Source organism: Haemaphysalis longicornis, unplaced genomic scaffold, assembly GCF_048455015.1.
Source record: "Haemaphysalis longicornis isolate Haplotype H1 unplaced genomic scaffold, Haemaphysalis longicornis Haplotype H1 scaffold_1, whole genome shotgun sequence".
In the NCBI taxonomy this organism is placed as follows: domain Eukaryota; kingdom Metazoa; phylum Arthropoda; class Arachnida; order Ixodida; family Ixodidae; genus Haemaphysalis; species Haemaphysalis longicornis.
In genome coordinates, this window is record NW_027526203.1 from 332,417,266 (window position 1) to 332,705,623 (window position 288,358).

At 48.4% G+C, this 288,358-nt stretch overlaps 4 protein-coding genes across 7 annotated transcripts; 1 reads left to right on the forward strand and 3 right to left on the reverse strand.

Moving 5' to 3' along the window:
• Positions 1 to 7,891: 7,891 nt before the first annotated feature.
• Positions 7,892 to 158,088, reverse strand: Twin (CCR4-NOT transcription complex subunit 6-like twin). Of its 3 annotated transcripts, none has more exons than XM_077683784.1 (11): positions 157,942 to 158,088; positions 151,443 to 151,589; positions 146,915 to 147,178; positions 139,019 to 139,117; positions 22,584 to 22,649; positions 21,828 to 21,985; positions 21,250 to 21,404; positions 18,167 to 18,318; positions 14,739 to 14,987; positions 12,008 to 12,194; positions 7,892 to 10,709 (listed from the first exon to the last, which is right to left on the reverse strand). In XM_077683784.1, exons 2-11 carry the CDS (start codon positions 151,576 to 151,578, stop codon positions 10,502 to 10,504), a joined length of 1,674 nt encoding a protein of 557 aa, XP_077539910.1. In that variant the 5' UTR covers positions 151,579 to 151,589; positions 157,942 to 158,088; the 3' UTR covers positions 7,892 to 10,501. The 3 variants fall into 3 exon arrangements, with proteins under 3 accessions (XP_077539910.1, XP_077539902.1, XP_077539917.1); XM_077683776.1 differs by lacking the exon at positions 157,942 to 158,088 and adding an exon at positions 157,622 to 157,679; XM_077683791.1 differs by lacking the exons at positions 139,019 to 139,117; positions 146,915 to 147,178; positions 151,443 to 151,589; positions 157,942 to 158,088 and adding an exon at positions 105,219 to 105,699.
• Positions 158,089 to 158,220: 132 nt separating this feature from the next.
• Positions 158,221 to 175,931, forward strand: Mrpl1 (mitochondrial ribosomal protein L1). The gene is made up of 10 exons (XM_077683814.1): positions 158,221 to 158,304; positions 158,364 to 158,434; positions 158,502 to 158,623; positions 158,701 to 158,917; positions 162,563 to 162,655; positions 162,719 to 162,790; positions 165,809 to 165,929; positions 166,542 to 166,660; positions 172,449 to 172,536; positions 175,704 to 175,931. Exons 1-10 carry the CDS (start codon positions 158,265 to 158,267, stop codon positions 175,835 to 175,837), a joined length of 1,077 nt encoding a protein of 358 aa, XP_077539940.1. The 5' UTR covers positions 158,221 to 158,264; the 3' UTR covers positions 175,838 to 175,931.
• An 8,005-nt stretch (positions 175,932 to 183,936) lies between these two features.
• Positions 183,937 to 199,744, reverse strand: Gdh (glutamate dehydrogenase, mitochondrial). Its single transcript, XM_077683803.1, has 11 exons — positions 199,147 to 199,744; positions 197,479 to 197,679; positions 196,942 to 197,028; positions 195,485 to 195,573; positions 194,964 to 195,062; positions 194,701 to 194,838; positions 191,578 to 191,718; positions 190,076 to 190,280; positions 185,436 to 185,527; positions 184,480 to 184,542; positions 183,937 to 184,352 (listed from the first exon to the last, which is right to left on the reverse strand). Exons 1-11 carry the CDS (start codon positions 199,577 to 199,579, stop codon positions 184,233 to 184,235), a joined length of 1,668 nt encoding a protein of 555 aa, XP_077539929.1. The 5' UTR covers positions 199,580 to 199,744; the 3' UTR covers positions 183,937 to 184,232.
• A 4,567-nt stretch (positions 199,745 to 204,311) lies between these two features.
• Positions 204,312 to 268,762, reverse strand: Papss (3'-phosphoadenosine 5'-phosphosulfate synthase). Of its 2 annotated transcripts, none has more exons than XM_077683767.1 (12): positions 268,547 to 268,762; positions 225,932 to 226,043; positions 221,459 to 221,694; positions 219,609 to 219,747; positions 216,198 to 216,316; positions 214,181 to 214,406; positions 211,930 to 212,135; positions 209,895 to 210,026; positions 207,949 to 208,078; positions 207,345 to 207,487; positions 206,963 to 207,088; positions 204,312 to 205,585 (listed from the first exon to the last, which is right to left on the reverse strand). In XM_077683767.1, exons 1-12 carry the CDS (start codon positions 268,574 to 268,576, stop codon positions 205,346 to 205,348), a joined length of 1,839 nt encoding a protein of 612 aa, XP_077539893.1. In that variant the 5' UTR covers positions 268,577 to 268,762; the 3' UTR covers positions 204,312 to 205,345. The 2 variants fall into 2 exon arrangements, with proteins under 2 accessions (XP_077539893.1, XP_077539886.1); XM_077683760.1 differs by lacking the exon at positions 268,547 to 268,762 and adding an exon at positions 229,358 to 229,578.
• Between the last annotated feature and the right edge of the window lie 19,596 nt (positions 268,763 to 288,358).

The window sequence follows — 288,358 nt, forward strand, 5'->3', positions numbered from 1 at the left end:
GGTTTGGATTGGATTAAAGTGGATTGTGTTGGATTGTGTTGCGTCATAGCCGCGCCACGTTGCGTCATAGCCGCTCCACGTTGCGTCATAGCCACGGCAGGGGGTTCACGGCACGTTTCACGTTTCACCATCGACTTCATCGACAATGTATACGCTGGAAGATAACAATTACAACAACAACAACCAATACGTAATTCATACGACTTGCAGGCGCGCCCCCCGCGGAAATGCTCTGCATTTGTTGTTGTTGTTGTTGTTGTTCCTGGCGATAATTGTGCCCCTCGTGAGGGGGATGTTTACTTTGCATTCTCTTCATCCCGAGAGGTGCTTAAAGGTTTTTGTACTGTTTCATTTGAAAAATGTTAGGTGGCACTGCAATAGAGGAGGCTCGTTGTGCTGATCTTTTTCCAGTAGCAACATGCACCAACAAGCCCGCATTAGTTCCCTTCTTCAGTTCATAAGGCGATGCCCCAGCAGATGGCGTGCCAGCAGAAGGTTTTGACCAGTTTTGACCGCTTGCGGGCCGCTAGGGGGTACGATGACGTCAGCGCTAGGGTGTAATGCGCCGCAGCGTGCACTGATCTTGATATACGTGATGGAGGCGCTGCCGTTTATCTGTGCCGGGCGAGTCTTCCTCATCGCCGAGTGTGACAACGCTATAACGATCTAGGCCAAAGGTGAAGCCAGCTAGCACCCTTAAACTTTTCGTTGCATTTCTTGGTACGTTTTCATCGGTACTTTCGTAAGGAGCTATTGGTGTTTTTTTTCGACAACGGACCTCCACCCACCAGCAGTGTACTTTTATAAGGAGTTTTGTGTGTACGATAATTTTCTGTCCGCTTAGAAAGCCACATGTGGCAGCTATTCTTCCACCGTCCGAGCAAGATGAGAGCGTATTTCCCAACCTTCGTGTAGTCATTCAGACAATGCTAAATTCAGCAGTTTCGATCTAAGGCTGCGAGATATTTTTCACATTGCGGCAATTATGTGGAGCCTTATGATGTGCCAAACAATGTCAAATTCATTGTACGTCAAAGAGAGAGAGAAGAAACTTTATTTAAGAGTCGTTCGTTGCGAACTCCACACTGGACGGAGGTGGTTCCCTCTTCACGGGAATCCATATGCTGCTCTCGCCGCCTGGCCCCTGGTGACCAGTAGTAGCTGATCCTCCAGGGCGGGGCTGGTCAGCAAGATCCTCCATCTCTCGTTAAAGGGTAGAGTGGGGTTGGTGGGGCGAGACTCGGGTAAGGGGGGCGGGTGCTTCGGGCTAAACCTACACTCTCCTATCATGTGCTGGAGAGTGCCTAGTTTTTTACAGATTGGGCAAGCTTCTTCGAATTGGTTTGGGAACATGCGGTTGAGTAGACGGGGGTGTGGAAAGGACTCTGTCTGGATTTGCCGGTATATAGTTTGCTGTTCCTTCGTGAGTGCTGCGTGTGGTGCTGGTAGCGTCTTCCTTTCGTGCCTGTAATAAGTGGTTATTTCCCTGTAGGTAAGCAATGGTTGGTTTTTTGCCTCTACTGCGGACATGGCCCGGTAAGTCAGTGCTCGGGCCTGCTGGTGGGCAAACTCGTTCACCGCAGAATGGGCCGGTACCCACACTAATTCTACGGTTTCCTTCGGCGGTTTTTTTCTTCTTGAGCACTCGGAGGGCCAACGGGGACACCCAGCCGCACTGGAAGCTTCTGTAGGCTTGCTGGGAATCCGTGACCACCTTGGTCTTGTCCGGTAGAGTAAGGGCCAGAGCAATCGCCAGCTCTTCTGCCTCTTCAATGCTCTGAACTACAGCGGATGCACACGTCAGCAGCTCTTTCGTGGTTGTCGCCGTTGCTGTTGACCGGTTCGTACCGTCATTCATGGAGGCGTCCGTGAAGATAGCCCCTTCTTTTGCCAGAAGCCTGTTTAGAGCACGAGCTCTTGCCTCCCGCCTGCCGCCATGGTACGCTGGGTTCATGTTCTTGGGGATTGGCTTGGATTTTATGGCTTCCAGCCATTCATCTGGCAGCTGCTCTCTGTCCTCAGATAGCGTCGCCTTCCAGCCGATTTTCTGCAAGATGCGTCTGCCCGCTTTTGTTTGGCTCAGCCTTTGTTTCTGATTGGCGAGATGGGCCTCAGTGAGCTCGTCGACCGAGTTATGCAAGCCCATTCCCAAGAGTTTGCATGTAGACGCTCTCATAGGAACTCCAATAGCTTGCTTGACGGCTTTGCGGATGATGACGTCCAGCACCTGTGTCCGCTTTGTTCAGGAGGAGGTAAGGTGCTACATATGTTATTCTGGTTACCATAAAGGCTTGGACGAGCCTAAGTGTGTCCCTCTCCTTGAGGCCTCGGGTTCTTGACGCCACCCGTCGGAGCATACGTCAAGTTGTGGACACTTAGCGTCACGTCTAGGACTAACATCAGGCCAGACATACTTACCACAACATCGCAGGTTTCGGTAGGTGCCGCATGATGGCGCTACCGTTAGAGCGCACTAGATAATGCTAGTTCACTCTACTCCCGTTGCACAGTAGGGTGCCTCGATGCACGCGCGTCTCCGCCGTGCGGCGGCACTGGCATTGAGACACTCTATTGTCACGTGGATATTTGTCAAGCCGCGATCCCCCGCTTGCGGTGTGTGCGATCGCCCCTGCTTACGGTGTGTGTGGTCGCTGTGCAGAGTTCAATCCCCGGCGAGTGCTACGTTCCATGCTTCTTGGCCAGCCAGGTGTTCGAAGACGACGACGTAAATGTGTGGGTCCACCGCTCGCAGGCCAGACTGATTCAGCCATCTTCGTTGAGACTCGCCGTGCTGCCTGTACTCTTCGGTGTAGCGCTACGCCTATAAATAGGTACATCGCCATCCTGCTGTCTACACCTCCGTCTACTAAGACGCAACACTATTGCACGTCCAATTAATGAGGACATCTAGCATAAACGTGCTTGTGTCTCACATGACTGAGGCATTCCTGCAGTATTCAGTTCCCATCCTGTTTTCAACTCAATTACATTACTTTGTTCACGGGAGTTCCTCCGATAAAGTTGGCATCAATTCAGGCATTCTGTCACGTGTTCGTAGTCCTTTACATGGTTAGCTATTATGTGTCATCCGTCGGTCATTGTACGTTATCCGATAGCCATTTTGTGGGCCACATCTTGGTCACGAGGATGCAGAATTTCCAGCCTACCAGATCGGCTAACGCTTTCATATTCATCAAGTAATTGGACACTATTCGCAACTCTTCAGTGGCCCTTTGATAAAAAAGCAGGGTGACCACTATGAGGGAGCAGAAAAAGGGAAGCAGGTGTGCACAAGAAGGTTTAAAAGGGAGCAAGCACCCCATGGTGAAGGGTGAAGTATTCATTTAGCCTGCTTCAATCAGCGTGCACATAGAGTGCATAGACACGGCCTTGTTGGGTGGAGCGCTAGGTGTACCCCACCTTGTAATATCGCACCCATCATTCTATTGTGTGAAGCCTGCCTGTGAAACCTGTGCACATGCTCTGAAAGATGGTGCGTACCCATCGGGGATTGGCCAGGTTGCCTGATCTGATCAATGCATACCTCCTCAGGGGGTTGGCCAAGACAGGATATTAGTGCGAAAAGGTGCCTTACCTTGCAAAATCATGTTTTTGTAGTGCAGAGCTTGCCAACCAAGGTAAACAAGCTAAAGAGTAAGGAAAAGCATTTCTAGGCAATGTGTTGCACATGCACAGGTACTGTGCACAGTACGCACAGAGTAGGACTGCATGGAGAGGGGGTTAGTGCATATATATCAGGGTTCTGCCTTGCATAGCCTTGCCTCGTGTTGGCGCCGCGTACCGGCTCTGTCGCCTTTATTCTCTTGCAATAATTTCGCAAAAGACGGGTAAGTACGTTCACTTATATTGATGTACCTTGATGAGCATTGCACCTGTCGACCTGAACAGCGTAAACGATGCCAAAATGGCAGTCTCCAGCTTGAGGGTTACCCCTTCTTTCTGCCCGCATCAGACAAACAGCCACACTGTCTGCGGTGTTGCACCGACCAAGCCTGGCAGTGAATATTAACTGTAAGTGAACGAATGATCCTGCTGCACCGAGTCATTGGTTGCAGCTGAACCCGGCATTCAGACAAGGCGTAAGCAGAGTGGACTGGGGGAAACCCCCCCATAACAATTGTCAAACAGCTGATCAAGCTGAGCAGGCTGCATAACAGAGACCCTTAGTTGCTCGTCTGAAGTGAAGAAAAATACTAGTGTTACAGACACAGGGTGCACTTAGATGCAAGCATTGCAGATAATAAGCAGGCAACTAGGCTTCTTTGATGCCTCCCCAATGTGCTTTCCATGCTGAACTTGGGTGACATGCTGTCACGTTAGGCCACCTTGGTGTGAATAACATTCTTGCTAGCTGTTTCAGGCATGTTACCACCAGCACATTTGGACAGGCGGTATGAGCTATTTCACATGTCACGTACGCTTGGCCACAGATAGGGCGGCGCACTCGCATGGTTGCCTGCATGCATTCCACGCCATTGAATACCGGCTATACTGGAGCGACCGCGCCCACCCTTCGCTGCTGGGGGCTTGGTTGCTCCATGCACTGTACTCTGTCGGGATGAGTGACCGTGCGGAACGCGTACGATTACGCTGGGACTGTTCGCGCCATCTGTCGAATCTTTCTTTTAGCCGTATTTTCACTCGCTATCTCTTTTAAAGGTATAGGCGCCATGCAGTGAACAGATGGCGACACTGAGCCGCGACGCCCAGCGCCGCCATCGGGAAATAGGAAAAATACTGGGTCGACCACCGCTCGCCAGCGTGCTCGGGTTTCGGTTGGGCACCTGCTTGGCGGCACCGGATTAAATGTAGTATACGCGATTTTAGCTTAATTAGAACATACTGCAGTAATTCTACAGCACCTGGCTAGGAATAGACTGAAGGATTGAACTGTTGAGTATACGCGTACGCAGGAGGGGGGCAAGCGATATTGACTTCCCAGTGCCACGCATAGCCAGAACGCAGGTGGAGCCTTTCGTGCGCACGTTTTCACGTTTCCACATAATTTTTTCAGCGAATTTGTGTTTCTGCTAGAAAGCACAAATTCATTAGCTGTTCACAGCATTGGAAAGAATCCGTTTTGTTCGCATACTTGAAATCGCGGACCGCCGTGGTTTCGTGAGTGCGGTGCTCCGTCTCACTGGATCGATTGTTTGGGTGTAGTGCGGTCTGTATACGCTGCATTACGGGCTAGTAGCATTGACTTCAAAGCAAGTATAACTATATACGCGGGCTCAAATGTAGATCAGGCGAGTGGGAAGCATCGAGAACTGCGCACCAACTGGCGGCGATTTTCGATTGATTGATTGTGCGGTTCAACGCGCCGACACCAGACAGGCGATGAGGCGCGGCATAGTGGGGGGATCGGGATTAATTTTGACCACCTGGGGATCTTTAACGTGCGCCGAAATCTCGAACACGCGGGAGTTTTCGCTTTTCGCCTCTGTCGGAAAAGCGGCCGCTGGCCGGGAAACGAACCTGACACCTGACGACGATTTTCAATTTCACGGCTTGAATTATCGCCAAACATTCCCAGAATATGTCCTGCTACTCGCCCCTGACAGTTCGTTTCCGCTGGTGCCAGTTCGTCCCACTCCGAGATCACGGAGCGAGCACGTTTTCTTGCTCCGTGCACGAGGTCAAGCAGTATCGCCTCAGGAGCGAAAGGGGCGAGGGAAGACTGCAACCTCTGTGCCTTCCGTCTCATGTTCCGTGAATACATTCACAGCGTGCACGGGTTTCGCTGCAAGCCCGCCAGGAAATTCCCGTGAACAATTTAAGACTATCCCTTTTTTTGGGGGGTAAGCAAGGCCTCCAAATATTAGAATCATCATAAACTCCGTTTATTCTTTTTTTTGTTCTCTGAATTTGCTGTAGCTGTTCTGAGCTCCGTTAAAACGACTTTGTTTTATTGAGCAGCATTTATTTGCAGCGCAAAAATCCCACATTCGTTTTTTACACCTTGTACTGACGTAGGTATTTCGACTTTTTGACAGGCTTTTTGTCATACAAATGACCCATCATATTTTTCCATAAAAGGGGGTGGGATGTTGCAGCCATCAATAAGTTCTCTTACAATTAAAATACGGCTGAGTGTTACGTGCCGCGTGAATTTTCATTATAGACGCCGCGGAAGACGCCTGCATGATGCAGACAAACCAACCTTCGTGCAAATACTGCCAATGAGCGCGGTATTCGCTAAGAGGGGAAATTTATTGTAAGCTCACGGGTATTAACGGCTGGAAAGCCGATATACTTTACTTTGACAGCAGCATTTAATCTGCTTGGTAGTCATGGCTGTTGTATTTTCTAAAAATTTCACGGAAACATGTGCCGCCGGTGAGGCTGTGACCAGCCTTCCCAACTCAGACGATTCAGGGCAGCGAGGGCGGTAGGTTTCCTTCTGCGCTTTGTTTCTTTTAAAACCTCTCGGTCGATAACACTCCATCCTGCCGCCGTTGCAGCGTATTCCGCAAACTTAAGCCGCTTAAACGCACCTAACCACTTCTAGACGCCTTTGCAAGGGCGCGTGCACAGTGGCTAAAGCAGGCCGCCGGCCAGGACGGTGCGGCTCGGCCTACCCAGTGTTGCGTGCAGGCGCGGTAGATGGCGCTGCGCTCGCTCGGCAAACTTGACTGGAGCATGTGGCGACCGCGTCCATTTTTCGTTGCTGGGGGCTTGGTTGCTCCACGCAATGTAGATCTGTCGGGATGAGTGACCATGCGGCACGCGTACGATTATGCCTGGACTGTTCGCGCCACCTGTCGAATCTTTCTTTTAGCTCGTATTTCCACTCGCTCTCTGTTAACGGTATATTGAAGAGTACGTAGCGACCGCGTCCATGTTTCGTTGGTGGGGGGCTTGGTTGTCCACGCACTGTACTCTGACGGGATGAGTGACCGTGCGGCACGCGTGCGATTATGCCTGGACTTGTAGCGACCGCGTCCATGTTTCGTTGGTGGGGCGCTTGGTTGCTCCACGCACTGGACTCTGTCGGGATGAGTGACTGAGCAGCATGCATGCGATAATGCCTGGACTGTTCGCGCCGTCTTTCTATTAGCTCGTATTTTCACTTGCTATCTCTTTCAACGGTACATTGAAGAGCACGTAGTGACCGCGTCCATTTTTCGTTGCTGGGGGGCTTGGTTGCTCCGAGTGCTGGACTCTGTCGGGATGAGTGCCCATTCCGCACGCGTTTGATTACAGGTGCAAGTGTTGTTGTGCCATCCACAACGGGTTTCTATGTTTTTTTCTGTTTCCGCATCTGCTACAGCGTGCCAGGTTAGCCCAGTGCGCCGTTGCCTCTCCAATAGGCCGAAATGTGACTCAATCGCAGCTTTCGCTCGCTCATTTCTGTGTCGTGTAAGCTGCTGAATGCGCTTCCTCATGCGCGGTTGCTTTCGGATGGCTGATCACGTGGGGCCTTTGACTGCGGTCAGGAGAGATGGTTCTTTGATTCCGATCTGAATACAAGTTGAGCTCGGATTCGCATTCAGAGTTTCTCATCCGAGGAAGGAGTGAGAGTTCCACAGCATCAGATTCTGGTGTTGAAACGGTGGGGTCGCTGTCCCAGAAGTGTGCATGGCTAACTCAAAATATCTGTAAGAAAGGCGATTTCTCACCCACGCCCTTTCCTATCGACGCGTTACGTTCCAGGCTCTATCATAGTCAAATAAATCACTATGTTCCTTCCCTGATATTTCGGAAACCAAGCCGACACTGGGGGTGCGTCATGGCCAGAAACACCCGACATTGAAAGGGTTAAGTGCACTTACGGTACAGGGAAAAAGCAAAGGACACGTCGTGAAGTCAGCAGTGCAGTCATCTAGTCCCTTGAGGCATTCCCACATGAAATTCCCAAGGACCACAATTTGAAATAATGAAGTGCGAGCACTTCAACCATGTTTTATTACAATTTGAAGAAATTTTCTACAACACTCATAACAAAGAGACTTTACACATCCATAAAAAAAGGGTTAGAAAAAGTGAAATTCAGAACCCTTGTTGTATGGTACTAATTGCATTCATGAAAAATGAAACACCCGCATGACATTGCAATCACAGCTAAACAACACCCTCAGACATGCACTCAGCATCCGGTCAACACAACCTGCAATACTGGGTGCGGTGGCAGCAAAAAATAAAAGACTTAGTCATGTGTGATGAAAAAAGCCAGCTCTTCATGACATGTCCCTTTTTAGTTTCTATATACACACACACAAGTTGTACACAACACGCTCACTCTGGACTATACAGAACAGAGGAAACCATTCATAGCACAGCAGGAAAATGCTGAATCAAAGAGAAATAACTTTTGTTGACCTCAAATGGAAAGAGAAAAACTAAGTCGGAATCAAATGCATCGTAAAGCAATGGAAATCTAAGAGCTTCAAATGGGGGCAAAGTGTAACTGGCAATGTTGACAATTTGTCTGATGCATAAATAAAAAATATTCAGCAGACACATTACCAACAACTTTTATTATAACAAAAAGGAAAAAAATGGAATAGCAAGTAGGTAAGAGAAAAACAGCTGTTTCGTATGCAGTATGATTCTACTTAATGTGGCAAAGCTAGTTGAGGCCTTTCTCAAACTCGCTTTTGGTCATTCAGCTTTGGTGATGCTCAGACAAGAACAAATAAAACTGTACGTTTAAACCGAACACTTGACTCAGGAGGAGAAGCACTTCCGGTTCCAATGCAGCTTTGCAACCGCACTGTACGTGTGCCTTACTTTCCTTTCAAGAAGTACACACTGAAGATGCACACCCCAGGCCCACAACCTCGACCCCTGCCGGCCATTCTCACAGCAATGCGCATGGCATCCCTTATGCCCACAGCCCCAAAGAGGGAATGAACTGTTGTCAGCGGAGCTGCCCTACTAGTTGCAGAACAAGCCCCGGTTGCAACCCAAATCGCATCAATTCCGGCTCCAAGATAGATACGACCAACAAATTCCGCAACAACTAGGGGAGCATTGCGGGAACAGTCAGTCCTTCCCTCTGCAGCATTTGTCCAGCTGAAGTAGCCCTGTACACCAGCAAGTGGTTGCATTAGGTATGTTGGCCGACACTGCTGCACACAGCAGATGCTTCCAGAGCAGTACCACAGCAGCCCTTGTCCGGACTCCCCTGGCCCATCAGTATGTTCCATGCAAGTACCAGAACATTCCCCAACTCATTCCTGATTTGCGCTCTAAGAGCTAGCGTCAGCTTATTGATGAGTTCATTCACGCCTTGTGCGTCGAGATATAGCAGTTAGTCCACTGCAAGAACAGCCCGCCCTTTGCGCAGTGCGAACCCCAAAATAAATTTCCCACACACCCACACATTTTTGAGGAACTGTCAAGGGCAGGCCTGCAAGTGCGTCACAAAAGACGCCCATTCCTTGAGGTGTTTGTTACACATGGCGACACATGCTTAACTGCCCGTGTGTGCTTTTTACAAATTTTACAAAAGAAGTCAGCAGGCAGTGATTGATGTATGATGAGAGCTATTTCACATTTTCTGTCATGCCGAACAGTTTGTGTTCACAACCCCGTGTGGTCCCAAACAAAGTCCCAAGTGTAGCAGGTACATGTTATCCGTTTCTCAACCTGTGCAACTGGAAGGTGCCATTATTACAACAAAGGTCCGAACAGCTCGTCTCACTCTATGCACACCACTGGAGCTGCCACATTTAAGACAGCATAGGTTACAAAGAAGCAGAACTTGAGATCTGTATGCTTCTTTGGCTTCACTGGCATTTATTGTGACAGGGCATTGCATCGGCGTGGCTTGACAGAAATTTCAGGAAACCTTGCGTTCACAGTCCACGAATATTGGCCTAATTTCTTGCTTTTATTGGGAGTGGTTCTGGCTTCGGCCTTAGCATGACCCATGCTGTGTAAGAAAGATTCTGAAGTACCAGTCCTGTGGTTTTTTTTCTTTTTTGTGCGGTTTTTCTCCCTCCCAGTGTCCCGTGCGAGTGAATGAAGGAATGGTAACCTCTTTAAGTAGTCACCCTGCAAACCTACCTGCAAAACTGACCTTAATCTGGGAATGCGTTTTCCACACGGAAGAACACCGACACTTGTGATGACCGGCTAGAAAAGCTGGTGGCTGGGGTGCCTTCCCCCAAAAATAACAGTATAAAAAAGACCTCTGAAGTTTGGACAGCAAAGAGCACCCCAGAAGTCCATGGAATGAGGCTAGCGTTCAAAATTGCAGATTTTTCCAATGAAACTGGGTGAGCCTTGATGCGGGCATTTTGAGAGGGTCTCTGCAGGCGGGTGCAGCGGACAGCAAAAGACGCTGAAGAGAGCCGCTCGGGTCCTCGATCCAGGCCACCGACCCGGTATCCGCGCATGGGAGAGCAGAGTGGCCAGTCGTAATCACAGCAACGGAGGGGGAGGGTCACGTGAGCCGGCTGAGGGGGACACGAGCCAGTCCAGATGAGTGCGCAATGAAGCCCCGACACGGGGAGAGGGGACGCAGCGGCAGCTACCTGCGCTGGAGCAGGCCATTGGTCGTGAGCGGCATCTCGAACTGCGCTAGCAGCGGCAGGTGGTCCGAGGGCACGTGCGGGTGCGGGCAGCCCACCACCTTGTTCTCTTGCATCCACTGAGGGTCCAGGGGACCCAGCACACCCAGCACAGACAGGTGGCTCCGCGAGAAGAAGATGTAGTCTATGACACCCTTGAAGTCGCACCTGCACAACATGGGATTTGGGGGGGGGGTTCAAGGGCTGACGCCTCTTGTGCCAGAATTGCTCAGAGCAATACACGTCCCTTGTCCTTGGGGTGCGTTTTGCAAGGTTTTCTCTGAAGAACACTGCACGAGCGTGCAAAAAAAGCTAGTGTTTTGGCACCCGAACCCTACAAGGTCCATGCCGGTTAAGTCGACAAGAAATCAAGGGTTTTGTGGTACACTCAAGGATCCCCAAGTGGATTTTCAAGGACCACATTGTTACAAATCCAAATAAGACTGATCAGGAGAAGATGGAGTGAATAACTAATAATAATGCCTTTATTTTCCATCCAAAATGACGTAAGAGGAGAGGAGAAGAAGGTGATGAGAAATCATTGAAGAAAGGGAGCATGGCCAAAGCCAATGTTTTGACAAGGGGATTTTGCCTCCATGCAAGTTCCTTGTCGAAACCATGGCTCCAGTGGCATTTCCTTCTTCGATGGTTTCTCTTCAATGTTTGTTAGAGTCAGATCAGCATTGTTTAGAGTGTTACAAAATGCAAACTTTTATTTGCTAAAGAACAACCAAGCAACGAACACTTACTCAGTCCTTACATAGCCTCATGTTGCCTTAATGTTTAATAAAATAAGAAATACAAGGATCTTCAAATTTCTGAAAAATTCTAAAACTTAAAAACAAGCTTTTTAAATTTAAGGGTTTCAAAGACTTGCATAAATTTTGCCAATGTACCAGGTCTCCACGCACAGCACAAAAAAAGGGGCATCCCAGTACTTTGGCTTCTTCGACTCCAAGCTTTGCCTCTTCATTGCCAATAACAGGCTGTGGCTTTTGTGGCATACAGGGTGAACCTCCTAATGCGTTATTTGGCACAGATGCGCCGTGCATGCCAATTTCAGCTCACCAAATGCTGTTGGTCATTGACCATGGCCCTCCTCTAGGAAAGCGTGATTGTGAGCCCAAATGAAGTTCGAATGAACATGATTTTTCGTTCCAGATGTTTAGACATAGTAGCACAGTCACCAAAGTGAAACAGGGGTACTAGCGCAACATGGAAGGCCATGTTTTCAGCTGCCATCTGATGGTCGCGTGCATCACGTACAACCAACTAGAGCTTGCATCTTACTCTTCAAGAGGAAAAGCCTTGAACCATGACTACACTGAGAGCACACACTGCCTGCCAGAAAAACGTCGCCCAGAAAATCTTAAAGCGAGCCTGTCCTCAAGACTGGTGGCGTAACAAAAGAGTTCAGCCGTTGAAGTCAATGGTTATCATGGGGAAAACCAAAAGCAGTTTCTCACGTATAGTTGGTGTAGGGCATGGTTCCATCCGGATAAGCCTCCTGGATCTTGAAAGGATGAGTGTAGGAGTTGCCGATCAGTGAATCAGTCTCTTGGCACATCTTGCGCAAGCAAGACTTGTAGCCAAGCGATTTGAAGTCCTTGTGGTCTGCTGAGACCCGGCCCTTTTTCAGGTACTCAATCACACCTGAAACAAAAAGTGCCTAGTAAATTCACAAAATTGGGTTCCGTGAATTCTAGGTTAAGCTGCATTTCAACTTAGTTTATTGGCATAGCTGTTAACGGGAGAGTTTCCCCAAAGTTCCACATTACTTGGAATAGGCACATGCTTTTGCAAAGTATTATAATTTTGTTGTACTAAATTGTCATTAATCGAGGATATGGTATATATTTGCGACCACTAAACTTTTCGAATTCTCGAGGTTGAAGTTTGGGGCTTGAAAAGGAATCAGCAGCCATGGAAGCAAGCCTTGATGCCTTTGATACCTTGACTAAATGGCCCGCTCGGCCACTCTCTCTTAGCCACTTATCCACCTAGGTTCTATTATCCACCAATTTGCCAATTTTCTACGAAAAGAGAAAGTGGTTTCTGATATCTCCTTTATACATGGTGCTTTTATTTTGCCTAGTGATGAAAAGTTAAAAGTGGAAGAAAAAAAGAAATGAGAAGATCTAGCTGACTTGAAAGCAAGCAGTTTCTGGAACAACGGGAGCACACCAAGACCTGGAAGGGGGTTGCCCCCTTTGGATCATCTTTAGGAGACACCAAGATCACGGTGCCCACTTGGCTGTATACGAACACAGCTAGGGGTGGCCATTACAGTGACCCAATCTGGGCCGCATCACAGAAACAGCAGGATTCTCTAGGGAGGCACAGTGAAGCCACTGCACCAGCAGATCGAGGTGCAGTTGGGCTTTCACAAAAGGCATTGCACGAAGGAAGGAAAACGAGGCGTCTGGTCCCCTCAAGGATTTCATTTGGATTACTAAAAGCAGATGAAAGCTCCATGAGTACTTATCTGTTGGGCACATGGGACATGGCTCTTAAATTTATTTCTTTTAATTTTTAAGTAAACTGTGAAACTTGTCAGTCTTGCTGCTTTTTTTCCACTGATTTCAAATATGGCATTATTTTTTAGTCCGTCAGTTAGTTCCTGAGATAATTAGAGGTAATTAACAATTTTTGGAGCAACAATAGACAAAACAGTGTTGGTCATAAAACTGTAATCTTTACATTTTCCAACACTATGAACCCTGGTGAGTGCAATAAGAGAATCAGTTTTTTTTATGCATCGCTTGGAACTAATTTTACAGCTCATTAAACCTCAGTATTTGAAATGGGCACTCAAAATGGTTCCTTGCCACTGGTGCCACCAAGGTTTAATGAGCTGTAAAATTATTTCCAAGTTGCATAAAAAAACTGATTCTCTTATTGCACTCACCAGGGTTCATAGTGCTGGAAAATGTAAAGATTACAGTTTTATGACCAACACTGTTTTGTACATTGTTCCTCCAAAAATTGTTAATTACCTCTAATTATCTTGGGAACAAATTGATGAACTACAAAAATGTCATACTTGAAATCGGAAGCAGCAAGTCTGACAAGTTTCACGAAGTTGCTTGAAAATTGAAAAAGTTTTTTAAAGAGCAGTGTTCCCCCTTAATGAGCATACTAATGCTGCGTCGACTACTACTACTACTACTATGTATATTTTATTGGCGCAAGGGCGTCTGAGGCCAAAGAGCGCCAAGAAAATGTTTGTTTTGTCACATTTATTAAAATGCCATGGCGATGATTGTGATGTACTTGATAAAAATAGTGTATATATGGGTGTAAAGGGCCCTTACTCTAAGAAGCGAAGATGAATAAGATGAGGGGTAACAGTGACGATGTTTATGTGTGTGCTGGGAGCGCCATAACATAGCAGGGATGGCGGTGACGTCCCTGGCACGTTATGAAAACGCTCTAATGCTGCGTCGACCGCATACAACCAAATCAGCTTCATTCGGTCATGTCTGCCTTCAAGAACCAATGTGAGGTGATCTGTTTTAACCAATGCACTCAACCATAGAAATATTGACTGGAACGAGATTTTAATACAGAAATTTTACAATTTTCCTATGCCCCTAAAGTTAGCAGATTTTTCAAATGGCAAAATTCATGAAAATTAAGGGTGCATGAAAATAAGGGGTTTTGCAGCAACTTCTGATCACGCGATGTCCTACTACTATTGCCCTCGCCATTAGGGAAAGGAGGCATGCGGGGGCAAATGAGGAGGCCCCAAACCATGTGACATGCAGATCGCACTCCGCAAGCCAACAGGAAGCCTCGGCAATGACTTAGGAGAATGGTACAATAAGGTGTGCAAGTGGAGTGACTACGACTACAATTACGTAGTCCTGCAGGACAGTCTTGGTACGTTCCACAGTGTGCAACAAGGCTCGGCCAGGAAGCTATGCTGCTGAAAGAAGCACCGTGGCTTCTTAGTGACAACCGCTTTGGCACCACTTTTCAAACTGGAGACTTTTCACCACGAAGTACATGTTGGTACATGAGTGCACGTTAATAAAAATGTACATGCGACTAACAATGTTTGCTCACGTGTAAGTAACCACCACACACAACAGAAGTGGTTGACCAGCACTCTTTTCCCCTCGCAAGACAAAAGAGAACCCAACTGTAGACACACGAGCGTGCACAAAACGGAGTCCCGAATACGGTGCCTCTTACCAGAATCTGGCAGGGAGTTGAGGTCGCCACAGAGCAACAGAGGCACGGTGGGCGTCTCCTGGCCAGACTTCCGGTGAGCCCCAGCCTGGGGGCAATGCATCACATCGTCCACCATGGCATGCAGCTCCCGCATCAGCATCATGGTCTGGATCAGCTTCACGTCGCAGAACTCCGGATCCCAGTGGATGTGAGCCGTGCAAACCAGCAGGGGTGGCAGCTGCTGAATCAGGCTCCTGCTTTCAGCGGTAGCTGCATTGTAACAGGGACGTTGGCAGATGCCCGCCGCAGAGGCAATTAACAGCAAGGAACCTTTCCAAACAATTCGCACGGGAATTTTCAGTAGCCTGGGTGCAAGAGCATTTCCACAGCCCAACAACAAAGCACAAAGTAAGGCTTCCCCAATGGTCAGAAAAGGGTTGCTTTTGCTGGCTGACTTCACATTTTGCCGCCACTACAGCACGTTCCAAAAGAGCCGGAGTACAAAGGAATAGGAGAGCAGAATTCCATGATCTTGCACTAGATCTTTGTGGGATGCCTCTGTTCATAACCACCCAGCACTATGCAGCTGTGCTCCCAGTGAATGAATCTTCCTGCACTGCCTGCTTGTAAGCAAAGCCAGCAAAACTGTACGCATTTGCTAGAAGAAAGCCTACAGTTTAATGCCACTGCTGTTTCGACAGCAGCTGCTGCAAATGAGAGACCTGTAGTAAAAAGTGCGGCATCATGAACTCGGTCGATGGCACAGATGATGACTGCACTTAAATGCCACTACGATGATCATTTATACTACAGAATAACCAATACAACAAAACGTGCAAAATGGCCTGGCCGGTTCCTACCTCTCCTGTGTATCATGAACGCCACTATGACGGAGACTACCTTACTACAGATGAATTTGCCTGTTTAATGAAGCAAATCATGCTATCTTAATCTCTGAATTGTTCTGCGACGAATACGCAAAGCTGCACACACGCTAACGCACCACAGCGAACCAAAACAAAGCAACTATCAGCTCCAGGGTGCATGCTATGGCCCATTGCTGTAGCCGATGGCACTCACTAAAGAAGTGAGGTCACCCCATGCTAACACTTGCAGAACTACAAAACTGAAAAGGGGTGATATTATTTGGGCTAAATGCACCCGCTCGCCTTCTGCTCTCCTCCGCAGGCCATGCCTAGCTAGTTTGCCCACGCCCCAATAACGGGGCTCAAACGATTGTGAAGAAGGGAGAAAGGGCAATACAAGACGGAGCCTCAGAAAGGTGGCAAAAAAACCCCCCCAAAGCTAGCAGGTGCGCACGCACCCGCTGCCTGATCGAGGGAAAAACGAGTTTTTGTTCCATTTCCTAAGAGCGACATTGCAGTGGTTGCAGTGTGATGGTTGTACAGTTCCGCCATGTTAGTTTGTGTTGCAATGCATTTAACTCGTGACGAGTGAGACTGTTTAAAAACTTCTACGTGACGACCAGTAAGAAGATAAAGTTACTAGTGCTGTGCAGGGCAACCGGGAGGGGGAAAAAAGGAGAGAGAGAGAGAGACTCAGCAGAGGAGTATGGAACCAGTGCATCGATATTGAGGTTCCTTAAATAAGGGGGGGCTAAAAGAAAAGAAAAAGATGCAGGGGAAAGCAGTGCAAGATGAAACTATCTAGGAAGTGGCTTTGCACAGCCGCTGTCCAAGGTGTTCCCGCTGCTGCCTACACGTGGCTTGTAGGTGCCAGGCAGACTGCTGTCGGCAGGCCGTTGTCTAGCAAGACAGGTAAACAGTTTGCCTTTGCACTCAGCATTGATGAAGCGCCATCCAAAGCAACAAGAGGATGGGTTAGAAGCTTTAACAAGGCCATGGCACTGGTTTCAATTCTGCAACTGGCCAAGAGGCTGACAGACCACCCGATCTCGCCAACAAGTGGTGCAATTCCCGACTGCCGAGGATGTGCTGCAGGAGTACAGGCCTGAGCCTACAATTAAAGGGGCCATGAAGAGAGAACATAACCTAGTTTGAATTTGAAAAGAAACTCACTATACTTCCTCAGCTACACGATGTCAGCAGTGATGTAATAGTGGGAACAGTGAAAACAGTTATCAGTGCACTAACGGCACGTCAAAGGAAACCATAAGCCGCACCACCATTGCACAGTCGCTTTTCTTGGTAGCAGCTCTGGTCAGTGGACAGCGAGAAGGTTGACTGGCAAGTCGCCATCCCTTCATCTGCTTTCCTTAATGTGTAGACTTGTTTGAAGCCTGTACCAAAATTGGCATTTTTGTTACTGGGACAAAGCAGTCCTTTTGAATGAACCAAGCTCGTGTTTTGTCTTTATAGCCCGTTTACGCAGACCAAACTGCTTTTTTTTATTTTTATATGCTGTTGCTTCAGAAAACCTCGTGCGATGGCTGAAAAGGTGGCAAAAAGTCCAAGCAATGGCTGACAGTGCTTCTCTGCTGCAATGCAACAGGGCCTGGAACGCTGAAGCCACTTTGAATCAAAGGGTGCTATGCTTTAAGAGTGTACGAAGCCTCCCAGCAGATTATGTTGAGGACAAGAAAGCCTCGATGACTGCGGAACTTTTTTAAAGATGGTTTTTGTTGCTGGAGACGACCACACGGCCTCAAAATCACATGATTGCTCTTCTGATTGACAACTGTGCCACACACAACACGATTTCAGTGCTGAGCCACACAATTTTCCCACAGGCGAATGGCACGTTGGTGCTGCAAACTGTTGAACCAAGAAATCGCACAGTCCATCAAAGCCCGCTTCCGCATAAGGATGCTGCAGCAAATCATGCTGAACCACAACAATGAAGGGCCAGCCAGGATCAACATTTTTTGGGCTATTGAGATGGTTATTGACACACAAAGAAACGTGCCCATGGGTCACCCAATCCTGCCATAGCTGCAGGAATTGCTAAACATGTATGGTGTGTGATGCAGTACCAGCTGTAACAGCCCACAATTACACCTTGGTGGGCAACAAAGTTCCAGCAGGCTCTGACCGTACAATTGACCCCCATTGTGGAGGCCATCAACAGAAAATGGGATGCCGAGCCAGGATTTACCAAAAGCTCGTAACATTCAGCATTTTATAATATCTCTCAGGGTAAGAAGCAGGAGCCATCTGCATTTTTCAGCATTACAATGAACACACATAACGCCCCCATTCTCCAAAACATTTGTGCAGTTTTCATACAAGAGTTTCCTTAAAAGCAATTAAGATTTCTTATTCATGCTGTTTAAGCATGAAGTGCTTACAGAGTGCTTACAGACTGCCCCAAAAAACCCAGCTTGTGACGAAATTCATTTTCAGTTAGCAAAGCATAGTTGTGAGAACATCTTAAAAAAATGGGTCAACATGCTCTTTGAAGGAATTCTGGTCACAACTCACATCGGCCCTGGATAAAAGTTTAGACACAGACTGTGATTCAGTTCGTACCATAGTCCAGAGCACCCTCTTGGAACTGCAACAGGGCTGCAAGTCCGATGTTGTCCCTGGTCATGACTCGGTTGAGCATGTCTTCCGAGCCATCAGCATTGGCCATGGCCAGTTGGTTGAACTCCACAAGACGCTCCCTCAAGAGCGCAAACCTGCAGTCACCAATGAGGCAGGCTCATTTGGCAGCAGTCACGTAGCCAGGGTTAACAAGTTACCCTCAAATACGTGACCATTGCGCTTTTGAAAAGCCTGTTGTGTGCACCAAAGATGTGAAGAAGACGACTCGGAACAAAACCGATAGTCCATGTTAGCAGTTCCCTACGAGCAGACTCCTATCTGAGGTACCTGCCTCATCCTGGCTGCATCTCAAGAGGGTGAAAAAGAAGCAAGTCCTACGTACACTCGTACAATTCGGTGGCACTCAGCAAGGGTTTTTCAATGTCCATGCACTTAAAAATGCCCTGGTGACTCCAACAGAGTTACCCCAGGGTCTCCATTAGAGTGCCTCTCACAGCTCACACATTGCGCACTGGCAGCAGAGTGCTAAAGGGCACTTAGATAGACCCCATACTACTCCCGCCACAGCATTTTCGTTTCATCCAAACTCTTAGCTCAACATGCAGCAGATCCGTTCCATGTGCAGCAGCTCCTCTGTGGTCACAATACTCTATGCCTGCTGCAACCAGTCAAGTTTTGACTGACTGGCCCACGCATCCTATCAGGTTTCTGACAATCCTGTCAGGTTTCTGACATACAATCTTTTTGACACACAAGCCCAGGAGATGCTTTAGGATGCCAGACATCCCATAAAATTATTGACCCCTTTTCCCTCTGTTGCTCCTCCGTGACAGGAGGCAGCAACCTGGTAAGTTGAACTGCTTCCACCTCCTGCCCCTTGAATGAAAAATCCTGGCCATGGCAGTGCTACCACCACAGCAGATTTTGTGAGAGCCCGTGGTTACACTACTTGTCAATTGTTCCCAGCAAAGCGAAGCCTACGATACAAATTCAAATACATTAAGGAAGGCAAAACTGAGTAAAAATTGGATTTCTTTATTATAGTGCCAAAAAATAACACTATTCGAGAATGTCCCCACACAGTGAAGACCTGCCAACATAGAAAGAAGAAAATTCGGGAGACCGGGGGGGAGGGGGGGGTTAGTTAAGCATTTCAGAAATTTTTGAGACTGGAGACTGACATCAGAAATGGGTAAGGGTGTCCATTTTGAGCTGCTTTGTTATTGCATCATGAGAAACTGTACTCCTGGTTCTTGTAGTGGAGAGCGCCAAACTGCTTTACTTGTGAAGGGACCTTTACCCTCGCCTTCTTTCGGTACAGTGGAGAGTGCGTTTCGTGACTGGCTTTTGTAAGCTACGACAAGGGCAACCACATGCAACGATGAAGACGAGCAACATGAAGAATGTAAATCATCAGGTACAGCAAACAGGGAATGGTGGCAACGACAATGACAGAAAAATTTTACGCAGGCCGCTGGGGGCGACATCAGCGCAAACGACGGGGCGTCGCCGTTGCTCGCTTTTGGCCGGCCACAAGCAGCCCACAGGCGAGCAACAGTGATGAGCAACAGGGGCAGAGGGTATAAATATTTTTCGCTTGCCATTGCTGCCCACGCTACCTGTTTGCTCAATCCAATGAGTTACGTTTCTCGCGTCGCTTTTTGCCATTGCTGCATGTGGTTACCCTTTAAACAACATTCCAGTAGCACCCAGACGCGCTGTGCACACAATACTACAGTGCCTAGAATATACTCAGCAGTACTCGATGGTATGGTTACACGGAACTACAAGTACGGTGGCAAGTGGTCTTCCGCAGCACTGCAACTTTGGCAGCAGGAAAGACTGACGTACTCGCATGATTAAAAGAAACCGACCTCTCTACCGTGGCGGCCACTTTCTGGGAGATTCGAGATGGCGTTCGTACAATCGGGAGATGTGGTCAAAATTCGGGAGTCTCCCGATCAATTTCGGAGAGTTGGCCGGTATGGAAGTGGCATCCTCAGATGCGCATCAGGAGCAATTTAAAAATGGTGCCAAACACGCCCCCATGTGGCCCCGCCTAGTCACTGCAAGTTTCATGTGACGCACAGTAGCATTTACATTGCTACTTTTTCTTCAAAAACACGTGGTAACATTTATTTTTATAATTACTTACAAATATAGCACACAGTTACTTAAATTTGTCTGCAGTTCACTGTATGCCGCAATGGCTCCGCTTTAGTTGAAATATCATTGTGCATGCATTGCAAAACGTTTGTTTACGTCGGTTCGGTCGCCTATCATTCTGTTTGTGCGTATGTAATTGGCTTCTTTTTCGAGCTATTAGAGCAATCTTTTAAGCCTAAGTCCACTGAGCTAGTAGCATTGCCTCCATATTCTTAGAATCCGTGCAAGAAGCAACAATTTTAAAAAATGAAACGAAAACTTTGAAGTGTGATTTCTCAAAATACCATTTCTACTGAGAAAAGGAACATTTCCTCTTCAACTATTTGAGTTTTTGAAACCATTTTGTAAGTTCTTTATCAATGCTATATACACAATCTGAACCAGAATAAGCATGTTATCACAATTTTTTTTAATTCACACTTTTTCTCCCAAAAATGAATAAAATTTGTTTGTGTTACGTATATATTTAAAAAAAAAAATCATGGGGTTATGGCCGCCATTATTATTCAGGTTCAGAAGAAAGCCTGAGGCATTCAACACATAGAAAATGTTTCAGCCCTGTGCCTGTAAAAACATTTCTGAAAATGTTCCTTGCGCCCAGAAAAAAAGACAAAACTTTGGATTTGTATTTTAAGAACTATTAAATAGTTCTCTATCAAACTTTGCACATAGTTTGTAAACGTTTATCATACATACCCTCCAAAATTTCAAGTCGACTGCTCAAAAAGCAGCAAAGTTCGCCGAAGATGTAGTTGGACACCTATGCCCACAATCGAACCTCCCTTAATTCAGAGTGTGGCATAAGCAACCGGTGAGACAGCACTACCCATAATGCTTCTGCATGGGGCAGAGACGGAGCTTTCCATTTGTCGGGCCTAAAAAATGAAAAGAAGACTCACTTGCTCGTCCGGAAGAAGATGGCACAGCCATCGACATGCCTTCGTTCACTCTCAGCCATAGTCCTGGCTCGTGACTTGGGGGCAAAGATGCCATCGTAGCCGTCCTTTTTCAGCTCAGGCAGAAAGAAGCCATGGTACTGTTCCATCTCCACTTCCTAGAATGATTGAAAAGGGAAAAACGGTCAAGTGTCTCACCAAAAGTGAAGCGATTGGTGGATTGTATGAACGCATGACTAATGTTTATCCCACATGCCCCATGCTTTGTTCCTTAATTTTACAACCAATAAGATCTCAAAATCTTTCACATACGGCTATTTTACAATGCATGCATTCCCATTTTCAAGATGGTCCATTTTATAATGGAAAGAACTATTCTTCCTGAACAAAAAATCTAATTTCTTCATTAACAAAAACAAAATTTGCCCATTTCATTGGCAAATTCTAGTCTCATTTGCATTGCCATCAGGCACCCAATTATCCAACCAACTTCTGCAGCCTTCCCCTTTTAACTTTAGGTTCCAGGAACAAACAGGGCACAGCGTTTTGAAGCGGTTGCATAACAGGTCTTTCAAAATTACCTGCAAAGAGATGATGTCGGCCGAGTAGTGCCGAATTTCGTCCATGATGCCCTTGCGGCGGTACTCCCAATTCAGAGCCCAAGTGGGGCAGTACCCATACACTTGCCTGGTGGCATACTTGTCGCACAACACGTTGTAGCACATCACAGTGAACACAGCTGGGAAAGAGAAAAAGGACAACATATTCTGCCACTTCAGCCACTCGAGAGAATTCACTACTCTATCTGCAAAATGCACGGAAGCAGGTGTTTTGTAATGTTTACTCAAAGCAATTGGCCTACTTCATACACATGTGCAATAGAAAAGCTCGATTTACAGGCTTTATTTACAGGTCCGATTCAGTTTCCTCATTGAACCGAGGAGTCCAGAGCAAGAAACAGGTGTGGGGTACAAATGACAGTCGGTAGCGTGAAAACCATACTACGCTGTCCAGCCTCAATTTTTCAGCATCAAAACACAGTGAACAAATGTAGCGCAGCAGAAACACAAGGGACGGAAAGAATACACACGGACGAGCGCTCGTTCGTCTGTATTTGTTCCGTCCCTTGTGTTTCTGCTGCGCTACATTTGTTCACTATGAATTACCAACTAGCCCAGTCTACAGCTTTACTTGATCAAAACACAGCTGGAAAATGTGGTCTTCAGGGAAGAATTGGCCAAGCTCTGTTGGCAGGCACCCACAGAGCCCGATCAAGTGCATGCAACCTCCTGGAGGGCCTCTAAGAAGGATTGGGAGGTAAGGAACAGAAGACTTACCGGACGGTGATCGCGGCATGTGGGCCACCTGCAACCAGGGCCTCTGCGGCGGCTGCACAGCGCTAACTGTAAAGACAAGAAGGTACGGTTGCTTAGGTTGCTTGTTAAAGAGGCTGGTCCACCTATGTTGTCAACCACAGGAAGAATCGAAAAACCACCGGGAAGCCGCTATTGTATTGCACTCACTAAAATTACAATCACATCTAAGGGCTCTGAAAAAATAAGATCAGTGATGCACTGCATATGAATCAGCATTAACTCTGTGCGAGACAGACGTGGGACTGATGTAAGGAGTGACCATCGCCCATCAGTTTACTGGCGGTGAATAAAAGTGGAAGCAATAACGCAGCAGCAGAAGAAGGGAGAGGGTATTGCAAAAGACCAGTTTTGTAAAAAAAAACATTCCAGACAAAAAAAAAAGCCAAATGGTAAGAAAAAAAATGCAATTCACACATCTGGTACAGTTTTTTTAAAATGAGAAAAAGAAAAAAAAAACACCACCAAAACAGCACAGAGCTTTTCTTTTTTTGTTTTCATTGACCACATACGCTATGCTGGCCTGTATTAAATAACAGGAACACAAAGGTAGATTTTCAGTTGTTAGCCCAAGGCTTGGTGCTCGGGGCTTGGGAAACAACTAGTGCCTCTTCCCCACACCTCGTATCCCTGCCAACACATCGGCTTTGAGTGTGTGTTACTCATTTTTGGTACCTTTCACACACCTGGCCTTGCAGTTTATTAATTTTTCTTCTATGACTGGAACTACATAAAAATGGCAGAATGTACCTCAACAAGTCCAGCCAATTCAAGAATTCGAGATTATTAAAAAACAAAGAAGCGGGGTTTTATAACTGGGCCGACATGGGCAAGAAGCCATGTTCAAAGTATTCAGAAGCAGTTCTAAGGAAAACACTGCCCTCCTTGTCTAGAAAAGTGAACATACTCACAGCAACTTGTAAGCACAACTGAACATCACAAAAAAGGCTCTGCAACTAAAAATTTTGCAGCAAAGACCGTTTTTGTGCTGCATACACACACTACACCGTTGAACCTCCCGTTTAAGTGCAGGGTTGCCTCACTGTTATTTTCAGCACTGAGCACATCGGCCATGCTTGGTAGGGTGTGGGGTGTCTTGTTACGACAGCACTATGACACACTGCACTCAACATGCCCTGTGTAAACGAAATAGGTGCAGAGCTCATCTAATGGGGGAAGATTAGCTACACAAATGCAATTAGCACGGCATTGCACTGGTTTATTTAAGCGTGCTTCTGTGACATTTATACTATCAACAAAAACGATGTCCACCATTCCCAGCCCGAAATAAAAATGCTACGCAAACCAAGAAAAACTGCGACCGGGGGAACAGAGAAAAAGAAGTGCCTGAGCACACAACGCAAAGAGTAACCATCCTAACTGCCTAGGTCACGATGCTGGCAGCACATGCTCCCGCCGCTCCCGGAAATGATGCATGCACGGACAGGCACCGTAACTATTGAACGCCTCCCCCCTCCCCCATCCGATAGGGATTAACAATGAAAAAGCGCTGGCCGGAGATAAGCCAGAGATAAGACATCTAGGGAAGGTACCGAGCCTCTTCGGGCGTCTAACTTGCAACGAGTCAAGAGGCGCCCCACCGTTCCGAAGCACACAGACCATGCCGTGATACGTCGCGAGTCGCCAGGCTGCCATTCACGGACGCGGAGGAGCATGCTGCACGTTCGCGTTCAAAGGCCACGAACCGCGCTCGCCGCGACCCGTAGCAATCATGGCCGACCGGCCCGGCGCGATCTCGACGCAACGGCTCGAAGGGGGGTGGGCGTCGTAATGGTGATGGAGCGGCAACCTTGGCCTTCAAATGCGACGCCCAAGGCCGCGAAACCCTTCCGCGGGAGCCCCGCCGCGCCGGTGGAACAACCGTTTAATTCATGCTAATTGGTCTTCCCCGAAGACTGGGCCAGTGCCGGCACCGAAGGGCCGCCAGCGTCGCTTCCCTTGCCGGGCATGGAAAGGAGCCTCGGCGCCGTGCCCAGCGTGGCCCCCAGCGCGAAGTTCGAAATGAATTCGAAACCCGGACTCAAATGCGCTGGATCCAAAAGACCTCGCTGCGACTCGAGCATCGTTCGCGGAAAAACACGTGGCACGTGGTTATAGTTACCGGGAACAACGTCGCCGCCATGCTGGGGGAAACGATACCGCCGTGGGTCGAGATTGCAGTAGGAAACAGAATACACGGGCACCAGGATCCACATATTGCAAGACACGGGACTGCACACGTTTGCTAGCTGCGCAGGACGCCTTCCGGTGGAGGCCACGATGGAGCTGTATGCAGCGATGATATGGCGCACGAGTGGGCCACAGAGATAGGGGTCGCCCTTGTGGGGCACGACCTAGGGTTCGCTGATGCCCGGCGGCGCTGGCATCGAGGAACCCTGGCCCGACCTCACTGGTCGGTCCTCTCCAAACCTGCTACGAGGGGACTCACTACACGGGCAGGCCCCCTCCCCCACCCCCTGGCGAAATATATAGCAGACAGTTCGAAGAGATGGCAGATTACGGAGATTACAACACTAACTTCGCATCCAGCCCCTCCCGAAGATAGTCAACAAGAGTGTCTGCTGCCCTTTCTTTTCTGCACGCATTGCCTGAGGACTCAACCTGATGTTGAACACTCTTAAAGGCACTGAACACTCCAGACGAATACTCGAGTCACGAAATTCGTCACAAATGCCGGTAAGAACCTAGGCGGTGCCGTGATCGGGCTGTTGTCCCTGTGCACCTAAATCAAAACGGCACGCCACTACCAATTTGGTGTCTACGTCACCACCGCCTTAATCGACTCGTGCCGCGTACGACACGTCACTCAAGAGATCTTCCGTTGGTTTGGCGCCTCAAACTCTTAAAACCAGCTACGTTCGAGAGACGGGGAGGGAGACCTGTGTTCAAAGGATTGCTGGGCTTCTTAGTAAGGGGTACAGAGACTTATCTAGTTCCGTTGTGTTTCTGATGTGGGTCAGTAAAGTGGTCTTAATAAAGCTCAACAAGCTCCTTAGAGGGTGCGAACCATGCCTCCCAGCTGGAAGGGCGCTCTGAGGCAGGAACTGGTTAGAGGCAAGATCTCAGGGTGGCTTGTGTGTTTGAGCATGTCCAGGGGCATGCTCATTGTTGGGGTTTTAGCCGCAGTGTGAAAACTTTAGAAGCCGGTCTACGTAGTGTTGAATGTGTGGTGTTGGTAGCGCGCCGGTTTGTGCTCGTAGAATGAATGTACAGCTTCAGGGGGGCGAATTTTATAGGGTAGGCGAGGGTGGTTCTACGATTTACGACGCCTCGTGAATACTGTTTGCGAGTCTGATGCAATTCTTGTGGGTGCTCTTTTGGGTCATAAAAGCGATGTCAAGGTTTTGGAGTGCCCAGATCATGAAGAGCAGCTTGAGCTAAGGCAGCTAAGGCGTGGGCCTTCTCATTCCTCCAACACCTGCGTGTCCAGGGACCCAAATCACTAGTATCGAAGATTGGGATGGCGGCATGTGATATTGGCGCGTGTGTGGCGCATCTGTGGATATATGTGGTTCTCTCCGCGATTGCGAATCGCAAGTTTGCTCTCAGTCATTACAACTATTTCACTTTATGTTGGTGTGCTTCTATGGCGTTGACAATAGCCTGAAACTCCAGAGGTGTCGACCACGGTACCGGAGCGTGCGTGGCCGCTGCGGAGACGTCGCTGTGAAAAGCTGTCGTGCTGATTTTCCGTGTCTATGTTATATATGTAGAGTACGCGTAAATGACCGTTGTCCCTTGGAGGATTGTCTTCCGGTTGTATAGCGGCTTGCCCTGTCAGAGCGGCGACCTGCCTGGACCCATACTTTTCGGTACAGGCTTCAAGTTTCAGAACCATGGTGAGGGCTCTGGTGGAATGCATATGCTGGAGGTGTGCGGCGTTACAGCCTAGATGTGAGAGGATGAGACGACCTTGCGGTGATGTTTGTAGCCTGTGTTTGTGCGAGGTGGCGTGCGTCAATGTCGTATAAGAGGTAATTTCGTGTGAATCTTGCGGTGCCTGTTATGATACGAATGGCTTTGCAGAAAAGTGCTTCCAGTTTCTCAAGCTGACTTTCTGCCAGATGGTAAAATAAGGAAGGCTGTACATGAACCGTGAAACATTGGATGGCCTCGACCACCTCGCGCCCCATTAATCTGGCATGTGGAGGATCTGGTTCGCTTGTGTAGTAATGATTCTCGGCGAAGTTGTACCTGTGCCATCCTGATCCATGTGAAAGCCGAGGATCCGTATGGAGTGTTTTCGGGGAATACGTTTGCTGTTTAGGCATAGCCATTGATGAGTTCTTGGGTATCGTTTACATGAGCCTTGCGGGAGTCGATGACCACCATGGACTCCGTCTTCTCAGGTGAGCGCGTCAGCCCAACAGCTTTCGTGTATTGGGCGACAGCATTTATGGCCCGTTGAAGATCTCTTGATGCCAGGAGAGGCCGACTCAGCAGCGACCTTGTGGTCACGTGGGCGAACATCCGGGACGTCTGCGAGTGTGGGCGGTGCCAAGAAGCTTCGAGCTGCCGTAGAAGAAGTCTGGGTACTTGGCTATGAACGTAAAGGCAATGCTGTGCGGTGCTGCCGGAGAGATTCGATATTCGATTCGATTCGATGAAAATGGAGACCCGCCTCCACAACAGCTGTCAAAACTGGGGGCCCGCTGGCTTGTCACGTGGAAGTTCTTTCGCGCCCCCTCACAGTGAGTGGGTGCTAAAAAGGGGGAGGCAGATGAGGAGAGGGTAATTTAAACTGTTTGTTTGCTTCTAATTTCCTGGGGGTTACTTAGTTTAGTACGACTCAAATCTGTGCGAAGGGATTACCGCACGGAGACGCCAGAAGAAGTCCAGCGAGAAATCGCACTTTTATTTGCCTCATTATTCGCAAATGACCGCCTTAAACCAGCTTTACTACTGTACGTCGGCAAACGTCCCCACACTCTCGCATTGCGACCACGTTGCGTATCCAGGCCGTTGCTGCTGTATGCAGTTCCACTCGCCTCCCGCCAACGTTGGGAACTGTTTTGGCACGACGGACGCACTTGAACACTAATTTTGTGCTAACTGGTTGTTCTCCGTAGGAGTGTATCTGGTGCATGTTAAGAGCTGACCTCCTCCGCTGTGCCAACAGCTCACCCGCGAGTCGACTCATGTAAAGTTACATAGTGCTCGCTATGTTAATTTACAGAGTAATATGTTTGTTGTATTAGACTTGTGTAGTCATGAGACTTTTGAATCAGACTTTTGTAAGAACGATAGAAAAGAACAAAGTGCCTTTCCGTCGTCCACGTCGTACGCTGCGCTTGAAGACGTTGAAAAGGGATTACCAAACTCAAACATTTGGGGGTTTTACGTGCCAAAGCTACACCTCAGCTACGAGGGGCGCCGTAGTGGAGGGCTCAAGATTAATTTCGACCGCATGGAGACCCTTAACGAGCGCGAAATGCCGACACGACGGGCGCGTCTGGTTTTCACTCAAACTAAAAGGCCGCGCAGCCGGGATCGAACTAGTGCCCTCGGGCTCAGCACAACGCCTTAACAGCTGGACCATCAAAGCGGCCCAAATGGAACGTGCCCCACGCTGTTGAATTTTACGTTTCCCTGTGTGGCTAACTGCAACAGCATCCATCCGCTTACCCCGCCATTTTACGACGTTTCCCCGAAGGTGAAACAATAAAAGCGCTTTTGGCTCCTGCTTGCCACGGCCACTCAAGGTGCCGCTATTTTAAAAATCAGTTACCTCCCGTTTGGCGGCTAAAAACAATATATAACTTACAGCATTTTATTAAACGAGGGATGTCTAATTAACCAACAAACCTGCCATGGGACACTGACGGTAGGGACAGCGGGACAGCAAACTCGCCCGTCGTTCCGTCTTTCGCTACTCCGCTTCTCGCGTCGGGGGGAGGGGGGGCAATGAGGACGACGGCTTGTGACGTACGCACAGGTAAACAAACCAAAAAGGCTAAAATGACGACAATACATACCCGTCTATCGAGCCCTTACGGCAGCTGCAAACAGCAGCATGCATTAGCCGTTTGTGTGTGCCGCTGAAGTACGAGCCCGCTGATGGCGATTGCGCGAAATCAGGTCAGTCCCCAGCGTGGCCCGCTTCTGTTATCGCAGCCGGGACGAGGCGGAAGCGGCGCGAGATGTGGCAGCAGCCGTGAAGCACGCGCTGGAAACTTGACACGGATCGCGTATGCAAATGAGGTCGCCGCGCGGAAGGCCGGCCCAGCCGTCACGATTGCGGAGCAATGTCACGGTCGCAGCTGGCCGCAGCACGCACCGGCCGACCGGGAGGGCTGCAGAGGGGGAGGGAGCCACTCGCTCCGCCGCACACTTGTTTGTGGCGGTGGCTCTCAGGGGAGTCCACTCTTTCGCCGGCATTTAGCTCGCGCAACTTACTACTGGATACGGAAGACTTGCTTGGGGAGAAGACGGAATTGGTGGGCTCGTCAGTCGAAATTTAGCAGAAGCGAGGGTGGCGAAGAAAGCGTAAATGGGAAGGAGGAAGTTTGGGGGCAACATCAACCAAAAGAAGCTTACTACTGCCACTGCTACCACTACAGCTTACTGCCCAGAGACGAAAAACAGAACACGGATGGGATACTGAAGGTAGTGGAACAGCCTCGTGCGGACTTGGCCGCCAGCATCGTTATGCCAGGGTGCAGCGCTGACCAGTCTACGATGGAGAGATGAAAAGAGTGGGAAGACCGCGGGAGATGACGGAATAATTCTGAATTCCTATAAAACATATCGATATTGTACTCAGAAAAACTAGCCCGTAAGACTCATCAGAGTGCAATCGTGTTATACACAAGCTGCTTACCAAGGTGAAGCGCGTAAGTGGCACCCTAGATGTACATCGACCGAGGGAACAGGCCGGATTTGGGAAAAGTTACTCCCGATGGACCAAGTTCATGCCACCAACCACGCTAATCGAGAAGCTGCCTGTGAGCAGCTTTTTTCTCGCCGCCCTCCCATCTACTATGTATGATAGCAAAATAAATGATTTGATTTGATTTGATTTCAAACGTCCGAACACGGTCTTTGTACGTACTACCAAGACCGTGTTTCCACTGAATCAGTCGCAGCAATGGAAGAGTTGATGGACCTGCAGGGAATACAGGAGGCATACACAGGGCTCTCGGAGGACACGCACACACAAATGATGTGCGGGTCCGATCATCCTCCGGAAGAAAAGTGAGAGGTTCTCCATTAGTCAGTGCGAGATACAAGGAGGTACCACTCTCCAACATTTTTTACAGGCTGTCAGAGGGGACACAAAACAGCGCTACCGACTAGACGATAAAGGAGCAAACACAGGCGTTCCTTTCTCGTCTTTGTCCGTATAGCGCTGTTGTAGGTCGCCACGAATAACCAAGTTGCCCAGACTGCCCTCGTAGACTGTCAGAAGGGGGTTTGCTAGGAAGAAGACTGGAATACGAGTAGAGTAAAAAAAGGGAACATTTAAGCCACCTGAGGATTTGGGGACGACACCGTCTTGGTCAATAAGTGCCAAGACCCCCCTTCCCCCCTCCCCACCAATAAAGTTCAGTAACTGTGGAGCCTGGCGGTAAGGTTAGAGATAAACAGAGAGAAAAAGAAAAGTTACAACAGCGTAGCAATGAGCCTGCTCTTCGATCAGCCCAGCTAAAAGAGATACAAGTTGTCAGTGTGGATTTTAACCACGAGATAAAAGTGCCCCGAAATGGTATGGGCTGGGCTGCATTAGGGGAGCCCTCCCAAGTAATAAACGGTAGGCTACCCTGTCACAACCCTTTTTCAGTTTGGTCGTTGCTGTACTGCTCCCTGTACCCACTGGCCTCTGTTAAGCCCCGAGGATAACATAAATAGAAGGGTGCACAAACAATGCGTGCTTCCGGTGGTAACATGCGCAGCAGAAAAACTGAGGCCAGCTGAACGGCCCACGGCAGTGCTGGGCCGGCCATGTGATGTGGCAGGCGTGGACGACCCGAGTAACGTAACTCGAGCGCTACCGAGGAGCGGGAAGCACCGGAAGACCGAAAACAACTCGACGTAGGGACGAGGTGAGAAAATTTGGGAGATCCATCTCTCCGGAGAGACCTTCGCCCTGCTGCGGCTCACTCTTCACAAAAAGGGTAGTGAAAAAGTAGTGACGGTTGTACTAACTCTACGTACTTTACTACCCTGCAGAACGGTACGTAGGTCCTGCTACTAAGTGTGGACCCTAAATGCTATCGTCACTAGTCTAGACCGCGCACTACTAACTGCTGCTTGTTTGATACTAGCATTCACTCATAGCAACAAAATTCCATGAATTATTGAACATACAACTACAGCTCTTTTCCCACTCCACTTCACGATTAAAAAGTTTTGGAAAATCCACATGTTGACTTGTACACGCTGACATTAAAATGCGTAATTCCAAAATTATCGCTCAAATATTTGATTTTGTGCGACAAGCGCCCTCTAACTATCAGAGGACTTTCCGCTGCTGGTTATAAAAGCAAGAAGAGCAGGTGTACTTCTAAGGTAACTAAGCTATACTCGTTCTCCCCGTGCATCCCGTTGGTTTTATTGCAAAGTGTGGTATGTGCGTGTTGAGTGTCTGTATGTCGCGCTGCGCGCTCCGCCGATACACATTGTCACGCGTAACTGCGCTGCCCACACCCTTACTTTAGGGTGCTCACAAGCACACCCTTTTAGTTAAATCACCTTTGAAAGGTGTGTGCCGTGGGACGAGATTTTTACACCTTTTCAGCCAAAAAGTGTCTAAAAAAAGTTTAGTGTGTACACACTAAATGCATGGCCAGTTAGTAAAAGCAAGTAGCTAAAGGAAGTGTTACTAGGACATTCCCGCTGAAGGTAGTGGTGAGCACTACCTGCTTCAGTTAGCAAACTTACTAGTGCTACATTTACTATCATCAGTTACTAAGTATCGAGAAGGTTGCTGCGACAAGTAACTGGTTAGTGTTCTGTTAGAAAATGCAACCACCTTTTTAACACGAAAGTGTTATTTCGGGATACACCAAGATTCCACTAACTTCATTTCCATCACGGACATGACGCCAGTACAACGAAGCGAGCGGCCTGTAAAGGGTGCACCCCTGCACACAGGGTCTTCTTGCGGGGAAGCAACCTTTAGTACTAAAGAGTAGGTTATACTTGGGGTTGTTCATTTTCGGGTTTTTTATTTTAACACGAAAGTGTTTTATGCCCGGATACACCAAGATTTCACTGACGTCATATCCATCACAGAAATGACGCCAGCACACTTTTGCAGAAGCGACCCGCCAACAGGACATCGCTCTCCAAGCACACCCACAAGACAGCATCATCATCACAGCCCATCTACGCGCACTGCAGGGCAAAGGCCTCTCCCATTAATCTCTCCCACAAGACAGCCGCCGACCCGCAAATCATGCTCAGTTGCCGATTTCGCTGCACATTTCACTTTCGTGTTTTACCGATTCCTATGGCAGAGGAATCAACCACAGTTTTGTTTTAAAGAGTGCTGATTACTGCGGTTACTACTGCCTCCCAAGGTCCGGTCATGTTTCCACGCCTGCGGTGGTTTTCACGAAAGCACATGCGCTTTCGCAATCTAGAAAAAGTAACGCGCAGAAGTTTGCTACATTTCGTGCATTTCGCAATGACCTGCATGGTTAACGGCCCGTATGTAACCCTCTGTTGGTGGTTTACCAAAGCCAGCCAGTCATCTGGGCCACGAAGATCTTCTAGAGTCATTCATGCAGTTAACTATTACTTGAATAGTCCGATTGTTAGGCTCTTTTTGTTACCAGAATTACGTCGACATTTCTCCAGGCTACTGGTAGAGCAGTGACGGCCATAACTAAGCGTAATTTCGAATTAAATATCTTCTCCTTTCCGAGCTCCACAGTCGTCTCTGCGGATTTCCCGACCTTCATCTACGTCAGAAGCTTTTTCACGTAGTCTTTAGTTACTGCCTGTCAAGTTAGCCCTGCCAGCACTGTTCTCTCGACTACCGTGGCTAGCATACAACCGCGCACAGAATTTCTCCATTACATACACTATCTGACAATAGCAAGCTTCACCGTCGTTCTAAAACTTAATCACCCTCTAATGTTCCCTTAATCCCTTCCACATTGTACGCTCCACGCGTCTACAACGTGGCCCATTTTCTGGTACCGCATCCATGGGCACGGGGTACCCACACGATGTGCTGGTGAGGAAACCAACAGGGGCTTTTAGCAAGCATTTACGATGAGTGCACGGGCATTATAATGGTTCCTTGTTATTGGAGGAAGGGCAACAGACAAGAAGACTACGATATTGAAATTCCACCTGTTTCGAGGTCGCAGTTAAGACGCTCAACTGGGAGAGATTACGGATACGAGTGAACAGGGAACATTTTAGCCGCTTGTGGCCCACGCGGTGGCCATCAAGACACCGCAAGCATGTTTTGTTTGAGAGAGGGTTCAAGAGAGGAACTAAGGTCAAAATAGCTCGCAATAATAATTAAAAAAAAAAAAACAACGCGAGACGTAGCAAGAGACGAGGCGCTGAACGCGAGCCCAGAGAATGTGACGCCGTGAATGGCGATCACGAATGTGATGCGTGATCTGTACCCGGTTCCCCTTGTAAGCAATGAAAAATTACTAGCAGAATAAAATGCGCTTATCTTGCGTACACTTGTTGCATATTCATTAAGTTGGGCTCTTGACTCCTTTGACAAGAGGGTTACGCACACTTAGAATGCGGGAAAAATTTCCGCCTCATCTTACAAAAAAAAAAAAAAAAAAGTTGGGAAGCACTTTCGTGCCAAGCAAGAATTAGGTGACAAACTGGCACGAAGCACTAGCACGAGCGAGGCGCTTGTCGGACCGCGAAATTTAGCGCCTCTTCGGACGAGGGTATACGGAAGCGGCGTTCCAGCAAGGGCTGTTGCCTCAGGAAGTTCACAGCCGGGTAGAAAGAGAACTGCCCCGACTAGCGTGCCAACACTAAGAAATGCCCGTAGGCCGGCTTCGCTGCAAAGAACCTCAAGGACCAATCCATGCGGCCATTGCGAAGGGGCATGGCGACATGCAAGCCCTGCGTGATGTGTCCGCGCAGACGGCACTGGTGAGCCCACTTAACACCGGGACTCTTCTGCCACACTGATTGGCCCCTGCGGTGCACTGCGACGAAGCCAAGCTGCGCCATTGCTTGAGCTCGCTCCTCCAACTGTCGCGAGGGGCGCTCGCTTGCCGAAACTGCTGGGGGACGTGCTCCGTCGCACACCGCGGAGTCGACCTCGACCGCCGGAGAAATGGTGACAAGTATGTATGCGTTTCCTGACGCGGCCTCAACCCACTTCCGGACACCGGGACACGCCCCCTTCGAGCGCAAACGAGAGCAGGTAGGGTGCGCACGCACTGATATGCTCAGTGCTTCCGGCACGAGGCACCCCGCCGAGGCCACGGCTCGCAGCATCACGAATGCAAGGGACGTAAAATTGCGCCTTTCCAGTGGACAGAGACCGGAGTCGCAGGCCGGCGCGGAATAAGTGAAATGGCTGAGAAGGAACTGCGCAGAACGGGCTAAGGGGGGTTCAGGAGAGCCACATCCTCGCAGACGCCTGGGGGCCAACCAAACCCGTAACTTGCGATTAGCGGACTTCGGATGCGCACTTCGCCATTCGCCCCTCTCTAACGGCAAAACACCGAACAGAGGACAGCATAACCCAGCAAGCTTTGGGAACGACGCGCCTGTTAAGTCTGCGTGTACGATCAAGGGACTTCATTACTACCACGCGCCGGTGCTCCGATCAAGCTTGGACGAGCCAGCCATCCTGCGGCTTTCAGAGCGGTGCTCGCCGGTGGGGCGCTACAGCTGAGCCGCGGTCAAGCGCGAAGGAGGCGGACGGACGGGCAGCCAGCGCGGTATACACACGACCGGGGTTAGTGGGTCACGCGGCAACTATACGAGCGAGCCGTTTTCCGCACGCTCGCATGCCCGTGTTCCCAGCGCCCGCGGGGGCATCCGGAACAACCCGTCCTCGCCTGCCTCCGGCCAGCCTCGGCTCACTCGGCCGCCCGCTGGCCGGCCACGCGAAAGCCCACTCGGGCGCGCCCAGGCAGGTGGCAGTCAAGCGGACGTCCTCCCGAGTCGGCGTCACGACACCATTTAGTGGTCTATTCGAATGGGAACGGGAGCAACACCGATGCCGTGTCTCCACAGGCCGTCCTAGGCGGGCGATATTTGAGGGACAGTACGCAACATGATAATTACCTAAAATTAATAAACGCTTTAATTGCATAGGCTTTCTTTATGTTCCTACATGCACTGGCGTCCTAGCGCACATTACGCCCTTGGTCCCCAAGCGTTTCATATGACCAAGAATAGCAATTTATTTAAGGGCGAATTTCGATTTTGGACGCAGAGATTTACAATCAGGATTACATGTTAAGGGATTACTTTTACCCTCAATTTTTGTAACATAGAGCGTCTATCCCGGCTGAACTATTGCAAAAAAAAAAAAAAAAAAAAAACAGCCGCCAAGACGATGCAGTAGAGACGGTGCCCAAACTTGAGACGTTATTTCTGGCTGCTATTAAATGGCGATGGGTTACACTTTTATCATGTGGACAAACTATACTGATTTGTGGGTTTGCTTGTTTGCACATTTGTGGGAAATTCTTGATCAAAAAGCGATGGCGGGTCGTTTATTTTGAGGCGCCTTTTCACGCTGTGTCGCCACTGAGCAGGATGATCGCTGAAGAGCATCATGCTAGCTGCAATCAGCCTGCTGCGCTTGACTTCCGAATGTAGTAGATAACAGGATGCTCAGTGGCGACAGAGCATAAAAAGACGCCTCGAAATAGATGGCCGGCGTCGCTTCTTTGTTAAGCATTTCCCCTAACAGTAGGCCACACACTCAAATGCACTGAAAGAACTACGCATGCGCGCAGTTTACTGACTGTGCAGCCAGACGGTGCGGCATGCGTAAGAGGCAGTGTGCTCCGTTGTTCGTATTTAATACCCCCTGTACGTGCGTCAGAGCGTGAGTTACAGCCGACTTCCAGAACTCCCGTGGAAGGTCATGTATTGAAAAGAAAGGAGCGATCGAGCACTCACCCTCGTTTACACAACGTCACCTTAAAGTGACTACTGGTTAGAAAGACGTGAACTTCATTTAGGCTATACGGCCCCCCGTAGCGGAGAAACGTGGTATAACTGGCTGTAATATACGGACACGAGGACGCAATACGAACATTGTTGAGCTCTACGGAACTCCCATGCCTCGACAACATCTCTAATCAATTTGCTATTTTGTGATTTCGTTCGAATCTCGAGTTTCGCCGCAAGTGGAGCGGGTTGACATGGTGGTTGAGACCTATCGCTAAAATCGAAGCCTGAAGCGTCCGCCGCACAAACTGCTCACACGGCGCAGGTCTGAACTGGCCGGCCGCTTCATCAGCTGTGTGCTTCCTGAGATGCAGTGACGCCGACATCCATACTGAACACGCAGCTGTTTTTGCGCTTGAAATTTCTGAATTTTATCAGTGAACGACGGCCGCCTGGATGCTGTTTACTCGAAATGACTTCCAATTAACTGATATTAGCTTCGAATTGTCGAGCAATTTCTTCCACTGGATTGCATGTACAATTGCCGGGACCAGCACATCACTTCCAATTATCCGAAAATTCCAATTAAGCGACTTCGAAGTATTGAGAATCGACGTACATTACGCTACATCATACGCATTGCGTTACTTCATGCTGCAAGCGCAACGGAATGGCGTTGGGTTTCCCGCTTTGAAGCTCACACTAAACTTTTTTTGGCCAAAAAGGGTTTGTTATAAGTGGAGAAAGGGTGTTGGGAGGCCATTGCACCCTCCTTTTTTCTTGAATCTCAACACCATTTTCGTAGCTCTACAGCCTTTTTGTGTGGAAAAAATGGTGTTGATCAACTTCAACGCCCTTTATATTTTTTAGGGTGTTGAAAGGGTGTGGAAAAGGTGTTCAGCTGTTGATTTATTAAGGTCACGCATGCATGTATAATTGCGCCGTAAAGAACAAGACATCCCCTCATATCCTCCTCCTCTACTGGTAAAAAATTTTCAAAAGCAAAAAAAAAAATTAGTTTGCAATTAACGCTAGTTTCCATATACGGGGCACCTTATGGCCAAAGTTTAGCTTTGGCACGTGAAACGTCAATTTGAACTTTTAAAATTAAAAAGAAAATAATATAATTGTGTGGCGAAAAGGGCGTTGACCAACTGCAAACACGCTTGGCTTTCTGTATGGTGTTGAAACGGTGTAAAATAGGTGTTCAGTTGAAAAAAAAAAAAAAAGCAGCGGAGTGGGGGTCGACCTAGTTTATTCCGATGTTGCGAAGTTTTGCTACGTTTGCTAGGCTTTGCAATGTTCTTGCTAAGCTAGGATAAGCGCCCAGGGGTAAGGACAAGTTTAGCCGGATTTTACAAGGCTGTTCTAGTGTGACCCCCACATTGACAGCGGATCCAAGGGGGAAACAAGCTAGGTCGACCACCTGGCTATGCTGTTTCTCCAGCCTTGCACCACCATTGCAAGCTGCGCCAATTTTTTTGCGTTTTAGAATTTTAGAAAGACTAGTACCTTTGAAAGGGTATAGTAAGAGGCGCACACACGCTTGCGCCTTCTGTGATCACACTCGAAGAGGCTCCAAAGCCGGCTTCACTGTTATAATACCTTATCTGCGGTGGTGCACCCTTTACAGGTGCCGCAGTACTCTCTTTTTCTAACACCACCGAACCTAGTTCAAGCTTAAACAGCTTCACTTGTAATAAATTATGCCAATTTATATTGTGTGAAACATGAAACATCGTGAGGTACAAAACATACTCGGCTTGTAGAAAATGTCCTGTCCACCCGCGTGAAGGGGTATCCGGTTAAACTTGGCCTCACCCCTCAGCGCTTATTCTAGCTTAGCAAGAACATCGCAAAGCCTAGCAAACGTCGAGGCTCATACAAACAAACACATACCCACACCCAACCCGCCTGCACCTAATCCACCCAACACAAGTCCCATTCCCGAACTGCACCTTCCACACAGCCCCAGCCACCCTACCCTACATTCTGTGGGCCTGCCCCCAAAACCCCTATCCCCGAATCACCACAGCTGAGCAGTGGAGAGAAGGACTGGCATCCCACGACAGGGAGGTACAGACCTCCCTGATCGCAAGGGCCGCCTCCGTCGTCGTTGGGCTGATAACAACGACCACCAACATCTCACGCTAAAGACAAGCTCAGTTTAATAAAGTTTTGTCTCTCTCTTTCTCGCAAAACTTCGCAACACCGGAAGAAACTAGGTCGACCCCCAGCTCCGCTGCTCTTTTTTTGCAACTGAACCCCTATTTCACACCGTTTCAACACCTTACAGCCTACAGAAAGCCAGGCGTGTTCGCAGTCGGTCAACACCCTTTTCGCCACACAATTATATTCTTTTTTTATTTTAAAGGTTCAAATTGATATTTCCCGTGACAGAGCGAAGTTGGGGAGCACCGTATATGGTAACGAGCGATCGTTGCAAACGAACATTTTTTTTTTTGCTTTTGAAGATTTCTTACGAGTAGACTAGGGTATGAGGGGATGTCTTTACAGCGAAATTATACATGCATGCATGGCCTTATTCAATGAACAGCCGACAACCTCTTCTACACCCTTTAAACGCCCTAAAAAAACCAAGGGTGTTGAAGTTGATCAACACCATTTTTTTTTCACAAAAAAAGGGGTGTAGAGCTAGGAAAAGGGTGTTGAGATTCAAGAAAAGGGTGTAATGATCTCCCAACACCATTATTCCACTTATGCTACACCTTTTCTGGTCAAGAAGGGTGTAAAAAACTGTGGTTGATTCCTCTGTCATACAATCGGTAAAACGCAAAAGTGAAATGAGCAGCGAAATCTGCAGCTGAGCATGATTTGCGGGTCGGCGGCTGTCTTGTGGGTGTGCTTGGAGAGCGACTTCCCGTTGCCAGGTCGCTTCGGCAAAGGTGTACTGGCGTCACTTCCGCGACGGATATGATGTCACGGTGTATCCCGTATCCCTTGTATCCGTGTATACCTTGGTGTATCCTGGCATAAAACACTTTCGTGTTAAAATATAAAACCCAAAAACGAACAACCCCAAGTATAACGTACTGATGATGATGACTGATGATTGCTATTGGTTTCCCCTTTGTAGTGGGGTGATGACATGTCATCTTACCAAAAAGGACTGATATACCTATGTTTTATACGCCTCGAGATTCGCGATCGCTGCGCCGCCTGCCGCCGCTTCTACGCGGCGTTTGCGGGATTAGCGCTGCGTAACTGATAGGTGGTCATGCAGTGTTTTGGTTCTCTTTCGCTTCTCTTTGCCTTTCCGCGCACTAAACAACTTGTTATGGTGACGTCTGTAAGCAAACTGCACGTTTAGGGCACTTAAAAAAAAACAGCTGCGTCTTGGTAGAGCGCTCGAACGCTAACGAGAGCTACCCGGGGAGGCGGTTCTGCGCGCTTCTTGGCCGCTCTTGCGGACGTCGGCGACGGCAGCAGCATATCACCACTGTCACCTTCGAACACGTCAGCACAAGCGAATTCTATTTATTGTCGCCTCGTTTAGACCTGATATTGCCACTGTAAGAGGTTGGTGCGCTTTGCAGAGCAGACAACAAATGCGGCTTTGCTTCGAATATGTACGTCGTAGAAAAATATGTTTCGGGGATATGATAACCCAATAGCTGACAATAACTTGTGCCTTTTATGGGAATATAAGCCACGCGAAAATGTTAAGTACACTCAAAGGCTGTGCGTTGTCAAATATGTGCCCAATCAAGCTTTATAGCAAGCACCAAGATATAAGTTAATGAAACCACGGGAAAATGAATCGTCTGCAAGTCAGGAATAAATAGAATAGTCGTACGGGAATGAAAAAAAAACAAAGTGCAGCTTCTGAAATGCTAAAGACGTTCGTTTAAGCAAGGTATACTATTCAGACCAACAAAATGCGAAATGCACTGATATTTCGCAAGACATTTAGGGGGGGGGGGGGGGGGGCTAGGGAGGAGGGGGCCGCTCAACTATAGTTGTTTACAAATGCGGAGCGAAATCAAGGAACAAACGTTTTAGTAATCACACACACACACAAGCTGCGTGTTCACTTTTTGTTTGTTTTTCGCCTTCAACGAACGGCTGATCACTCTGCGGACGCATTTTTTGAATACAGGGTAGGCAGTTCACAAGCTATACGAGGTGTCGTTGGAAGAGTTGATTGATTGATTGTAGATTTTAACGCGCCGACGCAACGGAGGCGATGAGGCGCGCCGTAGTGCAGGGCTCCGGATTAATTTGGCCACCTGGAGATCCTTAACGAGCGCTGAAATCTTGTACACACGGGCTCGTTGAAGAGTGTGGTATCCGATAAGGCTATCTGATTTCGGTTTATGCTAGATTCTGCAGTCTCCCCGTGTCATATAACGATGTTTCGAAGAAGAGTTTAGTCGTGGAAGCGGATTACTCTATAAGCCCGTCTCCCCGCTTCTCGTGGAGGATAAGTGTTATCTTTGCGAGCGCTCACCTCGGGACAAGAGGACCCAGCATTAAAATTTGTCGTCGTGTGCTGACTCCCGAGTATAATTTTGCATTATCCATCGTACTTCTTTCGTAAAATGTTTGTGAAATTCATGCCGCATTGGCTTGTTCAGGGTAGTGATCAATATAAGCGTAACTTGCGTGCTGTCAGGTATAAGTGCTCCGCTATAGATTATACAAGCGCACAAAGTCGATTTACATCACAGTGTGTATGGCCGCAACATGGCCATCGGAGGAAACACGGCTTACGGAGACACTGCCACTAAATTTCAGGGCAGCGGAATCGCAATCAGCTGCATGCATATGCCGGCTTCGGGACGCCGGCCTGTGACACATAACTGGCGCTCATACCGATCGAATTTACCACACTAAGATCGCGTCATAAACGTTTTTACTCTCGTAAACACACCACGCTTGCAAACAGAGTGCCTGCTCCACATTATTCCGCATTTCGAACGCGTAAAAACGGTAAATCGCAGTCTTTAACGACCCGCAAAAGCAACGGCGACAGGGGGGAGCGGGCCGGAGACTCCCGCGGCTGCTTTCGAAACGGGCCGGTAGGGGGACTTCAGTGGCGCCCCTACAGGCCGCGCTCGAGGCGTATACTCTTGGTTTAATACTAGCGCTGCTTAGGGCCGACACAAAAAGCTCATTAGGCATAAAATACCTTTTTTTTCTGTTACAGGTGGTAACTGTCCTAGGCAATATTCCCCTCTCTGCTTTTCGTCCCGTCGACACCCTTGAAGTTAACTGCCTCTGTGGTACCCTTAAATCCTAGGGCTTCTGGAAGCCGCATATTTCCCTCATGTAGATTTGGATGGATACCCTCACATTCTAACACAATGTGCCGAATAGTTTTTTTTTCTTCCGCAAACCACACATACCCCATTATTTTGTGAATACTTACCCACAAAGCTCTTAGTTCGCAAGCAACCTCCTCTAGCCTCAAAAAGCAAAGCACTGCCCATGGAATTATCGTAGAAATTTTCCTTTCTGATGTTCAATTTCTCAGCCCTGCACATCTCTAACGACGTGCTAGCTTCCATTTTTTCTCTGCATTTATTCGTTTCAATCTGCCTTGCCTCTTTTTTGGTTATCTTGGCTGTTTTGAATTCTCCACTGTTCTTTCCGTATTTCATCGTTAGCCTTCTAGTCTTCCTTAACCACTGCGTGTCCACGCTTTTCGGGTATAGGTACCTAAAAACCTTAGCTGTCCACCGTCGTTGATCCATTGCTCTCAACCTGATCTCAAAACATATTTTACTCTGTGCTTCTCTAACTTCAAACGACGCCCAGCCCATATCTCCCTGTACTGCGTCGTTAGTTGTTTTTCCATGCGCGCCTAAGGCCAAACGTCCTACCGTTCTCTGGTACACTTCAAGGCCTGATAGAACGTCTGATTTTAAGCAGAGTACAGCATTCGCGAATGTGAGACCCGGAACCATTACTCCTTTCCACATTCCTCTTACTACTTCATATTTGTTATACCCCCACAGAGCTCTATGCTTCATTGTAGCTGCGTTTCGCTTTCTCTTAACCTTAAAGGAGCCATGAAGAGAAAACACAAGTTTGGTTCATTCAAAAGATTGCCTCGTTAGAATCATACTGACACCACTTTTAACGTAAACTTCGCTCAAATAAGCTACATAATTAGGAAAAACGGGAATGGTCATGCGACCCACCAGCTCATTTCCCGCAACGGAACCTATGTCGTCACATGAGCTAAGCTCTGCGATTGGCGGAGGCTGGCAGAAGCAGACGCAAATTAGGTAGAACTTACAAACGAGACGAACGAGCGATTTGCGCTTAAATTTAGGGCACATTCTTTACAAAGCAATAAGAATGATGGGACAAACAGTGGAAGTTACGAAAGCACATGTAAACATAGAAGTACTGATGCGTTCTGCTGTTCGTACTGCGCACAGCATGCTTGGTGTTTTGCTGCACAGCACTACGGGGCTTGGGGTTGTCTCAGACGACACTGGACGATTGACGCAAGCAACGGTGTCTTACGTGACCCCATTTGTTGAGCGAGCACTGTTTCAGGGAACGAATATTTTCTCCCAGAACAAAAACAAGCCAGGTTTAAATGCGGGCAAAAACAAACCAAACGCTTGCCACGGTATGGTGGCGCCATCTAGGTTACGGAACGTAAAGAAACGCGGGAACAAACCAACACCGATGTACAGGGTGGAGACAACCTTTGAACGGTCCCGTGCCGCCGCGATTGGGCCAACGGGCTCAACGCGTTATTCTTTTCGTTTCCCACGAGACCTAGCAACGCGAAACAGACAATATGATTCAAACTTCTTCAGTAAACCGCGTTGCGGCGATAATTTTAGCACGGTTTTGACACAATGACTTGCTTCGGCGCGAGCGAGCAACCGAAAATGGCGGCGCCAGCGTATACGTGTCTCTACCCTGTACGGCGGATGCGTGAATGAAGGTACTCTAGGCTGCAGAGCGGTCGGTTCCAGTGATGTCACTTGGGACCACGAAAACGCCCGATTGAGCGGGAAAATCAAAATTTTAACCTAAATTGTTTAATTTCTCAGTGAATAAAGCACCGTTTGTATCCGGACAAGCGCTGGGGGCACTATAAAACACGAAATTTTCGAATAAAACCAACTTGCATTTTCTCTTCATGGCTCCTTTAAGTTGCTCCTCGTGAGTTCCTAAGTAGTTATCCCCTTCGTTTATCCGCACTCCCAAATATTTATATTCCTTCCCTTTAGGTAATTCGCCTTGCTGGATAGACACTGCGTCAGTGGTAGCGTCATTGAAAATCATTATTCCTGATTTTTCTGCACTAAAATTTAACCCGAGGCCGGTGGCTTCCTGGCCGCTAATATTTATTAGCCGTTGCATATAGGTCTGGTTATCAACTAAAAGAACAATGTCATCTGCGTATAACATTCCCGGAATACGCTGTTGTACCACTTCGCCTTGCAGCATATGGGTTAGGCTAAACCCTACTTGACTTTCTTCCAGTTTCTTTTCTAACCCTGCCATGTAAAGCATGAACAGTATCGGGCTCAAAGAGCATCCCTGTTTCAGTCCCCGATGAATGTTGACCTGCTGGGCGCATTTCTATCCTTCCCATGTAAGGTGCACTCTATTGTCCTTATACATTGCTATAAGGAACTGCATTAACTCGTCATCTAATCCCTGGAATTTCAGCATTCTCCACAGCCGTTCTCTGTTTAGGTTGTCATATGCCCCTTTAATGTCCAAGAACGTAATCCATAATGGTCTATTCTCTGCTTTCGCAATTTCAATGCATTGCGCTATCACGAACAAATTGTCATCCAATCGCCTGTCTTGTCTAAATCCATTCTGCAGCTCCCCAAGTATTTCATTTTCTTCCATCCATGATTGAATTTCTTATTTTATCGCCTGCATTACGAGTCTATACACCAATGACGTCACTGTAAATGGTCTGTATGAATCAATACTGACTGTCTACTCTTTAGTACTGAAGGTTGCTTCCCCGCAAGGAGAACCTGTGTGCAGGGGTGCACCCTTTACAGGCCGCTTGCTTCGTTGTGCTGGCGTCATGTCCGTGACGGATATGACGTCAGTGAAATCTTGGTGTACCTCGGAATAAAACACTTTCGAGTTAAGAAGTTTTGTGTGTAGTTACACCGCCTTCTTGCAGATGTAGGTAGGAGCGCCAGTCCGCACGCACAAGCTAAGAAAAACGAGGACTCCTCGTCCCATAATTCGACTTTCTTACGCGCAATACCTGACGAACATTTCGATCAATAATTTAACCCGCAATGCCCAGGCACCCACCACACTGATACGGCGCGGCGGACCCACGGCGCGCTTGTCGCTCCACGACGACGATGACAAAGGCGGAGGCACCTCATGTGGCGTAAGCCCAGGCGCAAGCCTGGACGACGCCGGGCGGTCGCTGTGAGGCACGCGCTCACGTTCGCTCGGGGCTTTCCGTCTACGCCGGACGAATGTGTCGGCCTAAACAGCTCTGCTGTTAAAATGCCTTGATTCCGCGGAAACAGCGATCGATGCGCAGAAGCCACCAGACCAGCTGTACAAAGGGTCCAGGAACATACTTGGAGCAACAGGCAGGCGAAGCGAGAGGGGGATCCCCAACCCAAGCCGCGCATGTTCCCGCCCTAGAGTTGGGCAAGCGTGGCTTCAACGTCTTCTCGTGCACGGCCAGGCCAGGCGGTGCCGCTCGAAGGCAGGCCGCGGAACTGTCACTTTCGGCGGCGCGTCACCTCTGGCAGCGGGGCCCCACCACGCTGTGTGCAGAAGGCGCGGGCTGGGATGTTGCACAAAGGGGGACGAACGACCCAGATGTAGGCACATGCGCGGGTAGCCACGGGTCGTTGACAGAGCGGCCCCGTTTGGGACTGCACGGGGCAGCGCCGACCACGGGGGCCGAAGCACAGGGGCAGAGCGAGTCTCTTCCCGCGTCAACACCTGCTGCTCGGAAAGGGAGGAATGCGCGACCGCTCTGCTCTCACGAGCCACCACCCACTACGGTTCACACCTACGGAACTGAATGCGCCACCCCACCGACTGTAACTTTTACTTCCACAAGCACACGCCTCCTATCTCAGAGAATACACCGACTAATCCGCGCTGAAGGAATCATCCCAACCAATAACGGTAATACAGCCAGCGAAGGAGAAGAAGTTGACAGAAATACATATTTTGCAGTAAAACATACGGTGAACTGCCGAAGACGGTTAGGAAAATAATTATTGCAAAAAAAAATTAAGCGCCAATAACTTTAGACTACAAATGTAGGTTATGTACGTCGGAGGGCTCTCGTCAGAGTAAAAACGCATCCAGCGTCATTGTGTAAACACGTCAAAAAAGCAGCAGCTGGGAGGGACCGCCGGCGAGACAAAGTCTCTGGAAGCGGCTCTCGTCGGCCGAGACGTGGGCTGCTTTGTTTCGCGAGCCTCTCGGAGCGGACAAAGGCGAGGATGTCGTGACGGCGGCGCCAAGCTTGTACGCGCGGGGTAACGGTAGAGCAAGCAGAGCCTTGTCCCCCTTCGCTTTTTTCCTCGTATTCGGCGCTCATCGCGCTCCTCCCGTCGCGTCACAGGAGCGGCGGCTACCGTGCGCGGGTCAAGGCGCCGCACGCTCGGAGTGCTGCCGCAACGCGACACCGGCCTGCCGCAGTCAAATGAGCCGACAGACGGCCAAGCTGAGCGGGCTTGTCTCGTCCACGGCTGCTCCTTGTGATCACGATGCTAATAATTATTAACATTACGCTGTCATTCGCAAGAGTTATCCAGGTTACGAGTACTCAGAAGTGAAGCAGCCAGGTAAACCGGTCCACGACTACTGCCCACAATGAGAGGAGCCAGGCGAATAGACGCACGCAAAACTACTGGGGTATCATCGCCTGGCAGTCCCCGCAGTTGAAAAGAAAAAACAGAAGCCGCGCACACAAGAGTACTGCTGGGAGCACCCATCGCAGAGCGCGCAACTCTGTCCCGCCCTGCAGCGCGACGGCTAAACTAGATCTCGGATCCGTCCGCGTCAGCCAAGCCGCAAGGAGATTGCTACGGTGGACCTGCGTATACGGTAGTGAGGCGCCTCGGGACGTTTCATGGCACGTTTGAATATCGAGAAGGACGCAGGAATGCCACATCGCCGGACGTGAGTGCGGTCCAGGACAGGAAATTAATAGGCCCGTGTACAGCCTCCAGCGAGGGCCGACGCCATACTTCATGGCAAGCAGCGGAGGTGGCTGCCGACCGGTACAAACGGCACGCTGCCTCCTGCCACTCATTCGGGAGGCACGCACACACCAGAGACACTTCAACAACATATAGCGGCGCTCCCAGCCTTAAAACACCCCATGTTTCCTCCAAAATACTGCACAAGAAAGCCAGGCACATGCACGAAAGACGTGCAAGGAATCATTGTAGTACCACGCAAATTATACCAAATAAACCTAGGGCATAAGTTATCTGGTAAACAGCTTGCGCACGATACAGTGGGCTGATGTGTGTCTGCCATTTAGCTCTTCGACAGCATCCCTGTTGAAGATTATACGGAACTGCGTTATTCTGTCGAGGCCAGTGGCACACGCGATGTCCCGAGGCATACTGAGAACAATTTCACTAGCTGTTCCGCTACACGACCGCTGCTCGTACGCGCGTGTACACACAACCACAAACACGAATATGCTCTCCTACTGAGACGAACACGCTAGCGCGTCTATTCGGATTCCCCGTGAGTTTATTCGATTGTTAGCTCCCTAATAGCAGACCGAGTCCCACACATCGTCATGTCGTGCAATTAGGCGACCTGCATTTCCACAAATTCAACCAGCGGTGCACATCAACTTTGGGCATAGGAGATATAGTAGAATCGGCACCCTATACCTACGCGCCGTCTTGCATATTTTTCAAAGCCTCGTAACAGATTTGAAGAAACATGGACTCGCGCTACCAAGAATAATATTCCTCTTAAATAACACGCAGGAAGTACCGTCTGCTGTGACCAAATCCACACAACCAACGCAACGTATTCAACTTCATCAGAGAAGGAAAACTGAACACGTTACGCGGAAGTAAACGGTTTATCAGGCAGCTGACAAATCCGGCGTGCCACGACAACGAGCGGAAAAAACAAGGGCCAATGCGGCGACGTCAACATGCTCCGGTCGATCGACAGCGGCACGCGTTCTGCCGTCGACTGAACACACCTCCGCCCGGGCCCTTGCGGTCGCGGCAAGTCGACCCCCCCCCCCCCCCCCTTCTCTCCACGTCACCTGATCCCTGAGCATGAATACACTTCTCTCTCTCTCTCTCTCTCTCTCTCTCTCTCTCTCTCTCTCTCTCTCTCTCTCTCTCTCTCTCTCTCTCTCTCTCTCCATGGAATGGGCGTCAAGTGACACGCGCGCACAGGAGGAAACGTGGAAATCAAGCGGAACGCGGGGTAACGCGCCAGCCTGCTTCCGAGGTTCTCCACTGCACATACATCCCAGTCTCAATCACGTGACGTCGGGCATGCCCCGCGCCGTCAACACAACACCGCCTCCTCACGGGAAGGAGGTGACCATTCGCGGCCTCCAATTGTCCCAAAGGCCCGTTGTTCTACAGGTGCTGTTTGTCAAGCGCGGCGCACGAGACCTCGAGCCTACGGGATGTTTCATTTTGCCGTCAGACACTGCTGTTTTCGACTATTCCGAGGTTTCACTTTGCACAAAAACAACTCCCCTCACTATTGAAAAGGCAACTGTCGGGGAAGCGGCTATTAATGAGCCTTACTGCACACGGAAATGGAGCGCCGTTTACACGAAGCGCAATTCGCGAAAACATGGAATAACAAAACTGATTGCGATATAATGCCCCCATATTCCCCCCTAGAGGTATGGAAACTCGGATAGTACGGGAAAATAGAATGTGTAAAAACAGACACGTTAAAACAACTACTTAGGCATCTGCCAATGACTGGACGCATACGTCCCTGGCCGATGCGCTAGTAGTACAGACCTTGTTTTTACATGTGCGCGACTTAATTATTACACAATCCACATGCACACGTCCATTTTAGATGCAGCCATAGCGCTATAAAGAGAAAGCATCGGGCCGAAGAACAATCCGCCCTGGGGCGGTATTCTCGTAACTGTCCCTTTTGAAAACGTCCCTTTTGAGTCCCTTTCATCGTGACGTACTTCCGGTTAGGCAGTAAAGCCCGTTCTACATGGAGCGAATTTCGCCTGCGAATCCGCTGGAACGAACATTCGCACTTGCGAAGTTCGCAATGCCGGGAATTATCGTCTACATGGGGCCTGCGAACGCCGCGATTTCGCATTTCAGATGCGCCTTGTTTGCAGACTGATTTAAGCTTGCCACCAGCAAAGGTGGTTGTGATTTTAACAAGGGTGGTTTTATTTTACTTTCTTGGCAAGTTGTTTTTGACTGGTTTGCGGTAAATATAAGTTTATTTGGGGTTTTATATAAGAATCGCCAATTCTTTATCAATATACGCACACACAGCAGCGAAGGTAAACGTTTTGGTGTGCCCGCGCTTTGTTCGCGCTCATACAAGCAACGCCATCTGGTTTCTAAGCGTGCAAGTGGTGCCGAGCTGTGCTCCTATTGGCCGCAGGTCCGGCCCCTCTTTGCCGCACACGCCGCACGAGCGGCGTTTGCTCGACCGCTTCAAATGTTTGGCACTTTGTCGCAGCAACGAAAAAAGGTGGTTTTGCCGCACGAGCGGCGCCGCATCCGCGAATTCGCAGGCGAAATCGCTCCATGTAGTACGGGCTTAAGCGTTGGTAGTAGGCTTGTTGCGCTTGCGTTACGTCACTTCCGGTTGTTTGCTTTTAGCCAATCAGGACTTGCCAAAAGGGACACTTTTGAAAGGGACAGAAAAGGGACAAAACTCCGAGAATACAGCCCCTGGTCTGGTGTTCAAACTAGGGACCAGCGTCAGTCGATGGCTGCATTCCATGCGGATGTTAACTTTTCCTTTCCCCGAAGCTGGCGAACAATACGAAAGTGATCCGGGGACATGTGAGCAAAATATTCCTACTTACACCAACCTGCGTTCAGTAATACGATACAGACGTGGACGCTCTCAAAGATTACACGAGTCCAAAAGCATAAAAACACGTGCGACGTTGCGGACTAATTTTCTACACCTCGAAAGCGGCTGCGGAGGAGTATGGGAGGATGAAGTGAACAGCGTTTGGGGCACCGTAAAGCGCGCGATCGTGCCGGAAGACAGGCAGATGGACGTGCCAGGTAGGACCGGAGGACACACACACACACACCTGCGAGGTGGCAGTAGCGCATGACCCGCAGAGTGGCCGGAGGGCCGAGGCCGTGCAAGGACAGCGCGGGGGCCCCGGTGCTGCCGTCGCTGTTCCTCTGGACGCTGCGCTTGAGCACGGGGCAGACGAACGCCATGAGTGGCTGCCGCAGCAACAGCCGCGCGTCGGTCCGTGCAGCGGAGCTGATCTGTGCCGCCGATCGACGCAGCACCGCCTAGCGCTTTGTGTTCGGACCTCGGCAGAGACGACACGGCCGCCGTGTCATTGAATCCGCGGCGGCAACGACCCTGCAGCAGCCGTGGATGCCGCCGCTTCCCTCGCGCGGCCCGAAACCTCCGGCCGAGGCGCTGGCCGGGAGCCAGCACCGCGCGCGGCCTCCGCGCGAACGCCGGAGCTACGCGTGCGGTGCGGGTGCCGTTCGTTATTTTTCCGGAAATGACGAGCTCAGTACACGAAGGGTTGAAACTTCGTATATGAAACTTTATTATGCCTTCTTGTGGAGCTCAGTGCGCATTCTCCCCTCGGCTTGGGAGGCTTGCAATTGCGCGTGCAACGGAATAAGGTTGGGACGAGCGACCCCCATGTGATCCGTGGCAGCTTGTGAAACATTCGCACTTCAAGAAGCACCTTTGCAGTAGTAGTTGTGAAGTAGCATTAGCATGGCTTGCGCTTTCTTTCCAGAGGAGAAAAAAAAAAGCGGCCATGAAAACTGAAACAACGCCACTCGCTGCAAACCACGCGGGCTCGGAAGGGGGCAATTACTGCACAAGCGTTAATCAAGAAGCGAACAGTTTAGGTAATAGAAATACCGAAACCGAGTCAGTATTTGGGTCATGGCTGGGTGCCGGTGTCCTATAAAACAACATAACGGGGCAGAAAGTGCCGCCTTCCGGCAGTACACCCCGCTACGATGGGTTCGAACATAACAGGCGGACGATTTTTTTTTTTTTTTTTGCGTAGTACGTGACTTGTTTTTCTTGCTGTAGCGATTTTAAAGCACAGTTTTAGTGATACGCGATGTTAGCATTTAAAATTAGTTTGGGAATTTTGGAAGTCGGACGGCCTTCAAACAATGCCGGGTGTTGAAAAAGCGAGGTGGACGATGAGTAAAAACACCCCCGAGAAGAAGTACAGCTGGAGGCAGGCCCGTTCTGCCAACGAAGCCGAAGAATTTGAAGACGAGCCAGCGAATGCGACCTTGACCCGGGCGTTAATTTTAGGGACGCCTGCCCGAAGGGGCCAGTCAGTGGCTGCGTACGAAGGGGGCAGCGACCAGCGAGTAGGGCGGGCGTCACTAACCCCCGCTGTTTACAAACAGTGCCCGCCGGAGAACGGAGCTTGACGCACGTTCAACAACCTTTCGCGACGATCCCCCGCAGACGCCCAGCGGATCCCGCACGGTCACAACGTCACGCACAGCGGGGAAGCTAGGCGCTCCACGAAGATCAACGTTCGGTGCTCCCTGGGCGATTCACTGTTGGTTCGCCCATTTGAGGCTTGCAGAGCGCAGAGCGGTGACAGAAAGCGCACCCGCGTATTGTCACATCGCAGCGATCCCGCCACGCTTTTCGAGCTAAATGCAGAAGGATCGAGTTCATTGCAGCTACAATTCAGACAAAAAAAAAAAAAAAAAGAAATGTCCAGGAAGCTAGACACCCCACTTAACTCCCGAATGCGGCACCTTACAATCTGCCAGATGTGCCTACGTTGATTCCTAGTTTCCCTCCATTCACTGCCCAGGCTTTGCCTGCTACTCGTGGCTACCTTGGGCGTGTGCTGCCCCGTCACGCGACGGCCTACTAATGGTTACCTTCACTATTCTGAACAGTTCACCCATGCGACCCACCCCGAGGGCCGCATGCGCCGCAATTATTCCTATGCGCGAGGAGATCGCATCAGCCGGGAACTGTAGTTTGACCTACATGAGTAACAACGCCCGTGCGTGTATTTCGACGCACATCTGTAAGCCCACCACTACGGTGCTCCCCGTGGTACTAATGTAGCTCCGGCGCCTCACACGCAAGCTGCATCGTTCTGTATTACTCCCGTCAGAAGCGCTTGACACTACACTGCAACACGCTCAGACTGGACAGTGCGAAGAGTATACCTGCGGTAGGATGTTGGAAAATAAAACGTTTGGGCTCCTTCAATTTCTCCAAGGTCTAATATACTTGTTCGACCTTTTTTATGGGTGCGAGCACTCCCGCCTTTTCTGAACTTCACCAGAAAAGTTATTTCTGGGACGGTTATTTGCTTGTTCGCTCGACCGCATCTGGCCACCCTGGCTGGTAGCGTGTAACGTCAGCGTACGCGAAGCGCAGAAAAAGAAACCGCAAGGCGGCTCGGCGGCGCTATTCCGCGCCCTTCGCTAGCCAATCGCGGCGTCATTTGTATCTCGATGCAAAGACCCCCGCGCGTCGTCAGAGATGAAAAGGGAAAGACGGGTCATCGTGGCGTCGTCACTCATCGCACCGACGATGTGTTCATCCTTGACACAAATAGTGCTGCCGCTGACGGGCCGAAAAACGCCGGAGGGGGAGAAAAGACAGGCACAGGCGAATGCGGGCGCTGCACCCTGCGGGAGGCCGCAGTGCACACGACTGCACCCATGAGGGGAAGCGATTCGCCAACGCTTCAGCCTCCAGCGGCGACAACACCCCCAAGGAGGAAACGCCGACGCGCGTTCGCCCTCGCTGGACAGCAGGCCGACGCTTGCCTGACTCCAGGAAGAGCCCGCTGGTCGAAACGGCAACGGATGCGTCGGGAGACGAAGCTTATACAATGGGCGGCGTACCCTGCGTCGTCTCCACCTCAAAACCCCTGTCAATTCCAATGCCCAATGGGAACAGTGTGCACCAGCCGCTGTTCGTGGTCACTTAGGGGTCACTGAAGCGTGACAAGTCCGCTTTTGCTCAAATACATGCTGGCTCACCAGGCGTAATTGAGACGTTAAAGCGCGATCGAAAGCACGTGTTGACGTTCTCCCCGTCACTCACTCTTTGAAAAGCCCGAACTAGAAGTCGTAAATGGTACCGCGTAATATGCTTAACACGCGTGACAAAAACGAAGCCCTCTTTTCGGGCGCTTCTTTATCGGAAGTTTTACTAGGAAACATAGGCGTTCTAAAGCGCATTTTTTTTTTTTCGGTACTATAAAGACACCCTTGGTGCATAACTGCGTTCGATCTACAAACCATACTTCGGTGTCTCGGGTACAATTGAAGCCACCCGGAACGTTAGAGGGAAACTTGACGAGCTACAAAGTGGACATTGTCGCAGCAGCGACCGTCAAGCACTCTTGAAAATTGAATAAACACTGTTTCATACCTGCCAGGTTCGCCGTGACAGGGGAAGGGGGGGGGGGGGGGGGGATTAGAAGTAACAATGAAACATTTTACATGCAATTTTAACTTAGTTACAACAGAGCAGGTACCGAACTGTGTCGTCCAAGCTACTAACAACCTACACCACTGGTCACTTGCTAAATCTTCAACATGGCTGATGCGGCTCTTTTTGGGAAGTCCTATGAATTACTGTCGAGGCTACCAATGTCCGCCTCTGCGACACTTTGCCAAAGGAACGTGACCGAGGCGTTATACTTAGACATGGATGGTCGGAATAGGGCGAGTCTTTTTTCTGCTCAGCTGAACTGCCTCTCGCATTCAGCGCTGCTGCGGTACTGACCGGTTCAACTTCTGCGCACGGGCGACTACGGTGTTCAAATTCTTCGCTGATAACGATGTCAGGTCGTGTAGGATTGCATTTCATTGTCAGGTAGCTCCGGCGCAATGAGGCCATACTTGGAGAAAGATTTTGCAAAACACGGGTAGTTTTCGGAAGGTTTTTGTTTTGCTCGTATAATCGTACAAACCCATCAAAATTCGGGAGACTCCCGGATAATTCGGGAAACCTGGCAGGTATGCTGCTTCCAGTGGGCATTGAGAGGGAGAGAATAAACTTTATTGGGGCATCAGTTGGACTAACGACCAGCGCTTGGAGGGCATCTGGCGCTAAGGTGTTATACACGCCCATGTAGCCTGATCTGGCCAACAGGATCTGGCCAGACAGTCGAGGCATTTTCTTTGGAGAAAATTGCGTTTCTTAATAAACAGCAACGCAAACAAAAAAAAAAGCGTGGCGAGGGGCTAGCAGTGCCCCATCGCTCCATTTGTGTTGTCCGGGTCGCTTACCGCCTCGCCCACGTTCAATTTCTCCAAGTTTACGATCGTGTCGCCTAATAAATCAAAGTAATAGGATGGGAGGCGGATACCAAGCCCCGCGGGAGCCCCGAGAGCTGTAAGCGCAGGCAAACCGAGGTGGCAGCCCGCCTCTACAGTCGCAAAAAAAACAGCCGAGGGACGAGGGCGCGGTTGCGGTTGCGCAGCACAGCCGGCACGCGACGACGACAGGGCCGAGCACTCCATCGTCACGGGAGCCTTGACGAGGAGGCATTTCGGCGCCGTCCCCGAGCCCCGGCGATTGTCACGCTTTCCGGTACAGCGTCAGAGCGTACGGAAAGAAGTACGCCGCTGGGCGTGTGCCTGGCAGCCGAGCACCGGTTTACAGCGTTGCGAGATGCACATAATTTAGACACCTCTATACGGCTGTGCGGAACTCCTTGCGGCGTATACACGTGTCACCGGCTCCCGTGCGCGGCCTCAAAACGGCCCGTGAACGGTGCGTGGTTGTGGCGGCTGACATAGGAAGGCGGCGGCGCTTTGTCGCCTTGCGCGGTAATTTTATTTCTCTCAAATCAACCGCGGAACGAGGGGCACAAGATGAAAAGGAAACTAGCCGGGGCGTCGGCCACCTGCTAACGCCTGCCAGGAGGCAAGAAGTGGCACTCTGTAATGCCGTTTTTCCCGCCAGCGCAGAGAACTTCACTGCCGCGTGTCAGACGTCACGGGAACGCAACTAGGTCGCGGTGCTGTCAGAAAACGAAGAGGCGCAGCTATTACTCGTGTAACGGGGTTGGCTGCAGGCTCTCGCATGCAGCGCTGCGTTCGCCATCATCACACGTCTCCTCGGCCGAAGGGACGCACCCACACAGTAGAAAAAGACCAAGGGGGACTGGGAGATTAGTTGGAGAGACGTATAATACTCGTCGAAATAAAGGCGGACCCGCAAGATACTACTGCAGGCACTGGCCCTCAATGAAGACGCCGCCACCCGGAAGTTTGGGCCTACAACTTATAGGAACAAGGCTTTCAGTTTGTAGTTCAGCCTTGTGCATATATATTGTTCGTCCGGTGTTAAGCCTAATCTGACGCCTCACTCATTCCAAGACAACTATCACTCCCAACAAAAGCAAACCCCTGAAGTTCTTCGCTGCCGATCACTACTCCGTCGTCGGCCGATGACCCATCATCAGCAACAAGTGAGAACGACTGCGGCGTATACCCGAGGTTGGAGTCGAAGCACGGCACCGTCGGGGGCCAGCCCTTCGCTAAGCCACAGACCGCCCGATCACGCCGTTGAACAGAACGACACCGGAGGGGGTGGAAAGGGGGGGGGGGGGGGGGATTAGGACGTCCAGAGATAAAACCGGGTCCGGGCAATTATTTTCGGGCACACAGTTCGGGCGACCACGGCGAGATAAAAGGCATCTCCGCCAACGAAATTCGCCAAAGCACGGAAGAGCGGTCGCCGAATTTCGCCGCAGCTTCGGATACCCGCACTGTTTCCGGCTCTCGTTTCGTGACGACTGCCTTCGTGGAGTCGATCAGATAGGCTTCCCCCAGTTTCTAGGTTAGAGGTATTTTTCGTCCCGCAGCGGAGCGCGGCCGAGACACGACCACTGATTGATAAAATCACGGAAGCCGATTATGACGCGGGGCTGCGCATCCCGGAGAACACACGCGGTTCACAAGAGACGCCGCTGACCTCGGTGCAGCGAAAACAGCGTGGCGTTCGAATGCCGATGATCGCATTTCCGCGCCTCCGTGCCCGCTCACGCAGAAGCAGGGCCATTGTTGCCACCGGAAGGGCCAGCGGGCGGAGAAGCGCGGGCCAAGTGCACAGACGAACACGGGGCCCGCCGGGTGATGCGTCGCTCGTGCAGGTGCTCCATAATGCAAGGCGCATCATAGCGCGGAGGAGTGTGAAGGACGCGGAATCGTGGACAAATGAAATGCAAACACGAAAATATGAACCAGGCACGTAAAAGTGAAACAATATACCGTTCACTGAGGCGCAATGATGGCGCGCAATTGGTATTATTTGGAAAACCACATTTCCCAACTCTTTCTCTAACTAAGCCACGCGTCATTTTGACTTGCATGGAAAAAAATCGCGTGTTTTGGTTCATATTTTCGTGTTCGCGTTTCATTTGCCCGTGCCAAGCCAACCGCTGGCCGCTGATGCACTGCACGCGACTGGCAGGTTCCTTTCGCGGCAAGTCGCCGAAAGATGATCCGGCAGCAAAAATACCACAATAGCGCATTTTATTATGGGTAGCCCACGCCGGAAATTAAAAAAAAAAACAGAAAGAAATAAAAGTTTTTCAGAGACGCGTGTCAAGCGCGTTTTCTTTCTTCCTTTCTTTTTAACCCGGCTATAGGGTGTTTCCGACATTTTTTTAAATGTAAACCTTTCATGGGGTCTACCTACACCCGTCGGCCTTTAGAGTTGGAAGGTTAATTACCTGCATGCCCCAAAATTAAAGGGACTCGGCAACACTTCCGATTGATTGATTGTAGAGTTTAACGCGTCGACGCAACGCAGGTGATGAGGCGCGCCGAGGGCTCCGGATTAATTTTGACCTGCAGGGAATATCTTTAGTGTGCGCCGAAATCTCGTACACACGGGCGTTCTTGCTTTTCGCCTAGATCAGAAAAGCGGCCGCCGCGGCCGGGAATCGAACCCGCATCTTCGTGCTCAGCAGCCCAACGCCTTAGCCACTGAGCCACCGCGGCGGGTGGCAACACTTCCGACGAACGCTTTCACTCTTTCTTCGCGCCTGGAATCACAGCGAAAGCAGCTATAGTTATCGCCAGCACGGAGCGGCACTGCGTGATTTGCTCGTCGCAAAAGATCCACCTTCCGTTTCTGTTTTGCTTTTCTGGCGATTCGCGCGTGCGCGCGCGCGCGCGCGCGCGTGAGTGCGTGAGTGCGTGAGTGCGTGAGTGCGTGCGTGCGTGCGTGAGTGAGTGAGTGAGTGAGTGAGTGAGTGAGTGAGTGAGTGAGTGAGTGAGTGAGTGAGTGAGTGAGTGAGTGAGTGAGGTGGCTACCGAATGCGTTTATTGCTACACCTAAAAGGCAGCAGGCCAATAGACGCTACACCGCTCTAACGACGTCATTTGAACGCTTGAAGAACGCCAGGACAGGAAAAAAAAAAAAAAGAAGAATCTTTTGAACAAGTTTGTAAGTTATGCGATGGGCACAGAGCCGCAACTTTTGTCTCAGTTGCTTTGCGACCCCCTTAGCTAAGTAATGGGTGTGTTGGTTGACTACGCTCTGCAAGCATTTAAGATTTCAAAAAAAAAAAAAGTTGAAAAAAGTGTTGCAGGGTCCCTTTAATAGGCGGCCGCGTGTTGCTACGGCGACGTCTGCCCTCCTTCGTCATCTATCGAACAGCTTCTTCGCTACATAGCCAGCTGTGGGCCCCCACACATGTTTATTCATACGTGCCCAGGACAAGGGAACGCGGATCGTATTGCCCCCCCAATCCGGTAAAACGAGTACTCGCACGTGGGTGACCGTTAATAGGTCCCGTTACAAATTGAGCCTACACGGTAGAACAGGCAGATGCAGTTCACTCCCGCCCCGTCGGAGGAAAACATCAGCGTTCGCTCCCGCGCAAGCGCCCGTTCCGCATTTGTAACACACTGCAGCCTAACAAAACTTTGCGTCGTTGTAGATCATTTCGAACGGCCAGACACGGCATAATCCGTTAACGTAGCTGAACTAGGACGCGAGTTGGGCCTACCTTCCGCAACGCTATGAGGACAGCTTCCAGTGAGCGCGGTGAGAAACGAGCGTCGTTTTCCAACTGCGATTAAGGGCGCTCCTGTAACGTAACGCGCATAGGGAAATTTGGCACGGCCGTACATTTGTCACAGCGGTCCCGGGGCGCTTATTTCTGTTTTTTGCTTTTTTTACAGCGTGATGCGCCCGTTGAAACTCACGAGCAGAGCTCAGCTTGGAACGGGGAAAAAATAACAAACAAATCTTCGTGGCCAAACAAAAGTTCGGGAGCTCGGCTGGCCGGGTATACGCTGATTTACTTTGTTTCCACTCCTTCCCCCTCAGCGCTCTTTTCAGAGAATTGTGTGCCTTCTTCGCGTGCCATCGTTTCGCATGCCCGTCCATTCCTTGCACAGCTACTCAGCTCGCCAGGCCACACGGGCCAAGAGCCGACGCGGTCCTTGCCGCCTTCATCAGCAGTGCCCTGGAATGGGAAGGCGGCTAAGAGTCTGGCGGGAGATATTTATATCGGCAAACCGCATAATGCACGGCAACGATGGCCTCTCCCGTGCCGGCTGCAAGAAAGACGACCGAGCGCACAGGGGGTCTCTCCAGGATGCGAATACCCTCAAGTAACCGCCCAAAACGTCCTGTATACAGCGAACGGGAGAACATTACCTGTATACGCTTGCGATTTCAGCAAGCAACATAGCGGCCTTGTATTGCTTTTCTTGTATTGCGGCCTTGTATTGCTTCCCCCCCCCCCCTTCCCCCCATGGAAAAAAAAAAAAATCTGACGGCGATCGGCGTTAACGTTTCATCGATCGCCCCCGCGCCGCCTCTCTTGCGGTGAAACCGTAAAGTGAGGCCGTAATCAGCGGTACCTCGTTAAGGGGGATTATCCCTTCCTGTGAATTACATGCAGCTGAAACTGCCTTCGAATACAGCCATTTCCTTACCGAGAAGCAGCAAATGGCCTTCGTCTTCCATTTGCCTACACTGCGGATGGGCACGGTCAGCTGCGAACAATGCGAAGTGATTAAAAGACACGGCTTACTCGGCAAATAACTGCATCTGTTTCGCCTGCGTCCAGTGCTGAGGCTGCCCAGCTACGCACACAAGCCTGTGGGCTTATGCGAGCTGGATATTTTGCTGTACTTGTACCTAGACAATAAAACATTATTATTATTAACTGACGCCGCTGAGGTAGCAGGGCAGGCCGAGGAATGCGCTCGCACTTAAAACGAAGTTTTCTTGGTCTCACTGATAGCGGTGTCGTAACCAAAACGCACTGCAGGAAAGCCAACTTTACACAAGTGGAGTGCTCAAGATGATAATGAAAAAAAAAAAAAAAAAAAAAAACGCTTCCCGTGGTTGGAATCGAACCTGGGTCGCTCGCGTTATGAAGTCGAAGTCTATCCGACTGCGCCATTCCGACACGGTCGACAATGAGGGGGATGGGGGGGGGGGGGAGGAGGAGGCTCAGCTTTCTATTCGTTTGTTGTCATCTGAGTTTGGACTCCGACTCGCAGGCAGTTTGAATTTTGATCGCTGACGCTCTGACTAATTGCAGCGGCTTTGGCACTATCCCCTTTGATTTTTCGCATGCAAGAAAGCTTCACGTTTCAACTATTGTGGTCGTTAGACGGAGGGAAGGGTATTTATGTTTAACCGAACAGATAAATTTCTCAGCTTTTTTTTCGTACGTTGGGGTTTTACACGATGAATCCACACGTGGGCAGGCTACGAGGCAGGCCATGTAAGAGGCACGGCCACTCGACCTCCCCCGAAAGAGGTGAGGGTTCGAGTGGCCATGTAACAGGGCTACGAATTAGTCTAGACCAACCACCTCGGCGACCTTTGACGTGCGCCGAAATGTTTATAGGCGGGCTGGGCGGGCGTTCTCGTTTCTCGCCTCCAGCGAACCCCCGTTCTGGATGCTCGGCAGCAGGGCGCCTCAGCCACTGGCGGATTCAAGGAGAGAAAAACCTTGGGCAGCGCTGCCGTTTGCCACCCCATTTTGTCTCGTCTTTGCGCCGTTATCGTAACAAAGTTTGCTACGTTAGGCCCCCCACATTACGCCAGGGGGCAGCAATTTCGATTTTCGACGCACTTCTCTGCATACTGCGCCGACACGTGCTTCGAGCGCAGCTGCAGCAGCCACAGCGGAACGATGCGACCCAGGAAGAAGAAAGAGGAGGTGCTCGTCGCCCCCCATTCGGCACACCGGCAGGCCACGCGCCGCGTCAACGCAGCCGGCCGGAAGACGCGTGGATTAGCGCGCGCTCCCCTCCCCCCACCCAAAGCCGCCACTGACCCGGAGAAGACGAGTGCGCAACGCCCGAAAGCTGACAGCCGATCAGGCCGAGAACCACAGCACTGACGAGAAAGCGTCGAATGGCTGCCGCGGAAAACACGAACGGGGTCAGGCACCACGCAGCCACAGGCTGGAGGGGGGGGGGGTCGACGACGACTCCGGAGAGCCGCGCTTCCGGCAAGAGCGGCGCATCAGCGCTGACATGATTCATGCCCGCCGACGCCGCACAGCGGGCGCCGGCGACGACCAGGCCCGGTCCGAGAAATTGGCCCCAGGCATCCAGCCCGAAGAGCCGCGAACCGCCGCCGGGAACAACAACAAATCAACCGTCCATTTAACTGGGTCTGGCCGGCATTCACTTTCTGCAATGTGACAGCCGTGCGAAACAAGGTCACTAGTCGACAGCAGCGCCTTCTGCTATTCTCGAGCCGACACTCCGGGGCGCCGCGATTCCGTGCACACCGGTCGGGCCCTTCTGGACGCATTTGAACGCAAAAGCGCCGCGAAAGGCTCGCGAAAAACTCGACCTCAGGTACCGCTGGAGGGAAGCGCGCGGTAATCGGTTGCCTTCAGACAGTTGGCTCAATCTATAAGCTGTACCTGTTCGAAAGTTGTTACTTAAGACAACCGCCGTTCCAGTGGCGGGGACTCCATGGATAGCACCTGGGCAGCGAGACGCTTGTTCCCATCAGTTTCCACCAAAAGGGGCACACTGGTCGCAGTATAGATGCCAGACGGGCTCGTGGGAAAGATCAAAGAAAACGCCAGAATTCCCCCAAACAATGATAAAAATCGGCACACCCGATATTATTTCTTGCTCACCGATTGGTATGCTGCATTGCTTACAGCAATGCCATTCGCCGAGTTAGCTGGTTCTTTATTGGTGCTCGCTTAAAAGATCCGGGGGTCAAGTTCGAGCCTCCCCACGGGCATTTTTTTCTTGGGATGTCAGATCACTATTTTTTTATTTTCAACAGAAAGTGAGCTAGCACTCTTCTTACCTTTCTTTCAGCCGACAAATGACGCTCGAGTGTAGCTTATCAGGAAGCAATGCTGTCTTGAGCTTAGCTCGCACACTTAACCGGTAGATAAATTACTTGAGGCAGCTCCCGTCCATCATGCTGTCTGATTTTGTTCAGCTTTCACCGCTGACACTTGCAACACTTCGCATTACTTCGAGATTCACCCGCAAACATCCTTAGAACGGAATGTGTAAAGCCAAACATGGATTTTGAACGGCTAAGTTCGGTGTGATTCTATCCCCTACATTTAGTCAGTCCTAGTCCGAATGCCGCCACCAGACAATCCTGAGTGGAGGCTATGACAACACAGGGGTACGCGGTAGAAAAAGCGAAGCGTAGGTTTCGGGGCACGGTAGCACGGAAAGATAGAGCGCATGCGTAGCAGGGTCGCCGAACATTCGCAACACAGAACTGTCGCTACATAATCGGTGCTCAGAATGTTCGAAACAAAAAAATTCTTACGACTTTCGCTTGGTAGCGGTGATGAAGTGGCAGCGAGTGGTCACACAAGTGGTCGGAAATCAAGCCGCAGTGTCCGCATCGCGTTTCAGAAGTGGCGAGCCCTGTTCGGAGTTCGTCGAGGGCCGCAGCTAAGACGTGTACAAGAGCCGTTTGGATGCACGCGCGGTAACGGCAGGGAAACTGCCACTTAGCGAGACGCACATTTGGACGAGACATTCATGGCTGGCTTTCAATGCCAGCTTCCAAGGCACGCAACGCACGTCACAAGCCAGCAGCGATGCTATACAATGCACAAGAAATGCACCAGGCGGCGCTTGCCCTTCAGATGATCTCGACGGGGACGTTATAAAAAAAAAGGTCACACGAAGCAGACGGACCTGTCCGGTCTTTACGGGGGTCGCCTTATGAAAATCAGCGACGGAGGACAGACGCCGACGAGACGGGCGGACTTTGGGCGCTAACAAGGCGGCGAAGGGGCCGCGAGCCGAATACGATGACGGCCCAGAGAGCCACCGACAAAACGAGGCCGGCCAGGCAAATGGGCCGCTGGTCTCAAAACAATGCGCAGTGTAACTCGCGCGCAGGCGATGCTCCACATGCGAAGGAAGGGGACGCCGACCCGCGCGGGTCAACGAATGAGAGGTGTGCTGGCCACAACGCGTCCCACATTAGCCCGCCGGCAAACGAGCGCGCGTTTTCTACGCACGCGAAGTCGGGAAAAGCGATCTCTCCCACGCGCCGCCGTGTTCCAACCAAACGGGACAAAACTATGAACGAATGATGTCGCGTCTTATCCACTCAGGAGTTCGAGGGGGGCGCCGCAAATCGGTTGCAGGTTGGAAGCGGCTGCAAAAAATGTGTTAAATCTGCGCTGCGGAATGACGCAGTGCAAGCAAGCCGTTTCACATTGCGGGGCGTTACGGCGCAAATCCAAGCCCGGCCACGCTATTGGCTGAATACGCCTCCTTGGGCACAGCGATAGGCCGTCCAAGTTCACAGTGCCAAAGCAAGTCCAGTGGAACGGGACTCCAGGGCTTTTGCAGCGGAGCTTTTTGTGCACTATTTCGTAAGAGTAATGTAAAATTTCATTTCGCAAAGCTCCCTTTCCCACCCGCACTTCATTTCGGAGCAGATCATGCCCACGAACAGCGCCTACCAGATGGACCAAGCGACGACGTGCGAGACAACGCGGGGAGGGGGGACACGTGCGAAAAGGCCGGCAGCGGAGGGCAGCCATCTCGTATTCCCGCGGCACTGGGCCTCACAAGTGACGGAAGCGTTCTCCAGCGGCGAGCAACGTGCCAGGCACGCGTAAATAAAGGCGGAAGGGTCGCGCCCCTCGCAGCTGACGGACGGCGGAAAGGGGTGAACTCACCGACACGAGCGCTCGCATAAATGAGTCGCCCAAAGCTCATCAGGTGCAAGTAGGACGAACGCGATAAACTTAGCAGCCCGTAATCGCTCATGCCGGAGTCCGCTGCCCGATTTCTGCACCTGGCGTCCGGAAATAGCGCCACTATCCAAACAGGCCGCCAATTTCACGAACAGAAGGTGCTTCCTTGTAACGGCCCCATGCCTCCGCGTAACCAGCCCCACCATTCGGCCAACACGTGGCAGCCCCGACGGCCTGTCGCAGGCGATTCTTTAGCAGGCTTCCGGAACACAGGCAGACCCAGCTTCCGGCAAGAAACCGCTTCAATGACGCGCGCGCGCACAGTTCAGTTGCGCCAGTCTCGTTGGCCATGCTGACGGGGTCGCCTGCCAACACTGGACCCACGGCGGACTCCCGCCTTCTCCGGCATCCCTAATTACAGCAGTAAGTCTTCCCCCTATCGCCCAAAGGAAAGGAATAACTGCACTGTCCCCAACTTTCCCTCCGGGCCCACACCTATCTCGTCCCTCGGCCGCCTTCCACGCCGTGCTCCCACTCACACGGATTCACGAGGTCTTCTGGCGCCACAGCGCCGCACTCTCGCGGCGATGCAAAGAGAGGTGTGCTTAAACCAACGGCCTGCCGACATCACACGCCGCTTACCGTTCTCAGATGGGGGGAGGGGCACATGAGTGCCGCGCCCCACGCGCACAGCGTTCCATATCCCCAGTGCACTTTTAAAGACGATAGTCTTTCTTGGGCTACTTAAACCCAGAAATTTTGGTCTGTCTGTATGTCTGTCCGTCTGTCTGTCTGTGACTCGATTCAGCCACCCGGCCAAAGCAAAAAAATGCCTGCGCAATAGTCTTATATAGTCACAGCTAAATCTACCCGTCCATGTCCGGTGTAAGGTTCATACTTGTCAACATTGTTGAAGAACAAGACATTACGCAAATATGAGAACAAATCAATACAGAAGTGATATTTGCAGTGTTCCTTTATAAAAAAATCAAACATGCTTGACTTTTCGGAAATTAAATACTTCATCAACTGCAGAAAAAGAATTCACTCCGCCGTCGCCTGCTGTCGCCTGCTGTCGCCCGCGCCACTATAGCTTCTGGCGCCATTTTAAGAAATCAACCGGCAACAGATACGCAAGGTTCCACTAGATAGGTTCCACGTTCTGCTTGCAACGCACGTGGAGTAGGGAAACGCGGTTCTATAAACGTTGAAGTGGGGCGCCTCGATTAACGCGCGTCTTCGCCGTACGGCAGCGTTCGCATCGAGACACCCGGTTTGGTGTAGCGGAACGCGGGAAATTTAAAATGATTTAGGCAAACCTTCGGCGTCTTTACCTTGGGAGGAGCGCGACGCAAGAGGAACAACATGAGAGGTGAGCGGGAAAGCGAAGGGAGGCATTTACTTCGCAAAAGCCGATAAAGACTATCGTCTTTTGGCGGAATTTGCAACGAAAGGAGCAGATACGCGGCCAATTTTCTTTTCCTCTTTTCCACCGAGCCACTTAGTAGTAGCATTACTAGTAGCAGCGTTCCTTGGTGAGCCCATGCGAGCGGCGCTTTGACACTACCAATCCGGGGAAGCTTGGTTTCTGGCCGTCGTCAACGTTCATAGTATCTATAAACGTTGGCCGTCGTGGGGTGCGGACGTGTTTTGCGTTCGCTCCTGCACGGCCGGGGCGGTTCGCGATCTTTGCCGGCCACCATGGGTGTTTGTTTTCGGGCGGCGGGCGCTCTGCTGCGTCAGGCCGTCGAGCGCAAGCTCCCGTTCGCCAGTACCCGCTCGTCCACTTGAACTTTCATCCAGCAAGCTCTCCAGACTTTGGACCGCCGTGGACAGCTCTTCGCAGCACAGCCTCGCCTCTACGCTCCACCGTTCGCCTCCCCCTCCCGGACGCAGCATGACGCCAGGATACTGTGTGTTGTGGTCCGTGCGCAGTGGTCCCAGTCGCAGTGGCAACTCTTCTTTCGCGGTTGCGGAACTTCTCTATCCTCTCTTTACCTCGCTATACTTTTCTCTACCCTATCCTATTCTCCTCTTCTACTCCCTCCCCCCCCCCCCCCCCCCCCCTCGGACTGGGTTGAATGCAGGTGAGCCCCCATATGGGCTCAATAATATCCCCAGTCCACTTTTCATTTTTTTCACACCAAATCACCTACCGCCCCCTCCCAATCCGCTGTCGTCCTTTTTCGTCCCTCGATGCTCCCCTTGCCCTTTTCAAATACATGCCCCCTCTGCTGGCGGCATCTCGGTTTCGGCGCTGGTTGTCTGCTACCCGTGTGGTGCGCAGGCCTAGGGAAGGCGTACCGACGGGTGCCGCTGGTTCCTCAAATTGCACCCATTCTTTGCTGACCGATTTACCATGCGTACTCCATTGCTTCAGGTTAAAAGGTCGCACATTTTATATATCATGCGGAAACACTCAGGTACTTCAGAAGTCTACGTTCCCTGGCGTCGGATGGTAACATTGTGCGAAGCAAGGCGACGTAAGTTTCTCTTCTAGCCGTGCTGAAATTTCTTCGTGGCAGCGTCGAAATGCGGTGTTTCAATTGCGGCACAGCATTGCACCTAGTCGTGCGAAATCAATCAAGATACAATGTGAAAGGCAGAAATTTGCGTGCTTGAAGCGGCCACGTCAATTATGCCCACATCTCGCTGCGTAGAACGCGTAAAATTCGTTTTCCCGTGTACCGAAGCGCCTGCAAAGTGTGTTCCGTTCTGTGTTTCGCCATTTTACGAATCTAGTTAACACTTGCCGCATTAATAATACGAAAGCATTAGGTGGCTTAATGATCGAAAAAGCCACCGTGACTAACACGGCTCGAAAATTCCGGCTCTTAAACTACAGCAGTCTGCGGCGACGAGTTCCATAGCGCACGCACAAAGAAAAGGAAACGCCTGGGCATTCGCAGAGCGACGTGAAAAGCGGAGAGCGCGGGCGGCAGCCCCGCCCCTTTGGGCACTCCGGCCGCTTCTGCTGCTCACGCCCAGCGGCGCAGCAGTGACCAGAGCAGAGCCAGGGCTCTCTGCGGGGCGCAGAACGCCGAGGCGTTCAATGGGCATTCAACTTTACAGGAAGGATGTTCACTGGCAATGCCACAGTTTGAGTAAAGGCACGAGAAAGACCAGAAAGCGCAGCCTCACGCGTACAAAGCAGTTTCTTTTGTGTCTCAATGCTTCGGTAATAGGTGGCAAGAAATGCACCATGAAAACCGTCCCCGAACTTGACTGCGCTAAACTATTAAAAACACAAGGCGTAAAAAAGCATTGTCGACAAAAAACATTTTGCGGGACCTAAAAGCGCAACACAACTGCACAGTACTGCAGAGGCCCAAAGCAAAACTACCACTGGCGAAGTCTAATGCCATTCAATGGGTGAGATTAAAGTGCGCTCGAATGGTTGATGTAAAATAAGAGGACCAAGGGCCGCGACGTCCCAGTGATGCAGTGGTGGTTCTATTTACAAAGACGGCGGTGAGACGAAGACGAAGCAGCTCGAGCGCCAGCTGCTCACACGATGACTGGCACCGATAAGATCATCATCATCTCGAGGACTATCCATAAAGCTTCTACATCTTCCCCGACTGCAAAGAAGAGGTGGTCAGTCCTCGTCTAGCCGGTACACAAGTTCATTCCAGTCGATCCCGTGAGGCAGTCAGACGAGGAAACTGCCGCAGGTGCCGTCTTTGAAGCCCACGCCGAGAATGTCGGCACAGTCGACGCGCAGCCAGGCCGAAATTCGTAGGCCATCTTCGCCGCTTTGGATGTTAGTTCTTCAGATGTAGATGCCGTGTCCAAAACAGTTTCTGTGAGGCTTCCGCTTCTTTCTCAAGCTCTGTACGCTAGTAATTCGACATTCCTTGTGAAATGTGTTGTGATTCCTCGAACAATCCCTCCAGAGTACCGTTTTCGTTCGAGTGGGTTGTCGGGTACGTGCCGCCGCAGCCTTCCTTGCATGTCTTTCAGAAACGTCAGGATACCGCTCTTCAGTTTCTGGCATCGCTCGATTGCTAGTTACGAACACGTGTGTGTCGTTTTTCCGTTTCGATTTCTCAGCAGAAGAATCCGTGACTTCGTGCTCCAGATGTGCGGTATACACGTCTTCTGCCAGAGTTACAGAATCCGACGAGCAGCATCCCTCTCTTTCATCCGGGGAAACTCTTGCAACGAACACGAAAATAAGGAATCTGCAGATTGGAGGTCACGTGTCGCCAATAAGGAGGTCTTCTTTCCACATTCGGCTTGGTATAAGAAGTCCGATGGGGGCGAAATTTCCGGCAAAAAGGCTTCTTCTTCCGAAGTTTTCAAATCACGTAAATTGTAGCATTGTTCTGTCAGTGTCAAAAACTCTCCGAAATTTGCAAATGAATTCAATGTCCACTTAAACCTTCAGCTTGAACAAAAAAACACACGACGTAAAAAAAAAAAAAAAAAAAAAAAAAAACCGCGGACACAATGCTGTGTCCGTGTCGTCTTTCAGCGTCCCGCGTTTTTTTCGTTCAAGCTGAAGTTTCAAGTCGATATGAACCAACTCGCCCAAACCCAAGCAATTCTACGAATTCAATGTGTGGAAGATTTGGCACCGCTCTAGGGAGTCATTTTTTACCTTTCACTTGATAGTACATTCGGCACATAACATGAACAATTTCGTTTTCATATTCGATGTGGTCTAAATGTTCTAAATGGTCTAAACGATGTGGCAAATTCGTGGTCTAAATGCTCAATGTCGGTAAGCAGTTCCATCAATTCAACTTCGGTTTTTCGTAGCTCGCGCAGACGACGCTTCAACACGTAGCCAAAGTCGGTAGTCATTACAGAAAGGCTGCTTTGCGTCTCTGCATATAGTCTCCGAGCGATTAATCGCGCCTTTTCTCTTTTCGTCTCCAGTTCATGCAGACGCATCGTAACACTCTGTTCGTGCATCAAAGGTACTGCATCTTCCATTGCGCGATGAGATGCGGCGTTATGCTCGCCGTTTAGAAAATCGCTGCCTGGGCCCATGCGGGAAAACCGGCGCAGGTGAGGAGTCATCGTCATCCCGTCCGCCCATCGCATCGATCGGGTTTGGGTACCCCCACCGGTTCTGCCCATCCCAGCGGCCCGTCGTCGGCACCGAAGGCTCTTCCTTGCCGGGGTCCGGAAGCCTCCGAATCACAGGAAGGCCTTCATGGCGGGTTGCAAAATAAGAGGACCAAGGGCCGCGACGTCCCTTGCGATGCGGTGGCGGTTCTATTCACACAGATGGCGATGAGAGGAAAACGAAGCAGCACGAGCGAGAGCTGCTCACGTGGCGACGGGAACCGATGGTGATGATCTCATTGGTGCCCTGACGATGACTATGAAGTTTCTACACACGGTTGAGCCAGGACCATTCATTGAACGAAAGGAGGCTGCCCCGATGTGTGATGAAACCGCACTGCCACGCGCTTTACAGGTGCGCATCCAGACGTCGCTTGAATCTGTGAAAGCACGGCTCACGAGGCGGCCCAGGTGAACGCGACGCTGACAGCGATAGACTTGCCCCGTGGACGATTTATGCCCCGCTGACCCAACGAGTACAGATATCGCTACTGAAACTCGGTGGCAGCGAATAGATCAAGGCCAAACGAACAGGCCTTTTTTTGTATTGTTTTTTGTTTTCTCCAGTCTGAGGAAAAGGCGGACCCAGGAGCGAGAAGGCCCAAGGGATCCGTTGTCCGTGGCTCGAATCCGGCGCCGCGTCCGCAGCGGGACAGGAGCCGCTTCGATTTCAGCGGCCGTTTCGCCGACCTGATCCAGTTTCACGGGGCCTCTCGTTGGGCGCGACCGGGCCGCTCGGTCGGGTCACACGGCCGTGCTGGCTTCGGCCCCCGTGGCCGCAGCCCGGGGCGATAAGCTAGCGGGCCACCGGGAGGAAGCCTTTGTGCCTGCGCGCACTCGCTCCCCCGGGGTGCATAACATTCACCAGCGGTGCCCAGGCGTCCGGTAAGCGGACAGCGTCTATCGTTCAGGCACTAACCAAATGTGAAAGAGGATCACACCAAATAGGCACATTTCAAGGGTGTTACGAACGAAAGCAGCTACCCTGCAAATGGCTCGATCGTTCACGACGTGCCTAAAGAAAGGCGTACGAGGGCGCTTCGACAAGTACGAACCACGGACGGCTTCCGCAAAGGCCAAACGGAACAGCTGGCCGAAAGAGAGCGACGTACACGGCCACGTTGCGCCCATCCCGGCGATTGAGGTCGGCCGCACTTCCGCAGCGGGCCACACCTGGGCTACACGGCATCAATTACGTGGGCCGGCGCCGCCACACATGCGCGTGCCACAACAACGAGCACGGGGAAAAGGCGGCGGCGCACCGCCCGTACACGTGCAATAACAGGCACTTACTGTTCGCATTTCCGCCTATCCGCTTCGAGCGAGGCAATATCTGCCAATGGCGTATCACAAACACTGGAAGTCACAATGGCACCGCCGGGGACCATAAAGCGTCCCTTTGTTTCCCGCACAAAGGGAGGGAGAGAGCGGCCGACGAAAGGCGCTCTGCAGATGCGCCGACCGACAGGCTATTGCTCTCGCACCGACGCAAGTGTGCCAACGAGATAGACCGCGGGGATAGAAACGCTGCGGTGCGAAGAATCTGCACGCATTTGCATAGCGGCGCACACCGCTCACGCAGTTCGTTGCCGCCAGAGCGCCTTCTCAGAACACGCGAGCATGAACCGGCCGCGTTCCCAAGCCTCGGAGTTTGCTCTCTACCTCACTTTTTCCCAGTTAACAAACTGGTCGGCCAGCGAATAAACAGCGGGCGAGATGAGAGGGCACAACTTATGCATCAGGGACGCCTCGATTTTTTGTTCCCCTGGTGACTCGGTTTTGATAATTACCCAAACTCTACCGACGTTTCGCCTCTAAAGCGGATTTGGAGGCCCCGATTTCTGTTTTTTTTTTTAAGTGCACTTTCACTGCCACATCCTATCAGTGGCTAGTGCGAGGGAAATGATTATGGTATTAGAGGGCGGGAGGAAATAAAGGGGCAGCTGGCCTTGATTGTGTATGTTACTGAGTCTGTTTGCAAGGCTAATGGGTTCCTCCTCCACGAGCTGAAAAGTAAAACGTCGTCACTTTATCCATGTTATGAATGCGTACTGGTATCGTGGACTATACTGAGTCAGCACTAACATTTGCTCAGACTCTAACACCTACTTGATTTCTTCTAGCAGTTAGTGTACGGTACCACGACATGCAGGGTGCGGCCGTTCGTCATGTAGCGCTTCGTCCCACGGGCAGGTTGTTAGCCTGCCTGTTCTTAGACGAGCAGAGTACTAACACCGAATTTGCGTTTTTAGGCCTTTTAGCACTTGTCAGTCCCTGCTAGTCCATAAACTATAATGCACGAATTCAAACTGACCAATCTGCTGCCGACGATGAATTACTGCGCTATACATGTCCTCAGTCTCTATTTCGGCTGCGGAGAGCCCGGCAGCAGGTGCGGGGTGACTACTGCCCATTGTGTGCCACTTGTGTTCTCTCCAAGCAAGGTGCCAGCCTAGCACTTAGCTTCGGAAGCACCCAAGGCCTCCCTTCACGACCACCCGCACTCCTCTTCACCGCCGCATTCAGCTGAACAGAAAGTGCCCAGAGGTGGTCGCGGGTGGGGACAGAAAACCGGCCCCACTGTTCTTTCACGTGAGGTCAGTGAAAGACAAGAGAGGAAGTCCCGCTGGGAGCGGAAAAGCAAGGAAGGAGACAAAGTGGCAGTGCTCACTCACATCGCAAAGAAAACAGACGTCAAGGTTAAGCCTTATCGGGAATCAATTTTGACCCTTTGGGAACCTCAGACGCGAGCCGAAACCTCGACAAGCGGCAGCACGACGCCTCAGCAACAATCAGCCGCCGTGGCGGGTAGGTCAGCGCTAGAACCGCCCCTGGACAGACACAGCACGTACAAGCTGTTCGAAATTGCAAAACGGCACTAAGCGTAAACGGAACACGAAACGATTGGGAGCGATCGTGCCACTTCGGTGCTGCTAAAAATGCCACGCCTAACAATACACAAACTCGAATCACGCATGGCAGACACTCCCAAGGAGCGCCGGCTTGAACCTCGCCCAACATAAACGTAACCTACGCGCACACAGGCCCGACCCCAGTCCTCGTTGCCAAGCGCAAACGCACGTCGTCCAAAGGGAAGCAACGCACGATTTGTTCGCTGGCAAACAGTTGCTTCACTCGGTATAATTGCGCGCGCGCATGCACTACAAGTGAAACGAAGTATAATAACTGGGCGGGTTGGTTCCACACGTACTACAGTCGCACCCAGTATGCCCAACGTTCACTAGACTGCACAGCTTTACGCAACCTTCTTACGGTACCAGAGCTCAAAACCAAGCACACACTGGAGCATAACGCCCTAATGGATGAAGCCTTATACTAATCTTGTGCCACGAGTCGGACTGCACACCTGCCCGAAGAGTAACGAACGTTGCGGGTCATACTGAGCCCAACCTGCATACTGTAGGAAAGCCCCGCACAAGAAGGGGCGAAAAGTTACACGGGCAACCGGCTGTCCTCGCCTCCGCAGTCTTAATCTGGCTGCTTGGATAAAGAACAACAACGGGCGCAAAAAGCGCTTCTCATTGGTAATGACGAACCAAAGAAGAAAAGCAGACGTCGGATAAATTTGAGCCCGTGAGACAAGACACTGGCGGCCACGCAGCCAGCAGTCTTCCACTGAGCGAACAGGCGCGCAACGAACGCAAATCGGCGCGGCAAAGCACTCGCCGCGCGGAGAGAGGGAGGAGAGGAGCCGGCCGCTTGAGGAAACCAGAGCAAAGCGTCGGAACACTGGCGGGGGTAGCGGGAGAGGCCGGAGGGGGGCAGCAGCGATTGAGACAAACGAGACCGGGTCACAGCGCCCTTATCTGCAGGCCTGGGGCGAAACACTCGGTTAGCCAAACCGGTCATTCAGCGTCCGCCGGCGTCAAAAGGCGCCACGGAAAGACGGGCGAGGGGAACACTCGTGACACGAGCTCCGACACACACAGCGGCGGCCGGTTCCGCGATTACGCGTCCGCGTCGCTCGAGCCGGAAGCAAAACGCCGCCCCACATTGGGACAGCAGTCCCGCATTCAATCGCGCACACGGGGGGCTCCAACAGCGGCAGGAGTGAAAACACCGCCAGCTAACTCAATGCGACTCGACACTACTTCTGTTGACCACGATCGCTAAACAGCAGACGTGTCATGAGCACCGCACACAATAACTGCAGTGAAGACCAACTCCAAGGGACCATAAAATTGCCCGTAAGCACTTCCGGAGCTGAACGAAATCGCCTCAGAAATATACGAGGACGCGGGTTCGATTTCAGCCGCGGCGGCGGTTTTTCTGGTAGAGGAGGAAAACGCCCCAGCGCCGAGATTTAGGCGTGCGTCAATTATCCCCATGTGGTCTGGGGGAATCCGCTACAGCGCGCCTCATAGCCCAGGGGCAGCTTCGGCGCGCAAAACCGAAGGACTCCACCTGGGAAAAGGACGCGGCACCACGAAGAGAAAAAAAACAGCGTCGTTTGTTACGACCACAGAGGGGAAACTTCACTACGTGACCACTGCTGCGGTTAACTTCTGGGGACTTTTCGCGTACGAAGAAGCATTCGCTAACCAGATTCCCTCGCATTTTGCTGCTTACATTCGACGACTTCGGCAGGAAGAGCGCTTCCGGAAACGCCACAAATACGTTCAGTTAACCTAAACGTGCCAGCCAACCAGTTTGTATTAAGCAAGTTTGTTTTCGCGAGGGAAAGCAACAACAGGGCTCCAAACGTTGTGAGCGATACCCGAGTGGTCCGTTTATGCGAGTACGGCTTAAAGCCATCACCATAGACAATGGGGGCTGTTGTGCGCGGCTGCGGGCAGTGAACTGCGTCGCACGTTCCCCGGGCCCGACAATCAGTTGGCGTACACTTACACGTGCGAAGCGCGCTGCCCATTTTCTTCCGATTTCGGCGAATAGCGCATCCACAGACGGGCCACTGCAGTTGCGAGGGGCAGCGGTGGTAGTCCGCTATTGCGACGCCTGCTAAAGGTGACCGCACGCTTATCAGGAGGCACGCCGGGTAATCTCGCCGCTCGACAACAGCCTGGGTTCCCGCAGAGAGCGGGCTATTGTGACAGGTGCAGCTTTTGGGGCACGAGATTGGCTTCGCAGAGGCAGTGTTGCCACGTCTCTTCCCAATGTCCGAACTGAGCTACCGCAAATTCAACCGAAGAACGGCGCGATAGGCTGAGGGACTACCCTCGACTTCCCCCAGTGCGCCTTCCTAGAGAGCTCGACGAAAATGCGCCCACTGCAGTTGGCGGCAAAACAAGTCGGCCGAGGGAAACGTGCGCTACGTGCGGCAGGCTCGACACATGCACGCTGCCGTGGCCTGGTACGCACCAGCACTGAACGCCGCCAGATACGAGCGCGGGGAACAGGAAACATCAGCGGCGCCTAAAATAGCGGCGCGGCCGGTGAGGCGAAATTGAACTGGTTAGGATGCAGGACTGTGCTCGTACAGTGACACTGCTCGGGGCGCGGCGAGCGTCGCCCCCATTCCGTGCACGTGCGTTCGCCTCGGAATCCAGTTTTGTAACGGTCGCAAATTTCGGCCGTCCGCGCGCGGACAGCCGCAGACGTGCTGCCGACAGCCGGGTCAAGAGGTTCGGGCGCGGCGCTCTGACGCGCGGGCACCTCGAGGCCACAGCCACGCAGCTCTGCCACTCGCCAGCAACGACGCCACGCAGGGGAACTGATAGATTCGTGGTTAGGCAACTAAGATAAGGTGTGAAACACCCATTAGGCTTGGAGTTGCCCTGAAGCCGAAGGGCCCTTGCCGCCCTGCAGGGACATTCAAGGAAATGTCCCGATCCCACCTATTCACACCCATTTTAACAGCGGAGCTGTTGAAGCTTGAACTTAGTCCGGCAAAGCCAGGAATTAAAAAAAAAAAAAAAAAAAAAAAAAAACCTGCGGCGCTTGTGAAGGGTGCACCACCGCACACAGGGTATTATAGCAGTGAAGCCGGCTTTCGCGCCTGCTCGAGTGTGAGCACAAGGGGCATTAGTGTATGCGCACCCCTTGCTATACCATTTTAAAGGCGATAGTATTCCTTGGGCTACTAAAAGGCAAAAAAAAAAAAAAAATGGCGCAGCGTGCACTAGTGCTGCAAGGCTGGAGTGCTGCAAGCATAGGAGCTGGGGTCGACCTAGCTTCCCCCCCGGATCCACTGACAGTGTGGGAACTGACCGGAACGGCCTGGTAAAATGCGGCTAACCTTGGTCTCACCCCTCAACACTTAGCCTACCCTAGCAAGAACATCCAAAAACCTAACAAAGCTTAGCAAAATCGAAAGAAGCTAAGCTAGGTCGACCTCCAGAACCTTGCACTACTAGTGCAAGGTGCCATTTTTTTTTTCATGGAACCCTGGCAAGTATGCAGGGAGACAGTCAGCAGATAGCAGGTACGTCCAACCTGTACAAGCCACATTTGAAGCACGAGGCAAAGTACACTGCGAAACAGTGTGACGTCACTAACAGTTCGTGGGGCGCATGGCGTTTTCTCCTCTTCCGAATACATGCACAGAACCACACACTGTAGCAAAAAATAAAAAAAAATAAAAAAAAATAAAATAAAAGAAGCTGGACAATTCACCAGAGCTTTACTTCAAGCCGAATTGAATCTGCAACACACTATGCCGCTTGGCTGGCCGCGCGTACGCAAATGAGGTCACACCAATGCACTGTCGCAATTTTGCCAACTGCGGAATATCCAAGCCCCTAACTCCCAGCATCGCCCGTTGACGGTTCCGCAAAGCACACCAGCGCCTTGACTCGTGTAGCGCCATTCAGGCAGCATTTTTGAAAGCCGCCGGGAGCTGCGAATTAAAAAAAATCTACCCGCACCTCCTTGCTACTCCGATTTACATCAAAACTCGGCGTATGAGAGGTGCCTGAAACACCGCAAGGTGAATGGTACCGAATGGGTACATTGCACATCTGGCAACATGCGTGAAAAGGCCTACGGGGCACGAGGCGGAGCTTCGTCGCCTCTCACTGCCGGTCAGTTTTTTTAGAGAGCTCATTTAGATGAGTTTTCTTAGGGATCCTTCTCGGCGGCCAAGGGGCGGACTCTGCGCAGGGCGTAATGCGACAAAAAGCACGCATACGCGGGTCAGTAAGGACACGCTGCGTGCCCGAGAGAGAGTCGGCGATGAACTTGAAACGCAGCAGCGCCTACGTGGGCCACTGTGAATGAAGAAAAGACTCGCCACACAAATCAGCCGCCAAGACTTGAAACGAGGACCGCCCTTCTCGCACGCCGGCTTACGAGGAAACGGCAGATAATAGCCACGCACACCATGGCACAGCAGAGGGGGGTGCGCTCGCGGCGGCCACCATTAGCAAAGCGCACAAGGGCGGAAGGGAAAAAAAATGCAAACCAGAGGCCAGAGAGAATAATCGGAGGAAGAAGGCTGGCCATGATTCCCCCGCGGGTCGCGGAGGCGGCAGCGCCGTCACCGGCGTGGAGATGACAAAGGGCCGGCAGTGGGGAACGTCGCGCCCGCGACGCCAAGAGGAGGTGCCGGACGCGGCCTTACGTCAAGGACGAAGCGCACGCTGCTTGCTCACGGGGCCTTCCGGACGACCGCGTCCCGCTGGGCGGCGCGGCCGTCATAGGCGTCACCAGGAACGGCTGCTTAGGGCGCTACTTCCGCCTCGCTCGCGACTACGAAGCGCTAGAGGCGAACATTTCCGGCACATATTCGAATTATTTCCGACCCCCGGATGAAATCGATCCATTGCACGCTATTTCACGGTTAAACGTGGCCGTGACCAGGCGTAATAAAATGTAAGGCGCGGGCGCCACCTACCCGGTGATGCTTGCGCCACAAACAAGAGTTTCAACCGCAGAACAGAAGCCGTAGCCAATGATCCGTGCGAACCTTGGCCAGCGTTTGGGATCAGGCCAGGAGACGCGACGGCGATGCAGAACATGAGGGAAATCTATGCGAAATCAGCAGCGTTCTGCCGAGGCGCGAGTAAATTACTATGCACAATACGAAAAGTGCCCCGGAAGCGGTGAAAAATCGCGCATCAAATTTAAATAGAAGTGCTTTAGAGTCAACAACCGAAAGAGATGGAGAAAGACGACCTTGCGGGTCGAGCCGACAGGTATGCCGTGACACCGAAAGTCAAAACGGCCGTTTCAGCGCACGCCTCATTTCGCGACTATATCTTCGCATCGCTCCTGTATGCATCAACGCTGGTATTACGGCCCCGCTACGTGCCTTTGCTGCGATAGGAACGCCTCGCTTGTGTTCGTTTAGGTTACTAAACTCATTTCTAATTGACCCCTGCAATAAAGAGCGGAAACGGGCAGATCAGCGCCAGTCGTCGTTTGGCTGGGTCGGTCGCCCGCAGCACGATTCCGAGTCAAGAGGTCCAACGAGTCGGAAGATCCAACGAGTCGGAAGATCCAACGCGTCAAAAGCCCCAATATTGGATCTCTTGCCTCATGGTACCTCTTGACGAGGTAAGGCGAGTCAAAAGGTCCAATGAGCCGAGATGTCCAAGCTGCAACAAATTACCGCAAGCCCACGGGTAAAGTAAAAGAACCAAGAACCGACAACCAAACTTTCCAAGAAATCCGAAACCCAAGACGCATCGCGGAGCGCCTGCGGGGTCGGCCTATACGGGAGAGAGTTTCGCCCTCACCCGGGAACTTTGTGTGGGACACACTGCCTTGTGACCTCGACGAAGAATACGTGCTGCGTCTGTACGTGTGAACATAGTTTTTTTTTTTTCGTTATATTTATCCCCCTATACTCCCGTGCTGACATCGTTGTTAAATGTAATTCAGTCAAAGGAAGCGATAACACAAGCTTTGAAAGCGCACCCAATGGACTGGCAGCGCTACAGTTACAGTGGGAGCAATTTTCATGTCACTTCGGTACTCTTTGCGGCAGCTGAAGTCAACCCCACCGTCGCTTTTCGTGCGGTAAGACTGGCGCTCGAGGGGAGGTGGAAGCTAGTCCAATCAGTATACCCATCACAAGCAGCCATTGATCGCAATGTGGACCCGCATAACAAAAAATGACCAAATATTTATTACTGGGACATTTTATTCGATCCAGCCATTTTATAAAATAAGCTGAAAGGGTTGATGTATCAAGAACGGGTGCACGGTAAATTACAAATGGAGAGGACAAAAAAAGCAAGGCTCGTTGGACCGTTTGACCTATTATGACCTAAATTGGACCTTTGACTCGTACCTCTTGACTCGTTGGACCTCTTTCTTGACTCATTCGACCTCTTCACCAGAAGCGCGCAGCACCGGTGGAGGGAATAACCGGATTAAGGCGAGACGCTGAAGTGAACCAGAGGATCGCCGCGGGTACACCTCGTATCCGACTCCCAAAGGATGTAGGCGTGAATTTGCGACGAGCGAATGCGATCGTGCCAAGTACGTTGCGAGTCGGGCGACTCAATGGTGCATTAAAAAAAAAAAAAAGAAGAAGAAAAAAAGCCGTTCATTAAGCGTCAGTACTAACTGTCTCATTTATCCCACGAATGCTTCTCTGTTTCAAGTTTCAACACAGTGCATGTAGATGCGCGCCGAGCGCGAGAGGTCGGCTTGACATGCGCGGCAGCCAACTGGCATGCTATTTAAAAATAATTAGACTTCAACAAAGCAACAGAGCCAATCGAGAAAGAAGAGAGTCAGTTGTTTGCGTAATCGAATCGCCGCGAGGGAAACGACCAAGCATGGGCGTCGGCAGGATTTTGTCTTGAAGGGGGAAAACCCACTGTATTGAGGGGAAGAGGGAGAGGGCGAAGGGGCGGGGCAATGGGTGGGCTGTCTTGGGGGGGGGGGGGGGAAGCGCTCCTTTTAACCCCCATGCTGACGCCCATGCGACCGAGTGAAGCGCTTCTGGCCAAGAGATCCAATAGCCCCTTGACAGCAGAGTCAAAAGGTCCAAATGGGGTCAAAAGGTCCAACGAGCCTTGCTTTTTTTGTCCTCTCCATTTGTAATTTACCGTGCACCCGTTCTTGATACATCAACCCTTTCAGCTTATTTTATAAAATGGCTGGATCCAATAAAATGTCCCAGTAATAAATATTTGGTCATTTTTTGTTATGCGGGTCCACATTGCGATCAATGGCTGCTTGTGATGGGTATACTGATTGGACTAGCTTCCGCCTCCCCTCGAGCGCCAGTCTTACCGCACGAAAAGCGACGGAGGGGTTGACTTCAGCTGCCGCAAAGAGTAACGAAGTGACATGAAAATTGCTCCCACTGTAACTGTAGCGCTGCCAGTCCATTGGGTGCGCTTTCAAAGCTTGTGTTATCGCTTCCTTTGACTGAATTACATTTAACAACGATGTCAGCACGGGAGTAGGGGGATAAATATAATGAAAAAGAAAAAAGAAAAACTATTTTAACACGTACAGACGCAGCACGTCTTCTTCGCCGAGGTCACAAGGCAGAGTGTCCCACACAAAGTTCCCGGGTGAGGGCGAAACTCTCTCCCGTATGGGCCGACCCCGCAGGCGCTCCGCGATGCGTCTTGGGTTTCGGATTTCTTGGAAAGTTTGGTTGTCGGTTCTTGGTTCTTTTACTTTACCCGTGGGCTTGCGGTGATCTGTTGCAGCTTGGACATCTCGACTCGTTGGACCTTTTGACTCGCCTTACCTCGTCAAGAGGTACAACGAGTCAAGAGATCCAGCGAGTCAAAAGGTCCACGGTGAGTCAAGAGGTCCAACGAGACAAGAGATCCAGAGACAAGAGATCTAATATTGGACCTTTTGACGCGTTGGACCTCTTGACTCGGAATCCGAGTGAAGTGCATTGTTGGCCTTTGATTTTAGAGAAACTTGCTTCTTTAGGGTGGAGTGTCAACGAAGCAGAGAAGAAACAAAACCCCTGCACCTCACGCAGTGGTACTCACGTTGCAGTGCAGGGCCACGTGAACCCCACCAAAACCTCTCCCAGCGACGAAATGACGCAACGCACGATACATTTGGAAAAGGAGCGCTGTAGTGGTACTTACCTGCAAAAGAGAGAGAGAACAGCGTCACGTGAGACGAAAGCAGAAGCACGTAGCGATCAAAACACGGGCGACGAACAAAGGGGGATATCGTCTTTCCTACAAGATTCGAATCACAGCAAAGGGACTGGACCAGAGACTCGGGCGTCGCATAGCACTAAGGACATCTGCCTTGTGAGGGAAACTGCGGGGCCTACGCAAGGGACCACACGCTAAAGGTAGCAGGGAAGCAAAGCAGGAGCAACGGTTACGCCACGAGTGTACTCTGTTTTGTCGAAACTAAAGCACCTCCCTCCCCTGTACCGTCAACCTTTTAACCACCGTCGACGGCCCATGCTCGTCACGCAGTTGAGCGCGAAGAACGCCCATGGCAACTGCAGTACTCGCGGCCCCACGAATTTGGAGACGAACACGCATTAACAGCCCAAATCCTGGGTACGAAACACACCGTAAGAGTGTAGTATTGTTACCCCCCCCCCCCCCCCCCATCCCCCTCATTTCGTAAACGCGATGTGAGAAAACATGTTAAAAAAATCAACACTACACTACTTACGTTCGGCAATTCTGAGGAATTTCCGAACGTGTACTCGTTATCAGCAGCAGCAGCAACTTGGATTCGCGCGTCTTCTTATTCCACCTGCGCCAGTATGCAGGGTACGGGCAGGCAGATTTCTTATGAAGCGCTGTCCGATACACACCGTTACGTGTATGTGCTAGTCTGTGGGTATGTAACAAGGCTACAACAGCAGAAACTGTCGGCTATGCGCCGGAGCTAAGGACTATCGCCCCGCTTTGAGGTCTTGCGATGTCAACCGGCACTACCATAGCTTGGTACAATGAGTACTCATCCCCGTACTAGTTGAAGACGCTAGAACTCAAATTGAGACGGTAGGCCTAACGTCCAATACTTTCGCTCAACATTGGTGACCTGAACATTGCGCATACGACATGCCAAGGAACGCCATACGCATTGTATATCGAGCTGCTTGCACCGGTTGACGACGTTAACGTCAGGCCTCAGTTCGGACTGCCGCACAGCCGCGCCGTCTCCTCCCTCAGCGACGCAACAACCTGTTTTTTAATTCCCACTGGCCGCATTCACAGCCACTATATACAGGGTGTCCCAGATATCATGCATTCTTCAACATAAAAAGATTCCCCTGGCGTTACAAGAAAAAACCCTAGTGCATAATGTTTCTTTCTACTACAGTGGAGCAGCGGGACGTAATTTTTTTCGTCAATGATATTTAATTAATTAATTGTAATTTAATGAGCTAACTCGAGAGGTATTGTCCAAACCATTGAAGTGTCAATGAGGCACTTGTAGGTACCCGCGAGAGGCATCTAACTGCGGTTATTTTCAGCGACGAACTAATTGTGCACTCACTTATTCTGACTGATAAAGAAACCCCGCGTTAAAGAAACCCTTCGATGGCTTGCTCCGAGAATGAAGTTTTCATTTGTCACGAGTTGATTTTGTGGGGAGCGCTTCTACGACCCTGCGCTACTGCCGACCGCCCGCGGCCGCAAGACGGCAACGATTCCCCGTAAGACGGCGCCAAAAGTGCGAGGGCGTGCGGGAAAGGAGTGAAAGGAGTTCCGTTCGGAACTGCAGCGCGCCGCAGCCTTTGGGACGCCGCAGATAGCAGCAAGTCCACAATTTTGTAATACCTAATAACCGAATCATTCAACCTTCCCACTGCAGCGAGTCCATTGCTTCCCTTGCTTTCCATGTATTGCGAATATGACGCTAATGACGACATCGCCAATCGTATCTCAGCTCTCCATTTATCGAAAGGGGATTAGCACATGAATAATGGTATCGCCGAGGATACCTCGGCTTCATGCCATGAAGGGCCGTGAATATAAAGCAACTGATTACGTCGCCAACCGTATATCGGCTCCTTATACGTAGGCTTCGAATATAGACCCACTGATGATACCGCCAACCATATACTCCACACTCAGATACGACAATTTTGAATACGGGGCAATCAACTGGCGGTTTCGCCAACGACATCACGGGGGTTTTGAGTATTGAGCAATCAATGATATCGCCAACTATCTCCGCTGCAGACTTGTAGGGAGGCGCCTCGAATATAAATTAATGGACGATGATATTACCGGTGTCCGAGCTCCATACACTGCAACGACTTCGACCAACAAGTTACCATATCTCGGAGTTTGCTCTCATCGCAATACTTTTACCCCTTTAGTTTGCAGTGTTATGGCTCATGTTGCCCGCTTCCGAAGTACGATATTTCGGAGCTGTATTAAGACCGCAATTTCAGATTAAAACAAACAAAAAGAATTCAATATCCGCTGAATTACCTCGATATTCTGAATCTATATCGCCGTGTCCCTTTAGTGAGCACCTTGAAAAGCTAAAGCAATCCTGACAGAAAGCACTGTTCAATCGATACTTGCTGAACACGGAACAAAAGAGTTCGGAATTTATTTTTGCGCGTGCACATTCTGCCCTAGTTTTCACCACCAGCACACCCCCGACCAGCACACCCCGATTACACGAATGCTAGCATCGCCTGTACACTAAGTCTCGTACAGTCGAAAGCTTTATGACGGGAGCGCGTGCCGCCCAGTACATGCAGAGCTAGCGATGAGATGACGAACTTCCGAAGTTCGTACATTCGGCGGATCCACTCCCCGAAAGCGGTTGATTGCGCTGTTGTCTGCTGCGGTAGCTACGTTAGAGACCTGGGAACGATTCCAGAGAATACTTGTGCCGATGAGGGGCTTTTTATCAAGCGCGAAACCCAGCAAACGCATTAAAGCGTCGGCTTTTCGCTGCCTATTGGGTGATAAAAAATGCGTTTTCTTCCGTGACGCAACTAATGCAGCAGGCAGCCGCGCGATAAAGCGTTTTCAGGGAGTGCGGCCGCTAAACGCACAAACTGCGAGAGCGCGCCAGCCTCTCACAGAGCGCTCTGCATGTATTCAGCGGCACGCACTCCCGTGTTTACTGTCATAAAGCTTTCGACTGTACAATAAAATCAACGTTCACGGCGACCACGCCCACCGCCTGCATGCTAAAAGGTTCCCGCCGGCTTGTTTCGCCACAGCAGACCTGTATGACCAGCCCCCGCGAAGCCGCTCTAAAAACGTTCTGTGGGTCGCCCTGGCCGCAATGCCAATGGTTGCGCCCGAGAGGGGCAATTTCGAAGAATAACGAAGCCCAACATACAATCCGACTTAAAACGGTATCCATTCTGTGACATAACACAATGCGAAATGTCATGCCTGCATGTCGAGATTCTATGCACAGACCACATCATCGCCTCGGCTCGTGTGCGCGACCTCGTGATTGGCCGACCGTGGCCTCCGCGATCGGCTACCGGCGGCGCGGCGCGCCGCCGGCAGCAAATCGCGGAGGCCACGGGCCGACTTTGCCCTTTTGACTGCGGCTACTGGTCACTGTGGCGAAAGCAACGAGCGAGTATCTAATGGGGTGTTTTGGGGCAAATTCGGAGAATGACAGGGCCGTGTTTCGGCAAAATGTGACCAGCGCTGTGGCATTGCGCACTTCGTCTTAAACTATGCAGATCAGAGCCCAGATTACCACGACTGTTATAACAGCGGTTCACGATTACTAGACGGCGCGTTAGATATTCTCGCCTTTCGAGGGGACCAACCGACCACGGGCACCGGCCAATCCCAAAGCTGCTCTCACAACATCTCGCATGCGAACAGCTTCGTCCGGGCCCCACTATTTAGCCAAATAGTAAGCTATAGCCATTTACCGAACTTCCCTTTGCTGGCGCGTCAACCCAAGATGCCGCACCAACTACCGCAACGCACTGCCTCGCTGATAACCCTTCTTGGTCAATGGAGGCCATTGCGGTGAAGCAGATCGGCCGGAGTAATGCATTTGCCGCATTTGGTGTAACGTCTACGAGATTAACGCTTGTCATTTGCTCAGGGCTCACCCTCTTCCAATGTTGATTGCTCATCTAAGGAATCTTACTATAGATATTACAGTCGAAAGCTTTATGACAGTGAGCACGGGAGCGCGTGCCGCTCACTACATGCAGCGCGCTCTAGCGACGGGCTGGCGCCCCCCTTAATTTGTTCGTTTAGCGCTTGATCGCACGGTTGTCTGCTGCGGTAGTTACGTATACCTGGAAGCGATTGCAGGAAAGGCCCTTGTAGATTAGAGCTTTCTATCATCAAGCAAAAAAAAAAAAAAAAAACAAAAAAAAAACAGGTATTTTGAAACGTTTGTTTTTCGCTCCCCGATCGGGTGAAAAAGTGCTCTACCTTCACGCGATCATGCCGTGATGGAAGTTTGCTTTTTCAGGGAGTCCACTAAATGTACAAACTGTGAGAGTGCGCAGCCTTTCACCAGAGCGCTCTGCACGTACGGAGCCGCACGCGCTCCCGTGTTTACTGTCATAAAGCTTTTGACTGTACCTTTATACATCTAAGTGATCTTCTTTAGATACAACGTGTCACGCTCTATAAACATATCGATTAGGTCGCGGCGAAAGAGGTTGGGTTACTTACAGTATGCGTTATTACCAGCTTTTAAAATTTACGCACCAAAATTGGGTAAAATACAGACAGGCATCGCAAAATTCATGAAAGTGAATCAGTTCAACTATGAAGTAATTCTATTCATCAGCAAAGTGCTGCGACTGATTTTTCCTTTTCCGCTTCAGAATATTTATGGTATTATCTTTTTCAGCACGTAACTACCACACCTTTACAAGACATCGTCCACTAGAAGACGTAATAATGTTTAGATCCAGCCCACTGAAGGTTAGTCGCCGCTTACAAAAGCTATTTTTCACAGCTAAATCGGACTCTGCGCATCATTACAGCTTTTTCGTAGCAAGTGGCGCGATGTAGTGGAGTGCTCCGGATTAATTTTGGCCACCTGTGGATCTTTAACGTGCGCCGAAATCTCGTACACACGGGCGTTTTTGCTTTTCGCCTCCATCAGAAAAACGGCCGCCGCGGCCCGGAATCAAACCCGCGACCTCGTGCTAAGCAGCGCAACGCCTTAGCCACTGAGCCACCGCGGCTCTTATTTTGCGCTTCGATAAGATAACGTCGCGTGTGTGCTCGCACCTGCACGTGGTGATTACCTTACAAGCATTGCTTTTGTGTCCTTTTCTTGTTTCACAACGCCCACAAAAGGTCGAGCAAAAACTACTGGAAGCGCGCAAACCTGCCATAACGAGAATTTTCTGTCCCTGGCTCCCGGTATCGTTAACTGCGAAACAAGAACACCCGAAATAACTTGCCGAAGGCTAGGGCACCGATCCCTGAAACTTCCCCATTCACAGTTCTTTTCCCTTGTTGCCACGGGCGCTTTCCAGAGCGGCAAGAATGGTTTCGGGGGAGGGGGAGACGAAAGGTAAATAACAAGGTCGCACGGCCTCTCTCTTTAAATGAAAAGAGCGTACAATGAACTATCACTAACTAGCACAACGTCATGCAGCCCGAGCTCCGCGGAGAAGGGCTCGTCGGCTTGCGCGAGCCTCGCGGGCAGGTATGATGAACCGGCGGCGGAGCGGCGCGCACCCAGTGCCAGCCATCGGCGTCGCGGGCGAAGGAGGCAGTGCAGTACCCGGCACCGCGGCGGCGGCAGCAGCCGCGAGAACCGGTAAAGAAACGGGCCCGTTCGATCAGATTGGGCCCTGCCCTTGGTTAGGGGAGCCCCCTCTCCGTGTCGTTAACCTTGCGCTTCTCGGACGCCGCGGGCACGCTCGCCCCAGATCCGAGAGGCTCGGCCAGCGCTATAAAAAGCCGGTCAGATAGCGGCCAAAAAGAGGGCCAGATGGCACAAGAGACAATGGGGCGCCAAAACGAGGACACCACTCCAGGTGGTGGCTGCGAGCGGAAGTCCGCCTTGCAGGCGAGGAACGCCGTCTCGAGCGCAGCCAAACGTCCCCGTCGGACACGCGGCCGGACGGAGTGTCAAATAGCGGCAGCTTGTCAAAGCGTGAGCACTGCCCGAGAGCCAGCACCGGCAACTGCTCGCCGTCGCACGCGGCGAAAGCCAGGGGCACGAGTGCAACGGCGCTTTCGTGAGAACGCCAGCGATGCGCTTTGCCGGGCGCGGAGGATTAGCGTCGGAGGAAGATTTCCCGCGGGATAGGCGCTTTCTTCTCGTGGAAACGCGGCCCCAGGGCGACCGCCCAAGCCTGGAGGCAACCTTCCACGCCAAGGGGCCGCTTCCAGTGGCGCGCTTATGCAAATGCGCGCGCTATAGCGGGGATCCGCTGCGCACGACGCATTCAGAGCGTGACAGCAGCGCCGGACCGCTTTCCTTTCGGCCAGGCTCACGCAAGTTTCACTTTTTCTTTCCTCGTGGAGAAGCACAAAATGCGCGCCCACCGCTTCGACGCTCTTGCGTAAACAATACTTTGCCCACGGGAATCAGACCGCGAACACTCGCGGCGGCCGACACGGTCGTTCACCCTCCGCCCTTTTTTTCTTTTCGCTTCCCCTGGAATACTCGCTCGCCGTCAATGGCTCCGTGATAAATGGTCCGGCTGACCTAGAGAGCAACGCGCGATCAACGGAAAGGAAAGCGCTTCCGACCGCAGGACACGACTAGACTAAATCTCGCTGCGAAGGTGAGGAGAGCCTTCCCAGTGCCAAGGGCACCGGTTTTGAGAAAAGGCCAGCCGCGGGAACAAACCGATTACACGTTGGCCGTTTCCAGTGGGGCTGATCGATAGTTAGGCGAGCGACGGCCTCCTCTTCTTTCCCTCCGAGCCACTTTTGTCGGGTCATATTTATGCCGGCACTCGGTGCACCAGGTTGTCGGGACAACAGCGAATCACGGACCAGCCAGAGGTCGAATATTGTTCGCGCTTGAACGTACGCACGATTTTAACAATGAACACGCCAGAAAACTTATTCCGTCTGCAGCCCGTAAATATCGGCCGTGGTCAGATATCACCGCAGTAAACACCCCTTGGGACCCCGTATTTTCGCCTGACGACACTTCTTCCGCCACCTCCGGTGACAATTTGTGAAGAACGTTGTCCAACTTGGCGCATCCTCGCGACAGAGTTGACGTCCACGCCTCAGTCTCGAGCAGAGGTCGGCTACCTTCTGACATGGCCGGCCGAGTCAGAGCGAAGCTGGCAGGGAGCGGGCCGGTAATGCGGTCTAAGTATATTTTATTAAGGACATTAATAAAACCTGTTTAACAAAATACGCAAGTTCTGAAAAATAGATGGCAGGATACTATCGAGATATGGTAAAGAAGAAGTGCAGGCTCCCAATGCGCGAGTTTTATTACTTGCCCGGTACTGCAAGCAAGCCCTCATAAAAATTTTTACCAACATTGAGTTCAATGTTTGTTGACAAAAGTCGACAAAAGCTACCAACATTGAGTAGACTGTCTACTTACTGTCTATAGACTTCCTAGCAACAGCCTACCAACTTTTTGTCAACCATTGGCCACCGTGTTTGAACTGAAACGTTTCTGTAGACTTTCTACAGAAAGTTTTTTGTAGACTTTATACTCAATCGCTGTTGCTAACCGAAGCGTTTCTGACAGGATATTCGAAACGTGATGCAGTGAGAAAAGCCGGCCATTCCTAGACCGTGGTGTCAATACAGCTTAATAGAACGTCGTCATTATTGCCCTTTAAAAGATCGTTTAGTGGGAGCAAAAATGAAAAAAAAAAAAGAAAGCAGAAACAGATTAGGCCTCGGGAACCTCGTCTGCGAGGGTTCACATTTTGCGGAGCCACACATCCACACGCGCACTTTCTGAAACACAACACAACAATCAACACAACCCCAGCTCACAAACGTACTACATCCGAAAAACCACAAGCGCTTGCAAGCAGGACACCGACACCGCACAAATGCTAACAGTGCACTTCATGTATATATACCCGCCAGCCGCGGGATGCCGATGCCGCGGTGAGGCGCGCCTCTCATTGCATGTTTACAAAACTACGCGTTATTATTTCCAAAATATAATACCGCGAAACACTGGAACGTAAGCAATTGCACATATCTTCATGTTTACTTTATTGTTGCAAGCTGTAACTAAACAAAACGAAAATCTGGAATGGGTTGCGCGCCGTGTTTCGGCTGCCTCCGGTGATTGACGCGTTTCTCCCGGAGGTACGCAAAGAGGGAGGGGCGCCGCTGGCGGTTGGCCGAGAGCGACCATAACATCTGCGCCGGCCGTATTAGGTGGGCATAGCAGGCGATTTTAGATTATCGCCGTTGTTGGAGACACGTCCAGTAGTCTGTCGCGAAATATTTACTGGCATAATTCGTTCCTTTCAACCATGCATGGCACTTAGCTTGCGCAAATCAAAACACAGTGACGAGCGGTTGCGCGTGGTTGATGCCGCTGGCTGGCGCTTGTTCGGAACCGCTGAATAGTCATGTTGATCACCGTGAAGAGTGAAAGCGAGCGGGTCGTGAAGTACCAACCCGTGCGGCTGAGGGACGAACTGGTTGTTCCGAGGGAGAAACTGCGCGGCTCGAGGTACGAACAGTGAAAGTTGCTCCCTTTTGCTACTTTTTTTTTCTCGGGCTGCACAAGTGTGAAGATACATGCAGAGAGAGAGGGAGAGAGAAAGATACGTGTGTGTGTGTGTGTGTGTGTGTGTGTGTGTGTGTGAGAGAGAGAGAGTATGTGTGTCTGTGTGCGTACGTGCGTGCGTGCGTGCGTGCAGGCGCTCGGGCGCGCGTGTGTTTGTGTGTGTGTGTGTGTGTGTGTGTGTGTGTGTGTGTGTGTGTGTGTGTGTGTGTGTGTGTGTGTGTGTGTGTGTGTGTGTGTGTTTAAAACCTGATTCAAACAAAGTAACGTAATTTGGTTAAAGTCAAGTAAATAGTTTGTCCCCAAATATTGTGACCCTGTCCTGGTATTTAGCAAAAAACAATATGAATTAATTGAAATCGGACTCCAGGACGACGGAAAAAGATGTTTGCGTTAAATTCAACTTGAGACAAAGCGTGTCAAAACACTTTTAGTGGTCATCCTACAGAAGCTCGTCAACAGACAAATGTCAACAAAAATGAGGTAGACTTTCTATATACAACCGTCAACAGACAAATGTCAACGTGAATTAAGTAGACTTTCTACATACAACAGTCAACAGACGGGTGTCAACATACATTCAGTAGACTTTTTACAGACGACTGTCAATAGAATGTAAGAGTATGTAGGATAGCAATAAAGTTGGTAGGATGTCAACAGAACGTCTACAGAATGTAAAAAAGCATTTTTGTAAGGGAGTATCCAGGTCCCCGAAATACAAGGCTAGCCTTGCCGCTGTGCCTGTCGCAATGCAGGTTGCGGACAGACAACGCTACATCCCGCACCAGGACACATTGGCAAGACAGCACATTCCTCGCCAACATGGTTTCACGTCACCGCCAAGAGCACGGAGCCCTTCGTGGGAAAATTACGCACCAACACCAGATCGCAAACCGGATGCATCTTTCCAGCGCATCCAAACATTTTTTTTAAAAACCGAAAATACACTAGTGTTAACGGTTACCACTGATCAGTGCAAGATACTGCTCCGGGAAATTTAAAGGAAACGCCTGAAGTCAAAGCGAAGGCAATACCACACTACTCCAACAAATTCATCTTTGACCCAAGTCCCTAGGCAGAAAGCAGGAAACGAAATGGTATACGCCATGCCACGCGCGGGCGCAGCCTCACAATATCAGTGCTTACTGGGTGCATGGCTAGTGTTACACACGGTGTCGAAAACAATAAGGCCAGTGCCGGATCTGCTCCTTTCGTTGCAAATGTCGACGGAAGACGATAGTCGACTGGCGCCCCTGCCAAGTAAATTCACCTCTTCTCTTTCCCGTTCACCTCTCATGGCGTTCCTCTTTCGTCTCGTTCCTCCCAAGATAACACGCTAGAGGTCTGTTCAAGTCAATATAAATTAACCGCGTTCCACTGCTCCAAGTCGGGTGCCTCGATGCCAGCGCTGCCGTACGGCGGAGACGCGCGTAAATTAAGGCACCCCACTACAACGTTTATAGAACCACGTTGCCCTACTTCACGAGCGTTCCAAGCGGAACGCGGAACCTATCGAGTGGAACATTTAATTGCTGTTGCCATTTGATTTCTTAAATGTCGCCAGGAGATATAGTAGCGCGGGTAACAGCATGCGACGGCTTTCTACAGTTGATGTAGTATTTCATTTGCTATCGCAAAAACCAAGCATCCGTGAATTTTTTAATAAAGGAACACTGCAAATATCACTCATGTATTGATTTTCTGCCTTACGTAATGTCTTGTTCTTCTTCAACAACGTTGAAAAGTATGAACATGAACACCGGAATTAGACGCTTCGATTTGGCTGTGGGTATTATAAGACTGTTGCGCAATTTGTTTCACTTTGGCTGGGTGGCTGAATCGAGTCACATTCACACAGACAGACCAAAAATTCGGTGTTTAAGTAGCCCAAGGAAGACTATCGTCTTTAAAAGTCAGAGCCCTTCCACCCTGTTAAGACGGAAGTCCAGCGAAGGTGGCACTGTGCTGGGTTTTGCTATGTTGGCGTCTAGCTGTACGGATGGTTTGCTACGATGAATTTAAGGACAGTGGTGTAACTTCTACTTCACAGACTAAGGACACACACGATTGGTGGGTACAGACAATGACGTCGCTAGTGACCGCCGAAGAGCACGCGGCATTGCGCAATGTCAGAGAGAGAGAGAGAGAGAGAGAGAGAGAGAGAGAGAGAGAGAGAGAGAGAGAGAGAGAGAGAGAGAGAGAGACGCGGCGCGTGGCGAGGAGTATACACAACTCGGGAAAAAGGCGGAGGCGGTGTAACCATACTCCCTGCGCAGATAGCCACGCTTCATTGTGCAACACACAATGTGGAAAAACCAGCTTACGAAGGTCAAGCTTCGACCGGGTATTCTAAAGGCGGCTTCGCCTCTACGCACCAATGCATTGCTGGGAAGACATATTTCAGGGGCATTATAAGCCGTCTTATATCAGAGTATGGAGGCCCTAGACCTCACTTTTTATGCATCTACGCTCGGTCTGTCGCCAGAGACGATATACTGGATCTAAGCCACAGACAGCTTCACCGTAAAATTTCGGCGGATACTCCGAACTTTTCAAGAATGTGAAGGCGAAACCCTGGTTGGGCCTTCTGGTGATCTACTGTTGCACATTTTGTTGAACTTTGCAGCCGCACCCGTCACCGCTTGATCCGCACCATGAGTAGCACGCTTTGAAGCTCTTTCTGCTCGCTAGCCATCGCCATTTCCAGCGCGCTGCTCCAACCCTCCTCTCGCACCGCTTCTTCCCTTTCTTGCAGGAGCGCGAACCCCGGCTTCCGATTTTTTTGTTTTTTTGTTTTGTTTTTTGGACCACCTATTTTCTGCACGTCGCAATGCGCGTGTTTTAAATAAGGTATGCATACACTATCTTTTTGGTCTAACATTTTGGGCAGACCGCCACACTTCTGTCTCGGAAATTGCAACTAAAAACAAAAATTGAACCATATCAGTGGGAAAGTCAAGCCACGATTGCCCTTGTGTGCTCCTGCTTAGCTTGATTGACCAGGTGCCATCCTTTCTTTCCTGAGAGGCGCTATACGCCGAAGTGCCTGGAAGAGGATAATGTACGCAGATTTCGGAGCCCGTAAGGCTGGCTGTACTTGAGTTGTCAATAATTACATTGAACGGCTTTTGGCTTTCAACCATTCAAAATGTTCGTCAGAAATTCGTCAATAATTCGCATGCCTCGATCGCACTTCGCGCCGGAACGTCCATCCACCGGAACATCCGCGCACCGAACGGTTCGTGTAACGAAAAAGACCGGAGCCGAGCTTATGCAAATTCGCCCAAAAGAACGCGAAGGCTGAAATGAACCCCGCTCGACATGAAAGGTCGCAATCACAATTCCATTTGTTTACTAGCGAAGCTGAATAATCGCACGCACGTGTGAGAACTTTTGAACAGAAAACGAATTCGCCTTCTGTTAGGAAATTACAGCCGCTTAAAATCATCTCCAGGAAAGCGACGGCCTGGTGCTTCATTTTGAGCCCAAGGCAGGCCACTGAGTTGGATCTTAGGCGGACAACTTCTGAACTATCTGTAGGGGGTCAAACACTGAAGCATTGGGCCCATATTTACAGTGCAGTTCTCTTGCAACAAACACGCCGAAGCAGACACGTGTCTACACTAAAGGCACAATTCAACGAACACGACGCGAAACATATTTTAGGTCCCCTTGTCATAGCCCCCCCCCCTTCTCTCTCTCTCTCTCTCTCTCTCTCTCTCTCTCTCTCTCTCTCTCTCTCTCTCTCTCTCTCTCTCTCTGCACGCGCGCGCGCGAGAGAGAGAGAGGTAATTTTTTTTGTGCGCCCCCGCGCACAAAAGAAAAGCTTCCTCTTGTAACCCTTCTATTTTTCCCTTTCGTAAAAAACCCCGTGATTTCGGAGTGTTAAAGCAGCATCACAAAGTCGATAACCATGTCCTCAATTAAGGGTAAACGCGTAACAACTACAACCAAAAGTAAAAAAAAAATACAACATGGGGCCCTTCAGTGCTCGCAACGCAGACAAATTTTACAGGCAGGAGGGACGGTAAAGGTCACATTTGAGGGAAAAGGTTTCGCCATATCGCCACTGGTCCCGCAGCAGCCGGAGTTGAAGCAACGCCCCTGGGTTTCGGAAAGCCCCCAACTCGCATTCGCCGTGCGCAACCCGCGCGTCCTCGTCCCATGAGCGACGTTCGGTCATTTCGAAAGGCCGCCTCACACGTCGGTGGCGGCTGCACTGTCGCGCCGCCGTTTCTCCTGACGGAAGGGGGTCAATCGGCTTCTTCTCGGAGCTTCCGTTTGCCGACCCGCTCCTGCGGGCCTTTCGACATTCGGCAGCAGCCCGCGATAGGCGACCAAGAAGAGCGTCTCCCAATCTGGGTCAGCTGGCGACCGGAACAACACGCGGCCCCCGTCGGGACGTGCACCCGCTCGGCGCGCCTTTTGACGCTCAACAACTTCTGAGGGCGTGTCGCCACGAGCACGCAGCGACGAAGGCGCGCGCGCCCAGAGTCGACAGCATGGTGCGCGCGCGCAAATGACCGTACAACAAAAAATCAAAACGTTCGTCTCATCCTCCGCCCACATTTCCACATTGAAGAAATCATGGAAGTGCCCTTTAAGCAACTATTTTAGAGGAGGCTCAGACTGACTGTCACTTTTATCGGAACCTGTGTGATGAACTGAGGGGCACAAAAAATGCAGAATGGGAGACCGAGCGGTACTAGGTGTGGTGCCACTGATGATGCCTAAAGACTTCAAACAGGCTTGAAACAGGGTGACGGCTGGCCCGTGCGCGCCAACACTTGTTGATCCTTTTTAAACAGACGTGTGGTTGCGATGTGCATGTCGCCGTATGTTCCCTGCTGTTTCCCCTACAGGACACTAATCACATTTTGCTACCACATCTCCGCTGCAGGCCAGCTAACGCTACCACCCACCATGTTCCCTGCATTTCAGGCTGAATGGGTATTTTGGCATTCCATTACGATGTTCCATTGTGCCGGGACATTTGCAACAGCGCAGAACACAAGTGCCAACCAGTTGCGACAGTTTATTTGCTAATGTAAGCCCCTCGATCTCAGGCAGTCAACTCCGACCTCAAATAAGCAACGCGCTCCCTGTTGTACTACAGTGAAAAGCTTCTTTCCCCGTTCCTAACAAACTTCCATTGACACCCTGGCTTTCACTGTTTCTGCCCACCTTGTAGTACCTGCTCCTCACTTCCAATTGGTTGACCCAGATGGTCCAATTTTCCCTCCTGTTTTGTAGCTTGTCGTCAGTCTTACAGTCCCCTTCATTCGCCACTTAGCGTCCATGGTTTTCAAGGTGCCCGTGTACTCTCTCCCTATTCGGGCCGATAAACATTTCTTTTCACAATATATGGGTCCTTGTAGGTTCTGCCTGCTGCTGCCACAATGCGTGCGTATAACGTCGGGCTACTCATCTTCTGCACAGCCACAACGATTCTAGGCGCGACGTTTTCAAGTGCAAAATCGCCTCGTCGGCGACCGGAAAGAAGCGTTTTTCAGATGTGCTGTGTCTTGTCTCTGTGTCAAATCTCGGCAACGCACGAGCAGTTATCACAGCCCACGACCAAAAAGTGCTCGGCCCTCGCGCTTTCCCCAAGTATGCAGGGCGACTTCGTTCGTGTACTGCGAGCTCCTGTTACGGAGCGCGAGCGGACGTGTCTCATCAAACGCGAAGTGACCGTGGTCGTCAACGCGAGTAGTACCGAAATTGTCACCGCTGTACGGTACGTGTGGGACTTGAACCCGAGTCGCCAGCGCAGCGGTCAAATGCTTCAACCACAGCGCTATCGTGCGTGCGCCGTGACAGGCGTGCGTAGAACGGGTAGAACATGCGTGCGCCGTGACAGGGGCACGTGGCGGCACGTGCGTAAAACGGGTGCACGCGGAGGAGAGCTCTGACTGGGGGAAGCTGCAGCATTGAAGTGCGGTGATCAGCCTTCCTGTCGGAGCCATTCGCGTCAAAAGACGGAGAAAAAGAAGAGTCGCAAACACGATGCAGCAGTAAAGAAGTGTCTCATTGTGGCGAAGGCTTTCGCCTCCAAACCACAGAGAGACTTCATAAGCGCCCGGGCTATTTTTCAAAACAGTTCGAGGACTTTCTTCGAGCGGGAAAGACTTACTCGAAAGTATGTCATGCAAAAAAAAAAAAAAAAAAAAAAAAAAACTCAAACTGTCCGTGATTAAGACACTTTAAACATCTTTCTAATTGACACAAAAGAAAAAGCTTAATCAGGCGGTGAACAAGAAGTAGCCTGACTTGGTCCACACCATTTCCGACGACACCGACTTTACTTAAGCATGCCTAAAGTAAAGTGCGCGGTTACAATTTGAAATCTTAGGGGGTACACCCTGCGTGCGCGCATGCGTGCGTACGTCTGTTACTGAAACCTAGCAACGTAATTACCTCGGCCTGTCGAGCGCGGGTAGGCCTTGCCGAGCAACTAGAGGAGATCTAAGACAACATATACATCATAAAGCGAGGTTCCACGAACAGGCGAGAGCTCTCACATTTTGTATTGCGGGAATATTCTGCGCAACCGAGGACATGAAGCAAGGAAGCAATTACACCTCCGCTATGCGTGCCTATTTACGTTCACTTCCAAGGAGCGCACTCGGCTAATATGTCATTCGGGAGGAGCTAAACGGCAAGCGCGAATGACACTTCCCACGGAACGCACTTTAAGCTAGGCGTATTCCCGAAACACACTTTACGCGGGCCGGCTCGCCGAGTGAGTTGTATCGTCGCCAGAGGTCTGAAAATCGGGAGAATCATCATGACACAACGAGCGTTTAGATGATAATAAGTAATATTAAAAGTTAATTGCGGATACACTGTTGATTTATTTTTACAAAAAGAGAAGCTGCGACGAGATTTAAAAAAAAAAAAAAATCTCTCGCCCAACAGCTCGCCAGCGCCGCCTGGTGGGGTGTTTCTCCATGCATGGCGGCCGTTCGGGTTTTTCACTTTGTCACGTGATAAAGAGGGGGAATTTCAAGTAATCTTGCGGAATATTTTCCCCAGCTACTGTCACAGAACAGTTCTCCAGAACTGCCGATATGGTAAGCGGCTGTTGTGATCAAGCTAAATAAGAGGTACAAAATAAACTTAGTGCATGCCTATGCGCCCAGATGAGGCTGCTGTCAGTTTTTACGAGGATGCCGAATCGGCGATGAATAAGGTAAGCACTCACGAGAATATTATGATAGGATATTTTCACTCAAAGGTAGGAGGTTGAACGCGAAGTGGGACACTTCGGAAGAGGCTGCAGGCGGGATAGCGGAGGTGATGTACTCGTTGGATTTGTGGAGAGAAATGACCTATTATTCTATAGGAAAACAAAACGAAAAACGTTCGCCGTAATCATGGCAACACGAGCGCGAAACAGCGGACCCCAAGCCGAAGTGCTGGGAGAAAAGGCACAGAGCTTCGACATGGCGCTCATCTCTGCAACCACGTGGTGGACGGCGCATCCCCAGAGGGGGCGGAAGAGCCCGAGCTTCTGCAACGCCACCGAGAGAAGGGCCGCGCTTAAGCGGACGGACGTGACACGGCCGGCTGTCCTCCGGAGCGGCCTCCTTGTGGGATCCTCCCTTACGTCACCCGCTTCCGTGTGCGCGCGCCTGCCGCTTCGTGCGCCGGAAATGTCAACACGGGGCAGAAGCGCCAAAAGCAAGGGGTCGCCGCCGCCGCGCGGGGAAGGGGCCGAGACGCAAGGGTCAGCCGACAGCGTGAGTCACGACCACGGCGCCCCAGCGACACCCCCCTTCGCAACAATTAGGAGCCACAAGTGCGCAATGAGCTGCACGCAAAGATTGTGAGAACGATGCCGGAACAACACTCCGCGCCTGGGCAAGGACACGACCAGCGGTAGGCTCGCGTCACACCCGGATCCGGAGGCGGCGATTAGCGAGGGTACACCGCCGAAGAGCAAAGCTGAGCAGCCTCAACGCACAATCGAGGACAGAGTACGAAACACAACAACGCAGGAGACGTACGAAGACGCTGATGCACGTTAAATAAGCCCGAACTCAGGGCATAGCCAAGGTTTAGCTTCCCCACGAACTGGAGCCCGAAGGTTGCCACTGTGCAGCGCTCAGAATCCGAGAACAGATATACACAAAATATTTGGCCACATCCTGAGAAATGCCCCCGCATAGCATAAGGTCCAGGGCAGCAAGTAAAGACGTCCGCATTGCAAACTTAAACGGCGTCGGTCGTGTGTTTGCGGGATGAGCAGCCACTCTCTCCACCGTGTTCCAGATTACGCCGTAGCCACAAGTGCGCGTGGAAATTGGGTTCTTGGGCTCACTCACTGTTACGCTTTCGGGCCATTCAGGGTGCGTGCACATCGCCCAAACGCGAGGCTACTGCATGCATCAGACTGAGGGCAATGCCGGCGGTGACAACGTATGGCTGCATCGTTAGCTCAAACGGAAGAGCAGAAAACGCGTACAGAAGTGCCCCCCACACTGCAGCCTCGGCGGGCAGGCCGAAATACTTCATTCGCATACAAGCTTCTCATCGACACCGGTCCAGTGCCACCACAGCAGCTGAAACAACGCTCTCGGACCGACCCATCTGGCCAGAAGGGATAAAGGACGCCGGTACGATTCGAAACCTGGCTGTCGTCCAACACCAGTGGTGCAGGTGGCGCTTCACATTTTACTGCAGGTCTCGGATCAGTTGCCAAAACTAGATAACACACGCCATACAGTGGTACAAACATTTCTGACGCCATTTAAGGAGGCAATTGCCACTAGGGAGTTAGAGATTTTTCTTCTTGGACTTTTCTCAAGTCGCGCAACACGCATGCAGTGGCGCAATTTTCCCCTGGAAGGGCCATTTGGCGCGCCATTTCTGCCTCGGCGCAGCACTTGCGCGAGCCCTTGAGCATTGCTTACAGCTCTTCTCCGCTCGAACTATGTTTCATTTCACTGTCCACGAGGCGCCTACCTAAAAAGCTGATCTCTATAGAACGCGCCAGTGCACTCTCCAAAGCACAGAAGCGGACGGGCGAAAACGTTTGTCCGGACGGAAGCCAAACGGAGTGGTCAGCGCAAACAAATCGGCGCGCCGGACCGGTAGCTGCCGGAAGCGTCAGCGCAGCCGGGCGATGACGGGCGTCGCCCACAGCGAAGGCGCCCGCCGTTGACATTGGGGAGCCAGTGGCGGCGCAGTCATGACCGCAAATGAGCGCTGCCCAGAGAGAGACGCGTGACGGCCGCGGACAGCTCTGACCCGCGCCGGCTTTTCCTCGAGCCGAACAGGCGGCCGGCCAGCCGAGTCGTGCACAGGCCGCTACCGTCAATGGCCGTGACAGCCCGCCGCCGGGCTTGACCACGCTATGCTTGGCCGAACGGCTGCAGGGCCCCGCTGCTCTCGAGCTCAACGCTGACCGTGCGGGCCGCGCATTTCCCCCCGTGGCTCACGGCCCTCGCACCGACTGTGGGGGCACGGAGGACCTTAAGTGAACACAACACGACCGACTGGAACACGCGTCCCTTCTGCATGCATACCAGCCAATGGCCGAGCCGGTACTGGTCACCGCACAGAACAACCGGCACAGCAACCGAGTAAATCTAAAATGCAGCTCCCCGAGGTTCACACGTGCGGGGAGCACGACGGAGCCGGAGCGCCGTAGGCGACAAGGATGACGTCCACGCGTTGCAGTCGCCAAGCGGTCGCAACTAGAGCAGGCTGCTGCTGCTGCACTTGTTGCGCTACACGCCTCATATATCGGCGGCGGCCATTGTCTCGCGAAGAACGCGCGGCCGAACGTAAACAGACCATCACCGAGGTCGGCCCTCCGAAGCGGCTCCCGAGATCTGGTTCAATGCTGGGCCCGCGCGTGGCCCCGTTCCGATAGGCAGCCCTATAATCCGCTTGTCCGAGCGAAACGTTCGCGCCTGGCCCACATCGCGGCGGCCGAACATGCAAAATTGGCGCGTGCCTCGCGGCCACGAACGACATTCCGCGGCCCGCCCGATGATTGACGTCGGAATTCGACACCGCGCTCGCTCGGCGGCTCCCGGCCTGTACACAAGCGGCGTCAATCCTGCTTGTATGCCTGCACTACTCCGGTGAAGTAATCGGTGAAGGCCCCGACCCTTTCATGGAGCAGCTCACGCTGTAGGTCTTCACAACAGTTCACCTATTTCGCGACAAATACGTACTTTGATTGTTCACACACACATATGCACGTTGCACATGCTTGATAAGGTTTTTTTTTCCTGCTACTTCCGTGTGTGTAGTCACAGCCGACGTCAGTAAACTGGCGAGGAGGGTGGTGCGAAGAAAACGGCACTTTCGAACGCACTTCTCCGCCAGCTCGCACCAGCCAACCCACTGAGGCGGAAAAGGCAGCCTGAGCACTTGCACACAGGCCCACGCCCTCCCTCCCAGATTCGAAATTACGCCAGTGGCATGATCTCGCCCTTTGCACTCTTACACCGTCCCCATCCGGCTGATCTGGCGTGGGGAAAATGAGGAAGCACATCGGGGCCTGCATGATGCGCGAGAGCTCATGCAGGCCCCGACCCTTTCATGGAGCAGCTCGAGACAGCCCATGACATTACGGCACATTACCGCCTCTCACGCCGCCGGTTCCCTCCTGCACACCCGAATTTATCCGACACCGAAGAACGGCTATGGCGACTGGCGCAAGCCCGCACCTTCCCTTGTGGCTGCCATCTGCACCCTATTTATCATCCCACCAACCCCTCTCCCAGATGCCCTGCATGTGGAGCAGTCGAAACGCTCGAACATCTTTGGTACCGTACCAGACTGTGGGCACTGGACAGCTCCGACCTTACTATCCAGCGGGTAGTCACGGCCATGGCTGCAGCAGTCACCCCGACCCCCTTAAGGGGCCTTAAAGGTTCAATAATCTCTCTCTCTCTCTCTCTTAGACACGCGTGCAATAGGCCGGAAAAATTACGCACCATTCTAGCCTCGAAGCTATTAAGGCAATCCACTAGTGACTTGATCATGTATTTACCCCCATAAAATGCTCAGACGGATACGTCGCGCGGTATTGGGAAGCGAAGACAGAAAAGTGATGTAGGCACGGAGAAAAGTGACTGTGACAAAGCAGCAGCGTCGTCTCCAAAAAAAAAAAAAAAAAAAAAAAAAGCGACTTCCGGGCAAACCGAAACAGAAAGCGGACATTTTTGTAGCCTCACGAAAGGCAGCATTTTAAATTGCGACGACAGAGCCAATCACTCTTGAGAGCAAGCATTCGCTGATCTGCTACGTGCACATTGGCGAAAGCCTTAGGCAATCTTGCTACCAGAGGCAGTAGGGAATGGTACTGATCACGCCCGCAGGCTAAAAAGACGGTCCCCTTCACCCGCGTTCAGGAAAGCAGCACTGAGCGCAGGTTGTAACTGCATGCACACAACTATAAGGTAATCACAGCCGTTCCTGATGATTTACGTAGTTACTTAAATCAGTGTCGCGGAGCAAAGCCTACAACATGTCAAATTTCGAATTTAAAATCCCCTCTTCGTTCAAACTGCTTGGCATAGGTGAGGTCACGTCGCAATAGACTGAATGTCATTAACTCTCACACTGCTCAAAGCCCTGACAAGGCCAAGGCAGTCACGAAAACGAAAATCCAAATCGTCGGATTAAACGTCGGTGAGAAGCACAGTCCGGTTCACTTGACACGGGTTCTCGCATTCCGCTCGACCAAGGGCCAACTGCAGAGCTGCCGCTGGCTAAGGTTTGTGAAATGCCTGCCCTGTGGACGCACGGTTTCGCAAAACAGACCTTCCCCTAAGTGGCCCGCCACAGCACAGCAATTGCAAATCCACTCTTTCATGCCCGCCGTAAGGCCTCAACAGCTGACTGAGTATCGAAAGACAGCGGCCGCGCGAGCTTTCGCAAAAAAACGCACAAGTCCTAATTGAGCGTCTGGCACCATGCAACCCCGAAAATTCGGGAAGTCAACAACAACAACGACGACAACAAACGAGGGAATTAACACCACGAGCGAACAACATTCGACCCAACGCCCAACTGGTCAGGCAGCCAAAGCGTCAAGCAATGCCTACAAAACGTACGTGCAGGGTAAAGGGACGCACAAACCAAATGCCGATGCATGAAGCTGTTTTGAGAATGCATCACGGGACTACAGGACGTCTTCATTCTGCTGCGTTCTTAATTGGCACGTTAGCGAATGCCATCGATGCACTTGCTAACAAGCAAAAGCGACGATAGCCTGTAAGGCCCACTGACCGAGTCTGGCCAAGGCTATGCCGAAGGTGAACACTCATTAAGACCATCAAACCAAACGGGAACACTTTGGACACCCGATCACCCAAGAGAAATGCGTCGCTTTGGCCAGTTCTAAGCCACCGTTGCCAAGCGCCAGCACCAGGGGATTCGCTCATGCCTCTACGCTATCCAGATTGGCAAAAAAACACCCCGCACGTTCAAGCCCAAGGTGCACGGCCCGGAGATGTCGAAGGACGAACAAAAGGGGGATCCTGCGCGCATGCTGACACGCCAACCCCGACAAGGCCGGTGTGCCCGCAGTGGGCTCTTCCGGGCCGTCCAGCCGGCCACTGAGTCACCAGGGGACGGGAGAAAACAAAAGCTGGTGACCCTAATGGAGGAGGACAGAGCTGGGGCAGCGGCGGCGCGCTAACGCGTCGCAATCAGCGGGCCTGCAGCGGAAGGGGACGACCGGCGGCCGTGACGCCGACAACCCCCATTAGGACACCGACATCGCCCTTGTGGTGATGAGGTCGCCACCACGCGCCCGCTAAACGCTGATGACTGCCAGCGGGAACGAAGCGATTTACGGGGGTAAGAAGAAAGAAAGAAGTCCGGTGGCGACAGTTTGCACGGAACGTACCCAATGCGTGACCCGCAAAAATGCCCTTCCATTCGTTTTGCGCACCATCAGCCAAATAGGTTTCGTTCACTAGAGATTACAAATGGCGCCCGTGAAAAAGGCGGAAGTGTCGATTAGCGAGTTCCAACGCAATTGCACACGGAAAGGCGTATTTGGTTGGAGTTTACAGCATCAATGCGCAGTGAGAACGGTCGCGAAAGAAGATTCTGCAGAGCGACTTGCTCAAGCTTTCTCGAAGCAGCCGCTCACTATGCAGCTACAAGTATTGAGCATTTTATTTTGATGCCGATCTGTCCGAAACATGGCACATATTAGCCTGCGGGCGGAGATAATACACCTCTGGGGGTACCAAGCGGTGCGCTCCCAGAAATTAAGATGCCACTTTTATGCGGAATGCAATAACAGCTCCCTCGAGAGGCTCCCCCGTTAACGGAACGCAGGGACATCGCGCAGAATGTCTCAGAGTACCCCAGAGATACTGAAAATGACTGGCAAAAGTTAACGCGGAAAATTTTCCCGGACATGCAAACATATTTCAAAGCCAAACGCTATCCGCGAACAAACCGCCAAGTGATGCATAAAACTGGCTGTTGATTTGGTCGTCACGAAACTGACGAGGCAGCTACGTCAAAACTCTCTCCCTCCGCGGCAGGCAACAGGCCTTCTGTGCAGAGCAGCCGTCCGACCTACACGCGAGCTAATTGGTAGAGAAACCATGGTCGCATTCATCGCCACTTCGTGAGGTGGCAAGCCTTCTTCGGGAGGTATGAACATTCGAGAAGCCGTTACTTCTAGAGAGACGCGACCCCCTTTGCCCTGCCGCGACCAGCAGAAGGAAGGAAATAAATAACGTGTCCCCCCGAAAATCGGTCAGCGCCTTTAGCGTCACTGGCAAGCCACGATCCCACACGGAACACGGCGTTCCGAACGCGTTGTCCGGGGCCTGTTTTGAAGAGACTACGGGCCGCCGCATGAGGCTCCCCGATCTGCCTGGGCTGCAGCCAGTAAGTTTGCAAAGGCTCGCACGGCTTGCCACAGAGAGCCTTTTTTCCCTTTCTCTGTCCGGAGCCATGACGCTGACGACCGAGGCGTTCCCACCGTGCTCGAAACAGGACGCGTCAGCACGCCGCCATAAGGATTGGCGAGCAGTATAAGGAGAATAAAGCTAGCGTACAAAACTTGGGGATGATGCAGCGGTCGGAATAGCTAGTGCCAGTAAAGCGAAATGCTCTGTTCAGCGAAACGCACACGCACACGGGACAGAAATAAGTGGCAGGGAAAACAACGGCCAAATAACCCTTTTAAAGGCAATTAAGGTCACGAAACAACATCGACCAACTTGCCAGACCATCGCGACCGGATTAGAAATGCGCCCCGCTAGGCGAACAAAACCCTCTGAAAGAGCACAAAATGACGAAAAAACGTTAGGACAGGCAGGCCACCACGGCAGTTACCGCTCGACGGTAGACGACGCCACAATTCAAAGGTGGAGCTATTGGCGCGGAGATGTTTGAGTGGCGCCCCCTGGCTCCGACGTCAGCTTAGGGACTCACGCCGCTGTCGTCTGCTACACTCGCGCCGGCGTTAAACTCGCGGCGCTGTCGTTCGCTTGTGAGGGACAGCAGTGCATTCGCTAGTAGAAATCACCCGCTTTGATGCTCTGGTGCATTAGAAAGCGTATTTCAAGTATTCAGTTATTTTCTCTAGCTTCTGACACCTCTGAATAATTTCAAACTGTATCCCGCACAAGTTTGCAACACACAGGGAGACAGAGAACCACTTTCTTGGAGCATCGCTCAGAAGATCGTGTTTAACTCGTCCTTTGTAGCTTACTTGCGAGGTTCAGTGCTCAGAGCTCTTCGATAAGTATTCAACTGTGGAGGCTTCCCTATAGTATTTTTGAGATGCTCTAATGAAGACTCAACAGTATAATGCTACGCACCAAGCAGCGGGTCACATAGCAGGAAACGCATCGCATTGCAGGAAACACGCACATCGCATAGCAGGAACAAAACGGCTGTCTATTATTTATTTCGTTGTTGCTCCTTGTATCAGATGAATGTCTTTTTGTTGTTGTTTTTTTTTTCCTGGGGCCCAACGCATTGTTTTTCTGCACCGTCACAAACGTCTCATTTGGGTGTCTGGAGATGTTTGGGAGGCTCACAAAGTTGGTGTGGATATTTTCTTCGGGCTGTAAGGCATAAAGTACCTTCTTCAGAAATTGGCTTTCGCTATGGCTGCGTAGATGAAGGTGCCCATCCGCAGGGTGCGTTGTTTATTCACATGCAAATGCAATGAAAAGGTTTGTACTATGCGCCACCGCGAAACCGCGCAATGTTTTCGAGAGTACTCGAAGGCGGGGCTTTTGTGCCCCGAATTTCTATCGTAACCATCGTTATCGTAACGAACTGAACCTCAACCCAAACCGTTATGGCATGATTAGGTGTTGAAGGCTTGTTTTATTCGCTATAGCGAACGCAATAAATAGTATACGTGGCGGTTTTCAGTATAACAAGGATCGAAACCTATGAAAATGTCCACGCAGTTCTTTATTGTTTTCCAACCCGTTCAGGCGTAAAGAAGAAATCCTGGCCTACTCGGGATAACATTTGATGAATTGAAGAAATTTACTCTCTTGTCTTGTACTAAGGAGCCCGCACACTAACCAGCTCAATTTTACTGCTAAATAAATTTTCTCCCTCTCCTCCTACTCCTCCTCTTGGGTGCAGTTTTACTGTAACGCATACCTGAATATTGGGAACATATGGCTGTGGGAAATGTACCGAAATATCCCTCCAGGCCTGAACACAAGGTTACTGTATTTTTACCATACACTGACTTGTTTTGCTCAATAAGCCTCCATGCTGGTTCGAAGCCTAGTATAAAACCAGTACGCGCCTATGCACACTGTAGTTTATTTGGAACTCAACCTACATTTTTTGCGCCCCATAGTGCACGTCGGCATACTTTCATGCCATGACAACGTAAAGTGATGTTATACAATACTTTCGAGTGCTCGGCAAGGTTGCAAAAACTGTTTCACCTTACATACTATTACCGGAATCGTAATGCCTTCTGCCAAAGCCGACAGCTCCGTAGGCCTGGAATTTGTTTTGCTCTTGCATTTTCGCTGCTGTTGGTTATTAGACTTTGGCTGTTCCCTTTGTTCGAAAGATTGCTGAATACAGAAGCTGACGCCTAGCTCCGACTCTGCGCGCTCCGCACAGGTCCGGCTTCGCAGGATTGGGGCGACACCGGCAATGTTTCTTCCGGAGCGGTATCAAAAACTATACTTTAAGTCATGCCTTGAGCTAGTGTATGCGACTTTAAGTCGTTTATTATGAAAATATTGCGCATACGCAAAATCTGGTGCGGACAAGCACCAAAAGTCAACCGCGCGCAAAGAAACAGAAGGGAGAGCGCGCCCGTGTGAAGCAGATGACAAATGCGAGGATCCCTAAGCCGACGTCACGGAGACGCGCTTCGCAGCGCCGCCCGTGGTCGCACTCACCGCCAATAGTGCTTGTCTCGGAGCGGTTTTGCGAAGGTACAAAACATGAACGTGTTTGCAGTTAAGAAGGGGGCGCTGCCATTGTTGCTATAGGTGGGGACATAACCTAGGACCGAAAGAAAGGGGCGGAGTGGAAGGGGGGGGGGGGGAGGGGGGGCGAGACAGACGACTGGTGCATTTGGTAATTTCCCAATGAAAGCAACTTTCAAGCCAAACAAATGCCGCGGAATGCGAGAAAAGACCGACTTTTTCGCGTTATACAGTTTACTGTTCCCAAGTGCGTCCCTTCGCAATAACCGCTCCCCACAATCACGGCAAGGTTGGAAACAGGCTTACACGCTATCTTTTAGACGGGTATTTTCCCAGTACGGTTAGTTGACGCATAGCTGACATTTAAGCTTACACAGGCTGGCAAGTAGTGATTTGGATTTACACCGCACAGTTCGTAGCCAGCAAAGTGGAGCCCTTTTGCTCATCAAGCGACTTTGTCACGCCTGAATAGAGCTTATCACGATTTTTATTTATACACGTTCCCCTGCAGCCAGACAGACAATTCTATTCGTCTATGCCCTAACCCACTCATAAAAATCAGAGGCGAAGCCAGACTGCCTCCACGGCGGAAAGCGGGTATACGTTGACAGGTGGCCGAGCGCATAGCAATGCGCGCACACGCAGAGTCGCATACACGTTGATAAACAGAGCGCTGTGTTCACCTCACGATCAGAATGCCACTCAGGAGTTCTCGTCTTCCGTGTCGCTGCCGCCGTCAGTCCCACCCCCAGCAAAACAGGGACGCGATAGTGACGCACCTAGCATGCGAAGAAGCGGCCACAAGGTCACTGCCAAGCAGACAGGGCGGCCAAATGCGGTAACAGAACAGGGTCATCCACCCTTGACGGCGCGGAAGAACCAACCTTGAGACAGCGATTAAGGCTCCCGGGTACAAGAATATTGATAGCGCTGCCAGCTTCTCGACTGCTAGGCCGCCAATGACCCCCAAGCGCGCACTCAGCCGCTGATAACGCCACACCGCGGTAGGTGTATAATACGCGCCCCCGAGACGTATACGTAAACGCGAATAAAGATCGCCGAATGAAATATACAGCACAGTTCAGTTGCCGTTGCGCGGAGAGCCCAATAAGTATCGCACACATACACTGTTCTGCCTGCGGGAGAGCCTTGCTTCGGTCACCAGATTGCGTGGCGCGCGCGGTGGGAGGTGAAAGATACTGCAGAAATCTGGACAACACGGCTCGGCTCCACTTCTGACTCGCCCGTGGCACTAGCCAGATGGAACGCGGAGCTGGCCATACTCGCTCTCTCCGGTTAGTATCGATAATGGTGCCCCTTCAACTAGAAATGACTGCGCACGGAAGGCGCTCGGAGGCCGAAATCAGAGCTAGAAGGTGGCACGTGCCGCGCGCTGATCAGCCCATGACCATCGGCTTTCGGAAGCCAACGAGTCCCCGCTGAAGCCCATGTCGCGTACAAGCAACGCTCGCTCCAATAGCTGATCGGAAACGCGCAGTTAGCGGAGTTGACGGAACGTCGATATCGTTCGCAGCCGAAAGAAACAAAAAAATACAAATTAAACGGGGCCGTTCGGAGCATTGACTTTCTCGGGGGAACAGACGCCGACGACTGCGTGCGTATTCATCACTGATAGCAAAGAGGACATTTTTATAGAGGCACGGTACAGTAAACTGCTGAAATGGCTGGTAATTTCTTATCCAGCACAGCAGCAACCCCCCCAAGCACTTTGCGTGCTTTTCGCATTGTTGGAAGCTAAACCCCCACTTACACGCATGCAGCAGCTTCTCGGCTCGGAGGGGTAAACATTTGGAGAAATCCGGCAGTCGGTAAACTTTGACTACGCGCAATGAGCGTGTGGGCAAGTTGACAAAGCAGGATCGGTTCAGTGCCAGGGTTCGCGCCTTGCGGAGCTCTCGAGAGCAAGTCAACATGAATGGCAACGTGCGACAATTCAGCAATAACATTCCCAAAGTGGGCACGAACCTTCGGAACGGTCGGGCACCACGAAGCTGGGCGGGGAAGCGCATGCAAGCATTGCCCCCGGACATGTGGGGCGCTCCAAGTGCCCGCACCGCTCGGGGGGGAGCGTGCGGGCACTTGGAGCGGAGGTGTGGAAGCAGCACTCACATCGGAAGTCGTCGCGCAGCGGAGACACCGGCGGCGTCGGGTACGCGGAGCGGCACAGGGCACAGGCACACAGCGCCGACGGGGCGCTCGGGAGGACCGGCCCAGCGGGCGCCGAGGCTGCGCGCTCACGCTTGCGCCGCTTGCGGGGCTTGAGCACTCGCGGCAGCGGAGCTTGGGCCTCGTCGGCGGCCAGCGCGGAGTCCGGCGTCGAGGGCGGCGTGGGCTCGTCGGCCGGCGGCGGCTTGCGGCCCCCGCGCGGCGCTAGCACGAGCGGCGAGCCCTGGGCGTGCAGCGCCAGCTGCGACAACGAGACGATCTGCTCGTCGAGCGGCGGCGACGGCGGCAGAGCGATGAGCGGCACGCCGGTCCACGCCGGCCGCGGCTTGGCGATCAGGCAGGCGCCCAGCAAACGCTCGGGCCCCACCGAGACGCGCATGCCGAGCACGACGACGGCGGCGGCCCACTGGCGGCGGCACTCGAGCACGCCGGCCGGCGGCGCGGCGAGGGGGCGAGGGACGGGCCCCCGTCCATTGGACCGGCTCTGGGTCACTGGGGGAGGAGGGCCTCCTAACGGGACGGCCGCTTTCGCCGCCGCCTAATAACGGTCATCCGCGCGGGACGCTGGCGTGAAAGTGGGGCCCCCCGCCGAAGACCGCTCCGCGCGAATCTTCCAACTGGACAAACGTGGCCGCCAAAAGTGTCCACTTCATGGGCCAGAACTACGTTCCTCAAGTCAGACTCCACTGCCACATTTTCGTTTATGCGTGGCTTTAAACGTGCAACGCTCGAAGCCACCCCGTGCCGCACTCTCCATTACAACGAGTCAGCCCTACATGACCCTTTTTATTGGAGAGCGGGGGAAAACACGGCCAAACAAATAGAAGAGTCCAAGCATTTCAAATAGGACGGATGCGCCGTGAGCTTAAGCAAGGAAAGCGCTACGGAAGCCTAATTACAGCAAAGGTGCGCCAGAGCGTAACACATCTCGGGACAGTTTTTCCAACCAACGTAGCGACCACACGAATTCAAATTCGCCATAACAAATGCCCATCAGAGCGCCAGTGTCCCGAGTGAAAGGATGAAAGTAAACCCGCCAGCTCCCTTACACGCTCGACAGACGCGAGATGGTGCTCCGAAGGGCCAGCTCTCGAATTCGGCCAGGAAAACGCCAGCACATCGCTATTTATAGCGGAGCAGCCAAACACAGGACGGTGCACACGCCGCGGCAGGACACGCCAGAGGCAGCGAGGTGTCTTATCTGATGGCAGGGCTCACCGAAAAGGTTTCGCAGAGGGCGCCCATGTTAATTGCTCATACAAAGGCACTCGCTGGGCACGGGTTCGGAAGCACGCGAACCACTCGCTGGACGTGGCGCTTTCGGTGCCAGGCCGCATCCCACACCAAGATAGCAGCAGTTCAGACGGAGCCCACTGAGCGCCTCACTCAGGCTAAGGTAATACGTGTGCGGCATTCAGCAAAGCCACTCGTGTGCGTACGAGCTCTGCCGAGAAGGCCGATTAGCTTCCGCTTAGACGAGTATCCGCAGTTACGACTTCGCATATCGATTGCACCGGGCCATTCGACCTATCAGCCGGCCCCGCGAGTGTCCCAAAGGCAGCGAGCGATACGTGCACAAGCCACAGCGAACCGTGCTTGCAGACGAATGGGATCAGCGTTCGGCTGCCCAGTTCAGCTGACGGCAAGTGCAAGCGGGCTCTTGCGAAGCAACGTCCTAACCTAGAGTGATATTGAAGTTGCTCGCATGCAGCAGCCACGCCACACGATCGACTGTGGTCAGCTGCAGGTCGGCGTGGTTCCCCCGGTGCACGACCCACTGGCCCGCACGGCGACATCTAATATTCGCTCCTGTCGGGCCCAATATACTCCGACGATATATTTCCCAAACTCCTCCGACTTCTCCCAGGACGTAATCACAAGGCGCATGTTTGGACGACACTGCAAGCCGTATAGAAATAAATGTCACACGTGCAACCGGCAGCGACAGAGCATCTGTAACGAGCCCGTATAGTTTATTAGGCTTCAATTTCACGTTTGCAAGTGGGTTTCGTCCAAAGTCGGTCAAGGACAATCGCATTCTGAACCCTTCTGAGACAACGTCAAATGATCCTCGGAAATTTTTCGATGCCACCTTACTGCAGCCTAGCCACGTGCGGTGTGCTAAACCTCGCGTCCACCTGCGGAAGCTTTCGAAGATGCAACGCTGCTCATTTGCACGTCGCTTCAAAGCGCGTTGGGCTTGTTGCGAAAGCCGCACAGAGCAACACGAGTAATTTGGATACGAGGACAAGCTTCCGGCGCGTCAGCCATTTAGGTCTTCGCGTGAACACGCTGCAACACCGTCACCATCACATGCTTTGCCTAAAGCACATCGTGTTACTCGGTTGGTTAGGAGCTTTAACGCACCGACGCTACACAGGCGATGAGGTGCGCCGTAGTGGAAGGCTCCGGATTAATTTTGACCACCTGGGGATCTTCAACGTGCGTTGAAACCTCGGACACAAGGGCATTTTCGCTGTTCGCCTCCATCAGAAAAGCGGCCGCCGCGGCCCGGAATCGAACCCCCGTCCCCCGTCTCGGGCTCAGCTGCACAAGCCGCTGAGGCACTGCGGCGGGTATTCTTGTTACTCAAGCAACATCTAAAAGAGTCGCACTATGGATATCACAGCTATCTTCATTCTTTTGCGTCTATCTGCGCATGACATGAACAGATGCAGTACCTGAAAGACCGTTGCGGGCGTCCTTGAAGGAAACTACGAGAGTGAGACAATGTCATCTCAGCAGGTAACCAGGTTGAATACCGCTAGAAAAACAATACAGAGTTATAGCACAGCGGAGAACTGGCCCCCGTATACGGTAAAGGGCGACTGCGCGCGCGCATGTGCAGATGCACCCACCGTGTACTTGGCGCCGTACCGGTGCCGGTCCTCCACTCTGCAGCTTCCTGTTATACGCAACTACAACTAAAACGAAGTTTTACACGCACGCACACATCCCGTTACTGGTTTCAGAGCTCATTCCCGGTTGATAAACTGGGGGCGAGCAGTAAACGAAGCTGGTTCACCTTCCAAAAGACCTAACCTGGTTACAGGATAGATACTCTAATCCTGGGGGCCAGCACCAGATGTGTTATGCGAGTGAGAACGCACCGACAGGTAACAGGCTCTCAAGGTGTCCGAAGAATGACGCCTCAAATAGCACCCCCCCCCCCCCCCCTTCCCCAAACATGGCATAACGTATGTCGCGCGGGAGCTACTGGACACCGCAGATGGAGCAGTCAGGCGCCTCGCACAAGTCGGCATCGACGAAGCTTCTTTTTGTCTCTGCAGCGTTAAACCTGGCCCTGATAAAAAAGGCACGGGGCGGCCAAAAGAAGAAGTCCAAAAGAGGGGCTCCAGCCAGCGTGACCAGCGCCCCGGGGGAGTCAAGCGGAATGACCAAACGGATCAAGGAAGCCCCCCCGGCGGGGTGAAGATTCAACGGCCCACGGGAGTTCTGGGCCAAGGGCGGGAGGACTGCGGGGCCCATTGTTTCGCCACCGCCATTGTCTCCTCCGTCCGCCGCCAGTCGGCGTCGCGTGCCGACCGCCGCACAGGGCTAACAGCTTCCCCTCGGAGGCACACCGACGAACAGGCGACAACCGTGCCCAGCTTCCGTATAGAAACACGGCCTCGGCGCTGCTACACATGCGGTACGAGACGAGAGCAAGAGCGTAGCACGCGCTCGGGTGTTATCTCGTCATGCACACGAGTCTCTCAAACGGCTTCGAAAAAATTTGCCATCCCTCCATAAAGAAAGTTGAGAGAAGCGCGAAAGCTTTATAACATCAAAACTACGTCAAAACCTTCGCTACAAGTGCGTTCAATCGATCATCAAACCTTCAAAGACCCCGATCGCAAACGAAGAGCGAACCCGTGAGACGATTTTTCGCGCACTAAGTAAACGCATCTACCAAAGGTATACCGCCACGTGGGTTATAAGATAAATGCCACGATCGATGCCCGTTCCTTTTTCGCGATTTTCAAGTAACCGTTTTGACACAACGGAAGCCCGGTTCCACGCACGTGCCGTGTGTCCAGAGATCTCACCAGAGCTCCTCGGTCGACCAACCGGTGGAAATCATTTCCGCCAGTTTTCTGACAGAACGCCATCGGTCCCACTGAGATTCGCTTTGAAATAGCCAGCCGCATTTGCACTGCACGAGTCGGGAGGAGGCAGTAAGGCGGCCCTCTATGACTGGTGCAGGGCTAAATTCCCTATAAGTACCAAACATCCGAAGGGGGACCGGTCAGGGCAAACAGGAGCAACTGGATGACCTGCCATCTGTCGACGGGTAGAATCAGCTGTTTGCGGCTGCTCCCTCTAGCATTTCTCTACTCTGGCTCCTCGTCGTCAGAACGGAGGCAACTCTTCACGCCGCTCCCCGGTCTGGGGCCGTACTCGTACGCCTCCTCCTGTACAGTGCACACGGATCCGGATCCCGAAGCGGAGTTTCGCAACTGGCGCTATTCAAAGACTCACAGCACCCGCCGTACGCCTCGCACTAGACCGTCAAGCGAACCAACTACATCACGGAAGACCACCTGGACACGCAACCAGTGAAAGCGTTCGCCAAACACCCTTACCAGCTCACAGTTTTAAACGCGTTCCCCTTCCGGCATGCCTTGCACGATACCCCCTATGTGTTACGGAAAAGACGATCGACCATACATCTTTTGACTTGCCCCAGTGAAGTGGAGCACTGACTGCGCGTCTCATTTTCTCCCCTGCTTGCTACAACTGACTAGGATGCGATAAACGGGTAGGGGCACAACGGATCATTTTAGGGGGAAATAATTCTAAACACCGAAATGGCCGCCGTAGCACACCTAACACATTCGAAAATGTCCAGAAGGATACAGTGCACATGGATGGTTTCGTACATGAATCCTGCGCCACAGTTCCATAACCAGCCAGAGCCAACACACTGATCTGTATCCCCCCCTATTACGTCACCGCTGACGTAGTGTAGCGCAAATCTGGAAATTTTGCAAATACATGTTTCCTTTTTTTTTCTTTGTGCATAAAAACACGTCCTTCGGGTATGGAGTCGAGTGAGTTACCAAAGGCTAGTTCATTCAAATTAAAGTTGCGTTGCCTTCACTGTTCAATTTACGACGTCAACAACACACACTGTTACGGTATTAAATTACGCACCGCTGCAGTGAGTCCGGAAAAAATGGGACAATGGTTCGTGCGTCATGAATAGAAAAGGCAGGCGCCGAAGAGGGCTTAAACACCACAGGGCCATCGACGTGGCGAAGCAACCTGGCTGCAGCACGCCCGCAGCAGTGGCGTAGCCGGGGGGAGGGGGCAACAAGGAGTGGTCCGCACTAACTGGCAGCGGAAAAAAAAAAAAAAAAGAGGGACTCACGGCCATCGATGGGTGAAGACGGGTGCGATGAAGGCCCGAAAGGTAAAAGAAGATATTTGTATGTGTAAGCGGAACAACGCGCAAGCGGCGGTGGCAGACATGCAAGACTCCGACACGGTATAACTGAAGAAAGCGATGCATCGGGCGAAACTGTGATTTAGATGATTGAATGTCATGCGTGGGGAGGGCCTTTGTGAGTGAGGCGCACAGGAAAGTATGCCCCTCTTCCGCGCGTCACCCCTTCATTCTTCCGTTTTCACATCTCTGTCAAGCCCGAGAGGGTGTTACTGGTGTGGGATTATCGTATGGTCTCAGCTTGCTCGCACTGCGTGTCCCCTTCTGAAAGCGGCGTTGCCGAGTTATTTTCGACCCCGCAATTAGGCAGATTTGTTCGGTAGAATTTTTTTCTAACCTAGGAAACTGGGGAACAGCGGGTCGAAAAAAAGGCACGCTGCGGCTCGCCGAGCCAGTTCCAGTCTTTATCCTAAACGTGAAGGCACGACGGTCACCAGCTCTGCCCCAGGCAGACGGCGGGAGCGACAGTAACCCGATGGCCATCTTCGATCTCGGTCACAACTAAAGCCCTTCCATCGCGTCCACGGCCGCTTTTTACCTGGGCGGCGGCTGCCCAGAGCAGTGTATATTGAGGGGCTCGAGTCACAACAACGGCAATATGCCGCAAGGACAGAAGTGCCCCTGGCTTTGAGAAGCTCACGCTCGAAGTTCCAAAGAGGCCTCAAACTGTAATTTCCTTTCATTGATTTATCCTTGCATGATCACTAATGTGTTTTGACGATGGAGGTTGCGCTGTGCCTTAAAGGAGTACTGACACGAAATTTCAAAGCTGAGATAACTATGTAAAACGCTTCCTTTTTATCAGGAGATATCTCCCAGCAAGTTTCAACAGCAACCGTTTAGCGAAACATATTTAAAATCCATTTTAATCTTCGCCCGCATGAGAAAGCCCAGAGCGGGCCGACGTGACATCATCTGCTACGTGCCGCAAACTGCCGACGTCGGGGCTCCCGTGACGAAGCCGACGCGCTGGCTGTGATTGGCGCGCGCTGCTCGGGCGTGTGTATACGTGATGGTTTTGGGACTGACGTCATGCTGCCCGGGTCTGTGGGGACGGCGAAGACCTCGGCCGGTCTGGGCGCGCGCGTGCGCTCGCTCGCGCGCGCTTCAAGAGAGGCAGCGATACGGCAAGAATGGTGACGCCATGTGATACAGGCTGTCATGGCGGCTGCTCGGCGTTTTTTTGTCGAAACCGAAACTGGCACGAATAAACGACGCCGTAAATGAATGTTTACGCTGCGCTCGACCGTCTAATCTGTCATTCTATGATTAGTGGGCTGGTAGGCGCGCATAGCAGCGAAAAAACCGTAACATAAAAATTTCGTGTCAGTACTCCTTTAAAGGGGCACTGACACAAAATTTTGAAGGCGAGATAACTTCGGAGATAGATTGGTGGGAACACATATACATCATCTGCAAAATATCAGCGGCGAATACAGCCTAGAACATATTTAAAATCAATTTTAAAGTGTGCGAAACGCAACCGAGCAGCCAGCAGAGGACCACGCGCAATCGACATCCCGAGGATATTGTGTAAATAAACAACGTCCAAACACGTCACGAGTTTGTGTTTGCCGCTTCCGCACTGCCGGCGTTTTCCGCCGGCTCGCCCGGCTCGCCGCTCCAATCGGAGGGCCGGAGGGCGGAGCTTCTGCTCTCGAAAACGAACGACCCGATCGTTGGCGGCGGAGGCGCCGTGATTTCGTCAGCTCATCGAGCAGCTGACCGCGACCGAAGTTCTACATCGATTCCAGGCACTCTGTTTCTGTTACTGTTTATTACCATTGGATGCGAAAACGCGGCGGAGGCACGAAAAGCCCACTGAGCTAGCCGCACGGTCGCTGTGCAGGCGGCGGTCACGGCCGCGAAGTGGCCCAGGCCGGCGCAGGTAGCTCGAGTATAGCTTGTTACCGCTGCACGAAATTGTCCCCAAGTCCCGACCATGGTGGCTTACATGAGAAAGGAGTTAATGATGCGATGGCGGGTTGCATTAAAAATTGTCATCTGCACCGCTTACGAGAGCGGCACTCGCATATCCGCCGCAGTGCTAAGCCGAACACATCTGTAGGCGGACCTGTAGGCAGACCGGCCGGCTGCTCCCAGCGCGCGTCTTGCCACCCACCGTCTCGAGCGTCGCGCGTCGTTCTTTAGCCGCGGTAGCATTTGCACTCGCAGCGCCTGCGTCACATCCACGGTCGCTTTTTAATTAAGCGCCTCACGAGATCAGTACGTGGGGGCATTCGCAGAAACTGCCGTCGATGCGGATTCGACAGTGCTACGGTGGCTCTGCTCTGTGATATCCCTCCGACGGTCACGTGGTCAGCTTTGTTCACACAAAATCCACAAAATCCATCGGTTCGCGGCACTCGCTGAAACCGAAACTACGACTGGCCGCATTGAAAATGCCTCTAATTAAACAACCGTCGCACGCTGAAGCAAATGAGGTTTCTACAGGTTATAAGTAGGTCACTAGCTACTTATCGCAACAAAAAAAACAAGATGCAAAATTTTTGTGTCAGTGCCCCTTAAGCTGTGCGCGCTGTAGATAAATTAATAACTTACTAATATTTACATGATGTCACAGTACCCTTGCGTCTGCGAAACAAAAATTTTGTATCTCGTTTTATTTCGAATGCAATATTTGCGTTTGGATTGGTTGTTGAAAGAAGCGCCCACGATGAAGCGGATAGGTAACTTTGAATGAGGCAAGACGTAATTTGGACTCGTATAACCGCCTAAATATTTTATGATGCACGAAGTTGGGGAGGGTTACTCAGAGTGTATCGGGACAGCGCCGCGTATCACTACAGGAAGAGTAAAAAATATATTTATACCCGCTGAAGTTATAGTAGTTTGCACTTACAGGTACGCTACTCCATTTGAGGTCTACCGCTGTCGCGTGGTGCGCCCGTTATCGGGACTTTTGTTACCGCGTTTCATACCGACGCGTGCATCCACTGCTACACCCAACGTTGAAATCATCATAGCAGCGTGCGAAAGTGAAGGACCTTCGTACTGGTCGCGAAGAAACGAACGAGCCTTTCTGGTAGAATTTTCCTTTAACTCTTCCGGGCCTTAGAAGTTTTGTGGGCGCAATTCTTTCAATGCTCAGTCGGTATGGCATGACAAATGAATGTCACTATTAAATAAACAGGCTGCAGACCACCGGCCCTCTCAAGAGCACCAGCACACCTCCGCCCTCCTCCTATCACCCCCCCCCCCCCCCCCGCGCGCGCTGATGTGTGCTGGATCCACAACTGTTACGTATACATTCTAAAATGTCGCATGAAGTAAATTTGAGCAATCGTCAGCATTACTTAAGTAACCAAGATGAGCGAGGAATTATCACTGTGAACAACTTTGCAATTTTTAGCAATCTATCGTGTCGTAGCCTGAAACCATGCTTCAGTTTGAACATCACGGTCGCTGCTAACCAAGGGAATACTTTAACTGTGTCATTACTGTCCGTTTCATGCTGAAGCATGGTGATCTGTAGCATTTATATATGCGGGGCCATCACATTACGCATGTTTTCTTGGTGTACTCCGGGAAACAAAATGCTGCCTTGTTTCAAGCGTTGCACCATGCCCGAAGGTCATGCTGGCTGTGTACAACTGCCCAATGCTGCGTTTTCTGGTGGACCAAGGAGCTTCCCAACTTAATTTCCATTTCCCGCGTCACTAACGAAAACTACAAAATTCACATGCGCCCTATACATTCCAGAGCCGCCCATGCTCTTACACTGCAGACTAAACCGACAGTGTGCACTCAGCTGAACAGTGGCAGCGCACGCGTCCGCTAAAGAGTATCCCCTTTCATCGATGTTTGAAACCAAACTGGTAGGACCTCATTATGGTTCCTTCCTCTCATCTTACGACAGAATTCCAAACGCAGCAAGATGTTGCTCAACCTGCACAGAACATGCCTAACCGCAAGAGTGTGATCAGACGCCGCCATCTTTGGGTTATTTTTTATCGCGAAATTTAAAGTTCGATATGGCATTGAATAATGAACTTTGCACTGACTTGCTCTACCTTATCCAGGACTGGTACTTACACCTAAAGGGGGGGGGGCACCAGAAAAGTTACTGGATAGTACACGCCTTCAGGCCGACTATAGGGCATTTATGCACGAAGTATTGAATACTTGACAGAGAATAATGCAACTATTTCAGAACACCAAGAGGAAGCTTAGTACAGCAGACTCGACATTTGGGCTGCAGCGAAATGTCAACCAGACTGGCGATAAGCTTCTCATGTCCGCCCGGAGTCCTGACAGAAGCTACGAGGTGGACTGCGTTAGAGCCTCAAAACAGAAGCGGAAATTTCAACTGGCATGGCTTGACAAATACCGATGGCTAAATTATTCCGCTTTGCGTGAGGGCTAATCCTGCCATGTTCGTGTAATTTTCCCCGTTAACAGCGTTGTTCTTGTGCTGATGTCTGTGTGTTTAGGGTCGGTATTTGCTGATATTATTGATAGTGATATAACGCTTCTTGTAAGCACAATTCATAGCCTGCCGTTTTTTTTTTAACATAAGACCCGCGTAACACATATATGTGTAGCGCAGGTCTTATCTTAAAAATTACGAGAGGCTAACCTAACGTTATAACGTAAGTGCATAGATTCGATGCAGACTGCACAGAATGAGCTTTATTGGCCTTACACTGGAAGCTGCTGCACGGGCGCAGAATGCTTATATGCCGAAAATTTTCTGCTGCACTTTGGACAAGAACAATTAAATCTCACTCCTGATGGCTACGTCATTTTATTACGGATGTCACACTCATAATACTCCACACGTTGAAACAAAGCAAGTAACCACATGAAACTATGACCAGTTAAGCAATGCCTGCACAGGGTGCCCTTGCGTGCATATACGTCCCGTATCACATCACAGGCGCAGATTTGCACCACGCGATCTGCGGATTTCTTCCCAGTTTACAACTTCACCCTTTACTAAGTACCGTTTAAGGGTGCTTGAAAACTACCACGCTTTTTTTTCTTCCGGGAAGGGGGGGTGCCTGAGAACAACCTTAGCCCCCCCCCCCCCCCCCCCCTCGAAAAAATCCTGGCTACGCGCCTGGCCCGCAGAGAAGGCGACCACTACTTAGCGACTCATTATGCACGGCGTCTGGAGCGACCTTTTCGTCACATGTAAAAACGGCATACTAATTTGTTAGCTGGGCTGTCACAGACATGAACGGCAGCGGCTTAATTTCTTAGCCTGGATTCAAGCACGGGTTGACATTGGGCGCTGAGAGACAATCGGGTTGTCACTGAGCGCAAGCGTAGCGAGCGGAAATACATGGACGCCATTGTTTAAAGATAACCAGTTCAGCCCGCGATCGCCAGAAGATGCCGATCACACCTTTCTCCCCCTTTCTTCCTTTTTATGGTAAAACAATCGGGGTGGTTTTGCGCGCCGCAGCCACCACACCTGAGCTACGAAGCGTGCTGTAATGATCTCTAAGGAGTACTGACACGAAATGTAAAAGCTGGGATAGCGACGTTAAAAACCTCCGTTGTATATGGAGATATCTCCCAGGAAGTTTCAACCGTGACCATATACACTGGAACCCCATTCATACGTTTTCCACCGGACCACGAAAACAAAACGTAACCAGGAAAACGCAGCAGGGAGGAAACCTTCGAAAATGAACAAAAACAGTGTAGCTTTGACTGGCAACCATGTATTTGTGCAACTTTGGCTTTCGAAGCTTAAAAAACTCGAGAATGTAGGATTGCCGGTTTTTTCGATTGCTGGAAAACACCACGCGTGGCAATGCAAGTTCCCTAGCGAGCGATGTCGACTCTCTTCCGCGCTTGCTGCTTGTCTACTGCGTTTAGTGCGTCAAGCTTTTCCTGAAGGGAAACCGCCTCCCGTTTTCGCGAAGCCATCAAGACACGACAAAGTTCGCGGTTGCAAGTTCAATGGTGTTCTCAAAGCTTGAAGCGCACGATGACGACGAGAGCACGAGAGCGCGTGCTATTCTTGCGGTGGTGCTTTTATCGCTTTTATGGCAAACACGCACTTCCGGCATTCCGAAGTGAAACTTCCGTTGTAAGCGCAGCGTTGATGGTGATAGCATAGGGCCATCTATTGGTGACGAATCGCACCGCGTGCGGCTTCATGCAGTCAGTTCCGTAGCCAAGCCTGGCCAAGGCTCATCAAACGTCAAAATGGCGGTCCGCGCATGTTATATTGTTGCCTGGGCGGGTATGGGAGTGCCAGATTGCGACGAATGATCCGGGAACGTACTGAGCCACGAAGTGACAGTGAGGATTTTAATACATGGGACTCTATGTGAGCTGCGCCGGGACTAGACAAAAACAACGTAGTAGCCGGGAAAACGCAGGACTGAGGAACGTAAGAGCGGGGTTCTACTGTAGTATAACATATTTTAAATCCATTTTACTCTCTGCGCGCACCAGAAAGCCCAGAACGTATACCCTTTCGCAATCGGCATCAGCATGACGTTGCCTGCTCCTCATGGCCCCGAACTGCTGACGTCAGGACTCCCGTGACGTAGCCAAAGCGGGCGCTGCTCCGCATTGTGTACCCCATCACAGTTTTGGGACTAACGTCATGCTGCACGGGCGCGTGCGAACACACTGGCCGTGGTGCGACAATAACGATGATGTCATGAGCGCCCTCCTGTCATGGCAGCCGTCTCGGCGTTCGTTTCGTCGAAACCGAAACTGACATGAATGAACGATGCTGTAAAGAAATATTAACGCTGTGATCGACCATCTCAACTCTTTCGCTACCGCGCCTATCAAAATCGATCAATTTGATCGATACTTGTGGGAGCGCATTTTCATAGCATTCCAGGCGTTGCTCGAACAAGTAAAGCTGTTTGGAGTTAGATCAGAAAATGGCCTTTCAAAATCAGTTTTGTTTTCATTTTTGCAACGAAAACGTGATTTTTGACACGCGTTTGAATCACCTGGGTGTGGAAAAGGGGCGTGGTCATCGCGCGTCACAGCTACCAGCGAAGAATGCGTGCCGCTCGTAATTACTCTGCACCAGCGTTTGTTTTTTGCTATCAGGGCATGAATGGTGAACCAGCAAACGATTTTCAATCGTCAGGTTCGCACTCTGACAGTAATAATCCCAGAAATCGGCTGAAAATGTCAAGCAGTGCCTGGTTGCTACTTTATGATTTTAGGCAGTTTTATTGTCTTTGCGCACGTTGTTCTAAGTTCTGTGGTAGTTCTACTTACCCCAGGACCATTCGCGAACAGTTTACAACAGTTTCGGTTTCGTTTCTGCATCGCGAAATTCATATTTAGCGCTACTACGCAGTTACCCAACTTCAAGGCTACCTGCCATGGCGCCTGGAGCGTCCGCGATTGATCCTCGAACAAAGCACGCCGCTCCTAATTTCCCCCCACCCTAACCCGATTTCTGTGATAAGAACTTCAGATGCAAGTCAAAAGATCACACCCAGTCGCCAGATATCTGTTCCGCCGAGGACAGCGCTTCAAACCGGCCTTACACTGCCAGCTGTTCGCCTTCCAGTTTCGTTTCCATGCGAGGGTATCTCTGGGGGTCTAGTGTTGCTGCTTAGTTGAACTGTCTATTCGGACGGAGTCTCCGATAAGTTTTTGTACTGTTTCATTTGAAAACTGTTAAGTGGCGCTGCAATAGAGAAGGCTCGTTGTGCTTATCTTTTTCATCGCGCAACTGCTACTCGGCCAAAGATCGCAGGGCACGATTCTAGCTCATCGTACCTCATTTTTGCGAGCAAGGCTACAATTGCGAGTAAGAAGATGATAATAAAGCTCAGCTTTATGTTTTGAGAGATAACTGACCGTGAACGACAACAAGCATCAGCCACGGCGTTCCGTTTCCAACTTCATGTACGTTTTTTTCCGCATCGCGTGCTTGTCCCAAATATTGTGCTCGCTGTAAATGCAAAGTCAGCTATTGACAAGATGTTCCTACGTTATGTGGGGGCAAATTGGTGCCTCTGATAATGACAAACCGCCAGATTTATTCCAGGAAACCACCCGAAATTTCACATTTTGAATTGGAGGTTGGGCTTCACCGCATGACACGAGCACCGTGCATGCTAACATTTTTTTTTTTATATCTGACAAACTGTTCCGCGCAAGTCGACATTTTTTCTAGGGCGTGTTTTTGAAATGTTTTCCTACAAAATGTATATTCTAATTTTTTTCTACTACCGGTGGTTTGATATACACAACTCCTTTTTTATCATTTTTTTCGACAACTTGACAAAGATTTCCATTTTGATATTTTTTTTTACAACTATGATATATAAAAACCTTCAAAAACTGGTGTTATTGGAAAGGCCGTTAAACAATCTGCATTTTGTGTTCCTGCAATTAGTGCCTAACCAATTTTTCGCAGGAAAAAAATATGCTTTCTTGGACCCCTAAAATTAGTGAATTTTCCGGAGGTAGAGAAAGAGTTAATACGCCATTCTATGATTACTGGGCTGGTAGGCACCCGTAGCGGCGAAAAAAAAAAAACGTTACAGGAAATTTCGTGTCAGTATTCTCCTTTAACGTGCGCCGAAATCTGTGATGGCCTGAATACAGTGACAAAATTTGTCGGGAACACCTCGTGACCACAGGCTGATGCGGTAGCCACAGGTGTCGACCAGGGGGGAGCTGAACGTTACATCGGAAAGCCCAATATCGTTGAAGGCTGGCGACACGCTCAGTTTCAGTTGCAGGGCGCGAGGGTTCCATCCGTACACCCGTGGCTAAGAGACGCGAGCGTTCGATGTCAATACCTGGGGCATTGCCTCGTGGAGAACGTGTCGACTGGAGAGCGTGCCGCTGAAGAAAATTAACACGCCACTTGCATGAGCGCCAGAACGTCCCTTGCATGCAGCGCGGCCCGGTGGTGAAAACCAGCAGCACAGACGCGTGCCGTCGATACGCGAGAACGGTTCCAGTGGTGGAATGCTGGCCGGCGTACGAGTGGCGTCAAAAAAGGCGCCGGAACGGGTTGCGCTGCCTCGTTCCGGGAAACGGCCCCCGCACGGTGACGGTAGGGCGCACACACGCGCTGCTTCCAGTGTTTCCAGTGGCCGGTTCGAAAAGGCGGGCTGAAAGCGGCCCCGGCAGGAAGAGAGCGGCCTGCCGAAAACGAGGCGTGCCACGGTCCGAACCGGGTCAAACGGAGACAAAAGCGCCGACCCGGTCACGAACGCCAAACAACGTCGCGGCACCACACGGCGCTATTTGCACACACGTCCGGCCGACAAAGCCTTTTTGCCGTGCGCTCGACCAAGGCGCAGCAGGGGAATAAAACGTTACCAGTCGAATTGAGACACTACGAGGAACAGGAAGAGATCGACACGGCGCCACCAGAAAAAGAAAATGTGCTTCCTTTCAGACGGCACAAACGCCAGCCTCGCACAACAGCGAGTTCCTCATCCAATTATGAAACCGAAGGGCACGCTCGCGTACTTGTCCTGCTTGAGACGAAAAAGCCAATCAACATCCCCGCCTCCATTCGGAAGGCTGGCTTTTCCAGAAACCACCAGCGGGGGCAGCGAATTCGCCTCTTTTACCGTTCGGCACATGAACAGCGCCGCAACACAGGCAAGGACTGCGAGCACAAGCGACAGAAGCAGTTCGTCCCAGTTCGAGATAGAAGGTAGCGCTGGCAGGCAGGCCTCCCACAGCTGACAGCGCAGGGCACTGACCTCAGCACCAGCTCCCAGAGTATTTCCTCTTGGCCACTGTCGCCCGACAGCTCTCACAGTTGGCACGGGTCCGTGTACCCTAGTATGCCCATATGATTTTACCATTTTCTGCTATTACGTGGCCACGAGAAAACACGCGCCCAGCGACAACAAAGAAGAAATCCCGGGCCATCCCCAACCCGGGCCCGGGCCACCAACGGGAAACCTGAGGAGGAGCGAAACATGCAGTATGTAAGTGCATTCTTGGGGCTTTGGCGTTTTTAAAAAGCCCACGGAGATTAAACCGTTGGGGGTAGAGGGATACAGTTTTGTTTGAAGCACGAAGCGTTCCAGCGCGAGGCGTAAACGGTTGTCCCGGTGGTTCAGTACCGTGAATACATCGACAATGACATGAGACGCCGACAGCCCCAGCCCGAAAGGGGCGTCGTTAAAGGATAAGCACGCATCGGGTGACCATGCGCGCGAGTCCTTCCTTGATGCGCGCTTCTACGTACAATTTATTTTACTGTCACCCTTCGGCTCAAGGCGACCGTGTTGTGGCGCAGAGAGTACAGCGACCGCGGTGCCTACAAACGAAGAGGGTATCACGAGCATCCCGATTCCCTACTAGCATTAGTGGGGTAGCCCATTCGTGGCCATTTGAGTCGATGCAGGAGCGCTATACACGTCGGCAAATGGATGGCCCTTACAAATACGCCGTCGCATCGGTCCTTACAACGAGAAAATAATAAAAAAAAAACGCCGCGTCCAGGTTGGAACCCTTTACAGACGTACTGCAGCGCGAGGTCACAGAAACGCGTGCCGATAGTGTCGACGGCGATTCCGGTTTTACAAAAATGACAAGAACGTACAAAAAAAAACCAACGGCAGCGTCGCGAAAAAATAAGCGAGAAAAGCAAAGGCAGCGGAGCAACAAAAACGACGCTGCCGGCCACGGCGGCGGATTCTCGGTCTCACGCCGCTTGTTGACAAACACGCAGCGCAGCGCAGCCTGCTCGGGAATGGTACTGCAATCGGCGTGCAGGCCAGAAGAATTAGTCCGGAAATATGCTATTACGGCCAAAAACATTACAACAGCATTCAATATCCCAGCACGGTTACCAGGCAAGAAATTCCTTAGTTTATCCCACTTATTACAAATTGAAGTGCCACAAAAAAGTCACTCTTCTAACCAGTGATTGTTATAACCGGGTAGGGCAGAAAAAAGTTACTCGTGTAAGCATTTGGTGGTTTTCCCCCCAACATTTAAAAACAGGAATATAACTGAGCACGGCCCCTAGGACAGACTAACATCGTTCACACAAGAAAGAAGTCTCGGCTTCAATTACTTTGAAGTACTTTGTTTCTTGCTTTTATAACAATTGGCAGGTTGCATATTACAAGTACTCAACAGTAGCGTAGAGGTTCCCCTTTAACGCGGTGTAGGTTTATTTCAACATCAACAGGGTTGAAGAGGTGCCCCCCGCCTCTTTGAAAATCTGCTGGGCCAGATGCCAGCAGGAGATAAGAGGGGCAGTCTTGCTTCAGGGATGGCGCGGCTGCATACGAGACACCGACTTTTTCGGAGTGTTGGAAAAAAATGTTAGAAAGAAGTGCTGGAAGTCAGGCCGGCTCACACACAATGCACCCATGATCTCTCACAGACCTCGAAATACTACATTTTACGCAGGCTCATACAGGGGCGTCGGAACAGGGGGTGCAGGGTGAGCGATGGCTCTACCAAAAAGCCTGCACTCAACGAAGCACAAGGGCAGGCGAGAAGCACGCGCCAAAGCACTCAGCAAGATGCTTCAGTACATAGCCCCTCACAGAGTAGCCTACAAAGACGCAGCCCTGGTCTGTGCGTGTACTGGGGACGACAACCCGAAAGTAGCTTCTCTTCGCACCCCTGTAAGTGAAGAAATTCCAATCGGTGAGCAGGCGGCCATCGCTCTATAGCCATCATACAGCATCCTCGCTACATCTACACCGACTCCCAAGACGCCTGCCGTGCCTACCTACGTGGTCGTATTTGCCCTAATGCCCATCACACCCTCGACACCCACCAACCCCACCTTAAGGGAAGCGGACCATCAGCATCATCTGAACTCCGTCCCATACTGAGACCGAAGTGAGGGGCAATGTCTGAGCCCATCACTTGGCACGCGAAGAAGCTAGCGCCCGTGCCATGGTTTCGGGGGACGAAGATCCGGAAGAGCGGCTGGACCCACCTACCCCACTCACCACCTTTAGGAGCATCACAAAACACTATCGGGAGCAGCGGCGCACTCTACCACCACCACATCATTTGCTTGGCAAGGGGGAGCAAGTCAAGCGGCGTCTGCTCCAGAGCAACACCTACCCGACACCATTCAGAATGAACCTGCTCTACCCCCAGCTCTACCCCTCACCCGCATGTCCCAACTGCCAACAGGCCCGCGGCACCATCTACCACATGGTCCTTGCCTGCCCCATAGAGTTTCATACTAAATACACTAGAGGGAAATGTGGCGCCACCGTCTAGGGGAGCCGCGCTTCGGCGAGCGTGCCGTCATGTACCGGGCAGGCACGTTCCACTTGTCCTTGGCATGGCTCACGAACAGGCTAAAAAGTTGGCTTTGACTGCGAAAATGCAACAATATTACTACAGAAAATTATTCGAATTTGTTCTGTTATCAAAAAATAAAAGCTCCATAAAGATTGATTTGCCAGGGATTATTTAGAAGCTTCGTGAAAGATGAACAGAAAAACAATGTTACCCCTTTTGGCTTCAAGACGAAAAAGAAGCCATGTGGCTAACCAAGCCAAGGAGGCGAGGAACGTCGCTAGCTGCAATGGCGCCACCCACGGCGGCACGCGAATGCAGCGCCAGATTTCCCTCTAGTATATATTAGTATGAAACTCTATGGCCTGCCCCAACTATCCGGCACCACAAGACGCTGCACGACTGCGAGACCACCCCCTGGGAGACGGCCATCTGGGCCTCGGACGCGGAGGGTCAGCGCCAGCTGATATCCTTAGCGGACGAGGCATGCATGACCAATGGGACCCTGGGCGTAGGGACCAGCCCAGGTTGATCACCCGAAGTCCTTTATGGCTTCAATAAAGTCAACTCCTCCTCCTCCCCCTCTTTTAAAGATGGGGTAGCACGGCTCAAACAGTGAAGGCGCACCTGAAGACTTCTGCTGAGCCCAAGGACGGCTACGGGAAAGTTAGATTTATATGCAGCAGGCAAAATGCCTAAGGATTAGACGATATTCATTCCAAATCCCGGTGGCTCTGCTCACTAGTTAAATATTTTTCGTCCTTATGAATGTCCCCAATTATAAAAAAAAAATAGCGATTTTGACGTTCCTCGTCTTCAGCAGATATGTAGTTAAATGGTCTTCGTATGAAGACTGTGACAAGCTAATCTTAATTCCGTCTCGAATATTCGATGCCTGCGGTGTCAAAAGGATGGATGGTATATTGGCTTTGCCCTTTGTATCGGGCTCATACTATCATGATACTAGCCAGTGGCGTAGCCAGAAATATTTTTCGGCGGGTACCTGTTTTGTACCACCGGTAAAAACAAGGAAGAAAGCCTGCGCCCAAGCAATACCTCGGGAGGTGTTCTGGCCCCCACCCCCCCTCGCTACGCCTATGTACAGCCTCCCAAATTTTTAATAATATAGCGGGAGCGACGACCGATCGGCATGTCAGCGCCTAATCACGGTGCTCACCGGCGAAATGGCGAGGGTACGCGCACGCGCACAGAACTATCTGTTGTTCCGTGCGTCGTCTGCTCCGCTGTTCTTCTCAGGGCAACACACCCCCTGTTTTTCTTACCTTGCCAGGCCGTTTCTCTACCGCCAAAGGTAGCTAAGCAGCGTCGGGAACAAAGTCATTCAGATGCAGTGGCAGGGGGTGTACCACTCTCAAGGAAACAGCGTAGCAGACGACACTCGCACAGCATATAGCCCTATGCGAGTGCGCGTAATCTCGCTTATTTCGCTGCTGAACACCGTGATAAGGCGCTGACATGCCGGTCGGTCGTCGCTCCCGCTATATTAATAAAAAATTGGGAGGCTGTAATAGTCAGCTTCACTGGACACTGTGACCAATATTTCTTTACGCTAACCAGTTAGATTCCTTAGGGAACCCCGTTTCCCTGAGGGGATTGCACCAATCGCATTACTCACGCTCTAACAAGTTGTCACCGGAGATATTAGCAGTGCGGCTATGTATGTATTACGAAATATGAATGCGTCCGTATCATACCCCTGGAATTGTCATCATATACTGCCACATCAGACAATCAGATAACACGTACTCTAATAATATAAACACGCATGGTTCAATTTCGAATTCCCCAAATATTAATCCGGAACATTACAAATTCATTACACTGACCCAAGAGGTCCTCCACAACCGCAAACTCCAGGTCCTCCCCTCCGCAAGTTAGTCGGTCGCCGGACATCGACAGAGGGCAGCGACGCCCCAAGAGAGCTGCGTTCGCTACTCTGCGACGGGAGCTGCCTCTACCACGACTGTGCTTCTGGGACGTGAGTCTGGGACGTGAGGTAAGTCAACCCGTTCCAGCAGCAAACACGCACTGTGCACTTTTCGTTGCCCGACTTTGACTCTTCACCGTTTGTTCTGCCGCATTTCTGTAGTTCATTTCACATTGTTACTTCATTGCCTGTGTGTTTCATGTGATGCTGTGGTTTTCGGGGAATACAAATGTGCAATCTCGTGTATCGAGTTTCATCCATTTATTATTGTCCCCGAACCTGACATCAAGCGCCTAAAAAAAAAAAAAAAAAAAAAAAAAAACACGCGTCCGGTGTTTGGAATCGAACCTGGGTCCCTGACGTTATGAAGCCGACGTCTGTACGATTTTTTTTTTATTATTTTTTTTTGCGCCACTCCAACATGGGCGAAACAGTCGGGAAATTGGGCTTTCAGTTTCACACCGGTAGCAGAGAAAGCTTCGCGTTTTAAAAGGGCTTTTTGATTTCTTTGTTTTAACTCCGCTCCGTATCATCTCTCATGTTGAATGAATATTCGATTGGGTTTGATTTTGTTTCATGTTGATGGGTTGATCGCGAGTCATTGTTCCGCCACTGTACAGCCCCTCTGGGAGTACTCAAAAAATAAATGACATTTAAATAACAACAATAGTAATGATGATGATTATTATGATTATGCCAGAGTCCTTCCATGCTTTAGACTGATTATGCGCATGGCAGCATACTTTTGGCTCCCCCAGGGGAACAGATTTCCGGCGCCACTGGGCTCATATCGTAATAAGGAAAATGACTAGTGTAATAAGGGGCTTATTTTACCCTACATGTATCGAAAAGTTGATGGTGCTGTGATTGTTCGTTGTTATATCCAACATATTGTTATAACCGCTATTGTTATAAGCGGGTTGGACTTCATAAATAAATTCTCCAATTTGAAAGGAGACAAATTTCCCAGGGCAAGTACGATGAGCAAACATGCGCTTCGCACGCCGTAAGTAATAAGTCCTTTGGTGCATACAGTTCGCACACGAAGCACACCCGTACAGAGAATGCGTCCTCCCCATCCTTTCGGGTGTGCTCTACGGTACAGACTCGCGAAGTCTTCAGTTGGCAGTCAGCGCTTCTCAGCGTCCTTTCCGTGTATGTTTCGTGAAGGTTCAGAAAAAGACAGGGCATTTACGCCGGTGTGGCTTACGATGGAAGCACGAGATCGTGCGGCTGCGGGATGTTGCTAAGCGTGAGCGAGAATACCACAGTTCGTGTTTCGAAGTGCATATTCTGTCAGCGTCATGGCGGGACCGGCGTCGGGCCGCGTGGCGTCATCCATCGTTGGGCGGACGAAACTTGTGGCGGTTGCTTGCCCGCGGGAGATTGGAAAAATAGTTTGCAAATCGTGCAATTATGCACTATTCGCCCGCTATAATTTCAAGAGATCACACATTTAGTTCGTTTGTCTATAATTTAGGTCTCGCTCCTACGCCTAGCCCACATCTTGGCTATTCTTTGTAGACATGTGACGCAATGTTGGCGCCGGCATCAGTTCCAGCGGGAGAGGCGCTTGGATGTGACGGTGTCAGTTGCCGGCACGGGGAGAACAAACCTCACTTCTGCGTCCGCTGAGCTCCTGTCACAGCCACGTAAAAGCGGCCACGGTTGCAGGTTGCACTTGGCATTTTCTGTTTCATACAGTTTCAATACGTTGCGCAGTGCCGGAGATTTGCCGCGCGATGATAGAGCGCTTTGGCAGCGGCCACCAGCGCTTTGACAGAGCCCCCCCTTCCTCGCACGACTCCTCTCCCTACCGGCGGATCCCTGGAGAGAGTTAGCCGGACCCAGGCAGTGCAAAACCATTTTGGACATAACTGTAAAGCAAAGACCATTAAAGTACATACAGTGTTTTATACAGCAGCAATCGTCGTCATCCCTGTCGTCGTGATCTGACGGCACAGCCATGTAGGGCAAATCCTCTTGTAGCACGCCCTCGCCTCTGTAGACCTCCACGTCTTCGTCAGCTGGTCCGGTGGCCGTCTCCACGCGTGGACTGTGAAGGGATGGCTTGACAGATTCGTCGTCATCGTCTTCGGCGCGACGACGACGAAGGCGGGAGCTCCTCATGTGGCGTAAGCCCCGCGCAAGCCTGGACGACGCCGGGCGGTCCCCGCGTGGCACGCGCTCACGTGCGCTCGGGGTTTTCTGACTTCGCCGAAATCATTTTTGTCAGCCTAAACAGCTATGCTGCTGAAAACGTATTTCGTGCTGGAATGGAGCTGGGTGGGTAACCAAAGGCTAGCTCTTTCAAAGTGAACAAATTTATATTGTGTAGTATATGACCCATTTTTAATTAAATTTTTCGTGGTTACCGAATATTTTCATCGGCCGAACGCGACGAACTAACCCGAGACTCGCTTTTTTCAACTATATGCGTACATACAGTGGTGCAAGCTGGATTGAATTTCGGGGGACGGGGATAACACGAAAGAGAAAAAAAAAAAGCAGATGTCTACACAATTAATTGACTTGAAATATAGCTTCTAGATGTGGCGAGTTGAGTATATCCGTCGGAGCGGATATATTTTGCATGAATTTTTAACGTAGCACTTCTTCGCAAGTTATACGGAACTCAGTTCCGCAGTCAAGGTGGGCAAAGACGCTAAATTCCGCGAAGTGAAAATTTAAAAACACCGCGAGAAGTTCCAACAGCAGCTTGCATTTTTTCCACCCGTAAAAAAAAAAGGGGGGGGGGGGGGGGGCGTTGGAATAAACATACGAAGCTAGAATACGTATGGTCACTGAGGGCCGCACAGGTGAACCAGTTGCATCTCAGTACTGTGCAGAGCAGCGGCGGGAGTGAGCAGACATCCTGCATATTTCAAGCACGGCAGCAGGCGAGAAAAGGGCCAACGAACCGGTCCAGATGACGCGTGCCTCGTCGGCCAGGGCGCTTCGTAACAGCGCGCTGCTCACCCGATGCACGCGGTGACATCAGCCGCCACGAGCGGCGGGGGTCGGCAACTGGGGAGCCACCTGACGTCATCCGGCCCAAAACCGAAAATAAAGGCGCGCGGGGGCCTCTCAGGGCCGCGGCTGCGCGCACGCCGGCCCAACTGGGTCGGAGCGCGCATCGCCCAGAACGGCCGCGCGCGTCCACGCCGCGGCGCACCCTGCGATTACGTCCACGGCCGGCCGCCCTGCAGACGACGTGCACTCCCGCGCCTGTACATGGCCCATGGCGAAGGGGGGTGCAAACGGAAGGCGCATCTCCCACCTTTCAGCATTTCTTCAGATGGGACCTGTCTTCAGCGGAAATCTGACGCGGGCGCATGTAACTCGACGTCCAAGCGCAATGTGGCTACATCTCTGCCCAGCTGTGCTCATTTGTGCACCTCTGCGGCGCCATTATTTAAAAAAAAAAAAAAATTTAAAAACAAGACTGGCCAATGTTGATCCCTCACTGACGTTCACTGCCAAGTGATTGCCACCGTGTTGGTATTGGCTAGGGCTCGAGACTCGCGTCTCAGAAACGAGACAGAAGCTTGAGGCCAGCAGAGTAAACCAAGGCTAGCATTTATCTGGGCGAGACAATTAACGAGATGGACGTTACAATTACAAACAAACCGCGACACTGAAGTGAATCCTAACGACGCAAAGTTGAGCTAGGGCGGAAAAACTAGCACGTCTAAGTTCAGTTCAAAAAGAAACCGGTAATTGAAGAAACGTCTCACGTGCGGTGGTGCACTTGATGCGCAGCCAAATGTCCTCGATGCAGCGGCTGTTGCTAGCTCGTCACGGCAACACCACGTCGCACCGTCAATGCCGGCGATTCCAATGCACGGCAGTCGAGGAGCTAGTAGACTTGCTGGCTCTGCAGTCCGGCACGGGAACACCACGTCGCCCAGTTGATGCCGGCGATTCAATGCGCGGCTGCAGAACAGCAGATAGACGTGGCTGCCGCTGTAAGCTGGCTGGGTCTCCGGGCATCCTCCACGACGGCCTCGGCAGACCACGGCTACCACGTCTTGTGGGTAGCCCTCACAACCGTGTTCCTCCGAATACCCCGCTGTCACCAGCCATGATCTCCTCTCTTCCTCTTCCTTTCCTGACTTCACATTATTGCCTCGGCTATTTTGCTGCTTCCCTTTAGGGCGACACTTAGACTGCACATACCTGCAGAGGGCGATTGTCCCCGTCGTGCTAGATGATCTTCTCAAACTTTCTTGTCGTTGACGCCTTCTGACGCACTCACCGTTCTGTCCTCTACCTCATCACACCACCAAATGCTGGCACGCTTCATCATGAATTCTTAACCCTCCCAGAGCTATTTTCAGACAACAGTGGGCTCCCAAATTTGTTCACCGACATTCGGCACAAAGCTCCCAACATAGACTGGCAGGCTCAAGATCGCAAAAATAGAGCGTGACTTAGACAATAATACAAAAAAGAACGACGGGACAAGCCCTTGTCCCGTCGTTCTTCCTGGTGTCGTTGTCTAGGGCCGTATTCTGAGTCCCTCCTCCCCTCCATTTGCTCCCTTCACTCGGCTGAAGGGAAGGATTCCCCATTGCTTATGTATGGGGAAATCGATTTCAAGGACCGCCTCTACTGGAGGCTCGAGTGGAGGAAGGATTCAGAATGCCAGGGTAAGTCGCGCTGTACTTTTTCGATCATAATGCACCAACTTGCTCAACAGCTTTGTTTAATGGCAGGCTCATGTTTGCATTCAATCACATTCACTGCAGGCTGGCAAGCAAGTGGGCCATCGTTTTTGCAGGCTAGTTCAAGTGGCGCATGCCACTTGAACACACACAAGTGAGTGGCCCTTACCCCAAGCAGTGCGACTCAGTGAGCGAAGTATCACTCGCCATCCGCGGTGGACGCGATAGTGGCTGCCACTCGCCCTACTGTCACGCATGCACAAGCACTCGTTCACTGCATAGCTGCATGTAGATGATGGACAAGGCATTGTGGAAGTTTTATAGAGCAGCGTGGAAGTTGCTCTTCGACAGTGTGTCGATTTCTTTGGAATGCGATTTGGATAGGCTGCTGACGCCGCATGCACGACTAGTCTTAGGCGTTACGAAGGGATTGGGGGACTTCGTGTAAAAGTTGGTTTTGGCAACGTTGTCAGGGCAAAGCAAATACACGTTGCTACCACTGCAAGTTCAGAAGGACGACTTTGGAAGCAGTAGGAATCCCTTTGGTCCCACCACGGTACGTTGCTGTAGTTTCTGATGTGCTCTGGTTGCCTGCTTTCTTATGGCACTCACAGTATATATAAGCTGTCTCTGAGGCCCAATTTATAAGCACTCTTGCGTGTTAAAAAAGCCGTCAAAGATTTTCCCACATCAGAATGGTAAATCGGTTTGCATAGGTGAATGACGTGAATGAAGGTGAATGAAAGCAGATGCCTGCTCTCAAGAAGCCCTGGTATTGCAGGTTGAACAGGGTACATGGGTTTGGGAGCAGTCCTGGGAACAGGCAAAATTGCCTTTTGTAGCACACTTGGAGCCACCAGAAAGGCCGTACGGCAGGCGGCTGGCACAGGCTGCTGTGCCAGCCCCCTGCCAATTAAGTTCAATCTATCTACTCTATCAGGCGTTCTGCCGCACACTAGAACCTACACCGCAGTTCCTGTACTATATTTGGAAATTTACAATATGCGGAGTTACGTATCTACTTCCAGCCCCAGCGAGTGCCCGCATCATCACCGTTCAAAGGGTAAATTTCATGCACAGAGTCAAAAAGGATCAATAACATGCCTCGCTCCGATACACGTCCGATACACGGCAGTGTTAAGCGAACTCATGGTGGCATTCCGTAAAACAAGGCGTTTGCTTGCATTTTTTCTATCAAACTATTGTTTCAGTGCTTGTGAAGAACATAGCTTTGTCTTCGCCTGCCGCAGGGTTGCAAGGGTCAATGTATTATTGGCGGCAAATGAAACGCGAACACGAAAATATGAACCAGAACGTGCAAAATTGAAAAATACTGTTCATAGAGTTCATATAATGGCTTGCTATTGGTATGTTTGGAAGTCCACTTTTCCCAACTTTGTTTTTGTAACTAAACTACGCGTCATTTTGGCTTGCATGGAAAGAAATCGCGCTATTTGTGTGTTCAGGTTTATATTTTCGTGTTCGCGTTTCATTTGACGCCTACAGTACATACGCCGTAGACTACATAAGGAGAGCGTGTTACAAGGCATAATTAATGCTGCATCATTCTTCACGTAAGCAAAGTTAACCCCAAATTTCACAGACCCGCCGTGGTGGCTCAGTGACTAGGGCTTTGTGCTGCTGAGCACGAGGACGCGCGTTCAATTCCCAGCCGCGGCGGCCGCTTTTCTGATGGAGGCGAAAAGCAAAAACGTTCGTGTGTACAAGATTTCGGCGCACATTAAAGATCCCCAGGTGGTCAAAATTCACATTAAACCCTACAATCAATCAATCAATCAATCACCAAGTTTCACAGGCGAAAATGAATAATCACCTAACAACGAAGGCAAACGAAATTAACAAGCAAGGGAAAAGCGTCGAAGATCCTGCTTGGTCAATAGATGCAGCCACACTTGTCAAAAATGTTCGAAAAAATTGAAGTTAAGCTCCAATAAACTACAACCTTTCATGCGAATATTATTCTGTTTCCTACCTGTTTTTGATGTGGAACAAAAACATTTCACTCACTTTTTGTCATTTTTCATTGATTGAGGCGCAGCGGCTCGTAGCGCCAAACAAAACTGTGCAAATGCGACACAAATAAATCCAAAGTGGATGTGGAGAACGCACGTAGTGCCTGCAGCCTCACACCTAAGCAAAAGCCAACTTCCATAGCCGCTCACAGCCTTGATGAAACCGAAACCATAACCTTATTGAAACCGAAAACACAAGCTTTCGGGCACGGGACATCATGGTGGTCGTATGTCGCAGGTAAAAATCGCCAAAAATAGGCGACTAAATTGATGTTCACTTCCAATAAACTACGACTTTTCATGCAGATATTATGCTATCTATTTGCAATGAGACACAAAAACATTCAACTTTTGGTCATTTTCCATTGATTGTGGTGCAGCGGCCGACACTGGCAAACAACTGTGAAAATGCAACACACAAATTCAAATTCAAACAGATGGCGCGTAGTGCCTATGGCCTCACCGCTAAGCGAAAGTTAAGTTCCTAGCAGCTCATAGCCTTGACGAAACCAAAACCATAAACGCCTTGATGAAACCGAAAACACAATGTTTCAGCCAAGTTTTCAGGTGCTGGGCATCATGGCAGTCGTATCTCTCAGCTCAATTATGGCGCTGCAGTGTAGGATGGCGCTGATAAATGAGTTTGGTGCAATAGGGGCTGTCTGGTGCAGGAAAACAAGTTTGGCACTCAGTGGCACAAAGGGCGCAGCTGTTCCCCCCCTGCGTCAAAAACGCTTCAGTATCTATCTGTATCTGTCATCGGTATCTGTCATGACTCATAACGGCAGCACGTGTTTGCTGACAGCAGAGGTAGGTAAATTAGTAACACCCAGTGCAACTCAACATGAAGTCCCATTCGTTGTCTTTTTGAAGTTAAGTAGAGCTTGTCTCCCACTGCAAATAACGAAAGAAGTGGACGCGCCACCCTAACCCTGAAAAACTGGATGTCCAGCAAAGCTGTTGCAAAACCGCCACACCTGCTGATGGGGATATGCAGTGCTTCACTGCTTTTGAGTAATGACAGTGCCAACTGCTTTGCTACTAAAACCAAATCAGGGTGTCTAGCAAATTGCCCAATTCAATTTCCCTGACTTTTCCAGGTTTTCCATGACCATTTTAGTTGAAATTCCCTGACCAATACAACACGCGCCATTTTGTGGAAACGGTCCGTGAAGCATATAAAAAGCGTAGAGAAAACACATTCTATCATACGGAAAAACACATTTGTTGCAAGTGCCCTAATTCTCAAAATCCACTTTGATTAATTTCAGTTTGTTGTTTGAGGTTTGCTTGCCTTCAGTTACGGCTTCAGATAGTTTATTTCATCTTGCGGGATAGAAGCTTCAAGTTGCGCTTCAGCAAGCACCTTTTGCTTTTTTTCTTGATTGTCCTGGCTTGACATGCAACGTGAACCGCGTGGTGCGTTGCGCGCGCGATTTTTTGACGCCCGCGTCGACGATTCGCGCGCGCGGCAGCTTCTGCCTCGCTCAGAAAATGACGCGCGTCGCGCGCGGCAGTGGGAGGAGCCTGACGACTTGCGCCAATGGGGAGCCGCGCGCCTCATGGCGGCAGTTTCGAAGCTCTCGAGGCAGCCGGCTGGCTCCGCCAGAGATGTTAAGGCTTACCACGCCGGCAGGTATTGCATGGGCCCTTTCAGTAGCGGCGCGGATGATGTTTTATTGTACCGTTTTCTCCCACATTATAAGCTCTTTTACCTCACAAGCAACTTCGTGCGTGCCTTGTGCGGCATTAAAGAGAGTGCTTAGAAGCGGTCGCTCGAACTCCCGTCACCACTTCGCGATCGAAGCCGCCGCCATGTTGCCGCCGCCGGCAGCACCCCGCGCAGCGTGCGGGCACCCCGCGCAGCGTGCGGGCAGTTCCGCGCAGAGTTCCTCTATATAGCTATATATATAAGCTATATACATATCTATATATAAAGGAACTCTAGTTCCGCGGCAGCGTCAGCGCGCCTGTGACGTGCGCGGCGCGTTTACGTGAGCAGAAAACACCCCATGCGGTTCACTGGGTTCGCGCTAATCCATGTTCCTTTTTGATTATGTAATTCTGGCTCCTGATGTCATAAGGAAGTTCTTTCAAGATTAGCTCCCAAAAAGCACTGCCTTTTAAAATTCGCTAAAAAAAAGCCCGTTTTGCGTGCGATTTGGGCACCACCTAGACGTCCTTCTGCCGCAAATGCACCCAGCAACCTAAGCCAGCTGCGTGAACCGCACGGCGAGTTTCTGCACGCGATTCGTGCGCGGTATTTTCGTGCCTGCGGTGGCTCCTTTCCTGCACAAGCAAGTGCGTTTGTGCCTTGAGTAGCATTTTAAAGAGCGGTTAGAAGCGGCCGTTGGAGCTACCGCATGACTCCGCGGCCGGTGCTGCCGCCATGTTGCCAACGCCTACCGCTCGGCACGCACCGTGCGGGTGGTTTGCGCGGCGGCATCAGCGTGCCTCGGGCGTACGCGCCGCGTTTTCCCTTGCAGAAAAACCAAAAAGCGTTTCATGCGGTTCACGCTTTCGTCGCGCGCGAACGTGTTGTGTTCGGTAACTTCTTGGGGGGCTCCAACACTGGTTTCCCCTATTCTAAAACTGTGTGGGCTGGCCCCAAAGTGGTTTTCCCTGACTGGTACTACTTGATTGAAAAATTCCCTGACAATTTCCTGACTTTTCCCGGTGGCTCAAAATTCCCTGACTTTTCCCGGTTTTCCCGGTCGCTAGACACCCTGTGAGAAGCCCAATCTGTATTGTGTGGTCTATTGATTCGGGCCGTTACATCTTGTGCAGTCACACTTGGTTACCTTTGTCACTACGATCTAATCGTCAGGAACCACTCAGTGACCAGCACTGACTCACTTCACTAAGCCGGGTCCAGTGTAGCAGGGAAGCTCCCCACATGTTGGTTTAGGCAGAGAAAGCAGGCCGTCTTCCGTAAGAGTGAATGCCACCAGGAGACCAGCAAAAGTGACGCGGCCAACTAGACAGGCGAGCAGAGCGTGGACAAACATAGCAGGCAGACCCTGCCAGCTATGGCGCCAGCCAGCTATACGCCTTTGGGGAGAGAAGGGTCTCTCAGGGAGGAGGAGGGTGCTCATGGGCTAAAGGGGCAGGCTGGCGCGCCGGCTGGCGGAGGAGGAGGAGGACGTGTCACGTCTCGCACGAAAGCCCGCGAGACCCGGCATGCCCTTGCCGTGGAGGGCGGCAGCCCCACCGGCGTACTAGCTCTAAGCAAGACATGGAGACAGACGTGGTCCCCACAACTCAACCCACATTGCTTGGTTATTCCGCGTACTTATACAAAAGCTTTTCTTTTTTAACATCTACTGCACGCACCACGAGCGTACAGCTCTTGTGGGAGCATCGATCATTGATGGAAGAGCTGCCATAGGGGGGGGGGGGGTATTGGTAGTTGACGGAAGAGCTTTTCTAGGCGGCCACGTTGCCATGTGCCTGTGTAAATTTGTGATGTGCTGAATCGTCCAGTCTGTCCCGAGTGCCCTGTGCCCGAAGAACTCTCTCGGCGCTCGTTCACAGCAGCGTCCAAATGGGCTGCTTTCTGCACTCACACTTTTCTTCTTTTTTTGATAGATGCAATTTTTTGGGATGGAAGGGGGGGGGTCGACCTACATTCGAGTCGACTAACAATTGTGTAAATAAGGGTAAAATACTGTATTTTTATTTAAAGTGATATTAATTTCTCGACCAGTCTCTATTAACGACAGCTTCGTTCTTGTTGGTACTCAGTAGACTGTTTCAGAAGGACAGAGCTCCATAGTTTTGCAGCTCACTTCTTCAAGGGGCCATGCAGACAAAATACAAGATTATTTCACCCGAAGAATTTGGTGTTTTATAGTGCCCCCAGCACTTTCCCAGCAGCAAGTGGTGCTATACACTCAAATCTTGTTATAACGTAACGGGATATAACGAAGTACCGTAATTACCCGATTCTAACGCGCCCCCGATTCTAACGCGCACCCGATTTTCCAGGCAAAAAACCTAAAAACTTCCACCGCCGTTTGTAACGCGCTAGGGACTTTGTGAGCAAGAAAAACGAATGCGAGAGAAACGGGCGATTTATTCCCCGAAGTAATCTCACTCATCTCACTCCTCGTCGCTCTCCCAGAGCTCCTTGTCGCCTTCCGCTGACCGCAACATCTCGTCATTGGTGCCGTCAAGCGCGTTCGCGACGCCACACTTCTGAATGAACGTTCAACCATGGTCGATGGGATCGTGGCCCACGCCTTGCATGCCCATCCCGCGAGCTTCTCGAGACATACGCTTCCGCCAACTGCTCGTTGTGAACGTGTGGGTGCCGCTCGTAAGCCGCGGAAGCGGCGCATTTTCGTTGCCGCAGCTGCCATTGCTGTTATCAAGCACGCAAGTGGAATAATTTGACGATTTGTGTGAACGCCGAAAGAAAAGCCTAGGCGCCTAAATCCGAAAAATTGTTGCTAAAAGCTTTGACGCCATCTTGAGATGGTGATAGTGATGGGTGGAACAAAATTTCAGCTGTTTCGGCAGTTTCGGTTTCGTATCCGATTCTAACGCGCATGCGATTTTTCGGCCTATTTTTGCGGGGAAAAGGTGCGCGTTAGAATCGGGTAAGTACGGTAAATAAAATTCCCCTTAAAATCTTCATAGAGAACCATGCATTTGAAACCGCGTTGTAACGAAGTAAAATTGACCTGTCAATGAATATAACGAACTATATTAGTCTCCCCTCCCAATGAAAACCACAGCGGTGTGTGCAGCGTTCCACGGAGTTCCACACTCGTTCAGCGCCGCTGTTTTAAAACTGCCGCGTCGACATGCGCGATCGAGCAAGCTATCCTCTTTGCTCAGTCAGTGGGGCGGAGCAAGAGGCATGGCTCGCTCAATGCCGATGCCGACATGCTATTGTCGCAGATGTCACCGGACAAACTGACGCAAGCGACGACGAAGACGCTGTGGTCTACCATGCCCACGTGTTCAACGTGCCAACGTCGTCGCACGCAATTGATGCGGTTGACCTTCTACGTTGTTTCCTCGGTGCCCATGGTGATGGCGAAAATGGCATCAACGCGGTGGCCCATGCACTGGAAAGGAAGTCTTCAGCTTGCGATGTCCGAAACAAAGGAGCATCACAGACTTTTTTCCAGCTATGTCTAAGATATTTGTCTTCTATTCAATTTCCTTCGCAAGCGTACTCGCGTAGCGGTACAGTGGGCCGCGAGGCGATTTTCTTCTTTGCATGCTTATAGGTGTGCATCCAACTGAGCATACATTGCCGTAAACTGTTATAATTGATATAACGAAATAATGGGTGTAACGAAATATTTATGGCTCCCCTTCAACTTCGTTATAACGAGGTTTCAGAGTATTCACTGAGAAATTAATAAATTTAAGTTAAAATTTTGATTCCCCCGCCAAATTGTGTGTTTCATGACGTTTGGCATGACGTCACACGTACGGGCCTTCAAGCGAATTTCTAGTGCGGGGTTCAGCCTGCAGTGGGCTGCGGGGCCTTGTTTACTCTCATTCCTCCTAGATGGTGCCACCATACTGCTCTGCACCACTATTCACTTTTGCTTTGTTTTTGACCATATTTGCACCTGGCTTGTTTTTGTTAAAATAGGTAGTACATAATTGTTTTGTGAAGCATGGGGTATGCTCGACAAACAGGGTCACGTAAGACAATGTCGCTTACGCCAATCGGCCAGTGCCACCTGAGACAAACCCCGAGGTGCCGCACTGCTGTGTAGCTATAACACGCATAGTGTGCGCAGTACCAACAGCAGTAAGCACTGGTACTATTATGAGCAATATGAAAGGGAACACAGGAACGCGTGGCAAACAGCCTCGAAACAGACTCGGAGCGATACACGGATGGCACTGTGAAAAACAAAGGGGGAAAGGAGGGCGCTCTTCCACTAACTGTTGGCACTCCCACCGCGCTGGTATTTCTATACAAAGCAGCAGCCTGCGTCATTTCGCTGATAATATGGCATCGTCGGACAGCCGAGAAGACGCACGGCGGGAATGGGGACAGTTGTTAGAACAGCGTCCCCCTTTCCACTTTGTTTCCGACGGTGGCCGCTGCGTATCACTCATAGCTGGGTCTGAGGGTGATTTCTACGCGTTTCCTGTGTTCCCTTTCATATTGCTCATAATAGTACTTCTATGTTTACGCGTACTTTTGCAACTTCCATTGTTTTAGCCCACCATTCTTACTGCTATAAAATTAATATGCATTACACTTAAGAGAAAATAGCTCGTTCTGCAAGCTTATAAGCCTTGCCTAACTTAAGTTTGCTTTTGCAGGCCTCAGCCAATCGCACAGCTGGGAATATGTCATCATAGGTTCTGTTGCAGGAAATGAGCTAGTGGGTCACATGGCCATTCCCTTTTTTACTAATTATGTAGCTAATCTGAGCGAAGTTAAAAGCAGTGTCAGTATGATTCTGACGAGGCAATCTTTGAACGAACCAAACTTGTTTTGTCTGCATGGCCCATGTAAAGGCCAACTGCGCTCGAGTTTCCCCTTGAATAAATTGTGGGTCACATGGCCATTCCCTTTTTTACTAATTATGTAGCTAATCTGAGCGAAGTTAAAAGCAGTGTCAGTATGATTCTGACGAGGCAATCTTTGAACGAACCAAACTTGTTTTGTCTGCATGGCCCATTTAAAGGCCAACTGCACTCGAGTTTCCCCTTGACTAAATTTATTTTGAATGCGCAGTACGTACCACCAAATCAGCTGGGACACAAGTGGTAGCCCCGTGAAATGCCTCGTTAATCAGTCAGAAGCGTTTCACAGATGGGGCTGCACCTGCCGGCGGATCGCGTAAACAGCCATGACGCGCCTGTGGCACTCAGGCCGGCCGGGGCTTTGTCCTCTGGCCAGCCATGCAGCTGGAGAACTGGTCAAGCTCAGCTGTAATCGCTTCACCCATGTGCTGCCCCATGCGCGCGTAGAGCTGGCACGCAGGCTTGCTCCCAAGCTGCTGACCCCATACGGCCGCTCGCTGGCCGGCTGCAATGTCACTTGAATGGCCGCACTTTCCTCAATTTCGGTTTCAAAATTGCCGATTTCAGCATCCTGGAAATGTGCCGGGATTCGACCAACGCCTGGAGCCAATACCACACTTGCAACCTTTCCAACAGCAGCAGAAGGTGTGACATACTATAGCACCTTTTCAGGCCTCCTCTCGGATGATTGCTTCAAGTTTAGAGGAGAAAGCAACCAAGGTGTGCAGGAGCTCAATACAACCAGTTACAGTCACTGTTCTGCCGCTGTTTCAGAAACAGGTTCCCCCATTGTCATCTGCAGACAGACTTCAATCTCCCAGAAGAAGATACCAAGTTTGGCTCCACAGGGGTGCACCAAGGGGGAGAAAGGAGGTGGGGGGGGGGGGGGGGGGGAAGAATCGCCACGTGGAAAGAGAAGTACTCACACACAAGGTTGTCCAGCAGGTATGTCAAAAGCTTTGTTACTCCGTTGGGTTCCGTGTACAAATTCAGGATTTCTGGTGGCAGGGGGTTGCCAAGGAGTCCTAGAAAATCAAATAAGATGCACGTATTAAACCCCACAAAAAAGAAGGAACCACTGATCCCTGTGCACAAAGCATAAATTTGGAAAAGAAAAAAAAAAAGATAACATATCTATGGTACCTTTTCTTTTGTGACGTAGAACACTAAGAACTGCCGCCGGTGGCACTTCACCAATGACTATGCGCCATTGCCAATGCTTTGCAATTCCACGAGAGCAAGGGAAACTCCCGTTTTGTCTTGCAGCTGCGTATCATGGCCACAGGCAGTGGTTTCTAAAAAGGTGACAAGTTTTTTTGTTTGGCATCTTATCTTGAAGTGCGCCCCCCTCACTATATAAGCTGCATGGCAGGCTTTTAAACATCCATAAAACAGGTCGCAGTGCCGAGAACCAAAATAAACTCCTCGTGGCCACAGAAGTTGTTTAATAAAAATGTTACACAAAGAAAACAGGTACCCCCCCCCCCCCCCCCCCCCCCCCCCCAAAAAAAAAAAAAACTTTTTTTCCAAAAGGTGCAGCTAGATGAGAATGTGTAAATGTAAAACACTTTGCATACAAGACACTTTTGTCTCTTATACCTTTCAAAAAAGGCACGAACTGTAGTTTTTTGCCAAATGGGCTGGCTTGCTGCCAGGGCTGGTGAGTGTGTTTGTTTCAATAAAACATTTTGCCTTGGTGCAGAAATGCAACAGAACGTTTTATGCAGGTGAATGTGAATGCTATCGTCCACTTTCAAAGTCAGCAAACACACATACAACGGCCAGTGGCAAAAGTTACAAGATTGCTTGGGCAATCGACCATGTGTCGAGGCCTTCCATCAGCTTTTCTGGCCAACACTATCTCCTAGGTGGCAGCAGCTTTCAAGGCACGCATGTTTTTTGTTTGTTCAAGCCAGTCGGCACACCTTACAACGTGCCGTTTTATGGCACGAAAAAAAAAAAGAAAAAAAAAAAGGTGCACAGGTGCCAGCTGTGTTTATTCTTATTTAAACAAACAAAACATTCTTTGTGATTACACAAAATGCAGAAATAGATATGCAAGTTGTGATCTTTCAGTTAAACTAAAAAGATTTCAGCCTTCAGTGTCCCTATTATGGTGCCATTATAAAAAATAATACCCTATTGCCCTAGCCCTTACTCAAACCTCTTATTGAATAACCTTAACTAACTAAACTCAAACTTAAATAAAGTCCAGCCAATATTCGCACGTACGAACTTATTTTTCTTCTCATTGATAGTATGTTATCGATGAATACCAATTCAAGTTCTGCCGCTCTCCAAGCGCTTCTGAACAGCTAACGCCATCCAAAGGGTAAAAGAGGAAGTATTTCATCAGTTTCGCTTGTGAGTTTTTCTCTGCAGCGAGGGGGGGGGGGGTATTTCTTTAAAGCTCGTTCGCTGTCAGGCACACGTGGTTTCTGTTGTGGCGTTGACGCCGCTTGCCGAAGCTCCACGGAAACGGCGAATTTTAATGGATTCCGAAGAATCTGAGCTGTAACCTCTGGATGATGGCAGCAGCAAAGACACGCAAGATGACTTCAATTCGTCAGACTTCAGCACAGATGGTGAAAGGGCATCAAACCACCCCGGAATGTCAGCAGGTATCCATTGGTAAGTTTCGCTTTCTCCTCGAGCCATTCTATTGCTGCCGGGCCTTAAAGTAAAGTAAACATATCCAGCCTGTTCTAAAAAAGGACACAGTTCTTATCTGCGGGGCGTCGACTTCGTTCGGCTGGACCACTTGGTGCCAGCCGCACAGTGGAGCCAACCTTTGTTTTACCGCATTGAGAAACTGCTTCGTGCGGTGGCATGATAGGCACCAGAGCTTATATTTTTGAATGTATGTAGACAACTTTTGTACTTACAGAACTCATATTTGCAGTACTATTCTAAAAGGGCCTTGTATTCAAAGTGCGTATTTCAATTTTTTTTTACCCTGTGCAAAAAAGCATTGATGTTTTCATCATTTTTTGTTTTTTTACTTTTTTCTGCTTTGATAATTTTTTGATAATACATATTCATAATAAATCTGTTTGAAATTAATACTGTTGGAAAGCCCTATCCTTGCTCTATCACTTCAAACATTACACTTTAGCATCAATCATTTTCTGTGGCAGCAAAAAATATTTCTTGGACTACCCAAAAACAACAGATTTTTCCAGAGTCACAAAAGTGTTAAGACTGCTTTACTGCTTACACAGGCGCACATTTATTCTGTGGCTCCCTTGCCCCGCATGCACTTTCACGCAAGCTGAAAATACGCAATGCATGCCGCCTGTTTGACGCTAAGACACAGCCTCTGCGATCGGCTGCCGGCAGCGCACTCGTCCAGCTGGCGGAAGATGCCGCTAGGGCCCACGGGCTCATGGCCGCCATCTAACGGGGAAGGCTAGGTGACTTCCTCCCTGTCACCCCCTTCCTTCTACCAGTTTGGGCTCAAATAAAGTTCCTTCTCTCTCTCTCTCTCTCCAGCCGTCCCAATCGCCCAGAGGGAGCATAATTCCAAAGAGGCCGCTTCGTTTTTTTTCGCCGCACCGCAGCACGCAGGGCCGATGGTTGAAACGAAAGCCGTGTATGCTGCAACGCTCCTCGAAATGGCGTTTCGTCAACTTTCGTGCTTCGTATCACAATAAAAAGAAAGCATAGCTAATGTTGATTGTAGTGTTTAACGCGCCGATGCAACGCAGGCAATGAGGCACGCCGTAGTGGAGGGCTTTGGGTTAATTTTGACCACCTGGGGATCATTAATGTGTGCCGAAATCTCGCACACACGGGCGTTTTCGCTTTTTGCCTCTATCAGAAAAGCGGCCGCCGCGGCCGGGAATAGAACCCGCGACCTCGTGCTCAGCAGCGAAACGCCTTAGCCACTGAGCATAGCTGATGTTATGGATGCAAAGTGACTCATAGAACCTGATAATGCATTTATTTTAGCCACGATTGCAGCTATGCGACTTCTTTAACATATGCTGTATGACACCCTCGACACACGGACAATATTTGCTACCACCAATGAAAAATTTCTGGCGCTTAATTAAATAACGTTCAGTTCACTAAAAGGTCATTATTTTTCAGGTCTTTCTTATCCCGGCTTACGTACTTTATACCATCTGCATGTTCAAAACAGTTCAGTAGAGCACAGGGTGCGATCGCATCATACCCCCGACGGATGGCTGTGCAAACGGCTGCTTGATGAAAAAGAGGTTGCTGTGCCCTTACCTAGTCTTCGAATTAATGCCTGTTTGGTAGAAGCATCCGTTCTATATTTAGGATTAACACGTCTAAGGAGTATTACGTTGAGCGATAGCAAGGATGCGGCAATCTGTTCTACACATGCGCGTTTAAGCAAGTTACGGTTTCAATATTGGTCGCAAGAAATAAAAAAAACTTGAAGTCAGATGCACCCCGATTTCATTGTATTCTTAATTCTTAAACATATTTTGTGGCCACAGGCAAGCCCAATTTTGCCTATTTTGGTATGAATACCCAAGAGATTTAAATTTTCAATTACTGATTTTCAATTAATGAACTCGCCCAAGAGCTGCATGGTTCATTGAACATCTACAGGGGTGGAACAGGGTACATGGGTTTGGGAGCAGTCCTGGGAGCAGGCAAAAGTGCCTTTTGTAGCACCCTTGGAGCAGCCAGAAATGCCTATTGGAGCATGTTTGGAGCAGCAAGAAATGCCATTTGGAGTAGTATGGGACACCGTTTCACAGCATTATGGTGCATTCATAATGATTAACCAGTGCAAACTAAACGGGACGAGAGAGGAGTACGCAACACGAGCGCTACTAACAATTGAAGTTTTATTGAAAAGAAGGAAAACATATAAAGAGTTGAGCCTGCGCGCTAACCACAGCCGTGACGTAGACCACTCAGCAGCAAACACACTATCCGCAACACAGAAAACTGAAGCTCAAGCACTGTTTAGATAAGCAACTCCAATATCCAGCAGTGACACCGAGGGCGAGCTAATGCACGCGTGAGAATAGACCCGTGAAATCTTTGTCTATCATGTTAGAAGGCATGATTAATGTTGGACCATCCCCCACTAAACAAAGCTAACCCAAAGCTCACAAGCAAAATTGGTAATTAGTACCTCAAAGCAAAAGTGAACCGAATTAACAAGCAAGAGCGAAGTGTCCAAAAACCTGTTTGTTCATACATGCTGCTACGAAAAGTTGCAGGCAGCTAAGCCAGCGTCGTCAAATATGGGCGACTAAATTTACCTCTAATAAACAACAACTTTTCATGTGAATATTATTCTGCTTGTGGTAAGCCACAAAAATATTGTAACGAGATGAAGAGAAAGTGGACAGTGCACTGCAGCGTCATGGTCATCCTATGATGACCATGGTGAAGATGATACCTTCTTGATTATAATTCCTGCATAGCAAAGCACATTTTGGGCATGATGCGATTACGGGGGTTAATGTGGTCCCATCATCCCCACAACATGTAGCTACCTATTTGCCGGGAATTTAATTAACGCCCCGTAACAACGTTTTACTTTTGGTCATTTTTCATTGATTGTGGCGCAGCGGCCGAATCACTAAACGAAAGTTTGCAAATGCGAAACAAAGAAATGCGAAGAGAAGGCAGAGAAGGTGGGAGAAGGAGCTTCAAACCTGCTGCCTTGTGGCTAAGCCATAGCCAACTTTTATAGTCACTCATAACCCTGACGAAATCGAAACCATAACTGCCCTGAAGAGAACGAAAACACGATGTTCTAGCCAAATTTTCGGGCACAGGGCATAATGGCGGTCGTATCTAGCGGCTCAATTCAGGTGCTGCGGTACAGGATGGCACTGATAAACATGTTTGGCACAACAGGAGCGGTTCGGCGCACAATGGCGCAGGTAAACTCGTTTGGCGCTTAATGGCGCAAGTGGCGCAGCTGTTCCACCCCTGCATCTAGTATTTACAAACTACACTGCACTTATATACACAAATGTAAGCTTTCAAGGCATCTTCATGTCTTGACAAACAGAACAGTTCGTACACGAAGCACTTTGCGATGCAGGGGCTTGGACACCAGTTTTTGGCGGTGTACAGCCTTGTCCGTGACAGTTGCACCAACACTGGCACGCAGTGGCCTCACTAACTTGGCCATCACTATGGACAGAGTGGTTGCAGCACGTTCATCCCTTGCTGGGCAAGTGAACAGAGGACAACGTTCTAGATGAGGCAAAATCAGTGCTCTGTATGCACAAGCAGTACGCGCTTTATCAGCATGCTGCAGCTATTTTCAAATAGGTCCGTTTTTCCTTCATGACAATAACCTAAACTTGTCCGCATTAAAAAAAAAAAAAAAAAGCTGGCGACAACTATGTTTGAATTTTACTGTGACAGCACAACCTACAATAAACTCCTCATAAGATTTTCTACGTTTTGGGGGGCCAACCAAATGCTTATAAAGCTGCTTCTTTGAATAGTGAGTGTGCCTTTTATTTAGAGAAAACTGCATAAAAAATTAATTATACCATCGTAAACGATGGCTAATTGAGTTGCATGCCGCAAAAAATGAACATAAACTAAAATCTTGTCGTAAATTTTAAAAAGCAGGTGCAAAAAAAATATACATAACAGGTGTTCCCTGAACGAGGTATCAAACAAAAATATGCAAATGTTCAATTTCTAAAAATAACTGGCAAAGATCAAACACGGCACCAATATAAAAATGCGATCACTGCGCTCGATTGTTGTCCATAACCACCCTATGCGGAAATTGATTGATTGTAGGGTTTAACATGCCGACGCAACGCAGGTAATGAGGCACGCCGTAGTGGAGGGCTCCGAATTAACTTTGACCACCCTGGTGATCTTTAACATGCGCCGAAATCTCGTACACACGGGCGTTTTTGCTTTTCGCCTCCATCAGAAAAGCGGCCGCCGCGGCCGGGAAGCCAACCCGCGACCTCGGGCTCAGCAGCGCAACGCCTTAGCCACTGAGACACCCAGCGGGTCCTATGCGGAGATAAAAATATAACGGCTGTTCCAACAAGGAAACACCCGATAACTCTGTCGCTGAAAAGTCTTCGCACCCAAATGTCCGTGCACCTGAATTTCCGCACCAAAATGTCCTGCACTGATCACAGCGCAATAATCACAGGGCGATTAACTTTTCGCCATAACTTGGTTTCAGTGCTGTTCCTCGAAGCTTCTGAGACAAGCGGACTTTATGACCTGGTCGATCGGTTGGTCAGCTCGACAAAGATAAAACTGCAACACGGTTATGCGAATTCCGGCAGCGAGGACCCACAGGCCCCGCAAAGCCGTCCAAGGGAGTCTGTGCAATCCACCGAACCATTGGCTAACACCACCACCCCGCGGCGCATTGCGGAGTTAACCAAATTACATGTTTTTGCTAGTGGGAGCGCCGAATGGGACAGCCGAAGCAACGGCGCGCCGGCAGCCGATCGTGGAGGCCATGGCTAAGCATGTCTGACTACCACACAGAGTCTATTCACCCCGTTCTTGAGCCTGTTTAAAATGCAATGAATGCAAGAAATAGCTTCGACCTTAAATTTTGGATTGACTAGCTCTGCCCTTGAGTCACTTAATAAGCCTCCTTCAAGCCCTTGCAATTACGTGTTTCAGATTACCAGCAGTTGCTAGTCTTGCTCCCTTGGCCTTCTAATTATTACATGCTCGGCATACGTGTGAAAGACACTTCGGCTAGTTTATTGTTACTAGGGGGAGGTGATTGATTGATTAACCTTCTGATCAATCGATTAATGCTTTAGTTGTGATTAATTTTTTTAACCGGTTAATTGGGTGAGGTCATGTGACCAACATGAACCAAGAGTGCCATGTTGAAGTTCTCCACAAGCATGCCGAGGATCATGCTCGTGGTTACATAACCGGCCTTACGTCACAACAGGAAACAGTGCAAGTATGATCCGAGATTACAGTTGTGAAAACCGTAAGGTGATAGCCGAAACACAGAAAGTAAAATGACTATTCGTAATACAAATATACACGGCACAAAAAACTGCAAGCGGGCACTCACACCGCTTTAGCGTTGCACACCCTAACTGTGGCATAAGTAAACCACGATTAATTAATATCCCCCACAATTATGGCAAGTGCAATGATGCTGGGCCAGAATTCTCAGTTTTGTCCATTTCATGTCCACTTCAAAGTGCCTTAGAACAGTGGTTTGGGCTAGTTTTAATTCAAAGTGCCCATTTCGAGCGAGCCCTGATTGGCCGAAAGTAGATGACCAAATGTGACTCAGCACTTCCATTGGTCAAGGGGCTCGCAAGTGCAACCATGTCACGACTGCAATGGACTTGAAACGGACATTTTCGAAATGGACACATCTCAGAATACCGCCCCCGATTCAATAAACAGTGTGAATGATGACCGCGGATATAAGCGTTCCGGACGCATCAGATTTGATTGATTGTAGGGTGTAACGCGCCGACGCAACGCAGGCGATGAGCCGCGCTGTACTGGAGGGCTACGGATTAATTTTGACCACCTGGGGATCTTTAAAGTGCGCCGAAATCTCATACACGGGCGTTTTTGGTTTTCGCCACCATCAGAAAAGCGGCCGCCGCAGCTGGGAATCGAACCCGCGACCTCGTGCTCAGCGGCGCAACGCCTTAGCCACTGAGCCACTATTACTACGGTATTCCATTTTCCTTCCGAAACCAATGCAACCGATTAAAGCCTGCTGATTATTTAATCGATGCCCAGCCCGAATTATTACCATTCACTGGACTACCTGCTCCCAGTGCTAACACGACATGTCATGTACCTCACCCCCCGCAGAACGTCCACCACGGTCTCCTCACCCAGCTCGGTGAGGCGGAAGAGCTTCCCCAGCTCATAGGGCAGCCTCTTGAGGAGGTTGAAGTTCAAGTAGAGCTCGCGCAGCAGCACCAGTTCCCCGACCTCGGCCGGCAGTGAGCACAGCTTGTTGGAGCTCAGGTCCAGGATGGTGAGGCACTCGAGTTGGCGAATGCCCGGGGGAAGCCGCTCCAGGCAGTTGTCATTCAGGTACAGGCCGCGCAGGTGCGACAGGGTCCACAGGGCGGGGCTCAGGTTGCGAATGACGCCTGCAGCCAGGGCCCAACAACACAGCCCACGCTGTCACAGCCATTTTGCAGGCCCACTTAAGGGGGAAGGGGTCTTCAATGAAACGCCCTACTGCAGCCACTACCACGAAAATTGAGGAACACATGTAGTTTCTCATTCCGATGGTAGACAGACGTTTTTAAATTTATTCGGACCTTTAGATTAAAAATACTGCTGGAGAGATGCAGCTGAACACGGCACCGCAAACTGTGCACAAGTCAAAGAATGCAATAAGAAGGAAAGGCAGTGCTGATTTCAAGCTTACACCTAAACCAGTGATAACTTAAAACGGTCACAGCACACTGTGCATCTCTCCCTGTTGTGCCCCTTGTTTTTCCGTAGCACTTTGAATCCCCTTCAATGCATGCACCAACTCGCCCAAACGACAACTTTATTGCTTGAGCCACTCACTCAGCCAGCTCCGGCATCCATTCCACCTGGCTGTAACAACCGCCCTTTACTCAATTTCAGTTTCAAAATCACCGACTTTGACTGACCCCTTGCTGCACACTCATGCCTATTTGAGGCACCATATTTCATGGCGTCCAGTATTTGTAGTCACACTACATGAAAATGGCATTTTCAAGAGGTCGAAATGCCACAGTTGGACTTTGAAGGGAGCATGAAGACAAATTACATCGCTCCAATCGAAAGATGTCTCGTCAGAATGACATTCATGCCAGTGTTACACAGGCTTCACTGAAATAACTTATACGTTGAATAAAACAGAAGAAAGGGTGACGACGCATCACTATTTTACCACACTTGCGACATGATACATCTACTTTGCATGATTAGCTGTTGCCAACCAAATCAACCAATTATTGGAATAGCTTTACGAAACTGCAGCTAGAGTTCATAGTGTTTAAAATAGGAAATAATGTTATTATGAGGCAATGACGCATTAAAAAAATGGATACAGAGAAATAACACAACAAAATCAACATGAATCGGAGAGGAATGATTTGAGTGGCTTTATGAGCTGCAGTTACATTGCCCAGCCTCTTAAGTGGCCCTTGCATTGTGTTTTTAAGTCGAAAGAAGTACAAACAAATCATGCCCACTGTTTTCACACGGGGCATTGCGGGTTGCGGTGAGATCAAGCCGTTTAATTCTAGTCACTTTCATAGCTAGAAGCAAGAACAAAGCCCATGGCTACGGCGCTATGTTGCATATGGTTATGACACGCTGGAAAGTCCTATATTCTACTAGGCTTAATAAGAGGTTCCAAACTTTCAGTTCATTCACGACGGCGCCACTTTCCTAAGTACGTCCCAAAGCTTTTGCCATGTCATGTAATGATCGTGTGTGCCCTCCTCACTTCATCTTATACCCCTGCTACACAGGCATTTCAAAGGCCCTTGAACCAAATGTTATTTGACTGAAGTTCCAACTTTGAGCTGCTACCCAAGAGAAAATAATAGCTGGTCCAAGCTGGTTTATAATTAAATTCCCAGTTGAAACTAGCTGATTCCAGCTGGGCCCTGCTGGGAATTTAACCATAAACCAGCTGGGACCAGCTATGTTTTCTCTTGGGTACACAACATTCTCCAAACACATTTGGTTGACATGCCGTTTGAGTCAAAGGAGCACTGCCACCTATCTTTGAGGTTCTCAAAGACCTTCGAAACACAAATGTTCATACTCTCGGGCGCAGTTTCTGCACACTGCATTTACCAAAATATTTATTTACACCTAAAATCCGTTTTCGAAGAGCATTCTCTCAATAATTTTTCATTTTCTATCGCTCAATTTACGATTACAAGGTAACTTTGTACTCTCAATGCCTTTGAAAGCCACACTGCCCATTCTATTTTGTGCATGCTTTGCGTGCCTACCGTATTTTCACGCGAATAACCCGCACCAAAAATGCAAAAATTTCAGAGGGCAAAGTAAGGGTGCAGATAATATACGGCGTTTTTCCTTCAATGCAGCTTCACGGCAATGCACGTCGTGCCATGAAGCTCCTACACAGTAACACTGACTCAGCCTTCCATGGCAGCGATTGCGCAAAACATACAAGGACAAGGAAGAAAAAACAACATGGATGGAACCGGAGATGACCTTGTGAACAGTGAGGACTGCGGCTCAAGTGATAAATCTCGCAAGAGCAGTGACACCGACTGAATTGTGACTTTTGCCTTGCAGTCAGTGTATCCTACTTGCTAAATATACTTTTTCTTTCTACATAGTATGTGATGTGTTGCTTGAGCAATAGCTTTGGTGCAGCCTTTCCTGTATCAAATGTGCGGGCAATACACGAGTATTTTTTTTTCTTATCCGGCGGGCTAAAAGTGGGGGGTGCGGATTACATGCAGGGGTGGATTATCTGCGCGAAAATACGGTATGTAGGTTATAATCAATTTTAACACTCACGAATGTGTTTTTTAGTCCAGTAGAACAAACTGGGCAGCAGTGGCGACACCAAAACATGGTGGGTGAACATGGAAACTTTCAACTGCCTTTGAGAATTGTCGTGTTCACCGGCGAAACACCTTCCAGTTTGAAGGGCATTTGAAACATCGAAGGCAATTTGACTCAAATGTCCTTTAAAACGCCCGTGTAGCATGGGTATTATACCCCGCGACACTAGCGTCCAAACGTCATTTCAACCACATGCCATTTGACTCAAATGCGAAGTTGTGCAGCTCCATTGGGTTTTGAAATGCCATTAGGCTCAAATGACACTTAGTCTGCCCGATTAAACTGTGTAAAAAGTGACCCGATTTAATTGTGTAAAAAGTGAAGAAATAAGTGAACTACTGTGAACCCAATATGAACAGTGAGCTTTTGCATGAGCAGAGAGCTTAGTGTGAACAGTGAACATCTGCTGAACCGCGTTTTCCCCTACCTTTCTACCCCCTACCTTTTTACCTCTCTCCCACCAGGGCATTTGGCCTCCTTACCTCAATAAAGTGATTCTCTCTCTTTCAAAAGGGGCAGTAACAACAGTGCCAGTCAGGGTGTTCCACTCTTTAATAGTTTTTAGAAAAAATGACGCTTGGAATGCAGACATGCGGCATGAATATTCACAAATTTTCTTGCTTTTATCTCTTTGTCTGGATACAAACGTGAAGGGAGCTTAAAGTACTGATGTCAATCCCCTGCTACCTCCTTACATAAAATCTGTTTCAAGAGTAAACACCTAGAAAGGTATACCACTAGTTTTAGAGTTTTCTGTGAGACGGAGCATTTTATGCTTGTAACACAAATGTCGTAACTTGTATGACTTAGAAACAAAGTGCACAGCCCGATTTTGAATTGCCTCTAATTTATTCATAATAATTTTACTGTTCAGATCCCAGACCAAGGCAGCATACTCAAGAATTAAGCGTACGTGCGCAACACACTGGTTTCTTGTAGGCTTGGCGTGGTCATACCTAACAACTGTACGCCTCCTCCCAATGGGGCGCCCCTGACAAGTCATACTCAAAATATTTTTCATCTACGACAGCGCATCCAACAAACCTACGTGCCACATTGAGGTCTGCTGGCATGTAGTTTCTGGGGACCAGGGTGGAAACTTAAGAGCGTCATTTGCAGCTGCACCCTGACAAGGTCTATGACAAGAAGTGCTTAGGTGTCTTCAGATGTTTTTGTGTTCAGTTGAGATATTTAACGGCCTGCATTTTTTTAAATTAGTGACCATCACCACGTTTAACACAATTTCATAATTCTCGTTTTTTCTTGCGCAAACATGAACCATTACAAACCATTATTTTTTTCTTTCTGGAACAGAACCGGAATGGAACTTTTATTTTTGGAATAAAGCGGAAACCACAACGAAAAACACTTTAGTTCCAACATCCTGAATGGGGCCATGAAGATAACACACAGTTTCACTTCATTTGAAAGACTGCGATGTCAACAGAACAAACATGCCAACATTAACGCAAGAATTTATTTAGCTAAGCTAGATGCGAGGCATGAGTGGGAAACAAAGAATAAATCCAATGCCAGCCACTATCTCTCAACACTAGCCGGGCCGTGGCAGCACTGTTATAAACTCTGGACCTCCAAAAATGAACTATTTCAGTTGAAATCCAGAACAGGACTGACTACCTTCTAGCGTAGGGCAATTAAAATCGCCACAATATCAAAATTTATGCCACAAACAATTCGAAGGAAGCTCAAGGAGATGAGGGGTCATCTGTGAATTGGCCTTCGAAGAATGCAGCAAATTCTGGCAAGAACGCGACGACCATATGACCTTTCTGATCAAGCCCAAAGAATCGACCCCCTAACCTGTTATCTCGAGCTCTGGCCAGTGAGATTTCTTGCCGGCAGCCACATCCTCAGGGGACATAAAGGTGTGGAATCGGCGGCCAGGGTAGACTTTGTACTTGTCACAGTCGATGTCCTTAAGGTCTTTCTCAGACATGGGCGGACCTCCTAGAAACACATAGGGTATCCAGTGTCAACAGGAACAGTGCATGACCAAAAAGGAAGAAAGGCTGCTTAAAATTAAGCTCATAGATATACCAATCTCACGCTGCAAAGACTCAATAGAAGAACCTCCAGCCAGATTTACTGCATACATAGCAATACAACTGCAACAAACGAATCTGACCTGTATAAGTCAAATGGGAAAAACAGACGTGAAACCTAACTATAAAAATATTGCATCAGGACTAATTTGTGTCATATGTGGCTTCACAAGAGAACTGTGCGGTAATGCTCACAGTACACCAAAGGAAATTACGATTAAAAGTAAAGCTTACTCAGCAAGGCTGTAATGGGAGCTCTGCAATCCTTCACACTACCTCAAGTTTAATAACCCTGTCACACGGGCACTTTCAATCCGGATTGAAGCGAAGCGCGATTGACTTTTCGAGCACGCTCAATGCACCACCGCTGCTACACGGCACGTTTCAATCCCGATCGAGAAGTTGCACCGCTCGCACTCCCGTACACCAGATGGCACTAAAAATGTACTTCGCGGCCGGCGTTTGGTAACTTTGTGTGGTTTTAGTTATACGGAACTATATACATGTTACTGCATGCTTATTTGGGTCAAGTTATTTGACACAATTTGTGGCGTTAGTTGAAGTTGCCAACTACTGTGGCATTACCCAGCGGGGACGAAAGTATCACCGCTTTCATTCGATCGCGCTTCGAAACCTCAATCGCGTTTGAGAAACCAGGATTGAGTTCGAGCGGGAGCGGGCTCAAATGCAATTGAAACTGCTGTGTAGCAGCAGCTCAATCCAGATCAACTCAATTGCACTTGAAAGTGCCCGTGTGACATGGGTATTAAACTTACTCTTAACAGCCACAATAGCTTTGTAATCCTTCCCACTCTAAGCTTAAAGGGGCCATGCAGACAAAATACAAGTTTGCTTTATTCAAAAAAACTTCACGTGTTTTATAGTGCCCCCATCAGCGCTTGTCCGGAAGCCAACGATGCTTTATTCCCTCAAAAATTAATTAATTTAAATTAAAATTTTGATTCTCCTGCCAAATCATGTGTTTTCGTGACGTCTGCAACGATATCACAAGAACAGGCCTTCAAGCTGCTGCGGAGCCTTGTTTACCATTAATCAACCTAAATGGCGCAACGATACTGCAGCAGCCCATTTTCTGCCTTCACTTTGTTTTTGACCATATTTGTACTTGGCTTGTTTTTGTTAAGGTAGAAAATAATCATTTCCTGAAACATGGTGTTTCCTCGACAAATCTGGTCATGTAAGACACCGTAATAGGCCAGTGTCGTCTGAGACAACCGCAAAGCGCCACAGTGCTGTGCAGCTAAAACAAGCATAGTGCACGCAGTACCAACAGCAGTATGCATTGGTACTTCTATGTAACTTCCACTGTTTATCCCCCCATTCTTACTGCTATAAAAAAAACGCCCTAAATTTTAACGCAAATAGCTCGTTTGGCAAGCTTGTAAGCTCTGCGTAATTTGCATTTGCTAGCCTCAACCAATCGCGGAGCTGGCACATACGACACCATAGGTTCTCTGTTGCGGGACATGAGCTATTGGGTCGCATGGCCATTCCCTTTTTTCCCAATTATATAGCTTATTTGAGTGGAGTTTACATTAAAAGTGGTGTCAGCATGATTCTAATGAAGCAATCTTTCAAATGAACACAACTTGTGTATTGTCTGCATGGCCCCTTCAAGCTGCACAATATATCAGAGCATCTAGACATTGGTGATACGTGCTCGTTATTCAAAGTGAGCTAAAAAATTTTAATTTTTTCCTTAATTCTTCCCATGACTTATAACCAATATGCAGCAGCATTTTGCATTGTGATTCCAAGAATTTGTGCTCAAGGTGTCAAAAATGCCTTGGTGGGCAAGCGCAATGTGCCCGCTACAAATGCAAGCGGCTCGTTGACACTACACCCTGGAGTTCAGCTGGGGGTGCCCATTTGATGGCACAGCCACAGCAGACATTTCCACTGCTTCGGCAGCACTGGCTGAAGCTGAGCCCCATACTGTGCTGGTAGGTTTCCCTTCAAACAAAAATGAAATGAATGAAATGAGGAATAGTGATGACATGTGCTCGGTAGCAAGGACCACATGCAATGACATGTGCATGGTAGCAAAACCACATGCACTGACATGTGCACGGTAGCAAGGACCATGACATGTGCATGATAGCAAAACCACATGCACTGACATGTGCATGGTAGCAAGGACCACGTGCACTGACATGTGCATGGTAGCAAGGACCACATGCACTGACATGTGCATGGTAGCAAGGACCACATGCCCTGACATGTGCATGGTAGCAAGGACAACGTGCTCTGACATGTGCACGGTAGCAAGGACCACATGTACCGACATGTACACGGTAGCAAGGAACACATGCAAAGCAAAAGGAAAAGAAACATAGGAAGCAAAAAACTGCATGCACAAAGTGGCACAGCAGGCACAGGGTGGCGCGGAATACATTGCAAGCAGAGGGAGAGGTGCACGCACGACACAAAAAATGAAAATGGGGGCAGAAAAAAAAGGTTTACTGAAGTCACTGCATGGTTACACATACTGCAGAACAGGAACTCGTTCAGAAATGCCAGTTCCTTAACTGACAGCTGAGTGTGTTTCTTTCAACGACGACACCATAGCATAACCAAGATAGAGAGCAAATTAAGCCCCGAGTAGCATCCAAAAATTTTATTCTCAAGCGCCGTGTCTACGCAGCACTGAGCGATAATTTAAAAAGGTGAAGCAAAACTGTCAACACGTGGAAGGTACTACTCATCACTATGTAGTTGCAACACTTACCACTTAGCTTTCGCACTGATTGAAGTGACCGGTTCATAAATATGAAAATGCACAGCCAAGCTACTATTAACATACCACATCAGGGAGTACATTTACACATTCACGCCTACTGCTGTCAAGAACACGCAAACTGCCAGTCACCTACGTCACAGCTCTTTTATGCAATGCGTTATTGTTACCCGCTGGTGGTGCCCAGCAATGATGACAAGAAGCAACTACTTCAAGATATAATGTTTTCCCCTTTTCTTTGCATCGTATCAATATGCATTTTTGATTGATTATGCGGTTTAAGGCGCCAAAACTACACAGGTTGTGAGGCGTGCCGCAGTGGAGGGCTCCGGATTAATTTTGACCACCTGGGGATCTTTAACGTGCGCCGAAACCTCAAACAGGCGTTTTTGCTTTTCGCCTCCATCAGAAAAGCAGCTGCCGGAGCCAGAAATTTAACCCGCGCCCTTGGGCTCAGCAACACAATGCCTTAGCCACTGAGCCACCGCTGCGGGTATCGTACCAATATGCAAATGATGCGAATGCACTTCATGAAAACCCTAGATGGCGTAGTTTGAAGCAAGCAAAACCAACTTGTCTTTTTCATTATAAGTGAATGTATAACCTGGTTTGTTACCTGTACAGTAGTCAATGTTTTGAACCTCGTCTTTTGTTTTTCCTACCAACATAAGCCCACTTCAGCAATCCCCAACGGTAACAGCAACGTTCTCCTGACAAGCAGGTCTCACTGTAAATAAAACTTCACATAACTTAAAACCACATCCCAGATGCTAATGTGGTATCGTTTACATTTGCTTACAAATTGAGAGTTCGCCAGTAGGACTATATTAAACAGTGTACAAATGTAAAAAAAGAAAACACTTTTCATCACACCCTGCAAAACATAAGGTCCTCAGTCTGTTCAACACGAGCCAATCAGCGAAAAATTAACTACTTTACAGAGCTGGCCCATACCCTCTCTCTAGCATACAGCCTAGATGGTACAGCACTTGAATATATCAAGGAATTGCAGTGCATTTGAATACAGCCCTTGAATCAAATAGGAATTCGAGAATCACGCAAATGCCTCTGTTCTCTCCCCCGCCCACCTGTCCAGCTCTTCCCTCCCCATCTCGTTCCTCCCACGATAAATGCAGTGGAGGTTTACTGCAGTCAATTCAACTTAAGCAGATTCCACTGCTCACGCACCACCAACTGGAACCTTTCGTTACTGTTGGCCTGCTCAGAATGACACCAGAACGGCTAGTGTTATGCTCAAGTGTTTTTGGTATTTTGGGGTCAAAGCATCTTTTCGAAGCGTATTTGTTTAGTTGCAATCAGAAAAATCAAGCAGGTGTGTATTTTTTAATTCAAAGCAAACTGCAAATATCCCTGATGTAGCGATGTCTCGCCTCAAATATACCGAATGTTTTCATTTTGCTCAACAATGTTGGCAATCATGAGCACTGTCACCACATTTTGCAGTCTGGAAATGTTTTGTCTATGGAATTCTTTTCACTTTTGGCTGGGTGGCTGAACCGAGGGACAGACAGACACACCAAAATTTTCATGTTTGAGGATCACAAGAAAGGATCATATTGTCTTTAAAAACAACCATCATATTCATATTCGAAATGTCAAACCTTTGCCCATACCTAGCTTTAAGCATGATAGATTTGTTTGCGCACATTTTGTTTCCTACAAACTAGCCGTGCATGTAAGCTTCTTTGAAGGAATAAGAATTTTGGTTGCTACTCAGGGTTTAACTACAGCTCCTACATGCCAATGATACAAACATAATTGTGGCTAGGTTTAGAAACGAGCAACAAGAAACTGCTATCACTATCAAAGTTAGCTTATTCTTAAGATCTGGCCCTATAAGAATATATGTTGGAGTTCTATGGCACAACACCAACTAGAGCAAAAAGTGTTATGTTCAGCGATAAATTTAACTTGATAAAAAATTTTGGTGGCTTCAACCTTAATTATTGCAGTTGGCAAACACACTTCAGTCTCCTGTAGAAAATTGAGACAAGTTTGCAGGAGTAAGTATTTTTTTTTAACTAAAGGTTATTTGCAATGATTAAGGCCACCAACCCTCACATTCTCCCCCGAAATAAAATCCTTGGCCAAATCAAGGGATGCTCGGCAGAAAGTAAAGGACACAAAAACAGTGTCGAAAGGTGCTTTCTTTGACTCGACCTTCACAAAGCCTCTACTGACAAAGCAAGCTAAAAAAATTCTCAAATCTGGTACTCAACTATGCGGCCACGCATAAACCTACGAAAGTTTTCGCGCGACCATTTCTAGCTACGCTAAAACTGCCACAATAAAAATACTTTTGGTCTAATGTTTTGACTGGTAGTACCTCACACTGATGGATTCCTCTGAAGCAGAGCGGTGCAGGAACACACAAAAAAGCGTTAAAGCACAAGTAAAGCTAATGAAAAAGAGCTCCAAATTCGCACCGGAGAAAAAAATGAGAAAAACGAACTCTTTTGCTCGCGCAGAAGTCAGACGCAGAAATGGCGCGAAAGCCCCAAGTAGACTGACTGGCAGCAGACGATACCGAGACACGCTAGAAACGGTGCCAGGAGCGCGAATATGACAGATTGGCAGCAGATGATCTCACAAGTAGTGCACATACACACAACTAATTTTACCCGATACACGTGTGCCTATGCATACCAAAATAGTTCACTATCAGAACGGGTCACTCCTAGAAATACAAGCGAATGAATTTAACAGACGATTTTCACAAAGACAGTACGATAATTTCGGTTCCCAAGTCACCTTCTGTCTACTTGGCATTGCGATCGTTTATACTTGAGCGGGGCTAAAACCTCTTTTAGAGCCTAATAAATGGGCTGACACGAAGCATGCACCCGGGAACATCTTCGTTTGGCATTAGTCGCCCGGAGCGCAACGACATGCGCTCCGAGCGTCATTTGCCCACAGGAGCTTTTTTTCCGTCCTGGCTGCACGTCAACAATTCGAGCTGGTTATTGGTGTTGTGTTTTGCGGATGAAAATGAGACAAACTTGCGGATGCAGCGCAACCGATGAGCATCGCTAGTGAGCTAACGCCGACCGCCAGTCACGAAAGCACAATAAAAGGGAACTGTTGACATGCAAGCACACATATGCAACAAACTCTAAGCATGCGTAATGATGGAACAGCAACCCAGGCAGTACACTTACGAGGACGGTAACGCTTGTAATGCGTGGTACGACGATGTTGCATGACAAATGACATCTGCTGCTAACGCAAACAGTACATATAAAATTACAAAACGCTCACGAACGCTTTCATCGGCTATATGCTGATTAATATGTTAAAAATCAATGCTCTGCATCATGAAAGAATGATCAATGTTTAGCATTAACGACAACTGTCACTTTCTATCAACATCGGTAATAGCACAAGATATTTCACGTTCGGTTGACGCTAACCGCTCACACAACATTTACAAGCACGACTAGAAAATATAATTAATTACGCTTCGTCGCAGAATACGTACCTTCATTTAATTATGAATGAACTGCGGCCAACCAGGACAAGGTTGTTTCGAATTTCACGTTCTTTCCCCCAGTTAAGCTCACTGGCAGACGAGCTGTGGTCTCATCGCGATTCCCGATTCCAAAATCCACACCGCCGCACAAACTCGCGTGCACACGTGAGGTTTCTGTTACGACTAAACACACCCCATAGGTACTAATACTAAAAATTATTGTTTAAATAAATTTAGAAATTTAGTTCTGGCATACTTAAAAATGAAATTGAGCTTTCTCGCTTTTTTGTGACTTGATTTGCGCGGTCCTATTATTTGTCGTCGGCAAAAGCATGGCGGCGTACATCGGGTCGCGGACGTGCCTTTGGCTGAGTACGCCAGCGAAGCTGGGGAATAGATTGAATTTTACGCCAGGTTAATTTATTTTTCAGATTCTTCTTTGAGGACTTTGGTCCGGACCCAGGCACCATGCATGGTTCTTACTGTCGAAGGAACTTCACAGGTGAGGGTATTTCGTCTGTAGTAGTCGCATGCTGCTGGTTGTTTAACTAGCGCTTTTTCTGCCGCAGGTGCGATCGTATGCCTCACAAAAGCATCAGAAGCTAATATTAGCTGCACAGAAGAGGAATAGGCAAAGGAAACTTGAGAAACCTCCTGAGAAAGACAAGCTTAGTTGGATGAAGAAGTCCAAGTATGCGGCTGTGTCTTCACTGGCTTCTCCCAGACAGGTCGTATGTCGCATAGATTACATCCGTGTCTTTTTTTCAGAAAGCTCCTTATTGGCCCGCGAAGGGAGACATATGAAGATCGCCAGAAAGAACCTCCCGTTGACGATGTGTTCTACACGGACAAATACATGCCTACTGTGTATCCCGCTGCTGAAGCTATAGCGATGCACAGGGAAACACATCACCCAACTGTCTTGGATGACGCGGATGCTCTCCTTTATGCGTTTGTTGAACTCAGTTTAAAAACTAAGAAAAAGGTATGTCGCGTACTTATTGTATTTGGTCTTTTTCTGTATTTTGCCTGTTCCTGGACAGCCTGTTTCAAGCCCTGGCCAATCCCCCCTCTGTGGGTATAAGCCACCACTGTAAATAAGAATGGACCTTTTTCCAGTACCGGTCCTCCTAGTGGCCGCCACGGCAAACCTAAACTGGCAGCAAGGAACGCCCCCCAAAATGTTTGGCTTTCGGAGGTCGTGCACTAAATATCCTGGTCCTGCAGTCCCTCCTGCACCCACCCGTCACCCGTGCCTTTCACATGAATGTCACGGTAGCAGGCGCACGCTCGCGTGACTAATTTGCGGTGGTCGAAGCGCCCCTTTTTCTTCACTTTTTTTTTTTTTTTTCATTTTCGTTGCTCCCTCACTGGTATCCAAGTGCTCACAGCGTGGTCAGCCTCAAACATTTTTGCCCCTTTCCTTTGAAAGCCTTTTTTGTGTGCACGTACGAACTCACTGCGGACTGCCCGAAAAGAGGAAATAAAAAGGTGCAGCCCTAGGAAGCATAACCGCTCCCCAAGCAGCAAGCTGAGGGAGCGCCCTTTTGTTTATTTCACCCCAGGCTACTGCCAAGAATGGCAGACCGGCAGCACGTGCATGCGCATATCGCTACTGGAAAAAGGTCCATAGGCATAAACTATCGATAAATTCCCATAAATGGATAAGAACCCCCCCCCCCTTTTCAACGCGAAGCTTTCGTTGCCTCACTGATGGCGACCGTACGCGAAAATGCACTGCAGGAAAGCCAACTTTATTCAATGGGAGGTCACATGACGACAACGGATTTCCGCAAAGGCACATCGATCGCCTCAAAAGAAAAAAAAAACGGCTTACTGTGGTCGGGATTGAGCCTGGGTCCCTTGCGTTATGAAGCTGCCGTCCATCCATTTGCTTCATTCCGACATGGCCGAAGCAGTTTGACTTTCACTCAGTTTGCGTGGGAGAAAGCTTCGCGTTTTAGCCATCTTTCTCTTACGAAAAGGGCTTTGATTTGTCTACGCCAACTGCTGATGATTGGCCTATCCCCTTATGGGTATGTGCCATACCTGAAGGAACAACAATCACCGATAAAGGTGTGCACTCTTAACTGCATAGCCCTTTCTCAAGCCCTGGCCCCTTCCCCCTCTGTGTGTTTGGGCCACCACTGTGAAGGAGAATAGACAAACTACTGACAAAGTCGTGCCTATGCTTGAGGCATGGTTTCTCTTTTCTGGTGTAGCACTAGCAGAAGTGAGGCAATGAGAATAATGTAAAAAGCTAGTGTACATTTCAGGGACAGCAAAGAATCGGTCATGTTTTGCCCTCTTTCAACAACTGTGCTAGTGTAATTCCACAGCTTTTACACTGTGAACAAGCTTGAGCATACTCAGTTTTTTGTGTGTGAAAACTAGTACCAATACACTGTTTCCAATACCACAACTTATGCAATACCAAGCATAGCCTGCCACAAATTATGTAGAGCACGCTGCCGATCATGCTGTGGCTTCCGGCCTTTTTGGCACTGTCTGGTTGCTTACCATGCTCGCTTAATGGGCGTAGCAAGAGTTAGTTGTTGACACCAAAGTCCAAATGGCAGCTGAGAAAACTAGTCTGTGTTATAAGCTGAACATATTGATCTGGTGCCTGCTGCCCAGTGCGTGCTTGTTGCTTCCGTTTCAAAAGAACATCAAAGAATTTGCACAAACTAAGCCTTGTAATTTCAGCTTAGAAAGCTAGTTGCACAAACAACTGCTAAGTATAATGATGACACCTTGCACTCCTGCTCAACCCAGTTTTTTTCTGCTTTGAAGGGCCATGAGGTTAGGGTGTTGGATGAGCAACTTAATTGAGCGCAAACGAGAGAAGATCTTTCTTCCAGTCTGGTAGCGAGCATTCTGCTGCTGCACATAGTCGCCAGTTCAAAGTCCTGGCCGCAGCAGCTGTGTCTTTGATAGGAAAGCAAGAAAAGAGAATGCCTGCTCACTTGTTATTGCACGTTAAAAATGCAGGGCAAAGCACATGATTTGATTCTTGGAATGTGAACGTTGAACTATGTATGGCCCGGTGCAGATCCCATTTTTTGAGTTGAGCGGTGTGCTTGGCGTAGTCATTCACCAAATTTTTCGCTAATGACTGCAGCTTATTGGTCATTCATGCGGTGCACCCCAGTCTAAGTGTACCTTATAGCCCAGATGTTGTTTCGATGCTCCAAAGTTTTATTTTGTTGTTGATGCATGTGGCTTCATTTGGCAACGCTAATTTGGATGAGGTTCGCTGCGTTTTTCAGGGAGAATTTGTTTTCTCGTGGAAAGTAGATGTCAGTAGTGATTATTTTAATTCTTATGAAGTTTTGCATACATTGTAGCCATGTACTGTGTTTGTTCTCCTTTCTTTACCTACTTGCTTAGTGTGTGGTTTTTTTTTTCCCCTCTTTTTCCTTGATGCACCACTAAGAAAGTGTCCAGGTTTTTGTAGACACTTAATGTTCAAACAAATAAGCTAGAAAGATTGACATGTGAGTGCTCTGAGAATAGTGGATGGAATAGAATTAGTGACGCGAGTGACACACTGAGCCTTTCAACCATACAGTCTCTCCTTACGTTTCTCGGTTCTGCCTGGCCAGAACTGAGAAACCTGGCCAGAATTCGGCTCATTGCATCAACAGCACTTTTGGACACTTCACTCAACGTGTATATGGCCATCTTCATATTTCACTTTCATCAGAAATGCTGCCACTGGGGTCTGATGCACGACCTGTTGCATCTAACCAAAAAGTTGCAAAATTTGACTCTTTTGCGACTTGCAGTTTACAGTATTGTTAACTTCCCCTCAATCTGTGTGCATACAATAAAAGCATCTGACTCTCCAAAGCAAGGAACCGAGGGAAAGCTAAAACTTAGCCCCTGTGGGGTCACTGTAACAGTGGCTGACATTGGGAGATCGATTAAAGAAACTCGTTTTAGGAGTCTTTAACTTATGCAATTCTTTAAAATATGTTTGTCACAAGAAAGAGAGTATGTTTGAAATGTTCATCATTAATGCTTGCTTTCAACTAAACTGCCATTCTGATTCTTACGGTAGTCAAGAGCGTTACGGGTCTTGCTAGATTGCTGGGTGGAAATGCGGAAAAAAAGCTTTAAAGCTTCATTGTTTTTACTCTTTTGAGCCTACCTTCTACAAATTTTTCTTTTTGTTCACATTCTAAAGATTACAGGGTATGGTGTGTTGACCTGTGTTGCACCAAGAAATAAAGAATTGGCTTAACTTATTTTAAATATTTTTATGTAGGTAAATAAGGCCTTATTCTTGCAGTTTGGAATTTGAGTGCTTTTTTTTTTTCCAGGCACCTACTATGCTCGCAAAACCAAATTCAGTGCTTTTTTTCTATTTCTGCTTTTTTTTTTTTTTAATTTTCGTTTTGATTATTGCACTGTGATTGTTGTGCTCTTTACAGTAACTTTATCTGGCATGTAAGGCATTCCCACAAGTTCCACATGGGAAGATGGGCAATAGATGTTTGTGCCAAGTTTTCCTAAAAGTTTTGGGCCAGCTAGTCCGAGAGAGTTTTCTTGTTTTGAACTCTCGTGTGCGCTTTTGTTTTCCTTCTCTCCCCCTGATTAGTGCAATTTTCTGTGCCTATTAATGCAGACCAAGTTTCGCGAAGACTTTTCAGGAACAGTGCTCTACAACCATCCGTTCACCACCACAAAGCGGGAGAAGAGGATTATTGCCCTGTGCAAGGTACACCAGCTCGGCTGGGTGGGAGTGCAGGCTGTGTGTGAGCTTTCCACCTGCATTTTACAGAGCACAGATGTGGCTACGGCATCGCTTGCAGCAGGAGCGGAGGTAGCAGGGGGCACAACAGTCGTGAAAAGGGTAAGATGCGGAAAAGTGCTCGTAACTATTCTATTCGCGTGTTCTCGGCAGCAAGGACCACATCTGGGTTGTCATATTTTGCTGTTTGGGATTGCTAGAAATCAAGCGCTTGAATTCAAATGAGCTTGGTTGCAAAAAAAACTGCCAAGAATGGATTGTTGATTTCTGTTAGGTACTTATTTTTTCCCTTTGTGGTTTTCTGTGAGGAAACATGAATTTTTGCGGTAGTCGAGTTTTAAATGTGCATCCTTTAGCAACCAAGTCTTCTAACAAAAAAGGAGTTGGTGCGACTGATTCATCATCGCCCTGCCCGAATTGCTGGGTCTACAGGCTTTAAATTTGGGGAGTGCAGTCTGTCCTTAATGTAGAGGCTCAGTAACGCAGGATTATTAATATTTTGCGGAGAAGGAAATAGAAAAATAAAGGGGGGGGCCTAAACCTGTTTTCGCAGTTCCTGTGAAATTTAAAAGCATGTGATGTTATATTTTTTTCCTTGTTTCCTTAGATTACTCGTACAAGTGTCTAAAAACAAACATCAAGAATTTTATAAATTCACACCTACAAGGGTACTAAATAACATCTAACTTGACTGCCATTTGACAGATCCAATATTTCCAAAGCCTATAAATTTATTGCATTGGATCTTGGTTCTTATGAAGCTGGACAGGTCCGCCAAAAGAAAAGGACCATTGCAGGTTTAAAAAAAAAAGTTAACTTCAGTAAACTCAATGACGATGTCGCCACTCATCTGGGCCTACTTATCTAGGGAGTGTTAACCGGGGCAGCTTGAGCACAACTCCGTTATCAGGATGCGAAAAAAAAAAGCACAAAGGCGTAGTCACCGAGGAGATTAGAAGTGCTCCCCAAAAGTACCTTCTTCTTGCCGTTAGACCGTACGTCACCGGAGCAATGCAGGAAAGCCGGTCACTGGTGGCAGGGAACTCTGATGCATGTTTTCAAACTTCGAAATACTTCCAAAATCTAGTTGAAATTTTCGAATAGTGTTATTTGATGTGAAGCCGAATCAAATAACCCATTATTCGCTTCGATACTCTAAAGCTTCGAATATTCACACACTCCTGCTGTAAAGTTATCAAATTTTTTATTTATTTAGAATAACTCGTAGGCTTGTTTAAAAACAAGCAACAGGACTTTTGCAAACTTCCCTTGCTAACAAGGTTAGAAAGAAAAAAAGCTTTCACCATTCCCTCACTATCGTTTGGACCCGCAAAGCTATCAAGTAGAGTTTCACATCTTACGATTACCCATGCAAATGTGTATAACAAATTTCAGGATTTTTAGAAATGTCTCTCTTAACAAGGTTAAGGGGTAAGCTTGTTTTCACAAATCCCTCACTATCTCTTTGGCCCATAAATCAGCTTTTGCATCTGAAGATTGCTCATACAAATGCCTAAGAGCAAATTCATAGGCTTAAGGCTTAACCCGTTACCATGTTCAGTGAATAACACCAGGGGCCGAATTCTACAGGGTGCCGGAAGGCATCCGGAAGGACGCCGGAAGATACCCGGCGGAGTTGATTTTCTGCGGGGTTTCACGCAATTGGTGTAGAGCGAAAATGCCACCAACCCTGCGTCACGTGAATAACTTTTGGACATAATTCGGTGACATCACGTAGACCCTGCGAGAAATCAACCGCGCCGGATATCTTCCGTCGCCTTTCCGGATGCCTTCCGGCACCCAGTAGAATTCAGGCCCAAGTCTTGTGGAAGCATCTTGTCTTCTATACTGCAAGGTGTAGATCCTTAAGATTCAAAGAAAGCATTCTTCATGTCGCAGACAGGCTCAACAAAACGGGATTTTATTCAAATTTATCCTCTTGAAAAATAGCTAGTGAGACACGTTTTTGTAAAACCGTTGAAATGCCGAATTGGCTTCTGTGCAAGTTGCAGGAATTGCTTTGTTGTACGACTACTACTCCCATGGCCAGCTGTGCATGCACCAAAGTGTGAAGCGGGGCCAGTTGGTGTGCACCTCTTGTGAATCAGGGACAGAGTGCAAACACGAGGACAAGGAAAAAAAACACGGGCCGCACTCATTTCAAGTGTTTTCTTACCTTGTCCTCGTGTTTGCACTGTTACCCTTTATTCACAGCCCTGAATGATTTGGTCCCAAGTGAGCACACCACGGAGCCCAATGATCTAAGCACCACTGAAAACAGCATGGAGTACAATTTGGTTTTAACCTGATTTCGGAGACTAACGCATTGCACTAATTTCCTGCTGGTGTTTTACAGCAACAGCTGTCAGCAGACAGTTTTGTGAGGTACTTTTATAGGAAACACTTTCTCTTGGAGTGTGCCTACCACACACTGTGTGTCTACTGCCCTATGGGCATTAATTGCCCTGTGGCCATTGCCGGTGTTATCTGAAGAACAAGATTCTGTTGACAGTTGTGGGGCATCGAACCCAGGCCCCCTTGCTTCTGAAGTGGGAGTTGTAACAGCCATGAGGCCTGTTTTGAGGCCCAAGAAATGGAATAAAAATTAACCGTGGCTTATAAGTTTCAGTGCAAATGGGAATAGCAATGCCAGAAACGCATGCCATTGCTGTTCTAGAACCATGCACACGTGGGCATGACATGTCCGCATGGGGGATTGACCAAAAAAATTACAATGCTTATACCTTGCTGGTATATCTGGAGGGTTATTTGCCCCAGGCCAGTTTCCGAATAAGGGCACAGGGCACATTTCTATGGGCAAGCTTCCAACCTCTCCACTCAATAAACCAGTTAAACCACCACATCTATGGGCAAGGTTCTTTTCTTTTTCTTTGTTTTAAGCTACAGCTAGGGACACACCATACTAATTATTGTCCTCAGAGTCCGTGTAATTGCATCGCTGTATGGGAACATGTCTTGTACTGTTTTTTGTCGCATTCAGGCAACCACTGAACATTTACATACACTTTTCAAAACCCAGGCGAGGCTAGGTAGATATGCTAGTATTGGCATGAAGTGCGATGAGTGAGCATTGTTTTACAGCTTGCTATTTGCTTCCAGATACTGGCTGGTGAACTGGACACAAAGCATTTCGACTATGTTTTGGCTCATGTCGACATCATGCAAGATTTGCCCCAGCTGAGGGGCCTCCTCAAGACAAAGTTGCCAACAGCAGCCAATGGTGAGCACTCGTAAACGTTGCTGCAAGTTTCCAGCTTGTTTAGCCATACGACTTCCTCGATTTGAGCAAAGTTAATTGGTTGGGGCTTATAAATGCCGTACAGATGGAGCAGCGCACTTGAGCTTTTATTATTATTTTTTTTTAACCTTGTTTCTTGCATCAGGAAAGCAAAACCCTCTAGTGGCACCCGTGCGCACAAGTGCTATGCAATGCAACTGCAACATTTCATGCAGTTTAATTTAAATAGCATTTTATGTCAACTGTGGTGCTCTTGGAAAGCCGGCCCAGGACAATGACTTAACTCATGGATCAAAAGACGGAACGCAGCCTTGAGGATGCGTACACAAGGAGAGGGGACAACACACACGCTGGGTGTGTTACCCCAGCGTGACAACAGTGTGTGACAGCTGGGTGGTACAAACCAGTGTGTGTGTTGTCCCGCCCTCTCCTGCGTTCCGTCTTTTGATCCAAGTGTGTACCAACAGGCCCAGCTCCAAACTCTTCTACGACTTAATTCATTCTGTGCTGCGTTCTCTGTGTGCCATTCAAGTGGCTAGCGCCTGCAAGCTTCCTCACCAGCCTGACTGCACTTGTCGGTGTCCCCTCTTTAAGGCCGGGTGACCAACGACCTGCCGCGCCTAGTGCAGGGCTTCTTCCGGGGAGTGGACTTTGCCTCCAAGAGTGACCAGCAAGAGCTCGACTATGGCTTTGTGGAAGTGCCCGTGGGCAGAGTGAGTGGCGCTGGCCCCAATCTCTAGGGCCACAACGGGGCATGGCGTCACACTGGTTGCGCTAATCGGTGCTGATGGAAGGGCTCACTGCCGCATGTGGTTTTGTGGAAGTGCGGAGGTTGTAACAACAGTAGTAGCAAATAGCATGCGTCCGGAATGGGGGTGATACAGAAAGTGTTGCGGCATCAGGCTGCGAGCTTTGTCCACTGCGAAAGAGCTCTTGTTGACACACAAGCTGAGAAAGGCGTTTCTACGTGGCTCAGTATTCGGCAACGAAGATGCATTCTCACACGTGCTGTGGTGGGGGGAAAAAAAACACTAGTGTGAAGGACACACTTGCAATTCCTCGCATAAGTTCCTTTGTTTTAGTGAAAGCTAGAAGCACACACTTCTTTGCAGTTTATGTGACCTGTGTATTTGTAGGCTGCAGAATTTGTCATTAACTTCCTTTCCATCAGCTGGTATTTGTCATTGGCCCCCCTCCCCTTTCTTGGGAGGTTAAAAATGCCACGTGAAATCATCTTAAATGCCTCGGGCTGCTGTGAGCATGCAGGTGAAAGAGAGCGCTTTCAAGAAACACCGCAGTCGCAATGCTTCGTCTAATTCTGCAGTCGTTACCTGCTGCGGTGGCTAAGGCCAAGGATACGGATTCAATTCCCAGCCTTCGCGGCCAGTTTTCACATGGAGGCGAAAAGCAAACCCGCCTGTGTGTTGAGATTTCAGTGCACGTTAAAGAGTGCCAAAATTAATCTGGCGCCTTCCACTACGGTGCGTCTCATAGCACAAGTGTAGCTGTAGCTGTAAAAAAATACCGAACAAACAAATTTTGTAGTTTTAAAAGGTCTATGATAACATAGCTGACCATGATTGTCACAGCTTTCATTTGCCTGTGACTTTGAATATTGCCATAGTTCTGATATTTGGATTCTCAAAGGTTTTTCTATGACGCAAATTAAAAGGGCCATGCAGACAAAATCAAATTTGCTTTATTCGAAAGATTTAGTGTTTTATAGTGGCCCCAGTTCTTGTCCGGCACCAAACGATGCTTTATTTGCTGAGAATTAAACAATGTCAGCCATAATTTTGCCTCTCCCGCTGAATCGTTGTTTCGTGTCGTCTGTGATGACGTATCCAGGACCCGTACTGAAGCAGACGTAAGTTGGCAGACTAGGGCTGCACCGAATGGCGGAACGCCTTGTTTGCTGTCAGTTCTCCTAGATGGTGCCACCGTACCGCTCGGGACCATAGTCCACCCTCGCATTGTTTTTGACCGGATTTGTGCCCGGATAATGTTTGTTACGGTCGATAGTACTTGTTTCGTAAAATATTGGGTATGTTCAACAAACAGGTTCACAGAGGACAATGTCGCTTATACCAGTTGGCCAGTGTAAGCTCAACGCACCAGGCAGCTGTGCAGCTATAACCAGCATAGTGCGTGCAGTACGCACTGGTGCTTGTGTGTTTGCGTGTGTGTTCGTAACTTCCATTGTCTACCCTACCATTCTTACTGCTATAAAAAAAAATATGCATTACATTCAAGCGCAAATAGCTCATTCTGCAAGCTTCAGCTGCCCACGATACATCATAGGTTCTAGTGCAGAAATGAGCTAGTGGGTTGCATGGTTGTGCTCTTTTTTCCCAGAGTTGCTGGGTATATACCAGTCGCGAAACGGCCCATAGGCCCCATGCATCAAAAGCCGGTCTTCGGTTGTACCCCCCTGCGCTGGGGCAAGCACGGGGCAAGTTGACTAGCCTGTCTTCTGTCAGCAGAAAGTTGTAGTAGTACTCAAATGTGTGCAGCTGCTGCTGTAAGTCATAATAAGGAACCATAAAAACATAGTTATATTTTACATAATTAAGGTCTTCTAATTTAAAAAGCAAGCTTTGTTTTACAAAAATTTGTGATTAAGTAATAGTTTATCGAAGTTCAGTTTTTGTCCCCTAGGGGCACGCCAGTACACTTGCCTCTCTGCTTCAACGGAGCAGGGGGGACACGCACGGCCCGGATTCTGAAGTGGAGTTTTGCAACTGGTATATATTGAAGAACTCTGCTTTTTCCTTATTATAGAGCTTATTTGAGCGAAGTTTGCGTTAAAAGTGGTGTCAGTGTTATTGATTGATTGTAGTGTTTAACGCGCCGACGCAGCGCAGGCGATGAGGCGCGCCGTAGTGAAGGGCTCCGGATTAATTTTGACCACCTGGGGATCTTTAACGTGTGCCGAAACCTCGTACACATAGGCGTTTTTGCTTTTCGCCTCCATCAGAAAAGTGTCAGTGTTATTCTGACGAGGCAATCTTTCGAACTAAGCAAGCTTGCATTTTGTCTGCATGGACTTTTTAAAAATCCTCAAATGTCCTGAATTAGTCCATAGTCCTCCACTTGGGTGCAGCTTGTTACCCCAATGGAGCTTTGGTCCGTTAAGCCCAAACTGCATAGCTTTCTGCAGAGCTCGCAGTTGTAGGCATTATTGTAGGCTGGTTGATTGATTACTAGATTTTGTTTACATGCCGTATATGTCATTTTTTCTTGCTGGGGGGGGGGGGGGGGGGTGGTTAAGTACTTTTAGAATATGTACTTGCATTTGCAGAGGCAATCTTTTCTTCCCCTTTGATTTCTGAAAGCATAATATTCAGCTGCTACTAAAAATACTGATATGCAAGTTCTTTGCTAGTGCACTTGATTTGATTGTAGGGTTTAACGCGCCGACGCAACGCAGGCGATGAGGCGTGCCGTAGTGGAGCGCTCCGGATTAATTTTGACCACCTGGGGATCCTTAACGTGCGCCGAAACCTTATACACACGGGCGTTTTTGCCTTTCGCCTCCATCAGAAAAGTGACCGCCACGGCCGGGAATCGAACCCGCGTCCTCATGCTCAGCAGCACAACACCTTAGCCACTGATACACCGCGGCGGGTACACAAGATGTCTTCAAAGACTGTGCAGAAAACTTGGATGAAAGAGGAGACAAACACGAGCGCTCATGTTCGTCTCCTCTTTCATCCAAGTTTTCTGCACAGTCTTTGAAGATATATTTGCTATTGCTGAACAATTGATGTTCTTGTTTGGATAAAAAAGTTAAATTGCATGATTTTAGGAGTGGCAGTTGTGGATTTGGCCCTGTCTCCGATTGTAAATATCTTAGCCTGAAAGGCCTTATCTTTTGCCAGGTGCTATTTTCTGCAGCTTCAGGTTTTCTATCAGGATCCAAGGAAATGAAACACTACAGTATGAGCAAGAACGCATAAAAATTCAATTTTTTTTTTTTTTTTGTAATGGTTAAGTAATCTTCTCTTTGTCTGGAATGAACCCATTTCTTATCGGGGGTGTTTGGTGAGCGCTTCCCATTTCCTCCTACTAGTGGCCAACTCTGTCTTGAGACCTTTGGCTCTGAGGACTTCCTCCATGTCATCCTGGCACCTCATGGTGGCATGCCACCTCTTCTTCAGTCACCCTGCTGTCCTCTTCCTCTCCCCCTCGACTTACAGCTTCAACATCTTGATTGGGGTGTCATCGTTGCTTCTCATTACATGGCCAAACTACATCAGAGGTCCTCGTAGGATAATATAATGATAAAGCGTGGTCCCCACACAAACTGAACAAGTGCAGATGTCATTATTTAAATCTTTTTAACCAAAATCTGCAGTGATGGCTGTTGAGGTTCAAATTTCTATGTTTACAGTTATTTGCTCCTGCTGGTACGTAATGTCAGTTGCCAGGTCGATCTGTGAACTGAGTGTGCTGTATGGAGCTGCTACTGCCTTTGCGCAACGTGCTACCTCTGCATGGGTTGGAATAACCACAAGTGAAATGTTTTGGAGCAGAATTTTCTCAGCCATCACAAACCAGCTGTATGTACGTTCAGTAATAGACTAGAACACCATACCAGTTGAGAGAAAAATTGCATAAATGGAATGGTTGGACAGCCTAGTTTTTAACCAAACCATACCAATAGTTTTTATCCAGCAAACCAAATGCTGGCTTAAGGTTTGTCTAGGAACTGTAGCCTTCCTCTTTTTGCGGGTATCTTTTAGTGCATCTTAGAGCACCTTTGTGTTCCGCCTGAGCTTCAGAGGATGCAGTTTGTGCACGTGTGTGTTAAACAGACGTAGGACGTAGTTGGAACACTTAAAGGAGCCATGAAGAGAAAATGCAAGTTGGTTTTATTCGAAAGATTTCGTGTTTTATAGTGCCCCCAGCACTTGTCCGGATACAAACGGTGCGTTATTCACTGAGAAATTAAACAATTTAGGTTAAAATTTTGATGTTCCCGCTCAATCGTGCGTTTTCGTGGTCCCAAGTGACATCAGTGGAACCGACTGCTCTGCAGCCTAGAGTACCTTCATTCACGCATCCGCCGTACAGGGTAGATACACGTATTTGCTGGCGCCGCCATTTTCGGTTGCTCGCTCGCCGCCGAAGCAAGTCATTGTGTCAAAACCGCGCTAAAATTATCGCCGCAACGCGGTTTACTGAAGAAGTTTGAATCATATTGTCTGTTTCGCGTTGCTAGGTCTCGTGGGAAACGAAAATAATAACGCGTTGAGCCCGTTGGCCCAATTGCGGCGGCACGGGACCGTTCAACGGTTGTCTCCACCCTGTACAGCGGTGTTGGTTTGTTCCCGCGTTTCTTTACGTTCCGTAACCTAGATGGCACCACCATACCGTGGCAAGCGTTTGGTTTGTTTTTGCCCGCATTTAAACCTGGCTTGTTTTTGTTCTGGGAGAAAATATTCGTTCCCTGAAACAGTGCTCGCTCGACAAATGGGGTCACGTAAGACACCGTTGCTTGCGTCAATCGTCCAGTGTCGTCTGAGACAACCCCAAGCCCCGTAGTGCTGTGCAGCAAAACACCAAGCATGCTGTGCGCAGTACGAACAGCAGAACGCATCAGTACTTCTATGTTTACATGTGCTTTCGTAACTTCCACTGTTTGTCCCATCATTCTTATTGCTTTGTAAAGAATGTGCCCTAACTTTAAGCGCAAATCGCTCGTTCGTCTCGTTTGTAAGTTCTACCTAATTTGCGTCTGCTTCTGCCAGCCTCCGCCAATCGCAGAGCTTAGCTCATGTGACGACATAGGTTCTGTTGCGGGAAATGAGCTGGTGGGTCGCATGACCATTCCCGTTTTTCCTAATTATGTAGCCTATTTGAGCGAAGTTCACGTTAAAAGTGGTGTCAGTATGATTCTAACAAGGCAATCGTTTGAATGAACCAAACTTGTGTTTTCTCTTCATGGCTCCTTTAAAGTTGAGATGCCAACTGGCTTAGGCATTATTGTTGCAGCGTTATCGGACGTGATTTTTCATACTTTTTACAGCTCTGTCCTACTACACAATCCAAGTATCGTTTCACTGGCTGCATCAAAATCAAGATTATTTAGTGGCCAAAAATGTTTTAATGTAGTGTTGCAGAAAGAAGGGTTTGAACATCTCGTACAACATAGCTGCCTGTTTAGTCGTCGTGCGACGTACGCCGAAACGTCAGCAACGTTTCTCTTTGGTTAATAATTTTCGCCATTTATATTTAGCACATACACTACCTCAACATCACTACTCTATTTGCTTAAATACGAATCTACCATGTAAGCTCAGAACCCTCTATAAAATTGAATCCTGGGTTGGCAGTGGTGGGCAGTTTGCTCTGTAAGCTAGAACCCTTGTCTACTATTGCAGTGCACATCTTCCAACATAGTAACTGCATGCAAAGAGACAGGCTGTTATTTGGCATTTTCAAGTGGAACGTTATGCAGTCTGGTCTTACCTATTGTGATGTTGATTTTTGGCGCAGTTGAACATGGAAACGGAGCAGTTGACAGATAATATCAAAACCCTCCTGACTGAAATTGATGGATTCAAGCCCAAAGGAACCAATCCAGGTAAAGATCATTTCTAGGTTTTTAAAAGTGGTAGTAGCTCTTCTTGGAGAACTTCAGTTTGAAAATTCAGGTCTGTCTGTATGTGCGTTGGCGCAATTTTTCCTGCTGCTAGCACTGAGCTTCACAACATTCCAGTTTGTTTGTCCTTACAACAAACTGTTCACCTTAATCTTTTGCACTTATTTACAGCTGAGAAGCAACTATTTCATGCTTACCCTAGCCCCAGAAAGTAGGACGAGTTGTTTTGTTATGCATAATAACTTCCGAAATTGGAATGTTAATCTGTTTGGTGTTTAGGCATCAGACTAATTATTTTTTCAGTTGGCTTGTGGACATGGTGCTGAATGCATTCACATGCCACGAGTAGCACATATGGCGCCATCATCCACACAGAAAAAAAAAACATCAATTTTTTTTATTATAGTTGTATTACTGCCTGTGTACCTGTATTTGTTGATCAGAATCACATTGTTAACATTCAACTTGACATGTTATTAGCAAGTTCTTTTTTTAACATTAAGCACTGCCAGCACACATTTGGAAAAGATATTGTGTGCATACGTGTTTATTTTATGCCACCCACTTGGAATAGAACACACCACTCAGTCTTAGGGGTAAAAGAAGGACTACTTTAGTTGATCAAAGGAAATCGCAGTAATGATTTAGAAAGAACTTCCTGCAGTTTACGAAATACCTGCAGTCCAAACAGCTTATTTGCACGCTTCATGTACGCATGTGTAGTATAAATTTTTGTGCGTTCTTGTTGACTGATATGTATGGTTTATTGCGTACCAAAGCTCAGATTCATTCTTCTATTTGTGAGCCAGACATTTAAGGGAACATACTCTCTGAATTCAATACAACATGTTTTCTTTCGGTGATTATCTGAAATGTTTGGAAATATTTGAGCTACAACCAGTGCATAATTTTGAACTGGAAAGGAGGATTTTATTAAGCAAAAGCATCAAATTCAAGTTCAAGATAGGGCTTCCCCCAGTCCTTGCAAATCACTATGAACAAATACTGTATTTGCACAATTCTAGCGCGCCCCCGATTGTAGCGTGCAGGTAACTTTACCTAGGAAAATTTGAAAAATTAATTTGGCGCGAATTTTACCGCGCAGATGTAAAAGAGACGACACCATGTACTTGGCAGAAAACATTTTCTTTGATGCACGCAACTGTAGCAGCAAAAATCCCTTGTGCTTCATAGACTTGCTTATCCAGCTCCTGACGGCATTAAAACTGGAGTGGGGACAATGAAAGCGTTTGCTACTTCGTGCCTTCACCCTTATTGTTTTAGAAGTGACGGCCCCCGTTGGTTCATTCGGTGCTAATTTATGAATTCCACCTGGGAGTCTTCAAGTTCTAGATAACTCGGATAAACCGCTCTCAGGGCCGGTAAAGCCTTGCATGAAAACATGGCCCTGCTTTGTTCACATCAATCATGCACTCGCGTCTCCGGGACGCCAAGTGTGCATGGTGCCGCACAGCTCCCTTCACTGTCGGCAAGTGCAATTACTGTACGCTTGGTGGTCGCTTTGTATAGTGGTACCTTTTCAGACCCATAATGACTGAAACGAGGCACTAACTGCAGCAGCAGAATAATGTGCAACAGCTGGCTAAGGTATGCCTATCGAGGAATATGAGCACGAAAATTTACTCACGTGATGTTGACAGAATGTTTTCGGTTGAGTTGGATTTTGGAAGGAGGTCATGTCCACAGCAATGCTGCCGGCCACTTTGAAGCTGATTTCGGTTTTGAGCCCGATTGTAAGACGCACAGATATGAAGGCTACCTTCAGCAAAAAAAAGGTGCGCGTTAGAATTGTGGAGATGTGGTAATAGTATATGTGTATAAATATGCCGCCCAACAGGGGTGACCCTTTTTATAGCGAGGCTGTTAGCCCCTCGTTGGTCGGGTTTTTTTGTGGCATCCATGTGCAGAAAGAAGGCTCGTCAAAATTTTTTTTTATGCATTTGAACAATGGTGGTACAGTTGAACCTGGATGTAATGAAATTGACAAAAATTCGCAATTTCTTGTTACATGCAGGTTGTCGTTACATACAGGTTTCGAGTTAATTAAAAGAGGCTCGTGTGAGTCTAGCAGAAACGAAACCAAAATGCTAGACTTCAGTGATGGTAAACTCACCCTTAAAGGATTTATAATTTATTTCACAGTAAAAAAACGCGCAAGTTGCGCCTGCTGCTTTCCCACAAACTTGGTCACCTCATGAAACTCCCCCCCCCCCCCCCCCCTTTCGCCCCTATTCACAAATGTAGCTTGAGCTTAAGTATCAGTTTTGCCGTTTGACGCTTTTCTGTGCCTTAACATGTTTTAAGGACCAAACCTAAGCTCGAAGGGTGCCTTATCGCGAACATGATGCTCTTTGTCGCACTTAAAATTGTTGAGAGGGTGCTAGCTGGGGGCCTGTACTAGGCGGCGACGTCCGTCTTTCTTGCCACCGGAGACGGCATTTAAAATTGCGAGCTTGTCTTGAAAAGACAAAACTCCTCGTTTTCTGGCAGCGGAACTCGTCACCGATGAACCGACACCACAGATGGCAGTGGAAACCCACGACTACATGCTGACAAGCAGGCCTAGCACCTAATTGCCATCGTACTCACATTGGAAACGCACAGTAGTTTGCGGTGGGGATGAAGTTCAATAAATTAGTGTGTTTCTTCAGCCGATTTCTCAGAATACGCGCAAAAACCGATGGCTCATCAGCATAGCGAATTCGTTACATCAAGGTTAGCCGTCCGAACGCCTTCATTACATAGAGGTCGCAAACATATGGGTTCCAATAGGGCTGGCAATGGGGATTTGCAAAAATTTGTTAAATCCAGGAATTCGTTACATAGAGGTTCGTTGCATCGAGGTTTAACTGTAATTATAAAGCTGGTCATCCCAAGACAGACAGATCGGTGGCCTTGGCCGTGATGTCGGCTCAATGACCAATGCACAGCCTTTAAACACAATTCAACGTAACTCGCTTTTATGTAAACTATTCTTAATTACATCTCAGTTAACAGTCTTGCCTTGCATACTACTCTTGGTTTACATTAGGCTTGGTCTAAGTTTACGTTATTTACGTTACTTGGTTTACGCCATTTAGCATGTTCTTAATGCGCCAGCTGAGATGCTGAAAGTTGTTTTCTTTCAGGTACATTCATCACAAAGGTTGAGCTCAGGTGTCCACCAACTACCGAGAAGTTCATTATTGCGTGCAGCGAGTTCCTGGACCACTATGATGATGCAGAGGAAGGAGAAGAAGATGAAGTTCAGTTGAAGCAGTAGCAGGACAAGAGGAAGACGGGCCAACAGCCTGCACCAGCAGTCCTGTCGTGCTTGCATCGCATTCTAGTAAAAAAAAAAAAAAAGCAACGCAGAAACTGACTTCTTCATCAATGTGCTGAGCGGTTGACCATGCAGACTGGCTTGCCAAAAAATTAGAATAGCTCAATTCAAAGGGGTTCCATCTGTACACGGCAAAGGCATCGTGGTGTTAACAATTGAGCTGAACATTAATAGCTGGCAGTGCCAGCTCTTGTCATGGGACTGACATTTACGGCAATTTTGTGTATTTCTGCACTGTTACAGGATGCTCACTTTACATTTTGCTTGTATGCCTGCTCTGTTGCCATCCTGCTACACACTTTTTGCATCACTTCTGAAGAAACTTTGAAAGCAACAGTGGTGATGATGATGGGTTTTTTATGGCACAAGGTGGACTAGAGGCAAAGAGAGCCAAAAAAATTACTCCCACCTCCCCTCGCGGGAACCCCTGTGTAGATGCGACACATAGGGGGTTTCGTTGTTATTTCCGTTAGGTTGATTCTCCCATCGCGTGAAACGTGCCGTGAACCCCCTGCCGCGGCTATGACGCAACACAATCCAACACAATCCACTTTAATCCATTCCAAGCCAAGCCAATCGAATCCAATCCAATGTCCCTCGCGAGAGAGTGTTCGCTATCGGAGAGGAGAGGGGGTGAGCGGCGGAGAGCGCAGCTCGCGCGGCGAGGAGAATGGGGGAGGGATGTGGACGGACAACGACAACGCCGTATGGAGGGACAAGGCGAGTGAATGAGATGCCGTCACATCTAAAACAAGGTACTTCATGAGATTGGTGTGAAAGCAAATACTAATGCATTGCAGTTAAAATACTAAAGCAACAGTAGACCGTTTACACACAACTGTGTGTGACAAAGGTCACGTTTTTTTTTTTTTAGTAGAAATTTTGCTCTTTTTTTTTTACTAAAAAATAATGCTGGCAGCCACAAAAGCAACTTCGAGGGGGGCTTGTTGCATTGTGGAGTTATCAGTTGAAAGCAAGAACAAATGAACCAAGCAAGACCATTTCTGAACTTGCTTAAAAAAAAAACCAAGATGCCAGCAAAGGCTTTGAGCATTCAACTCATCATGTTGCATTTGCATTTGACCGGTTCTGTTCAGTGCAGTTAGTTGTAGGCACGCAAGATATGGGCAGTGCGTTTTCTTTGATGTGACCAGCTATGATAATGTGCACCTACAAACCAAGACATAGTGAGACACGCACTGTACCCTTCAAAGCTTTATTAACTAGGTGGCGCTGAAGTAGCAAAGCCAAAGTACCAGTGAAGCTCAGTTTGTGTTAAATCACCGAACACGAGGCCTTCACACATACAAGGTTCGATGTTGAGCTAGTTGGTTCAGGATATTTGAGGGGGTGAATATTGCACCATAAGATGAAGGACAGGAAGGGCACACATGGACAAAGCGCTATATTGACCTTTGCGGTAATTTCATCTCATTTCAGCGCTTTGTCCGTGAGCGCCAATCCTGTCCTTCGTCTTGTGCTGCACTATTATGGACTTAATACAGCAGCCTTCTCAAGTCATGCAGCTATAAAAATAAGCGATAAATGCCTGTAGATTTGCTGAGAGAACTACAATGATGTCATTGCACTCGGCTTGTTCAGAAACAAAAAGGTGAAGTTTTGCCAATCATTTTTTATAATCTGTTATCTGACTGGTGTGGGCAAGGTATGTGTTTGGGCTTGGCTTAGTACCATAGTAAATTCAGGGTGCCGTTTTGAATTGAGTGGGAGCTGCTGAGAAGGGAGTCGAGGGTCGCTGCCTTTGTGAGGTCAGCCTTGTCTGGATGACTGATGACGGGAGCCAGAAGGAGCGCTTCTCAGGCAAGCTGATCAACTCATTTGTTCCCTGCCACGCCAGCATGTCCTGTGTACCTTGGGAGGTCTCTTGATATCTAGGAAGAGCGGTGTTGCAGGGGGGTACATCGGGCCCTATGCAAGTGATGGTGGCAAGCAGATTTGGAGTCGGCACGAACACGGGTGATACTGGTGGGGGGCGTAGTGTGGTTAGGGGCTGTCGCAAGTAGGTCAGCTTCTTCTGGGAACAAGATGAGTGTAGTGAGCAATTGTTCAGTGTGTGCATTGTACTAAGGGCTATTGCGCATGTTTGGGCTTGGAGACCAGCATCTTGAAGGTATGTGCTAGTTTTCATGTAACAGGCTGCCCTGGCACTGCAGAGGGGAGGGGTGGAGTTTCTTTATCTGTCCCGATGTCATAGGATGGGAACAGTAATTGAGCATGGTGAGGTCAGGTAGCGTGCGTTGCGAATCTGGTAGTCGGGGGGGCGTATCCGAACTTTGTTGGAGTGGCTCTTCCAGTCAAGATTGGCCCCCAGTGTTGGCACTAGTTGGTTCTAGCAGGATCACTTGGGTACTATAATGTGTAGAGCACAACCAAGCTTTGCAGATGCTCTACGTTTGCACTGGGTCGAACACCAAGAACTATTCTGACATATTGGCATAGCAGGGTGTCCAATTTCATGTCTACCAAGGTTGAGGTGTGGTGCCTGGTGAACTGAAACATGTCTTTTTGCTCTTGGTAATGTGAAACTCACCTGTGCCAAGCTCTTTGTCAATGCTGCTAGCATTAATGGCTTAGTTATCAAGGATTGTTCTGTGGCCACAGATGTGACCATAATTGATGGAGACATTGCTATTGCACACAAATATACTAGGCATGTGCGAATAGTTCCTTGGTTTCAAAGCTTGTATATATTTTGTGATGATTCTGCGAGTGCCAACACAAAAACTGAAATTTACCATTCTCGGGTAAGCCTTAGTGCCGAAAAGGAAAAGCTCATCTAAAAGCTTTACACGCCGCAATAAAATTTCAAGAACAAGTGTCTCATAAAAGGCAGCACACTTGTTTTGTGCACAGTCATGACGCAGTGCCTACAGTGGCGCCACCATTTCCCTATCGGGTGGACTGGCACGTGTCCAGTCGTGTTATCATGTCCCCTGATTACCATCGTCGTGATCCTCTTTCCCCAGCGTTGTTTTCTTCTCTCTATTAATATGACTGAGAGCCTTAACCGATTGCCTTTGTTGACCCCACACATACACTCTTAGTGTAATTGTGCTTTGCGAGTTCTATAATTAGTGTGCTCACATTACTCCTGTAGGCCTCAGTATGTCTCTTAACACTCCTGCAACAGCTTCCTTGGGCTGCAGTATGTAAAATAAATACTTCTAATCAGGCCAGAATGCATTCACTTCGTCCACCTTTAGTCAGCTTGACCCAAAAATCAGCCATAGTGTCGGGGAACCGTGCTTGACTTGCATTCCGTAGGGCCAGGGTTTCGAATCCCAGGTCCACATTTACTCCATTTTCTTTTAAGCTCAGTTACTTTAATTTTATTCTGCTTGTGCTATCAAGAATTTTGTGCGCCATTTTGTGGTTATGCCAACGTTGCTGCCGTGTTTTCGACCTACTGAGTCATGTAATGCTTTCGCATTAAAATTATCTCCGGTGTAAAACAAAGAAGCTAGCCTGCGCTTCAGGCCTCGTCAAGCTGCTCAGTGAGCAGCCTTTTCTTGTTTTCAGTTCATTTTCCCACTGAGAAAATAAACAGCCCCTGATTTTGATATATTTTATGGGGACAAGTTTCATTTCATTTGATGACTGCAACTAGAAGTGTTACAGCACTGGCGCAATCAGGGAGCAGTTTATTCAAATGTCGTTCCCCTCCCCCTCAGTACAGCAGGCATTTTCTCCTTGCATGAAATATATAAAGCTTGTGCCAAGCAAAACCTCCATTTGCCCAGAGCAACCAACCATTTGGGACTGGCAAAGGCAGGCGAACATTTGGATTACTAGGCACCAAGCAAGTTATCCCGTGGCCACCAGCTTTGAAATCATTCTCATCCTCAAATCGTAAATTTATACTAAGATCAATATTCTAGCAATATTGCACTATGATATGCAGATTACACTGGGCCAGACACTTCTGGCTGGTTCGTATGGACATAGAGGGATTATGAAGCAAACCGAGCCACCTTCTAGAGAGGTCAAGCTTGGTGCACTTTTACTTTGTTGTTGCCACATGCCAGTCCTAGGCACTGCCAACTGCTAGGACATGAACCTGATTGGTCGAACTAAACCAACTTGTTGGTATAACAGAGCCAAAAGAACGCCCTGGAAGTTTTGTTTTGAGCGTACGGACCGGTTATTTCCTGTGCTTTGTTTTGTTGTTGTTAATTTCTTTCAAAAGCCACACTGGCTTACTGGCTAACCTGCTACACCACTGAGCCCGAGGACGCAGAGTGAAAGATGAACACCCATGTGTCGAGATTTCACCGCACGTTAAAGAGCCCCAGGCAGTCCTCGTAGCCCAGGTGTAACTTTGACACATAAAAACTTGAACAGAAAAAGTCTGAAAAATAAACGAAATGAAATAACTTACACCAAAAAATTGTCCAAACCTACCATAGCACTCCTGCCGTAACATCCAACTGTGTTACTTTTAAGATTGCAAATTAGCACCAGCTGTGGTGACAGTGTCCCAAGGTTTCAGACACTGCACTGGACTGTTTTTTCCAACGGAGTAATTCGGCTGTGAAATCGCCGCAGGTGCGTGTGCCATGTCACTAAGATACAATGGTTTCACAATTTCACAAAATGCATTGTGTGGCAGTTGTTCACCAATATCTGCCATGCAATATTGCATTGTAGCATTGCCGTGCATCTTTACACGAGTTATGTAATGAAGTAGTCAATGGCATCAGCAGCTACAAACAAACCCTTTCACATAAGCACAGACTGCCAACAGGCGTGCACAAACGATGGCAACAACTGTATCCCAACGCCTGCCTTCCGAGTACTGAAGAAGCACCAGCATCTCCTCAAACCAACAGTACCAATATGGACGCCAGGTCAGGCAGGGCTCGACAGAAACGAACGAGCACATGCTACAGCCATCTGCAATACTACGTTCTCGCAAGATGTGCCTACCTGTCACCACACCAGAAGCTCACCTGAGAGGAGGCTGGAGCCTGGTGGCAACTACAGACAAACAAACACCTACTCCCCCTAGCTTCCTGCATACCATACACCCCGCCATATATCCACCAACATTCCCACTCTGCAACGAGCATCCTACACTGTACCACATCACCTGGACTTGCCAGAACAATTATTCGCACCCAAACCCTGAAGCAGTGGGAGGCCACGCTGTCCAGCTCGGACCAGAGATAGTTGGTGGACCGGGCACGCAGGACGGCAACCGAGACCTCGACTAAGGGATTCCCCCGCTTTCAAGCGTGAACTTTTTTTCACTTGAAATAAATAAAGTTTCACCACTACCACCACATATTGTCTAAATGCCAGCGTGCGGTACCTATGTAACAGCAACATCGCCGGATATCGTGAATTTGCAGCTGCATAGACGTTTGCATTATTGGACCCATTAGTTGTCTCCATTTATTTACCTCCCCACCAGATACAGCTTAACTCTTTCGTTACCATGCCTATACAAAATCATTCAATTTGAACAATGACTTTAGTGCCCCTTTTCATTACGTTGAAGGCGTTTGTAAAACAAGGAGTTTTTTGTGGTTAGCCCAGGAAACGACATTTCAGAATCAGTTTTGTTTTTATTCATGGGACAAAAATGATTTTTGATGCAAATTCGTATCACCCGAGTGTGGTAATCAGGCGTGGTCATCACGCGTCACAGCTACCGAGGAAAAAGTTATGCCACTTGTAAATACTCTGTCAGCATTTGGCTTTTGTAATTAGGGCACCTATGGTGAATCAGAACATTTTCGTTCACTTGGTTTGTGCTCCGACAGTACTATTCAGTAAAATCCGCTGAAAATATTAACTTGTGCCTGTTTGTAAGGTTAGTTTTTGATTCTAGGCAATTTGATTGCTGTTGCGCACATTATTGTAGGTCATGCAGTTCTAAATAGCAGAATACATTCAGTCCCCTGCATTTTAGGTTACCGCAGTATATGCCTACCCAATGATTGTAGCCAAAAAATAGTTTCTCAAGAGCAACATAAAGTTGTCCATTCCTTGGCATAAATGAGAGAGTTAACAAGGTTAGGTTTTACTGTATTTACAGTGAAGGGTGATGGCTGCTTGCCGTGCACAGCCAAGTTATCTGAGGCACCTTCAATGCAAGACAGCAGAACCATAACTTTTGTCCTCCAGCTTTTGAGTGCTTGCTTTCACAGAGGCGAGCGCAAGGCTTTTATACCTTACACATGGAAACAGGGTTTTTAAAGGCACGCTGCTTCGAATACTTCACTCAAAAATGGTTGGCAACTCAGGTCCTAGGCTCGCCACAAACTGCCAACACATAGGGTCCGTTCGATTCATCCTGCGCCTCCCGAACCAGTTCACAGCAGAGCAAAGCCGGTTCCACCAGCCTGCATAATCGGCAGAGCCATACCTGCACTTTTCTCGTCTGCTTCCCAACACTCATCCTCTTCACTCCCTAACAGTCCGCACCATCCGACCTGCTGAGGCGGAAGAGGCGGCAATCGCCCTAGCCCTTACACGTAGGCCACCCCCTACCACTATCGTCTCGGATTCGAAAACGGCCATTCGAAATTACGCCAGAGGCATGATCTCGCCCCTGGCGCTCGGAATTCTCCTCAAAAATCCTCCTACCGTACCCATAGAGCTGATCTGGACTCCGGCCCACACGGGCGTGGGGGGAAATGAGGCAGCACATAGGGCCGCTCGAGAGCTCACCGTCCGAGCAGGCCCTAGCCTCGAACCCTTTCACGGAGCCCTATCAGCTCGGGACAGTCTCTTAACCTTCCAAGACATTACGGCACATTTCCACCTCTCACGCCGCCAGCTCCCCCCCGCACACCCGGATTTATCCAACAGGGAAGAACGGCTATGGCGACTGGTGCAAACCCATACCCTCCCCTGCCGCTACCACCTGCACCGTATTTATCCTTCCGTCTACGTCTACCCCAACTGCCCGGCCTGCGGAGCAGTAGAAACCCTGGACCATCTTCTTTGGAATTGTCCCCACAACCCCTTTCCCCCCTTACCAGACGGTGGGCACTGGGCTGAGGCGCTGGGCAGCTCCGACCTGTCTACCCAACGGGTGGTCACGGCAAGGGCTGCTGCGGTCACCGGTACGCTGGTCACCACGCCCCCCTAAGGGGCCTTTAAAGGCTCAATAAAGTGTTTGCCCTCCTCCTCTCGTCTGCTTCTGCACTTCCCCGGCAGGGAGTGCAGGCAAAGTCATGAACTCATCCTGCACCCATCAGCAGCAGCGGTGAATCAAACGGCACAGTTCAGGTGCCGCGAGCTGCACCACTGAAATGAACAGCGAAGTGCTGCACTGCCTGAACTGGTTCATGTAATGCAGGCGAGTCGGACAAACCCATATTATAGATATCAGGGCTACACTCTGCCTGAAACTATCGTTATGAACCAAAGCAGTTCAGTTATGTTTTTTGATGGAACTACAGTGCAAACCTACAAGAAATAGGTTTCTGCAGCACCACGTGGCAGGCCATACTTGCCGACAAGTTTGCGAAAAAATGGTGCTTCACTTTCACATGCAAGTCGCCTCATCTGCTAAGACAAATGAGCAACATAAACTTGCATTTTTCTATACCATTCAAGCACCATTAATTTTCTCTACTGCAAGGAATTCTTTCACAAACTGTAGTGCTTGGCATACTTTTGGGCACTCAATTTTGTCGAACATTTTAGGATGGCTTCACTCACTGGAAAATTTACAATTCAACAATTTATTTAAGTGTAAAAATAGTGCAATAGTCCATCCCACACTATTTTTAATTAATTTTGTACTAAAAGATTCAACCTCTTTAATGTTCATCTTTGATCCAAGTTCTGTGGAATTCCCTGTGTACTGATGGTAATATCTGAGAAGCCCAAAAGACACCAAGAATTGAGGCAAGTAGCACCATGCATTTCTTAAAAAGCGAAACAGAGGTGTGAAATGTAACTTTCCAAGTATCAACGATTGCACAGTGCATTCACTCCACAATCACTGATGCAGCAGCACACCACAGAAGGATGGAGGAAAAGAAAACGGTCACAAATACGCATTATCAACTAACAGTATGATTTATTGTCATAGTTAAGTCTTGCACAGGCAATTTTAGTGCACATGTTCGGCCAACTTTTGTGGAATATGCTGCAACAGAGGTTTGACCTAGCATTATAGTATGGTGAATTTTAGAGCCAGCAATGCACTTGTCAGGCTATTCCAGGGCTTTGGTGGAACTGCCTGAGGTCCGAAAGCAAATAGGAAAGGTCTAGAGAGAGTGGCCAGTATGCTATGTGTGGAGTGCCCTCCCATTCAAAGCGCAGGCACCCTGCAGAAGATGAAAGTCCTCCTAATCTAGGTGAAGGTGAGGCCAGCTTCGCGATACGTCAAGTAGATCTTCTCAATGGAGTTCACATAGGCTGCTGTGCGAAGGTCCAACCCAAGGTTGTACTTCATGGCAGTGCGCATGATTTGCTGCAAAGGGAAGGGCGGGAGAAGAGGAGGTGTGATGAGCTGTGCCACAGTTACAGACACCCGCCGAACCGGGCTCGCAAGCGAGGATGCACAAAAGAATGCCACAGACACAAAATATTCTACTTACCCTGGCTGATCGCTCCATGGTGTAATCGAGACCAGAATGCACAATGTCCTTCTCTGATGCACCCTGCACACAGAAAAACTTGTGTAAATGCACTACCACGCTGCGATTAGCACAGGTGAATTTTGCCACCGATATGTTAACACTTGCTGAGAATGTGTTAAGCATCCTCTTCCAAGACAAGATTCATGCAAGCCAAGTGAAACTGCTATGCAGGGGCTGTGGACCTAAAAACAATTACTAATACTTCAGCTGCATTCATAAGGGTGTGTCGAAAGTCATGTAGGAGCACAAATGGCAGTGATGCCCACTCCATGGGTGCTTGCAGTTCCAGCCTGGCTGCCAGTGTTTTTACTCGGAAGCATTCAATGGGTGGGCAGGGGACGAGAGGAGGGAGGGATGATGCAGATGGACCATTCACCTTGAATGCTCCGTAAAGCGTGTGAATGGGGCACCACTACTTTTCAATTACAGGTCAGAACAGAACACGCAGCAACTTCACCTTCCACTTTTAACGAAAGTTAATGGACGGCACAGAGAGATCTAGTCAATGCAAAACATGACAACTAGTGCACACTGCTGCCGCCAAGGCAGCATGCACTTGTGCATGGCACTAGCATGTACCGCCAATGCAGACATCACATAGTATATTGAATTTGACAAACCATATGGAATACAGCATCTGCTTAAAAAGTTTCCTTAAACCAAACTCATCCCTTGCTGTCAGCTAGAAGGGAAGTTGCAGAAGAAGCAAGCATATTTGTAAGCTTTAACAAACAGTAATTACTTGGCAGGCCACAGGATAAGCTGTTACAGCAGAAAAACAAAACAAAATAAAATCAGAACTGCTTTGTTTGCACTTCCATCACAAATGGTCTCAGCAAAGGTGCGTCTAGCAAGCACATCAGCGAGCAATGCTGATCTGCTTATCAAAACAGCAGGTACGAAAGTGTCCTTACGGAGATTCTCTTCTGGAACGATTCACTCGGCATAATTGGAATGCGGCCACCAGCCTTGCCAAATCGCCTTTCCAAGGACTCCTGGACACTCTCTGGATTAAAAAAAAAAGCAAGCCACATCAGAACATATTGCCACTGAAGATACCTTGACCATGTAATGCTACAGGGCACCTTAGCCAACAAAAACACCTTAACTGACTTTCCAAATTTTAGTTGATAGACATCGTGACTTTTTTCACCCCACCACGACAACGAGGTCACAAAGCTAAAGCCACTTTTAGATGCACATTTTCTGAAGCAAATGGGGGTGGTTTCCATAGAACTTCTCACACACTGTGGAACAATTTAAAACAAGAATTTTTTTTATTTATAGGAGTATTATGTAGCTGCCGGGCTGCCAAGCTAAATAGATGGCAAAGCAAAACGCCAGTGCCTACATAGTAGTAATGTTTCTTCAAGGAAAACTGATGCTAAACACAGCTTTGCCACCAAACAATTGTATGTTTCACTGAATAAGCATATTTAGCTCATGCTGCGGCCACTTGACTGGCTGAAAGAGATGGCAACTGGGTTATTGACCGTACTAACATTTAGAGGCAGGCGCAGCTAATGCGGTTGTATTCTTCTTTTACTCTATTGGAGGAGAGCAGATCGCACAAGGGACTAGGCATAGCCACATTAATGTACTCCATGAAAAATGGCCTTGACATTCTCATGATCTTAGATTCACTACCTTTTCACCATTCGAGTAATACTGGCATGCATTTGGTTTCAAGTGGTGTGCAAGCCTTTTAGGGAGTGCAAACCTGTATGACATTGAACAGCCTGAAATGTTTATTAGTTTTCTTTTGCTTATCAATGTCGGCCCCTACAAATTTTTACGACTTGGTGACAAATCAGCATTTTTTTTTTCATTGTGAATCAATAACTGCTTGCAGATTTTTAGGTAACACGAAATTATGTGCCACATAGCACGTACCTGACCAATTTAAGTAGTCTTTAAAGGAGCCATGAAGAGAAAATGCAAATTGGTTTTATTCGAAAGATTTCGTGTTTTATAGTGCCCCCAGCGCTTGTCCGGATACAAACGGTGCTTTATTCACTGCGAAATTACACAATTTAGGTTAAAATTTTGATTTTTCCGCTCAATCGTGCGTTTTCGTGGTCCCAAATGACATCACAGGAACCGACCGCTCTGCAGCCTAGAGTACCTTCATTCACGCATCCGCCATACAGGGTAGAGACACGTATACGCTGGCGCCGCCATTTTCGGTTGCTCGCTCGCCGCCGAAGCAAGTCATTGTGTCAAAACCGTGCTAAAATTATCGCCGCAACGCGGTTTACTGAAGAAGTTTGAATCATATTGTCTGTTTCGCGTTGCTAGGTCTCGTGGGAAACGAAAAGAATAACGCGTTGAGCCCGTTGGCCTAATTGCGGCGGCACGGGACCGTTCAAAGGTTGTCTCCACCCTGTACAGCGGTGTCGGTTTGTTCCTGCGTTTCTTTACGTTCCGTAACCTAGATGGCGCCACCATACAGTGGCAAGCATTTGCTTTGTTTTTGCCCGCATTTAAACCTGGCTTGTTTTTGTTCTGGGAGAAAATATTCGTTCCCTGAAACAGTGCTCGCTCGACAAATGGGGTCACGCAAGACACCGTTGCTTGCGTCAATCGGCCAGTGTCGTCTGAGACAACCCCAAGCCCCGTAGTGCTGTGCAGCTAAACCAAGCATGCTGTGCGCAGTACGAACAGCAGAACGCATCAGTACTTCAATGTTTACATGTGCTTTCGTAACTTCCACTGTTTGTCCCATCATTCTTATTGCTTTGTAAAGAATGTGCCCTAAATTTAAGTGCAAATCGCTCGTTTGTCTAGTTTGTAAGCTCTACCTAATTTGCGTCTGCTTCTGCCAGCCTCCGCCAATCGCAGAGCTTAGCTCATGTGACATCATAGGTTCTGTTGCGGGAAATGAGCTGGTGGGTCGCATGACCATTCCCGTTTTTCCTAATTATGTAGCTTATTTGAGCGAAGTTTACGTTAAAAGTGGTGTCAGTATGATTCTAACGAGACAATCTTTTGAATGAACCAAACTTGTGTTTTCTCTTCATGGCTCCTTTAAGGAGGCACAGATATGGTCATTTGGGGGACCATGCAACCATAGCACCACTGGACCGTTGAAAGAGCACTAACGCTTGCACACACTTCCCATCTAGCAGACACATCAATAAGCCTGGCATCCCAATTCGTTAGGCCTAGAATCCTAAAGGTATTGAGAAATTCATGCGCAAAACAACTACGCTAAAGCAATCAACAATGCCAGAAAGTTCATAACTTTCCTCAAAAGGCATTGAGGAAGAATCAAGAAAAATAAATCGTGCCATTATTCGTTCGTCTGTGTAATAAACAGCCACAAGCCTAAGAGGGTACAGGAGTTGTTGCTCTGCCTTGAAACTCTAGTGCTGAGTTCACTATTTTACAACCTAGTTTATCAAGCACCATTATACAGCCAAGTACAGGCCTTGACCAAGTACCACGGTCAAGGCTCTCTGTCATCCCAGTTGTACGAGCCAAGGTTGTTATGAAGTGCCTAAATTTCTGCATATGTTCAGAACCAAATAACCTTCCGGCATAAAACCAGGAACAGTAACTAAAAATGCTGCACCCAGGCCTCACGAGGCAACGCCCAAGACACCCGCGGGCTTCCTTTTGCTGCCAAACGTTTGAATTCCTCGGCAGATGCCAGCTCAAGGATAAGTTTTCAAGAACCCAAGAATAACCCGGAGAGGCTTGGCTGGGAGTAGACTTAAAATTATGAAACGGCCTGGGCTGGGCATACATGTGTGCACAGGAGTGTAGTACTACCTGGGCACAGCACTCAATAGTTTATTGTATAATACCCACAGGTATTATACGGGCCAGGATAAACTAATAAAGAAAATTAGAGAGCTCTAGCTTCTAAACAGATATGCGATTATAACCTGATCAAATAAAAGAAGGAAAGGAATTTACAGACATACAACATGACATTTTGTATAGCAAAAATATGAATTTTGAACAGTGTCTAAAGCTATTTGCGAGCCAAATGATGAAGAGTGACTGCTTATGTGACAACCGGTCCTGCACAGCAAAGCCAGTTATGATTGTAGTGATGCAATCTACACAATACCATGGCTGCAGCAAAAGGAGTCCATAGAAAATGTTTTTCTGAACGAAGCACACGATAAGACGATGCAAGCAGCTTTGAGGCTGTGCCAAGTGGCAGAGAGAAAGCAATCACACGTGCTGTCATGACTGCGGTGAAAAACAACTGCAAGAAGCTACAAACAATTGACCGAGTTCCTCGTCACTGAAAGCCATAAATCAAGCATTGACAAGTGTGTGGGAAGTGACAGGCCATCACAACCTCAGGGAACAACAGAATAGACGTCTTTCATCACCCAGATACAGATTCCTTGAAACAACAACCACAGCCATAGTAAATGATGACATACATGGTAATTTTTGTACTACAGGGAATGACTTTCTAACCTAGTGCAAATGCACTTCAGCCAATTTTAACAAGTCAACTCAACTGCCAATCTAGGTGTTGCAATGCATCAAACATGGTCCACAATTGTCCCAACCACAGACGTACGCAATTATTTTTTTCGTTCCTGGGTACAAGAACCTGCAGTATTACCAAATACTTGAAGATGGTCAGGAATCAGGAAATTTGCTTTTAACCAGTTAACTAAACTGGGAAGATAAGCAGAGAGGTCATATAGTTTGCACCACTGCCATGTTTAAACGCAGTTCTAGAAGCACGGGTAAGACAGACTGACTTCTCTAAAAATTACACCCTCCCTCTTCCCCACTACTACTGACTTCTTGCACACTCCTACTGCTTTTTGCCTGCACCTGTTCTCTCAGCACATGTGCGTGCAAATCATAAAACATTCATGGAAAGTCCCCTTCATGCCTTTTTTTGTGTGTTCTTTTGCTGGTAAAAAAAAACAATCAAGCACTAGTTTTGCGCCAGAGCTCAATTGGGTCAAAGCCAGACAAAGAAATAATCCTGACACGTAAAGAATCCAAAGGTGAATAGACTAAAGTGTACTGCTGTCCAACTATCTGACCGCAAATGCAAAATGCTGCTTAGAAATCTATCAACTGAATTCAAGCTACCTTCTTTTAGTGCCCTATAAAAATCACTACGTTGAAACCAGCTGTTACATTTCGTTAATGCCTTTGCTTCCATTACCACTGCTACAAACATATTGAGTACAGGCGCAACTGCACAAAAAAAGAAAGAAAGAAAGAAAAAGGAAAAAGCTTGCCTCATGAACTGTAAAGTGCAAATTTTGATTCTTTGCACAACTCTAAGGCAAAGCGGTGTTTAACAGTGCAAGGCAAAAGTCTGCAAGCACATGCCCCGACCTTCGCCCATGATATGCTCACTTTTATCAGGAATGGGCTACACTAGAAGTAGCTGGATATGTGCTGCATATTGCCTTAGTTTGGACAAACTGGCACGACTAATCTGCCATTAGTAGCCCACAAGCTGAGATCTGTTGAAACTGCAGAAGCTGCACTTCACCGAAAGTGGGACCAACATGATACCAGCTCGGGTTGCTCAGCGATCAGAAAAGGATGTGGCCCGCACCTAGGAGGTGGTAGTTGGACTCCCGTTCGTATTTGAAGAGAAGTCGGCCGTAGCTGACGTGGTTCAAATTCTTCAGCCACTCAAAGTAGCTGACCGTCACACCACCGGCGTTGATGTACAAATCGGGAATGACCAGAATGTTGCGCTCCATGAGGATCTTGTCTGCGGCGGGAGTTGTGGGTCCGTTGGCAGCCTCAGCGATGATCTGGAAGGTGGGGACAATTTGGGAGGACGTCAATGCCAGAAGCAAAGCTTGTACATCATGGCTGTGTCGTGCTCTCCCTGGCTGCCATCACTGTTGTGAAACATTCACCTCTTGCTACAGGAAATGAGCCTGAACCCAGTTGCTCATTTCTATCCCGACAGGCTATGCAGCCATGAAAAATTGAATGACATCCTCTAAAATCTGCCAGCTACGCCTTTTTTTGCTTTTTGTTTGCAGAGGACCCAATGCTCTCCACACCAAAGCTTCAGCGTTCTTGTCCAGCAGGGATTTTGTTACTGCAATGAGTGGCCCGAAAGCCAAGAAAGCTATCGCACATCCAAAGAGCGCACGTCCCTGTCATTCCCTCTAACACCATTTGTAATGCTGTGGAAGGCACCACTGCGCTGGTTCAGGTGGTGGTGAAATGGTCTTATGTGCAGCGAGAAAAGTTGTTTTGATTTTTTGCTTTAACAAGTGCTATCAAAGGAACATTTTAGTTCACCGTCACGAACAGGTGTAATTAAAGGTGTTATCAGTTGAAGAAACATTTGCCCTGGTCTGGAATAACCATAGGCCATGATGAACTCTTCTTTAACAGCAGAGCTTTCTGAAAAGGTTGCATAGCTTTTTACAAGGCTATAAACCCACTGAAGTCCACCATTTCAGCCTTTCCAACTTTTTGTTTGCACAACTTCATACTACGCATACTGAAATAACAGTGGGCATCAGCCACTATTCATATAATATTCCAGATTTAAATGACCAAGCTAATTATAGATAAATATTTCCCCTGCTTGTAAGATTTTTTTTTTCTTTAACAAATTTCCAGATACTTGTTGACACATGCTTTATTTTGATTTCATGACACCGTACTATAGTTCTGCAATCTGAGTAGTCCTTGTCCTCTAAAAATAAAAATGTATTGAAAGATAAAGAAATCCATCATTGATTTGTGATAAAGACTTAAGCCCACTGTAAGCTGCGTGCACACATCTTTCCACTGCCTTAGTTTAGCACGAAGCGCATTCAATGTTACGAGAAGTGCACTTTTAGAACACCAAGCTCTGCATTACAACAGGTGCTGCAACTACAACAAAGAAAAAATCCTGGATCTCAACCGAAGGCTTGCTCGGTGAATGTTTTGCAACTACAAAAGAAATACATAGAAGAACCAAAAGCTCATTAGAGAGCTGATGCTGTAGACAGTGAGAACAGTGGCCGTAGTGCCGAGTAGAGTTTTTCTTGATGCACACTGACAACAAGCACACCCAGCCACACAGCGGCCAGCAATAATCACCTTGCAGTTGAACTTGTTGGCATTGTCCTTGGTGATTATCTTCTCCAGGGCAGCCGGCACAAATATGTCACACTCTTCGTATATGATGTTCTCCCCTTTGTAAGGCTCCGCACCAGGGAAGCCGGTTATGCTGCCGTTGTTCTGAACACAGGAGGGGGGGGGAACAAAAGGCACAGCTTAGTGGTCCCCCACTTCGTGGCACATCACTTTTTTTGCAAGGATGAAAAACAAATTTTTAAAATTCACCCAATGACTATGATACTCTTTATTATGAAATTCGAGCACAGCTGTTCAGGACTATTGATTTTGCAACACACCGAGGTGAAAAAATCAAAAGGACTCTCTTGGCAGTATGAACCTCTGGACTTTAGCGCGGAAGCACTGAGCCTCTGCTCAGGCATCTCATTTAGTAGCCACAGCAGATTAAACCGTTCCACCATTTGCGTCGGACAGTGCTCAGAAAAAAACTGGCTGAAGCTATTTTGTATTACAATTAAAAGCGAGTAGAGTGGCTGTCGCGGACAACGTGTTGTGTGGCACATTGCAAACTGAGTGCATGTGCGAGGGAATGTGCAAGTGATGTAGGGAGAGTTCCACAGCAGCCGCCAAAGACAGACCTGGCACCATCTTTTTTGTGAGTCGCCACTGCTGAGCACATCCCCAACGGTAATCTGCCTTCCTCCTCACTGTTTCACCATACTCTGCACTTTGTGTTTACCCTCTTTCATCCCCCCCTCCCCCCCAATGCCTCCCATTCACTTTATTCTATCGAACAGCAGTTTTAGCGCGTGTGAAGAACACGTTCGCCCGTCACCGGGTTGCGAGAGTCTACGAGCGTACCCTCATAGACTACGCAACGAGAGCATGTTAGAAGGCATAATTAATGCTGGCCCAACCTCCCCATAAGCAAAGCTAACCCCAAAGTTTGCAGGCAAAAATGAGTAATTACCTCGCAACAAACGCAAACCAAATTAATAAGCGAGGGTAAAGCGTCCAAGACCCTGTTTGTGCAATACATGCAGCCACACTTGTCAAAAATGTTCGACTAAATTGAAGTTCACCTCCAATAAACTACAACCTTTCATGCGAATATTATGCTGTTTTCTGTTTCTGATGCGACACAAAAATATTTAACTCACTTTTGGTCATTTTCAATTGATTGTGGCGAAGCGGACGGCACTGACAAAAAAAAAAAAATGCAAATGCGACACAAATAAATCCTAAGTGAAGGCAGAGAAGGTATGTAGTGCCTGCGACTTGACAGCGATGTGAAAGCCAACTGGCATAGCTGCTCACATATCCTTGATGAAACCGAAACCATCACCACATTGAAACTGAAACAACAATGTTTCAGCCACGTTTTCGGGTACGGGGCATCATGGCGGTTGTGTCTCGTGGCTCAATTCGGGCTCTGCGGCGCAGGACGGCACTGATAAACGATTTTGCCGCAATAGGGGCAGTTCGGTGCAGGATGGCGCAGGTAAACAAGTCTGGCGCTCAATGGCGCAGCTGTTGCACCCCTGCATTTATCGATGTAACACCCTGTACGTGGGCTTCTATGGATGTTCGCTGGGGATCTGAAAGTATTTCCTTGCCGTGGGAATCTCGTACTTGTGGGATTTCGTTATCACGGGGTTTGACTGTAAAGGGAAAAAGACCTCCAAAAGTGCACAGCACAGAGCAAAAATCTGCCTTTAAGGACAGCAGGGACTGTATGTCATAGTATTCGAACAGTAACACTAATGAAAAAAATTTGTAGGATGCTCAAGTTTTGCCTTCAAGCGTGGAAAGTGATAGCGTTATCATCAAGACCCATTCACATCACATTTTCATTCGCTTGTCAATTTTGGGTCGCAAACGGCACCCGCCAGTGCAGACAAATTTCTGCTCTTGCTTGCACACCTTGTGTTAGGGTGGAGAGTTATGATCCCGGAGGTTTCAGTGGGTGCCGCAAGGTGGCGCTACGCGATTTTTTGCTCATGCCGATTTTTTGCTCACGGTCAATGCCAGCTTTAAATTAAAATTCGTACTAAATTCGGATTAAAATTCCTGAACACAAATGACTTCCACTAGGTGTGCTCGCATTAACCCCCAAACACCATGACAACATTTCTCTCTCTCTCGGGTTTTGTGCTGTGGTACAGGCAACGCCAGACCGTATGTTCAGAAGGCCATTTTGCACACATGAAACGCCAATCTGCTTGGACACGTTCATTCTTCGTTACCAAAAAGTACACCAAACAAGACTGACCATAGTGCTGGGAACTTAGTAACGCTAGAGCATTTTCCCCCAACAAATAAGCCTCGGCAAGCTTTTAGAAACAAACACTTTTTGGCAAGTTATCAAAGCACTCGCAAATCTCATGAAATAGGTTGAATCTTATGAACCTTTTTATATACAAGGCAAATTGCCCCCCCCTCCCCCCTTATTTCTTCCCCAATACACACACCACCCTACCCTTCAGGCAGAATTACTCCAATTCCCAGAGCGTGCAAACAATTCATGCTAAATTTAAAAGTGACCAAAGCGTAAATGATTAGGGCAAGTTCAAAGGACAACTTCATGCATCGATACAAGTGACAAACTAGTAGTAATGGATCGATAAAGTTAACCAATGTGAGAACAAATGTGCTGTCAAATATAGAAAAATCTACAAAGAAGTTTAGTAGGCTTTTCCTCTACCGGCTGCTCAAGATGAAATGAATGTGAAACGATGGCACTGGGTAGCATATACAGCTGCAGCTGCGCTCAAGGATTTGCATCTCCTCATCATGCACACCTCGAAGAACAAGCTGGTACTTTAGCTGAAAGAGAAGTTCTCGCAGCTTTACAGTTTACACGGCCGATGTGTGGCAGAAAACAGAACAAGGCGTAGCTAAAGAGGCACAAGAGAGAAAGCCAATGCACTATATGCAACACAAATGAAATTGTGTTCGCAGCAGCCCTGTACTCAGGTGCAGACTCAGCATCAAGACGTGCGAGGAAGTTGGGAGTGTGCGACTGTTTTATAAGCAAACTAAACCGTTGTTGGGCACTTATTAGACAGTGCGGCTACTGAGAGCCCTTAATGGGGGCCAGTATGACCCCACATGCCAGACGGAAACATGCAAGATGGTCCTTACAATTTTCCACTCTTCAATCTCCTTGGGATCGATTCCATTGGGGTTGAAGATGGAGCCATCCACTTCTTGGATGCCAATGCATCGAGCACCAGCCCTTGTCAAGTAGCGTGTGCAGTGAAGACCTACGTTTCCGAGACCCTAAGAGGAGAACACAGCCATGCATGCTTGGTCAGGCACCACGATTGGTTGCCACATTCAGGACGAGTCCTTCCCTGTCACCTTGACTAGAAGAATACCTCAATAAATTAATGAGGCATCCTTACCTGAACAATGAAAGTCTTGCCACCCCAGCCAGGGGTTGTGCCAATCATGCTCATGAAGCTTGCTTCGTTGATGAAGTTGTCAATGCCATGAAACACACCCTAGACAGACACACAAAGGCATAACAGTCAGCAGCGAGTTGCGTGTCCTGGCGTGTCAAAGCGCGGCACCATGCAATACAAAACATTTTGAAAAACGCAGGAAATCACTCTCGGGTTGCTTCAAACGAATACTTTCCCCCGCCCCATTCAAATGAATCTACTATTTCCCTCCCAGTACGATCCACTTTGCAAATTTTGTGGACAACCAGGCACACTCCCTCACACCATCTGGGAGTGCAAGGACAATCCAGATCTACCACCCACCCCTACCCCGAGCAGTGGGACATCATGCTGTCTAGCTCGCACCTTCCCGACCAGGCTCATCTGGTGGAGAGTGCTGCACTGGTGAAGACGGCACAAGGACTCCTCAACTGAGGAGCCACCCCCGCCAAACACCACGTTCAATAAAAAGTAGCACTTACCCGGCCTGTGGCAGACACTCTCCCGTGGATGCCACCCTGATTGATGGGCTTGCCAGTAACACAGGCATGAGAGTTCAAGTCAGTGTGCCCTGGAAACAGAAAGAGGACAGCATGAATTAAGGAAAAGACAAGGAGGGAGGTCACAGGGAGAGGAAAAAAAAGGCCTATAGAAGCAAGTTTGAAGTTAGGCTAATTGGCGAGTAATAAAACTTCACACCCAATTACTAGCACAAAAAGAAAAGACAAGGAAGACTAAACAGCACACAAACGTCAGGACTTTCGGTACTCGTTGCGTGGAAATTATACATCCACCATAAACAAACAAAATGTGCAGACCACCACAGATGGGAAAAAAAAGTACACCATGTGCATCTTGAAAACGACATGCCAAATCTCCGTTTCACTTTAAGCCGGACTGGGGGTACCTATGTGCTTACTGCCAATGCGAAAGGCTTCGTATATTTTACATTTGACCTTTCAAACCGCAACGGCAAAGGACGTGTGTTACCTGGGAAGCTGGGGAGCACAGGCACCACGACAATTTTCCGCTAAGTGCCTGGCTGCCACTACAGATTTTAAACTACTGCACTGTACTCCTATAGTCTATCGGGTCGGCAGCGGGAAGTTTGGCCAGTGTGGAATCTCCCGTACGATGAGTTGCGTGTACACTCAACACAGCGAGTGGCGTGTTTTTTATCACACCGTTGCTTTGCCAAGCAGGGCATCAGCATTGCTCGATAAAGCAACCCTGATAAAAAAGCACACTTGTTAAACTGTCAGCATTGCTTTGTCAGTACCTGCGATAACTGCTCTACCCATACAGTCCAACTATGTTACGATTATCGGGCAGGGCTTCACAATTGGTTCCATTTTGAGCAAATCCACATATATACCTCATTACGCATATAAATCTTACTGCAGCCCCAAAGCAGCCTTTAATGTGCACCAAAATCTAAAAAAAAAAAAAAAAATCTGTTTTTATTTTGCGCTTGTATACATATGTGGCTGCATTGTGCAGTTTAATCAATGAAATATATGACTAGTTAGCAGAAGTCTAGAGCCTTAGTTTAACAATGAGTGGCAGGAAAGAAAACACCATGCTCTGTTGGCAATGTCACACCATATTGTAGTGACATCAAACTGGGTTGCAATGCGTTTTCATTTCACCTCAGCCTGCAAAATTTCAATTTCATGTATTTCATGGTCAATAGCAACTTTTGTTTGCATGCAGATTTAGAGGTAAACATTAAAGCGCGTGTAAATCTAAAAAATGTTTGTAAATCGACTGACCAAGCCCTGAACCCGGTCTGCACGATCTCAATGTATTTATGATATGTTTACAACTCACTCCAGTGCACAGAAGTAAAAAGACCAGTGATCTCATCCACAGCAGAGTGTAATGAGCATAGAAAAAGAAAAGGCACCGGCAACAGCAGGGCAGTAACAAGCATACCCACCGATGGTTTGAGAGTAGGTGTCTGCGATCCAGCTCATTTCTCTCTCACCAGTTCCCATGTCGGGTGCTGGTACATCGACTCCAGGCCCTTTGGCAAGACAACAACACAAACAAATATCAAAACAAGAGGCCATGTTTAACAAAAACGCAGCTTGTAAATGGTCAGAAAAGACATGCAATGCCATTAAGAATAGACCCATCCAGAGTAGAGCTTGTGAAGAGCTACAGGCAGTAGAGCCAGGTAGTGGTGGCAGGGGTGAGGACAGTGGTAACACCCCCCCCCCCCCCCCCCTATTGCCTTTTGAACAAGAACTGTTAAGTCTAGAGTCAGGATTTACCTCTGAAAAGTACACGAATGGGACCAAAGACAAAAATTGAAAAATCAGCTGCTTCACAGATGACTTAATGTTATTAAGCTACCCTTATGAAAACTGAATAGCCCTGCTTGGTACATGCATTCTAGGTAAGTCAGCCAAACATTGTACACAACTGAGAGGTTTTAAACAGACCTTAAGTCCTACAAGGCAATTTAGTTCACCTAAGAAGCCCTTCTTTGCGAGCTGTAGGGCAAAGTTGCGAGTCATCTTCTCAAGTTCAAATTCGCTGAACTCCCTTGGGTTGATCTTCAGCCCCGCTTTTCCGCCACCGAAGGGGACATCAACCACGGCACACTTGAAAGTCATCAGTGCAGACAGGGCCTTGACTTCATCCAGGCTCACGTCCAAGCTGTATCGAATGCCTGGGCAGCAAGGTGGGGTCAGGTTCATACACTCATTCAGGCAAGCTGAAAAGCTCCCACGTGATGCTTCTGGAAAGCACAAACTAACAACGGGGATAAGGGCAGAGTGGCAATGCCACAAGGCCCTCTTGCACCCATTCCTACTTTGCACTTTCCAGAAGCATCATGTTGTATACACCAACATGCCCAAGCAACAATCCTTGCAAGCTTGTACTTATCATGTGTGCAGCAAAACATCCCTGGCACTGGCTTGCTCAAGCTAAACCTCCAAGCTGGCATTTACATCCTTGTACTAGGTTTAGCCGCATGATAATTTTGGAAGTAGATCTACCTGCACCCTGCCCAGGTATGGTTTAACCAAGTTATGCCGTACTACAAATTAAACAAAGGTGAGCAAAGTCAAATTTCGACGCATCAGAATTCCTGCAGCCATTCTACTATAGCTCGCCCACATGAACCGCCATACAATCCAAGAAGATTGTTTTCGCAGCTGGTGTGCATGTGCAGCAAGTTCTGGGAAACAGTAAAAAACTGAAACTATCAAGCGCAGATATTTCCGGCTGCAGTGGCACAACATTCACAAAAAAATTCGTTCATGCCGATTCTTACTTCATTCGTTCATGTCATTTTTCGTTCGAGAAACTTTCTTCGAATGCCTTCGAAAAGCAAAGTTACGTAACAGAGAAATGGGCGTCCAAGTTTGGGTTAGGTTCAGCAGCACGTTCGGCGCGCTGGGAAGGTCATAATACATACCAATTGTGTTTCTGTCTACTGCGGAGATGTTATGCACAGAAATAAAGTCCTAAAGTGTATTGAGCAAAAATGCAAACTAGGGAGGGTTGCGACACATCATGCATTTTTTCAAAAGCAGCGCCTTTCCGCCCTTGAGACCGCAACAGAGACGTTGTAAAACTCCCAGTTGACCCCCGTACGATAACGTATAATAAAAGAGAAAGCATTTTACGAAACAGGGCCCGCCTCTACGCCGACGGCTCTCTGCTATTTGAGCGCCGAACACGCCGTACATCGTGCCACTGCCCCGCTAAGATAAAGAAACAAGCGAAAGAGAAAGGCGAGGAGCATCCGGATGGCGCATACGCAGGATCTTCTCGCTTCGAGCGCGTGCTTCGCATTTTTTCCTCCCGACGCAGCCTGCCCGTATTCGAGGCTGCTACACAGCACTCGAGCTGTGGTTTTACACCGTAGTGGAGGAGTGGGGTACTGTGGGCCTCCTAGTGATCTTTCTAACGTGCGCCGAAACCTCGACACACCGGCGTTTCCGCCCCCATCAAAAACACGGCCGGGATCGGGCCCGCATGCTCAGCCCTCGCCAAATCGAGCTAGAACAGGTGGCCCGTAAACCCGTCGGAGCTGGACAAAACCAGCGACCACGACCGCCGCCGCGGTGGCTTGCGCACACCGCAGAGGCGCTCGCGTGCGTGCCCAACACTGCGAGCGGAAACATACCTCCTTTGCAGGGCGTCCGGTGATGGCTGTGCTGCGCCCGCCACCCGTTGATCATCACGTATTCCCCATTGTCCCTCTTCAGGGGAAAGGACACCTCGAGCACGGCATGGCAAGGTCCGAGAAGGGCGAGGTAGCCGCGGACCTTCTTGCGCTTCTCCTCCAGGCTAAGCTTGCCTTTGAATTCCTCCACCAGTTTGTCCTCGACGACTTGCCAGCCTCGGTGGTAGAAGTACTCCACCATGTGGAAGAACGACGGGTCCTCCGCGTCTTCAACGTACTGTAGGTGCTCGGGCATCTTGTGGTCCGAGTAGCTCCTACGCTGGTGTTGTGAAATCATGGGCGCGATCGCAGACTTCGCGGCCTTCCGACATATCCCCGATTTACCGTACGCGCCCGCAATTTGGCCCAAGGTGACTGCGCCGTACCTCAGCATCTTGAATATGCGTGCCTTCAGTCGCTTCTAACAGTAAACTCTCACACTAAAAGAAGTACCTACGAGAGTCTAACTGCTCTACCCATACAGACCACCTATGTTCCAATTTTTGGGCAGGGCTTCGCAACTGGATACGATTGGAGCGAATCCAAATATATACCTCATTAAATATACAGACGGTACTGCAGCGCCAAAGCGGTCAAAATGTAAAAAAACGTCTAATTGAAACTTAATGGCAAGGGCTCAATGCAAACAAACTTAAAAAGTAAACTTAAAAACTGTTTTATAAATAATATTTAGTTAATAAAATGCATGCTTTACAAGCATAAAAATTACTTTGTACATTTCATGCAAGACTGGAAGGCGCGAGATTTGAATTTTTATGTCGCGCACAAACCATGTTGTAGGGGTTGTAGTGGTTGTAGCCTCTTGGAATGGTGCAGGCTGGGTTTGGGTGATTTATGTGTCACAAGATCAAGCTTCACTTTTTATTCGGTTCCATTTCATGGCGTAACAGATGCTTTTTTATTAATAGTAGAGTTACTGAATGGAGCGTTAGTGGCGTAAAGATGGCAGTTAAAATACCTCACTTGGATTCGCGGTTAGTGTTGCGATATAAGCAATATAAGTGCCACTTTTCGATTCCAAGCGTGAATAACTTCAGTTTGGGAGCACGGACCTTTTCGCTAGACGTACCGGCCGGCATTCCAGCGGGCCTCGGCACTGAACTGGGTATATTTTGTGGAATGTACTGCAGGTAAAGGATGTCTCGTTTCAGTACGTCGTACACATCTACACACGACGTAACCGTGGTGCTAAGCTAGTCTTCTAGTGAACAGACAACTTGAGCCGCTTGAGCTGCAACACGTGGTTGTTGCGCCGTGCACATTGGAGCGTGCGTGAAGAGGCTGACTGGTGGAGATTGTCGCGCGATTTCGTATCACTTTCTCGTACGACAGACACGATAGCCCACGGCAGACGGGAAGGGAACACCATGAGATAAGCCAACACGTCATCGATAAGCGCTTGTGGACTCAATTATCGCAGAGGAGGCTTGGCATTTTTGCCGTCTACGCAGAGGAGGCCGCCGCAGGTGTTGCATTCTCGATCGCTTTGTCCGATGAACCGGGCTGTGCCTCAATTATACGGCACATTTCTTGCCAGAATACACGCTTGACAGCCTAACAGTCGACCCAGGCACCAGAAATGCAAAAGCAGGCCAGCTTAAATCTTAAAAAACATCGTATTTGTCTTGTCTGTGCATTTTTTGCGAAGTGGGATTTCCTGCTAGATATATCCTTCTATTCTCCCTCTCTCTCTCTCTTTGTTTCACACTTACTTTCCAGCCACGAAGGCGCAGCTTTAATAGCCCGCCTAAATTTCAGCTGGTAGTTAGCAATTCGCCACGGTCATATATGTCAAATCGTGGAATATTATGTCATATCACCAATTCACCTCACAGTATCAGTTATGAAATTCGATCATGGTGCTGTTAACACACAACAAAATTAGTTACTCACCAACTATTTTCATTCTAGCAGCTAGGGTGCATAATTCAGACAGTTATACATACAACAAAAAGAAAGTTGAAGTTCACACAAATGCAACAAACAGAGAAATTCTTCTACGCGTACGCTCGCAATTATTACCCGTCATGTGCTTGAATTATGCATCTCAGCAGACATATTTGTTAAAAGGAGCAAACCAATGTAATTTTTAAAGGGAACCTTGGTTTCAACAGGTGAACATCCCCTGTGCGCCACCATCGCATGCCATGTTGTGTGAAAGTAATGCGCAAAATGTTATAGGTAAAAAGTGAAATTATGGCCAGGTTTGAGAAACACGTACTTTTATAACCTACACACCCTTATTCCCTTCGAAGCAATACCCAGCCTTTAGGGGCGCTCCTATAAATGAATTGAAAAAAGAACTGCAAAAACAAAAATTGAACTTCAGAAAAAAATTATATCCCTTGATAAAATAGTGGTAGCAACTACATTTTTGTCAGGCGAAAACACGTTTCATGATGCATTTGCTCCACCCCCACAGGCGCATGGAAAAAGAGTGATTGTTGTACACATACATCATAGACCCGACAGACCTTTTTATCAAAATCATTTTGTAGTAAAATTGTGCTGCATTTCTCCAATGACACACTGTATGGGTGGTATCATCATAAACATGCAGAGTCATCCCAGAAAGTACTCAAAATGCGCATGTCTGCATGACTGCCCTAGCTTGCTGATGAGCTATACTAAAAATTAAAAGAAAAATGAATACTCAAGTGTGCCACGAAATATTTTCAACAACAGCCAGTGCAGTTATGCTGTTTTGTAATCACACAGAGAAGCAGTGTGTGTGCTTTTATAAAGTACATTTGGCTCACACAAAGCTGCTACATGCATCATGATAATAAGTGAAGTATGTATAATAACGACATACTCAACCATTTGAAAACCCATGCCCAAAACAAAGAGTAGAGGAAGCAGACTAGCTTATTCACTTAAAAAAAACCTTCTCTCACTGTGAAGCTACATGTATCATCTCGCGCTTAGATCTGCCTCTTGCTGCTCTTGAAACATCGTGAAGCAGCATCAAAATTTTCACACGCTGTCAAGAAAAATGCCGCAACAATGCTGGAAAAGTCATTGTTTTTGGTTATAGCACTGTTTCGGAAGAAGAATTGAGCAGTCAAGAAGACTGCCGCAACAAAGCTGGAAAAGTCATTGTTTTTGGTTGTGGCACAGTTTTGGAAGAAGAATTGACAGTTCGCCCACATGTCAGGTGATTTTTCCAACTTCGTAAACACGTTCAGCAGCCAGCAAAACTTCGGGCTAGATAGTACATTATTCCCAGACATTGAGATTATTTTGAAGTAGAAGAAAACGAACACCCAGTGCTAATGAATCATGTCTGCTCTCAAAACACCTTTCTTGTATACAATGAAATCACGTCAAATACAGCCACATTTGTGCAAGTTTGCTGCAGGTAATTTATCAGTTGCGGGCCTGCTGGCGCGCATTGTGGTGCTGCAAGATTTTTCTAACCTGGCAGACAAGATAGAGAATAGTGAGAGTGTGCCACAGTACTTTGAATATGCCTAAGAGCCAAATACACCAACCAAGGGCGTTTATTCAAAGCGGTCCCTTTTTAACGTTTCGGAGCCAACTCGGCTCCTTCATAAGGGGTGACTATTTACGACAAGAAGCAGCTTTGAATAAACGCCCTTGGTTGGTGTATTTGCCTCTTAAGTTTAAACCCAACCAGACAGAGTTCTGTCGAAGATGTTCACATTGAATATGCCTGTACGACAATCCCAGCAACATGTGCACTTCAAGCACATAACAAGTGTCAAGCAGTCTCAGAGATAGTGGGCACCCATTTCTTGGTCTGCTAAACTGCTTGTAGCACAGATAACTGTCACTGGACGATGATTTCATTCAGGACACGTTCAGCCAAATGGTCAGTGCCGAGGCTCAGATCTCAGAGTAATTCAGCACGCAATTGGCTAGGCCTTTGCAAGGTTGTTCTTTGGAATGTTAGTGCCTCCGTTGCAGATCATAATGCCCCTGTAGAGAGGGCAATGAGCAACTTCGCAATTATTCACCTCACACAGAGTGCAGTTGGGTAGCTCACACCGTCGGATGCCTTCTTGACCCTCAATTTACGTTGACCACCATGGTGGATGGCTTTTACCTTTGTCATGCTGGGTACTGCACAGTGAATGGCTGGTCGGGTTTCAAACCAACAGAGCAGTTGAAGGGATGAATCACTCCACTCAACAAGTCTGCTACCCTGCTCCCGCCACTCACTGTCAGCAAGCTCTGGAGTCTGCTAGTATGATCACTCTCGAACGGCTTGTGCAGACGTGGGGCACAAGCATATCCCCAAGCTTGTTAACTACCTTCTAGGTCACAGTTATGCATGCCATGACATGTTGGCGAGGTAAATAATGAAATTTTGGATTAACTGCCTAATCTTTCCTTGTTACCCAGCACTCCACCATCCCATTGAAACCAGCGTGCTTTTTTCAATCAGCCTCCGAAGTCCAGCTAGAATTTGTCTATACAGTGAAAGCCCGAACACACCGATGATGTCAGCATGGTCGATGCCTCACGTAACTGGAGCTTCACAGAAGCCAAGTGGGCAAGTGGCGAGTGAGCAGCCGCCTATAGAACAGATAACGACTCCATCCAGAAATACCAATGCTGGGGCACTGGAGTCTTGAATGATCCATTTCCTTCCCAACAGCACCAAACACACCCCACAGCAGAATACAGCTTTCCCAACAATTCAGCTGGCACACTCAGTGCACCCCAAGTAAACTTATCCAGGAAAGGCTGGCAGTGCACAAGTAATCAACTATTTTGAAAGCAGTACGGGCTGGGGCTCAACTTTCCAGCACTCCTTGCAAGAGTGGCAAGAGGATAGTAGGCATGGATAAATTCTTGGCAGAGGCACAAACTGCATTTGAACTAGACTTGAATGCCTCTGCATTCGGAAGGCAATTTGTACAGATCAGCGCTTTCTGGTCCCTTGCACATCAGTGGTGAACAGTCAACATGTAGCGTGTCCTTCACTTCTGATGCAGCAGTCACGACCTGAACGGTTTTCCACACCATCCTCCAATGGTAGCCAGAAGACAAATGGGTGAACGTGCGCGATTTACTTACAACAGTTTTATTAACAAGCTCTCAGACCAGCACTGAAGTTGACAGATTACAGCAGTAACTTGCATTTAAAAACAACCTTTATTAAAACGTGTATATGAAAAAATCTTCAAATAAATGAAACTCTTGCAATAACAACTGTAGTGAAAATTGCACAAGATCACAATACGTTCTCTTAAGGTGCAACATGTGTAGTTGCTGCGCCACTAAGATTCCTACAAGTGGTATAAAGTGTCGGGGGGGGGGAAGCAGTCATGACTTGGTTTCTGACGAATTATCGGCATGCCAGCAAGCTGAGCAAGCTTAAACTTTCCATCAGCATCGTTGACGCAAGAAAAAAATACACACACATGTACCTGCCACAGCACTTCCCAATCTTCCTAAGCTACCGCAATACTGTGTGCGCATGTTCAGCACATTGGTCCCACTTGACTACAAAATACAACTACAGTGTATAATAAAAGACAGCTCCCCTCTTTGTTCTGCACCTACTCAGCGGTTCATGTTTTTCACACTTGAGCACCACGCAGTTTTATGCTGAAGCAAGCGGTAGTAGTATACAACAACAAAAGGGTGTATAAAATAATTAGCACATGTGCGCTTTCTTTCTTGGTACAACAAACAAGAAAGGGACAGCAAGACAGTAAAAGAGCATGCAAGTGTAAAAAAAGACTAAATATGCCTATCAATGCCAACAGATTAGATTCATATATTATGGCTTGTTGGGGCCGCAACGTGCACTACCTTTATTTCTAAGCAACTGGAAACAGCTCCACACCTAAGAGGCACGTTCCTTGCTCGTCTTTGCACACAACTTCCATAAAAAAGCTGCACCATTGGGAACCGCCCGGCCAGCTAGTTCAGTCTGTGCAAAGCAGGCTTCTATCGCAGATGAAACGAATACTCCTGACTGGCACACAAAATCTTCAAAGCGTAGTGGTTGCCTCCTCCCCTATGTAGCATGCACACTACACAACACTTTTAAAATTCCAAACACGCTTTGAAGCTGGCAACTCAAGCAGTAGGGAAATGAAGGCGGAAGGAACAACCGGAGCAAACGAGCAGAAGAGGGACAGTGCAGCAAAGGTACTATACATCAGTTTGCTATGGAGCGGTAATATTCAGCCAGAACCTTCCAGGCAGACGGCTCCATGAAGCCTGCCGGTGGCTCCTGGCCACTTCGTGCCAAGCTGCGCATCTTGGTGCCAGAGATGAACTGGAAGTCCTCTTTCCGCTCAGGCTCAAACAGGGCCATCTTCTTCTTCTTCATGTCGTAGGCGGCAACGTGGAAGGGAATGATCTCAAGCTGCGTCAGTCCGGGGGCCATGGTCAGCACCTGGGAGGTGAACAGGGAAGAGGCAAGGTTACTACCGCCAGCACTCGGACCCGACAGCTGCATCCCAAGGAGAGGTGGCAAGCACCTGCCGAAGGGACGAGTGAAAGGAGCCATGAAGTGTGCGTGGTAATTCATCACTTTTTGTTCCTGCTGTTGCATCACACGGTTTCGTAAAGAAGCCAACTGATCACAACAGGCATGGTACGACACGACGTGGGCTGATGGGAGTCTCCCAGAAAACGTGGGACAGCCTACTGAGATGAGGCCAGGATGGCCCCTGTTGTGCTGTGAGGAACTTTCATGAACTACTGCCACGATGAACGTGGTTAACCCGCAAGTTGCACTCCCATCCTGTTCTGCCTATTCACACCACAGTCCCGATGGGGCAGCTTGAGACCGGTTCCCGACACGAAAAGAAAATTATTTGCAAACAGCAATTAACTCACCATGGAGGCACCATTACAGAATGGAATGCTGCTCGTGGAGGGGTTCTAAATGTTAACAAGATATTAAGCAGGGCACTGCTTGCACTGAAAGCTAGCTGCATTGCTGCAATGTACCCAACACCATGAATGCAAGGGATATGCATAAATGTGGGCTCGCATATAATCACTAAAGCTGCTGTGGCACAATCGAGAACAGATAACTGCAAGTCAGAAAATAAATCACTTGTGAGTAATGCAGCTTTTGTGGCTGAACCCTGCTCACAAAACAAAAACCTGGAAATTTCTCAAAAGTTAGCTACGTACAGTACAAGAAATATGCACAACCATAGCAAAACATTTGCAGGTCCAGAAGATTAACACACATCACGCTAGGCCAAGCAAAATGTTAAGCAATGAACCTTATTCAACTGCCTATTTCGCTGGTGGCTCGAATGTTCCCGGCCACAACTCCCATGCCTGCACAATGTCAATGCCCACAACTAAATGAAATAGTAGCTCAACAGAGGGCCATTAGCTTCTGGTATAACCAGCAGCCCCCAGCGTGTCTAAATGTAAGTTGAACCAAACAAGATCTGCAAAAATCACTTGTACGCCATACAGGCTGGTCTTCAAAGCTGCAGTAGGTAAAGGGGAGACAGGATAACGAAGGGATAATGATGATAATGCCAGCTGCGTATTTAGTGATATCTTTCTGCTGTGTTTAATTGACCAGCCAAGGTACTGAAGACAGGTGCACAATACAAAAAAACCTCATAAAAGATTGAACTGGCTGTAATAACTAACAAGTACAAGCAGGTACTAATCACAATTCCCTTTGCAGTACTGGTGGGAAATGTGGGCAGTGGCTACAGGAAAGCGATTGTGGCTCCCCTTTCAACCACATCATAACAAGGTGTAGCTGTACAATTCGGAGTGGCATACAGGACCGCACCTTTGCGCCGTGAGTTGGATCGTAGAGGTCTTCCTTGGTCTCTGGATGCGGCATTCCTGCTGGATCTCGGCCTACAATGTAGAAGTTGCTGCCGCACACCATTCTGGCCTTGGCATGCCACTGAACCTGCAACCGCAAGGCACAGTGAGGGACCATCAGTGGGACTGCCGTTCTTGGAACCAAGTTGAGCCCGCCAAAAATGTCCAGTGCCAGACGCTTTCCGTCGCACAACTGGGCTCATTGCACACGTTCCCAAAGAAAACTGCCCTGTCCCATATAAGCCTTGGCATACCATTATACTGGCCTGCTGCTTCTATCCTGAAACCCGTACCAAACTCGGTCCCTTCTTCAACAGGCTAACTAACTAGACAGCGCACTGTACCTCAGTGGGTCCGGCATACATCATGGGCGAAGGGAAGATGGCCAGCACTGTCAGTTTGGGATCCAGCACACCACTGTCCAGCACTGCCTTGTGCTGCTTCATGCGCACAGCCAGGGGCACGTCGTCATCCTTGGTCCAGCCACCTGCAGACAAGGAACCACAGTGCCTACTCTTGCCGCATGCACTTTGAGCCAAACACTAGTCAGCAGTGTTAAGCAGGGTTTCAGGATCAAAAAAAGGCCCGACTAATCTGAGAACAAAGGAGGCCCAGACTCTTCAAAGCTGTACAAATACTTCAGTCATTATTATACAGTTGAACCTCATTATCACAAATAGACTATAATAAAGGCATTGTAATTTTCCTACATATTTTTGGTAGTAGATGCACACAGTGGCTATAACAAAAACAAAATGATTGTTATACAAAAGTAATTGGTGCTCCTCTTTTTACTCTATTTAGCTGTAGTTGGGCATACTTTTTTTTAAGAGCAACAACCTGTGTTTTCTAACAAAGCTAAGCTTGAAATCCAGGCTTATATATATGTAGTAAGCAAATCCTGGCTGGAAGGTTTCAACAGTCAAATTATCTTGGTCACTGGCTCACCAAGCGGGTGAAGCAACAAAACAGGCTTCTTGTAGCCTTTCTCTGTCAGGTGTTTCCTCGTGTCTTGCATGAGCAATGCATGGCCATTGTGAACAGGGTTCCTCAGTTGAAATGCAAACACTGCATCTGCCTGAAAAATCAATTTGAATTGGTTGCACATGGAAAGCTGCACACAAAATTCAGATGATACTCAAGGAGGTATGACCTACAGCAACAACCCAGACACTGGGCTTTAGTCCATATGTATTGACTCAGGACTGCAGGCTATGCATCAAGCCTGATGTTTACGACTTCACAAGCAGCACACAACAAAGAACAGTTGTAGCGCAAGACACCTACATGGCATTCGATAATGCAAGCCGCAAAGGCATTTTGTGAGCACGGGCCGCCCAACATCTCGTGGTACATTAGCTAGACCAGGGCTACACTCCAGTCTGCATAGATGCCGCCGTATCGGAAGATGGCATAGCTGCTACTAAAGCATTTTGCACTTCAGATCAGTGCTAAGCTCTGCATGTGCCATAATAACGGCGATGAACACAACCCAGTTACTAGAAATGGAATAAATTGGTATAAACCACGGAATTTTACTTCTTGTTTTGTTGCGTGCTACCTGCAGACTTCCCTACCAGTGACTGCATGGAGCAACTAACACATTGCAAGAATTGGAAAAAGTACTATTTAAGTCAATACTAGTTCATGAATAAAATGTCAGATCAAAAGAAATTTATGTTAAATATTGATAGTCCCAAATGTAGCATTAAGCATTAAATGTAGCATTCACATGAGTTTATGCAGAAAACTATCCGTTGCTCTTGTGTCTTGGTCAACTTTTCTAGCTATTTTGCGATGACATTGCTGGCAGTCTTAGCACCTGATGTTGTTCAGATAACATTGCCCTCATGGCTACTCTGCATGAGCAAAGGGGCAACGTTTGCATGTCTCCCAGGGTGCAAAAATAGGCCTTTGCTCTGCATTATGTGGGTTCCAGATGCCGGTAGCATTTCGGCTGGCGTACCCGCACATTTTCCCGCCATTTTTTCGCGGGGCTACCATGGTTGCCAGACCAGGACTGCCCCCTGTTGATTAGCTCGCATCATCCGTAAAGGCCGCGGATCTGTCAGCCCGCTCTGGTTACAAACCCCTGCTCGCTCGCACCGTGGCCCGTAAAGGCAGTCCGTAAAGGGGAGGGCAGTCCTGGTCTGGCAACCATGGGGACGAAGTGGAAAAAAAAACCCGGGCTCGAGCCGAGCCCGCGGTGCGAGCGCGCAGGGGTTTGTAACCAGAGCGGGCTGACAGATCCGCGGCCTTTACGGATGATGCGAGCTAATCAACAGGGGGCAGTCCTGGTCTGGCAACCATGGTAGCCCTGCGAAAAATTGGCGGGAAAATTTGTGGGTATGCCAGCCGAAATGCTACCCAGACGCCTCCTCTTTTGTTACACAGGGCACAAAACACTGCACTATGTAGTGCCAGAGTGGATGAGCCAGCATCACAGGCAGATCTTGAAGATTCTCAAAGTGATGGCAGGGGAGTAGACGGCACCTTTGTTTCACACAATGTAATATAAACAAAAAGGAAGCGACCATAACTTGCATGATTACGACGGCACAGACAACCGGGCAACAAGAGTGTACATGACTAGGAGCATGTCAAAGCGCCCTAAGGGCTGGCAAATTTATTTCACCCAGAGAAGGGAGAAAAACTTCTCGCATGTGCACACCCCTAGATTGTATTCTCGCCTGGCAAAATATTTGCACAGAACGTCAAGAAAGGCGGTACTGTGTACTGCAGAAATCAGAACATACTTATCACGTTACGCAGCAGCTGGTAGAAATTCAGTGGAAACTGGAAGGGTCAAATTCATTCAACAACCATTTACGTGCATTGACGAATTCAGCGATTTTTGCTAGGTACCTAACTGGGCTAAGGCTAGGCATACATACCCCAAGCTTTGAGAATATCTTTCTGAGCTCCTTCGGAGTGAGCCGGTACTCGTCAAGGCCATCATTCCAGCGAATGCGTTCCAGGACTTCAAGGTCACCTCCAACTAGCCAATCACCACTCTCGTAAATCATCTAGAAGGAAACACAATTGCACAACACACATGGTTTAACAGCAACTAAAAAGCAGCCTGAATAACAGGACATGTTTTCGGTACCAAAAATAGACGTCTACCAATACTGGGCCTCTTTTTATTCCATTCGCAACAAGTCTAATGTCTCAGCAATGTTCTAAAAACAATGCAAAGTTACATAGCTAAAATTGCTTTTGAACCCAATGACACTTAATCATGAGTTTAAAAAAAAAAAGGTGAACTGAATGTCTCAAGCATAAAGTTATTTCATAACAAAGCTCCCCCAAAAAGAGCTTTGGCAGTTGCCATCAGCTTTGAATTCCTGTCTGCACTGAGTCTATTTAAGGCCGAAAATAGCTGACCAACAGAACACATAAATTAGACATGGCAATTTCCTTTCCCATGCTTAGATACTACGGTATTAAAATACGAGCTAAATTCATCTACACTATTAACCATCAACCGGCTAATAAGCTTATCTTATGCTATACAGTTGCAAATCAGACACTATGTCTGACTTTCAAATTCTTGCAGACAGAGTCAACAACTAAACAATATAGTAGACAGTTACAACAGGCATTTCATGGTGAAAAATGTCACTGCACGTAAATACCCAAAGGTCTGCAAGTTGAGATATATACACTATGAAGTCTGCATAAAGCAACAAGGCCTTTTTGCAATCATTTGCATTCTAAATTTCCACCTTGTACTGTATTCGGATACAAAGCTCTATGTTTGGGTTTCATTATTGCTGCATTACCGTCACCATCTTCTAGCTCACAGGTGGCATCATCTAGGGACAGCGTGGGTTTGGACACCATTTGGCAGCACACAAGCTATCCATGCGATGTGCAGCCTTTCGGGAACTTGCTTTTTTTTTTTTTCCTCCCTCCACAGTGAGGCAGCAAAATGTCGGCAGCAAGAAAGCAGTACCCAACTACTTCCAAGAGGAAGGTGATTTCAGCTGCAGAGAACAACGGCAACTGTGCCGCCGGGAGGCAGTTCAGCGTGGCAGAGGGCAGCATTTGCAGTTGGCAACAAGAAAAGGAGCAGACTCTTTTTTGCGTTCAACGGCATGCAAAGAAGCTATCAGCGGGAGGGGATGAAACCTTTCCGGAAATTAAATTGCCCTGACGGAGTTTGTACGGCAACAGAGAGCTGTACACCAAGCTCCTAGTATACAGCCTTTGCAGGCAAAGGCCATGAAGCTCACAAAATAAAAAAGGATCCCACGCTCTGACTTTACAGTGAAAAAGCACTAAGTTGCACTACATGCACTGTGCTAGATTTTCGTTGCACTGGCGAGCGTCAATTTTGCAAAAGCTGCGTGAATCATTTGAAGATTTGCTCGTGGCTTCCTAGTGCCCTGTTATTTCGCTCCAGAAGAGAGGCACTGAATGGACATGCCCTTGTCTCTCATCGTGCGTAAAGGAGACCGGACAGCTGAAGCAGGCATCGCCAGGTAGGCTCTGCAAGTCAACTGTGGTTGCATGGGCAAGCATCCAGGGAACCTTGTTTGTTGAGCTTTTCAGAGTTCAGTACATCAAATGCCCTCGATGGCTCAGACGATGACTATCTCTGGGAAGAGCTCTCGTACAAGGAACTGTCCGGTGACAGTGCACCCAGGGGCAACGATGAGTGAAGCACATAGTTCAATGCTAATAAATGTTTTCGCTGAGTTTGAATCTTATTTTACATAAATGAAACTTTTTTTTTTTACTTTTTTTGCCTTTAACCTTAAAATCCCCCCCCCCCCCCCTTCCCCCCTTTTCTGTATCATCTGCAGTCCATACTATACACAGGTTTTTAAGGTAATAATTTGTGCCTGAAATGTGGATTGCTGAGTATTTTAGAGCTAACTAGAAATGGCAAAACCCGGCATTTCGAGTGCAACTGATGCTCACATTAATGTACGGGTGGCCACGGCAGCTGGTTCCGAACTGTCGTGATGAGCGTTCTTCCTTGCGATGGGGATAAAACTCAGGTTGACGTAGAACAGCATACACCTTGCCATTGTACTTCAGTGCAAAGGCTGGCTCATTTTCCAGGCGCTTCATGTCTTCTGTTGTCACAGGCAGCACGATTGGAATGGACTGGTTGGTGACACCACCTAAGCGTCAAAGGAAACAGTGCTCATTAGGAAGAAACCTTGGGCTACAGTCCACTCAATAAATTCAAAACAAAAACCAAATGCACAAGGTGATTACTGCTGAATAAGATCAATCTCCAGCAGCTCGCACAAAATTTTTTCAAAGGGAATCCTAAAAACAGGGGGGCTAGGCTACTCTTTGCGTGAACGGGTTAATCGGCACCAATGGTAAAAGGCCTGTTAAATCAGAGCATTACTTTTCTTGCACCTCACCTCTAGTTTATAGATTTTGTGACCACAGATATGAACGAACAGCATGTGCGCAACAAGTTCTCCCTTGAGGAAAACGGCAGCAGAAATTGTCATGAGGTTTTATCGGACGGAAACATAATTGCCTGGCACGAGAAATTATTGAAGCACTTGCTATCAACAAGAAGGGTGACATGTACGTTAGCACTGCTTCCGTCACATTAACCGAAAAAGAAAAGAAGGTGCTCCAGGGTTATCCCATGGACTGAATGTGCCAAATTTTCACCAATTTGCGTAACGTTTTTGTGTATATATATATGTGTGCTTTTCTTCAGTAAATTGCAGTAGTTAGTCAGCAGTGTGTCCGTGTTTCTCTCGACCATCCTTCATTTCCTTAAGTTCCAGCTAAAAGTTTTCCAGTGATTATGAACCAACTCGCCCAATCCCAAGCAATACTACAGGTTTTCAAAGGCTTTCAAAGAAAACGTTTTGCGCCATGGAGGGGTTCACAAGATGTTTTCGTGGTTCAAGCACTTCGCAACTTATCTGTAAACCAGACTAGGCCTGGGCATTTTTCGGCAAGCAGAACAATATTTCATCCCACTAAACAATTTACACACTGGAAGCATCGATTGGAATTTCTCTGCATTCACGTTAATAGGTTCTGACAAAACTTCCCATGAAACAAGTGCAATATCAATTCGTGTCTCAATCACTCTGAGGATCACAGAGCCAACCACACTGATGTGTGCCATGAACTAAAGGGTTCATTGGACACTTGTCAAACTGTCATGACCAAAATCAACCACAGCACACAAATTGTGGTATATTACAGGTGCGACCAAGAAACCAAGTAGCAATCAAGTCCGTTAATAAATGCACCATTTCGGAGACTACAGGAAGGCCAGAAAAATAAGATCTAACCTGAAAACAATTTAATCTTCTGCTTTGATCTTCTCCTTTACGAGTTTGCACTAATAGGTCAGATGTTTAACCAGTATTTCTGGCTTTAGAGTGCTCAGCTGTCCCGTGATGGAGTTAAACAAAACACCCTGATTAGTGCAACGCCGCTGAGCGGCCCTCGCTTCGCACTGCCCAAACAGCAGAAATTTCTGACAAAAAATTGGATAACAACATTCCGTCTACACCTTTGGGGGACCTTGGCCCCAGCAATTTTCTCATTTATCAAACTTCAAACGAGGCCATTACAGGGAAGTGTTTTAATGATGTGGCAATGGTGAAAAAAATAATGGCAGTACTAAGGGCTATTCTTCTGCAAGGGTTTCAGAATCAAGAACTGAGAAATTAATCGGGACAAGTGCATTGCTTCCCCAGGAAAGTACTTAAAGAGTGAAATTTTTAGAATTATTCTGAGAAATACACAAATTTTGACAGAAAAACATTCATTTTTGAGTCCCCCTCACAAGGGTTTCTATAATGGGCCCCTAACGTCATGTGCATACTGTACCAACTTCCCCTCCAAATATGGTCAGCATGGCCAGAACTCAAGCCGATCTCATTCTCAGCAACAAAATGGCATTGCAGCTGCTAAAAATAAATGTGTGGTTTATTAGGTGTGCTGCAGGGGAGCCATGTGGGTTAGCTTAGACCACTAGGGATTTTTAAATGTGGGGTCTGGCACTGTCACTGCAGTTTACAACCATGCTAACACAGACATTACTGATAGGAAGATCAAGGTTGCAACTTTTGGACACTTCACACGTGCTCACGGGCAAGATGCGCACGAAACAACTGATTCCTTCATTCTGGCTATCCCCCCACTCTGCGCTCGAACAAGCACAAATAAGAAGAGGCACCTTCGAGGTAGCAGCCAAAGTGCTGGCTCTGGAGGAACTCGGCCTCGCGCATGAAGCCCGTGAGGGGCGTGGCCCATCCCTCGGAGAGCACCTGCAGCCACTGCAGGTCCACCTTGGAGATCTCCACACTGGGCAGGGCCGCCGCCTCAGCCACCACTGCGGGCAGCCGCTCGGGGCTCACAAAGAGCTCCTTCACACAGTCCACCACGCTGCCAGGGATCACACCCTGCACCACAAGCGGGGGCAGCGGCAATTAACACAGGCTGCCAGGTACAGTAGACTGAAATCCCGGGTGGAACGTAGCTCGCAACAACGTTGTTTGCAAAATTGGCTTTTCTATGCTGAGGATGGTAAAAATCTAACCAGCCACACGTATTGTGGTTACAGCCAAGAATTGTGACAAATCCTGGCAAAAAAATAAAAGCACTCATTTGCTGCTTCTTGTTCTGTATATGAAATCAACCCCCTTTATTAAGACTGGTTTTGATATGTCAGAGACAGAATTAAGGGCCTTTCTCTCAACATCTGTTTAAAAAAAGCTGATTAAGAACCAACCAAAACTGCTTAAATGTTTCCAAGTAGCCAGAAGCTACGGTTGTGGCTTTTAGATTGGTGCAACTCCTGCTCAAGGAGCATACGCAGCGACAAATTTAAATATAATTTACAACCAACTTAAGCTCTGAGGTTTAGAAGTCATTGCGCCATAGCTTAATGACCATTACAACCAGTGACGACAAAAGTAACTGGACACTATTTCTGGGAAAGGAAACAATGCAAAGACCAGAATGAGAGCAAAGAAAGAACAGTGCTAACGTTATGTCGTTCTTTCGCATGTGATATAATTTCCCTCCCATTTTTTCCGTTTTCTTACCCAAGACTGAAAGTTCAATTTCCAAGACTACAAAAAATTTACTGCACATGCAAGGTAAGCAAGTTTATATACGGGAAGTGTACGAATGTCGAACTTTTGACCACGAATCAAATTAAAACGAAAAGTGACTCTAAATCAAGTTTTCATACAAATATCTCCACTAAAATGTTTTGTTGGGCTAGTTTCCCAAAATGATGGGTACACATGAAAAGTGTGTACGCAACACAGCACTGTCAGAAGTGCTACACTGCGTCCACCATACTGTTTCTCTATTGTGCACTGTGCACTCGATCAGTTTATGTTATACCTGCTCATTAAACCAGAGAGAATCAACTCATTTTGGGGGTCAGGGAATTTTGCACGCTGTGTGCTGGTGTACTTGCACCAAAATAAAGAAATTTGAAAAGGTTTATGCATAGAAAATGGCAAAGCAATGCACCAAATATTAGGCTTGTTTATTTAGAAGTTACGTGCTTCTGCACAAAAAATTTTGTCCTACGTTTTCACACACACCCATACTAACCTTGTTTGTACAGTTACGAAGGTGTTATGCGCATTTTTTTTGTTTGTTTGCAGAGCCTCAGCACAGCACAGAAATGCCCGCACAAGGAAATGTGCTGTGCAGTGAAGTCACTAATATTAACTTTCCTTATTCAAAATTTTATATTAAAAAAACGAATGCTTTGCATGGTAAAAGTGTTTTGCAGATCGAGTCAAATAATTAACATAATTTGTGAAGCATTCAAAATTTCGAACATTCACGCACCCTTACAATTCACCCCAGAAAAAGCACCCTTCCTCACGGATCTTCTAGACCACGGTGCCCCTGAATGCTGTGTAACTATAACAAGCGATACAATTGTGACCTTGAGATGTGAAGAGTAAGGCTGCCCATATACCCCTGTTGTAAGTAAGAGATCTTTTCTGCACCATTTCAAAACAGCAGCTTTTTTCTTCTACAAGTAAAGATTTTTTAGGCAATCTGAAGCTTGGTTTTTCTAAAAGGTATATTTCCATTCTACTATAACATCGTACAGCCTTCTTTTACTGGCTTTTTCTTTTTGTTAGCTAAGGTACAAGACGCTAGCGTGCTACAGGCATGTAGCCTTTACGAGCTCTAAGCAAGATGTAGAACCACCTGCTTACCCTTTCCCTCAGGAGCTCGACAACTTGTTGCACACAGTCCTTGATGGTGTCCTTGCCAGCTTTGATCAGCAGGTCTGGGCAGTCTGGTGCCTCGTAAGGCATGTCAATCCCAGTGAAACCTGCGGGGCACCACCGACCGGAGAAATTATGACAGAATATTGGCAGAATACGAGAGCCACATACTTCTCAGCAATGTTGGTACACATTACGCGAAAACGTTTACGAGTGAACATCGATTGATTGTGGGGTTTAACCCGTTGGCGCTTCACAGACGATTAGGCACACCGTGGTGGAGGGCTCTGGATTAATTTTGACCAACTGGGGATCTTTAATGTGCGCCGAAATCTTGAACACACGGGTGGTTTTGCTTTTCGCCTCCATCAGAATTTATGAGTGAACAGGCATCATGCAAGATGAAAGGTTTGCTTTTCAACAAAGTAGCTCTGCAATAACAAAAATTATGCCGATTACACCTTGGAGATGGCTTCCATGCTTCACGTTTTCCTTTTTTTGATGCACAGGTCGGCTATTAAATGAAGACTGCCAAAAGTGAGGGAGACATACAATGGCCAGCTTTGATTTCACACACTCCACGGCCACCACTGTACAACTTACACTTCCCTTCCTTGTGGCCTGACAATTCCAGTTTTAATAATACATGCGAGGTTTTATAACACAGGGTCAACTCTTTGCAAATAATGAAAAATATAGCTCACTTAATTAACAAAGTAGTACCAAGGGCACCACCAGAATTATTACATTTTGTTCAGGTATTGTTGAGGTATTGCATAAACGTGAAACATTCTTTGACCTTTAGCCTGACCAAACAGGAGAAGAGTGAAACGACAAATCATAAGCCTGAAGCAATGTAAAAACATTTTTACAGAAGCATTTCAATGTACGCAGCAATCTGCCATAATTTTTGTAGAAGCAAAGGTGATCCCGTATCAAACTCCCAGTAAACTCTCCTCGCTCTCAATATGTCAGCCTTGGCAATCAAACTAATCTCGTGGTAACATTGACAGGATCTTGCATTCAGTGTTACCTCGAGTGATTGAACAGATTCATGAATGCTAACACAGTGTCAGCCAGTTAAAACATGGTTAAACTCAATAGTTAGTGTTTACTCCAAAAATCACGCTACGCTATATTTATGGCTACATCACACACAAATGCTGAGCACATTCAGATTTATTCCGAGGGTTTTTTTACATGCCAAAACTACACCTGGGCTGTGCGGTGTGCCAAAGTGGAGGGCTCCGGGCTGCACAAATGCCATTGCACAGCACTGCTGAATGTTTTACCAATACATGTGCGCACTAAATTTTTTTCTTCTTTAGCTCACCACTGCCATTTCTTGACAGCTTCAGTAGCATGACGGTAATTATTCACACATACAAAAAACCTACTCTGGCGCTTTTAAGGAAATAAATAACTAGCACTGCCAGTACAGTCAACATGACCTTCGTGCTTAGGCAGAGAACTGGGAGTTAGTACGTATGCTCAAATGCACCTCTTAAATCTTGTACCTTACTCATGGCCCTTCTAACACTTGCAATACAGGCTAGACAAACCTCAGTGCTTGACTGCCCTGCCGAGACTTCAGGAAGGTTCTCAGTGCGTTTCTCAGGTAGGAGCGTGAGCAAGTAGCAGCTGAGGCATCAAACTTAAAGGGGCCAAGCGGACAAAATACACGCTTGTTTTATTCGAAAGATTTAGTGTTATATAGCGCCCTCATCGCTTGTCGAGCAGCAAATGATGCTTTATCCACTGAGAAATTAAACATTTTAAACCAGAATTTCAATTCTCATGCTTAAATCGTGCGTTTTCGTGATGTCGACAATGACGAATCCAGAGCAGGGTCTTAAAACTAAAGATAGCCTACTGACCAGGGCTGCTACCATCTCACAGGCGCCCGTTTGGTTATCTTGTTTATCGCCCACCTTTCGCAAATGGCGTTGCAATACTGCTGAAGTGCCAATGTTCGCACTTTGCTTCTGGCCGGACTTCTATACCTGCTGTATTTTCATTAGGGTTTATACTAATCGTTTCTTAAAACGTAAGCTATGACTCGACAAATATGGTCATGTAAGTGACCATGCCGCTTATGCCAGTTGGTCAGTGCTGCGTCAGACAAGCCCAATGCGTCCGACAGCTGTGCTAGGCAGTGTCAGCCGGCAAAGTGCTGCACTAACTTGTTCAATGTTTGCGTGTTTGTTCGTAACTAATTGTTCACCCCACAATTCTTACTGCTATAAAAGGAATGTGCCCTAAATTTAAGTGCAAATAGCTCGTTCAGCAAGATTAATGTATTACACGATTGTAAGTCGACTGGAATGTATGTCGACCCCTCAAATATTGCATCTATCAAAAAAAAAAAAATGCGAGTGCTGCCTAGAAAATTGCAACACAAAGAGAAGCTCTTCCGTCAACTACCAGTGCCTCCCATACGGTGGCTTTTACATCAATGATTGATGCCCCCACAAGAGCTGTGTGCTCGTAGTGCGCGCAGTAGATGTTAAAAAAGAAAAGTTTTTTGTATAAGCGCTGTGGGTTGAGCGGGAAGAACACATTTGCTACGAGATGACAACCATCGAAGCTACCAACAGCAGCCACTGCCGCACGATACCAATACAAACAACATGGCGGCTGACGGAAGTGGCCGTGTGTGATTTCCTTTTATTCACGAGTACATTACTTGCATTCAAGAAGCATTTCGTTCGTCTCTAATAAACAAAATTAGTATTAGCGAATTCCTTGATTCAGTGCACGGCGCTAACATAGCCACAATCATATCACATTGTTTAGTACACTTTCGAATGCGATGGTGGGAGGTTAGTCGCTCTAAGTACGGTGCACAAAGGGCACAATTTGGAAATGGTGACTTTCAAAGTCGGCCTCGCCTTTATTGATGCGAGAATGTATGCAATGCCAAATAATTACGCTACGCTTAGACCATAACCATGGAAACAAGGGTGCAAAGCTGTCCCCACCTCGTAGCACCACTGATTTCTCGTTTCTCTTGCCGTTACTAGCGGTACACGGTTCAATTTCGATTCTAAGTCGACCCCCCGACAATGGATTGTCAAATTTGAAAAAAAAAAAAAAACAAAAAAAAAGGGTTGACCTACAATTGTGTAAACACAGTATAAGCCCTGCTTAATTTGCGCCTGCTTTTGCCAGCCTCAGCCCATCGCACAGCTGGGCATATGACATCAATGGTTCTGTTGCGGGAAATGAGCTCGTGGGCCGCATGGCCATTACCTTTTTTCCTAATTATATAGCTTATTTGAGCGAAGTTTACATTAAAGTTGTGTCAGTACGATTCTAACGAGGCAATCTTTCGAATGAACCAAGCATGTGTTTTGTCTGCATGGCCCCTTTGACGAAGGATACGATACATTAACTTGCCTTTAATTTGTCCTGCACGAGCTCTTCTGTAAAGACCTTTGACATCCCTCTTTTCGCACACTTCCAATGGTGTGTCCACAAAGCACTCAATGAAGAGCAACCCAGACTGCTCGTGGATTTCCCGGGCCATCGTACGATCCTGAAAAAGGATAGACATTTTATGCACTGCAGTCCCAAAATTAGTGCAATATTGCCGAGTGCAGTATTATCAGGAACAAAGCTCTGCAAAAGCAGCAGTATGCTCACACGGCACTCAGTTCTCAAACATGCCCACTTAGATTTGTGTGAAGGAGTGTGCATCCTTTGTGTACTTTGTAGGCCTTCAGGCAATTTGTTCACCAGCACCGATGCCTGCAAGTGCTGGCTATGGCGCCCACAGGGCACACAGAGGGGAAGTCCACCGCCCACACAGAGGCAAACCAGCTACTGCCCCCTGGGGAAGAGAGGTGTGCCACTATATTCTCCCAGTTCGGAAAAGATAGCAGCCTTCTTAGCCCTTTAGGCTGCTTCAACACAAGACAGGGGAAAAAAGACGAATAAGAGTGGGCACGTCAACCAGTGGAGCCGCTAAACAATGGCAGTGCAGCAGGGTCCGCAGGACTCCCAGTGGGGTTTTCGGATGTCACGGGGAAGTGCTAGGCATCTCGGCATGATTCAGGGAGTCTGACACGTGTCATGCGGTTCTAGTTTTTTTTTTTTTTAAGTCTTTTTTCTGCATGGACTAGGGTGCTGCATAAAGATGCCTGTCTTATCAATACAAAATATACTGAAAGTGTTCTGGTCAGCTGAGGCCATGACTACTTCAGGTGGCAAGCTGTTGGGTGTGCTGAAAGCCCTGTGCGAGGGAGTACGCCACACATGCCGGTAAACAATTGTGTGTGTCCTTGTATGCCACCATTTTTTAATCTAAGCATTTCTAGGTGCAAACACCTGCTGTGGCTAGGAAGAGGGGATAAATTGTTGCTGAACATTGTGCACTTGCTTTGCCCCAAAAGGGAGATTTTCAATGCTTTTCGGGATAGTCAGTGTACCATATTTATTCAAATACAAGGCGAGATTTTTTTTCCAAAATCCGTAGTCTCAAATTCATTACCCGCCCTATATTCGAAGCTCAGTATATATATAATATATATGTATATATATATATATATATATATACATATATATGGCAATTTTTTTTACTCTCCAGACTGCACCCTCGCCTTATAATCGAATAAATATGGTAGTTTGTTTCGTAGATTCTGTCTGCACGTTTTTCTTTTTTCTCCGCACACAGTGCACATGCTTTTCTTGCTTCTTTCTCTATCTCCCCATCCCTTATCTATTTACCTATCTAAATATTCGTTTTTTTTTATACCACTGCTCTAAGGCTCTGTTTTGGTGTACAAACATAAGAGAAATAATTTTGAATAAAGTGCAGGCACCGGCTTGCATCCACTGTGCCATTTGTAGCCTGTCTCTGCACATGTGATTGCGTCATAGTTCACTGCGGTTTGAGAGTGTACATTCTGCAACTTTACTCAGATATGCATGTCATCTTGGGCCGACATGTGTGCTGGTCATACCAGGACAAAGAGAAGGTTAAGTGCTGAAAAATACAAGCAGTGTAGATAAGTGAAATACATGCAATTTGTAGAACAAGATAAATGAAATTGCAATCTACAAAAACAAGCAAACATAAAAGAACCAGCCCTAGCAGCTGAAATGTGAGAACTGTATGCCACAGGATCGGGAACCCTCCAGGCATCGAGGACCACTCAGACCTAACCGGCGCAGTCTCGGTCAACCTCGACACTAGCCGTGTCCCTTTGTCACAGGCAGTAAGTGAGCCCTTGGCGGTGAGCACTCACCTTTGAGAAGGGACTGATGAAGCTGGTGAGACAGACGACGCCACTGTCGGCGAAGAGCTTGGCAACCTCAGCCACCCGGCGAATGTTCTCTTCCCTGTCCTGGGAAGAGAAGCCTAGGTTCTTGTTGAGCCCATGCCTTATGTTGTCTCCATCAAGTGCATAGGCTGGAATTCCGTGCAGGCAGAGGTACTCCTCCACACCAAAGGACACAGTCGTCTTGCCCGCACCTGACAGCCCTGCATCGCAAAGCGCCAGAGAGAGAACCTTGTGGGGCGGCCTTTTCCTCGCGACAGGGCACCGCCCAGGGGCAGGCTTGCAAAGTTTCCCATGCACCTGGTTATCCCAGCAGTGCAACTACTTATGCCATATAAAAGATACAAAAGAAAGATCTTATTACCAGGGCACCGCACCAGAATAGAACCTCAAGTGAAAACTAGAACCAAACAGGTATTTCTGCCAGAACTGAACCGCAATGAAAAGCATTATTTTTAGCATGCTGCACCTGGACCAGAATTGAACCGAAAAAAGAAACCAGTTGCCGCTCTACGAACAATCAGTGCAACCACATGCAATGTTGATAATGTGCAGTCACTGTCATTTGGGGCATTTCTCTTTCACGCACCACCAACCCTGTAATCCCTCACACATTTTCCCCCTTTTGATCACTCACAAGAGAATAAACACTACTCTCGGCCATGAAGTAAGCAAAGAAATGCACACCAATATTGCAAGCGCACATTGCCGCCGGTTGCGTGCACAAAGTGCAAGGCTTCGCAAGTGAAATATTGCTTTCTGTGCCGCTTGCGGGTGGTAAGACATCAGCTTTGCTCTTCCCCACATGGGCCTTGCTGCGACTGTTCAGGAGCAAGCAGGCCACAAGCTTGCTGCACCGCCCATCAGCAAGAGCCTTCAAAGTGCCAACTTGTTGCGCTTCATTAGTTTAAAAACAGCTGTACAAACTGAAAGTGTGAATACTTGAGAAGCGTGTTTCTTTCCAGGGTGTAAAAAAGGAACAAAAGCCGGTGAATACGGTTGTCAATTAATCCAAATGAAGATTGAATAGACTCATTTCTATTTTTTTTCTTTTGTTTTTTCGCCGCCTTCAACTACTGAATAAGCACAAAACGGGAACGCAGAATTTTCTTCACATATCCCTTTAATTGTCTGACCTCTCACATGTCATCATTGCACAGGCAGCGAGCACCATGAGGCATGGTACATAAGGGCACCTAGAGCGGACAGCGGAGAGTTCATAAGGGCACCTAGAGCGGACAACTTTGCTTTTTAATGAATTCCAAGACAATGATAATAGATACAATACAGGAAACTGTTAGTGCATGGCATGAACATTTAGTTTTGCAAGAAACTATTTCCCCCGACCTTGCAGGGGTGGCGCTAAGGTGGACACAAAGTGCAGAAAAGCAGACAGATCGGGCTACGCCCCGTTTGTGCTGTGCTCGTCCCGTCTGCCTTTTTTTGCTGTTTTAGCACTGCTTCGCTTCTGGAGACGGAAATTTTTGACGAGCCCAACTCGATTCTGCAGCTACTCCTGTTATAAAGGAGGCGGGCTGTTGTTGAAATTGAACACCCCCCTACAAATAAGAGCTCTGTCTCCTGCACCCAGCGCTACATTACCACTTCCAACTTGTAACTGCATTACTTGGCGTTGGATTCCAGATTACCGCAGAAGATTCAATGGCAGGTGTCAGGTGAAGCAGATGTATTCTCACACACACCCTTATTGACAGTTGCTGTCTCAAAATACACATCAGTGAGAAGAACCTCAACGCAGTCGCTGAATGTTAAATAAAGCTTATTAAAAGAAAATACTGACTGACAATCTGAAGATGATGACTATGCTCAATAATGCTTTCTAACTTTTGAGTTCTATGCAAGAAAATGATCTGTTTCATGAAAAGCAATGGTGTTCATATTTGCTTTGCATTCCCAGTTGCATTGGCCAAGGCACTGTCAGCCAACCACGACGCCAGGACGCCATATATACAGTCCTTAGACTATTTGCCAACAGAATTTTTTTGTGCCTTTCGATGATTGCAATCTATTTACAAGGGAGTTTTAAACACCCTAGCAGGCAACTGAACACAATGCAAGGAGTCAAAATTACAACTTTCTTGCCTGCACATGGCTTGATTAGTTGACTTCAGGGTGCCCAACTAGAGCCTCTGAGCACCAGCCACATATTTTGCACCTGGCTTTATCACATGTTCATGCACTTTCGACGTGCTCTATCCACAACGTTATCATGGTGTCATCTATATAGCTTGGCGGTCACACATAGTAGGAACGTAATCTATAATGTCCGCATCTGTGCCGCAGCACAATACAGCTACCCCTCGATCACTGCTACGCGTTTATGGGCTCACCAGAAAAGGTTCTCTTTGCTCGCACAGCGAATGCCCTACTTTCCGTGTGTGTGTGTGTGTGCGTGTGCGTGTGCGTGTGCGTGTGCGTGTGCGTGTGCGTGTGCGTGCGCGTGCGCGTGCGCGCGTGTGTGTGTGTGTGTGTGCGCGCGCGCGCGCGCGTGTGTGCGCGTGTGTGCGCGCGCGTGTGTGCGTGCGTGTGCGTGTGTGTGTGTGTGTGCGTGTGTGTGTGTGTGCCTTACTAAAACAGTGCACGAAATGGTCAGACGCTCATGAACTGGTTTGGTAAGGCGTAGGTACTGGAATGATATAAAGCCACTCAAACTGAACCAGTTTTTTTTTCTCTGTTAAACACCCTGATTATTATAACAAAACATTAAACAAGCAGCTACACGTAAACGTGAAATGAGAGACCTTTGCAATGCACAAATATGCTCCAACTTTTGTTTTCTCTCCAAATAGGGTTGACTTTCACAAGGAGGCCACACGCATTATAGACTCGTGGAGCTCTTGGGTTCGCCTAAGATGGTCTGAACACATCTACAGCATGTGGCTTCTTGCTGTGATTTACGCAAGTTATAGGAGCCCCACCCAGAAAGACAGCAGCAGCCCACTAGATGGGAGGTCAGATACAGCCCCTGTCTTTCTGGCCTTCCTTGAATACTGCACAATACAAGCTACATAATGGACCTTCTTCCAGTAGTGCAACCCTTTAGCGGTGGCTGCCCAAACCACACTTGGGGGATAACATGCCCCTTCTTTTCCCGCCGGCCCTGTGCAGCTGAAGCTGTCCCGGGCACCACGCATGGGTTTGGTGGCAGAGAAACTACCCAATGTCAGCCATAACACCTACCTGTCGTTCAGAGCTCAAAAAACGGGGCAGCGCTTAGCTGGCTAACTAGCAACTGGCTGATCCAATACGGCATCGTTTTGTTTACATTTCGCCTCCCAAAAATGGCAGATCGCTTGCTTGGAGCGAGTAACGCATGCGCAGAGCGCTACTGGAAAAAAGTCCATTAACTTAACCGGGTGCTTTGCATGTTCAGCCAACAGAACATTCCATAAAAGCCACACTACTGAGCCAAAACTGGCACAACAGGGCTTAACTACAAATATTTCACCGGCCCTGATACATCCAAGGCTATCGTATAAATAAAATAAAAACAGGCATGAACGCTAACGATCTTGGGCATTTTTAACTTTGTTTTTGTGCACTTCACTAAGGACTCATAGAAAAAGCTACTGAGGCTGTGATAACGAAGGAAATTTTCAAGTTTAGCTGTAGGTGTTTTTGTTCAAACTCAAAAGGTCTTTTTTTTTTTTTTAAGAAAAATTTTGGCAACGATTACTGGCTAAAATTATCTTGCTCGGGTAATAACCGATCAACAGACTGTGACAAGTGTGTGGCGCCCCCCATCCCTGATATTCGTTGGCCGCTAAGTTCAGTGGCCCCACCAGGCTAGGTGGGCAACATTGTGTGTGGCCGGGCAATAAACACCGCCGAGCACGGCTGCTCGGGGGTCAGTCACCGTCACCACCAGCACGCTGCATGTCGTCTCTCGGCTGGAGGTTACCCCTACCCTCACAGGTTCACGAACGCGGGTCTAAATCGTGAACCAAGGGGCAGCAAAAGACTATTGTCTTTCGACGACATTTGCAATGAAGTGGCTGATATGGGCCAATTTTTTTTCTTACCAATTATAAACAGTGCTGACAATATACCTGCTATTGACAGGATATCTATTACAGTACTTATTACGGTAAACCATAAAACCTCACAATTTCTTTTTTTTTTTTTTTTTTCAAACTTTGTAACGATGCTAAGAATAAAATTTTGTAACATGCAGACTGCAGAACCCTAATATCCTTGAAATGCAGTCCAAAGTGGTCAACTACAGAAGATGCAAATTTTTTGTTTGAAATTATTTCCTTAAAGCAACAAGTACAAACGTAAAAACATATACGCAGTCATTTTTACAAGGCACCATCCTCTGTGGCAGTCTTGGAGAAGTGGCCTATGAGCATGGCTCAGCCGATTGTTGGCCAGCACCACGAGCGGTCACTGAGTGGATCCCCCTCCAAGGAGGCATACCTGTGAACCAGATGGTGCAGCCACGGAAGCCTCCCTTCTGGCCCATGATCTGGCCTCTCTTGTCTCGGGTGACATGGTGTTTTTGGAAGACCACATTGGTCGACTTGTGGTTCTGCAGGCAAATCAAAAACAGACACCATGTTACGACCCAGCACTACCGCTGACTGAATTAAAAGCAATGTGACTGACACCGATGTGTCAGCAATAGCAGCTAATCACAAATTTGGTGTACCTAGACAAAAAACATCCTAACTTATTTCATCAATTTTTAAATTCACAAGCTTCAGGCTACATGCCCATTGCGCTAGTGTCGGAATCCAAGCAGGGGGGCGGAGGCGATTCCCCCTTCCCCCTCGACACTGATTTTTTGGCACGTGCAATTTTTCTGGACCACGGCGGGGACCATCGTTGTCCATGGCAAGCAAAGCACCCCTCACTTCTAACTTTTTGTTAGGCGTGATATTGACTGACGCAACCTCCACCTTAGTGGTTGTGTACTAATCACTTTTTTCCCACAGCCAATTTTCCCCTTCAAAGAGAGCAATGTGGCAGCAAGGAGGGAGCCTTTTTTGAATGGGTCACATGGTTGTCTGAAATAGGTTGATACCTGGATCCACGCCTGAATCATACGCATACAAAAAAAGCAGTCAGTCAGTTGTACAGGTAATTATGAGCTTTTTTTTGGGTTGCTGAACGCACAGACATCACGAGATGAACGTTGCTTACCGGTAAGTTTAATAAGATACCACCCTACACCACTCCCAGCACTGTTGGTAACTCAATTCATCCCTCAAGAATTAATGATTCTGCATTAAAGGACAAATGTTTTAAATAAATCGTACACCAAAATGCAACAAGCAGTAGCTTAAAATCTCGATTTCTTCTTTCCGACTCGTAGGAGCACTGCCCAGACAGAACGGAGAAAGGAAAACAGGTTGAAGCGCTGACTAAAATCCGAATGCTTCATTCCCGATGATTGATTGTAGGGTTTAACGCGCCGACGCAACGCAGGCAATGAGGCGCGCCGTAGTGGAGGGCTCCGGATTAATTTTGACCACCTGGGGATCATTAATGTGCGCCGATATCTTGCACACACGGGCATTTTCACTTTTTGCCTCTATCAGAAAAGCGGCCGCCGCGGCCAGGAATCGAACCCGCGACCTCGTGCTCAGCTGTGCAACGCCTTAGCCACTGAGCCACCACTGTGGGTCGAATCCTTCATTCCCGTGAATGGCTTATAAAGGCAGGCTGAGGAAGTAACACGAACAAAAGGCACACATACATTACTGGGCCAGGGATTCTGACATCTAATTTCTTTTAATAGTAGTGCGCATGATGGAGCACTCTCACACGTGTCATCGTGTTCATGAATGTTGTACGCTTCACAAATCTCACGAGTTCATTGGTCCCTATAAGCTTTGATTATTTTCCACTCCACCAATAAAGGCATGCACCCACAGCCTTTACAATGAGATGATATACGACTGTTTCGTATGCGTTTTAACATGTTTTCATTCCAAACAGTCACCTATCAGCTAATTGCAAAGAATGTGAGTGCATGCCTTTATGCGAGTGGTGCAAAATAGTCAAAACTTATAGGGACCAATGAACTCGTGAGATTTGTGAAGCGCAGAAATTTCACGAATACAATGAGACGTGTTTGAGGACTCCCTTATTGATACTACTATAAATAAAAATTGGATTAGTTGAACTCCCTAGCCTAGTAATGCATGTACGCCTTGTTTGTGTTTGGCCCTCAGCGTGCCTTTATACACAATTTGTGGAAAGTGGAAAGAAAGGACCTTGTTGTTAGTCAGCACTTCACCCTGGTGTCCTTCTTTCTTCCCGTCCATGCGTTACTTTCACAAGTTTGTGCTAACCAGCACAAATTTCCGCTTGGCTGAATTTTTTTTTTTTTTCGGCTAGAAATTTTTTGTGAATACTGGCAGCTGCTCACAGAGAAAATAAAGCCAAACGACACATTGCACAAATGTGTTTAATTTCAATGCTACGAGAGTGAACGAAAGTTTGATTCAAGCTAAAAAGCCTTACAGTGAAGGTGTATTAAAATGTCAGCAACATGGTTAAACACCCTCTACTTGTGTAAACTCCCACAGGCCAGTCTGTTAGCATTACTGTTCAGTCAGCCTTCCATTAAAAGTCAGCTTCATATTTTAACTGGGCCACTCACAAAAGCGTGTGAAATATGTTTTGAATAAAACATCGCACTTTACAAAAAGCCAAAGGGCACCGACGAATGCCCTACGCAACTCGGACACATGCTGAGAAGGCTGCATTAGCGTGCGTCCCCACACATGTGCCAAACCTCTGCCACTTGAGTTGAAAAACAACAGCTTCCAGCCCACAGGCAGTTTGATTGGTTTAACATGCACAGCTTTGCATTCATTTCCCAATGGATTCATTCCACAATGCTTAAGAAAATTACGCTCAGCTCCCTGTGGCTTTATTAGTGAACACTGCCCTTGCTAACGTGTAATCATGGTGTCTGTGCACCCCTCTCCCAGGCCCCTACAAGTGATACTAATTAAGTTTAATGAACACACAATGTTTTGAGCTAAAGAAACAATGCAAGAGCTAGTAACCTATCATGAGAAAGCTTGTGATGGGAGATAAAAGCCAGTGAGAGCTCTGAGTTCAGCACAATGCTTCATCTCAAAAGTTGAATTCCTTTTTGCAAAAATCCTATTTTACTTTCTTTACAGCACCAACCTTGGCGCAACTACGCAATGTACTAGCAAATCCTAAATTACTGCATGTGCTTTAGTAATGGGAATTTATACGTATTTTAAAAAGCCGCGTTTCCTGCGTTTATAAAAAAAAAGATAAAAGAAAGGCCGGTATATCGAGTCGATTAAGCAATACATTCTCGCGCAGCCTCTCATCTCAGTCTGCTGCCGCCACGAAGTTCCATCTGGAGGACGCCAGATCGCTTTGGAGCGTGCGGCAGTAAAGTGGTTTCCCTTTCATCACATCCTGCCGCAAACGACGCTTTTAGGTCACGGCAGTCGGGCCGTGCAAGGCCGCCCAGAATTGCCAGGCACGACGGAAATTTTGTCCTTGTAGGCACATAATCATACCGGAGTCCACGCCCCCATGCTTCTCAACACATAGCCCACAAAAAGCAAGCCGTGCCCGCGATATTACGCTCGCGAAAGAAAACGCAGGAATTTCGACCCGCTGACGCCAGTCGTGTCAACAAAACGGCTCGATCAGCCGTTCTGGGAGAAAGTTGAATGAAACTATGGGGTCAGCAGACGCAAAAAAAAAGGACATCATTTTTCCAAGATGTGGAAGACAAAGATGCGACTTTGATAGTCTCTTGTATATCGTACGGTCATTTATGATGACTTAAAATTGCTGTAATCTTTACAGCCGTGACCAACATAAGGCCAGACGTGTACTCACTGTCTCGAAGTTACAGCTGATATTCGGCATGATGAGGTTAGTATTGAAAAACGACAGCGAAGCAGAGTTGTCCTCGGCAGCTGGACGCAGCAGGTCTTTAGGAGCGTGGACGATTGAGTGAAATCATCTGTTGCAGAGAGACGCCGGTGAACTGCAGCTGCCTCGCCGACGTACGACCACCGCCGACGAACAACACGCAGCTGAAGCTGGCGGCGACGCAACGTGCGGAGTACTACCGGGCCAACAAGGAACCGCAGCGCCATCTCGCCATAGCAACGCTCGCTTGACGCTCGACGCCAAGGTTAACGACGCTAGCGACACGTAAGCACAGGCCTTGCCTGTGGCGTGTTGACGTGTGCGCGTGTAAGGGGTTTGCGACTGCATTTTCTGCGTTTGGCAGTCTTTCGGGAAAGTGTGGTGGTAGGCCGTCTGCTTCGACCGGCAGTTGGCGCCAGACGAATTTCTGACAAGCTCGTTGAAGGCTATCCGCTCCGGTCGCGCAAATGCGCGTGCGCGCGCAAACGTATGTAAATTATAATAAAAAATAAAAATAATAAGCGAAACATTTCAAATCTTCTGAACCACGCAATGAGACGGCGCAAGCTAGACCCCCTAGTCCGGGTTTTCGTACAGCGTGCGTCAGGCACGTGAAATATGCGCCAAAATAGCCAATTTCGTTGATCCTGTTCGCACAGCGATCTGCTGCTGGCATTTTGCGTTGGTAGTGCAGCCTGCCCTCGCGTGTAAACAAGGCGTCCATCTTGTCTGTTTATCAGCTAGGAAAGCGATGCCCCACGCAGTGTATTCCCGGCGAGTGGAAACACGAGCGCGCCAAGTGGGCGCGCACCTCCCCCGCACGCCGGGAGATAGATAAATTTAACAAATTTTGAACCCTTGCACCCTCGTGTTCAACAGCAGGACTCCTCGGCGAACTACCGAAATGCCCACCCATCGCAAGGCAAAGTGTTCCTTCCAGCTTTTTAACTAAAACATCTACCAATACTTCGGTGCCATCGCGCAGAATATTGATTCCCGGGCTCAAAATTAAACTATTTTGCCACCCGCCTTTGTGGACTGTACGACCTGCAGCAACAAAGCAGCCTTGATTGCTAGCACTGAGCGATCGCTCCTGCGCCATTGAGCTCGAGATTAAAGGTGTTTATTCCCTCTTTTCCGTTGCAAACACCAGTGCGATTAAGGCCACCGCTAAGAGCGACCGGTGCATAAAACGAGATGCCTGGAGAAGCTGCAACTGTGTGAGCTTTACTTCAGAACGCGTCGTAAGTCATAATTTTTGCTGATATTGGGGTCTCCGCGTTTAGTACTCAAAACTATAATTCACCGCGAGGCCACATTCTATATCCCTAGTGAAAATCTTCGACTGGTTTTCGACTGGTCTGAACTGGGATCAGCTGGTCCCAAATGGAAATCAACTGGTCCCAACGGGAAGGAAATGGGGAACAACTGGTCCCAGTTGGGAGGCAACTGGTGCCAACTCCCATCTACAAAATCTCCACATCACATTCCTTACTAGGTTATTCATGACCCACGGGCTTAAGCATCGTGAACAAAAAGTTTCACAGATACATCAACGTGTTCCTAACGGCCTAATTTGCTTCTTTTAGAAATATGTCATTTATTTACTGAAATAAAAATTAAACAAGAAATACATTTTGTTTTATCGATTCTTTCTCACGTATATAGTTTGGTTTAGTGTCACTAAATAGTTTGGTTGTCGTCGCTGCAGTACTTAATAAGCATAGTATGTCCAAAAAATCACGGAAACGGCTCGTGCCACGTTCAAAATATTCCCAGTACTAATGCACTACTTGCGTCTCGCGGCAATAACATCCGGCTGCGGTGATGAGACACAGCGCCAACTTCCGTTGCCGTTCTTAAGTTGTTACCGAGTGTAGCAAGTCCCACGGGAATGTTATCAGGTGAGTCCCCTTTGAGAAATGTTCAAACGGAGTAGCGCATCAGCGGGCGCCACACTGTAAAAGTATGTTACACCCCTTATGGGAAAAGGTTGCGCAACACACCCCAACATCTCATGCACGGGGTGTTTCCACCATCCTAAGCACCTAACCCCTAAAACATTTAACGGCGCACGATTGGGTGTATTGTTTAATAGGAAGACCCAACATGCAGGGTGTAATGGTTTCCAGGTTTTCATTGGCGAATACTCCGTGGTTTGCCTCCTGTCTAGCTTTTTACGCTGAATGAAGAAAATAACAGCTAGAAAAAAAAAAGGTAATTCAGTGGAATTACCCATCGTAATCGAACTAAGGTCTTATTCTTTGGAAAGGGGGCCATCACCAATTAAGCCACTCACGGCAGTTGACCGCATGCATTCACATAGCGGCAGCTAAGGGGCAAGCATTCAGGTGCAATGGCGTTGAGCGTCAGTCACCGTGCCGCGCTAGCGTTAGCCGAGAGGGTGCTGGATGTAGTAACGAGTACAATTAAATACGCAGAGGCAGTGGACTCGTAATGTATGCGCAGAAGAGATGTTCATTTACCAATAGCATGATTGACCCATTTTGCGTTGCTATGCGTAGCCTTTTACGCCGAGGCACACGCGTGCGAACCCTCGGCGATAAGAGACAAGGTGGGGGAGGAGGTGGGAAGAGCGCAGTTGGGAGGGAGGGAAGAGTTAAGCGAATACAGTTCGCCAGCACAAATCTGACCACTGCTAGTGCAGGCCACATCAATCTAATCAGCACGATCGCCCCAAAACCACCATCTAGATGCCGTCCTCATGTGCTACTTCTGCACGCGCAACAGCTAATATCCCCCATTGTGCGTCCATTACAACCAACACAATGCCAACACACGTTGTCGCAGCGAGCAAAAAAGCTGGTATTTTTTTTTTCATCTGTAAAAAAATGTTCCAAGAAGGTGGATGTGCAGGTAGTCTTTTTTTTTTTTTTTTACAGATGTCTGTAGCGATAACACAAAGATATCGAAATATTTATAGATTGATTGTAGCGTTTAACGCGCCGACGCAACGCAAGCGATGAGGTGCGCCGTAGTGGAGGGCTCCGGATTAATTTTGACCACCCGGGGATATCTTTAACGTGCACCGAAATATCGTACATACGGGCTATTTGCTTTTCGCCTCCATAAGAAAGCAGCCGCCGCGGCCGGGAACCATCGAAATATTTAGTGGCGCGTCGCACAAAAGGCAACTTTAATGGTAAATTAAACGGTGGAAGCGAAGAATACAACCTACGCCGGTACTACTAATAACGACAAGCGAAAACCGCACAGCACTTCAAACGCCTTCATGAAAGCCTTCATTCCACGAACACAAATGTTTTGCACACAACACAATGGCAATTAAACAGATGCAAAAGTCAGGCGGGCTACTTAATGCCGACGGGGTACCGGCACCAACCTTAAATGTCAGGCTAAGAATATCGAAGCTTACATTGACAAAATAAGGTGTGGTTTTTGACCATTTTACTTGCATTATGATCACTCGCTTACACGAAGATGGGAAGCATGTTAGATGTGCAGGGTGTACTAAGAAACAGCTTGTGACGCTGTTCTTCGTCAAGACGGATTTCTACAAGAAACAGACCATGGTTTAAATATCACAACACTGCTGGTCGGCTTTTACTTGGTATAGAAGGTGAGTCATGTTTCCCAGAACAAGCAGTACAAAACACAAGTCCTCGCCCCCTAGAAATTCTGACAGGAGCAATAACTACAAAAACACCGGGTGCGAAGTGCCGCACGCTTACAGCGCTTGCCTATAGTTTAGTATTTGGCGCAGCCAGATCGCACGAGACGGTGGACAAGCGGTAACGCGTTCGGACTCTGGCGAAGAGAACGGTGGTTCCATTCTGTGCGTGAGAAACTTTTCTTTTCGCCTCTGCTACCTAAAACCGGTTTCGGCGAATTCTACGGAAGGGTTCTCTGATGTTAAAACACCCTAATACCCGGTGCTATTGTTATCGATGTTACAGGTGTTTGTATGCAACTAAACAACCAAAAATGGGTGTTTTGTACGTGCGCACCACCATGTCCCGGAATGTGTACAACGGGGTGACATAGAGACACCTCAAAACACCCTTGTAGGTGTTTCGTGCTTATGGGCATTGTTAAAACTACCATTTTTGACTGTATACGAGCGACCAGCCTAAACAAACATCACATCTACTTATCCTCGGGCAGCCTATCCAGCTTGTCGAGCTGCGGAGGCCGGCTGCGCCATACTTCGTTTCATCCAAACGGCAGTTAGTACTGCCGCCCGTTTGGTCAGAAAATTGGTATTAAATGAGGCCCTGTACACCACGCTATCTATGGCAGCAAGATAGCCGATCTGGCTGCGCGATTACACTTGTGGCCATCCTGGGGGCCGTTGCTCTCATCCGCCTGTGTCATCGCCGAAGCTTGGCAACGAGCTCATCAGGATGGCAAAGATATTCTCAGGCACATTGCCAATAACCGCTGCATATATCGCCGTTCCCCTCTTACGAAGGGCAGTGCTTATTCAAAGGACTCGGACCCACACGTTGCTTCCACAAGCTATGCTTTTCTGTATTGGCGCCAAACACCATAGCCGTCTTTCGTGCCTCGTAGCACGGGTGACATGCTCCTTCTGTAATCTTGCTTGCCGTTTGTTTGAGAAGCTGCCCCATGCCGCTGCTCACCCAAGCCCTCCTGCGGACCTGCTAGGATTTGTCGGAGATTGAGAGGGCTGGCCCTCAGCGACGCACAGTTGCCGTAGTACTCCCCCTCCTCTTTTTGCCTCGTGGTTGAAGCCTACAAGAATGCAGAAATACAGACGCAGAAAGAAATTACTCTTCCCCGAATTTCACGATCGTGGAGTTCTGTTATACAGAGTGGCAGGGAGTCACGCGCAGTGGCAGGTCTGCCAGTCCCTATTAGTTGAGGGCGCTGGCTGCGGGGGAGGCGGGTCGGGAGAATGCTCCCGGTTTATGGCTGAGGCAACAAATTGCTTCAAATGCAGCGCATTAGCGCAGGTATTTACGGATTTTCCCGCCTATATCAGCGCCTGAGGTTGAACAAACATCTAATTTATGCAGTTATACACAACCTCCCACCTTTTGCAGAACTAGTCCACAATCTTGCTTTTTTCCGGAAGTGTATCTGTAGCCCTCGGCAAGCTGAACGAGAGATGCAAGCTAAACAGGGCGCCCTGCCTGCTGCCTATTGCCTACGCTCAAAGTAGAGTCCCTACAAAAGCCGTTGAAGGGACTTAGCTCAAACACAGCGGGTGTTGTTAGAGGGCGACGTTGAATGCACCACGCGAAGCGTCCAGCGAACATGATGAGTACCACGCTGTTCCCTGGCCGACACTCGCCCTTCACGCTGTCCGTGATTCGTGCGCACAAGTGGATGTGTGCGTTTGGATGCCCCGCCAAGCTCAGCATGACGTACCTCGTCCTGGACGGTGAGTTGGTCTGCTTCTACGTTACACATGTACGCCCCAGAATAAAAAATTCGGCGCTCGCCTCGCGCATGGAGCGCAACCTCAGGGCTTACCTCGCGCATAGAGTTTGCGGTGTGCTGCAGCATAGCACACTGTGCGCCCGCTGACATAAAGAAATGACTCAGATTAGCGTACTCCTAATGATAACTTTTCGAACGAGCAGAAAAACAGTCGACCAGCGAAGATAACTCTTTGCTCGCCATTTTTATTGGTAAGCGTAAATTATAAGCAACAACACACACAAAAAAAAAAAAAACGCATGCGAAAGAGCTACATAAAACGGAGGGGCGGGACAGAAAAACATTGCTTGCTTATGCAAACTCGTGTTCCGACCTTGCACTCAGCTAGGTTAGCCACGGGAATACATAAACAATCCTGCGCGACTACACAGAAGGAGAGCATCGAGCGGTTCTTAATCTAGAACTTAATAAGGGCTTATTCCTCCTCGCTTTATGCACACATTGCCAAATTATCAGTGCAGGTTCGAAAGAAACGACGTCGAGATCTATCGGATGTTTGAAGCCTTCGCTTGGCTTTGTTTCATCATCCTGTGACTGGCTCGATTGTCGCCACTCGGTCGACCGCGGCCCTGAAATAGCGGGCATTTACTGATGTGGCATCGGTCCGAGACCACTTCCCTGTCGGCGTGCCTTGAAAGGAGGTGTCCTTCGGCGTTCAGCCAGGCGCGGCTGGCTAATGGTGCTGCCGTCCGGCCACGAATGCAAGCGGGGACGGATATCCGCGCGACCGCTGAAACGACGAAAACTGCGCGCGCGCGGCAAATGGCGCTGCCGTCCAGGCAAGCGTCGGCGCGGCTCTCGGTGACAGAAGCCGCGCGGGCGCAATCGCTGCCCGTTTGCGATAACATTCTTCTCGTGCTCGTCGGCATTGATAACGGTTTGGTGGCAGGGCGTACGCGGGTTTTGCTTTGGCCAAAACAAACAAGCGGAAAGCTAATGGCCCCGATTTCAAATGTTGCAGTTTTACCGGCATACGGAAGTCGGTCAAGGAAAAGTTCCTGAGGACTCAGCTGTTGTTATCACGGTAGAGCGAACGCAGCCAGGACGTTCTGCTGAGAGTGCGCGCACACGTGGACTAAATGCGCGCCACGGTTGGTGCAGTTTCAGGGAGAAAATCGTGTGACAAAAACCATCCCTGCACTCGCGTGTCATGATTACATCCCCGGCAAGCGTGGTGTTTCCTGGCCTCAACAAGCAACAATGACATGAGGTGCTGCATGCTGACGGTTTGTTGGGGCTCGAGGGCGGGCTGACTGCACGGGGATGATGACTTTCGTCCCGACGTTACTGCTCGTCCGGAACCCCTCTTGTCAACTGGCACTGGGGGAGGGGAAATGGGTGCTGTACAGAGGGGCGCATTTCATGTCAACCGCTGACGTCGCGAGGCCTTGAGCGCTCGCTACCGCAGCCGACGAGGAGCAGTTGTAAAAGCGCCGCGTAGCACGCGTGTATGTACATTCGCCTAGCGAAATGAGTAGGCCCAGAAATACGCCTGAGCAAGCCGCCGCTTTGCAACGTTGTCGCATAATAATCACCACAGCTTGGCTGTCATTTCGCATCACGTCACTTGACTGTCGCGCCATTTAGCGCCAAATCTGGGTCTTACGCGCCGAAATTGGATTGTGAGGGATGAGTTGTTCAGCTAGGTGGAGGGATATGGATAAAGTTAGACTACCTGCAGTGGATGGTTAGGGTGCGCCGAAGCCTTTACACACGGGAATTATAGCGTTCTCGCCTCCACCACGAAAACGGCCTAAGCAACCAGGGTGTAACCCGCGTCACTCTGGCTCAATAGCACACCACCTCGGCCACTGAGCCACCGTGGAGGGTCTCTTAATAGTGTCAGTGAAGCGACACGTTTCATAATACAGGGAGCATAACAGACGCAGAATGTTTACACACAAAATGAGTGGAGGATAAAAAAAGAATTCGTGACGTGAAATTTCATAACATTGTATAGGGAATATGAAGGCATGGTTGGACGCGATCGGCAGGTTCATCTAGCGGCCGCGGCTTGAACAAAATTTTAGCAGAGCGATTATGATAAGAGGGAGACAGGCTCATCTATTCGCTCAGCTTCGGAAACAGTATTTTCTATATAGTTGTAGTCCTCCTGTGAGTTATTGGGGCATTGGCTCGCCAGGCAGGGTTCGTTTTTGCGCATGTGAGGGCTGTGGAACTGGGACGCGCTTCGACACATGACATGACGCGCTTAGCGACAACATGTGGGCCTGTTATAGACACCGCGGAGCGGAGTGCGCAACTGTCTGAAGGCGGGTAATTGGAAGGACGCAGGTGCGTGCGAAAGAAGTCGATCAAGGGAGCGCTGGCATTTAAAAATGAAACAAAACCTAATAAAAACGAGAGAGGAACTTTGCCACGCTTAGTGCGGACTACGTTCGCCCTGCTGCAGCAGCTGGCACGTTGGGGCAGTGCAAAAAACGAATAAATAATTAAACGCACGGCAAGGTGACCTCTCGTCACTGCAGAAGTTTCAACCCAGTCGGAGAACTCCCGGATATTTTGCTCTCTGAGAAGAACAGCGTTTTATGTTCTCAAAGACCGCAGGAGGCTGGCGGAGCTAGGGCTCAGCTGAATGGGCACACTTAGCTTGTAGCGGACCCTCTAAAACAAAATATCGGGTGCCTTCTGCACAATCCATGGATCACGAGTGGCCATCATTGTAAAGCAGAAAGCGGCGACTTTTGGGGGGTGGTTGCCCGATTGATTCTTGTCTTTTCTAAACATTTCTATTCAGTTCCAGTGGTAATACGAAACCGTAATTTTGGCAAGGTCATTCGCCTTCTGCACCGCCTTTCTTTTTATCTGGGATGCGACAAAAGTAAGAATTCAAATTTGTAGAAATTATGTCGTTCAACAGCGTTCTGTGTAGAATGTTTCTGTGATTAAAGTCGAGAACCGCACTTAACTGTCTGCGCCATTTTACGTAGACCGTTGAAAACTTACGCAACTCAACCATTTCCTGTTTCATTGTCTGCGTTCAGAGTGAAAAATAAATAACAAGAATTAGAACTTAATCAGTTGATAAGAATATATAATACTCAACTTTGCCCAAAGTGCCGCTCAACAATTATCCCGCTTTCGTCCAGCTGCGTTCAAGAAGCACCTTGCAGGCACAAATAAAGTTTACTCTAATCCAATCCAATTGCAATAATACACCATTCTCGCCCTTAGGCGAGGGAACAAATTCAAATAGAACGACAAAGGACGCGGCAGTGTCCACCGTCATTTTTCTTTCCATTCCTTTTTCATTTCTTATTCAGTTACGCCTCTCCCTCGCATTGTCCAAACTCTCATGGTCGCGGGAACCCCAGTGCTTCCATGTGACAACACAGGGAGCTTCATGTTGTCCCATTAGGTAGCATGACCACATAATCTCATGATTTGGAGCGCGCTACCATCGGTTGACGTCCATAAGCTCTCCGACAAGAAAAATTATGGGCTGAATGCGTCTCCGATTGCCATCTTCAAATTCGAAATTTGCTCTGCCTTAGCAGAATTCGTGTGCGTGCGTTATCGCATGTCGCGCTGTTCTCCAGACGCTAACGGCATTGTTTTGCTGTGGGCCGTAGTTAGTCGCAGCAGTGCTGCGGGTTACTTCACCTGGACGCGAGCTGCGCGTCTTTTCTCCTTTTTTTTTTCTTTTTGGGTCGCTACAGGGCCACGTCAGCGATGCTCCTCTTTCCACCTGCGCGGCTCCGGGGCAGAGCGAAAGAGGCTAATTATTTATTTTTTCTACTTGTGTCACCTGGGCCACAGCGCTACTCCCGCCACCGGCTCATCTCACTCCCCCCTACCTTCGTTTTTTGTTTATTTTGTGCAGTTACGTCGCCTCTTTTCTACGCAGGTTTCATGCGCGGTGACTTTAATTTGTTTTCTTTTCTCAACAGCCATTTTTAATTACAAGAACGGTGTTAGAATCGGTTATGTAGTTTTGTTTTGCTTCAAATAAGCTTATTGTTTCCTATGCGCCAAGTGATGGTGACACGTATGAACCATGCCACCGTTGCCAGCAGTCGAGAGACGTGTTGGCCTACAGCGGTCGACGTAAAGTGGGTGGAATAGATGAAGAATGCGTCGCGTTTAAAATACAAAGCATTGCTATTGTGATTTGCTCTCAGGGTTCCATAGAACTTATTTGCTGGCCATGTGCAGCGACCGCGAGAACAGCGGCTAGTTGTTACAGCTTTTGTTGGATCCAATGAGGGTTGGGGTTGTAAGGAAGGGGGAACGTAGGGTATGCCCAGTCCAAGTTCTGAGTCCCCAGTGTGAACGATGTGGGATCACCCTGCTAAACACCACGCATCAGACCACCCTTAACTGTGGAAGTATATAGCGGGCTCCGAAAGACACTCACCGCAGGCTACGGTGTCTTATTTTCAGGAAAGGTAAGTGTGATGTGCCTTGATAGCAGCTGTGTTCGATGCTCCTGGATATATACACACGACCAAATGAGATGACGCAAATCGGATTCGGCGGTGTTCTGTAGGTGCCGAATTAGCGTTTTTTTTGCGTTGCCCTTGCTTTTGGTGTATTGCCCTGACGATATTGTTTTAGCGCTCTGTGAACGGTACACGCTCCTTCCCGTCGGTGGAGGGCCATGTCAGCGGTTGTCATGACCCAGGTCGTGAGCATTAACTATAGTTATTGAACAATGCCTTCATATGGCCTGTGACGTCATGTGAGGTGAACAGGTGCCCCCCAGCCACGGAGAACGCCGATTCTGGAGAGGTATATGCATGGGCGTGAAGTGTCGCCAGTCTGACTGTCGAAGTAATCGGCGTCGTGTCTCGTGGTGGAAAGCTTTTACGTCGGATGTACCACCGGGTTCTGTACCGGGTAGGGGCGGTCGACCCAGCAATACGCCAACAACGGCTAAGTACAAGATGCGACGAATGCAGCAATTGAGGAAGAAAGGAAAGCGAAGAAAGAGGCGCAGACACAATGCAGCAGGAAGGAAGTCATTGATAAGTATCACCAGGGGAAGTCATAATGCTTTCGAATTGAAAGTAAGTAAGTGACCCGAAATTTTTTTTCTCATTGCTCTGATGTCATCGGCCAGCAAATGAATGCACAGAGAAGGCACGATAACATACGTAGCTTCAATAAACCAAGCAACGCGCGCAGGAGGAGCCTCGAAGTCACACAAGAGCAGCCGCTGTCCACGCAGCGTGTGAGCCGAGACAAAATGTTTTCGATTCATATTCCTAGCACTGCGTCTCGTTACATTCTCCCAGTTCGTCCTGTTATTAGGCGCTGTTTCCCTCCTAAGGAAAACATGCCTAACTTGAAAACCTTCTGGAACCAGACTGACTTGGGCGTTTTTACGGCGCGTTTTAAATGCGGTATTAAGCGTTGCTGTGTACACAGCTTCGATATTTTGTTGCTCCCCTTCGCAAAGCACCTTGCTGCCGGATTCCCCAGTAGCGCTTTCTTTCCGCAAAAAAGATGTTATTCGGAAGGCAGCCACATATGTGCAGCCGCAACCTCAGCACGTTTGCTCTAGGGCAGGCGCCGCGTTAATATTGCCCCAGCGCCGCTGCGACTGCGCCGAGGGGACGCAGCTGTGCGCCTGCATCGTCCTCGGATGACGACTGTGCGCTGCCTAATGGTCCTTGCCCAACGGCCGCCGCTCACGAGTGGCTGGCGCGGAACAATGGCCTCACTCGGCGCTGGCTACGTCCCCAGTGAGAAGAGCCCGTATCTGCAGGACGGTCCCGGCGGTATCTGCACGCGTCAGAGCCGTCAATGTCACCCGCGAGTACTTCAGCGAAATCCAGAGCTCTCTCTTTCTGCATCCTGTTCGCCCGAGCACTGGTTGCCAGGTTGCGCGTCTGAGTGGACATCGTTTCGGCGCAAGTTTGCTGACACATTCGTGTCACATGCGGAGAATAAAGCTTCCCACACGTTTACCGTACATCCAGCCGTCGGGGCGTAGGGGCAGAGCCACCCTGCTGTTACGCGCCCACGTGGTGAGGCGGCTCGAAAGTTAGGCTACCCGGCAGTACACCAGTGCACGGAGACGACACGGACAGCACTGCGCCGGGCTGGCAACGGGTTGTAAAATCCTGAGCGTCGCGTGCCGTTTGTTTACGACGAAAATGCCGTTAGATGTGCACGGTTGGATCGTGGCACTGCATCAAATTCAGTCTGGATTGTTGGTGCATTCAACAGCAAATCAAACTTGTGCGCGCTTTCATCAACCTTGTAAAACAGAACAACTAGGTCTTCTAATAAGCGGTGCTAGCAAAATTACGGTAACTATAAACAATAAACAATAGTTTAATGCGCTTAACCATAGCACTGACCATAGGCGCATTCGACAGAGGGAGGGGGGGGCTTCCGGTGTTTCACTCCCCCCCCCCCCATTACTCCCCAAAGTGCTATTACCAGTGCTATTACCACTTGAGGTTTCTTTTGACTTGCCTCTAAATTCTCACTTAAAATTTTATAGAGGCTAGAAGCTTACTGTATCATACTTTCCATTTACCCCTTCAGATCATTACCACAGAAGGACAAGCGCACCAGAAGCACCAGCGGTAGCTGCGTCATCCGTATTTTTTATTTCATTTCTTAACTTTTGACTGCGAACGCCATGTACCCACAAAATACGTTTATTTATACACACAAGAATAAATTATACTTTTTAAAGAAAAGGACGTAGCCTACTAACCATCATTTTCTAATGTTAGGGATAGCCTATGCTCAGGGAATGAATATGTCGCTGTATGTTAACCTCTCTTTAAATTGCTTTGCGCGCTTTTTGAGCCTGAAAAAAGGCTGCAGTCTTCAGTGACCCCTTCGGCAGAGTTTTTTATCAGCGGCTTCTCAAATTCACGTGAGTGTTCTGTGTTTCAGTATTGCTAATCTTTCCAGTAGGTAATCCTGACGACTCATAGAAAAAGCTCTTCTAAAAATTTAAATTGCTTAGGGATGACGACATAATCACTTGCATGCAGAGGTCTATAAATATAGACAAGTCATTCAGTACTAATAATGAGGTCAAAGGCTCTGGAATAATTTTGACCACCTGGGGATCGTTAACAACGTGCGCCGAATTCTCGACTGATTATATATATATATATATATATATATATATATATATATATATATATATATATATATATATATATATATATATATATATATATATTTGGACAGCGTATTTAAGGCAAGCGGTTGACCGTCATTCGATATATTGTTTAAGCAAATCGTCACGCTAAAATATTTCTGGTGTACGGATTACCGAACTCCCAATGTTGAACCTATACCTCTGCGGCACATACCTCGCTATATGACGCCAAGGGTCCGTACCAATTACGGAATGGCTGCAAGGCCATATTATTTAACTGCTGTCTTCGACGAATTGCCTGACGAATTGTTCTCTTTAACTACGCGGAAACACTTGCGTGCTGCTATTCTAGCATTTTAAATCGGGCCGCGGTCGAGAATTATGCTGAAGTATGTATGTGTGTGCGGTGACAGTTTGTTATTTCTTTGTTCTCTAATTGCTTCTTGGTGGTGAGGAAAATGCCACCCATGTAGCTAGAACCCATGTTGATTTAGTGTATTTTTTGTTTGTCTTCGTCTTTTCTGTTTGTCTATTGTTTTTTGCTTTCCTTTTTTTCCTCTTTTTTATTTTTTCTTCTTCACTTTTTGTCTTTTTTTTTGTTTGCTTGTCTTTTCTTACCTCTCTATTCAGTTATCACTGTCAATGAGTGCTTTTCACAGAAGTGAAGGACGTTGCTGCCGGGCGACGCCGCACAAGCCCACCTGTAGGCTTTGGCGGGCCCCATTTACCTCTGCGTGTATACTCCTTGATAATAAACAATTTCAGTGATTGGGGGGAAAAACGCGCCAATGTTTTTCGGGAATTATGTTTCTACGAAAAACAAAAACAAAAAAATGCCTATCACGTAGTTTCGAAGTATTCCGCGCACAGTTCCTACACGAATAATTTCTGCTGTTTAGTTGCGGCAATCAGCCATCGGATAAGCCGAACACCAAAAGATGCGATTTTGCTCTAGAAATCCCTTCCTTTGTCCGACCTTTCTCAAGCAAACGTGCGTACCATCACTGCGAAAGCAGCGACCGCTGTAGTGTGAGGTATAATCGTCAGTGTTGCAGGACGCGTACAGCGGGGAAGTTAATCTTCTTTCAACGGATCCAAACAGTGATAATAGATATAGCAGAGAAACTGCTAGCTATTTTACGCAACTTATTATTATTCAAGATACTGTATGCCCCAACCTTGCAAGCACTACGTGTTTTGTCCTGGAAGAAAAAAACAGCACTGCAGTAGATGACACATGCGGGGAGGCAGGCCCGTCCCATACTGCCCCATTTGCCCAGCGCTCATCCTTTCTGCTTGTTCTACTGTTTCGTCTCCTCTTCAGATTAGTTTTGTTTTTGTAGTTTCACTTTTACTGATTAGTCCAACTTGCTACTCTGCTGCTCCATCCACTCGTTTTGGAGGGGGAGTACTGTTGTCGACAAATTAAGCAGCGTCTTCTCAAAAGACTTCCATTTCGGGCTTCACGCGTCCGATCACCATTTCAGTTTGTAATCGCATAATCTGTATGAAATTCCGGAACTTCGTGGACGGAACGAAGACGGTGGCCAACACGCACACCGTAATAGCTATCTGAAAATGCATCCCAATGATCAGGCCCATAATAAGTGACTGAGGGGGTTGACTAACGCTCACTTTTAACAAAACTGTGGCTCACACCGTCGAGTAGGTGACGGCTAACGAAATTATCCTAGGTAGCCAAATAATCGAATTTATAGGTAGCATTTGCGAGGCTGCTGTAGGAGTTTTTCTTATGCTACAACCGATGAAAAAATACCGCTGGTATTTACTCAGGTCCCATGCTAACGCGTACTGAAGTGACGCGCCGGTACGCAGGCGTACCTCCAAGTATTTAAAGTTAAGGGTAATTGGCGATTCCAGAGAGGGTTGCAATTTCAACAACAACATAAAAGGAAGGTTGAAAAAGTAGATCCCACAGATAGCATGACCCTGGGGGGTTACTTTAAGTGGTTCGTAGGACAACAAAATGGCTGGGCGGAAAAGTAGCTGGTAAACTGTCACTATTTTACCGGATTTACTTAATATCTGGCCTCACTGCTAACTGTTATATTTAAAAAAATTTACTACCTTTATTACGAAAAATCAGTATTTTTAATGCAGCAGAATTGCACTTGGTTTTTATGGTCGCTTTAAAATACGAAACATTCCTGCACTTCGGTAATAATCTCACTTACTGAATCGGTTCGCGAACCGGTTCGGGTTGTGATTTCGTCATATATATATATATATATATATATATATATATATATATATATATATATATATATATATATATATATATATATATATATATATATATATATATATATATATGTATGTATGTATGTATATATGTATATATATATATGCCACTACCATCCCCAAGTGCAGGAAACAAACAAACAAAAAATACCTTAACATAAATACCCGAGAAGGTGGTCACAAACACCGAAAACAGAGTGCAGCGCTAAAATATGCCGTATTGTAGCGGGTTGTCTACCCCAGTCAAAATCAAGTATAAAAAACTTGCCCAGAAGGGTCACGACTACAGTTTATGCACGCAGGTGATTTGTTCAATTCTTGACCTTCCCATGGCATAACTAGACGGGAATACGGGAGGGGAGATTTCCGGGCGTCATGCAAGGCAGCCTTCCATTTCAACAACCACCCCCGCCACTGACATTGCCAAGTCGTGAAGGCAGCCATAAAACGATTGATTTAAATTGTCTGTATGATGATCTTTGGACAGTCTGAACGCGCTGGCCCATGGATTCGACCGCGGCCCGATCTCGAGTTCGCCTCCCGAATCTGCCCAATGCGCACGCCGCGTGCCCATTTGCGCGGACAGCCGACGGCTTCAGGTGACGTTGCCAACCAAGGCACGTCTCTCGGCTGGCAGGGCGCTGTGCAGTGGGGATAACAACGCATTCAATCAGTCAGCGAAGCGCAGCATGGAACCACGGGGGCGCACCACTTTACTACTTTCGCTGCTTTTTCTAGCGCAAGTGAAGCAGCCATAGGAGCGTAGCAGTGTCTGCAGCTAAAAAATAGTGTATATATATATATATATATATATATATATATATATATATATATATATATATATATATATATATATATATATATATATATAGTTTTCCGCAAAGCTGTATAAGATAAGAAATGTGTTCCAAATTTTTGTGGCAGCAACATCATGTGACGGTACTCTGATGAAGGCAAGTCCCATTGCCGCTACGTGAGTTAACCTTCTTTGTTATTGTTCTTGCCGTGTATCCGACTGTCAATATATATATATATATATCGGCAGTCTACAACGCCAAAGGAGGCATAGGGGTATGGTTAGACTCTGCTTTTGCGCGCCAGTTGCCCGCTCTTGACAGGCTGTAGACGTTCGAGTCACGCCACAGGGGTTGAAAAAGAAGGTCCCCTTCTCCCCGTATAGTCAGAGTGGCGCTGGATACCACCTTCAAGAGTCAGATACAGTTCTAATAAACTTAAATACCCCAGAAAGTGAAGGAAAGCACAGTCGCCAGATAGCCGAATCGGTAAGGCATTCGAGATCAAATCGAAAGGCGTGGGTTCCGACCCCACTCTGGACGCGTTTTTCTTTCTTTCTGTCTTACGTAAATTAAAAAAATGTTACCTTCACTAACCTTAGTAAAAAAAGAGTCTAACCATACCCCTATGCCTCCTTTGGCGTTGTAGACTGCAGACCTATATTTCTGTATTTTCCTCAACGAGCCCCTCATTTCCTAACCACACACACACACGCATATATATATATATATATATATATATATATATATATATATATATATATATATATATATATATATACGATAGAGAAGTCACATGGAAAAACATAATATCTATCCTAACGTTTTGACCGGGGCCCGGTATTTTGTTTTTCAATGTGACTTCTCTATCGTACAGTTGGCCTTATAGCCAGGAATCTTTTGTCTTAAGTTTATATATATATATATATATATATATATATATATATATATATATATATGTGTATATGTGCGTGTGTGTGAGAGAGAGTGTATTGTGAGCCATTTTTATTACACTACCAGTGGTAATTGCTATAACCACTCTGTGGGAGAACACTGGACAAATGTCCTAACGCTTCGTCCTCATCTGTACATAACCATCAGCACGTATAGTTCATACCGTGGCGTTCCCTCATCCTCCCTGCACAGAATCACCATCACCGTATCGTTTCCATTCTAGCTGCCAGAGCGCTGCAACAAACGTAGCTCTGGAGACCATTCTCTGATTGTATATAAACACGAAGATTTTTGTGTTTTGTGTGACTCCTCGCTAGCGAACGAACTGTCGTATGCTGCTACGCACCTGCCGAACGTCGACTGTTGGGTGGCATAGAAGCAGGCGCACATGTTTGTGGCCCCTCTCTGGCTGTCTGCTTGCCACGTTGCCCTCATTGAGGTAAACATATACCTCGCTCGAAAGAAAAAAAAAACAGAAGGAAGGACAGATAATTCCGAGCTGCGCCAGATACAACTAAGTCATCTCTCGAGCCTGGGTGACACTAGTGCCCTTTGCGCCCCACCCACGTAAACATTCAGCGTTTTCATTCACTCGTAGCGTTCCTTCCAATGCCTTTTTTCATTGCTCAGTGACCCCTCTGACACCGAAACGGTTTCGGGATGACCTGCACGGAGCCGCGCTTGCTGTGGCTTTGAAAGAAAGTGTACGCCCCTTTGCTACAGCACATCTGCAAACGTTCAGCTTAATTAAACACAGGCTTGACTTTTCAAGCTCGGTTTCATCATTGTGCTCGTGCGCCGAGTCTGGCGACGTGCGTTACTGCATCACGCGCTGATCAGACTACGTTGAAGAGCGGACACTCTGTCGCTAGGATGCAAAGGAGAGCGGCTCCGTAAGCCTTTACAAATGCGTTGCCAACTCCTTCTCCTCGTGTTTTTTCCAGACACGATGAACTTGGAGGACTCTAGAGGACTAGCAATCGGAATGTTGTCCCTCGTATTGGAAAACTGGTTCGAGGCTAGGTTCGCTTGGGCAAAAAAAACATTCCCTCTCTTACACGAGGAGCAATCGCCCTCTATAATCGCGTTCACAGAAAGGGATTTAAAAAGTCCCCCGCAGACAGACAATTCCCAATGAGACCTGAAAGAGGTTACATGCATCTGACGTCAATGGAGAATTCACCGCCTTTTGAGACCTCTTCTTCGTAGGATGTGCAGGCTATGTATAAATCAACCCATACAACCAAATATTCGGCAACAAAGCCAGTATAAGTCCCCAGCTTTTTTCCTTCCTTTTCTTATCCCACCCTCGTCACTCTGAGAATGATCTTTGTCTCGGGCTTAGTCAGGACACGTGCTCATATACTTGTATGGCGATTCTTCAGTGGCGAAACGATTGAATTCTTGCTATGGATACGCGCGGCATGGGTTCGAATCCTATTAATGGATGTGTTTTGGCTAATAAATATACACGAACAAATAATCGGTGATAAGGAAAATAGTAATCTAAACTCAGCATGTTCCTTTGTGGAGGTAAAGTGAAGATGTTACAAAGTGCCGTGATTGATCGCGGTATACAATTACACACGATGCGCATAGGTGATGTTTTCATCCCCACGGTTCATTGACATGCTGACTTTATGGGTGAGAAATCACGCGCAAACATTTTAGGTTGAGCACCACTACAAGTACCGCATGTTAAAAAGAATTGTGGACGGACATGAGATTCATGCCGCCGTAGTACACCGCGGTTGCAAGTTAGCGAAAACGTATACACAAAGGCAGCCCCGCGTCATCACTTACCAGTACAAAGAAATAAGAAAACGTCACCACTTGCAGCACTTCGCGCTCAACAAAAAAATTACACCATACTCCCGTGGGGAACCATGAGGAGGATGCGAAGCATCATAGGGGTTTCGTGTAGGTTTCATTGTGTTGCCGTTATGTTGTTTCATTTATCGAAGCAAGAATGGGTACGTAGTGTGAACCCCCATGTAGAGACAGAGAAATGTAGAGAAATGTAGAGACAGCGAAGAGACCGACATTTGCGTTACCTGATCGAACACCTCCTGGTTCTTGTCTTTCTTTATTGCGTGCTCACGCTCCTACCCCGCTGCCCGCCCTCTTTGTCTTCTTCTCTGGTTGAGCTGCAAGGCGCGTGGCGCTTCCCGCCACAGCTTTCCTAGGGAAATTCAACATCCTCCTCTAAAGTTTCCAGTTCGTCGTTTCCGTTGACGTTCAGCTTCACGTGACTTTGTTGTATCAGTAGGTTCTTGACGTAGTCTGAATGAATCAAGGACATAAGGCGCGTTCGTAGTACTTGCTCCTGGCTCGGTTTTGTAGCGCAGTGGGAAGAGCGCCACGTACCTCCCGTTGCGGCCAGAGAGTCGTGGGATCAAAACCGGGCGCCGCTAACTATTTCTTTTTTTTATAGTGTAGGGGGAGAGGTGCGGACGCCGGACGACGGAGGGTCGACTAAGAGATGCTTTGCATCTAAAACTAAAAGAAGCCGACGTGCTCAGAAGCAACGCTGTGCTCGCCAGGGCTCATATTTGCTTACAAAGTTGTCCCGAAAATGAGATACGCAAAGGACTGATGCTCGTCGAGACTGAAAAAATTTTGCCGTTTCACCTGGTTATCCTCACGATTGACGCTTGGCGTGCTGTCAAGCGCTTTCCCATCTGGAATTCATGGCGGGCACTGATTTACCGCAGTGACCGCTGTGAATCGTGAAAGGGAGTTGTATTCGGAATGCAGTCTTTACAGATGTCACCAGTCAGACAAATATATATAAATCGCTCACCCTCTTTGCAATGAAACTCGCCTTAACTCATGTGCTGCGTGGTGGAAGACAGTGGGGGACGAAGAATCAGGTGAGTGAATTCTGCCGAAAAACCGGCCCGTCGTGGGATGGAAACAGGTATAAAAGAAGACCTGGGAGGGCGCGAACGCTAACACGCGCTGCAAGTGGGCAGGAAAGTGCCACAGTTGCTTGAACTATTGAATTTTGCGCAGAGCTCACTGGCGGCCTGTGATCATTGGCAACCAATAACTATGGAAGGTTTTGTGCCCTTTCACTCTAAATCTAAATTTTTTTGAGCATTCGCCAGACGAGGCACAGGTTTTCTTTCAACTTCAGTGGCCCGCATACTGGAACGCACGCGACGCTTGAGAAACGCAGCAACTTTCGCCCCCTCCCACTGGAATGTGCTTCTTTCCAGGCGCTCTCTTTCGCAATGATGCATTGCGAGCTTACCATCTGAGCTCGTTTCGCAGACGGTGTGATGACACGAGGAAAAGGTACGAAACCGGAATGAGCAAGCAGGACGACTACATGCGGCCTGTCGGCCAAATTATTCTTTTCTTTCGTTGATTTCTGTCGTTATTTCAATTATGCGCGACGGAGCACCAACTATTTTAGGAGGCGTATACGAGTCCAAACAGTCAACTGTTTTGTGAGTTTTATTTTAAGTATGCACTTTATAAGCGCGACACCAAACCATCCACCGCCGGCGGCGGCGTTGGCGTCCGCAGTGCTCCTCTATATTTGAAAAAGAAACAGCATCCGGCGCCAGGTTTCGATCCGAGGACTTTGCGGCCGCAGCGCGACGCGCTACCGACCAAGCCACGGACGGGACGGTGATATCAGTGTTAGACGCGCCTTATATCTTTAACGCATTCAAACTACGTCGTCACCGGCGTGCGTTGGCGACTCAGCGGCGTTATAGCGGCTTGATAACTGCGTGGTGTACACGTGATACTACAAACCCAATGGAAGAGATGGAAGAGAAGGCGGCGAGGCGGTGGGCTGCGGGGGCCGAGCGCAAGCGCCGCAAGCGGGCCGACAACCGTGCATTCGCACTTTCACATTCTCCCCCTCGGGGAAATGCGGGGAATTTTTTTCTATTGGTAGAAGCAATAGGACAGCCCTGAAGAATTTGAAAATGAGGTAATATCGTTGTCTAATGCAACAGGCCTAAGCACACAAGGGTGGTACAATAGAACTGAAGCAGTACCTTAGTGCGCATGTCCGAGGCAAAGCCCCTCGTTCGAAGCCGGCATGCTGGCTAACTGGCGGGCAAAAAAAAATCTGTAGTTCGATTTGACAAGAACCCAATCATTTTTTTTTATTTCCCAAATCATCATGATGTTGCATTCACCGCCTTCTAACTTATTTGAGTTCACCATAACGGGCCTCTACAGCCCGTTGATGGGATGTTAGCACGGATTTTGTCTTCTCATTCATGCGGTTTGTCGTGAAGCATAGTGACATCGATCATACGCGCTAAAAGTAACCGCCAAAACAGTTATGAAAATCTCACGCTTGCCGTGTTTAGACCCCGACCGCGTCATTTTCACTCTTGGACACACTCGTTTCACTCTTTGTTTTTCCTTGCTTCGAGTTCCAATCTTCTCACGCAGCTCACCGGGACAATGAAGGCAAAATGCAAGTTTGGAGTCATTCAAAAGTCTCAATTTATTAATAACGACGATGCCAATACTACCGCAAAACTTTAAACAATTAGTCCAGATAACAGTAAATAAAACGGATGAAGTAGCGGCCCTCCCTAGCCACTTTCTCGCCCAACCCTTATAGCGTCGCAGGGATTTGTTTGTGCTATTGGCGGCCGCCAATGAAAGCCACCGCCAGCACTGTAGGACAATCCTGTGGTGTGTCTATTGCACTCTATTGCAATCTATTGAACTCCATTGCAATATATTGTACTCTATTGCACTCTATTGCACAATGCATCCTATTGGTCAATTCATTCAGTCAACAATGATATCTTGGCGAATCACGGTGTCGAGATTATGATTTGACTCAAAAGCTCGGTCTGTGCTGTGGCGTCATGCAAAGGACAGCGGCTCCGTAAGCCTTTACAAATGCGTTGCCAGCTCCTTCTCCTCGTGTTTATTTATTTAGCTTGAAGTTCTGCATTGAGCAGTGCCACCAGTGCATACCACATTTTAGAGCCAAATCACGTGAACATTGCTCTCATTCGCCAAATTCGCTTTGTTGGCGGCATGGATTGATCACCAGAATGTACTATTGTGGTGAAGCTGCAACACGGGATTTCCATAAAGTGAAGGTACGTAGCTCTGCAATTATAGTGGTGCCTATAGTTCCGTTTGATTTACTTGAAGGTCAACATGGAGCTAACACATTGACAACCCTGTTTGAGTATGCTTCTTATTACGTCACACTGCTGACGTTGGGAAGCGCGAAATTTGAAAGGGTTTAAGGTTACTTATGCATTTTTTCGTGGAGATGAAGAGAAGAGAGACAAAACGACGTCTTTCGTGGTCGGATTAGAGTTGAGTGACTGACCAAAGGCTCGTTATTCGAAACTAAACAAGGATGTATTTTGTCTTCACGATGCCTTTAACGGGCGCATACTGGTGCGGCCTTGTACCTGCGACGAGTCTACGTATCCCCGCCACTTTTTTTCGCCGATGGTCCCGGCGGAGCTGCGGTGACGGAGTTTACGCATCTGTTCTTACCGCCACCTCTGCGACTTTTCTGGCAACCTGCATGATAACCATGAGGTACCGTTCGTTCCAAGAAGCGTGATGCGTCACCACTCACTGCGAAACATCTGGCGCTGTTTACTAATTTTCTGCCTCAAGGGCACCACTCTTACTGTCGCTGCGATTGTCTGAACTCGACCTTTTTTACTCTACTAGCTTGCTTCAGGGGAAATTTTTGTTGTTTATATTGGACACTGGTGCTTGTACTGCGGCTGCTGGGTTATGAGCCTCGTATTTGACACGATGCGCTGCAGATAAATACAAGGGGTAAATCAAGCAGCGGAAGGGGACGCGGAGCCCAATACACACGCGGGAGCGTGCACTGCCGTCGGTGGATTGTGTTCTTATTCTTTGCCTCCTCCTTGCGCTGTTGTCCGGTGGCTCAAGTCGCAAGTTTGTGTTGGGATTTACTCAGCCTCTCGCTGTTGCGTAACATCCATCCATCTTTCAGCTTGACATAGCGCTTCAGTACATCCTTGTCTACTGCGGCTCAAAGACGAAACTGAATGACAGAGTCCAGGAAACCAGGCCAGGTAGTGCAGTCGGGGATCCAGACTGAAGGGGTCACACTTCTGGCCCTTACCGGATATCCCGGTGAAATGTTAAGATTGCCAGGAAAGATGCACCCGGGGCGCGTGGTGCCTCGATCAACTCAGTCGTGGCAGCTACAGGTGCCGGTGAACATGCATGGATCACGAGGACGCCTCGTATACATGCGACGCCAAAGCTGGCCTATTGCCAGGCGAGCTATGCGCGAAAGTACTTTCGCTGGTGATTCTTAATAGGAATCGGTGCAAGGGGCTTTCACAACGAAGGGGCAGATTTACTATTTCATGCGCGTCATACAGATACCCGGGAAAAGCCCTTTAATATGCACCGACCAAGGTAGCGGTTCTTATTATAATGTACAGTTGCTTGCTATCTCCTGTCCAAACTGTAATATACGCCGCACTCTGCGTCTCGTAAAAAAATGTGGAGTGGCAATGATGCAGCGTTCCCTACCCCCATGCAGGGTGTAGACCAAGTGTGAGCGGCGTCCGAAATCGGAATTTGAAGTTCCATTTGAAGCAAATCTCGGCTTTCGGTCACAAGCGCTGCCGTACCGGGGCCTGGGGCGATGCTTGGCACAGCACGTGGGTCGAGCGTGCCTCGCGTGTACAGCATGCATGCGCAAACCAAACAGACGGCAGGGGGGAAAGCGTGTTGCCAGTGGGCGTCAGAAGGTCGTCACCCCGATATCGGAGTGCAACGTTCGAGCCGTCTCGAGGTTGTGGCAGGTGCACTCGGGGAACATCATTCTCAGACAACTGCGATAACTGCGGCATCTTTCGCGTTTTCCGGTAGTGGCTTCTGTTGCCGGGCCACGGCTCGATAAGATAGTTGGAGGCCCGAGGGGAGGTCTAAACTTAGGAAACCGCTCATCGAGAGCTACAGTGCATCTCACGCGAAAAAGAACCACACGTTTCTCGTCCGTGCGCGCAACAAAAGCGCGTGGCAGCGTAAGGTGGATGTATGGTAAGAGTTAGCCCTGGCGTCCGTGCCACGGTTATACTCTCGTATGAAACACGAGGAGGAAGGAAGCGCATCAACTACCAAACCACAGGCTGGTGCTAACCCCAAGGAGGTCCTCCGTGGGTTTGTCGACGAGAATATAAAGAGGAAAAGCTGCCCTGAAGAGGTCATGCGATGGCCGATTCTGCGCAAGTCTAGTTAACGTTATTTATTTATTTATTTATTTATTTATTTATTTATTTATTTATTTATTTATTTATTTATTTATTTATTTATTTATTTATTTACAGCTTCCTGCAGCGCCAGTAATTAGGCATTATGGCTTGTGGATGCAAACGGCCCCAGGCCCACGCTTCAGGTCTTTAGTTGCTTGGAGTGCGTCCGTGTATATGCAGCTCTGACGTGCACGGGTTGCAGCCTGCAGAGGCTCATAGCTGCATATATAGATGCCCTGGCGCTTCTCTAGGTGTGGCTCCACATCTTAGCATGGTTGAGACTGCCTTGGATTGTCTACTCTAAGGGGATGCAGTGCGCTGCAACATCGCTTTTTTTCTTTAACGCTGGCAACTGTGCCAGCACTTACGGGAAACCCATGTCAAAGACGAGAAGGGGGGATGGCTCGTGGTACAAACGTGCCGAAGCAGCACCTGAGCGCGCCACATATGGGCGCTACGGATTAAATTGACTACCTGGGAATATTTTACGTGCGCCGAAATCTCGACACACGGGCGTTGTCGTTGTTTCGCCTATAGCAGGAAGACGGCGGCCACCGCCTAACGGCCCGATCCGCATGATTTCAGGGACCATCCATGGCCTGATAGCTTTCCTTTCAGGTTTCTGGCGCATTGGTTGTTGCTTTATGATAGAGGGGGTTCAAATGACCGCTTTTCCGCGTTTTTCATACGTCAGTATTCTTTGCCGAGTACCGAAATGCGAACAGTGTATGCTTTGTATCTGCCCAAAAATGCGTAATTGGCGATGTTGTGCCATTTATTCGCTGCAATATCATCATCATCATAATCACAATCATCATAATCATCATCATCCTACTTAGGTACACTGCAGGACGAAGGCTTCGCCCATTGACCTCCAACCGCTCCGGTCCTAGCAGCGCTTCTCAAGTCCACATTTTACACCCGAATTTCGTTATTTCACCCCACCCGCCGCGGTGCACCATGGCTCAGGGGTTACGGCGTTTTGCTGCTGAGCAAGAGGGCGCGGGTTCGATTCCCGGCCGCGGCGGCCGCTTTTCTGATGGGGACAAAAAACAAAAACGCTCGTGTGTTCGAGATTTGGGCGCACGTAAAAGATTCCCACGTGGTAAAAATTAATCCGGAGCCCTCCACTACGGCACGCCTCATCGCCTGTGTAGCGTCGGTGCGTTAAACCACAAAATCAATCAATCTTCATCCCTCAATCGGGTTAATGACCTTTTCCTTCTTCTAGATCCATCTCTTGGTATCCGCTCGGTTACCCCAATTGTCCTCCGGTTGTCGGTTCGTCTCACTACATGGCCAGCACAAGTCAATTTCTTTTTCTTTGTTTGAATAATGATATCTTCTATTCTAGTTCGTTCTCTGATCCAGGTAGCTCGTTTCCTGTCCCTGAGTGTTATTCCTAACATTATTAGTTCCATGGCCCCTTTGAGCCGACCTAAGTTTGCTTTGTGGCTGTTTAGTAAGGTGCCAAGTTTCAGCTCCGTATCTCATCACCGGCAGTATGCACTCGTTGTATATTTTTCTTTTGAGTCTTCTTCGGTGCGGGGGTGGCCGGTTGACTCACACCTGGTGTCAAGGCAAGTAAAACAGACCTAGCTAACTTCTGCGACCGGGTGGACCTTTAGAGGCCTTACTCGCATTATGGCGGGACTGTTCCGATAGTTTGGCAAGTTAAATAAGCTCGCTAGGAGCATTTGTGGTAAAGTTTCAGCCAAAATTCCGAATGTAAACAAAACAGTCACCGTATCTATTTGGCGAAGCCGCCTGTGCAAAATCGCAGAATAAGCAAGTAATTCACCCGGCAGGGCCCTTAAACAGTTGAAATAGGTTAAAAAAAAACCCTTCCGCTGAATCGCACCGGCACATAAAAACAAGGAAAGGCCGTATAATAACAGCGTTCGTCGAAGCGCGATTTAAACAACTCGCAATAGCCGTAAGGCTAACCGGCCCGGCCAGCTGGATTAAATTTGAAAAAAGGAAATTATTCGCTAGGCAGTGGTCAAAGATTGTTGGCAAAGCTAGACAAGACCTTCCGCAGCATCGAACACTAAGTTACTAAGGGGAAAAAACTATATAAGTTCAGCGCCACGTCAGAAACACCGCGGCCATACCGAGCTAGGAATAGGACGACGGTCAGGATGACACAGGTAGCATCGCTAAAATTTGAAAAACTCGACGACCCCTGGGCGCACAGAAAAGTACAACCACTTGCCGTGACCACCTGAGCGAGGGCTACCTAGATTTGTAAATGGTTTTTATGTAGGAAATATGGAAATAGAGTCTTTGCACCCCTGTCGTGGTCCCAATGTTTGCGGACATTAGAGAGGACAGGGTTGCCTAACTTTTGCGCACCCCTGCCAAAAGGTCACTCACCGTTGTTGGCGAGGCGCGCGATAAACACTTTTTCAGCTTCGAATATCATTAAAAAGGCGAGTAAGGACTCTAATACAACTTCAGCGGCCTATTGGCCAGCTGAGCTTCAAACTAGCTATTTTTTCGCAGCTATACACTTGAGCATGGCAGTGGCTTACCTTTCCAACGGCCAGACGTCAGTGAATCTCATCAGAAAACCAGCGTGTCAGTCTACTCCTTCAGAACCGCGCGTGTAAAAAGCGAAACCGACAAACGCTGGCCCAATATCACTGCAGGCATGCGCGGCAACGTCGTCCGCGGGAAACTTCTTTCGCTCTCTCGATATTTTTCGTCTGGCTCGCTGTGTCCAACCCATGTAGGTATGGAGTGCTGCCTGGTCGGAAGTAACCATCATCCCGGAAACCTAAGAGTCTACACTGGAAAGGTTCAGCCATGCTAGGAAGGCTCCTCTTGACATAAACAGCGCTCCCTCACCAGAGAAGGATCTGGCCACCCTGGTGTAGTAGTTGGCCGCCACCTACCATGACTACCCAACTCAACGCTCGGCCCTCAGTCCCCAGCACCTGTGAATCACCTGTTCACGGCGGCGGTCAGAACAGCGATACAGTAGGGCGTGCTAAGAATCTCTGGGTCCGGACAGGCCGCCTTTGGAACTTGGCCCCGGCAACGTACAACGCACGCACCATGTCTAGTGAGCGAAGCTTAGCTATTCTACAAGAGGAGCTTGTTAGCTATTCTACAAGAGGAGCGATTGTTGTCATTATAGGGTTAAGCGAAGTTAGAAGGACAGGAGAAGGCTTCATAGAGCTCACTAGCGGACATATTCTGTACTATACAGTGGACCCCGAGAGAAGAAAGAACAAGGGGTGGGATTTTTAATCCACAGAGAAATAGCAGGAAACGTGGAGGATTTTTTTAGCATCAGCGAGAGAGTCGCGATTGTCGTCATTAAGCTAAACAAGCGATACAGATTAACGATAGTGCAGGCCTATGCGCCAACAACCAGCTGTGATGATGAAGCCGTAGACAGCTTCTACGAGGACGTCGAATCAGCAATGAAAAACGCAACAACGCAGTTCACAATTGTGATGGGAGGCATTAACGCAAAGGTCGGTAAGAAGCAAATGGGAGGAAGGCCAGTGGGAAACTTCGGAATAGGCAATCGTAATCGTCGAGGAGACAGACTGGTGGGATTTGCAGAGAGAAATAACCTGAGGTTGATGAACAGATTCTTCTACGAACGAAATAATAGGAAATGGACATGGAAAAGTCTCGATGGTACAAAAAAAAAAAAAACGAAATTGACTTCATTTTAAGTGACAACCCAGGTATCGTGCAAGACGTAGCTAGAGGTGCTAAGATTCGGGGCAGCGATCATAGGATGATTAGATGCACGCTAAGGCTGCATCTAAAAAGAGAAAGAAGGAAACTCGTGAAAACTAAGAAACCGCGCATGGAGTCAGTCAGGGCCAGTTCGCAGGAGTTTAAAATAACTCTTCAAAACAAATTCCCGCTTCTGAGCGAGCAGAACAAAATCAGTGTAGAGAAGATAAATGGCAAACTAACATCGGCACTCAGTGAATCATCAGCAGCTGTAAGGGAGGGAACACTTAAGGAACAAACTGGAAAACTAAGAAAACGAAGGAACTAATTGCCAAACGTAAGTACATCGGATTGAATTAGCCGCGCCGTCAGAACTGGTAAACAGAAATAAAACAAAAGACATTCGTGCATATAACGTGGCAGTAATCCAGGAAACGCTGCAAATAGGGGGAAGCTTGAAAGCAACGAAGAGAAATCTAGCCATCGGCAAGGACAGGATGTACGCACTGAGAGACGACCAGGGTAACATTACGCACAACTTGGACGAGATAAGTAAGGTAAGAGAACGATTCTACACCCGGGTGTATATGCCAGCGACGTACAAGCTGTTTACCAAAGTTATAGTTATCTGCATAGGTGACAGCCTCGATCCCCATCAACCAAGAGAGCAGGCTGGGTTTAGGAAAGGGTACTAAACCATGGATCACGTCGATGTCGTCAACCAAGTGATAGAAAAATCCGCAGAGTACAATAAACATCTTTACATGGCATTTATATATTACGAGAAGGCGTTTGATTCCGTACTCACCGCAGCCGTGCTAGAAGCCCTAAAAAACCAGGGAATAGAGGAAACCTACATAATACTTCTAGAAAGCATATATAAGGGGTGCACGGGCAGGATAACCCTTCACCAGAAAAGAGATAAATTTCCGATCTGAAAGGGAGTAAGACAGGGAGATACCATCCCTCCAAAACTATTCATAGCATGAGTGTAGGGGGTATTCAGAAAGCTTGACTGGGGAAACATAGGATATAAAGATAAACGGGGAATTCGTGACCCATTTGAGGTTTGCGGACGACATAATTTTGCTGAGTGAGCGCGCAGAACACATGCAAACAATGCTTAAATTGAGGAACTACAATTAGGAATCACGGCGGTGGGGCTAAAAATAAACATGAATAAATCTAAACTGATGACGAATAAGCATGCCAAAAACGTCCTACTCAGGTAAGGAAACGAAACGCGAGAAGTAACAATATAACTACCTTGGACTTATGGTTATTTGCTGACCCCAACCACGAAAGAGAAATTCGGCGCAGTATAGGTATAAACTGGGGAGCGCTCGGCAAGCTATTTAAATAATGAAAAGTAAGCTACCCCTGTCAGTCGCTGTAATGGTGTCAATGTAAATAATTTTGGTATAACAACATACAAAGCAACATAAATAAACGAACAAACGAAAAAGTCGCCCCATTGGGTTATGTATAGCCAAATTTGGCGACGATAATGTCATAAAAGCGGATAAACAAACAAACAAATAAATAAATAAATAAATAAATAAATAAATAAATAAATAAATAAATAAATAAATAAATAAATAAATAAATAAATAAATAAATTGCCAAGGTCTACCCAATTCACCACCCTCAAAGGATGGACTAAAAACAACAAACTTAAAAAGACTAAAAAATAACAAATCTGTTTTAATCCAGCACTATCACACTGTTGACTAAAAACGAAAAAGTATAAGAAAAACTACAAATTAGCTCACGAAATCATAAACGTCTGGCTAATCCAGCGCTCACGCCTGATTAACTAAAAAAGCAAATAGTAAAGAAAAAGACTGTCTGGGCTCACGTGTTTGTTCAGTGTTACGAAGGAAACGTTAGGTTGGAGGAACTTAGAAGCAGCGTAAAAATGCTTACGCATTAGTAGAGAATTCTCGGAATTCTTGCAGCTTTTTTGTGACCGACGACGCCTATTTTCTCGCGTTTCCATTGTATGCCATGCACTCTACACGCACCCTCTTCGAGCGTCTCGGCGTAGTAATCATTGGTAGGCCGTTTATGCGACGCATTGTCTCTTTATTATTAACCTTCATTCGGCCAGAGTCATCAGTTCATAAATTGTGCCTGGTAAATAACTAGTACTTACAGTGTATAACCGTATTTACCACGGTAAGAGCTGTAGAAAATTTGCGCCGCCCCGTCACTGGGCTATACCATGCGTATAAGTTGGGTAGTAGTCTCTGAGCTCGAACGTTCCAGATTCAGAAGATATATGACTAGTTTTAAATACCCTTTTTATAGATGAAAAGGGCACTAACGCACATTTGGGATACCTGTCTAAAGGGGCATATCTCCCATGAAACGCCACGTCTACCGTCGCTTTAAAATCCTAACAATTGTTGCTATACGATCAGTGAGCAACATTTCAGGGCCTTTTCACGAACAGCAGCAAGAAGAAAAAGGCCTCCTTGGTTCTGTGACATCATCATAACGAAAAGCGTAAGTCAGAAAACAAGAATTCGCCTATAAGAACAGGTTTGCAGACCAACAACCAACACTTAGCAAGGAAAACACCATTAATCCTTACGCAGTTCCTTTTCGAGAATTTCACTCTTCCGCTGTCCGCGGAAAAAAAATTAAATGTGTCTGTACGTGTGAAGTATGGTGCCAGGATTCCGGGATGTTTATGCAGGGTATGCCTTGTCGATATATGCGTGCCTGATGTACTATTATGTCGGATCTAGCGCTGCTTGGCTGCGCAAAAGGAGGGAAAGAAAATCATGCCTAAACGTCCGCCGCCGCGACTCAAGCAGTTCAATGCCGTTAGATCTAATTAGATCGAAAGGTGAATCAGCCGGACGAAATTTAGAGTATATGTACCTACACCTTTTTTTTATATCTTTTCCAGTTTATTGGTGTTATGTTTGGTAAACGGGTCCAATATTATGCATCCATATTCTACCTTCGGTCTGATTATTGATTGATAAGCCAGGAGCTTAACATCTGAAGAAGCATTTTTTAATTTGTGTCATGAGAGAGAGAGAGAGAGAGAGAGAGAGAGAGAGAGAGAGAGAGAGAGAGAGAGAGAGAGAGAGAGAGAGAGAGAGAGAGAGAGAGAGAGAGAGAGAGAGAGAGAGAGAGAGAGTTTAAGGAATGACGAGGAGGCAATGTTGTCTATACGTTGGTTCCAAGATAAATTACTGGTGAGTGTTACTCCTAACTATTTGAAATCAGAGACTTGCCGTAGGGGTAAGCATTTCGTGTGTAACTATACTGGAGTGAATTTTTCCTACGGGTTACAGGCATAAATGCAGTTTTGTCTAAATTCAAAGCCATTCCCTAATGATTACACCATTTAAAAGCATTCGTTAAACTGTCATTAAGCTCAAGTTGATTTTCAGGGCAAGTGATTTCTCGATATAGCACAACTGAACAGCCGGAACTTTTAGGGCTTAGAAAAATAAAGGAAGCGTTTAAAACTACTAAAGTGGTTACAAAAGGGAAACAGCGAAAACTCAGACAAACCACAAGAAGAAGAATGTGACAAACACGAGCGCTCGTGTTTGTCACATTCTTCTTCTTGTGTTTTGACTAAGTTTGCGCTGTTCCCCTTTTGTAATCATGCACCAACTTGCCCAAGCCTTAAAGGAGCCATGAAGAGAAAACACAAGTTTGGTTCATTCAAAAGATTGTCTCGTTAGAATCATACTGACACCACTTTTAACGTAAACTTCGCTCAAATAAGCTACATAATTAGGAAAAACGGGAATGGTCATGCGACCCACCAGCTCATTTCCCGCAACAGAACCTGTGATGTCACATGGGCTAAGCTCTGCGATTGGCGGAGGCTGGCAGAAGCAGACGCAAATTAGGTAGAGCTTACAAACTAGACTAACGAGCGATTTGCGCTTAAATTTAGGGCACATTCTTTACAAAGCAATAGGAATGATGGGACAAACAGTGGAAGTTACGAAAGCACATGTAAACATAGAAGTACTGATGCGTTCTGCTGTTCGTACTGCGCACAGCATGCTTTGGTTTAGCTGCACAGCACTATGGGGCTTGGGGTTGTCTCAGACGACACTGGCCGATTGACGCAAGCAACGGTGTCTTACGTGACCCCATTTGTCGAGCGAGCACTGTTTCAGGGAACGAATATTTTCTCCCAGAACAAAAACAAGTCAGGTTTAAATGCGGGCAAAAACAAACCAAACGCACCAAACGCTTGCCACGGTATGGTGGCGCCATCTAGGTTACGGAACGTAAAGAAACGCGGGAACAAACCAACACCGCTACAGGGTGGAGACAACCTTTGAACGGTCCCGTGCCGCCGCAATTGGGCCAACGGGCTCAACGCGTTATTCTTTTCGTTTCCCACGAGACCTAGCAACGCGAAACAGACAATATGATTCAAACTTCTTCAGTAAACCGCGTTGCGGCGATAATTTTAGCGCGGTTTTGACACAATGACTTGCTTCGGCGGCGAGCGAGCAACCGAACATGGCGGCGCCAGCGTTACGTGTCTCTACCCTGTACGGCGGATGCGTGAATGAAGGTACTCTAGGCTGCAGAGCGGTCGGTTCCCGTGATGTCACTTGGGACCACGAAAACGCACGATTGAGCGGGAAAATCAAAATTTTAACCTAAATTGTTTAATTTCTCAGTGAATAAAGCACCGTTTGTATCCGGACAAGCGCTGGGGGCACTATAAAACACGAAATCTTTCGAATAAAACCAACTTGTATTTTCTCTTCATGGCTCCTTTAACCCTTACTAAAGTGGGAAATCGATTACAAACAATAATTTAATTCGATCAGCCCCGTAAAACTAGGGTGTGAACGCCACCTTCATTTTTGATGTTGACGCCGTTGCGGAGCTACAGCCTTGGTCCGACCTCGTTGAATGCAACCTCTGTTCATCGTTCGCTTGCGAGCATGAAACCTTGTTGGTACAGCCTCGGTCTCAGGAGAGAATACAGCGTGAAATGAGGCTACTAGCGTCATTGAATAGGCGACTTCAGGAGCTGCTACTGGAACTTAGGCCAGATGCTATGATCAACCAACGGCCGCGAAAAACTTATACTCAAGCATGAAAGTCTCAAGCGGCATTTGGGTTCATTCCGGATTCAAGAGAAGTTTCAACATTCATGCGCAGCTTTTAGGCCCATCGCACTTCTTTCAGGACGGATTACTCTGGAGCTCTCGAGTATTATAGAAGGCATTTGCACAGAGGAATTTTTGAATGGAACACCCGTTTCAACGCAGTTTGAGATAAAAAAGATTGTTCTACTAGATTCCAGAGACATGGAAGCCGTCAGCTGTAACTCTAGGGGCGGTAGCTTTTGGCGACGATTGCATAAAATTCTTCCGTAAAGGTTATTCTTTACGGCGAAATTTACAGCGGTTTTCGCAAAGTGTTGTTGCATTTTTCGCATTTGAGGTGACTGCTTGCTCAGTGTAAAATGTCACTTTTTTTTAGGGCGAAAGCCTTCGATCTGTATGTTTCAAGCACGGGCATTCTGACGTAAAGAAAATCTGTACAAGAACAAGAGCGCAAGCCGAGGAGCGTGCGCTGGGAAACGAAAACCGCAGCGTTGGGAGGAGGGTAGGCCGCTGCCGCACGTGAAATACGAGCCGCCTTGAGAGGTAAAAGTACCGACGAGGGCGAACAGGAAGGAGGTTCCTGGCGATGGCGAGCGAGCGCAACGAGCTTCAGAGGGCGCTGTCCAGTGAGCTGGTCAAGTGATGATCGGCACGGCCGCGAAGTTCCGCAGAAGGTTAAACAGCCAATCAACAGAAGGTCCAACTAGGCTTTCGCCTTCACATTCTAGGGAAGTTCGAAGCACCTCGCGTTATTATTTGCAATCATTCTATAGGTTCCTCAAGGGCCCGCCTTTTGAGGTAAGAAGGTAGGGATGTGAGTTTTAACTTTCAAGGACAAATGATGGGTTAAGAGACATGGTATGGAGACAGTAGCTTATTAGGTGCGGAGCACCGCAGGACTTCACAATGTCCGTCCGCGTCCGTGCTCATAGCATTTACAATCGCCAAAAATCACACAGGCACCGGCAGGATTCGAGCCTGTGTCTGCATGTCATTTCGAGCCCCCTTACTGCGCACCCTCGCCATCATCCACGGAGTGGAGATGCTGCCATTTTTGCGTCCGCCGAAGCAGGTATTGCGTAATGGACAATCAAGCATTTATAGCCGTAGGGATAAGAAAAGCAAAATGTAGTGAAAATGGAGACAAAGAGGTACGTCGGGCTGAGAAAGTGTTCTGGCCAGCAACCATCAACGCAGTTAATCACCCACGCAATGACACTCTTCGCATAACTGCCGTTACTAGCTCCGCAGCACAAATACTGCTTAGCATCCATTAGTGTGCCTACTGGCGCTCGCGCTTGGGCGGTATGGCCTCCCGTGAGGGGAACAGATGCAGAGGAACGGTGAAGGTTGCGACTGCGTTCTGCGTACGCTACCACACGGAATTATGTAATCACGCGGTGGCCGGCTCGAAAACTTGGCGTTTACTCAGGGATATTGCTTGGGACTGCTCTACTGTAGCTGCCGGCTAGTTATCCCTCGAGGGCGTATGACTATAAATAAAACTGTGCCAGTCGAATGCCTTATTTGCCTGCCCTCAAGGATCTATACGTTACACCGACCGAGCTGCCATGAAAAAACGACTAAACACCTTCTTTCTGCTCCTTACGTAACACACTCACATGCACGCACACACACACACACACACACACACACACACACACACACATATATATATATATATATATATATATATATATATATATAGGGAACGAGAGGGCTTTGAAGATGGTCACCAGATAGAAATAATACTTTGGAGAAGGTAGCGGCCTCAGACCTCTGCCAACGTTTCGACAACGACAAGAAGACTTGTCTTTTTCAAGGCCTTGAAAAAGACAAGTCTCCTTGTCGAAACGTTGGCAGAGGTCTGAGGCCGCACCTTCTCCAAAGTATTATTTCTCTCTCTCTCTCTCTCTCTCTCTCTCTCTCTATATATATATATATATATAAATATAATATATATATATATATATATATATATATATATATATATATATATATATATATATATATATATATATATATATATATATATATATATATATATATATATATATATATATATATATATATATATATATATATATATATATATATATATATATATATATATATATATACAGAAAGATAGGGCAGCAGTCTACAACGCCAAAGGAGGCATAGGGGTGTGGTTAGGCTCTTTTCTTTTTCACTACGGTTAATGAAGTTAACATTTTTTTTAATATACAGAAGAAAGAAAGAAACAAAAACACGCACCCAGAGTGGGGACCGAACCCGAAAGAAAAGAAAAGAGCCGAAAAGACCGAAAAGACCGAAAAGAAAAGAGCCTAACCACACCCCTATGCCTCCTTTGGCATTGTAGACTGCTGCCCTATCTTTCTGTATTTCCTCAACGAGCCCCTCATTTCCTTACTATATATATATATATATATATATATATATATATATATATATATATATATATATATATATATATATATATATATATATATTAGGTATTAGGGTGCTTGGAGAGTCCTCGGTCCTCGAGGACTGTATGTTCAGGGCTCTGTACTATGATAACAATGACGATTGATGGGGATGTCATGACGTGCGTATGTACGAACGTAGAAAACAAATGGATAAATTGTTGCTTAGAGGGCACATCAGACCGCAGTTAATCTGAATTAATTACTTGATGTAAAATTCCGGTACTATAGCGTCTAAGGAGCGGTTAGAGTTTTGGCTTTAATAGGACGTTTCTTTTTTTACAAAGTGTAAATTTGCGGTAGTATTGAGAATTGGCGACCATTTCTACGTGTACATTAAAAGCCCGTTAACTTGGGTTTTAGTATCTGGGAAAATATTTCACTTACATGGAGTTTTGAGATAATCTAAACACGAAAAGTTCCAGCGCACATGTTACACGTGACATACATTTAGCACATCCACGGCAGCAATGGTGGCAACATTTTTTTTACCGATCTACTACCCGAAGCTTGCTGTTTTTAAAGAACGATATTAAGTACCAGGCGTTCTTGCAGAGCAAACGCCTCACTAGAATTAAAAAAAAAAACAGATCCATTTAAGTTTCTCTTTCCACATCACGTTGCCCCAAAACAGCCAAAAATGCCTTTGGTGCGTGTCGTATCCGAATTCAACCGAAACAAATGTTGGCGCTAGGGGATAAAGAGACCCGTGTGGAAGGTAGGACAGAGCAGCGGGGCTAACTGCGAACGGGGAATGGACAAGGGCGGGAACAAATGTCCACGAAGTTGGAGCCAACGTACCATGGCGGCTGCGAACGTGACACGATTACTGCGATAGCTGTACCTGGGAACCTACCATGGTGCCACGCTGTGTGCTTTCTTATCTAAACGCTGCCTGTAAATGTTGTTTCACTGCAAACATTCGCCTAATGATGGAAAGCCGAATTCCGAAAGGAGAACATGAGGAGGCTCAGTAAAAATCAAGGCACGCTCAGCATTACGAGCGTAGATACGCTTTCAAGTGGTTGGACGGAAAATTGAACCCAAACTAAAGCAAGTGATGTTCGAGAATTTAAATGCATCATGCCTCATCGCGCAAAAATGTCCGCCCAGGTGCATTGCGGCCGTGCTTGTCAAGATAGTGCGAACGTAAAGTCCACTTCACATCGCGCCTTCAGCTGTGACCGCTTAGCATTCTTTTTTTCCTGAGTTAGTTTAAACCACTGTTGCATTGGTTGTAACCTCAAGCAGTTTGTTACGTACGTACGTAGTTCGAAGTTTTATACTGAGCTTGATAATGCGAATGATGCTCTATTCCAAAAGTTCCCAGGTGACAATTTTTAGATATCAAAGTGCTACGACCCGGAAGCCATTCAAAATTAGCGGGTATAAACATGGCACTTACACAGGTGATCGGTTTGGGATTCGAAAAATCTTACATTTACCCGAAAGTTTGAATTAACTGAGCTCAAGTCTACGGGCTTCTACGAGTATGCACGTGCGGACACGAATGTCCGTAAGTATGAATGTCATGCGTGGGCGTTCTGCTTCCTTCGATGATGCAGAATCCGAGAGTCTCAAATTGTCTATGCGTGTAGCACCTTAGGTGGGGATATAATTTATATTTATATACGTAAATTGTACTCACCTGATCTTTTCATGCGTTTAATTAAGAGTGCTGAACAAGGGGAATGAGCAACATTTTGTGTGCTTTACGCCAAAAAACGGCAATGTAATATTTTTTGTTTCATATTTTCATTTCAATCAATGTGATCAGTAAACACAGGAATGCGTTTGTGTACATAATACATCTTTCTACTCATCACGTACGACAAGTTTTGGTGTACTGTGATAATTAAAAGGCACAGAAAATTCGGCATAGGAAATCCGACATAGTGACAAAGGTACGAAGTACCTTTCACAGTACAAATCAGATCAAAGTACAAATCACAGCGCCAGTGATTTGTGGTTTCTTTCTTTGTTTCGTGTTTTGCGCTGTTTTCTTCGTACGAAGTCGCTCATTCGAAATTAAACCGCGACAATTGTATTTCCAATCGAAGAGATCAACAAAAGCGCCAGTTCACATAAAGTTGGAGAAAGGCGTCAAAAGCCACAATGGACCGGAATATATTCGGAGCTACCTACTTCCCCGCACAAAGAGATCACCGAATTTTTTTTTTTCGAACTGTTTTCACTGATTAGTTGGCAGGCGGCTGCCCCTCAAGTCTATCCCCCTGAATAAAGGTTCAGCTGCGTGTCCGCATTTTTGTCAGGATGCTTTTGTACATCTATAAAGACAAAACATTCAATAAGTTGTTCTACAGAGGGAATAGCACGCAACAAGGCGTTCATTCGGCGCTGCTGTGTCACGGGCCCATGGCGGAGACATCGTAGTCATCACGAAATAGTAAAATAAACGTATGAATTGATCAAGGTAGCCATGCGCTGTCGATGCGAGTTCTTCGTATGCAACGGAAATGAACATGTACCTTTCCGGTAAATTTTTGGAGAAAGCTTGCGGGAGGGCTTGGCAGATGTGCCTGCCATGACGTGAACACAGGATGTAGGCAGGCAGTGCCCTCTCATTTCCCGTCGTTTTTTAATGCCATTCCATGAAAGAAACAAACAATTGTACTTTTCTGAAGTGGGACTCAGGTGTACAGGATTCTCCGCTTTTATGCGCTTGTACAGGTGAAGGTACTCCAGCTGCGCCACTGTGCTGCGTTTTCGTGGATTTCAGTAATACATGAAATAAAACGGGCATTGATTTTAGAGCACACAATGTGTGTGCTGTATTTTAACGGTACCAATACAATTTTTTAACCCAAACAACTTGTCAATTCAGAACACATCATATGTTTGGCGTTTTCAAGGATGTTTTTAAGATTTATATACGTAGGATTCCACGATTTTGATGTTTATTTTTGCGCACCATGTCTTTGCCCTGTTTATTTTCCCCCCTCTCAAGCGGTGTTTTTAGGTGCGTAAGTTCAGTTTCTGGGTGAAATCGGTGCCTCGGGGCCTGTTCTATAATTTGCTCACATCAAACAACTTCCAAACAAATACCGAAGCACGGTGCCCAAAAAATGCGCAAAAAAAAAGCTTTTTCGGCAGTATGCAGCTTTTTCGGCAGTATGCAAAAATTATTCGAGCCTAATGAAAACAAAAACAAAAACAGGCGCGTACATTGCGAGAAGTCTCTCTATAAAAGGAGCGGGCTCTTACGCCTAAGGAAATGCGACCCAAGAAATGTCCGTTTTACATTCGCGCTTGTCAAGGGGGCAATAGGGAAATAACGGGACAAGACTGCTCAGGGCGCTGTGTGTGTGTCTTCTACTCTGCGTCCCGCTGACTCGCGCTATTTTTCGCGTTTTTTACCATCTTTTACTCTGAGCGCTCCACGAGGTATCGAAGTAAACAAAGCACGAGCAGCCTCGTACAGGGATCACATACTTCCTTTTTTCATGGGAGGTGTTCTGCTGAGCTCCCGACCAACAAAAACTATAACTGAAAACTTGCTTTTGCTCGGTTCAGTTCACAAAACAGTCTTGCCCGCTGCCAAAATACTTCAGTGAAAATTGGCGCGATTTTTGTGAAGCCGCGCCAATTGAAGAGTGGCTCAAATTCTGTGGTACCGGGCCGTTACTTCTCAGTCTTTATTGGCACTTGCCAAAAATACGGAAGCCCAGTTATATACAGCGCAAACGCGTAAGGGATGCTGCCTTTCGTGAAAACGCGAGAGGCGAACAAAGGGAAAGAGCACACGCATTGTATTTGCGACTTGGGTCTCAAAGAGCAAATACAACGCTTGTCAAACACCCACCGACGGTGCTATAGCTAGGCGAGAAAGCTTCGGAACCGCACCAGCCTTGGCGTGACCCAAATAGTGAGATAAATGCACACCTTTCCCGCTACTGGCTTCACTTCGTCACCACGTGCGACACCGTTCAGCGGTCGGTCCTGAGCCGATGCGCGAACCTTATCGTATCTGTGGTCCCGTTATCGCGACGATTCCGAGACCACGGCGCTTTCCGCATCCCGCGCGCGAGAAGGGCGTGCACTACTCACCCGGTACTGAAAAGCCACGCAGTTGATCATTCTGCTCGGCGGCTGCGGTCGGCGTGTGCGCGGCAGGAGGGAAAGCGGTCGTCCTCGCTGTTTCGCAGAGCGCGGGCTCAAACAGCCACGTTCACTCGACCCGGGAACCTCACTGCGTCCGCAGCCGCTCCGACTGGCAGCAGCTAAGTCAGCTGTGGCGTCGATATCAGCTGACTTACGTCAGTCGTTTTGAGCCCTTATAAAGAAGTGCGAGAGCAGAAACAAATGGCGCCCTCAGTCCTCGCCGCTCATTTGCCCACTGGCACCCCCCTTTCCTCGCCCCCTCCCCCTCACGCGTACACACACACACACATACGCTAGATCGGATGTGTTTTTGTTTTTAAAAGCGGGCCGTATCAAGCGACACGCCGCTATGAATTGCACATAGATAACGGGACAAAGATGTCGCGAATGCCACGCTGAGTCCGCTCTTTGTGCTCCGCCGTGTTCATACCTCAGTGCGCATGTCCGTGGCCGGTCATCCTTATCGGCGAGAGTAGCCGCTCTTATCTTTTTTTTCTCTTTTGTCCGCTGCCCAGCGCAGAGGTGACACCGGCTGGACGGCGCGACATGCGCTAGCTAATTGTCATTGGGGGTTCCGCGTCGACCAGACGATAGCCCTAATTGAGGGGTCCCCCGCGGCCCCGTATTTTATGAGCGCACGCCAGGGCCCGCCGGGCTCCGCGCGGTTGCTGCGAAGCGCGCATTTCGAGAGCCGCTTTCGGGGCGTCAAACTTGAGTGTGGCACCTCGGTGATGCATGCGGTAACTGCGCACCTCTGCGTACGGTCCACTGGCGTCCCTCTACGGAGCACAACTGTGGTTTGAAACGCCTTTATTGCGCTGAATGAGGCACTCCTGAGCCGGCTGCTGGCCTGGAACGAGCGAAGGGAAAGTCCTGAGTCCAGAGGTTATGACAGTTTGGGGAATTTCACGTGTTTTCAATTTCGTTCGAGCAATTCAAAACCTTTCTTTGAGTCGCACTCTCCTAAAGCCTAACTTATGGTTGAAAAAAGTGAAAATGACGATTGGACGTTTTTAGTGATTTCGGTTGCCACACGTTTTGGCCTTGTTACCGACAAAAGCCGTCAAGTACACATTGCTAGCAGCTGCCTTCTTAAACCACAATTATTGCTGAACGAATGCGTGACCCCTGCCACGCCGGGGATTGCATCGGTTCTCACCGATACCGAACCAACAGAATCTGAAAAGTAACCATTCGGGGGGCTAGTTGGTCCATGATGTACTACGAGCGAAAAACGACGCGCGAACGCTTCAAAACAACAAAGAAAAATCCCGGGCCATCTCCACTAACGTGAAACTTGAGGAGGAGCGAAGTATGCTGCAGTGTATAAGTGTATTCAAAGATTTTAAGTTTCTCTGGCCACACGGCGTGCGCTGATTGGGCGCCGGGGAAGCGCCGATGGGAGGAGCAGTCGGCGCCCTCTCTTGCGTTGAACCGGATTTAAGCAATTAAATGAGACAGACTCGCCGTAAGTTATCTTAGTGTCCCACGCCACAGCATCCTAAGAAGTATGCATTACAGGAGAAAACCTGGCGTTTGAAACCAATTTTGAGGCGGAATCAAACAAATTTTTGTTATTAATGCTATTAAATCCTGATTAGTCCTGTATTTTAAATTGTGTTAAATCATGTTAGTTTGTATTGAACCGGTTTTGTCCATTGAACACTTGTCTTTTAACCATCGTTCAACAACTTGATTTACCTTGACGACATGAGACGGCGACAGGAGACGCCGACAGCCCAAACCCCTAAAATGCTTCGCCCCTAAAAGATACAAGTGACAAGATGACGGTTAGCTCCGGCAGGTTAAATGCAAGACTGGCTAAAATAGGGTCATCTTGGGGTTTACTAACCAGGATTCCAAGCCATATTCAGAGTGTCTTATGCACAAATCTTGAATTTTTTTTTTCCATTCGCGGTCGCACCGGCATGTCGTGTTTCACTTTGTATCCACAGTACACGAAAGTGGCCGCGCAGCGAAGAACGAGACAACGCCAAAGTATGAAAAGGGCGCAACGAGCGCACGCTCGACTGATGCGCCATTTTTGCTCTTCGTTCTCCTCCTCCGCCGTTTCGCGCTTCCGCTTTCATGTAGGTACGGCATAACTGCTCTCCGCCCTGGTACGACCTCCGCAGATTCGCTCAAAGAGTAGTAGAACATTCCGGAATCTATAGTAGGTTCATTTTACAAAGGTGACATGCAGCAGTGTTTCACCTTGAATACGGACGCTGCAAAAACGTTTTGCGACAACCTCGAGAACTTTCGTGCAGTTCATCACCAAAAGCAGGCGGGAATTAAAGTGCGGCTTTATATCTCTGGGAGGTAGCAGAGTCATATTCTAGACTTTAAAATGCCCACAAAGAATGCCGTCTCCATCAATAATAACTGTCGAAAATAATTTTCGTAACACTTATGAACGTGTGATTGCTTAGAGGTGAGAACGAGCCAGAAAACTGAACGCTTGCCCTCAATCGGTGGTTGGGCGTTTCGACAGCGCGCTTTCACCTGCGCAAATGTAAGCAAGTCTTAGTTTTTCTGGTGGCATTCACAAATGCAAGCTTGCTGTTAATGCACCCCATGGCTTCAAGAAAAAAAAAAAAGTCTTCATCGCAACATCCGGTTTTATAATAAAAATATGATTATAAATTTTTGATCGGCGTTTCAGATTAACTTGGAAAAAAGAAGAAAAAAAAATCGCATGCTGTGCCCCCGACACAGCACCCGCCACGGTGGCTCAGTGGCAAAGTGCTGTCGAGCACGAGGTAGCGGGTTTGATTCCCGGCCGCGGCCTTTCTTATAAAAAGCAACAATACTTCTGTGTGAAGTATTTCAGCGCGTTTTAAAGAAGATCTTTAGGCGGCTTCATCTGAAGAAGAGAATACTAAAGGCACGCTTTTGGTGGCGGCGATTGTCACAATGTCTGAATGAGAGGAACTGCAGATATAGATCGATGTGGCATACACGAAAATTAAGTGTGGCCGTTACTCTGTCCGAGGGTGCTCGACACCTGCGCCGTGTGTTGTTTAGAACGCCTCCGAAGCAGAAAAGGACGACAAGATATTAGAAAGCCCATTTTTTTTGAAGTTTTCTATTGTCCGTCTTCTGTCGTGTGGAACTAGGTGTTCTTGGGTAATGAGTGGTTCTATTTTCTCAGCTAAGCGCACACAAACGGATTCTTCAGTCGCGCTTACCCCCCATTCACGAGACATCGAGGACGCCACCAGTGGTACTACCAGCTAGCTTGTGGCCCAATAGCTCTGACATTCTGAAGGCCTTTGCTCTACGTGATCCTAAAGAAATATAATTGGGGTATCGCACAAGTATTGTGGGGAGTGCCCCAAAAGATTAATTACGGCTGAAGAGCGGGTTAGGTCTTGCGTATGCGGGTTTTTTGTTGGTAAATGCGGCGTCTTTTTTTTTTTCGGTTCTCGGTTTCTTTCGGTTTGGAGTTTCTCAGAGCTTTCGTTTTGTATTGCAAGAGTACTAATTATTTCGCTTTGTGATGCGGATTGAATCACGAACCGATTGCCCACTTTCCGTATGAAACGGTTTTTGAACGCAGAGAGAGAGAGAGACAGCGAGAGAGTGAGAGAAATAAACGCTTATCGTTCGTCATCTGCGCTGCTCTAACGTTGATAACGCAAAAAATGGATATTTCAGCCATTGTCTGAGTCGATCGAGCATCAACCAACGCCTAATATCCACGAGGAAGAAATTGGACTTCGCGAGCTGCCTTCCAAATCACTGGAGTCTCGTCCATAATCTTCATTACAATATGCATATAGGAACATCATTTTCAAAAAATTCCCCGCATTTCCCCGAGGGGAAGATTGTGAAAGTGCGAATGCACGAGTTGAATTTGCGCGGTTCGGTAATGTTCGCGAAAGAGAAATCACACACACACACACAACTACAAAGAAAGAAAGATGCATTTATTCACAGACACCTATTTGTGTTGTCGTTGTACTTGATTGCTAGAGCGGATCTCAGCTTTGAAATTTCATGTCAGTACTCCTTTAAGCAGGTGCATTAGCCCTTCTCACGCCCGATTCTTGGCCAATCCCCCACGTGGGTATGTGCCATGTCAGCGGCCAGGCAGCGCGCGCCCATCTCCCCCCGTTGCCAAGGAAGACGAGGAGATTCCTGGCCAATCCCCCACGTGGGTATGTGCCATGTCAGCGGCCAGGCTGCGCGCGCCCATCTCCACGTGCGCGGACATCGCCGGTGGACGCAGGTTCAGGGTCGCTTAAGAAGTGCATTCGCACTTAATAATCTAGCCGCCATCAACTGTAGCGCGATTGACATAAGGCATCGCTGCAGTGCACTTGAATGACCGCTCTTGTGACTGAAGGCGCAGAGAAGAACAATGGCCAGGCGTTGCAGCTTGCGATTTGTATCGGAAAATGTGGGCTTCGCTGTGACATCGCGCAATGCAAGATTGCCGTTTTTACTTCACGCGGTGTCTTTCGAGCTTATAATCACACGTCGGGCCCCGTTATTCATGAAAATTGCTCGGTTCTATGCAGCGATTGGTCGCTCTTGTGCACTGGGGCGAAGCAGCCCCACTGAAATTTTTGTCCAGTGCACACTGTAAAAGTGGAGCGGATATCTCGACGTGGCGGAGCACCTCTGAGCACAGCGCTCGTACAAGGTACGTATGTGCGACAATTCTGAGTGGCCGTATTTCTATACACATGAAAATATGCTCGTTTGTATGTATGTATGTATGTATGTATGTATGTATGTATGTATGTATGTATGTATGTATGTATGTATGTATGTATGTATGTATATATGTATGTATGTATGTATGTATGTATGTATGTATGTATGTATGTATGTATGTAGGGAGCAGTTGAACTTTCGAAGATGGTAGAGAACACAAGAAAAGAAAACTTTGAACAAGGTAAAAGCACGATTGTTGCCAACGTTTCGGCAAAGAGACTTGCTTTCGTCGTATGTATGTATGTATTAATGTATGTATGTATTAATGTATGTAATTAATGTATGAATGTAATGAATGTATGTATGTATGAATGTATGAATGTATACGTGTACATTCATACATACATACATACATGCATGCATGTACACATGCATACATACATACCTACATACATACATGTATACGTGTATATGTATGTATGTATGTATGTATGTATGTATGTATGTATGTATGTATGTATGCATGCATGCATGCACGTATGCAAGTATGTATGTATGCAGGTATGTAGGTATGTATGCATGTATGTTCGTATGTATGCATGCATGTATGTACGTATGTATGCATGTATGTATATATGTATGTATGCATGCAAGAATGTATGCATGCATGTATGTATGCATGTATGTATGCATGTATGTACGTATGTAGGCATGTATGCATGAATGTGATTGATTGATTGTTGGTTTTAACGCGCCGACGCAACGCAGGCGATGAGGCGCGCCGTAGTGGAGGGCTCCGGATTAATTTTGACCACCTGGGGATCTTAACGTGCGCCGAAATCTCGTACAAACGGGCGTTTTTGCTCTTCGCCCCCATCCGAAAAGCGGCCGCCGCGGCCGGGAATCGAACCCGCGACCTCGTGCTCAGCAGCGCAATTTCTTAGCCACTGAGCCACCGCGGCGGGTATGCATGGATGTACGTACGTATGCATGTATGTATATCTGTATGTACGTGCGTACGTACGTATACCCGCCGAGGTGGCTCAGTGGCTAAGGCGTTGTGCCGCTGAGCACGAGGTCGCGGGTTCGATTCCCGGCCGCGGCGGTCGCTTTTCTGATGGAGGCGAAAAGCAAAAACGCCTGTGTGTACGAGATTTCGGTGCACGCTAAAGATCCCCAGGCGGTCAAAACTAATCCGGAGCCCTCCACTACGGCGCGCCTCATCGCCTGCGTTGCGTCGGCGCGTTAAACCCTACAATCAATCAATCAATCAATCGTACGTACATACGTATGCATGTATGCATGTATGCATGTATGCATGTATGTATGTATGTATGCATGTATGTATGTATGTACATATGCATGCATGTATGTATGTATGTATTTATGTACGTATGTATGTATGTATGCGTGTATGTATGTATGTATGTATGTATGTATGTATGTATGTATGTATGTATGTATGTATGTATGTATGTATGTATGTATGTATGTATGTATGTATGTATGTATGTATGTATGCATGTATGTATATATGTATTGATTGATTGTAGGGTTTAACGCGCCGACGCAACGCAGGCGATGAGGCGCGCCGTAGTGGAGGGCTCCGGATTAATTTTGACCACCTGGGGATCTTTAACGTGCGCCGAAATCTCGTACACACGGGCGTTTTTGCTTTTCGCCTCCATCAGAAAAGCGACCGCCGCGGCCGGGAATCGAACCCGTGACCTCGTAATGTATATATGTATATATGCATGCATGTATGTATATATGTATGTATGTATGTATGTATGTATGTATGTATGTATGCGTGTGTGTATATGTGGGTATGTATGTACGCATGCGTGTGTGGGTGTATGCACGTAGTTTGGAGTGATGAATATGCGCTCCACAGTTTTCACTCTGGTGGCTGCAGTGCATGGGATGAGGACACGGCCCTGCTGCTGACAATCATAACGCTCGACTCCTGCCCTGCGATATCGTTCCACTCTACAGGTTCCCCTTTAAGAGTGGTGCTTCTTCCTAATCAGAGCGGCTGCACTGAAGCGCCCGCGTTGCATGCTTCCTGTTGTCATACCTTTGTATGTCTTCTTTATCATACTTGAACGTGATGTTATCGCTGGACGTCGTTTTATTACTGGGGGGGGGGGGAAGGGCTTCCAAGCAGAGGGGCCCTGGTTCCGCTTCGAAAATTGGCTGCAGTTGTTGCTATTGGCGCTGTCAGTGGCATTCTATTCTTTACGCTAAGCAAGCATACACTTTATGCGTGCAACCACTTCAAAGCAATCCTAGGTATATCTGTCGCGCCGCGAATAGCTCCAACAGAAGGTGCGTGTATACGCAAATACGTGGCTGTAGTTGGACGCCAGCCAATGGTCCTTCTTCCAGCCGACAGCTATAACGCTCTTCATTATGGCCCGCCCACTGTACCAAAGAACCTGAGCACTTCAAGCCCCACTTTCACTGCAGGCTTGCTCTGCGTGCTAGTGAATCGATGCGAGCAGCTCACTGCTTTCGTGTTTCATCGGCGCAATCAAGGAGTACTAGTTGTCACACGGGCAGACCCAACCAATTGTGCAGCGCACGGCAGATGCATCGTAAGCAGCTGATTATAGCGCATGACGCATGTGTGCTCAATGGACGAAGCAGTTACTGTGAATTGATAGATCTAAAGTCAGTTATGAAAGCAAAGACGGCTATGAAAGCTTGAAAATGGGTTTTTTTGGTGTGGGAGGGGGCTGAAGATTCAACAATACGGGTAGGGTCATTTCTGTAGCAACCAGGTTTTAGCCTTCATCCTTCTTCCTTGTATACGAATGTCCCTGGAAGATCTCACAGAAGGTCTTTTTCTCCCGATGAAGTCAATGAGAGATACGATCCTTGTTTCATTAGAGGGCTTTCCTTTCCTTACAACATATGATAATAGGCAGAGCGCGAACGAAACAACCTACCCGAGCTTCACAGCACGTTCTAGTGCGAAAGCACTATTAGTCTACCTCGGTCGATTTCATTCATGTAAAATCTGGCGAAGCCTCTAAAGGCTCCCGTATTTTCCATTTGATAACTCGCTTGCGCAAATGTTGAAGGCAGTAGAAGGAGGTGGCGACGTGGGTATGGGCGGCCTAACGTCACGCCTTGAGGTATAACGTAAGTCGTCACCTTGAGGTGGATAGCGTCGGCGTGGGCGTTCCTGAATGTTCTGGAAAGTTCTCTTGCAGTGAATGTAAATCATTGCTTCGCGCTGCATGCCATGTTTAAGAAATGGAAGCTATCACGCTCGTCTACATGGGAAGGAACTTTTGACGAATAATTACACAAAATTCGAGTAATAATAAAATTCTAGGTTTAGAATTCTAGGTATAAGCTTTTCTTCCGCATAATATTGCTTCATATAAAGGGTTCCGCTAAGTTACTGATAATAACGCGCAATGTCGGGAAAAGATGGGCGCAGCTTGGGAAACTATCTTTCTATGGTTGCTCTGCAATGGAGTTTTATACGGTGTAAGCTAGTGTACAGATTCTCCAGGCTTAAACTACAAGAAAACATATCAGGGCTCATTCCTTTTTTAAAAGTGGCTGGTGAGAACGCAAAAAGTGACGACACGCGTATTCATGCGCGCGTGCGCACTACTCCTCATGAACCCGCTCCTGGCTAATTTGAGGAGCTGGCGGAGCTGACAATATGATGGGCAGAAGGCACGTTATTGTCCAGCTGGGGGGGAGGGGGGAAGAAGCGGGATCTTGATCCTTCTCGTCAATCCGCGCCCTGACGTTAGTGAGTAGAGTATGGAGTCACCTTCTGTTAGTGAGGAAGTGATCACGATAATAACGGGTACAATGCGTCGTCACGTATGTATACGTACAGAACGTCCCTTAGAGCTGGGCGTACATCACAGTATAACATCGGGTCCTCCTCCTCAAAAACTTGTATATCATAAGAAATTGCACTGCAGCTTAACCCCCAAACAGTTTTCAAAGCTTATTGGGCTTGCCTGTTCGACACCACGTTGCGCGACAGAAGTGTGGTAGCGGGACTCGGGGATAAATCGACGTACGGACAGATCTCTCGCTTCAGCCAGACATACATGGCATCCTGGGACACAAAAAGAACAAAGGAAGGAAGCACCGTTGGGAGTATTTGTGCCACAATTTGTGCCATAATTGCAATATTAATTGCAACTACCTTGCGCTAAAATTGGCTAGAATGTCAATTTTGTGGCTCCATATGAAGCGGAGCGTGTCCGTAAATAGGGAGAATTATATTTTAAGAAATTATTTCGTTGGAATATTTTACAATTTATCCCTGCAGGTATTGAGGCGGCGATGGGGTGAAGCTACACTTGGGCTGTGAGGAACTCATTAGTGGAGGGCTCCGGATTAGTTTTGACCACCTGGGCATCTCTAACCTGCACCGAAATCTCGACACACTGGCGTTGTGGTTTTTACTTTCAAATTATGTCCCTCACGGTTGTGCAACATGCTTTCAGCAATTTTACCGTTCTTCACCCGGTTCTTATGTTTTGGGATGGGAGAATGGCAGTAGCCTACGTTGTAACTTATTGGGCGCTGTCGATACCCCAAATATGGGACTATTTCAAGCCATCCATGTCAGCAAGATGAAGAAGTGGGAAGGAGTGAGGTTGGGCAGCCGACGAAGCACGGTGTTCTGTTTTTTTTTTTTTTTCAGCCTCAAATTCTAGCAGACGGGCAGAAATAGAAACAGCTGAAGGACTGAGACTAACTCTTGCTTATGTAGTTCGAGTGAACGTGGTAACAAGAAAAAATTGCGCGACGTGAAAAGAAATGACAGCGCAACCGTTTCCTCATGTGTACTTCCAGGCCAATCCGCTTCGCTCATAGAATGTGGACACATGCTACTCCGCGTCCCTTTTATCAGCGCTTAACCTTGGCAGGGTGAGCGAGCGCTCAAGGTCCCGCTACCTGACATGCCCGTGCAGAGCGAGGTAGGGGTTCACGCGAACTGCGCGCCCCTCTCAGCCGCTCTCGTCTTCACCGCAGGCGCTGTTTCAAGCGCAACCGTAGAATGTCGGTCACTCCTTAATCACATGCATCGGCTTGTAGGCTTTACTATAAAGATGGCTTTACCGCTAAGCATTTTCTTGCCGTGCGTCATATTCGCCAGTGATAACCTTAGGAAATCACCATTGCAGCTACGCTGTAAAAGAATAACGGGACTCTGGGAGAGTGGGAGGACAATCGATAAGCGTTGTAACTTATACCCGTCTCCTGGCTTCTTGTGGCTTTGGCCGCGGTCTTCTTTTGAAGATGGGGATGTTTGTCTTTATTAACGGGGAGGCTGGCAGTCCAAAGTGGGGATAGGGATTATAGGGAAAGGATAGCTGGGTGGCACGCATTCGTGCTTTCAGTCGTGGATGCCATCTTGAGGAGTTTGTCAGGCTCGCCTCCCTTTGAGGGGTTCCCATAGAGCGTAGCAATTTCATCCCCATTCCTTTCCGTAAATACTTTGTAAGTGTTCCTGCTTAGGCGTCCCTCGCGAATACTCGCGAATCAGGCTCTCATTGTTCGGCCCTTTGAGTTTTCGTCGAACTTCGTCTTTGAGTAACTCCTGATTCACTGCTCTTAAAGGGACACTGAAGGGATTTGTACACATTGCGGGATTACAAGCGCAAATTGTAGCCCGGAGTCCATAGGTCATGTTTCGACCACTCTGAGCGCGTTTACGCGAATTTATTTAGTAGAAAAAGCAATTCGAAAATGCTATCTACCTCTCTGCACCCTCGCCCATTTTTTGTGGCGTTTTTGTGTGACGTCACGAGGAGACGAGCTGGCAATTGACTGCGCTATACTGCACGGTTCGCCGACCTTCCAATCGAGTCAGTCGGCCCAGCGTTTAGACCGCCGGCCGCCGACGGGTCGTCGCAATTGGCTCACTCAGTTGAAACTAAGCCACAACACGTTTGTGAATGGTAGAATGTGCCTTTCTTTACTTTGTTAGTTTGTACACCGTAATCCAGCTCCAAGTCGAGTCAAGGTCGCCTCACACAAGCGCTGCACAAGGGCACAAGCGACGCTTCGCTGACTTTACGCTAGTAGGAAAATCTAAGGCCACTTGAAGGCGGGAGAAGAGTCAACGAAGTCAATATTGGTACTAAGGAAACAAAATCAACTGAAACTTTTACCGTACAGCGCAAAACTAGGGAGCAGGAAGCACTTTTTTTGCGCTGGGTGAACAAGCACAGCGGTCAGCAGCACGACTGCACAGCTGCGAACGCTGTTCCGTCAAAGAAATGCAATTGCTTGATGTGAGATATTGTGGAAGTTTGGGGGACGCTTACTGCACGGGCGCTATACAACAAATAGTCGCCTAAAGTACTTCAAATGATAAGACTAAAAAGTGTAAACTGGTTATACATTATATATCTTATATATCCAACCTCTGCACGCTGGCCTGTGGCCGAGTGGTCTGTGGTGCTAGGTTATCGTTTTGCAAGTCGCAAGTGCGAATCCCCGAGGGTACATCGTTTTTTTCTTTGCCAGTTGATTTTTTCGTTTTCGGCCGATGTTTTCTAAACTGAGTTCACCATTTTTTGGCCGTAACGTTCACTGCTCCACGAGCGAGTTCGCAGAACGCGCGCAGACTGCCACTGACGCGCTAGCGAGTTCTCGTTAGCGTGCTGTTGCCACAAGCACCGACTGCTTGCGGGCAGTGGGTATAGGCCTGAATCAGCACACCCATGGCCTGGTGCGAATACGCTTTTTACGATACAGGCATGAGTGAGGCAAGCTCCAAATATGGGGTAAAGCGCATGGCATTTGAGCGTCTGTGGGGACGCGGAGGGTGTTCATCCACTGCGTAGGCCTCGGCTAGTGATTGCTACGATTCCAAGCCATCCTGGGAGGCTTATCTCAGGCATTTTACAGCCGACAATATGGCAGAAGGGTGGTACGGCGATTACTGAGATATCGAGAATGCCCATCCAACGATGCCGTCGGATGTCAAGCATGTTGTTTTACAGAACCGAAACCGAAACTTGTTTGAATGCTAACCTCGGACATCGTCCAATCACGGTGCCATCTCCTCGCGACATCACAGCTCTAGTTGGTGCGGCCGCCACAGACCGTGCATGGTAGTTTTAGGGGCGAATCTCCTAAAGCCATGGGTCTGTCCATTCCTTGTGTCTCGTGGTACGTGACCGCCGCATGCTTTCGGAGATGTCGCAAAGTGGGCCGCGTTGCACGCGCAAGAACCGGCTGCAACCGGCAGCGCAAACTCGGCACCGGGAGCGCGAGCTTGTCTGTGTTCGCCAACGGAGGCGCGAGCGCACGTGCACTGCGAGGGGGAGATCACGCAAGAGATCACGCCACGAACGCAGGCAGTCGTTCTCGGAGATCGAACGAGACGCAAGGACCTTTGCTCGTTTCCTCTCGTCTTGTTCGGGCACAAGTTCACCCTAAATAAAAGTTCTTTCTTTACCGTTGTGTCCCATCCTACGTGACAAATTGTGGTGGAGGTGCGGGGTAGTCCTCGATGGCGCGGGGTCTTTCACCAGGTCTGGGCCTGGGAGCATTGAGTCCGAAAATAAAAGTTGATTTGTACAATGTACGCAGCTTACGTCTTTCTTAATGATGTAATGGGCGAACTTTCACGGGAGAGTTACGGTTACCGATGATCTCCCCCTCTCGAGCTTCGCCCCACTTATCATCATTCATTCCGTGGATATGGCGTAATTTTTTTTTCTTCTTTCCCGCTTTATAAAATAATTAACGACTTATCAACCGGATAAACGATGAAAAGTGTGGTAATTTGAGCCAGTGTACACAGTGCAAGCAAAACCGGGTGCTTGACAAATTCACTTCAGTGTCCCTTTAAGGTTTTGGTAGTACTGCAAAACAAGCGGTAGTACTATCTATTATCTCGATAGTCAAGTCAGTGTTGAACTATTGATGGTAAGAAAACTAGCGCTTGTATACATAATATCGATTCATTAATGCATTGCGTGTTCGCTCATAGTCCACTGTTCTTGCTTTGGCGACAACGTCATCTCATATCCAGCGCTGATGCAGTGTTGGAAATCCTTGCCATTTAAATTGGAGTACTTATTACAACGCCTCTCCTCCCATCTGCGAAGATCTCAAGTACGCATCTTGGGCCGCTCACGTAAGCTGCATGAAGCGATAGCAAAGCATGCATCGACGTGAAGAAGAACCGATGTGGGATGCCCTAACTGCCCTGCTGTCGGTATTGTGAAACTAGAACAGGCCATCTGGTTTGGCACCACGGTGAGCAACCTCCCAGACCGCCACACCTGTGCTCTTAAACTTGCGTCATACGAAGACTTGACGACCCCGCAGGATGATGTCAAAGAGAGGCTGTTAAAATGCCCTGCTGACCTTCACCAAAGAGGTTGGCACCAGCCTCTTTACCACATCTTCTCCAGTAGTCTGCAGGCTATCCTCATGATCAAATTAAGGTTGCAACGAATAAATGGTAAATATTAACCGTTTCTTGCTTCTTGGCCAATCCCCTACGTGGAGGGGGGGGGGGGGGGCAAAGTCTTCTCGCAGCCAATAGCGATAATTTATCGTGAGCCACGGACGACGGACCATTCTCCAGTAACGAGGCACTGATCCAACGCTGTGCAAGTTTTTTTTTTTTTTCAGCAAGTGTCACAAGCGCTAGCCATCAATCACGTGGCCGTTCGAGTATATATATAAATATATTTTTTGCCGATCGTTCGGGCCATTTCAGCCATTATTGTTATTTTGGTCATAATTGTTTTCACAGTGCGGCGGCTTCTGTCGCTTCAGCGTAGGCGACCCATGCTAAATTTAACGTGGCATTGGAGGTAGCCGCGATGACTGCTCCCCGGTCCGGCGGGCACGCCTATATTTCCTCGTATGTGAGGGTGCCGCGGCCGGCCTTAGCTCTTCCGCGAGCTGAATCGAACAGCGTTGGTCGCGGCTCGCAAGCGTTTGCGGAAGCAGTGAGTGCATCTAAGGGCAGGGTGGCGTCGACGTGACGGGAAACATCCGTGCGACGCTCAGTCGGGGAAAGTTCACGTTTTGGAAGCGCAAGACGACCCAAGCCTAGCGGCCATAGGATACGGGCTGCGGCGACGGACGTCCAACGTCGTCATCGTCGGCTTCCACCTGAACCACCACCGTTTGCTTATCGTCGTCCCGATTTACGGGAGTGGACTGCGCGGCGGACCATTCTCTTTTATTTTGTCAGAATTTATTTCATTTCAGGACACTGTTTTGTTACTTTACTTTTATTTGTGTTTTCTGCTTTGGAGGTATACTTCTGCGTACACTTAGTATTCCTATATATAGGCTGCCTCCGACAGATTGAGAGATGCGGCGTTTTGGAATGGTTACGTCAGCCTTTGTTCTGCAGTTCAAATTTCTTGCAATCCTGTCGAGCTTTCCCCGCGCATAAGTTTTGCATTTTCCTGCCCCCTATTTGCTGTGCGCAGAATTAACTGTTGACGCTCTTCGACTATTGTTTAATTGCAACTCATCGTCCGCAATTTTTTTCAGCCAAGCGTTTTATTTTGATTTATGCAACTCAGTCTCCGCTCTCTCCGCGCCCCTGCAGCCACCATACACCTGCACAGGACGACCGGCGTGACAATAACTGTGGCTCTACGTGCGCGGGGCAGGTTGCCGAAAGGGTTGAAAACAATTGGTTGGCACGGCGGTTGTACAGAACAACTGGTTTACAGGCGCAGCGATGAGGTTAAGTTTGCCGCCCTGATTACAAATATACGTTTTAGAGTATTACTTGGACTTTGATGATGTGCATTCGTGTGTTGGAGGTCTAAGCTGATTCTGGGTTGCTTTTAAGCATCCCTGTTTTCAGGCCACGTTGAGCGAAGCACTAAAGGCCACAAAACGAGCCGAGAATCTCGTATATCTGTTTCGGTTAACTGAGTTATTTAAGCTGTATCGAATTTCAATCTAATCCTCTGCTTTTCCCAGATAATGCTGCCTGCTTTATGGGGGTGAGTGGAGGGCAATGCTAGATTAAAAGAAATTCAGGGAGGCACTTAAGACTGCTCACTTGCGGGAGGGCGAAAGCATTCGAATCCACGTGTACGCGGTCGTAAGCGGGCCTTGCCTTCCTGCCCGCCGTTTCGGTGTCGGTGAGTTTTGCTGCAGTCATCCGCGTTTCCTCGAGGCTGTTCATCTGAAGCACTTCCGGCGGGTTTAACAGCACTTTCCGTTATCGCAAAAGTATGTAGTACATCCCAGGTAGCCTGCCCTGCTATTTCACTTCAAGCTCTGTGTCTAATGGTAGGGCTGTCGTGATTATTTCATCTTCTGTTGCGACAATGTCTTCATCATCAGAGGGATATTAGCCTGGCGTGTAATCTTCGCGTCGTTACGGTTACGGTTACGGTGGAGTCGGCTGATATTGATGGTGGTTTCAGCTGCAGCGAGCGCCTGCCTCTTCGCTCGCCAGGCGGCATTTAAAGCTTCCTGCGTCTTCTTCTGAGGCGTGTTTCCGTGGCAGCCTCGTTTCACTGCTGCCGCTCAAAGTTGGCGCTTCAGAGTGCATTGCAGTAGGGACAGTACCTACAGCCGAAACGTGTCCAATGGTGCTACTGCGTCCTGTTTACCACCGTCATCATCCATTTCCGATCGCTCCTTTTAGATGCGGCGCTCAGAGCATCTCTTGTCGGCGGCCCTGTCCTTCCTGCGTGCGTCCGTTGTTGTCCGCAGCCACTCTCCCCCTCTCCTCTCCGATAGCGAACACTCTCTCGCGAGGGGCATTGGATTGGATTGGCTTGGCTTGGATTTGGATTGGATTAAAGTGGATTGTGTTGGATTCCCTTACAAAAATGCTTTTTTACATTCTGTAGACGTTCTGTTGACATCCTACCAACTTTATTGCTATCCTACATACTCTTACATTCTATTGACAGTCGTCTGTAAAAAGTCTACTGAATGTATGTTGACACCCGTCTGTTGACTGTTGTATGTAGAAAGTCTACTTAATTCACGTTGACATTTGTCTGTTGACGGTTGTATATAGAAAGTCTACCTCATTTTTGTTGACATTTGTCTGTTGACGAGCTTCTGTAGGATGACCACTAAAAGTGTTTTGACACGCTTTGTCTCAAGTTGAATTTAACGCAAACATCTTTTTCCTTCGTCCTGGAGTCCGATTTCAATTAATTCATATTGGTTTTTGCTAAATACCAGGACAGGTTCACACTATTTGGGGACAAACTATTTACTTGACTTTAACCAATTTACGTTAATTTGTTTGAGTCAGGTTTTAAACACACACACACACACACACACACACACACACACACACACACACACACACACACAAACACACGCGCGCCCGAGCGCCTGCACGCACGCACGTACGCACACAGACACACATACACACTCTCTCTCTCACACACACACACACACACACACACACACACGCACACACACACACACACACACACACACACACACACACACACACACACACGTATCTTTCTCCCTCTCTCTCTGCATGTATCTTCACACTTGTGCAGCCCGAGAAAAAAAAAGTAGCAAAAGGGAGCAACTTTCACTGTTCGTACCTCGAGCCGCGCAGTTTCTCCCTCGGAACAACCAGTTCGTCCCTCAGCCGCACGGGTTGGTACTTCACGACCCGCTCGCTTTCACTCTTCACGGTGATCAACATGACTATTCAGCGGTTCCGAACAAGCGCCAGCCAGCGGCATCAACCACGCGCAACCGCTCGTCACTGTGTTTTGATTTGCGCAAGCTAAGTGCCATGCATGGTTGAAAGGAACGAATTATGCCAGTAAATATTTCGCGACAGACTACTGGACGTGTCTCCAACAACGGCGATAATCTAAAATCGCCTGCTATGCCCACCTAATACGGCCGGCGCAGATGTTTTGGTCGCTCTCGGCCAACCGCCAGCGGCGCCCCTCCCTCTTTGCGTACCTCCGGGAGAAACGCGTCAATCACCGGAGGCAGCCGAAACGCTGCGCACAACCCATTCCAGATTTCCGTTTTGTTTAGTTACAGCTTGCAACAATAAAGTAAACATGAAGATATGTGCAATTGCTTACGTTCCAGTGTTTCGCGGTATTATATTTTGGAAATAATAACGCGTAGTTTTGTAAACATGCAACGAGAGGTGCGCCTCACCGCGGCTGGCGGGTATATATACATGAAGTGCACTGCTAGCATTTGTGCGGTGTCCTGCTTGCAAGCGCTTGTGGTTTTTCGGATGTAGTACGTTTCTTCTCTTCTGGGGTTGTGTTGTTTGTTGTGTTGTGTTTCAGAAAGTGCGCGTGTGGATGTGGCTCCGCAAAATGTGAACCCTCGAGACGAGGTTCCCGAGGCCTAATCTGTTTCTGCTTTCTTTTTTTTTCATTTTTGCTCCCACTAAACGATCTTTTAAAGGGCAATAATGACGACGTTCTATTAAGCTGTATTGACACCACGGTCTTGGAATGGCCGGCTTTTCTCACTGCATCACGTTTCGAATATCCTGTCAGAAACGCTTCGGTTAGCAACAGCGATTGAGTATAAAGTCTACAAAAAACTTTCTGTAGAAAGTCTACAGAAACGTTTCAGTTCAAACACGGTGGCCAATGGTTGACAAAAAGTTGGTAGGCTGTTGCTAGGAAGTCTATAGACAGTAAGTAGACAGTCTACTCAATGTTGGTAGCTTTTGTCGACTTTTGTCAACAAACATTGAACTCAATGTTGGTAAAAATTTTTATGAGGGTGTGTTGCGTCATAGCCGCGGCACTCTCTCTCCGCGGTCTCCTCTCCTTCGGGCGCGCTGCGCATATAACCGGTGTGCCGCTCTCCGGCGGCCTTTCGGTCGACGGTTGCTCTCCGCTTGCGCTTGAACCCCCCTCAGCGTCGCATCACACCAGGGTTCCCGCGAGGGGAGGTGGGCGTAATTTTTTCTTCTTCGACCCGTCACTATGACTAAGAGGGCCAGTCACCCTCGTTAACCATACACATACGCTATTGACGTAAACGTGCATTGCTACTTATGTAGTTAGCATGCTCAGTTTACTCCAGTGGTGCGATTGTGTTCCCTCATTACCATCGTCAGGATCCTTATACCATTGCGTCTTCTTAATTGTTTTGTCCTTTTTCTCCCTTGTTTGCCCTACGAATACGTCATTAGTGTAAACGATCTTGGTTACCTCCGTAAGTAGCGAGCTCAGATTACTTAGTAGGCCTCAGTACACGTCTCTAAACCCACGATTCTAATTCGGAGGCTACAGCGCATTCCCTAGGCCCACCTTTAGGGAGCTTGAACCAACAAGGATCGGCCGTGGTGTAGGCGAGTCGTGCTCGACTTGCTTTCCGTATAAGCCCAGAGTTGGAATATCGCACCCAAATAACCCCGATTTTCTTTTCTTCACTTTTATTCGCTTTGTGCTGTCGGCCATTTTTGGATCCGTCGCTCGGTCACCATGACGCCCTATTTTCTCGCAGTGGGGCACTAATTCTTTCGCACACGTACACAAAGGGAGTTCACCAAATGAGAAAGAATATCCCGACAAAGCGCTGGGCCATAAATTTGTTTTTCACGCACATCCTGCGGATACGCTGCAGTGTACCTGCGGGTTAATATCTTCATATTTCCCCGTTTCAGAAAAGTGCTTCAGAGTGACTGAACTTACTTCAACAACTGACGGCGAATTTGTTACATTTTTTTTGTCATGCTTCACCTCGGCCAACGGGGTTGCATTTTCGTCACGAGGTCACCATAGCGGAACGATCTTTATGTGAGTCTTATCTCCTACCTTCCATTTACATTTTTCTGTCTTGTAGTTACCCCTTTGCTCTTCTTGTGTGAACTCGATCATATCGTGAGAAAATCCCATTCGTCCACCCAGAACTCTATTCTTTATCAGCATTAGTCCCGCAGGTGGCGTTGATCTTGGGGCCTTTAAATTCTCCCAAGGCAACCTCACGCAAGCGTGGGGCCCAGGTGAAGAAATACGGCGTCTGTAGACCGAAAAGGCTATACGAAGGTGATCGGCATCGTGAAGTGTTAAGTTTGCCGGATGCAGGCCCGTTTGTCCCTAGTTATCCCCTTCCTCGTATTTTCCCTGCTGTTCCGGTGCAGCGCGCCTGTTGTGGCGTGCGAATCCTGCTATGTGGACGGATGCTTTTATTGGCGTTTACAAATCGCATACCAAAATGTAGTACTTTTAAGTGCCTCCCCTTACTGCCCGCCGTTCCGGTGTCAGTGAGTTCGGCTGCACGCATCCGCGTGCCTTGGAGGCTGTTCATCTGAATCAGGCCTTCCGGTGGGATCAACAGCACTTTCCGTTTTCGCCGGAATATGTCGTCGATCCCAGATAGTCCGCTATGCCAGTTGACGCCCGGCCACTCGGAGGAAGGCGAGACGGGAGTGCGCAGCTGGCGCGCCGACGGCGTTGGCGCCCGTGGCTATCCGCGGAGCCGCCGGAAATGCGACGGTGCGCCGTCGCGCGCTCCGCGGAAAACGCCGGCGACGCGCGAGGTCGCAGCTAGCTGGGTCGCACGCCCGTGCGCGTGATTAGGCCCCGCATTTGCGGACCCTTGCTTAAGGGCAATTTCGAGCTGCCCACTTGCTCTGTGGAAGCCAAATCTCCGGCCTCCTGGCGTGGCGCCACCGGCTACAGACGGGCCAAGTGCGCGGAATAAAGAAAGAAAAGAGCAGCCGACGGAAGGGAAAATAGTTTTCCCTCTCATTTTTTTCTATCGAGATGTCCTAATTTATCCTCATTTATCCTAATTTACAACCAGTAGCCTTAGGGAAATAATGAAGTAATACAAGGTGTGTTTATTTATTTAAAATACTTCACAGGGCCCTGGCGGGCATTGAGTAAGGGGGGCTACAAAAGCGAAAAGTGCCTCGACCTCGTGGAAAAATACAGCAATCCCTCATTATAACGAAGTCAGCGGGACGGCGAAAAATTTTGTTACAAGCGGTATTTTGATATAAGGGACAACTCGAGAAAAGCTAAAGTAGTTAAGCTTTAATTGCGCCCCAACTGCGAGGGATAAAAACCCAAGGTATTCACTGAAGCAGAACTTTTTTTCAGGCGCAAAAAAGACAGCGAGCTTTGCCTG

Excerpts from the sequence above, each read along its gene's own strand:
- Twin (XM_077683776.1), bottom strand. The coding sequence starts at position 157,676 with ATGTCATTTGTCATGCAACATCGTCGTACCACGCATTACAAGCGTTAC. Across the intron at positions 151,590-157,621 it reads TTACAAGCGTTACCGTCCTC|GAGGTCCGCCCATGTCTGAG; the intron begins GTAAGTGTACTG and ends ATGTGTTTCTAG. Across the intron at positions 21,986-22,583 it reads CATGCCGCGATCACCGTCCG|CTGTGTTCACTGTGATGTGC; the intron begins GTAAGTCTTCTG and ends TCTCTTTCCCAG.
- Mrpl1 (XM_077683814.1), top strand. The coding sequence starts at position 158,265 with ATGGCGGCGTACATCGGGTCGCGGACGTGCCTTTGGCTGA. Across the intron at positions 158,918-162,562 it reads GTTTAAAAACTAAGAAAAAG|ACCAAGTTTCGCGAAGACTT; the intron begins GTATGTCGCGTA and ends CTATTAATGCAG. Across the intron at positions 172,537-175,703 it reads GCCCAAAGGAACCAATCCAG|GTACATTCATCACAAAGGTT; the intron begins GTAAAGATCATT and ends GTTTTCTTTCAG.
- Gdh (XM_077683803.1), bottom strand. The coding sequence starts at position 199,579 with ATGCTGAGGTACGGCGCAGTCACCTTGGGCCAAATTGCGGGCGCGTAC. Across the intron at positions 195,574-196,941 it reads CACCTACTCTCAAACCATCG|GGCACACTGACTTGAACTCT; the intron begins GTGGGTATGCTT and ends TTCTGTTTCCAG. Across the intron at positions 185,528-190,075 it reads GTCCAACTACCACCTCCTAG|AGAGTGTCCAGGAGTCCTTG; the intron begins GTGCGGGCCACA and ends TTTTTAATCCAG.
- Papss (XM_077683767.1), bottom strand. The coding sequence starts at position 268,576 with ATGATCAACTGCGTGGCTTTTCAGTACCGG. Across the intron at positions 219,748-221,458 it reads TCATCAGTCCCTTCTCAAAG|GATCGTACGATGGCCCGGGA; the intron begins GTGAGTGCTCAC and ends ATCCTTTTTCAG. Across the intron at positions 214,407-216,197 it reads TCGAGCTCCTGAGGGAAAGG|GGTGTGATCCCTGGCAGCGT; the intron begins GTAAGCAGGTGG and ends CTTGTGGTGCAG.